Source organism: Pseudophryne corroboree, chromosome 4 (assembly GCF_028390025.1).
Source record: "Pseudophryne corroboree isolate aPseCor3 chromosome 4, aPseCor3.hap2, whole genome shotgun sequence".
In the NCBI taxonomy this organism is placed as follows: Eukaryota; Metazoa; Chordata; class Amphibia; order Anura; family Myobatrachidae; genus Pseudophryne; species Pseudophryne corroboree.
Genome location: NC_086447.1, coordinates 260,016,146 through 260,304,503, shown reverse-complemented (window position 1 = coordinate 260,304,503; position 288,358 = coordinate 260,016,146). Strand labels below are relative to the sequence as shown.

Below are 288,358 nucleotides of genomic sequence, written 5' to 3'. Positions count from 1 at the left end.
GTTCTGCCTCGTTTTTGGTATCTGAGCCAGACTCGGATCTGGGCTCATTTTTTGAAGTCCGGGGGGGGGGGGGGGGGGTTCGGATCTCTGAGATCCAAACCCGCTCACCCCTAGTGCTAAGTTCTCCCAATGGGTCCGGGATCACATCCATTGGTTACAGTTCTGTATCCTAGTAAAACTTCAATCAGTGGTTTTCTTACTACGTTACTAGTGTTGTTATAAAATAACTACCCTGCTAGCAGTATACTCCCGGATATTTAATATTAGATTGCTGCCACTTAAAATGATTGTTATATTGGATTAAGGGGGAGATTCAGAGTTTATCATAGCTGTGCTAAATTTAGCACAGCTATGATCAGGCACACAGACATGTGGGGGGATGCCCAGCACAGGGCTAGTACACCATGCAAGTCAGGCCCTACCCCGTCGCAGAAGTACAAAAGCATCACACAGCGGCGATGCTTTTGTACTGTAGGAGTAGCTCCCTGCCAGCGTAGCTCCTGTGCACTAGCAGGGAGCTGCTCATCGCTGCTCGGGTCGCAGCGGCTGCGTGTGACGACACGTAGCCACCGCGCCCCCCCCCCCCCCCCGCACGCCTGTGCTGCTCAGACTGCGCCCCCTAAACGCCGGCCAAACGCAACCAGCCCGCCCCCTCCCGCCCAGCGACTACCTCTGCCTGATCGCAATGATAAGACAGCCGTCGGCTGTCTGGCATGCACCGGCACACTGCGGCCCCGGCATATGCGCAGTTCAGAAGCACAGAAGCAATCGGGTCTGAATGACCCCCTAAGTTAAGTTGGGCCAGGATGTAGGTGTGCTTCTCTTTGGCTAGATGAATTTTTAGTCTGAAATTACACTATAATATTCCTTTAGAGAGCTTCTGTAAAAAGTAAACGTTGTTATTCACTTAATATTATAGGGGAGATGTATCAAACCTTGTAGATAGATAAAGCACCAACCAATCAGCTCCTAACTGTCAATTTAAAGGCTGTGTTGGAAAAATGGCTGAGCTGATTGATTGGTTCTTAGGCCATCATTCAGCTTCAGCAGCAGTTTTGCTTTTTTAGCAACACTGCAACTGCTTGTGAACGCATGCTGAGGGCGGGCAGTGATGCAATCGCAATTGAGAGCAAATATTATGGTATACAGGGGATTATTCAGAGTTGTTAGCAAACCAAAAAAGCACACTAATGGGCAGGTGGGGCAGATGTAACATGTGTACAGAGAGTTAGATTTGGGTGGGGTGTGTTCAAAATTAAATCTAAATTGTAGTGTAACAATAAAGCAGTCAGTATTTACCCTGCACAGAAACAAAATAACCCACCCAAATCTACCTCTCTCTGCACGTTATATCTGCCCCACCTGCAGTGCACATGGGGGGTCATTCCGAGTTGTTCGCTCAGTAAAAATCTTCGCATCGCAGCGATTTTCCGCTTAATGCGCAATGTCCGCACTGCGACTGCGCCAAGTAAATTTGCTATGCAGTTAGGATTTTTACTCACGGCTTTTTCATCGTTCTGGCGATCGTAATGTGATTGACAGGAAATGGGTGTTACTGGGCGGAAACAGGCCGTTTTATGGGCGTGTGGGAAAAAACGCTACCGTTTCCGGAAAAAACGCAGGAGTGGCCGGAGAAACGGGGGAGTGTCTGGGCGAACGCTGGGTGTGTTTGTGACGTCAAACCAGGAACGACAAGCAGTGAAATGATCGCAGATGCCGAGTAAGTCTGGAGCTACTCAGAAACTGCTACGAGGTGTGTAATAGCAATATTGCGAATACATCGTTCGCAATTTTAAGATGCTAAGATTCACTCCCAGTAGGCGGCGGCTTAGCATGAGCAAATCTGCTAAAATCCGCTTGTGAGCGAACAACTCGGAATGACCCCCATGGTTTTGACCAGTTTCTAACTTTTTTGGTTTACTAACAACTCTGAATAACCCCCTCAGTCTGTAACCCTCTTTGGTGTCATTCTAAATATGTAAGCAAGTCCAAAAATTGTCACTTTGATAGATGGTTACTTGGTGGAGAGTAAAGACCAAACCGCCCAACTGCAGTGCTTCGTGGGCGGTCAGTAGGTTGGGGGGGACACTGTCTGTGCTGCTGTCTGTCCTGCAATGCAGAGTGTGCAAGGGTGATGGGTGAAAGTAAATGTATGCTGTACACATGTGTGCAGCACCCATTCAGTGCATAGAGGAGGCAGGGGGTAACTCAGCAGCTGCCAGAGTGCTGGGCTCACCCCCAGTGTGACGTGAAACAGGGGTGTGACTTGGAGTCACGCCCTCAAAACCAACATCAATATGGAGACACCCTGGGGCCCTGATCTGCCAAATTTCTCGGCGATAGAGATGATATAGGGGGATATTTAATAAACATAATTATCTCAAAAACTCAGGAATTTGTGATGTTTATGTTTCTGGAGATGGAGATACATTTGTCTCTTCTCCAGTGGCAGTTGCAGCACAGTCCAAAATTCAAATAGGGGAGCCACACCAACTGCCACCCCACACACTGCTAAACATCGCTGTCTGCTCTGCGGTGTCCATCCAAGTGGCTGTGTGCCATACAAGTGCTGGCTCTGTGTAATGAGCTGTGCTGATGTCACTGTATCTATTTAAGGGGCTGTGCTGCTGTAACTGTGTCCATCTAAGGGACTGTGCTGCTGTCACTCTGTCCATCTAAAGGGCTGTGCTGCTGTCACTGTGTCCATCTAAGGGGCTGTGCTGCTGTCACTGTGTCCATCTAAGGGGCTGTGCTGCTGTCACTGTGTCCATCTAAAGGGCTGTGCTGCTGTCACTGTGTCCATCTAAAGGGCTGTGCTGCTGTCACTGTGTCCATCTAAGGGGCTGTGCTGCTGTCACTGTGTCCATCTAGGGGTTGTGCTGCTGTCACTGTGCCCATCTAAGGGGCTGTGTTGCTGCCAATGTGTCCATTTAAGAGGCTGTGCTGCTGTCACTGTGTCCATCTACAAGCTGTGTCCAGTCCCCTTAGCCTAATTCCATCACAGTGGTGCTGCATTGACTCTGCAGGCCCCACCCACTGTGTTCACAGTGTGACTCAGGGCCGAACTGCCCATCGGCAATTCTGGCATATGCCAGAAGGACTGGTGGGCCGGGATGGTCACTTAGAGAGCCGGGAAGGCAGCGCGCAGTGCAGCTTTCAGCTCTTTATTTTAATAATCCACTGCTTAACCTACCTCTGTGTCGTCAAGTATACTATCCATCCATACCTGTGGTGCATTTAATTTTTGTGCAGTATATATAGTAGGAGGACAGTGCATAATTTTGCTGACCACCAGTATATAATATATAGCAGTACGGTACAGTAGCCCACTGCTCTACCTACCTCTGTGTCGTCAAGTATACTATCCACCCATACCTGTGGTGCATTTTAGTTGTTGTGCACAGTATATATAGTAGAAGGACAGTGCATAATTTTGCTGACCACCAGTATATAATATATAGCAGTACGGTACAGTAGTCCACTGCTCTACCTACCTCTGTGTCGTCAAGTATACTATCCATCCATACCTGTGGTGCATTTAAGTTTTGCGCAGTATATATAGTAGGAGGACAGTGCATAATTTTGCTGACCACCAGTATATAATATATAGCAGTACGATACAGTAGTCCACTGCTCTACCTACCTCTGTGTCGTCAAGTATACTATCCACCCATACCTGTGGTGCATTTTAGTTGTTGTGCACAGTATATATAGTAGGAAGACAGTGCATAATTTTGCTGACCACCAGTATATAATATATAGCAGTACGGTACAGTAGTCCACTGCTCTACCTACCTCTGTGTCGTCAAGTATACTATCCATCCATACCTGTGGTGCATTTAAGTTTTGCGCAGTATATATAGTAGGAGGACAGTGCATAATTTTGCTGACCACCAGTATATAATATATAGCAATACGATACAGTAGGCCATTGCTATTGATATATAACTGGCATATAATTCCACACATTAAAAAATGGAGAACAAAAATGTGGAGGGTAAAATATGGAAAGATCAAGATCCACTTCCACCTCGTGCTGAAGCTGCTGCCACTAGTCATGGCCGAGACGTTGAAATGCCATCAACGTCGTCTGCCAAGGCCGATGCCCAATGTCATAGTAGAGAGCATGTAAAATCCAAAAAACAAAAGTTCAGTAAAATGACCCAAAAATCTAAATTAAAAGCGTCTGATGAGAAGCGTAAACTTGCCAATATGCCATTTACGACACGGAGTGGCAAGGAACGGCTGAGGCCCTGGCCTATGTTCATGGCTAGTGGTTCAGATTCACATGAGGATGGAAGCACTCTGTCACAACTGAGGGCCTGAGCTGACGGGAGGCAGCCTCAGTTGTAGGGGCTGAGATATACCGGAACCTGGGAGGTTGTATCAGACCCCTGGACATGTAAGTAACATGAATAATAACTGCCCGAAGGCGTGACCACGACAACTTGGATAAAAGTCAATGATGTTTATTATGACAACTCCGCAACACAGCAGCAGTAAAAGAAAACGTAAAAGTCAGCAAAGAATAAATACAGTTCCTGGGTACTACAGGATGGCAGGAGCCACAGGGCACTGGTAGTGTGAGATAGTTCTTATAATCTTCTAGATGGAAAGTCCTTACCAGGCCCGACTGTAGCAATGGAGATAACCCAGGATTGTACCAGCTGGTGTTCCAGGAAAAGCTGGGTTGCTGAAGATAAAACGGCTGCTGTGGATACTGGCTGGAACCAGACTGTTGTTAGCACGGAGTGGATACTGGCTGGAACCAGTTAAATAATAAATGAACTTGGGAGCGATGAAATATGAGCTGAAATGTAGAACTTGAGAGCGGAGAAATAATAATACCGGTGGAGAGTGGTAAAGTGTAGAAAGGACACCGGCCCTTTAAGAGAAGCTGTACTCTGCTGGAAGCTGGGCTGGAAGCAGGTAATGTTGTAGCTGGAAACAGATGAATCCACAATGGATTGGAGAGTCAGGCTACACCGCAGGTGGAATGCTGGTGCGGGTCTCTATGGTGGAAGTCTTGAGACAGGAGCTGGAACCTGGAAGACAATCACAGGAGAGAGACAAACAGGAACTAGGTTTGACAACCAAAGCACTGACGCCTTCCTTGCTCAGGCACAGTGTATTTATACCTGCAGCAAGGAAGGGATTGGCTAGGCAATTATGCAGATTAATAATACTGACAACAGATTGGAGGAAATGATCAGCTGACAGAATCCAAGATGGCTGCGCCCATGCAGACACTTGGAGGGAAGTTTGGTTTGTAATCCATGTGGTAATGAAAACAGTAATGGCGGTGCCGGCCACTGGAGACAGGAGACGCCAGGCTGACAAGTGAACATCCAACCACGCGGACACAGCGGAGGCCGCGGCTGACGTAATCGCCACTCTGACACTCTGCATGCAGAAGCTCAGGGACGGCGGCGGAGGCCGCAGGAGACGCCATGCCAGATGTAATAAGGCGTTACTGTGACAGCGTCTCAGAGAGACAGGAGAGGATGCAGGAATGTGAACATTAGGATAACAGATGGGATCCGGTCCTGGAGCGCTGAGCCAGCCTTAGGAGGCATCTGATGGGTAAGAAATGGCGTCCAGATACCCGGATCGTGACAGCACCCCCCCCCTTTAGGAGTGGCCCCAGGACACTTCTTTGGCTTTTGAGGAAACTTGGAATGGAATCTCCGGACCAAGGCAGGAGCATGGACATCAGAAGCATTGGTCCATGAACGTTCCTCAGGGCCGTAACCCTTCCAGTCAATAAGATACTGTAGTTGACCGTAACGGTGACGTGAGTCCAGGATCTTGGCCACTTCATACTCAACGCCTCGTTGAGTTTGGACTTTTGGAGTTGGAGGAAGTGAGGAATGAAACCGATTCAAGATCAGTGGTTTCAACAGGGAAACATGGAATGTCCTGGGTATTTTTAAGAAGGGAGGCAACTGAAGTCTGTAAGCAACAGGATTGATGACTTGTTCAATCTTGAAAGGACCGATATAGCGAGGTGCAAACTTCATACTGGGAACTCTTAACCTCAAATTCTTCGTGGATAACCATACCCTATCACCCACCTTGAGAGCAGGAACTGCTCGACGCTTCTTATCCGCAAACTTCTTGTACCTGAACGATGCCTTGAGCAGAGCTGATCGTACGCTCTTCCAGATATTGGCAAACTGATGCAAGGTGATATCCACTGCGGGAACAGAAGTTGCTGGAAGCGGTTGGAACTCAGGGACTTTAGGGTGGTATCCAAAGTTAGTGAAGAATGGTGTTGAAGCAGATGAAGAATGATACTGGTTGTTATGACAGAACTCGGCCCAGGGAAGTAATTGAACCCAGTCATCTTGAGAGGAGGACACATAGATGCGGAGGAAGGCCTCCAAGTCCTGATTCACCCTCTCGGTTTGACCATTGGTCTGAGGATGGTAAGCCGTGGAAAACTTTAGCTTGACTTGAAGGACTTGACATAAACTTCGCCAGAATTTGGCTGTGAATTGAACTCCTCGATCTGAGATAATTTCTTCAGGAAGACCGTGGAGTCGGAAGATCTCTTGTATGAATACTTGAGCCAACTTGGAAGCTGACGGAAGACCGGTGAGAGGAATGAAGTGTGCCATCTTGGTGAACCGGTCAACTACCACCCAGATGGTATTGAACTTGTTGCACATGGGTAAATCTGTAATAAAATCCATCGACAAATGGGTCCAAGGTCGACGGGGAACAGATAGTGGAACCAGTTGCCCCGCAGGCGACTGGCGGGATACCTTATGTTGAGCACACTTTGGGCAAGATGCAATAAACTCCAAGACGTCCTTTTTCAGAGTTGGCCACCAATAGGACCTAGAGATAAACTCCAGGGTTTTTTGGATACCTGTATGTCCGGCAAAACGGGAAGCATGGGCCCAATGCATGAGCTTCTTCCTTAGCATCGGTTTCACAAAACTTTTCCCTGATGGGGGCGTTGAGTCCATCCCTACCGTGGAGAATGCCAATGGATTTATAATAGGATGCTTGTCTGAAGACTCTGACTCATTTTCTTGCTCCCATGAGCGGGAAAGGGCATCGGCCTTGCGATTCTGAGAGCCCGGACAGAACTGGAGTTTAAAGTCGAACCTGGAAAAGAAAAGTGCCCATCTGGCCTGACGAGGGTTGAGACATTGTGCGCCTTTCAGATATAAAAGGTTCTTGTGGTCTGTAAGTATGGTGATTGAATGAGAAGCTCCCTCCAACAGATACCTCCACTCTTCTAGAGCGAGCTTGATGGCTAGCAACTCCTGGTCGCCAATGGCATAGTTGCGCTCAGCTGGGGAGAACTTCCGGGAGAAGAAACTGCAAGGGTGTAAATGGCCATCTTTAGCCCTCTGAGATAACACCGCTCCTACTCCAACGGAGGAGGCATCCACCTCTAAGATGAAAGGAGAGTCGATGTCAGGCTGTTTCAGAACAGGCGCAGAGATGAACCTTTGTTTTAAAAGATGAAATGCTTGCATGGTTTCTTCAGACCACTAGGACGGGTTAGCACCCTTCTTAGTGAAAGCAGTAATAGGCGCCACAATGGTGGAAAAGTCTCGTATAAACTTTCGGTAATAGTTGGCGAACCCCAAGAACCTCTGGACCCCTTTGAGGGTTAAGGGTATCGGCCAATTTTGGATTGCTTGTAGTTTCCCAGGATCCATCTCTAGTCCGGAACCGGACACAATGTACCCTAGAAACGGAATGGACTTGACTTCAAAGACGCATTTCTCTAATTTGCAATAGAGATGATTGACACGGAGACGGGACAGAACCTCTTTAACCCAAAAACGATGTTCCTCTAAATCGTTGGCAAAAATGAGGATATCGTCTAGATAGACCACGACATGACGGTATAGAATGTCTCTGAAGATCTCATTGACAAAATGCTGGAAGACAGCTGGAGCATTACTCAATCCGAAGGGCATGACGAGGTACTCATAATGTCCGTCACGGGTGTTAAAGGCGGTCTTCCACTCGTCACCCTCACGGATCCGGATGAGATTGTATGCACCTCTCAAGTCCAGCTTTGTAAAGATGGTAGCTCCGCTAACTCTGTCAAAGAGCTCAGTAATCAGGGGTAAAGGATAACGGTTCTTGATGGTAATGTCGTTCAAACCTCTGTAGTCGATGCACGGCCGCAGACCACCATCTTTCTTTTTTACAAAAAAGAAGCCTGCGCCGGCTGGGGAAGAAGAAGGTCGAATGAACCCCTTTGCTAGGTTCTCTTTAATGTATTCCTCCATAGAATGCGTCTCAGGCAGAGACAACGGATAAGTTCGGCCTCGAGGTGGAACCTTCCCTGGAACGAGATCAATCGGGCAGTCCCATTCTCTATGAGGAGGAAGGATATCAGCAGAAGCTTTACTGAACACATCCGTGAAATCTTGATATGGAGGAGGTGGAACATCAGACGACCTGGGGGAGGAAGAACAGACAGGCAATACTTTAAACAAACATGTCTCAGCACAGGAGGAACCCCATGCCAGGATTTGCGTAGTCGTCCAATCAATTGTAGGATTGTGAAGATGGAGCCATGGAAGGCCCAGGACCACAGGATGTGTGGCTCTTGGAATCACTAAAAAAGAAATAAGTTCGGAATGAAGAACTCCCACTCTCAGACGAACTGGTAGAGTCCTTAAAGAAATAACTGCATCAAAAATTTTGCTGCCATCCACGGCAGTTAAAGAAATGGACGAAAGAAGTCTCTCGGTGGGTAGGGACCACCGTTTAACATAGGCTTCGGTAATAAAGTTCCCAGCTGCTCCGGAATCAAGGAGGGCAATGACGTTCCGATAACGTTGAGCAACTTGAAGCGAGACTGGGAGATTACAATCTTGAGGAGATGGAGAGGAGATCATTACTCCTAGCCGGCCCTCTCCTTGGCGAGCTAGGATTTGGAGTTTCCCGGACGTTTGGGACAGGCATTAATGGTGTGAGACGGAGCTGCACAATAGAGACAGAGAGACTCGGAGAGACGTCTTCGGCGCTCAGCAGGAGTTAAACGGGAACGGCCAAGTTGCATGGGCTCATCTTTAGATGGTGACAGTTGACGAGGAGGAGGAGCAGAAGATTTTGGAGCAGATGATCTTCCACGCTCAGTTGCTCTCTCTCTAAAACGTAAATCAACTTTCGTGCAGAGTGAGATTAGCTCATCTAACTTAGAAGGTAAGTCTCTGGTAGCTAACTCATCTTTAATACGCTCAGATAAGCCATGCCAGAATGCAGCATACAGGGCCTCGTCGTTCCATGCCAGTTCGGATGCCAGGATCTGGAACTGTATCAGATATTGTCCTACAGTACGTGACCCCTGGCGTAAACGGAGAATCTCGGATGAAGCTGAGGTTACCCGGCCTGGCTCGTCGAAGATGCGCCTGAATGTTGACACGAAGGCAGTGTAGGAAGATAGCAGGGTGTCGGACCTCTCCCATAACGGTGATGCCCAATCAAGGGCTGAGCCACTGAGAAGAGATATAATGTAGGCAATTTTTGTACGGTCACTGGGAAAATTGCCAGGTTGTAGCTCAAACTGAATCTCACACTGGTTGAGAAATCCCCTGCAGAATCTTGGAGATCCGTCAAATTTTGCTGGCGTTGGAAGATGAAGACGTGGAGCAGAAATGGGTAAGGTGGGTGGGGTTATAGCTGGAGTCACTGTGGTTGACGCACCAGACGCGCCTGATCCACGGAGAGTTGTCTGAATCCCATCCAGCCGAGTAGAGAAATCCTGGAGACAGCGGATGATGTGGCCCTGTGCAGCCTCCTGATGTTCTAGTCGGGCTGCCAGTTCTTGCATCGGCCTGGCCGCTTGATCCTGGTCTACGGCTGGATTCATTAGGTCAGTGCTTACTGTCACAACTGAGGGCCTGAGCTGACGGGAGGCAGCCTCAGTTGTAGGGGCTGAGATGTACCGGAACCTGGGAGGTTGTATCAGACCCCTGGACATGTAAGTAACATGAATAATAACTGCCCGAAGGCGTGACCACGACAACTTGGATAAAAGTCAATGATGTTTATTATGACAACTCCGCAACACAGCAGCAGTAAAAGAAAACGTAAAAGTCAGCAAAGAATAAATACAGTTCCTGGGTACTACAGGATGGCAGGAGCCACAGGGCACTGGTAGTGTGAGATAGTTCTTATAATCTTCTAGATGGAAAGTCCTTACCAGGCCCGACTGTAGCAATGGAGATAACCCAGGATTGTACCAGCTGGTGTTCCAGGAAAAGCTGGGTTGCTGAAGATAAAACGGCTGCTGTGGATACTGGCTGGAACCAGACTGTTGTTAGCACGGAGTGGATACTGGCTGGAACCAGTTAAATAATAAATGAACTTGGGAGCGATGAAATATGAGCTGAAATGTAGAACTTGAGAGCGGAGAAATAATAATACCGGTGGAGAGTGGTAAAGTGTAGAAAGGACACCGGCCCTTTAAGAGAAGCTGTACTCTGCTGGAAGCTGGGCTGGAAGCAGGTAATGTTGTAGCTGGAAACAGATGAATCCACAATGGATTGGAGAGTCAGGCTACACCGCAGGTGGAATGCTGGTGCGGGTCTCTATGGTGGAAGTCTTGAGACAGGAGCTGGAACCTGGAAGACAATCACAGGAGAGAGACAAACAGGAACTAGGTTTGACAACCAAAGCACTGACGCCTTCCTTGCTCAGGCACAGTGTATTTATACCTGCAGCAAGGAAGGGATTGGCTAGGCAATTATGCAGATTAATAATACTGACAACAGATTGGAGGAAATGATCAGCTGACAGAATCCAAGATGGCTGCGCCCATGCAGACACTTGGAGGGAAGTTTGGTTTGTAATCCATGTGGTAATGAAAACAGTAATGGCGGCGCCGGCCACTGGAGACTGGAGACGCCAGGCTGACAAGTGAACATCCAACCACGCGGACACAGCGGAGGCCGCGGCTGACGTAATCGCCACTCTGACACTCTGCATGCAGAAGCTCAGGGACGGCGGCGGAGGCCGCAGGAGACGCCATGCCAGATGTAATAAGGCGTTACTGTGACAGCGTCTCAGAGAGACAGGAGAGGATGCAGGAATGTGAACATTAGGATAACAGATGGGATCCGGTCCTGGAGCGCTGAGCCAGCCTTAGGAGGCATCTGATGGGTAAGAAATGGCGTCCAGATACCCGGATCGTGACAGCACCCCCCCCTTTAGGAGTGGCCCCAGGACACTTCTTTGGCTTTTGAGGAAACTTGGAATGGAATCTCCGGACCAAGGCAGGAGCATGGACATCAGAAGCATTGGTCCATGAACGTTCCTCAGGGCCGTAACCCTTCCAGTCAATAAGATACTGTAGTTGACCGTAACATTAGGATAACAGATGGGATCCGGTCCTGGAGCGCTGAGCCAGCCTTAGGAGGCATCTGATGGGTAAGAAATGGCGTCCAGATACCCGGATTGTGACACACTCATCCTTTCGTTAGAAAACTGCAGTGCCACTCCTAGATGGGCCAGGTGTTTGTGTCGGCCACTTGGGTCGCTTAGCTTAGCCACACAGCTACCTCATTGCACCTCTTTTTTCTTTGCATCATGTGCTGTTTGGGGACTATTTTTTAAATCTGCCATCCTGTCTGACACTGCAGTGCCACTCCTAGATGGGCCAGGTGTTTGTGTCGGCCACTTGGGTCGCTTAGCTTAGTCACACAGCTACCTCATTGCACCTCTTTTTTTCTTTGCATCATGTGCTAGTTTGGGGACTATTTTTTAAATCTGCCATCCTGTCTGACACTGCAGTGCCACTCCTAGATGGGCCAGGTGTTTGTGTCGGCCACTTGGGTCGCTTAGCTTAGTCACACAGCGACCTTGGTGCACCTCTTTTTTTCTTTGCATCATGTGCTGTTTGGGGACTATTTTTTGAAGTGCCATCCTGTCTGACACTGCAGTGCCACTCCTAGATGGGCCAGGTGTTTGTGTCAGCCACTTGGGTCGCTTAGCTTAGCCATCCCGCGACCTTGGTGCACCTCTTTTTTTCTTTGCATCATGTGCTGTTTGGGGACTATTTTTTAAATCTGCCATCCTGTCTGACACTGCAGTGCCACTCCTAGATGGGCCAGGTGTTTGTGTCAGCCACTTGGGTCGCTTAGCTTAGTCACACAGCAGCCTTGGTGCCACTCTTTTTTTCTTTGCATCATGTGCTGTTTGGGGACTATTTTTTGAAGTGCCATCCTGTCTGACACTGCAGTGCCACTCCTAGATGGGCCAGGTGTTTGTGTCAGCCACTTGGGTCGCTTAGCTTAGCCATCCCGCGACCTTGGTGCACCTCTTTTTTTCTTTGCATCATGTGCTGTTTGGGGACTATTTTTTAAATCTGCCATCCTGTCTGACACTGCAGTGCCACTCCTAGATGGGCCAGGTGTTTGTGTCGGCCACTTGGGTCGCTTAGCTTAGTCACACAGCTACCTCATTGCACCTCTTTTTTTCTTTGCATCATGTGCTGTTTGCGGACTATTTTTTAAATCTGCCATCCTGTCTGACACTGCAGTGCCACTCCTAGATGGGCCAGGTGTTTGTGTCGGCCACTTGGGTCACTTAGCTTAGTCACACAGCGACCTTGGTGCATCTCTTTTTTTCTTTGCATCATGTGCTGTTTGGGGACTATTTTTTAAATCTGCCATCCTGTCTGACACTGCAGTGCCACTCCTAGATGGGCCAGGTGTTTGTGTCGGCCACTTGGGTCGCTTAGCTTAGTCACACAGCGACCTTGGTGCACCTCTTTTTTTCTTTGCATCATGTGCTGTTTGGGAACTATTTTTTTAAGTGCCCTCCTGTCTGACACTGCAGTGCCACTCCTAGATGTGCCAGGTGTTTGTGTCAGCCACTTGGGTCGCTTAGCTTAGCCATCCAGCGACCTTGGTGCACCTCTTTTTTTCTTTGCATCATGTGCTGTTTGGGGACTATTTTTTGAAGTGCCATCCTGTCTGACACTGCAGTGCCACTCCTAGATGGGCCAGGTGTTTGTGTCGGCCACTTGGGTCGCTTAGCTTAGTCATCCAGCGACCTCGGTGCAAATTTTAGGACCAAAAATAATATTGTGAGGTGTTCAGAATAGACTGGAAATGAGTGGAAATTATGGTTATTGAGGTTAATAATACTATGGGATCAAAATGACCCCCAAATTCTATGATTTAAGCTGTTTTTGAGGGTTTTTTGTAAAAAAACACCCGAATCCAAAACACACCCGAATTCGACAAAAAATTTTCAGGGAGGTTTTGCCAAAACGCGTCCGAATCCAAAACACGGCTGCAGAACCGAATCCAAAACCAAAACACAAAACCCGAAAAATGTCCGGTGCACATCACTAAAAAAAGATATTGTTGTATAATTTGTTTGTGCTGTTCGACTTTGTTCAAGGACAATTCCATCTTGTACCACTTTTCATTTCTGCCACTGCTGTGTGGCAATGTTTCCGAGATGTGCTATAAACTGCCATGTGTTTGTTCCGTTGCTCTGTTGCTTAGTAACCAGCTAGCTTGCTGCAGCCTTTGACCTAAAGCGGATGTACAGTAAGCAATATTGTGAGCTGTGAGGTGGTCAAAATTGACTGGAAATTAATGTTGTTGAGGGTAACGGTATCCGGTCTATAGATTTACACTAAAAATGGTCTACAGTCAATAGGTCGACCACTAATGGCCAACATGCATTAGGTCAACAGGGTCAAAAGGTCCACAGGGTCAAAAGGTCAACATGTAAAAGGTAGACAGTTCAAAGGGTTGACATGAAAATGGCCAACAGTCATATGGTCGACACAAGTTTTAAAAAAAAACCTTTTTCATACAGTACTTTCCCATCCACATGGACTATGATTGGGAATAGTAACCTGTGCCAAGCACAGCGGTAGCAGAATGGAGCACCTTGCACGAAGCATGATGAGCGGACACAGTACACTTTTGGGGCTTGTTTGTGGCAGAAAAGTGACAGAACACCCCAAAAATAAATGAACAAATTGTGTCTACCTTTTTGGTGTCGAATATTTCCATGTTGACATTTTGACTCTGACATTTTGACCCTGTTGACCTCCTCTACCGTCTACCTATTCCATGTCGACCTTTTGACCCTATTGACCTAATGCATGTCGACCATTAGTGGTTGACCTGTTGACTGTAGACCTTTTTTTATCATGGTGAATCCACATCAAAACCGTACGGTGAATTAGAACCAAAATAAAAACCATCAAAAATGGTCCGGCGCACATGTCTAGTTGTAGGGACTATGGAGTAGAGAATAGTCAAAGGGAGGGAAAAGCACATGAAGGTAGAGGGCTCTGCTCTTGAGAGCTTATATTCCCAAGGGGAGGGGCAGACAGGGGTGACACAAATGTGGCAGAAGTGAGGATGACCCCGAAGGTCAGGATGAGAGATGGCTGGGTTTCATGAGGAAATGGGTCTTAAGAGCTTATTTAAAGTTTTGTAGAGAGGTGGACAGTCTGATAGGGAGGAGTAGAGAATTCCAGAGGTCGGGAGCACAACAGCCAAAATCTTGGAGGAAGGAATGGGAGGACGTAATCAGTTGGCAGGAGAGGCTGCCAGATCTACCTGGTTGGAATAAAAATCTGGTAATGCATGAGAGCAAATGACAATTGACCATTTGCTCCCAAATGCTGGCAAATGGGCAAAACCTGTCATTCAAACAAATTGGTCTAGGGTTACCACCTCATCCCTTTAATTCTGTACACATATTAATTACACAGTTTCTGTAGCTGTCTGACATCAAGACTCCATATAAACTGGTTTTAAGTAGAGATGAGCGGGTTCGGTTTTACTCAGATTTACTCGGGTATTTTGGGGTTTTGCTTATTGGCTATCCAAAACGCGTGACATCCGTGATCCAATAAGATGCCGTTTCGAGCCCTGAGTAAATCCGAGTAAAACCGAACCCGCACATATCTAGTTTTAAGCAGCCACAGAACCTGTGTAATTAATGTGTCCAGAATTAAAGGGATGAGGCGGTAACCCTAGTTAAATAACAGATTTTAACAATTTGTATAAAAAAAATTTTTCCAGTGTTTGTGAGCAAATACTTATTTATTTATTTTTTACATTTTGTTTATTTGAGTTGAAGCATGACAAAGATTTTCAGACAAAATCTACCACTGTGTACAATCAATGTAACAGACATCTTGAAACATCCATACAATATGCTATAAAAGTCATTCAACAATTTTCCTCATTGTATCGTGTGAAGCTTACAGAAAATCTGTTTATGTATATGTAAGAGGGTGGCGGTGCAGTGTATTGCCTGCTGCCGTGCAGGTGTAATTCGCTCCTTACCCCAAACTGCCCTTCTCGACTTCCGGACACAGAACTTCTTTCCTCATGGGAATCTTTCCTGGGACCTTAACGCAGCGATCCGGCCTTGTATTCCGGACCAACTGAGGGAAGAGAAACACTAGTCACCGAGTATCACTCTTTCCACAGGTAGGAAAAAGGACACGGCGGGGGTGGCGGCGACCTTCATCGGTTAGGTGAAAATCATCACTGGCCCGGAGGCCTCAGCCACCCAATTGTCACCTATTGGCACTTGCGCACCAGGAGAGGGCGAACCTCACTAGGCCTAGTGAGGTCTCGCAAACCGGCGCTCAACGTGGACCAACACGCAAACTCAGAGGGGAATACACAGCCACTCTTGTCGCCTTGCCTGTCGCGGGTCTCTGCTCCTGGAGAGAAATGAACAGCAGCCTCCCCACAAACTAGCAAATAGGCTAACCAACTAAACTGGCCTATGTTACTATAAAATTCTGAACAAATATAACTTAGGTAAACGGCTGTATCTGTCTTCGGTTAACAGAACATGCACATTCAAGGAGACAACAGTAGTGACATACAACAGTGTGAGTTACCTTTAAACTGGTTTGATGGAGTATCCTGCAGGTCGTACCGGCTAACCACCACCTATACTATACCCCGAGGCGCGTTCACAAATTAGGCTTCCTGTCGCGAACAGCCGTCCACTTCAGGTTTACGGGATGGTAGGGTATGTGGGAGCGGGACCGTCTTTCCACAACCTTCCCTATCCCAAACGGAGCACGTGAGGGCCAGTCAGCCCTTCACACCCAACCAGCACCCGGCCTCGAGCGAGCTACCGTACAGCCCACTCGCTGTGTGAAACGAGCCGGAGGGGCTCTGTATTATAGGTCCGATCCCAGGGCCCTGTTATGCACAGCAGAGCCAGGTGACTCTGACCCTGCCCTGTATTGAGGCCCACAGGCACAACAATGCAAAAGGTATTTTTGGCCTAATGCCAAGATTACTCATTCAGCTTTAGCCCCCCCCCTTATGCTCCTAACTGTCCCTCAGGCCTAATGCCTGTGTGTGCCCACAGGGCTAGTGCCTGCCTAGCAATGAAAGTGTAATCTTGGCCTAATGTCAAGTCTACTAATTCAGATTTTACCAACCTATGCTCCTAACTGAGCCACAGACCTAATGCCTGAACTGTACCCACAGGCCTAGTGCCTGCCTAACAAGGAAAATGGTAATCTTGGCCTAGTGCCAAGATCACCAATTACAATGTGGTTGCCCCCTTACTCCTAACTACCACTCAGGCCTATTGCCTGTTTATGCCCACAGGCCTAATGCCTGACAACCTGGTGGTCAAGGGGGATTTAGAGGTAGGTGGTGGCGGCCCAAGGGCCCTTACCCAGACTGTTGGAAGAGGCTGCAGCGGGGTGTTTCGTTAGCTCTTTTGCATCCCGCACGCTGCAGCACTCTCCGCTGGTTTCTTCACGCTGGCGTCTCTTCTCCTGGTGCCGCTGGTTCCTCTCCTCCGGCCGCCGCTGGATCTCTTCCGGCCGCCGCTGGATCTTCTCCGGCCGGCGCTGGATCTTCTTCCGCTGCTGCCGCGTCTTCTCCCGCCGGCGGTTCTTTGTCCTCTTCTGGTGCTCTTCACTGCTCAAACTCCAGCGCTGGACTCAGCGCTGCCGCCACTCAGCGTCTAATATCAGATGCTGGGAGGAGGCGGAGCTATGATGCGGCAGACTACCATTGGTCCTTCGTGGTGAGCGCTGATTGGCCTGCTGCGGCGGCTCCCTATTGGACGCCAATTCAAGAGCCGGGATTGGCTCGCCGTTGGCGCCAGATTCAAAATCCTGGACGCTGACTGGACGACCTCAGATCCTCTCGGATCCAAGCCCCTCCGGAGCCGCGCCCTGTTGCCGTCCCGCCGCCAGCGAACAATGACTGGGCGGCTCAGCCGTCCGCCTCACATATGTAAGAAAAACAATGCGAGCCAGGATCCATGCCCGCAACCACACCTCCACCATCCCCCTCCCAGAGAAGGAATCTATATCTCTCTCAAGGCTGTGTAAGGCCAAAAATCAATCATTGCCAAAAGAGATTGGGGGATCTTGCTCATAAATGCGTGTTTCATACCATAATGTGTTTTTAAAACATCTCCACACTTGCTCCTTTAATGGGCGGGACAGGGATTCTATATAACTTTCCCATGTCTCAAAGAATTTTATAGGGAACTGTTCTTTTTGTAGAGAAGCTTCTCCATTCTGAAAACATGAAAGAGTTTTCCCCAAAAAAGTGACAATGTGGGAGCTGTGGATTGTATCCACATCTGTAAGATAAATTTTTTAGCTGCTGCAGAAACTATTATCAACAAATTTTTAACACCCTGTGGTACCAAATATTGCCCACTCGGGAGTTAATGGTAAATAGTTAACCAGGTGTTGAGTAACATATCTACATATCTGGACCCAGAATCTCCTGATAATAGGATACTCCCACACAGGGCCGGTGCTAGGGTGTTCGGCGCCCTCCTGCAAACTATAAAATTGCGCCCTCCCTCCCTTAACTCATAAAGGGCCAGCGTGCATCACAAAAGAGGGGTGTGGTCTCACATTGAAGGGGTGTGAGCACACAATAGCACCTCACAATAGTACCTCCAATTAAAATTATGCCCCACTGTAGCACAAGCTTATTCACATTACACTGCACAATGGGGGTCATTCTGACCCGTTCACACGCAGCGGTTTTTCGCTGCGCTGCGAATGGGTGCGGAATGCGCATGCGCGGCCGGCGCAGTGCACGTGTGCAATGTTGCCCGGCGACAGGTGTCTCCGGGTTACGTTGCGGCTATCGGCGGAAGCGGTCGCAGCGGCGACCGCTAAGAAGATAACCAGGAAGGTGGCGTGGATGGGCGGATCCGGACTGTTTGAAGCCGTTTTCGGGGAGTCGTGAGTAAAACGCAGGCGTGTTCAGGACAACGGAGGGCGGAGGAGTGACGACAAAGCCGGGCCCATCATCGCTGGATCCATCGCACAGGGTAAGTATGTACAGGGCTAGTCTAGTTTTGAGGGAAACTTTTTTAGCTTAGCAGGGCTGCACAAGCGATCGCAGCCCTGCTAAGCTAAATTACACTCCCGCATAGGCGTGGACTATTGATCGTAGCAGCGGCTAAAAGTTACTGGCTGCGATCAACTCGGAATGACCACCATAGTCCCCATGATTAATATTACAGAACATAGTAGTGTCCCCTATACTTATGTCCAGCATTGCCTGGGTTTATTTTATTTTTTTTTATCTATTATTCCCAGCACTGCCTCAGGCTACTTTTACGTTTTCTCTTTTCCTCCTCTCTCTCTGTACCCCCTTTCCCCATCTATTTTCCATCCCCTCGTTACTCTTCTGATTCCCACTACTTTGGGAGTTACAGGGAGGGTGAGGGCAGGACGCTGATGAGGAGTTACAGGGAGGGTGAGGGCAGGGACGCATAGGGGGGTTACAGGGAGGGTGAGGGCAGGGACGCTGACGAGGAGTTACAGGGAGGGGGAGGGCAGGGACGCTGAGGGGGAGTTACAGGGAGGGTGAGGGCAGGGACGCTGAGGGGGAGTTACAGGGAGGGTGAGGGCAGGAACGCTGATGGGGAGTTACAGGGAGGGTGAGGGCAGGGACGCTGACAGGGAGTTACAGGGTGGGTGAGGGCAGGAACGCTGACGGGGAGTTACAGGGTGGGTGAGGGCAGGGACGCTGACAGGGAGTTACAGGGAGGGTGAGGGCAGGGACGCTGACAGGCAGTTACAGGGAGGGTGAGGGCAGGGACGCTGACGGGGAGTTACAGGGTGGGTGAGGGCAGGGACGCTGACGGGGAGTTACAGGGAGGGTGAGGGCAGGGACGCTGAGGGGGAGTTACAGGGAGGGTGAGGGCAGGGACGCTGAGGGGGAGTTACAGGGAGGGTGAGGGCAGAAACGCTGACGGGGAGTTACAGGGTGGGTGAGGGCAGGGACGCTGACAGGGAGTTACAGGGTGGGTGAGGGCAGGAACGCTGACGGGGAGTTACAGGGTGGGTGAGGGCATGGACGCTGACGGGGAGTTACAGGGTGGGTGAGGGCAGGGACGCTGACGGGGAGTTACAGGGAGGGTGAGGGCAGGGACGCTGACGGGGAGTTACAGGGTGGGTGAGGGCAGGGATGCTGACGGGGAGTTACAGGGTGGGTGAGGGCAGGGACGCTGACGGGGAGTTACAGGGAGGGTGAGGGAAGGGACGCTGACGGGGAGTTACAGGGAGGGTGAGGGCAGGGACGCTGACGGGGAGTTACAGGGAGGGTGAGGGCAGGGACGCTGACGGGGAGTTACAGGGAGGGTGAGTGCAGGGACACTGAGGGGGGTTACAGGGAGGGTGAGGGCAGGGACGCTGATGGGAGTTACAGGGAGGGTGAGGGCAGGGACGCTGAGGGGGAGTTACAGGGAGGGTGAGGGCAGGGACGCTGACGAGGAGTTACAGGGAGGGGGAGGGCAGGGACGCTGAGGGGGAGTTACAGGGAGGGTGAGGGCAGGGACGCTGAGGGGGAGTTACAGGGAGGGTGAGGGCAGGAACGCTGACGGGGAGTTACAGGGAGGGTGAGGGCAGGGACGCTGACAGGGAGTTACAGGGTGGGTGAGGGCAGGAACGCTGACGGGGAGTTACAGGGTGGGTGAGGGCAGGGACGCTGACAGGGAGTTACAGGGAGGGTGAGGGCAGGGACGCTGACAGGGAGTTACAGGGAGGATGAGGGCAGGGACGCTGACGGGGAGTTACAGGGTGGGTGAGGGCAGGGACGCTGAGGGGGAGTTACAGGGAGGGTGAGGGCAGAAACGCTGACGGGGAGTTACAGGGTGGGTGAGGGCAGGGACGCTGACAGGGAGTTACAGGGTGGGTGAGGGCAGGAACGCTGACGGGGAGTTACAGGGAGGGTAAGGGCAGGGACGCTGAGGGGGAGTTACAGGGAGGGTGAGGGCAGAAACGCTGACGGGGAGTTACAGGGTGGGTGAGGGCAGGGACGCTGACAGGGAGTTACAGGGTGGGTGAGGGCAGGAACGCTGACGGGGAGTTACAGGGTGGGTGAGGGCAGGGACGCTGACGGGGAGTTACAGGGTGGGTGAGGGCAGGGACGCTGACAGGGAGTTACAGGGAGGGTGAGGGCAGGGACGCTGACGGGGAGTTACAGGGTGGGTGAGGGCAGGGACGCTGACGGGAAGTTACAGGGTGGGTGAGGGCAGGGACGCTGACGGGGAGTTACAGGGAGGGTGATGGAAGGGACGCTGACGGGGAGTTACAGGGAGGGTGAGGGCAGGGACGCTGACGGGGAGTTACAGGGAGGGTGAGGGCAGGGACGCTGACGGGGAGTTACAGGGAGGGTGAGTGCAGGGACACTGAGGGGGGTTACAGGGAGGGTGAGGGCAGGGACGCTGATGGGAGTTACAGGGAGGGTGAGGGCAGGGACGCTGACAGGGAGTTACAGGGAGGGTGAGGGCAGGATGCTGACGGGGAGTTACAGGGAGGCTGAGGGCAGGGACACTGAGGGGGAGTTACAGGGAGGGTGAGGGCAGGGCGCTGACGGGGAGTTACAGGGAGGGTGAGGGCAGGGACACTGAGGGGGAGTTACAGGGAGGGTGAGGGCAGGGCGCTGACGGGGAGTTACAGGGAGGGTGAGGGCAGGGTGCTGACAGGGAGTTACAGGGAGGGTGAGGGCAGGGACGCTATTTCTTTGATGCAGAGCAGCCCACAGGGGAGGCGGAGCTCAGTACTCAGAGAGGACTCGGAGCCTTGGTAGTGTACAGAGACAAACGCAGGATTTTCATGGGGGGGGGGGTCCGTGTGTGTATTTTTCTGTTAGTAGCTAGGTCCAGCACTCAGTGGATCTCTCCACATACACTCGCTGGGTGCGCTCCGCAGATACCAGCAAGGACTCCGGGACGTGTAGCAGCGAATGAAAATCAGAATAACAAGGATGTAGCAAACTGCAAAAAGAGGTAGTTAAATAATGATACCCATACAAAAGTATATATATATATATATATATATATATATATATATATGAAAAGAAGAAATATCTCTGTGGAGCGCTCTTATTCTATAATCTGATATAATTAGATGATTGTTGGTGGATGTTATATAAAGAGAGGATGACCTTACACATTTATACACCCATATTAGAATCACATATATCTCTTTATTAAAAGATTTTGATTTAAAACTTATCATAAAACTTTTCCTTTTCTTTTACATTGGAGATACAATTGTATATTTCAACATTATTTGTATAAGGAAAAAAACAACAATATAATGAGCTTTCACCCAACGCGTTTCGTCTATATCGACTTCTTCAGGGGTGTTTTCTAAATAACAGCTCTCTGTTCATATTGGAATAACTGTAGTATTCAAAAGGTATGAAGTTCTAATTGAACCAAAGTTGTACTGAAAAATATTTATTACCAAGTTGAAAAAACTTGAAGAAAATTATTCCCAGAATATGATAGCATTTATTGGGATTCCTTATTATAGGCCACCTAATGAATTATATTCTTCTCCAGCATGTAGATATATATTTCATTCATTTTTCTTGGCTCGTTGGGTTGGCATTTCCTCAGTTTTTCAAAGTATCAGTGAAGTCCAACAGAAGAGATCCACTTGTAAACTTAGGATAAAAATATCCCTTTAATTTTCCAGCAGTTGTCCTATAGGTCTGCCTGCATAGGTTTCCAATATTGGAAATATTGGAAATATATAATATGGGATGCGTACGGCATTTTGACATGCGGTCATAATGGTGATGCTGGAACTCCAACACTTGATGAAATGCAGACTCTGGATTCCCAAATGCCGACATCCTGATTGTAAGTATGCAGTGACTGTCAGTGTTAGCCCGTGGAAGGGCGAGGTTAGGTTTAGGGACCACCCCGGGGAGGGGGGTTAGGGCTAGGCTGCAGGGAGGGAGGGTTGGGGCTAGGCTGCGGGGAGGGAGGGTTAGGGATAAGCTGCGGGGAGGGGGGTTAGGGTTAGGACCCCAACGGGGAGGGTTAGAGTTAGGGTGGGGGGAGTTAGGGTTAGGCTGCGGGGAGGGAGGGTTAGGTTTAGGCTGCGGGGAGGGGGGTTAGGTTTAGGCACCACTGGGGAGGGTTAGGGGGCGTCTTGGGAGAGGGTGAGTATACCTTCTGTCGGGATTGTCTGCATCGGAATGCTGTGGTTGGTCTTCTGACCGCCCACATCCTGGACGCTGGGAAATCATATCACACATAAATAAATAAATATATATATATATATATATATATACATACATGCATATTAACACAAGACACACAAACACAGCTAGGACTTTGTGGGCCCCATAGCAACATTATGAAGGGCCCTCCACGGTTACATTCCAAGAGCCTTCCACTGCTACATTGACATGAATATATTTACTCCTCCTCCTCTCCCCCCCCCTCCCACACACACACACACAAAGATATCAGTGATCTGCTCACTGTCACATTAGTATAAATTAATTTGCTCCCTCTGACATTAATATTCTCTCCCTCCCAAGTGACATTAACGGGACTCTACTGCTCACACAGGTCGTCCTTGGCTCCTCCTCCATCAATACTCTGTTATCACCTGGGATGGGCAAGGGTAGATGCTAGATTGAAGTGGCGATGGCAAGGGACTGCAGGGAAGCACCAGTATCCGACTCCAGGCAGGTTCCTCAGTAGTAGAATGCCATCAGGTTGCGCACAGCAAGTGCAGAGACCTCCGAAAAAATTGTGGTCCAACTCAGGGGGGGTGTTTTGGGTATGTAGAACTCCCCCCCCCCCCTTCCTTGCGTGCGGTGGTCTTCCTGGGCGTACTGGCAGGAGGAGCGTGTAATATTTGTGCAGCGCATCTCTTCATGTTGTCGGCTGCCCCTGCTGCCTGTGATGAGTGTTACAGGCGCTGGCAGCAGCGGCACCCGGCAGCAACAGGCGGGACATTGCAGCTCCGTCCGTAAGGAGACAGAGAGGGGGAGCGCCGCTGCTGCCTGTCAGAGTAACAGGCGCTGGCAGCCGGCAGTGAAAGTGCACAAGGTAGCAGATCAGGGAGAGCGCCTCTCCGACCCGGCACCTCCCTGCATTGCAGACCTCGCTGAGCTCCCACAGGCAGTGTAGCAACTCAGCCTGCCGCGATCCACATCTAGGACACGAGTGATCATCTATCATACCCATCAGAAACCTACGGTGTGGTGACAGGTATGTTCTGTGCCAAATGTTCAAAAATAGCTCAATATAAGATGCGGCGGGGACTAGTCTAACAGATAACTCAAATGTCTTCAAAAATATTGTTGTGCTAAGAGATGTGAATTGGTCTCTCCATTGTGCCATCCCCGTTGTTAGTTCATCATATTATAACGGGACATGTAAAAATGAGTAGTGCTCGATATTTCCTTAGAAGAGGGGTTTCCCTCCATCAATAGATTATCCAGCGGATTATAATAATCCTTCAGGGTTAGCACCCTGGAGACACCAGCCGCATAACGTTGAGCTTGGAGGTATGCTAAGGGAAAAGATCTCAGTATTGGAAACCATTCTACAGCTTGTGCAAGTGTGAATGGTTTTCTCTTTACACTATTCATAATGTGTCATATGGAAGTGATGCCATGTCTTTCCCATAATGTTAAAAGGGTGACTCGCGTGTCCCTCTTGGAAACGGGTATTACGGACTAAGGGAAGAAAAAGGGACATGTACGGATTTAAGGAACATGTGTGTCATTAGATATGCCAAACTTTACGAGTGGACATCAACAATGGATTTGCGTGAATCGAATTAGGTAGCTCTTCCTCATGTAAATGCAGAAAGGAAACAATACTATCACCATTTAAAAATGTGGCCTCCAAGGTCGTATTAGAGTACATATTTCTACCGTGGAGCCAGTCTCGTAGATAGTGCATGTGGGAGGCAAGGCTATATTCTGATATATTGGGTAAATTAATACCTCCATTGAATCTCCTCTGTTGACGTTTGATCATACTAATCCTTACCCTCTTACCGTTCCAAATAAACATGCGTACGATTTTGTCAAACTCTTTCGCATCACTCCTAAATAGCAAAATTGGGAGGGATTGTAATGGGTATAAAATGCTAGGAAATAACAGGATTTTGATACCTACCGGTAAATCCTTTTCTCCTAGTCCGTAGAGGATGCTGGGGTCCACTTCATGACCATGGGGTATAGACGGTTCCGCAGGAGCCATGGGCACTCTTAAGACTTTTCAATGGGTGTGAACTGGCTCCTCCCTCTATGCCCCTCCTCCAGACCTCAGTTATAGGAACTGTGCCCAGGGAGACGGACATTTCGAGGAAAGGATTTACTTTAAACTAGTGGTGAAATACATACCAGCTCACACCTCAACCATGCCGAACATGGCATTCAACAGAACACACGCCAACAGGCATGAACCAATTACAGCAACATGCTGAAACTAATATAACACAACTTGTGTAACTCTAATAACAAAACTGCAGGTAAAATACGCACTGGGACGGGCGCCCAGCATCCTCTACGGACTAGGAGAAAAGGATTTACCGGTAGGTATCAAAATCCTGTTTTCTTATACGTCCTGGAGGATGCTGGGGTCCACTTCATGACCATGGGGTTTGTACCAAAGCTCCAGTACGGGCGGGAGAGTGCGGATGACCCTGCAGCACCAATTGACCGAACCTGAGGTCCTCATCGGCCAAGGTGTCAAACTTGTAGAATTTTGCAAATGTGTTTGACCATGATCAAGTAGCTACTCGGCAAAGTTGTAATGTCAAGACCCCATGGGCAGCCGCCAAGGAGGAGCCCACCTTCCTAGTAGAATGGGCCTTCACCGATATCGGTAACGGCAATCCAGCCGTAGAATGAGCTTGCTGAATCGTACCTCTGATACAACGCGCAATAGTCTGCTTGGAAGCAGGACACCCAATCTTGTTGGGAGCATACAGGACAAACAGAGCCTCTGTTTTCCGTTTTCGAGCTGTTCTAGTGACATAAATCTTCAAAGCTCTAACCACATCTAGAGACTTTGACTCAGCGAACGTGTCAGCAGCAACTGGCACCACAATAGGTTGGTTTATGTGGAAAGAGGAAACCACCTTTGGGAGAAAATGTTGACGAGTTCTCAACTCTGCCCTATCTTCATGGAAGATCAGGTAAGGGCTCTTGTGGGACAAGGCCCCCAATTCAGACATCCGCCTTGCGGGTGCCAACGCCAAAAGCATCATCACTTTCCAAGTGAGAAACTTCAACTCTATTTCTTGTAGAGGCTCAAACCAACCCGATTGAAGGATCTGAAACCCCACATTAAGGTCCCATGGTGCCACTGGAAGCACAAATGGAGGCTGGATGTGCAGAACCCCTTTCACGAATGTCTGAGCTTCTGGAAAGGAGGCCAATTGTTTTTGAAAGAAAACTGATAAGTCCGAAATCTGGACCTTGATTGACCCCCAATCTAAGGCCCGCATCCACACCAGCCTGCAGAAAATGGAGAAAACGTCCCAATTCAAACTCTTCCGTTGGAGCCTTCTTGGATTCACACCAAGACACATATTTTCTCCAAATACGGTGGTAATGTTTAGACGTTACTCCTTTCCTGGCCTGAATAAGAGTGGGGATGATTTCCTTGGGAATACCCTTTCGGGCTAGGATCCGACGCTCAACAGCCATGCCGTTAAATGTAGCCACGGTAAGTCTTGATACACACACGGCCCCTGCTGTAGTAGGTCATCTCGAGGAGGAAGAGGCCAAGGATCTTCTTTGAGCAACTCCTGAAGATCTGGATACCAAGCCCTCCTTGGCCAGTCTGGGGCAATGAAGATTGCTCAAACTCTTGTTCTTCTTATTATTTTGAGAACTTTTGGAATCAGTGGAAGTGGAGGGAAAACATATACCGACCGAAAAACCCACTGTCACCAGTGCATCCACTGCTATTGCTTGAGGGTCTCTCGACCTGGAACAATATCTCTAAAGCTTCTTGTTTAGACGAGATGCCATCATGTCTACTTGAGGAACTCCCCAAAGACTTGTCACCTCTGTGAAGACTTCTTGGTGGAGGCCCTACTCTCCTGGATGGAGATTGTGTCTGCTGAGAAGTCTTCTTCCCAGTTGTCCACTCCCGAAATGAAAATTGCTGACAGAGCTCTAACATGTCTTTCTGCCCAGAGGAGAATCCTTGTCACCTCTGCCATTGCCGCTCTGCTTTTCGTTCCGCCTTGCCTGTTTATATACACGACTGCTGTTACATTGTCCGACTGGATCTGCACGGGATCTTGAAGAAGATGTACCGCTTGTAGAAGGCCGTTGTAAATGGCTCTCAATTCCAGAACATTTATGTGAAGGCAGGCTTCCTGACTTGACCATTTTCCTTGGAAGCTTTCCCCCTGTGTGACAGCTCTCCAGCCTCGGAGACTTGCATCCGTGGTTATTAAGACCCAGTCGTGAATCCCAAACTTGCGTCCCTCTAGTAGGTGAGAACTGTGTAGCCACCACAGGAGCGAAATCCTGGCTTTGGGGGACAGGAATATTTTCCGGTGTATGTGTAGGTGGGATCCGGACCACTTGTCTAACAGGTCCCACTGGAATACTCTGGCATGAAATCGGCCAAACTGTATGGCCTCGTAGGCCGCTACCATTTTCACCAACAACTGAATGCATTGATGGATCGACACGCTTGTTGGTTTCAATATTTGTTTGACCATTTTCTGGATTTCCAGAGCCTTTTCCACTGGAAGAAATACTCTCCATACTTCTGTGTCCAGAATCATCCCTAAAAAGGACAATCTTGTCGTCGGTTCCAACTGCGACTTTGGAAAATTCATGATCCAACCGTGTTGTTGGAGTATTGACAGGGAGAGTGCGATGTTCTGCACTAACTGTTCCCTGGATCTCGCTTTTATCAGGAGATCATCCAGATAAGGAATTATATTGACTCCTTTTTAACGAAGGAGAACCATCATCTCCGCCATCACCTTGGTGAATACCCTCGGTGCTGTGGAGAGTCCTAACGGCAACGTCTGAAACTGGTAATGGCAATCCTGTATTGCGAATCTCAGATAAGCTTGGTGAGGAGGATAAATGGGAACATGCAAGTAAGCATCTTTTATGTCTACTGACACCATGAAGTCCCCCTCTTCCAGACTGGAAATCAGTACCCTCAGGGATTCCATCTTGAACTTGAACCTTTTCAGGTTGAGATTCAGATTTTTCAGGTTTAAAATCGGTCTGACCAAGCCGTCCGGCTTCGGAACTATGAAGAGGCTTGAATAAAAAAACCTTCTCCTTACTGTGCCAAGGGTACCAGGACAATGACCTGATCCTGACATAATTTTTGAATTGCTGTTGTTACTGCCTCTGTTCCCGGAAGAGAAGCTGGCAAGGTCGATTTGAAAAATCGGCATGGACGTCTTGAAACTCTAGTTTGTACCCATGGGACACTATTTGTAAGACCCATTGGTCCAGGCCAGATTGAATCCAGATTTGGCTGAAAAGTTTCAGACGTGCTCCCACCCGAGCGGACTCCCGCAAGGAAGCCCCAAACGTTATGCTGCAGATTTGGCAGAAGCAGGGGTGGACTTCTGCTCCTGCGATCTGGGAGACGCTGCGGATTTCTTTCCTTTTCCCCTTCCCCTACCTGCAAAAAAGGGGAAACCTTTGGCCTTTTTGTATTTGTTGGGCCGAAAGGACTGTATGTGAGAGTGATGTGTCTTTTTCGCCGGTGTAGGAGCATAAGGCAAGAATGTCGACTTACCTGCGGTAGCCGCCGAGACTAACGCATCCAGCCCATCACCAAATAAGGCCTCACCTTTATACGGGAGAGCCTCCATATTTCTTTTGGAATCTGCATCAGCATTCCACTGGCGAATCCACAACGCCCTCCGAGCCGATACTGCCATGGTAGCTGTTCTTGATCCCAAGAAACCAATATATTTCATGGATTCTAGTACGTACGCAGCAGCGTCTTTGATATGACCTAATGTTAGGAGTATCTCGTCTCCTTCTATTGTGTCAATGTCTAATGACAAGTTTTCTGACCACTTTTCAATAGCACTATTCACCCACTCACAGACAATGGTAGGCCTGAGTAGTGTCCCATTGGCCACATCAATAAATCACCTCACTCACTTGTGGTCTGTCGGCTCCTTAAGTGAAGCCATTCCAGGCGCAGGGAGAAACACCTTTTCTCTTTTATGACAGGGCCCTGTCTAAAATGCGGGATGACTCCCACCTTTTTTGGAAAAAGGTAAGCTGCCTGATATCCTTTTGGGAATCAGAAATTTCTTTTCAGGTTAAATCAGACCTGAGGTGGAGGGAAAATTACATCACTTCTTTACTAAAGTAAACCCTCTCCTTGTGGTAAAAGAGGGGGCTTTGTAACTTCTAACACCTCCTTTATAGCTAAAACATGTTTTGAATGCTTTTTTGCTAATTTAGGACCTATTCCCCTGGAATCACTAGTGTCGACACAGGAATCAGAGTCCGTGTCGGTATCAGTTTGTACTACTTGTGCAAATTTGTATGTGACCCAGAAAGGTCCCTGTGGATGAAAGGCAGAACTATTAAAAATCACATCTTCAACGGATTATTTTCATTTTCTGTATGAGATTCAGTCCAACCTCTTACTGATATGATTCACACTATCATGTAACCTTTCACCCAGTCAGGCCCTTGGTGTCATATTACACCTCTGTGTCCCTAACATGTCTCCACAGAGTTCCCTGCCACAGACATGTCACACACGTGCAGAACCACACCACAGACACTCCGGGATGGGTTCACTACGATATGCCGGCGTTCGGGCTCCCGGCGACCAGCATACCGGCGCAGGGAGTCCGACCGCCGGCTTACCGACAGTGTGGCAAGCGCAAATGAGCCCCTTGCGGGCTCGCTGCGCTCGCCACGCTACGGGCACGGTGGCGCGCTATGTGCGCCACACTATTTTATTCTCTTTCCAGGGGGTCGTGGACCTCCACGAGGGAGAATAAGTGTCGGTATGCCGGCGGTCAGGCTCCCGGCGCCGGTATGCTGGTCGCCGGGAGCCCGACCGCCGGCATACTGAAGACCACCCTCCGGGATTTATAGGGGACCGACCCACAGTAAAATCTGTCAGAGGGACACAGATAGGATTTTGCCAGTTCACAACCCAGCGCCAGTAACACAATGTCTGTGAACACAAAATGCCCACTGATATTCAGCGCTTTTATAATGTTAATCACACAATTATATAGCACCAAATTCACTGTGGCCCCCTGTTTTGCACCCTGATACTTGTTCAGTAGTGTAGGAGGACCAGTGTTGTCTCTGCAGCCTGAGGAGAGAGAGAAAATGGTGCTGAGCAGTGTGCTGGCTGACTGAGGAGGAAGCTCCACTCTTCAATGGTGTGTTTCTCCTCATCTTTTATGAGGTAATTTTTTATACTGGCGGGGGTAGAACTGTGCCTCAGCAACTTTTGCCCCTTATTTATGCCAGTTTCCATAGGTTTCATGCTGCCCAGGGCGCCCCCCCCCCCCTGCAGTGCCTGTGTATGTGTGGGCAACATGGCGCGCTGCGCTCCCGCCAGCCGCGCGGTACCTTTAGCCGTCACTTTCTTGATTGAAGATCTGTCTTCTAACACTCACCTGTCTTCTGACTTCTGGCTCTGTGAGGGAGTGACGGCATGCTGTGGGAGCGAGCATCTAGGCACGGCTAGCGTTCAGTTCCCTTCAGGAGCTAATGGTGTCCTGTCAGCCAGAAGCAGAGCCATGAAACTCTTTAGGAAGTTGGTTCCTACTTCTGCCCCCTCAGTCCCACGAAGCAGGGAGTCTGTTGCCAGCAGTTCTCCCTGAAAATAAAAAACATAACATAAGTCTTTTCAGAGAAACTCAGTAGAGCTCCTCAGAGTGCATCCTGTCTGCCTGGGCACATTTCTAAAACTGAGGTCTGGAGGAGGGGCATAGAGAGAGGAGCCAGTTCACACCCATTGAAAAGTCTTAAGAGTGCCCATGGCTCCTGCGGAACCGTCTATACCCCATGGTCATGAAGTGGACCCCAGCATCCTCTAGGACGTATGAGAAAAAATAATTTTCACCATGTTCGCTCTACCCAAATATGATAGGTTGAGATGTCGTCATTGCTCCGTTTCCTCCTTCATACTGCGTATCATTTTTTTTAGATTGAAGGCATACAAATTAGTTAAGTTCTTTGGGATTTGCACCCCTAGATAAGTAATCACTTTGGTTGTCCATGCAATGGGGGTCTCCCTAAACCATGCTGGACGTGCATAACCTGGTTTTAAATATAGGGCGGTGGATTTTTCAAAGTTTACTTTGAACCCCGATACAAGTCCAAATTCCCGTATACGTTTCATCAGCGGTCCCAGGGTCCTCCTTGGCTCCGAGATAAATATAAGTACGTCATCATCGAAAGCTGATATTTTCACCTCTTGCGCACCAATACCAATTCCCTTGAATGCTTTGGTACCATCTAGGTTCAAGTGCATGTTCAGGGTATCAGTCTGAAGGTTCGCCCTCATAACTGCTGCTATGGCAATGCGAATTCCTTTTACCGAATGCCTGCCCTTGGCAAAGCCAAGTTGATGGTCCGTTAACATGGAAACAAAAAAGGATTGAAGTCTGTCTGCCATTATCTTGGCTAAAATTTTAGCCAACGTTCAAAAGCGTGATGGGACGATATGAAGTTGGTAAAGTATGGTCTCTATTAGGCTTCGGTAAGAGAGTATTGTAGGCTTGATTAAAGTTAGGGTACAATGGAGATTCTGTTTGAATATGTCTATATGGAGAATGTATTGCTGGTATAGCATCGTGTATTGAGTAACCGTCTGGCCCTGGTGCTTTGTTTAAATGCAAAGAGGTGATTGCTTTAGCCCTCTCAAGTTCTTTCCATTGTAGAGGCATTATACAAGGGAGATTTGCTTTGTCTAGTAGTTTAGTCATTAAGTCAGGATCGTGTGGGGCCGTAGTGTATAGCTGGCAAAAATAGTCATGAAAAACCCGAACAATGTCCACAGTTTTAGTGTGTAAAATATCAGTGTGAACATCACGTATGGCAGAAATGTGACTTTGTCGTTTAAAACTCTTGGTCATATTCGCCAGCAAGGTTCCCGTTTTATTGCCCCAGCGGAAATACTTTTGTTTGGTATAGACTAGCTTCATCTGGGCTTGGGCTACTAAGAAGCTATCATACATGCGACGGGACTCGGTATATTTACTATGTGTATGATCGGCAGGATTTGAAATATAGACTTCCAAGTGAGCCTGCATTGTTCTTTGCAAATCATTGTGCTGGGAGGTAGTGTCTTTGTTTCTATGAGCTATATATGACATTATGTGTCCCCTCATCACCACTTTGGACGTTTCCCAGAATTAGAATAATCGGTCAAAGAATTCAATGCTGAATCCAAAGAAGTTTGTAATTTGTCTAATGTTTTGTCTATTTTGGGCATCAGCTGATCAAATTTATCCTCAAATTTGGGTAGGGAGTGTTTAAGTTTTTCATCAATCATAGGCATAAGCCACTCAAACTTCTCCTCAATTCTTGGCATTATCACATTAAGGAGTGACGATGCCATGTCATGAGGTGGAGGATGAGGACCCCCTTCTTCCCTATCTGGGTGTACCGGGGAGGAGCCACCCTGTGGTAAGGGTGGGTAGGGACCAGGTTTGGCCGGTTTAACCATGGTGCGTGTAGTTCTAGGCAGGAGTGACAACAGAGACTTATCAAGAAACTTGTCCATGCACCGGGCTAACTGACTAAGTATCTGTTAGACTGTAGTACAAAAGGACAAGGTTGTTCCCACGTTGAGTAAGTATTACCAAACAGAAAAGAAACAGCTCTCCTGGGAGTTATCACAGTCACATCTTGTAAATTAAGTATCAAACGACAGAACAACAATTATGCTGTTAATAGTGTGAACTTCAGATATATCACAGAACTCCAATATCTATAATAGTAGTGCTGTATAAATGGCTAAAAGGGGGCAGCAGTGAGTCAGGAAGCAAGAGGCATTAAAGCTTCAATATACACACAAAGAGTATAGTGGTAGTAGTGGCCCAGTACTAAAAATATACCAACTGTAAGAACTGGTGCCACGAATCAGTATCAGAGGGTTGTAAGCATTCAGTAACAGAAAAATAAAAGAGAAATGTTAGATGCATATATAACATGAGTCAAAGACCCGCATCACATTCCAAATCAGGTTTATGCGACATTCAACAGTCATCAACGGGTGAATACTAAAGATTTGTTATTCATACAATTTAAAAAATTTTAAAAAGAAGTATGGATAAAAGTGATGTACCCCGTAACATTTAGCAACTAGAGCAAAGCAGATAGCTCATATAAATGGAGCACAGTCCCATCGATGTGGAGAGCGGTGCAGTGTGTCCAGAAAATACTGCGCAGTAAAGAAAGCGTCTCCAGCAATAAGGGTGAGTTCCACAATGAGGAAGCAGGACGTCCGTCCAGTAGAGGTGGGGGAGGAGGAGGAGTATGACAAAGCCAGGCAGTGTTATGCTAGGGGTCAGAGTGAGTGCCTGTATAAGGCTGCAGGTGCCCAAGGGGTAGTGTAGGAAATATCAGGGGCAACAGCAGTCAGTTAACAATGTACTGTTCCAGTGGAATAATATGGGTACTCCAGCTGTGGTGGGTTGCAGGGAGAACACCAAGGGTCCGCCGCAGTTTATAGCCTAAGCAGCTTGTGTGCGGGCAAAGGCTCTCCGCAGTGTCGTCTCGGTTCGAGTACCAGGTGTAGTGGGTGTCAAAGCAGATTTGGCCCCGTTCACTTACCCCTTTCCTCAGGTGTCAACAACATACAGATATGTCCACTTACATCTTTGCTTTTTTTCAAATTTGGCACAACATTTAAAACACGGCTCGGCTGTTTTTCACTAGTTGCGAGTGAATGAACTTTAAAAATTTTGTTTGTCATAATAGAATATGTTTAAAGTAACATATTAAAGAAGCAAATTAAGAAAAATCACAAGGCATGGCTAAACATCTCAGTCTATGGCATGCAAAACTGTGCTTTATATGGCGGGATATAGCAAAGATGTATGTGGACACATCTGTAGATAGCCGTGTGCACGGAAGCAGAAGCAGCCACACAGCCCCGGACTGCAAGGTGGGCAAGCAGGGTTCACCGTCGGCAGCTCTGGTTAGCAGTACTACAGGAGATCACGGCTCAACGTGTGGCAAGAGGCGCTGCAGTAGTCGCAGTTGACACAGGCTGCTGTAGTCATGGAGGTCAGGGGTAGCCGCACAGTTCTGAGCAGCGAGACAGGCAAACAAGGAGTCCCATCCACCACAGTCGATCAGCGGCACCAGAAGAAATCTTGCCTGCCAGCGGTGGTCCACGTCCGTTATGCGGTGTACAGCAGGTAAGGCTCTGCAGTCGCGAACAGCAAAGCCGTGCGCCAGCGTCCTCTGTCGGCCACCAAACCTAGGTCCCCCAAGTGGCAGCCCCAGGTCCCACACCGAGACGCCGACTCCAGTAAGCCAAATAGCGGGAGGGTGGGAAGACGGTGTATCGGAAAGGCAGGCAGAGACATATAGAGGTTACCCCGAGAGCTGTAAGAATGTCTCAGCACTAGGCAATGTTGCTCTCATTTCTATCTATGGCGGGAAGGAGGCCCCACTCAGCTCCACTGATAGAGCCTGACTTCGGGGAACAAATTATATAAACCTCCGTCATCCACGAGAATCACATCAGCGTGGTCCCCAGTGTGTCAGGTAGACGATCCAGCCATGTGAAAGGGATTATCATACAGAGAGAAGGCTGGATAAAAGTAGATTCTGGTGTGGAAGGCGGAGCTGGAGCTGTGTTAAAACGTGGCTATCTTAGATGCGCCACCCACCGGAAGTCCTAGTTATTTATTTTTATTATTTATTAACAGTTTCTTATATAGCGCAGCATATTCCGTTGCGCTTTACAATTAGAACAACAGTTATAGAACAAAACTGGGCAAAAAACAGACAGACATAGAGATACTGTAGGAAGGCCCTGCTCACAAGCTTACAATCTATAGGGAAATAGGCATTGATACACAAGGATAGATGCTACCTATTGCATAATGGTCCACCATATTGCTAGGTTCTTAATGGTTTGTATGATATGATCACCCTGCAATGTTGGAAGACAAAATATGTGAGGTTATGTAGACTGTACAGAGAGGATGTAATTGGATAGAGAAGCATTGAAGGTTATGTGGGTGGGTCTGGAATTTGATAGGCTTGTCTGAAGAGGTGAGTCTTCAGGGAACATTTAAAGGTTTGGAGACTAGAGGTGAGTCTTATTATGCGTGGGAGGGCATTCCACAGAGTGGTTGAAGCCCAGATAAAGTCCTGTAATTTTGAGTGGGAACAAGTAATACTTGTGGATGAGAGACACAGATCTTGTGCAGAGCAGAGAGGTCTGGTAGGGAGATATTTTGAGATGAGTGAAGAGATGTATGATGGTGCAGTTTGGTTAATAGCATTGTATGTAAGTAAAAGTATTTTAGATTTAACATGGTAGAATACCAGTAACCAATGGAGGGACTGACAGAGCGGATCAGCAGAAGAAGAATGTCTAGCGAGGAAGACTAGCCTCACAGCTGCATTTAAAATAGATTGTAGGGGGCGTGGCCTGGATGTCCTGGAGAGTGGATGTGAATCCCACAGCTCCTGCTTCCCTGACCTTCATACCGGTCCTCATCCCCTACTGACCACCGCCAGACTGCCCCAGCTCCCTCACAGGGACCCTCTGTACCCACCTGCACCTGCTGTGGGGGACCCGCGGAGTCGGGGAGTGCTTTTAAGCGCTCCTGCGGATTGCGGCCTTCCCCCCGGCCTAAGACCTGGGACTAGAGTTTGGAGCTGGGCCGGATCGACGAGCCGGGACGGACGTCCCGCAGAAGCCCATCACCTCTCTCCCTTCTTCCCCGTGTCCTCCATCAACCCCGAGGCGGAACCGGAGGGCGACCTGACCGGCAGAGGCCTCCTGCGTCCCTGCACTACAGACGGCGCTAGCTCCGGCGGAGGCGCCCGGAGCTCGGACTGCGGACCCGCTGGCCGGAAGGAGCCGGGATCGAGGTCGGGCGACGGGGTAAGTTGAGAGGATAACTCCCCCTGCGCCCCTCGCCCTGCGACCCGATTCCCGGTGCTGCGGCCTACTCTCTGAGCCGGAGCCGGGGCCTCAAGTTTGACGCCGGCCCGCCCGCGAGCCTCAGGCCCGACATATCCACCTTGGGGGTCCACCACAGGCACCGGAAAGACCCCTCCCTCCTGCTCTCCACACAATCGACCACCCCATTGCTGGCTGCTGGGGACTTCCCAGAGAAGCATTGAAGCTACCCTCCGTACCATCTCCATAGGGGTCAGACGTGCTGCTGGCCTCCGGCCCTGCAAAAGACCCGGCTTACCCCTGCATTGGGGCTCATCAGAACTGACTCCGGATCTTGCCGGTGGACCCCCCTCCCGCTACTGACTGCAGACCTCCCTCCCCGCTGGGTGGTGCTGCCCCGGTCACTGGCTGGTCCGTGCCCGGAGCGCGCCTCCGCGATTCCTGGTCGGTGGAGACCTTACGTGAGTTCCCCCCTCAACCCTGGATATCCGCCCTCCAGGCCCTCCACGGGTCACCCCCATGGACCGGACCCGGATAACTACATTATAATGCATCCGTAATGCTCTCGGCCTGCCCTCCCCGGTCCTGAGTCTTACCGCTGGAGCGCCGCCCCCAGCATCTCCCCTGCTGTCCATCCCCCCCTTCCTACTCCCACGATGACCAGAGGTAATAAAAAATCCCAGGGGTCCGATCTTACACCATTCCTAACCAAAAAAAGCACCCCAGCCACGAACAAGCCTGATACTCCCGGGCCCTCCCAGGTCCCCTCCGAATCCGAGGAAGACGATCTTACGCCCCTTACCCGCAGAGACTTCCTCTCTCTCCTTAAGGAGATGCGGGATATCAAATCCTCAGTCCAAGCTCTACACTCCCTCAAATCAGATATCGCTGACATCGGCTCCAGAACTGACCAACTCGAAAGAAGGGTCGAGGAGGTGGTAACGTTCCAGCAAACGGTTGAAACCGATCTTCACCAAATCCGCCAAGATGTCGCCCACCTTCAGGAGGAGCATGAAGATCAAGACAACAGAGCAAGGAGAAATAATTTGCGGATCCGGGGTATCCCCGAGGAGGTCGAGCTTACTCATCTTGAGCTCTACCTCAAACGCCTCTTTGCACACCTATCGCCTGACACCCCTGAGGAACATCTCCTCCTGGACCGGGCCCACAGGGCCCTGTGGCCCCGCTCTCAGGACTCCTCCCAGCCCAGGGATGTCATCCTCCGACTACATTACTTCACGGCAAAGGAGGCCGTCATGAGGGAGGCCCGACGATTAGGATCTGTGACTTTCCAAAACACCCCGCTTCAAATTTTTCAGGACTTATCCCCGCTCACTCTAGCTAAACGTAGGGACTTTAAACCCATTACCTCCCTACTCTCCCGCCACAACGTGAAGTACCGCTGGGGTTTCCCTTTCCGGATCCTCGTGTGGCACCAAGGGAAACTTCTCACAGCCAGAGATCAATTAGAGGCCCAAACGCTCCTCTCCAGGCTGGGCATCTCCACCCCTGACCAAGATGCTCACCCTCCACGCTTCCCGCCACGGACACAACGGGACGCACCCCAATCTCCTCGCTCAGAATGGATCACGGTCCCACCCTCCGCGACCTCCCAAGCTCCACCTCCAGTTACCTGAGAACTTTTATCCCTCTACGCAACCGCTTTTCACACAAAAGTGGGGCGATCACCCCTGGTCGCACTCCCCCAATAGAAATGTTACGTTATTTCAGGTTCTCTGTAACCTGATCTCTTGTTTCCTCAGTTGTTGTTCTACAAATACTTTATTGTTACCCCCTGTTGAAATGTTTCAATGTTGCGAATCTTAATGCCTAACTGCCTAAAGTTACAAATGTCTCTGTCCTGATGCGATTCCATGCTATCATCTGAGTTAAGTCCTCCCATCCTCCCCCCCCCCTCTTCTTCTTAGCCCCTTGGGGCTGGCGCTCCAGCTGTCTTCTCTTCCTGTCTTCTCTCTAGCTTTCTCCCTCAGGCTCCCCCCGGGGGAGGCTTGCCTACGGTTCTTTCCCAAGCGGCTCGTGATCCACGATCTGGGCCCCATGCCGCGCCCCCACAGGGCCACGCGCCCTTCCGCTGACCTAGGTGCTCACCCGACGCCTAGTACTCCCTCCCCTTGTCAGCTCTACCGGTCCTGGCCCCCACCGCCAGATGACCAACTACCCTCCCACCCCTTCCGGTCTTCTCTCCCCCCCCTCCCTCCGTGGACCACACTCTCTCCCACCTCATATACCTCCAATCTATCTCCCCCTCCCCTTTCTACATTTCTAAACATTTCCGCTCTTTTTAATCTGCCTACTTCGCTGTTGTTTCCCCATGGGTCTCCGGGTACTTTCTCATAATGTGAAGGGCCTGAATAGCCCTCAAAAGAGAGGTAAACTGTTTGCCTCCCTTAAACACCATAGAGGCGATCTGATCTTCCTACAGGAAACCCACTTTGTACACGACTCCCATCCTACCCTCCACTGCAAACCATTCCCTGTCTCCTTTCACGCCTGCGATCACTCAGCCAAAAAACGTGGAGTAGCGATCTTATTTGCCCGTCACCTCACTTTTGAACTCCTAGACTCTCATACCGACAAAGACGGCCGATTCCTTGTCCTGGTGGGGAAACTAAATAATAAATTATGCACCCTGGTCAACGTCTACGCCCCCAACCAACGACAGGAATGATTCTTCACAAGGCTGGATAATCTCCTCACTCGAGTCCGACAGGGCGACCTCATACTTGCAGGGGACTTTAACTCCGTCCTCAACCCACAGCTAGATCGCTCTACCGCCTCCCCTACCCCTTCCCCGTCGGACTCCCTATGCTCTAGATCCCTCCTCCGTCTCATGCGCTCTCAACTCCTCTATGACTCTTGGAGGATAAAAGATCCCTCTGCCCGTGATTACACCTTCTACTCCGCCCCACATAACTCCTACTCCCGCATTGATATGGTCCTGCTCAGCCACGATCTGGCCTTGAATCTCTGGGATGCCCATATTCACCCACTAATTTGGTCCGATCACGCCCCCATATCCTGCGATCTGACAGGCTTGGTTTCTCGTCCTCGCCCTATGACATGGCGCCTCAACGACTCCCTCCTACACAACCCTGAGATAAACTCTCACCTCCAAGACATGATCTCTGATTACTTCGCCTTAAATGACCACCCCGACACCTCCAGGTCCACCCTCTGGCTGGCACACAAGGCTGTCCTTCAGGGGCACCTCATTAGCCTTGCCTCAAAAGCCAAAAAGCAAACCCTCTCCCAATACAATAGACTCTCCATTAAACTCCACGCACTCGAGACCCTACACAAGGCGTCTTCCGACCCGACGGTCTTGTCCGAACTTCGCACCATTAAGGCGGAACTTGATCTCCTTCTCACTACACGGGTGGCCAAGCGCCTAAAGTGGCTTCGCCAGACCTTTTATGAGAAGGGTGACAAGGCGGACAAGATTCTGGCGGCACGACTCCGCTCTACGAGAGCCACAACCAACATTGTTACTATCAGGAACTCTCTCAACCAACTTGTTCAAGACCCCATAGCCATTAGAGCCGCTTTTCAATCCTACTATACTGATTTATACAACCTCCCGCCCCCACCGGGTGCTCCCTCCCAACCCCACGCTGACCTCATTTCCCACTTTCTCTCTGCTTCCAAACTACCCAGACTACCCCAGGACGCATTGGACTCCCTCAACAGGGAGATCACGGTGGAAGAGGTCGCCCAGACTATCCTCATGCAAAAAACTGGCAAATCCCCGGGCCCGGACGGGTTTACGGCTCTATACTACAAAAAATTTTCTGCCCTTCTCTCCCCATACCTGCACTCTCTCTTCAATGGGGTTGTCCAGGGCGACCTCTTTCCCCCTGAGATGCTAGAGGCCAGAATTGTGGTGATTCCCAAAGAGGGCAAAGATCCCCTTAACTGCGCCAGCTACCGCCCCATATCTCTCCTGAACCTAGACCTTAAAATTTTTGCCAAGATCCTGGCCAACCGTCTTAACCCATACCTCCCTTCCCTAGTTCACTACGATCAAGTAGGATTTATCCCGGGCCGCCAGGCAAGAGACAACACCAGGCGTGCTATTGACCTTATACATATCTCGAATTCCAGGAGAGCTCCCACTATCATACTCTCCTTAGACGCTGAAAAAGCATTTGACCGGATCTCCTGGGAATTCCTGAGACCCGCTCTAGAGGCCTATGGCCTATCCGGCGGCTTTCTCACAAGCATCCTAGCATTATACTCCACCCCCACTGCCACCGTCCTTATCAATGGTATTCCATCCGCCCCACTTAGCCCACTTAGCATTGCCAATGGCACACGTCAGGGCTGCCCTCTCTCCCCTTTAATATTTGCCCTCATTATAGAACCACTTGCCTCTCAAATTAGAGCACATCCGGACATACACGGAATACGGGTGGGCCCCACAAATCCCAAAATTTCTCTCTTTGCAGATGACATCCTACTCTCCCTGTCCCAGCCCCTCATCTCACTCCCAAACCTATTCTCACTTCTACAAGCCTACAGTCTTATATCAGGATATAAAATCAACTATTCCAAATCTGAGGCCATGATGCTTCATACCCCCCAACATGAGGCCGAGTCCCTCCGTGCCAACTTTAATTTTAAATGGCAACCCACGAAGATCAAATACTTAGGGATATACCTAACCCCTCGATACGACTGCCTCTTCCGAGAAAACTTCCCACCCCTTCTTACCAAAACACTAGCTGACTTGACCTCTTGGAACAGTCTCTTCATCTCGTGGCTGGGCAGGATCATAGCAGTTAAAATGACCATTCTCCCCAAATGGCTCTACCTTTTCCAGACCCTTCCCGTGGCAGTCCCGACCACCTTCCTCCGCACTATCCAACGAGCCCTCACACGCTTTATTTGGAACCACAGACCTCCCCGCATAGCTGCCAATACTTTGAAAAGACCAACCTCCGCGGGTGGCAGAGGCCTTCCCGACGTCAAACTATACTACCTTGCTTCCCACCTATCCCACATTGTCACTTCATATGCTCCTCCAGGATCGGTGTCCTGGCTGGACATCGAAGCAGCCTTCATGGGCATGCCAGACCTGACCCCCCTATGGGGCCTCTCCCCCACCTCTCGATCCCCAGCCTCTAAATATCTCCCTACCATCAAATTCAACCTCAAAACATGGGACGCTCTCTCTCTGAAGTGGGGTCTCACTACCACACCCTCACCCTTGACCCCCATCTGGCAGAATCCCAAGTTTCCCTCCGGACTCTCAGTTACGAGATCCCGGACGTGGATAACACTGGGCCTTAAATTTCCAACTGACTTTGCCGATCGAGGCCAATGGCTGTCCCTGCCCGACCTCCAGCGGAAAACTCCCTCACAACCACTTAACCCCTTCCAATACCTACAAATACGCCACTTTCTGGCCTCCCTCCCCCCTACCGCCTTACTCCGTGCCCTTACTTCCTTTGAATCCCTATGCATCAACTCCCACTCCTCCAAAGGTATAATCTCCCAACTCTACTCTCTCCTACTAGACTCCTCCCTCCCTTCTCCCCGGCCTCATGAACTCGCATGGGAACGAGACCTCGGGCCTCCTCCAGAAACAGAGGACTGGGAGGACATGAGGCTGGGGATCGCTAAAAGCTCCATTGCCACTGCTTTTAAGGATACGGCCTACAAAGTCTATTACCGCTGGTACTACACCCCCGACCGACTTAACAAAATTTTCCCGTCCTGTTGGAGGAACTGCAGAGCTAGAGGCACTATGCTCCACATATGGTGGACCTGCCCAGTAATTGTGCCCTTCTGGGACTTGGTCTACTCCCTCCTTAACTCACTTCTAGACCCTCCTGTCCGGAAAGACCCCTGGATCTCCCTGCTATGTTATCCCCCCCCACTCCTCAATAAATTCTCCCAAAAACTAATCTCACATATTTTAGCAGCAGCAAAATCATTGATTGCCCTCAACTGGAAGAACCCCTCCCCACATTCCCTACTCTCCCTTAAAGCTAAAATTTGGCACATCGCCTCAATGGAAAAGATCACGTACTATCTCCACGACCGGGGCCACGTCTTCGAGCAGGTTTGGGCTCCTTGGCTCGCCGCCGAATGCAGAAAGTCGTCTCCCCTCCTCTAGAACATCCCCCTCCCCCCCAGGGACCCATGGGCTCCTACCGCTCCCTCTCTCCGACAATTTTCTCTAACCCACCCCCTCCCCCGCTCTAACTTCCCTCCCTCCCTGCTGCTCTCCTCGTCCGCACCCCCTCTCTGAATCTCCTCCCTCCCCTTAATCTGACTTTACTTGTTCTTATGGTATACATTATGTATAGACACAAATGTGGTTCTCCCCCCTCCCCCCCCAAACCCCATGTTTGAACTTGATTGTCTCTCCCTCACTGATTAACCTTGTTATATGCTTGAAAAATGTGGTCTACCCCAGACATTGGCTATGTTGGCCACCTGTCCCATGTATTTTCAGTATGTTTTCTCTATTTACCTGACCACGCATAAATAAAGTATTTAAAAAAAAAAAAAAAAAAAAATAGATTGTAGTGGTGAGAGCCTATGTTTGGGAAGACCAGTAAGGAGACTATTACAATAATCAATGCGGAAGATTATGAGTGCATGGATTAGAGTTTTTGCAGTCTTGTGTAAGATAAGGACGTATTTTGGATATGTTTTTTAGGTGCATGTAACATGATTTAGAGACAGATTGAATGTGTGGAACAAAGGACAGTTCAGAGTCAAGGATGACACCTAGGCAGCGAGCCTGTGGGGTAGGGTGAATAGTCGCATTGTCAACAGTTATGGAGATATCAGGTTGTTAACTACTCTTGGCTGTTGGGAAAATAATTAATTCTGTTTTGGAAATGTTGAGTTTGAGGTGGCGAGATGACATACAAGATGAAATGGCAGCAAATTATTATTTGCTCCAATCCATTACCAGATCCATTATCAGATTTTCATTCCAACCAGCCAGATCTGGAAGATGATCTGCCAGATAATTGTATAGTGTATGCCCAGCTTAACATGTAATGGAAAATTCAATATGACCGAATTTACTAAAACAAAATTGTAAAAAAATACCACAGGGAGCCCAGTGATAAAAACACTATCTACAGATAGTGTTAAGAGGGCATCCCTTCAGTTGGGATGTAGTTATGTGACCGGCGGTCAGGAGACTGCCAGTCACATTACCAACACCTGTATCCCGACCCCTCAAAATCCCGACAGTCGGCATGCCGACTAACAGAGACTATTCCCACTAAGAATAGAACATGTGGCAAGCGCGTTGCGCTCCCCCCCCCCCCCCCCCCAGCATTCTAAACCCCGGGATCCCAGCGTCGGTATGGTGACTGGCGGAAACCCAAACGCAGTTTCCCTACTTCTGCACAACCTTCTCTGCCTGCTGGCAGTAAAGTCTGAGCTTGGAAACAGCGCGATCACCGTGTAAAAAAACCCCAAGAGGCCACTTACATGCACCCAGGGACCAGTGATACAGTAGATGAGCTCCGGTCATCTGTTCCTGCTGTGACCCCGGTCATCTGTTCAGTAAGGTGAGTTGAAATGTTGGAAATTCCCAGCATCTCTGCTCACTCTGATGACCACAGTAGTCACATCAGCAGCACAAGATAACAGATGACCGGAGCTCACTGGTAGCCATTTCTGGGTGCAGGTAAGTGTCTTCTTAGCAGGAGGGTCACAGGGTGAGGGTGGTCACGCGGGGAAAGGAGGAAGTCTGTCAGATTTTTCAGGAAAAGCATTCAACATAATGTTCATGCACAATATTTTTAAATATACTACATATAGGGGGTGATTCCGAGTTGTTCGCTCGCTAGCTGCTTTTAGCAGCATTGCACACGCTAAGCCGCCGCCCTCTGGGAGTGTATCTTAGCTTAGCAGAATTGCAAACGAAAGATTAGCAGAATTGCGAATAGAAATTTCTTAGCAGTTTCTGAGTAGCTCGAGACTTACACATAGCGATCAGTTCAGTCAGTTTCGTTCCTGGTTTGACGTCACACACACGCCCAGCGTTCGGCCAGCCACTCCCCCGTTTCTCCAGACACTCCCGCGTTTTTCCCTGACACGCCTGCGTTTTTCCGCACACTCCCAGAAAATGGCCAGTTTCCGCCCAGAAACACCCACTTCCTGTCAATCACACTACGATCACTTCAAGGATGAAAAATCTTCGTTCGGGCATGAGTAAATCTACTAAGTTTTGTGTTAAAATACTAACCGCATGCGCACTGCGAACCATGCGCATTTTTGCATTAATCGCTCCGCTGCGAAAATCAGCAACGAGCGAACAACTCGGAATGACCTCCATAGTCGTTATTGTTATTCCTTTCTGTGTCTTATGAATTTTATGCAGCAATGTGTCACTGACAAGCTACTTTCTGCTGACACCATGCTGATAAATAGGAACACAGGTCATAGAAGACTTTGGACCTGATTAAGATGTACAGTAGCTGCTACTGCAAAATTATGCTAATTCCACAGCTGATGGGCTGAAAATTGTTGCATCATTGATCAGACATCGACCCGACCATCGGATATTAGAGCCAACCACGTGGTGGCTCAGAATGTCTAAAGTTACAGTACATGGCTACTGGTGTCAGTGGAACTACGTCTTCCAACACCGGCAACACCCTCAACACCCCCTCTGGAAACAGTCACCCCCCTGTGACTGCCCAGTAATTGCATGCAATTGCGATCTGCCGGCAGTGATCGTCGGGACACGTGTAGTGCATCCTGAGCTCATGCAAAGAGAAAAATAATTTGGTGTTTGCAGGACATTTGATCCACACACAAAAAAAAATAAATAAAGGCGAGCACAATTCTGTGGCATTTCAACCACATATTAAGGAAGATTTATAATCTGAAGCAAAGTAAAGCAACCATCATCACTTCTCTGTAATATGGTGTATTTTCCTTTGAACAAAAAATTAATTAGTTTTTGCTGTTTACAGCAACTAAACCAATTACTCACAATCCCAGAGTGAGTCACTGGCACATTGCACTTGGTTTTTAATATGCAGTGGGAGTTTAGAATCTTTGGCTAACAACAAATCTGTCATTAAGGCTATACAGTCATAGACATTCCAGAGACTATACTGTAGATTCTGTATTTTCTGATGATTCTTTAAAACTAGATCAAATTAATGGCCTGTCAAACGATGACCAGTAAATGATATCTAACTTTTTGTAAGCCTAGGCATACTGTAGTTTTCAGTAGTCTATGACATTAGTTCAGCATAACTAATTTACTCACTTAGATACTCAACCTATTAATGTATCACAATATAGAGAACCAGTCTTTTATTATATTTCCAGCTACCAGGAACTCCTGGAAGACACATCCCAGAGATGTATGGAAACTTCTTACTGACTATTGGTTATATCAGATGACAATGACCATGACAGCATGAATGGATCATCGATCAGGCAACCTTGGCTTCTACCCTAACCCATTTTTAAGTTTCTGTATGACAAATGGAGATGAAAATGTCCCCATCATGCAGAATATAGGGGTCTATTTACCATGCTTTGGAGAGCTCCATGCTATCGGCTGCTTCAAAAATGACACTTAGGAGTTGGTTGGTAGGTACTTTATCTCCATCCACTTTATCTCTCTCTAAGGCTTGGTAAATAGACCCCATAGTAACTTGTATAAGCAACCAATTCACATGTATCATTCAGTCACTGGAATTTGGTGACACCTATAAGAAGTAAAGGGACCTCTTAAGAAAACCTGCATTTTCTGTATATCCTGCAATTTTCTCAGCCGGGAACCTGTCTTCACTAGCAGCCTGTTTCATCATATCCAGCGTTTTCAGAATTTATCATTGAATGAATAAGGATATACAGGGTCATGGTGCGTAGTCACGCACTGTAGTTATTAAAAAAGAGGAATAAGGAATAAACAGAATGGCCGACATTAACAACAGACAAAATTAGTCCTAAAAAATAATACAGCGTAGGAGACCACATATGGATTGAACTCGATGGACAATTTGTCTCATTGTTTCATTTTACAATGCATAGCCATGCTTATTAAATATTTACTTATGATAGTTTCATGCCTTTAAATAATTAGCAGCAGTGCTGGGAAGTTCTAGTCATTTTTATCTTTCCAGGAATAGATATTCTCTGAGGTCATTATCAATCATGGTGGTTTTAATACAAATCGAGGATCTTAAAATGAAATCTCAAAATACAGATTGACTCTGCAGGGGTAAAAAGTATGGATATTGTGATCAATGTGCTGTTATAGTATTCCCCAAAGAAATGTAACTGACACTACACTGGTTAGTTGGGTATTCAATCCACTTTACAATACTTTTTACTGACGCATGAAGAAGGAATTTCCATATTCCTATATTCTGTGACTGCAGCTCTATCTGCATACGAAATGCATTACTAATGTGTGGCATTATGTGTATAAGGTGTACTACAGTACTTTGTGGCGTAACATATAGAAAGACCACTACTGTGTGGTTTAATGTGAATAAACAGCAATATGGTGTGGTGTAATGTGAATAAGGGGCAGTATTGTGAGGAGTAACGTGGTACTACTGTGTGATGTAATGTGAATAAAAGACACTATTGCATGATATAATCTGAATAAAGTTGCAGTACTGGGTGGCGTAATTTCAACTGGGGGTATTGTGTGGCCATGCCCCTTCCCAGCAAGAAGACGCCCCGTTTTGGGTTGCGCATCAAATGTGCATACTGTTACTATTTAAAATATAGGGGGTAGGAGCACCAAAATGAGGACTGCTATGGGTTAGGGGTGATGGTGCTGGGTTAGAGGCAGAATAAGCATCTGTGCAAGGGGGCACCTGCCAAAATCTTGCCTACGATATCATATTGGTTAGGGCCAGCTCTGTTTGCATGACTGTGGCAGATCCAATGGGAGAGGCCGATGGTGGAAACAGTAAATTTCTGTACAAAGGCCACCCAAATGCAATGTTAGATGTCGCCCATTCAGTATTTCCACCGTCATTTTTCCCCCCTAAAATACTAATCAGTTAATCCTAATTTAAGGAAAGAGGTCTGAGCAGCTGTGGCACAGGTTGAAATATTTTTCAATAATAATTTTAGGATGCCATTTATCAATAAGTTTTACCTATTTAAAACTTGTTGTATATGATAAATGGTGCTCCAGCCAATCAGTTCCTGTCATATGTTTGAAAAATGGCAGTTTGTAGCTTATTGGAGCACCAATTATCATAAACAATGAGTTTAAATAGCTAAAACACATTGATAAATGGGCCCCTTAGAGTGAAAGGGGTATTATATCCCTTTCACAACTAGCATGCACCCGGAAAAAAAAAGCCAGGTCGTTTGTCTGTGTGAATGGGTCTACTCGGCTGGAGGCGGTTGATAGTTAAAAGATAGACAGTCCTTAGGTCGACACCATATGGTCGACAGTCAAAAGTCCGATAGGGTCAAAAGGTCAACATGGTCAAAAGTCGGTCAGTCAAAAGGTCGACAGTGTCGACACATTTTTTTTTAGGGTTTTTCATGCTTTCAAAACTTTTTTATTTACCATCCATGTTACAAACTATTACCTTTAGTACCCTTGTGGCGAGCGAACGAATTTCAATGAATTTGGGGAAAAAATGTTTAGAAAACAAAATAACAAAAAAATGTTGTGTTTATGTTTTGACCCTGTCAACCTTTTGCCCCTATCGGACTTTTGCCCATGTCAGACTTTTGACTGTCGACCTAATGACTGTCTATCTTTTAACTATCTAACTTGTATACCACATCCCTAACCGGCTATTGTGCCCTTGCTCCACAACCCTAGTCTGAACCAGATACACTGTGGTGTAAAAGGGTGTTCCCGGGTTACTCTACCCGGGTTTTGTTAAAAGAGGCTCCATGAGCTCCTTTTAATACTCCTTTTATATTGAGGCATGGACATGGGAAAAACAGTAATCATGACCAGGGTCACAGAACCGGGACACAAAACCTGGATAGACCCAATGCACACTGACACACGACGGTATTTCCCAGGACCTTGCCTCGGTGCAAAAGGAGTATCAACACGGGTTGAAGCCGTGTTCATTATTCCAGCTCAGACCTGGTATTTTGGTGTGAAAGGTGTATAATATACATACAAACATACAATAAGAAAACTGTCCAGAAAAGTTTGCTAATTGTATAACTTTTAAAAAAAAACTCAGTTTGTGAATTGGAAAGTGAAGGTGTTACTTTGCTAGCATATTATTAACCCAAACTAATTATTTTATTAAAAAGTTTAACATAAATTATTTATTTACCATTCACATAAAATGTCTATCATAGACTGTTCTTCATCCATCCGCATACACCAACATCCATAAAGAAATAACTGACACTGACACCAGAATAATGTTTGCCAATAGAATTGTCAGCTTTTATTAAAACAAATGGTATGGTGCAAAGGAGGGACGGCCTATTTAAATGTCCCTATTTATTCTAACCTTTTCTTTTAACTGTGGCTGACCACAACACAAGAGGAGGCAAGGGCCCAACTTCAGCCCGGCCTCCATCGCATAACAAGGAGGGGGTTTTAAGGGCCCAATTTCAGCCCAGCCCCCATACATCCCAAGGGGAGGCTTTTAAGGGGCCCAATTTCAGCCCAGCCCCCCACTGATCACAAGGGGCTATCATAGGCCATTTTCCACCCCTTGTGTTACTTGCTCTTTATCGGGAATACCGTGGCCAACTCTCCACTCAAGGTATTCCCCAACTCCCACCCAAAGGTGCTCAGGTGTGTACCAACTCCACCGGAGACCGAAGCCCACCTGGTCCGATGGAACTCCGGCCCCGTAATGTATCAAACTCCACCACCTTCACATCTCCTGAGCACCTATAAAACTCTTTAAATTACAGCCACAATTTCAGGCCGTCCCAACCCGCCAAGCCGACACCAATAATAAACTCATCCAGGGCGGGTGGGTGGGTCAATTTTCACTGAGGAAAAGGGGGAGAACCTATTCAGTCCTCTCCTTATAAGGGCTAAGCCCCTCCCATCACCAGACTCCTCAGTCAACTCATAGGCCCACCGTTACCATGGATACCTCCACTTATCACAGCTGCTTCATTCAGCCTGCTATTCAGAATTTTAGGTCACTACAGCCATATAAAATGTCCTCCGTTCTCTTAAAATGTCTATCATAGACTGTTCTTCATCCATCCGCATACACCAACATCCATAAAGAAATAACTTACACTGACACCAGAATAATGTTTGCCAATAGAATTGTCAGCTTTTATTAAAACAAATGGTATGGTGGCAAGGAGGGACGGCCTATTTAAATGTCCCTATTTATTCTAACCTTTTCTTTTAACTGTGGCTGACCACAACACAAGAGGAGGCAAGGGCCCAACTTCAGCCCGGCCTCCATCGCATAACAAGGAGGGGGTTTTAAGGGCCCAATTTCAGCCCAGCCCCCATACATCCCAAGGGGAGGCTTTTAAGGGGCCCAATATTAGCCCAGCCCCCCACTGATCACAAGGGGCTATCATAGGCCATTTTCCACCCCTTGTGTTACTTGCTCTTTATCGGGAATACCGTGGCCAACTCTCCACTCAAGGTATTCCCCAACTCCCACCCAAAGGTGCTCAGGTGTGTACCAACTCCACTGGAGACCGAAGCCCACCTGGTCCGATGGAACTCCGGCCCCGTAATGTATCAAACTCCACCACCTTCACATCTCCTGAGCACCTATAAAACTCTTTAAATTACAGCCACAATTTCAGGCCGTCCCAACCCGCCACAGTTTCAACGAAACCCCCGCCACCATACCTCTACCTTAAACCTATCCTTAACTACTCCTAAAATCCTCCAACCTATCAATAAAATTCCTGAGTAAGAACTGCTAACAATAAATCCTCCATAAAAATTTCCATACCCCTCAAATTCAGATGGACACCATCGGCCATATAAAGATGAGGAGCAGAAACTGAAATTGAGGGATGTGGGACCACAAACCCCCAATTTTCGCTAACAGCTCTGCCCACCACAGAATTGATCCGGCGCCGGATCAACTCAATGGCAGCAGGTCTGTCCGCACCTCTCCACACCAAACGAGGGATAATGTCCGACCATCCTACACTCAAAAAGCACAACCTGTTCTGCAGATTAACTAAGTCCCTAACTATAGCTTTACGAAGATCTAAACCAGACCTTCTGGTCAAATCATTTCCGGCAACATGAAACACCACCCTCAAGGGGTATCCCGACCTCTCCAACTGCTGCCAAAAAAGCGGGATGACTTGCTCCCACCGAAGTCCCCTCACTCTGATCCATCTGACCAGATTAGCTTCCGGGGACTGAAGGCACTCCACACCAGATCTTTCACCATAGTACACGTATGAGTGCCCCATAATCCAAATCGGACACTCATCCAAGCGCAAATCTGAAAATACAAAAGCATTCACAGAAACTTATCGAACAAAAAACCCCTAACACCAAAATCTTGCAACAACATTACCCCAAAACATCCCATCATAAACTTGCTAAAATGGTTTTATTATTAATTTATTAAATAGTTTAATTTGGCCTCTAATGTGAGAATTTTTTGAAACGGGAATTACCTTTTATTACAAAAAGGGGGGGGGGAGGTTAGGTAAGGGGGATCAGACTTGACAAGAGGCGAAAAACACACCTGCCAGGCGGGTATGAACCCCAAGGCTTAAGGCACCTGACAGGATAAAAAATTCCTCAAGACCCCCAAATATGGCGAGTGGCTGAAACCTCAAGTCTGATTTTTTTTTTTAAATAGGGCAAAACCTGATATATTTCCGAAATACATCAGACTTCCACCTCCCCAGAGCTCTAATTTGCCCGCTCGAACAGCCTTCAGCGGCTGCTGCTGTCGCCGCACCTATCCGAAACGAATGAGTACCATATCTCGATACCGGCAAACCCATCGTGCAAATACAACGTTCCAACACCCATCTAAATTGAAATTGAGTCACCGGCATACCATCCAAATGCTGCAACCATGGACCTGGAATATCAGTCCTTGTTTTCACATAAACCCTCGCCAAGGACACAGGACAAATCTCTTTGTCGTCCACACATCTCAAAACAACCCAACAACCTTTGTCCAATTGGTCCGTTTTGGAACGTTGTACTTTGCACCATAAGCCTCCTTCTTCCAATGGCACGTGTTCACGAAGCATAGGTGACATTGCTGATTTTGAAGCTGCCACCAGTTCACTGACTCTAAAGGCCCCAAAAAAGGCCATAACGAAGCACAATGTAAATAAAAGTGCTTCGTAATCAGATGCACAGACATCATGCAACACGACCGCCATGCGCCGCAATATTGGAATGGTTATTGGTCTACGTGCATCTTGTACAGGGGGCATAACTCAAGCCCAACCTTTTAGAATCTTTGCTAAAAAGAAAGACTTAGTAAAATCATGCCGGCCATCAAGTCTCAAGAAATAAGAAAGAGCAGACAGTAAACGTGTTACAAACCCTCTTGATCTGCCTGTTCTAAAACATTCCCACACGTAATCCAATAACATTGCATAATCGGTCTTACCTTGTTCCTGATGCAAGCGAACATATCTTTCCCACTCTCCGAGAGCATTTCTGTACCCTCGAAGGGTGGAGGGAGCCAAGGATCGCAGAGCTAAGCCCTCCAATCCGGGCGTATCACCTGCCAGGCATAAGATGGGCAAGGGTCACCAGATACATTCGCATCCGGAGCTAGCACCCTAAACCTGCGCCACTCGAAACGCGATAGCGCATCCGCCACGCCGTTTTCAATGCCCGGAACATGCTTAGCGCGAAAACTTATATTTGATTGAAGGCAGCGCAACACTATTTGTGCCAACAACCGCAGTACTGGCATGCCGGAAGCTTCTCTGACTGTTAACCGCCTGAACCACCCCCAAGTTATCACACCAAAAAACTACTGACAAGTTGGCTAAAACCTCATGCCATAACTCCAGAGCCACCATGATAGGGAATAATTCTAATAATAACAAGTTGCTAGTGAGTCCCTCTTCAACCCAAGATTTTGGCCATGGGGAAGCACACCACCTGCCCTTCAAAAATGCTCCAAACCCCGTAGAACCTGCTGCATCGGTGAATAATTGCAACTCAACATTGGAAATGGGTATGGACTGCCAAATAAGAACACCATTAAAGGTGGCCAGGAACTCTTCCCAAATGTGTAAATCCCTGCGAATTTCTTTGGATAATCTTATAAAATGACTGGGTTTTTTAACACCCGCTGTGGATCTCTCCAACTTCCTGCTAAAAACTTTACCCATGGGTATAACTCGACAAGCAAAATTGAGACACCCCAATAATGATTGGGCCTGTTTGAGCGTCAACTTGCCGTTTGCCAATGCCACAATTGTTTCCCCCTTTAATTTGTCTATCTTTTCCTTGGGTAAACGACAGCATCCTTCTATGGTATCAATTTCTATTCCCAAGAACGTCAACACCGATGTGGGACCTACAGTCTTCTCCTCAGCCACTGGGACCCCAAATTCCTTCAATAATGACAACGCATTTAATAAAATATTACCACATATGTCAGATCCGGCTGGACCCATAAACAAAAAATCATCTAAGTAATGCACAATTCCAAACTGACCTGAATTTTTGGAAATGCACCAATGCAGAAAACTGCTGAATTTTTCAAAATATGAACAAGATATGGAGCAACCCATTGGAAGACATCTATCCACATAAAAACCGTCATCCAGACGGAAACCTAGATAACGAAAAAATTCCGGGTCAATGGGCAACAGCCGAAAAGCCGATTCTATATCAATTTTACTCATAAGAGCCCCGCTACCGAATGATCTCACCTTGTCTAAAGCGTCCTCAAAGGACTGATACACTACCATGGACAAACTCTCAGGAATTGCATCATTCACTGAAGACCCTCTTGGAAATGATAAATGCTGTATTAGCCTGAATTTACCCGGAGTCTTTTTTGGAACAACCCCAACTGGGGACAAAATTAAATCAGGCAATGGGGGGCAACTAAAAGGACCTACCATCCTACCCAAAGCAACTTCCTTATCAACTTTTTCTTTTAACATAACTGGGAACTCCTGAGCCGAACGTAAATTGCCAATCCGACCACATTTAACTTGGCTTTTTATAGGCAACGGAAAACCTTTTGAGAAACCTAACCTTATAAACTCAGAATCGTCTCTATTTGGATAGTGATCCAACCAATGCAATAATTTGTTCAACTTAACTGGAGTAGGTGCCCTACTTAGACACACCCGTTGCTGGGATTCGTTGTTGTTGCTGCTTGTGCCAACTACCTCTCCCACTAGCCGTTTGCTGGCAGTTTTTAATGGGATGGGTTCCTTCACAGCGGATACAAACATGCCGAAAACGACACTTGAACCCTAGGGTACATTGACTATTATTGAAGGCATAGCATTTGCCTGACCGATTCTTACCCACCATCCATCTGTTACTGGAATTACCTCGTTTATCCGCCAGACCCTCTAAACCACTCTTAAGAGGTTGAGTAACATCTACAAAAATCTCCACATCTTTTTTACCAAAATCCATGATCTCATTCCCATTTTGTTTTCTACGAAACTCCTCATCATAGGACCTCCATGCTGTTCCGTGCCCAGATCTGGCCAATTCGTGTAACAAATACATATATTTAATTATGTTCATGTGCTCCTGAGGCCTGGATTCCAAATAACAAGCTGCAAAAATAAGCATGCCCTTCTGCCAGTTAGTGTAAGACTTATAAGCCTCCTCACCTATACCTGATTTCTTTTTAGCCGCTTCAAATGCTTTTCTCCCTTTGCTAGTTAAAGCAAACATATTCACAAATTTTCCTTGTCTAATCCGTTCCCTAATTCTTGGTCGTATTCCTCTCAAAACTGCAGTATTAGCGCATTGCAAAGAATCCTCAGGACCCTCCTCCGAGGACATGCTGGAGCTACTATGTCTGCGCCTTCTTTTATGTCTTGCATTGTAACCCCTGCATCTGCTATCACATGAACCTGAGGACTCAGAGGAAGAAGTAGATGAGTCCCTGTGACCTCTGCGCCTATGCTTACGCTTTTGTGACGCTTTCTTCCCACATCCTTTCTCTGTAACTGCGCCCGTTACCTGACCCAACTACTGCATCATTTTGGCGCGCTGCAGGGTGCACAACCGACTCACCATAAAGATCTCCCTCGTCCAGTGCAGACTCCACCACCGCCGCTGATTCCCCAGAATCGTCCTGCACTTCAGGGGCTGCAAAGAACTCCTCTGTAGAAATGCAAGGAGAAACATCTACCAACAACTCATTAATATTCCTATTGCCCCTATTACTTCCACCCGATCTGGGCTGTAAAACAGCCGCCCCTAATTCACCAACGCTATTCCTCTGCAAACCGTCAGGATTCTGTTCCCTCCAAAAATTCCTTTCGGTGTTATTAGCATTCAGCACCGGGACCAGCGCTGATATAACTGAGGTGCATATAGACGCTACCTCAGACGAGTTGAATCCAGCTCCATAACTTCCAAAACGCACCGCATCAGCATATGACTTCCCCGGTACTGTGCCCCTCATACAATGTACCTCTGGTGCTCCTCTATTACCCCTAATATTACACGTGGCGGGCCTTCCTTGCTGCCTTCCAGCATTTCTAATACCCGATGTGCTCGCGCCCTGGCCCGCTCCAACCGTGTCAACACCATTATTTATCGCATTAACCGGCCCCTTGTTAATACCATTGTTAGGTGCCCCCTCTCCTTGCACCGACTCTTGTACCCTTGTACCTCTCCCACTGTGCTCACCTCTAGTAAGAACAGAACTGCGTTGACCACCTCTGGCAGCCACGAACCCCCGTGGGCCCACGGGGCGACCGCGTCGTACCTCAGGCACATGCACTCCTGAGGTAACTCCCTGGGATGTTACCATTCTCCTCAACACCCCTCTCGACGCCGCCGCCATAGCCCCAACACTTCGCAACATGGTGTTCACGGTAACCGGTTCTTCAGAATAATTTCCTAAAGTACTAGTCAAACCAGCAGCTCGTGTCACAGAAGCGCTACTGACCCGGCCTCTGCGTGACGCAGCTTCGCCCGCCAAAACCCTCTCAGGTGGTCGAGCCCGACCCCTGGCGGCGACATTACCAACATTGTTCCTAGCCTGACTTCTTGTTTGTAATGACCGCTGCTGCCCCCTCCCTGACACTAAGACAGCAGCATCCCTTTCCCCGCTGTCAATAAAACGAACAGGGGGGACGCACCGCACGACTAGGCCTCGGCATGTTAGAAGATAGGAAAAATAGCTAAGAAAAAGGCAAAGAATAAAAGAGGGTTGAAAAGATTAGAGATTAGTAAAGATGGAAAGGAAATAAAAAGAAAAATACCACAAAATCACAAATACACAGTTCAATACAAAACAAATGCAGAGCACTTCACTGTTCAATTTTCACTGAGGAAAAGGGGGAGAACCTATTCAGTCCTCTCCTTATAAGGGCTAAGCCCCTCCCATCACCAGACTCCTCAGTCAACTCATAGGCCCACCGTTACCATGGATACCTCCACTTATCACAGCTGCTTCATTCAGCCTGCTATTCAGAATTTTATGTCACTACAGCCATATAAAATGTCCTCCGTTCTCTTATTTTAAAACTAACATATATTTTTTGTCACATCCAGGGGTGTATCTGGGCCTGTTATTACCTGATCACTAAACTGCAATGGTTCCCTCTTCATCACTTATGCAAGTGCTCCAAAATATTTGTATACCAAATGAGTGCATTTTAAAAGTAATTTATTGGATTTTTTTTTAATCATAATAGTTTTAGCCCCCTAAAAACTTTGTAGCTGAGATAGCTGCCTCAGGTTACCCCACCCCTGACCCACAACCCATGTTTTCCCATTAATCTATAAACTATCTTCAACCCAGCTTATGTTTTCATTATGAAATGGCAGACACAGAAAAACCAACTCCATAAAGATAAGTTTTATTAGGGCAATTTCACTTTATTTTCATACAACATGGTCACCTATTAGCATTAAGAATAAAATAAGCATAAAAACAACCTGCAGCCGAAGACAGAGTACATAGGTTTTAGCAACTACAAGCAAAAAAATAAGTTTGTGGTTATACAATAGCAAAATCAGGCTCATCTGTCCTTCTAGCAGATGAAAAGTTCAACAATTCAATTTAAGTGCAACTTAGGTATTTGCCAGTGTGACTTCTGGGTAACAAAATGGTCCAATAACAATAATAATAATAAATTCATTTTTAACTTTGGTTTAAACATTATACTGTTTGGTGAGTGCAATTTATTAAGTACTTATATACAAATCATCTGCTAAAAGAACAAATTAAAGCAAACAAATAAAATAAAACTACTTTAGTACTACAGCTTATGTGAGCTGTATGCTTTGCCTGCTTATGATTAGAAAGTGTACATGTTGTGGCCACGTTGTGGAGGCATCCATTTTGTGAGCTGACCAAATATCACAATGCAATCAATTCAAAACCATTACTAGTAACACCACTGTGGCAGATTGTGCCTCATACCTCAGAAATCTTATGTAGTGAATTGTTAGGTTGTATATTGGCTCATCTCACAAAAAAAATAACAATCCAGTGTGTGTGGGCAACAGCTGTACGTTACTGCTTTGTGAAATTCAGTATTTTGTTTCTGTTTTGTGAACAATAAACTACTAACTGTCTGAAATTGAATTGAATAGTATATATACCCTTAATATTGCCTATTTCCTGTGATATTTCAAACATGCAGCTGTTTTGAGTAATGTATGGATTACTTGATCCATTAATCTACCTTTTAATGGCTGACGTATCTGCACTGTTTGTGTAATGCTGTTCAGGCAGATGCTGACCAGTGAGAGAGTCAGTATTTGTTGGTTTTATGATCTCAGAAAATGGTTATTTCTGCCCAGCTAAATAATCCTGGCAAACTACTGTACAAGCTGATCACATGAAGCAAAGCAACTCTTTAGCGATTATGGAGTGCTAACTGCCACTTTGCAAGCAATTTTGTTCAGCCTGTCATATTATGAACCTTAACAAAACTCCTTGTAATAATAGACATTTTTATTCAAAATAAGATCTTACTATAATACATGTTTCTCTCTTTATTTTGACTATATACAGAAGTGCAAAAAGTCAACTTCTCCCTATCCTTTCCGACATGCAAAATTGCAGCATAATCAACCTTCAAGAGTATGCACACTCTTATTCATTACGTAAACTTTGAATATTTGGATTATCAACAAAAAAAGTCCCTTGATTTATTGATTATGCAGCTTATTTATAACAAGGCCTGATATTCAGGGATTTCCAAAAATATTAAAACAATATTTTAACATCTGAAATGGATACAGTAGAAAATAAATTTTACTCTAATATCTAGGAACTATTTTCTTATAACTAATTACAAACAAAATAACTCATCAAAATATTACTTAATTGTCTGCCAGGATTGTTGCCGTAGCAACAACATAACACCTCACTTTTTAATGATTATATAATATAAGATATCCATACAAAAGATCTTTGTTCTCTTAGTGAAAACTAACAATGACTGATATTCTTACACTGCAATATTAAGTCAGTAAAATATAAATCATTTAGTTAACAATAATACAAATACTTATATGACAATACATGTAAATTCAGAACTGAGTATGGTATGAAGAAAATAAAACTACTTTTTATTCTTTTTTTTGTATTTTGAAAAAGTTATCAGTAAAATCTACTTTAAAAAAAACAACTACAAACTAAAAACAGTATTTAACTTGTAATAGAAATAAATGTATGAAATTAAAAATTACATTTTAACAAGAGAAAAAAGTACTATTCAACGATGTAAGTAATTATCATAAAATGTAAAGTCACTTATACTTTCTTAACACAACTGAAATTACATTGGTTTGGGTTTCAACCCGTAATGTAATCTAAGGCTTTAGTAGATGCACAGTACAATCATTAAAATCAACTTCAGTCTGATACCAAAATAATTTCGTAAGGACATAACATTTGCAATACACCATGTGATTGATCGTCATATCCTCTGATTCAACCATAAGTGTTTGTGACTCTGCAGCCGCTTCTATTTATGAACGATTCCCGGCTGCAGATTTTCCGGAAATAAAAGAAATCCGCTAGGTGAAATAGATGCGCATCTAATATATTATAATACTGCACTATAATATTGAGATATTAGATTGAACAGAGTTTTTCATGGACCAATTGCTTTAAGATAATGCAAGACATATGCTGAGGGTTATAAACTGCAACAAAGGACAAATGGTGGATTCAAAAATGAAAAGTTGGGGTGTCACTCTCAATAACCAATTAGATTATAGCAGACATTTATCTAGAAAATGATAGCTAGAGTCTGATTGCTTGTTACTGAAGACTCCTCCAATTTTCCTCTTTAGAAGTTGTCTGCGATTAAGATCTGGCGGGGTGGGTTTAAAACATGTTCTGTATGAAATGGGTTTCACTTAGAACTTAAGATACTGTGGCACAGGTAAAATAGGGACATGCATGTCCCAAAGCTAATGGGTACTGGCAGATTCTGCTCACAGTGTATGAAGCTTCTAGAAGAATCTGCCTACTGCAATAGACAGATAAATGCACAATGGGTGATGCTGATCGCAGCTACTTGAATCCACTCCCTAAAGACATGGAAAGATGTGGCACTAATGGAACATCATGCAGTGCATGCGGGTTCCCCTTAGGCATGCTATATGCAGACATACTGTATGCTGTACTGTGTCAGTCAAAAGCTGGGTGCACACGATGCAATGGTCATCCCGATTTCCCTTGAACTACAGAACAAACGATATAGTGCGTACACACTGAACAATCCTTCAAACAACCTAATGATATATTGTGCTTCACTAGGTCGTTTGGTCGTTAACAATATATATGTGTGTATATATGTATATATATATATATATATATATATATATCAGGTAGTGTGTACACACTAGACAATTTGAAGTAAAATGTTAACGATATCTTCAGGTCTGCAGATCTGAGTATGCGTAAAATGACGCATGGGAGCGCGCAATAGTGCATACACACTGGCCAATGTGGACGATTTGTCATTCCGATTCGGCTCAAATCGACAAATTGTCCAAAATATCGTCTAGTGTGTACCCAGCTAAAGGACTTTCCTTCAGTACAATTAGCTCCAGCTACGAGAATTAAAGTGTTGTATATATTACTACAGGGGTTTCTTAATTGATACCTGTTTACCAGAAGTTTTAATTGATAACACCTTAATCAGCAAATGTATTGCAGGTTTATCTGCCAGCAACAGAAAGTGTTCACCCAAAGTTTACAAAATATATAATGTTTCATTCAGATACAATTTGAAAGATGCATCAATTAGATTTTGGTGTAATTTTCTATAATCCGTAAAGTCTCTGCTATGGGTTAATTGAACTTTCATGCCTTTCTATCAATGAATACAAAGTTTTCACAGAGATTAGATATACCGTACAGTAACAATTAGGATTACTGTAATCATTTGTTTTATGGCATCACAGAAATAGCTCATCCTTTTATAATCCCAAAATTTCAATTAACACAGAGGGGCCTATTTATCAACATGTTCACTTATTATGAACGATAAAACTCGTTGTGTATGATAAATGGTGTTCCAGCCAATAGATCAACTGTATATATATATATATAGATAGATATATATATATATATATACACACACACACACACACACACACACACACACACACACACACACAAACAAGCATAAAACTAATTCTATATACTTTAGGTTAATGCATAATGTACATACTAGGTCTCAGATATGAGTATTACTGAAAGAGTACTTTAGTATACTGGATGTTTAATAATTTATGGTACAGATATACAGCACAGCTATAACTAAACATGTTCTGGTGATCCTGTTATAAGGGAAAGTAGCAGCATTCTGTGACACAGTCCAACCTGGTATCCGGTCTCTAGGTCGACCACACTTAGGTCGACAATGTCTAGGTCAACAGTAACTAGGTCGACATGTTCTAGGTCGACATGCGTTTTTCCACAATTTTTTTCTTTTTTTGAACTTTTTCATACTTAACGACCCACGTGGACTACGATTGGGAATAGTAACCTGTGCCAAGTGCAGTGGTAACAGAGCGAGGCACCTTGCCCGAAGCATGGCGAGCCATGCGAGGGGACACGGTGCACTAACTGGGGTTCCCAGTCACTGTACGGAGAAAACGACACCCCCCAAAAAGAACTAATGTCGACCTAGACCATGTCAACCTGGAAACCCTGTCAACCTAGTTTCTGTCGACCTAGACACTGTCAACCTATACCACACCCGTCCATCCTATACAAATCTCTGTGTAGATGCAGTTTCAATTCTAGATGGGACTGAATGAAGGACACTGTTCTTAAACATCTATGTAATGCACTCACTAGTTGCATCAAATGGCACCATTCTTTCAGTGATTATTTTACAAGGCCACACTATTTGTTAGTGGAACTGCAATGTTTAGATTTCTGAATAACTACTGTAGGTACAGAAGAGATGAGTGACATTAAAATATGTATATTATTAAGGCAATATAAGTGCAAATTTAAAGGCGTTTACATACTGTAGGAAGGGTGATAAGTAAAAACAATCAGAACGGAGTAGGTTAATTCCAATCTTTGACCCTATCAATTTGCATTTACAGTAGAGGTGCCTACCTAGGCAGGGCCATATATTACATCTTGCTAATATAATGTAGATTAACTGTGGACATTTCACTTCATGTATGGCGTACAGTTACAGTAGTAAGCACTAAATGTAAATATATACTGTATATAGATTTAAAGATTGCACATTTATGATATACTTTGTGTAGATATCATTTTGTACAAAAGACTGCATTTTTCCATAGTTTTTGCTGAGCTGCATGTTTTTTACTGTACTTGTCACTTTTGCTTGTGACTATTATTATTTATATACTGCTAGGATTATACACAACCCTGCTATGATTATATACAGCCTATGCCAGTGGTTTCCAAACTTTTTGGAATCATGGTGCCCTAGAGCATAAGATTTTTTTTCACGGCACCTCCAGGACAAAATCTTCTTATTGAGAAATTTAGAAAGAAATATAAAATTAAGTAAATTGTGTTTATATGTCATCCATAAGTTGAACTGTGTGGTGAGTGACAAGATTTGTTTCCGTTTGTCCACATATTTTATGATTAGCAGCCACCAGCACTGGTTTTGCCTATAACATTGACCATAAATAATTTTAATTAGTCCTGGACCACCAATCCAAGGCACCCCTGCATGTGTCCCGAGGCACCCCAGGGTGCCTAGGCACACAGTTTGGGAACCACTGCCCCATGCAGTTGCGATCAGTCTAATTGAGAGACTATTGGATTCTAATTCTAATTTGCACAGATGCAGCCGCAGGGAAGTGGCTGTGCAATACTGTACAAATGAAATGCAATTGCAGCAGGAGGCATCTGTAGGAGATAGACGCCTCCTGTATGCATCTACGATCCGAGTGCTACTTCTAAAGGCACAGCATCGGATCACCATTGTCACCATCGGTCACAGCACTCTGTCATATTTCTCAGCTGAAGCTTACTCAGACTGGGCGTGGTAACAGTTCAGACAAATGACTCAGCACACCTACAAAACGTACCCGGTTACTGCCCCCCAAACGCTGCAGCATGTCAATCGTGCTGCGGCTAAGAGGGGACTGCAAGCGATATCACAGGACCCGTTCTGCACATGCATAGACCCCCAACAATCGGATATGTATATAAACCATTGGGTTTGCGTACAAATCCAAATCAGGCCAGTTATCACAAAGTGTGACCTGACCGATGTGAGAGGCTCATGTGGAGACAGCAGCACTTGCAAAAATAGTGATTCCAGATCAGAAAAAAAATTACATTCATTACAGGATACTCACCTATTTTTACAAAAACACTTTTCACCTGAAAGATTTATTTTCAATCAAGGAATCAGTAATATGACCAAAGCATTGAAAGAAAAGAAGTTTTTTTTTTTTTTATTTGACAAACTTTCCTGATGTGCAGCAGTCAGCTGCTCTCACTGGGCAACTACCAGCAGCTTGCTACCTGTTATGCAGATATCATTTTCAGGAAATAAAAACTGGTTAAAGTTACAGCACTAATAAAAACAAATATTTATTCAGGTCTGTTTCTATATAGACACAAGTATCAGCAGTAAAAAAGACTAAGGGGAAAGCAGTGATAAGAGTGGAGAAATGAGCCAGTGCAAAAGTTGCGCATGGCAACCAATCAACTGCTCTGTATAATTTTAAAGTATGCAAATTATAAATGTTACTTCAATGCTGATTGGTTGCCATGGACTTCTCCACTGGCTCACTTCTCCGCTTTTTTCACTGCTTAGTACATCTCCCCCTAAGGGGGCAATCCTATTAGCAGCAGTAATTTACCGCTGCTAATAGGTTCACTGGGGGCTATCTAATTTGTCCCGATAACCTGCATTTATCAGGGATTATTCTTCAAGTCGAAGCATAATCCCCGATAACCAGCCCTCTGAGGCGCGATAACACATAGGTCCAAGAACTTATCCCGGATCCCATGTGTTATTGCACAAAAGGCGGGTCCTTTTTTGCCTAATAAAAAACAGCCTAATTGCTAATAACCATCGGTCAAAAATTGGGCCATCAGGCTGATTTTATCGGCTGAAAAATTATTGCAGCTAACTGGATGCCCCGTGAGTGTTGTAAATGTGGAATTACTTTTATTTTTGATATGGTCATAAAAGACACAGGACATTTAAAACTGAGCTATCATTTCATCCATTTTATTCTTAGGAACAATTCAGTTCTAAATATTTGTGCATAGTTATGTCTGTGTTTCAGGGAAGAGATAAAATGTGCTAAAGTACAAGTCAGGGACCACCAAAGGTTTTGTAGTACTATGCATAGATAGACGTTTCTACATTTCCAGTGACAATAAAGTTGGTTGTAATAAATCACCACTGCATGGGCAGGACCATAAAAATCTGTGAAACTGCAAATTAAACCATTTAAAAAACACTCAGTACGTGCTGTACAAATGTTATGCAAACATGGAAAAAGAATGCAAGCCTCTGAGCACTGTGCTCGGTAACTGGTGAGCAGGCGGTAATTTTACCTGAGTTTTCCACTGCAAACACCAGCGTTCCATTACAAATGAAGCACAGACGAGAGCTGTTTATGCCATTTTACATAGCAGGGATCACTTCGTAAAAAAAGATTGGAACAAATGTGGATCTGAGTAAAAACAGTATGCTCTGCTTGCTTTGGCATTATTTTGCTTCTGCCAGGAAGCTTATGTCTTAGCTTCTGCTAGCTGACCAAACTGAAATAATAGTTTAATTATGTTATGTTATCCTATACAACAAAAGGCTAACGCTGCTCCTCACCACTATGGGGGAATTCAATTGTTTTGCATGCCGGCAGCCACTAGATGGTGCCCAGTGGAGCAATTCAAGTATTGCCACGTTCAGGCGCACACTGCGGTTGGTAACTTGTATTGTTTAATTGCTCCAGTAAAGGTAACTAATCACCCTGTACAACACAATGCATGTCATCAATACACTGGGATATTTTTTTTATCTCTGATACATTATTTAAAGCCACATAAAAGGATGCCATTTCTAGTGATGCCATCTACGCATCTAAGGTATAGCTAATTTCTGTGAGAACTTTGGCTTTGAAAATCCAATAGGGCCCTTGGCTGACCCATAATAGCACAAAAATGTGATTTTTCTGTAAAAATAATAATAACACTGTTGCAAATAATACTCTATAATGATGTACGGTCAATGGCACTTCATGAGAACACTTAGTAATACCATACTTAAAGCCTTAATGTACTTTAAAAACATACACAGCTGTGGTTTGCTTGGCACATTCATCTGTGTCAGACCTCTTGCCACCTCTTACAATCTATAACAAGAAAAATATTATCCTTATAAAACTACTTTGCATGCATACTCTCAGCCACAATGGTAACTTTTAAATACAAGGTGCACCTTTTGTTATTTGTAAACCTTGAAAGAAAATAATGAAAACTCCTAATCTTGGTCTAAAGACGTACCAACACATTTGAGATAGATGTTTATAACATAGTCTGCATTTTCAATGCGAGAAGAAGCCAGAACACTTGATGGGCAGGTAGCTGGCACTAAGAGATGTATGTATGCAATTCGCTTTTTGAAAAGACAGGATATGTTTTTTTACTGAGATAGTAATATTTCTTCAACACAAATATCAATAAATTGTACAAATGATATATAGATTGCAATGTGTGTGATGGGAATCCATGTCGATCTTTGCATTGTTCAGCATGCACTGTGGGACACGTTCTGTCTCTGGTTTGTACTGTATGCATACTATGGCTAATGGCCTTGGCCTGTAGATTTCTTCAAGTTCTCTGTCCTTTTCTCCTCAGTATGGTCTACGGAAAAACAAAAGAAATATACATAGGGTTTATGTTCATCATTTTATCAATTACACTTTTGTTTTCAATGTTTTATTTGTGGAGTCCAGTTCTGTCAAACCGCCATACTGTACTTCACGCGTGTCCTTCTGGGTTCATTTCACACCTTCATGTCATACAGAAGAATATCTGCCTTAGTTTAAAACAAATGCGCGGAAAGAGGCAAATTTCAAAAACCCTAATGTAATTATTTTATCCATACAGAGGAAACATTTTTGTTTGTTTTAAGGTGACGTCCATTATAATAACTGAGTAAACCGCATAATGGGGGTAATTCCAAGTTGATCGCAGCAGGAATTTTTTTAGCAATTGGGCAAAACCATGTGCACTGCAGGGGAGGCAGATATAACATGTGCAGAGAGAGTTAGATTTGGGTGGGGTGTGTTCAATCTGCAATCTAAATTGCAGTGTAAAAATAAAGCAGCCAGTATTTACCCTGCACAGAAACAAAATAACCCACCCAAATCTAACTCTCTCTGCACATGTTATATCTGCCCCCCCTGCAGTGCACATGGTTTTGCCCAACTGCTAAAAAATGTCCTGCTGCGATCAACTTGGAATTACCCCCACTGTGTAAACACACCGCATATTCATAGCCTATCTGCCGTCTGAACTGCTTAACTCTTTTTTGGATTGTTCATTTTAAAAGAGCATTGTTCATAATCCATTATTCCATTTCAGCATTTATTGCTTGGTGGACACAGCGCTACATAGACATGGATGCTGCACACCACTGTGCATTGTATACAACAGGATGCATGCATTGCATACATTGGGGTATATTCAATAAGAGTCGGATCCATTCCGACATGCAGTTGTCGGAATGGATCTGACAACCCCTATTCAGTGGACGGCCAAATCCGACTGTCGGATTTGGCCGTACACAGGGTCCTGTCCTGTCATTGCTGTTAGCGGATGCGCTGACAGCAGCGGCCAGGAATGCAGATGGCGGCGGCCATGAGCGGGACGGCGGCGGGGATAAGCTGGGCAGCGGGGGGAGCAGTGATCGGCGGCCGGAGCCGGCTGCGGGGGGACATATCTGGGGCGGCGGTGGGAGGTGCTGCTGCAGGGAAAGAGGTGCCTGCGGGCACGGGGGGGGGAGCAGAGATCGGCGGCTGGCGGGGGGAGCTGGCTGCAGGGGTACATGTCTGCGGTGGCGGGGGGAGGTGCTGTAGGGAGAGAGGTGCCTGGCCAGACAGCCAGGCACCTCTCTCCCTGTAGCGCCTCCTTAAGCCGCCGCACACATGTCCCCCCCGCAGCCAGCTATCCCCGCCGGCCGTCGATCTCAGCTCCCCCAGCCGCCCAAGCACCGCTTGTCTCCTCACCTCAATCCGACTTGTTTTCAAGTCAGATTGAGTTTGTCGGAAAGGGTGCCAAAACCTGTCAAATTTGGCCCCATTTCCAACAGAAGCACGTGGATCGGCGCGTGTTTTCCGACAAGTCGGGAATTCCCGATTTGTCGGAATAAATCAGCCCCTATTGAATAGGTCGGAACCCCTACCGACCTATATCTGTCGGAAGCTGCCATCCTTCCGACAAGACGTCAGCTTCTGACAGTTATTGAATACACCCCATTGTATACATCCATGTTCTACTGCCAGCATGATGTTAGCTGAGCAACATGCTCAAAGCATTTGATGTTGCTTAGGGATGGTCATTGGAGGGTTAAACATCTATGGTCTCCATCCACAGTACCATCAAGGATTAGTATCGATGGTTAGGAACCATCAACGGGAAACCATTGATAGTTTGACCCATTGGGGTCGATTCTATTCGGCAACTAATGAATAGCGCCGGGAATTAGCTCCCGACGCTATTCAATTCAGCAACTAGTTACGTCGGCGATGGCCCGTTCTCGCCGACAAAACAGGTTGAATTGTCGGGAGAACGGGCATTCTCCGACTTAACTCCCCGGCGCGAGGCTGATTCCCGACAGAATCAGCCTCGCGCCGGCCGCGAGGCAGCACTTTTGTCGGGTTTCTCTTCTCATCCCCCGGGGATGAGAGAAGAATTCCCGACAATTGCAGGTAATTAGTTGCTGAATTGAATAGCGTCGGGAGCTAATTCCCCGGCGCTATTCATTAGTTGCCGAATAGAATCGACCCCATTGATGGACATTCCTTCTTTGGGACACAATGGGCAGCAGAACCACCAGAAGGGGGGGGGGGGGCGCAACTGAGCTGATCAAGACTAAAGGTGGCCATCCACTACTCAGACTTGTCTGAACTGCAGATAGCATCAGATTTCTCTTAAACTCTCCCGGGAGTGTCCCGGGAATTGGATCAGACCCTGGCTTTAATTTTAATTACATTTACTTCAGATATATCTGATGCGATATATCATGTGCCAGATTGCATCAGATATATCTGATGCACACATGCTACATGCGATTGATCTGATGCTGCTGCTGCTGCCGCTGTTCCCCCTCTTGGTGGGTGGGAATGGCTAGGGAGATGCCAGTCAAGTGACGCTTCAGATGAATCTGATCAGATACATCTGAAGTAAAAAAAAACAATCTGATGTGCACCTGTTTTCTTCAGATTCAGATAAATAGTTGGGGCAGCCTCAGAGATCTGTAGTTCAGATATATCTGACACGGGAGTGCGCATCGGATCGGAAGAGCCATCCGATGTGACACTTTTCTTCAGATATGACGGTCAGATGTGTCGAAATCTGAAGAAAACTGCCCAAATCGGACTAGTGGATGGGGGCCTTAAGTTCTGTGCCTCTTATGCCAGGGAAATAATAAAATTGCTGCCTCTGTGCCATAGCTGGCATCAAACCAGCGGATCACCACCATCAGTGTCAAAACCATCAGCGATTAGTGACAAATCATCCATGGTTGCAAAAAACTGGTGGTCTATGGCCATCTCTAATTAAGCTCAGACCCAGGACAGGACTGCCCATCTGGCCAGAAGGGCCGATGGGCGGGACCAGTCACAGAGAAGCCAGCTCTCTGTTTGTGCCCTCCGCTGCCTGAAGTACCTGTTTGTAACGCACAGACATGGCACGCCCCCGTGCGCCATGTCCATGCGCCCCCACCAACGTCCGTACTGTGTAGTTCAACAAAAATGGGGGTGTATGCGAGTCCATGACCTCCTGGCTCACGGTACGCCCCCAGTGCACCACACCCGTGCACCCCCACAGTTGTGCGCGCACGCACAAGAGAATGCCGAAGCCAAATTCTAGCTCTGGTCCATCCCTGCTCAGACCATATGTACCAAAGGAGTAGGGAAAGCACCTGTAGGCACATTATTTTAGCAAAAAAAACATTTGCTATAGGAAACCAACATGCTTTTGTTTTTTATGACGCACCTTTTGTTGTTCAGTAGTGTTTTTGAACAACATAGTAAGCAAGTTACTTTCCCCATATAGTACATGTATCATTAACAACTCCAGTAGGCAACATAACATTGGAACATTGAAGTTTGCAGGTATACAGAGTTCATGCACATTTTGTAAAAAATGATGGCACCGTAGAGATAGCTTCGTGAAGTGACATAGAAATATATCCTTTTATAGGTGTATAGTGATATCACTGTATATACTGTTATACTGTACAGTGCATCCGGCGCTTCACTTTTTCCACATTTTTTACTTTGGCTTCTTAAAAGCAAATGTAGAGGCTTTGCCCATAGCATCCAATCAGAATCTAGCTATCATTTAATTAGAACATTGAAGCAAATGACAGAATCTTATTGGTTGCAAGAGTAAGGAATAAATACAGTATATTCCTTAATAGTAAATAGGAATTTATTCCTGTGTTGAAACTAAAAGGAATGCATGTAACTACCCTTTCACAATGTGACAGGTGCTGTCATTTTGTACACTAGCAGAATGCCTACTGATTCCTTGTCTTAATTTCCATGCTACTATCATTAGAATGAACAATACTACAGAAAAGAAAAGGGATTTTAAAAAAGTAATTAGTTAAAAAAGTGGCGTATTAAGAACAGGCATAATAAACAGACATATCTTATATACGGGTTGGGTACGGGATCCTAGGGGTCAAAATACCGATGCCGGCAGGGGGGGGCGAGCGGATGGAAGCCCCTTGCGGGCTTGCTGCGCTCGCCACACTGCGGGCTCGGTGACAGGTTCTGCTCCCAGCGCTGCCGGCATTCTGGCGGTCGGGATCCCGGCGTCTGTATTTTGAACGACGGGATTCCGACCGCTGGGATCCCGACTACATCCCCTTATATACTACTGAATAAGAGTAAGATGGCATTTATTCATGGCATGTGCGTTGTCAAATCACATAACACTTCATTACAATAAAAACTGCATCTAAGAGGATGTGCCATTGTTACACCAAATGGTGAAGGCACCAACATACTCATTAATTTGCACGCAGTGCAAGCGTAACTGACGTAGCAGTATATTATACACGAGTGCCATGCACACACAGACTTATCACGTTGAATGGTGCAGCTAAGCTTCTCCATTTGTACGTAGAGTAAATACTATTTTCCTTGTACATACACAGAGGCAAAGGAACCATTTGTGAGTTATTAGCCCATTGTAATAACTCTAAAAGACTGTTTGTAAGCAGAAATCCATGTTAAGGTGCTGCCTCGGGACTCTATCGTGGGTCTCTAACTGAAAAGCATTTTACCTGGGAGAAGAGATTGCGTGGTACAACATGTGGGCAATTTACTCTGTCCCACTGTCTTGTAGAGGGTATAAACCAAATGCTAAAATCTAAATCTTATCATATTTTTTAAAAAATCCCAAATTATAATATCCTGTTGCACATGCATTTGTGCCTGAACTACTCCCAAACCTTAAAGCGCTAGACCTCAGAATAATGCTAATTATTTCAAAAACACATTGCACACATCTGAAATTTGAAAACGCAGAGACAACTTACTGCATTGGGAAACGATCTCTAGAGCTGTGTAATATACTTGTGACTACTCAGATGATCTGCAGATATTATGGGTATCTGTAGGTAAAACAGGTTTACAATGAATTGAAATCATTTGCAGCCAAAAATCAGCCACTTCTAGAAAACAGAACAAGAGCAGTTGTCTTCTGAATATGAAGCATTAAGTACACAGTGAAACTAAATGCTATAGTAGCAAACTGGTGTTAAAAATTGCTTAACAACTGTAAATAAGTGACAGCAGAAGCACAGGATGCCAGAGAGCGACACATTACAGAATACGTGTGTAGCAGTGATTGGAAAGAGACTCCTTTGTTGGCATACACAAAGGTCATTATTGAGTTCTAACTAGGATTGTGTAACTAGGGAACTGAAGCATAGCTACGATTTGTAGAAAAGCTACTTTGAAATGTTATTGGGGTCATTTCAGTCTTCTGACGAGCCAATATTGTAGATTCAACTAAAGACAGAACAAAGTTGTCTATGTCTTTCTGTATGTGTTTATGTATTTTTTGTAACACAATAATACAGAATGTATGTCACTGGGGAGTTAAACACATCTCACTTCTGCTGTCTTATAAAGTTTATTGCAAAGTGGAAATGGAAAACCAAGGGGTTAATTTACAAAAGGTTGAGCTTGTTATTTTAGTTGTTTTTCCGACTGTTTTGCAAGTCAAAACTGTTTTTTTTTACTTTAGAACATTGGACCAACTATCAATTATTTTACATAGACGAGTATACAAAACGCAGACTTACTAAGCAGCTGCTTGCAAAGACAACTGAACTGACCAAAATACATAGGCCAACCCGCCCAATTAATAGACCGGACTGAGCGGATTGGTGTGAAGCCCTGCACAGATCACCATAATCTGTGCAGGCTTTGTTTGAGTAATGTGCTTTAAAAGAGTTAAAAAAATGTTTATTTAGAATAATGTTTACTTAAGAAATGCGTGGAGTTCCCCTCAAATCCATAATCAGCTGGAAGCCTAGACTAGTATTGCAAAACAGGGTTGGAAAACAGCATGGGGTACCCCTATTTTGCAATAACCAGTCGTGAGGGAGTGCAGGAGAGGTGTGTGTGTGTGTGTGTGTGTGTGTGTGTGTGTGTGTGTGTGTGTGTGTGTGTGTGTGTGTGTGTGTGTGTGTGTGCGCGCGTGTGTGGACGGGGTGTGTGCTGACACCACAGTAAGAGGGGACACAGCATGGGGTAGATGGTTACTTAAAACAGGGGAAGCCCACTGCCACCCTCTTTTACAGTATCAGTTTATGCTCAGTGAGACCTCACGTATTTTTTTAGTTATTTTTTTATTTTAACCTTGTTAAAGCATATTATTCAAACAAAGCCTGTACAGATAAACAGAAACACAGAATTTGATGGCAGATAAGAACCACTGGACCCTTCTACTCCAGTCTGCCCCAAACACACGTACATGCACACTTTGGTTATTTGTATTATTTATTTATTTGTGTTATTTGTATTATTTTCTTTGTTAGGAGCCAACTTTTTTTAAAGTCGAAGAGAGATGGTCGAAAGCACGTGGATCGGCAGCTATTCCGCCGATCCACGTGCTTTTCGACAAGTCGAATTCCTCGACTTGTCGAACATATTGAATAGGTCGGAACCCCTTCCAACCTAAAAAAGTAGAAAACTGCTGTCAGCTTTTCGACTTCAATTGAATATACCCTATAATCACTTGAAAGGATTGGAGCACGCTTTAATGGTATCTAATAACAAAATGGTTTTTTTTTTTTATAAATAGACAATGTAGTATAAAATTAGCAGTAATAAAAATAGTAATAATGTGAACCTGGCTATGTATGTACAGGTTGAGACTCCCATATCCCAAATGCTTGGTACCACGAGCATTATCGTATTTTGGAATATTTTCATATGGATCCCTTTAAGATGCAGACAGAGGAAGACAAGGGCCACAGAGATGATGAAGAAGGCTTGCGGGCACCAGACCTGTCATCTGCAGCTCCACCAAGGTCCATGTCGGGATGGAGGAGAGTCCCGGAGATCTCACCCATCGGCTGTAGTGATCTAACATGGCGCCAATGGCTGCAGAGGGACTATCTCTGTGGGCTGGTGAGACACTGGATGAGCACCAGACAGCCCGGAGGTAGCCTCGCTGGGTTAACAAACAGGGCAATGTGTTAGGGGTAGCCTTGGGAACGCTGTCTGACCCATCACATGACATCAGTGGTTTGCAATATTGGTTTTTGGAATATTTCCATTTTTAGAATAATGGATATGGGAGACTCAACCTGTAATATACCCAAGTTGTAACTATTTTTACTAATACTAACTTTATAGTACATTGTCTATTTAGAACAATAATTAAAAAAATGTATTACAGTATATACAATTAAAGTGTGTTCTGATAGCCTGTCATATGAACTGATTATATCAACATACTCAGTGCAGATCCCATCAGTGTGCTGTACAGAACAAAAAAAAAAACAGCTACAGAAAATATTAATGTTCAACTGGGCCACACAGATGCCCAAAGTAGACAAGCTTCATCAGGTGAAGCCTCAGAGACTTAAAGGCCAGATAAATTCTAGGGTCTTCAGGATGCCAGTGTGGTTGGATTATTTCCTTACACAGACTGATAGGAACTTTCTTTCATCTTTTAGCCACATATACAAAATTCTCTATAATGATCTACTCAGGCTAACTCTCAGGCATCACAATCATTATAAATATTTCATAGCAACTCAACAAATAGCAGCAGAGGTTTTATGCTTCTGATGACTCATTTCAGTTTCCCTACACTTCTACTTCCCAATACCCACCACATTCATGGAGAAGCAGTGAAATATGTTTTTTGCACATTCTTTTGACTGAAAAATATCTTTACATTTTATCAAACAAGCCATTATGCTGCCATTTAATAAAATATTTCAATAGCTAAACATGCTGCGATGAATTATAAGTATGCCAACAGGAGGTAAGGTGAACACAGAGTGTTATTACAAAGCACTGATTTAGAGTTGTTCTTAAGAATGTAAGCTGTAAATTAGCAAACCTGGTTGGCTGCGGCTGTTGCAGCGAAGGGAACACTTGTGGCAGATGTTGCTGCTGCGGACACAGTAGCCGGTGCTGTACCGTGCACCATGGGAACTTTCGGAGTGAAATCACATAAGCAGACATACAGAAGAGTGTAGCAGAGGGGGAACCATAGCAACAGGTGGCAGAACAATTTGGCATGGTATTTATTGCAGCGTGAAGCCACGTGGCGTAACATCACCAGCAAGTGGCATGCAATCAAGTGCAAAAGCAGGTCAGCATTCCAGGGGAAAAGAGGAAAAGGGTGGGATGAAAGAGAAAAAAAAGGGAAAATGTTTGTTACCATCAAAACAAGGTATTCATCACACATAAAGCTCAATTTAAATGATCCTGACCCACCTTATTTAAAGTGTACCTGTCACATACTGTACATATAGTAAAGGCAACTACAATGTTCATTAAAAAGAAGCCTATCTGTTCCCCATCAACTAGTGACATCACTGAGTCATGTCAACCAATAGGATAAATATTACAATGACTTTCCCCACTGACTTTAGGCTGATAGGTACACTTTAAATATTTACATTTTCTTCTAAATTGGGTTTTATTCACATGAAGAAAAGATACAAATTTAGAAAAATATAAATTACAGAGCTTTTAATTTACTTCTAATACAAAACTAACAACAGTCAAAATCCACATATGAGGCAGTAAATTATGTAATGTTCTAAGCAGCAACTATCAAAACACAGCCTAGTAAATGGATTAAATGGCACATTATTTTGTTTTCATTACAATTAGTGGGACAGTACTCCCTAGATATACGGTACTAGCAATGGATTTTGAGTGCAAGAATAAAAGATCATCAGGCATGTAAAATAATTAAGAAACAAAGCTGGCACCTACCAACATTTGCAGCGGGTGTCATGCACAATATTGAGCCTGCCCATCATGCATTGCAACAGGAAGGTGGATTGAAAAGGGAAAAGAATTAAAAACAACCCATCACACATGTTATTAGGAAAAAAATATTTAAACAAGAAAGAAAATTGTTGTTATGGCAACAGTGGCATAAAACAGTGAGCATACTGAAATTACAGAGGAGCACGGTGGGTGATTAGGATATTTGTAGAGCAGAGATACAAAGGGTAAACTGGGTTACTGATCATCTCATTTGTTAGTGTTGCAATCATTAAGACAATATGTACTTAATAACAGTGACATTTACACACTGGACTAGGTTGCAATATGTGACAAAAGTATAATGTGTACTTTGTTTAAAGGCACTGTAGTATAAGGGAGAGAAAGGCAATCTTCACTGTAGCACTCCATAACTCATTTAAAAACTACCCTCTCATAGAAACACTTGATGACCTGTTACATTTTATTAGCCAGTAAATGACTCCCAAACCTTATCTAGGCCAGTGTCTCAGTATCCCCAATTGGTGTACTTTGCAATACTCCTTCCTGTTCAAAGGACAGTAAAATAAAATCATTTATGACTTACAGTATGTAATATCACTTTGCAATTGATTTTTTAGAACTTGTTCTTATTATAGCCTTTCCTATTTTAAGTATTGTACTAAAACTATTTCATAGTAGAACTGCAGTTAAGGGATAAGATTAGAGGGCACTTAGGAGCCCATTTATCAATGAGTTTTAGCTATTCAAAACTTGTTGCGCATGATAAATGGTGCTCCAGCCAATCAGCTCCTAAGTTTAATGTGTTTGAAAAATGATAGGAGCTGATTGGCTGGAGCACCGTTTATCAAGACTCGTTGATAAATGGGCCCCTTAGATTCTTATATTCTTTACCTGAAATGCCAAAAGGTTTATTTACCAAGAATGTGGAATCACGCTGCATGCAAATAAACTAAACAAGTGTATCCTACAGTACATTGTCAGATACACTGTAAAGGAGATTTTTCTACACTAAATTCACGTTAAAGTTGAATCCCAGCAGCTTAACTATAAATGGAATATACTGTAGGAGCGTAGCTGTGTCTGGACCAGTAAAAGACCTGACAACACAGCTATAATATGTAATCTCCCAATTGTATCAGAAAGGCGGTTAATATGATCAGGCGCAATCATGTGGTTTCAGAATATATTCAGATAAAGGAGATTCTAAATTGGACAACCTATTTTTACACTCTGAGCAATGGCAGTTACACATACCTATTAAAAAAAGAACTTTACCCAAAAATGAAACTACTGTAGTTTAAATCTAGTATTTTACCCACATTTGCTCCCTGCTGGCCTAATCTACCAAGGCTCTACAAAGTTTCATAAAGTCCCATTCTTCTGGCCTCTGTACTATACATGCTTGATTAAAACAGGGCTGTTATCACAATCCCTTGTGCATGTGTAATTAACAATAGAGTGAGAATTACACAAGGATAGGACACAGACAACAGCTCCGCCTGTCTGAATTAGGTACGTGAGAGACTACTAGATGGGGACAGTACACATCCAGAAGACTGAACAAAAGGGCACTACACTGTGTTTGATTCGGGTGTAATTCTTCCTTAACACTAGACTGAAAATATATGAGACACATACAGGGCCGGCGCTACCCGCTCAGCAAAGTGATGCAGTGCAGGTAGGCGCCAGGCAGGAGAGGCGCTTTCCCTGCACTGCATCCCCGCTGCTGCGCCTGGCATCCCTGCTGCTGCTGTCGGCTGCTGTGTCTGTCACTGTATGACAGGCAGCGGCGCCGGCAGATTTAAGCCTCCTCTCCCTTCCTGTAACAGTGACTAACTGATCGGACGAAGGGGGGCGGAGCTACACAGGGGAAATGTGGGCGGGGCTACACGGGACCAGAAGACTGCAGTACCACAGAGGACATGATGCTCCAGATCCTGCCAGCCAGACTGATAAGTAAGTGAAGGGAGAGTGTGTGTGTGTGTGTGTGTGTGTGTGTGTGTGTGTGTGTGTGTGTGTGTGTGTGTGTGTATTTATGTATGTGTGCGAGGGGGGGGGGCAAAATGTGAATAAACTGCACTTTTGTGGGCGTTATTTGTAAGCTGCGCTACTACTGGGGCATTACGTGTAAGCTGTGCTACTACTGGGGGCGTTATGTGTAAGCGGCGCTACTACTGGGGTCGTTATGTGGAAGCGGCGCTACTACTGGGGCATTATGTGGAAGCGGCGCTACTACTGCGGCATTATGTGTAAGCTGCGCTACTACTGGGGGCGTTATATGTAAGCTGCACTACTACTGGGGGCGTTATGTGTAAGCGGCGCAACTACTGGGGTCGTTATGTGGTAGCGGCGCTACTACTGGAGCAAACATGTAAGCTGTGATACAACTGGGGCGTTATGTGTAAGCAGCGCCACTACTGGGGGTGGTTTAAATGGGGGTACTATTGTGTGGCCACATCCCTTCCTCGTGAGACCTCATCCTTTTATTGAAAAGCGCTGTCTGTCCCTTTGTAAAGTATGGGAGGGCGCAAATTTATAGTTTGCAGGAGGGCGCCGAACACCCTAGCACCGGCACTGGACACATATCCGGTAGTGGTTTAGTAACAAAGATGACTGTGCTAGTGATTTCAGGTTTTGTGTAGCTTTATAGCACCATCTTGGTTGCTAATTTGTAGCTGGGGATTTTAGTTAGTTACAGTATTCTGGTTAGGGATGAGAGATGCCTGTACTGTGTCCTTATTAGGTTCTATTAGGCTCCGCTGTCTAGTGATATATAAAATCCACCTCCAACATTTAGCCCAAAAACCATGTATTTATTACTCTGCAGGTGTCCAAATGTATGTGGGAAATAAAAGAATATAAGATGATTGCCTGCATTAGCTATGAATCTAGATTCTTTCATTTAAAAGCAAAGCTCTTTGTCCCTGCTCTAGAAATGGGCGTCATGCTATTAATGCAGGGTATCAAACCTGTATTTCTCTATATACATCTGCTGGCAATCTACAAATCTGATCTTCCATTGGCAGCTACTGCCATACCACTCTTTAGTATAATAAGTATTACAGTTTTTTAATGAGTGCATAAGGATTTATTACTATGGAAATGATAATATAAGTTGTATTAGATTATGATGATGATGACTACTATTTTTGCAGCACTAGCATGGAATTCTAGCAGTAAATGTATATAACAGCATGCACACTTATATGAGAAGGGAGCAAGCTGCTGATCTGCCTTTTCCACCAGTAATTATACTTTATGTAATGATTTGAAGTCAATTTGTTAGTAAAACTGTAATGGGCAAGATCCATATGTTCTTAAAGGGTTGGGTTTGGTTTACCGGTGCTGGGGATCCCGGCGGTCAGTATACCGACAGCGGGATCCCGGCATGCAGAATGCCGGCGGGGGGGGGAAGACAAGAGCAAAGAGCAACAAAGCCCCTTACGGGCTCGGTGGTGAACTGCGCCCGCCACAGGTTCTATTCCCACTCTATGGGTGTCGTGGACACCCACAAGTGGGAATAGTCCCTGCTAGTCGGCATGCCAACTGTCGGGATTTAGAGGGGTGTGGGATGTAGCCGTTGGTGTTGTGACCATCGGTCACATAACTACATTCCTTCTTATGACCTACAGTAATTAGCATTTGCAAACAGTATGAACAAATTAATGAATGCGTACATATCACCATGGATTAATTTGTTTAATTTTCTATCTGCTTAACCCCAGACCATTGTTGTAAGCCTCTTCCAAATGTCAATGGCACTCTACGCAAAACAGAGTGAGAGAGATTTGCGGTACACCAGAACAAACTCTTATAGTCCCATTATAATCCTCATGGTTTTATTAGAAGATGACAGATCCTCCTTATATCCCTGCTCGACAGTGATTCTAGAGAGGTTCAAGCAGTACAGGTATCGTGTAGTTAGTAGCAGTGTCGACTTCCAGGCTCTGGGCTTTATATGGGAATCTAATCATTGCACTTACAGGATAACCACCAGAACCCCCATTAAAACAGTGTGTTGCTTGCAGAGCCGCCAGTAGCTACAGCACTGTAGTGCAGAGAGTGCAGTTACTATGCAGTTACTGGCTGCCTGGCATGCTCCGTATTACAACACTGTGCAACGTGCAAATGTGACTGGAAATGGAGCCAAGGCTGTGATGTGACAGCAGGTTATGACAAAGAAAATGAGTAGCAGGCTAAGGTAGCTGCAATTCTATGTATGTCACTGCATTTGCTTGTGTGTTATGTATTTGGACGTTGGAGGGATAAATGAACGGTGAATATGGGAGCCAACTTAGTAAGTGTAAATATGGCTGGCGTAAATATGGCTGCCAATTGTGGAGGAGGAAGACTGAATAATATAGAGGAAACTGTGAATGGACATTGGTTGGACTTTACAGCATGTGTGGATTTTGGGAATGTATGAATAAACATGGATGCTATTTAACCTGGGTAAATATGCAGGGTTATATGTCTTCAACAAGCCAGGTCATAGAGAAATACGGAATATAATATGCCAGGAAATTGGGAGGGCCCTATATAATGATGACTGAACATGTGGAGTATGCAATGTGTTGGGACATAGGATGTGTGAACTGTAAAAGGTGATCAGAGTACGGGAGAGAAGTCGCTAAGAACAGAGCAGAAGCTGCATTTTGAGGGCACATCAATTCAATAGCTAAAATTTCTAGACAGCAGTTTTTTTTTTAAGACAAACATAAAGTGCTACATGTAGAGCTACTGAAAAGAAACATAGTTAGCGTATGAAGCACCAGGAAGTGATGTATGCCCAGATGAGCTGTGCCTCCACCTCCGCTCATCCTGGTGTACAGTTACACCCTGGTGCATTCTGGGTGACATACTGTTAGCTCCTGTGTAACCACCATTCCCCCTGACAGGTGCTTCAATGACACTCTGCTGGTGCATGATAGCTTCCCTGCTGCCTCTCCCAAAACTTAAGCTGGGTATACACTACACGATGTCCAGTAGCACATTACATTCTTAGGGCCTAAATCAAGGTGGATTGCAAAACAACATTTAGCTCTAATGGGCAAAACCATGTGCAGTGCAGGTGAGGATTTGGGTGGGTTATTTTGTTCCTGTGCAGGGTAAATACTGGCTGCTTTAGTTTTACACTGCAATTTAGATTTCAGTTTGAACACACCACACCCAAATCTAACTCTCTCTGCACATGTTATATCTGCCCATCTGTGCACTGCAGGAGAAGGGGGGGTGCGCAGATATAACGTGTAGAGAGAGTTAGATTTGGGTGCGGTATGTTCAAACTGAAATCTAAATTGCAGTGTAAAAATAAAGCAGCCGATATTTACCCTACACAGAAAAAATATAACCCACCCAGCTCTAACTCTCTCTGCACATGTTATATCTACCCCACCTGCAGTGCACATGGTTTTGCCCATTAGCTAACAAATTTGCTGCTGCGATCAAGTCTGAATTAGGCCCATTGTTTTGCCTATTAGAGGAAAATGTTCTTTTGCAATTCACCTTGAATTAGGCCCTTAGTACTTAAATTACATAAAAATATGTGACATCTGATTACTGAGAAATAAATATTAATATACTTAGCATACATATCATATTTCACTGATATATTACTGTATGCTTTAATTAAGCATTTGTCTCACCATCTGCAAGCTGCCCATGCCCCTTTCATACTACTGAATGCGCCCCTGCATTTCTTTACCCAAGGGGCCCTTAATGCCCCAGTTCGACACTGGTAATTAAATTATGGATTAATAATATATTAACATTGTAAACAGCAGGTCACCCTCTTCCTGCCTCTCACAATGAGTCACACAATGTTAATGTACAATGATATAAATGGCGCTCTCTGTCTTACACACATGTAGGATTACCCATGACATTATGACAAGGCAAAGTCTCTTCCGTGCATACAGTACACTGAGCAAGCCTTCACATGGAGCTTACCTGGAGGGAAAAAGGCTGCCTGCTGCTGGAGCTGCATGTTGGCAAGAGCCTGTTGGTACTGGAAAAAACCCGTATTAAACATTCCGGTGGCACCATTGGTTTTCTCAAGTGCAGGCCTCTTTGGTAATGGGGGAAGTACAGACTGAGGAATTCCCTTCATGCCGAAGGAGTTTGAAGAAACCGTAAAAGAAATGAGGAAATAAATAAATAAAAAGTGAGCAGAGCGCCTGTGTCATTTTCACTGCTCTCAGCGCTGGAGAGGGCTGCGGCCGACCGCAAGTGGATTCACTGCAGACTTCTCCAGGTCTGAGGAAAATGAGTCAGAAGCATACAAAGCGGCACTCTACTCTACTGCACTAAGGTGATAAACCCTGACCCTGGGTGGATCGCTGACCCCTGGCCTAGGGTTTACAGCACCTCTTAATAGACTTATGCAACAGACATTATAGCTCAATAAGATCTGCAGTTTGTGAAAAAAACATCTATACTGTACATTAATCTCGCCATAACTGTAGTGCATTTTGGAGCTACATGGCACGTACAATGTGACAAGGGTAATGCTTTATTTCATCATCTAAAAAATGTTTTTATTAAGGGTGAAATTTCAGCACTGCTAGCTCCATGAAGGTCAACAATTATAGCAAATGTTACTCTACAGAATGACTGAAGAAGGTAGGATCAGGCTGAACTATACCCACACTTCCCCAAACCTATCTAGGCATGCAAACTCTACCAATGCATGCAGGTATGTTAACATTGACTTACAAATGTTAAAACTACACATACATAAGAGTAGCAATAAAGCCATGCCAACTACACAGTACAAACATTTACATATAGTTTGGTTGTGGTATCTACTATGCAAATACCATTTCTGCTGTGGCAGTACTGAATGTGGTTACTGTAATAAATATCTATATATTTTACTGTGAGTGTATATAGCTTTATTTATTTTTATATATTTGTAATATTTTTTTTCCATAAAGAAACCACACTCAGCTTTCCAATGTATATCATGACCATACAACAGAAACTGTCTAAAAAAAAAAATATATATATATATATATATATAACGTATTTTACGTTGGTATGTTTAACACTGGTTTGTACAATAAAGCTACATGCCAAGCTAAAAGGTGAAAGGTCATAGTACCAGGTCAAAGGTTGCCTCGAGGGGTCGCTTCAGTGATTTGACAGCCGACTGAGTCTTAATTAGCAGGCAGCGAGCACATGATGGCAATGGGCCAATGGGGTTCAAGCGCATTAACATAAACAGCAAGCAGAGGTGCATCATGGGGGCAGCAGTGCATATTTTGGTAGGTGAGAAAAAAAAAACAAATAAAAAAACAAATCATCCGAATGCCGTAAATAACAAATAACAAGACTAAGCATGCACAATAAAGACTCTGATTGGTTATTGTCAGATACCACTTGTAACTAATAATTAACATACATTACATAAACGGTGACTGATAATTGCTGGTTATTCACAGCAGTTAGACAAATACAAAAATACTTCATTTGTTACACTAAGCAGCAAACTTCAAAGGAGTGAACCCAGCAAATGATTAAACCTCATTTACATATAGAGTCAACATTTGCATGCTTTTCTATATTTCATTTAGATGTCTAAAATTCATGCACTGCTTTATGTGTTATATATGCAGTATACATATGCAGTATTTACACACATACATGTGTGTGTATATACTAGTGTGTAAGTGTGTTTCTGCAACACAATCATGCTTTTCTGCACAATGGACAACCAATTAAAAACTGTGCACTTTGCATCTGCCCTCAACAAGTTGTTTATTTAAAATGGTGATAAGTTAATATATGCATATAGAGATGAGCGAACTGCAGCAAAATGCACAGGGTTTTGTAAAGGAACAGGCCAAGAGCGGTTCCACTGCTTTTACGAGTTTTTGAGTACTTCTTTTCCGCTACATGAGGTTCCACATTGTTGTACATATTTTGTGGAAGTTATAATCCAGATATATAGCTGAGGACCAGCAATTAATTCTGCTGTGTGGGGTGGTCAGGGTAAGACTAGGGACACATAATGCAATATTCTGCCAGCAAAACACCCTACATTTCACTGCCAGGTGCTGAAGGATGTAATTATCTGTAGTTTTGAATACATTTCACTAATCTCTAAATGCATATTGCAACTTGCTTTAAAGCAACCTTTATTCCTGGAGTTCTAAGTGAGGCTTACACGGTTATGAATGTATAGTACCTTCCATACTCAGCCGACCTCAGAGAGGAACAGAAAATGACCTTACCAGCATCCGCTTAAACTCTAGTCAAGCACTAAGCAAGTAAGTAAGAAACATTTCTGTTGCCCTATGTAATGTATTACTGCAGTTGCTTAGAACTCATCTAAGGACACTTAACAGACAGATTTAGAATTAGGCAGTGAAGCAACACCAGAAATCAAAAGAGGCTTTTTTGGAGGTTAATATCTACCTAAATCCTGTTATGGGTGTCACTAAAGATGGGGACATAATACATTAGTATTATAAAGCATAGGAACACCAACTCCTTCTGCAGTGTTATATAGCTCAATAGGTTATCATAATGAAGCTGTCACAGCAAGCTCTGCAGCTGGCCTCCTATACAGCTCTTGCTGCTGACAATATGACTTATATAGTAGAGAGTGCGCACAAGACAGAGATTATCTACACAAGGCGGCGGGAAACAATTGTAACGTAGAACTACAGCTGTTGCATTTTTTTTTTTTTTCAGTTTAACTCAACTTTCATTACAATTTTCTTTCAACTATTTTTTTTCTTTCAGCTAATGCTTTTGTATTTCTTTAATACAGCACAAGGACATCTCACACTGACTGCAGCCAGTGTCTCAGGTTGGAGAGAACTGCATAGACTCACCATGGCTGCTGCAGTGGCTGCTGCCTGAGCAGCTGCAGCTTGATTGACCTGGTATTGTGCAGCCTTGATCTTGGCTTGCAAGTGAGCTGGAGGGTGGAAGTATTTGCACTTTTCCCGTGAACATCTTCCTTTGATGTAATCCATGCACACAGTAACTGTGTTATCGTTGGTATCAATCATTGCACTCTCTGCTGGGTGGGCAAACCGGCATTCATTTTCCCCTCTGTTACAGTTGCCACGTTGATACTCTCGACACACCTATGGACACATCAGTAAAGGTTATAAGCAAATAAGTATGGGCAGGGGGCAAATGGGTGGGGGATTACAGGCATCAGAAATCATTCATGTAATTCTGGGTGGGATACCATTGTTAGGTCGACACAGCTTAAGTCGACAGTCATTAGGTCAACCACTGAAGGTCAACGTGCATTAGGTCAACACGGTCATTAGGTCGACCTGTACTAGGTCGACAGGTCAAAAGGCTGACATGAGTTTTTCACTTTTTTAAAAATTTTTGGATTTTTTCATACTTAACGATCCACGTGGACTTCGATTGGAATTGTAACCTGTGCTGAGCGAAGCGGCAGTGGAGCGAGGCACCTTGCCCGAAGTATGGCGAGCGAATCAAGCCATGCGAGGAGACACGGTGCACTAATTGGGGTTCCCCGTCACTAAACGAAGAAAACGACGCCAAAAAAAGTCGACTTTTTGACCTGTCGACCTAGTACATGTTGACCTAATGACCATGTTGACCTATTCTCCCTGTCGACCTAATGCATGTCGACTTTCCATGGTCAACCTAATGACTGTCGACCTAAGTTGTGTCTACCCAACGACCCATACCCATCTGGGCATACATTATAGAATGTCCTCTTTCAAAATTCTGCGCTATCCTTGGATGATGTCTGGAGATCATCTAGGACTGTTCATGTGCAGAGAAGATCTAAGGTGGATTAACATCAATGGCACTGATATTGTGTTTTCCTAAAAAATGCAGTATTTCTTCCAAATAACCCTTCCAATAGCAAACACTAACACAACCCATCTACACAGTTTGGAACAGTAACGTTCTGTAGTGCCTTCCGACACATTTTATATCTACTGGTGCAAGTGACACTTACGGTGTGTACACACGGTGAGATATTTTCTTACAATTTTGACTGTATAGTAAAATCGTAAGAAAAGTTAGTGCAGATCGCGCAGTCCCGCGCGGTTGGCATCACAAGAATAGATAGAGTGTGCAGGCAAGTCAATTTTGACTATCTCTACAGAAGAGATAGTCAAAATTGACACTTAGCCAAAATCGCACATAGTATCGCAAGCACATAATGAGTGTGCTTGCGATACTGACTATGTGCTGACCTAGCCCCTGTCGCATAGTGAGAATCGGGCATAGCCCGAATCTCACCGTGTGTATAGGCCTTAAGAGATGTAGCACTGGATCTGAGGAATGTACATACAGTACATTATGTTAAAGGAAGAGAATACTGTATGTTTCACATCAGGCCACAAGAGGGAGCCCTTAGTATACTGGAAAATCACCAGTTCTGTCTGGATTATTTACATTTTATTAATAGCTTTTTAGCTGAGATGTTGGTAAAGGTACAAGAAAATCTAAACAGAACCATAATACTGTATTATGTGTCACAGTCTTCCCTGGGCACTGCCCTTTTTCTAACCAAAACTCACACTAGTTATTTTCCAGTCATTACATCTGGCGACACAAAGTGAATACGACAAGTGGAAACTACTTTACCTTTCCCGGGGATAACAAGAAAGTATGGGATGATTGTTATGGCCGGAGTAAACATCAGTAGCAAAGTGCATAAAATGCCAAGCACTATCTACAGTGGATATACTACAGTACCGATGTGTGTATCCTGCCTGTGTATAATACCGATGTGTGTATCCTGCCTGTGTATAATACCGATGTGTGTATCCTGCCTGTATATAATACCGATGTGTGTATCCTGCCTGTATATAATACCGATATGTGTATCCTGCCTGTGTATAATACCGATATGTGTATCCTGCCTGTATATAATACCGATGTGTGTATCCTGCCTGTATATAATACCGATATGTGTATCCTGCCTGTGTATAATACCGATGTGTGTATCCTGCCTGTGTATAATACCGATGTGTGTAACCTGCCTATATATAATACCGATGTGTGTATCCTGCCTGTATATAATACCGATGTGTGTATCCTGCCTGTGTATAATACCGATATGTGTATCCTGCCTGTGTATAATACCGATATGTGTATCCTGCCTGTATATAATACCGATGTGTGTATCCTGCCTGTGTATAATACCGATATGTGTATCCTGCCTGTGTATAATACCGATGTGTGTATCCTGCCTGTGTATAATACTGATGTGTGTATCCTGCCTGTATATAATACCGATGTGTGTATCCTGCCTGTATATAATACCAATGTGTGTATCCTGCCTGTATATAATACCGATGTGTGTATCCTGCCTGTGTATAATACCGATGTGTGTATCCTGCCTATATATAATACCGATGTGTGTATCCTGCCTATATATAATACCGATGTGTGTATCCTGCCTATATATAATACCGATGTGTGTATCCTGCCTGTGTATAATACCGATATGTGTATCCTGCCTGTATATAATACCGATGTGTGTATCCTGCCTGTGTATAATACCGATGTGTGTATCCTGCCTGTGTATAATACCGATGTGTGTATCCTGCCTGTATATAATACCGATGTGTGTATCCTGCCTGTATATAATACCAATGTGTGTATCCTGCCTGTATATAATACCGATGTGTGTATCCTGCCTATATATAATACCGATGTGTGTATCCTGCCTATATATAATACCGATGTGTGTATCCTGCCTGTATATAATACCGATGTGTGTATCCTGCCTGTGTATAATACTGATGGGTTCATCTTACCTGTGTATAATACTGATGGGTTCATCTTACCTGTGTATACTACTGATGGGTTCGTCTTACCTGTGTATACTACTGATGGGTTCGTCTTACCTGTGTATAATACTGATGGGTTCATCTTACCTGTGTATAATACTGATATGTCCAAAACTACATTGCAAGCATGCACTGATCGCTGGGGCTGGCAGTACTTGTACTTCTGTGCGACCAAATCGCATATCTGAGCAAAAATGTTTCTGAAGTCACTTTTTGTGACAAAAGTAGTAACCTAGCCTCCCTGGTACACTGGGACTGGCTTGGTCAGTGGCTAAGATGAACTGTGTGTGACGTCACATCTGTATGCATGCAGCTTTGAGAACAGGTGTACAGAAACCCATTATCCATAGAGTACATCCCATCCAGTAACACAGGAATTAATGAAGTAACACAGAAAGTAAATACATGCTGCTCCTCAGGGACACAGTTATAACTAAAGGGACCCAGATCCCACCGTTATTCAGCCTGAGTAAAGATAAAACCTGATCATTTATTACAACATTAAAAATTCTTGAAAGAAACAAAATAAAACATTATCATGTTCTCAGTGCATAGTACTGTAAATAAAAATGTACAGCTCTAACAATGCTAAGCTTGCATTAAAACCAATGCAAATGCCCTCTCTGCCATGTACATAACTGGCCATGAAGCTGGTTAGTGATTTTGTCATATAAACAGATACAGTACATGAAGTCTTTCCACCTACAACCACAGTGAGCACCAGTGTGCTAGGGTGTACATATAATCTAATATATATATATATATATGAATACAGGAAAATAATAACCCTGACCAGAGATCCCAAGGTGCCAAGCATTCTAGGTAATAAACCCTGTACCTGTATATTACATGTTGTATACCCACAGCTAATACAGATGCTGGAAAACATAGTCTTGCACATTTCTGACATGTGGAGGCTTTGGCTAATGTAACGGCATTTTTTCTATGTTAGAGAGAGCTGGACATTAAAACTAAAGTAACACATACAGGCAAAAGAGTTCCCGCAAACTCCTGGAACAAAACACTGTGATTTCAATATCCTTCCAAAATCATGCCAGATTAGTATGTCTCCTGACAAACCACAGTTATTCATTAGGAAACATCACCTAACATTACAGCTCATATATATTTATATATTAATATACTGAATTGTAACTTGACATACTGTAAATTTAATATATATATATATATATATATATAGCTTAAAGAGGATAGTTTGGGAAAGCTCTCTTTATACAAACACGCAGAACATAATTTACGGGCTGCAGGGAAAAACGTTGACACCAGTTAGAAATGCCTGTCTGTTACAGTTCTCCAGCTCATGCTGCTTTTTCTTCTACTATAATGGGATGATTGTCTATTGACGCTGGGGCCATGGCATAGTGTGTGCATTCATAACATACAGAAAAGTAAACAGATTTTTCTGGGGCATGTCCGATTATGAAAGAGCATTCTATATAATTACAATATGACCACAGAAATCACGCTACTGTTCAGATGTTTAAGAAATAAACCTGCTCCCAGAGGTGTTCTCTTTCCGTCAATGTCTTCATAAAGATGGTGCATGCATAAAGACTCTCCCACAGTGCCAGGCCCTTTGCAAATTCCTTTGCCAGCACCACTTTTCCGAAGAAATCACTGGCACATGTGCGCCATGGATAGCGGGTATAGGGGAAATTATGGGTGCAAGGTGTGCGATGCAGAAGCCAACCTGACCTATGGGCCAGTCTGTACCGCACATCCTTCACCCATTATAGATATCCCACTGTTACTGAGATCTCATATCCCTTCTTAGTGTAATATATATATATATATATATATATATATATTTATTTATTTATTTATTTTACTTTATTTATAATTATATATTGTGCAGGGCATAGAACATAGTTCTCAGCCAGCAGTAAATGTGAGCAGTGGATCTCCTGGCAACATGAATGTAGCTATGAACACTTCACATTTGCCAGACTGATAAACTGTTTTATTTCTCTATATAAAGTAAAACCTAGAAGCTGTTTTCCCAAAGGGAGGAAACAAAAGACAAACCCATCTCAGGCTTAGTCATCTGCAGATATTACATGTCGCTAATGACATTATTTGAACACATATTTTTGAACACACTGGAATAAAATACACTTTTGTTACAAAGGAAATGGAATGTAAAATGGAAAAGGGAGATTAAGTCACAGGCAGAATTAGCAGGAGAAACATGGTGGAAATTGCCTTGTAAATGAGATTGTCTATTTATGGACCAGCATGATGAAGTAATGCAGAGGACTAGAATGGAAGAAGATGAAGTTATAAAAAGCAGAAAGAGAGAACAGAATTCAGTGTTAGAGGAACCCATGCACCCATGTGACTGCTATGCACCAAAAGCTTGGCAAAAGGGCAGACAGATAGAAATAGTATGGTATACTGGCATGGTGGAAAAACACTCGCCTTTCTCTTCTGGGACCGGGGGTCAAGTCCAGCTTGATGTCCTAAGTGAAATGAGTTTGCTGGTCTCAGCTCAGTTCCCATAGGGCAGGAGTCCACATCACAAAACCACCAAACATAATTTGGCGCAACTGGTAGTCTCTGCTCAGGAGAGGCCCAGGATTGAGCTGGCATGGAGACTGAACTACCTCTCACCCATAAAGTGGGTGCTCCCTCCACATCGGGGCTGAGGTCATTGGTTGAGTAACGTGGGGAAGCTCGCACTGCAGCTGCCTGATTGTAGCTGGCCTGTGAATAAAAAGAGGACTTCAGTTTCCATTCCAGCCAGTCCTTTCACCATCAACACAGTAAAATCGTGCTCATAACCTAGCCTGTAGCCAAAAATGCAGAGGCGTGTCATGGCAAAAGAGATAGCAAGACAAAATACAATACACAATAAAAATAACACATGTAAGAATGTAAAAGAAAGCAAATTCATTGAAGGGAAAAATATAAATTATTTAAGTTGTTTTCCGGAATGCAATCATTATATAAACTGTATAACAATGATTATGCATTACATTTAAAGGGGAGCTATAAATATATATTAAAGCCATAAAAACATCACTAGTATATGGCTGCCACCAGTACACCCTCCACATTGCAATGCCTGGAGAATACCACAGAGTAATCTACTATTTGGATCAGTGACATGCTTCTCCCATTTACTGAGCAGATGCAGGGGGTTATTCAGGTTTGTTAGCACACCAAAAAAGCACACCAATGGGCAAAACCATGTTGCACTGCAGGTGGGGCAGATGTAACATGTGCAGAGAGAGTTACATTTGGGTGGGTTATATTGTTTCTGTGCAGGGTAAATACTAGCTGCTTTATTTTCACACTGCAATTTAGATTTCAGTTTGAACACACCCCACCCAAATCTAACGCTCTCTGCACATGTTACATCTGCCCCACCTGCAGTGCAGCATTTTTTTTGCCCAGTAGTGTGCTTTTTTGGTTTGCTAACATACCTGAATAAGGCCAACAGTGCACACTTAGCAAAACATTCTCCAAGCAGAGCAACAGGGTCACAGTTCTCCAGACTTCTTTGTGGGGCAACTACTTAAAACATTGGCTTTGCAGCACATTATGATTAATAAAATTCACTTTGAACATATTGTTGTTGCTTTATTTAAGAGTACATTTGCAGCAGCAACATTTCTCCTGTGGAAGCCACCAAATGGAATAGACTTCAATTCCTCATTGTGGTACAGTCAGGATGATGAAGTTGAAGTCAGACATGTAAGACAGAAATGATGAAGTGCTGCAGCAGTCCTAATGTAAGTTATGCGCCTTACAAGTCCATTATTCTGGAGGGAAAAACTCAAGCAAGAGAAAGGCTTTATGGGCAGATAAATAATGCTACAACGAAAAAGAAAATGCAAGATGAGTAAGATGGAGGATCGCCAATGTGGAAGGAAAAAGAAGTTTATATTAAAAGCATTAACATGATGATAACATGAGAAGTAGACAAATGCACAGCATTGTGGGAAGATGTGATCCTGCCAATAAGAATGAATGAAAAGAGACAGTCGGTTCTGTTTACGCACTAGCAAGCTCTACAAGTGAGGACATGGAGTCTACACCATGGAGATACTGACAAAATATACAGTATACAGTGTTTATTTTGCAAGAACTTTAAATAAGACACTTAGGGGGACATTTACTAAGCAGTGATAAGAGCCAAGAAGTAAGCCAGTGGAGAAGTTGCCCCATCAACCAATCAGCAGCTCTGTATAATTTTATAGTATGCAAATTATAGATGTTGCTTCAGTGCTGATTGGTTGCCATGGGCACTTCTCCACTGGCTCACTTCTCCGCTCTTATCACTGCTTAGTAAATGTCCCTATTGGCTACATGAAATTATATGATTTGATCTGATAATACACTTTTTTAAAACAAGCATAGCAAAATTAATGTAAGTGATCAAGAGTATTAATACTTTAAAATGCTTGGAACAAAAAAAACAAGTATAGCAAATCCAGATTGTAGTCATCAAAGTCACAGGCAAACTGTAAAACTGTATATGATTATGGAGTGGCTGCTAAGTAAGAATGCATGAGCATCACAAAATGCAAACACAACAAAAACCCACCAAAATTGTGAGCGTATTTAAATTTAGATGACCACCAGCAGTTTACCTCAGACATGTATCACAAAGACTTACTGAAGAACTGCAGGAGTCGTACTGTAATTCTCTAAACCCTGATTTGATATTACGTTTGAATCAAACAAAAACAACAACTCTGAAATACAGCATATGAAGCTTCCTACATTATGGTCATAAAAGCATAAATGAGGAAAGCACCTATCAGCTTCAGTAGTTGGATATGCAATCAGGCAATTAGGAGTCTCTAGCTCTTGCTGCTGTTACTACTGACAGGTATGCAGATCCGCATTTGTTTGTGATTACGCAACCACTCCCTTACAGTCCTCGGCCTACATTAGACCTTCCTTCCCTCCGACATCCCGAATTCCAGTCACAAGGAGATGCAAACCAATATGTCTATGTGTATATGCATGTAGATTGTTTTATGGTCATGCACAGTTCAAATATGCGGATTTTCCGTAATGTAAATGGAAGCAGCATTAGCCCTTATGTTTCAGATGGCCTCTATCTCATGTTGTGCCTGCTCTGCCTAAAACCTGCTTAATTGCAGCCACTGATATATAAGTCTTGTGTCAGTTGGATCATTCCTGTTCCTCAGGTGGAGCATCGGGATTGGCCCAGGTGTGACTACGTTACCACTTTTGCCATGCCTTCTTTATCCAACCAGTAGGTGGCAGTGGCATCCACATAGTGAATCGCTCATACAACCATTTCTGTTTGGTATGTGTGGCACTATCTTTGAATTTGCTTATTCTAAATACTCTCAAAGTACGTTAGCGCATTAAGCCCTTAACATACTGTACGAGAAACATAGATTTTAAAATAATACTTGATAGTGAATAGGTTCTTAATGTACATGTGTAAAATTTGCAGTCAAGAAAATGTGTATTAGACATATTTTAGCATCACTGAATTGAACAAAAATTTACCTTTAAACAAAAAAAAAAAAGAAATATGACAATAAAAACATCAAAAGTATATAGGTTATACAAAGATTACATATTAGGGACAGTCTGCTGATTACATCCCAGTTTCCTTCACTGGTGACCAGGGGTTAAAGTGGGGGGAACGAGGTGGAACTGAGTTCCACCACCTGTAATGGTAGGGGGAACTAGTTCCACCTCCTCCATTGCCCTGCACCGTAATTCCAACAGAAAAGCCCACCCCATCATCTGCATCAATTGATGATACAGGCGGCACTAGTGTTACTGATGAGCTGTAGCCACCTACTCCTTCCTCAGGTCTTGGTGCCTCCATGGTCCTCCTCCAAGAGTTCCACCACCTCACCAGGACCACTTTAAGCCCTGCTGGTGACAGTCATTCATCTTCATCACAGTAAGAAATAGTGCATGCTATTCAAACGCCAGATGATAATAAACTCTTCCCTCCACTTCTATAGTACCCGCTTATTTTATGAGGGTAAAGATTCATGACTGGGAAACAAGGGGTGCTTTTCCAGGTATTTCCAGCACTATAATCCTACAAAATAATGGTGACACTGCAGCTTTTTCTGCATTTAGATCATGTACTTATTCTTCTATGTCTATTAGTAATGAAGATACTATAGAACATCTTTCTTATACTAAACATGTTTCTTGGTACAGTGAGATGTATGGTAAATTCTGTACATTATTTCATACCTCCAGTCTGTCTGTTCTCATTAACTTCTGTGCAGCCGCTGCTGCAGCCGATGGCATTGCAACTCCGTGATTCCCAGCAACAAGCATGTGTGCAGAAGGAAGAATTTCAGCTTGTACAAGGCCCGGTGACATAGGCCCCAGGTATGGATTAAAGGCTGCTGTTGCATTGGTGGCTAAGCTCGGTGCGACTGAAAACATTGGCTGTAAAAGACAATACACTATGAAAAACAAAATTACAATTCATTACTTGCTTAAAATTCTTCAGTCATTCTCACATGAAACCACATTGGTGTGTATAATTCATCAAAATAAACATTCTTACAGTTGCCGTGTTTTTATAAAAATACATCTTGTTTTATAACTATCTTGTTATTTCCATGTCAGGGGCAATTTATACAGTCTGAATGCTGAAGTCAGATACACACTATAAAAGATTATCTGCCCAATCTTTCTGGTTGGAGCGAAAATCTGCTACTGTATGGGAGCAAATGACAATCAACAATTTGCTCCCAAAAGCCAGAAAATGGGCAAAAATGGTCATTTGGATAAATTAATTAAATCAAATTGATTTAACCAATTCATCTAAACGTCTATGGGGGTAATTCCAAGTTGATCGCAGCAGGATTTTTTTTAGTAGTTGGGCAAAACCATGTGCACTGCAGGGGAGGCAGATATAACATGTGCAGAGAGAGTTAGCTTTGGGTGGGGTGTGTTCAATCTGCAATCTAATTTGCAGTGTAAAAATAAAGCAGCCAGTATTTACCCGGCACAGAAATAAAATAACCCACCCAAATCTAACTCTATCTGCACGTTATATCTGCCCCACCTGCAGTGCAGTATTTTTTTGCCCAGTAGTGTGCTTTTTTGGTTTGCTAACATACCTGAATAAGGCCAACAGTGCACACTTAGCAAAACATTCTCCAAGCAGAGCAACAGGGTCACAGTTCTCCAGACTTCTTTGTGGGGCAACTACTTAAAACATTGGCTTTGCAGCACATTATGATTAATAAAATTCACTTTGAACATATTGTTGTTGCTTTATTTAAGAGTACATTTGCAGCAGCAACATTTCTCCTGTGGAAGCCACCAAATGGAATAGACTTCAATTCCTCATTGTGGTACAGTCAGGATGATGAAGTTGAAGTCAGAAATGTAAGACAGAAATGATGAAGTGCTGCAGCAGTCCTAATTCCAAGTTGATCGCAGCAGGATTTTTTTAGTAGTTGGGCAAAACCATGTGCACTGCAGGGGAGGCAGATATAACATGTGCAGAGAGAGTTAGATTTGGGTGGGGTGTGTTCAATCTGCAATCTAATTTGCAATGTAAAAATAAAGCAGCCAGTATTTACCCTGCACAGAAATAAAATAACCCACCCAAATCTAACTCTATCTGCACATGTTATATCTGCCTCCCCTGCAGTGCACATGGTTTTGCCCAACTGCAAAAAAAAATCCTGCTGCGATCGACTTGGAATTACCCCCAATATTTGTATGTTTTCCAATGTTTGGGAGCAAATGGTCAATTGTCATTTGCTCCCATACATTACTAGATTGGTCAGATAATCTTATAGCGTGTATCCAGCATTACTTTCATCAGCAATACAGATGGGTGCTCAGCAGGGAAGAGTATACAAGGTAACAAGTTTTGATGTAGTTTTGAAACAGAAGGAACAAATATATCAGACATTTCTTTAAAGAGTTGACCACCTCCTGCAATAAAGCAATCCTTAAAGTAATGTACTGTATTCAGCAGTGGTCATCCAAGAGACACATGCCAGTAGCAGTGTGTCCCTGGATGCAGACACACATGTGATTAGTCATCAGTGGCTCACATCCCATTAAATATTGTGCACTTCAACCTGGAACACCCTGGAACTTATCAGTATCTTCCAACCAATCACTGTAAAATACACACTAAGTAGTGATTCAAGCCCTTGGGGGGAAAAAAAACTGTGTTTGGCGGTTATTCTGATGCGGTTGTTCTTCAGACTCCTGTTGCAATGATTTGTTGTATGAAATTGCGATTATATGCTAATATTGGCAGAAGCTAACCCGTGCAAAAGAACACCTGCTACAATAGAATCATTTGCATACGGCACTGCATGATTGCAGAAACACTGCTTACAGCATTGCACATCGGGTCGCTGTGCAGAGCCTGAGTACCTCTGTAGACGCGTAGGCTGAGCTGCACTGCCGGGACGCCCAGAAAACGCTATCTAAACGGCCATGACACACCTGTGTTCGCCTGACCACTCCCCGTTACCACTCCCAAATGCTGCTTTCTGTCGCTCACTTTGCGACTAAAATCTCACTGCGACTGCACTCACGAATGAATCGCTGCGCATGTGTACTGGGGCTCAGATGCATGCATAGTGCGAAAACATTGATTGTTATGCATACAATCGCTGCTTTGAGTCTGCCCCTGAATGTGAGCCCTGTGAGCTGTGTCTGGCAGTCATACTTGTTTTTCATCCCGAGAGATTTTGCAAAGGAGATAATGATTTGTATAAGGATCGCTAAGAGAAAATACCATAAAACACATGTTTAACAAATGAGAAATATCCACCATATGGAATAATTGCTTTAAGACATATAGGGTGATATTCAATTGTTTTGCGCCCGCGATCTCCCGTCTAAAGTGACAGGTTAGGTTTGCCAATTTAAAGGAGCTATACCTGACCAAAGTGCTGGGTGCGATCGCAAAAAAGTGCATCGGGTCACGTTTTGTGCATTTCAGTTTGCCACCCCTGGGGGGTACGAACTCAAATGAAGACACCAGCAGTCATCACGCCCGAACAGAGTTACAATTGAATAGGTCAGTTTGGGCGCCCATATAATTCAAATAATGTCTTACCATTCAAACCATGTATACACAAAGTATTTTGTATGCTGTACTAGGGCAGGAGTGATACAGTCTTATTAAACATATGCTATTTATATAAAAAGGTAATGTTTCATTAATGAATAGGTACATTTTAAAACTACATTAAAAAATCCATTATTTAGCCCTGTGATCATTTTTTGCTAGTGTCCATGTACAGCATATAATAAGAATTTACTTACCGATAATTCTATTTCTCGTAGTCCGTAGTGGATGCTGGGAACTCCGTAAGGACCATGGGGAATAGCGGCTCCGCAGGAGACTGGGCACAAAAGTAAAGCTTTAGGACTACCTGGTGTGCACTGGCTCCTCCCCCTATGACCCTCCTCCAAGCCTCAGTTAGGATACTGTGCCCGGACGAGCGTACACAATAAGGAAGGATTTTGAATCCCGGGTAAGACTCATACCAGCCACACCAATCACACCGTACAACCTGTGATCTGAACCCAGTTAACAGCATGATAACAGAGGAGCCTCTGAAAAGATGGCTCACAACAATAATAACCCGATTTTTGTAACAATAACTATGTACAAGTATTGCAGACAATCCGCACTTGGGATGGGCGCCCAGCATCCACTACGGACTACGAGAAATAGAATTATCGGTAAGTAAATTCTTATTTTCTCTGACGTCCTAGTGGATGCTGGGAACTCCGTAAGGACCATGGGGATTATACCAAAGCTCCCAAACGGGCGGGAGAGTGCGGATGACTCTGCAGCACCGAATGAGAGAACTCCAGGTCCTCCTCAGCCAGGGTATCAAATTTGTAGAATTTAGCAAACGTGTTTGCCCCTGACCAAGTAGCTGCTCGGCAAAGTTGTAAAGCCGAGACCCCTCGGTCAGCCGCCCAAGATGAGCCCACCTTCCTTGTGGAATGGGCTTTTACAGATTTTGGCTGTGGCAGGCCTGCCACAGAATGTGCAAGCTGAATTGTACTACAAATCCAACGAGCAATAGTCTGCTTAGAAGCAGGAGCACCCAGCTTGTTGGGTGCATACAGGATAAACAGCGAGTCAGATTTCCTGACTCCAGCCGTCCTGGAAATATATATTTTCAGGGCCCTGACTACGTCCAGCAACTTGGAGTCCTCCAAGTCCCTAGTAGCCGCAGGTACCACAATAGGCTGGTTCAAGTGAAACGCCGAAACCACCTTAGGGAGAAATTGAGGACGAGTCCTCAATTATGCCCTGTCCGTATGAAAAATTAGGTAAGGGCTTTTATAGGATAAAGCCGCCAATTCTGAGACACGCCTGGCTGAAGCCAGGGCCAACAGCATTACCACTTTCCATGTGAGATATTTTAAGTCCACAGTGGTGAGTGGTTCAAACCAATGTGATTTTAGGAACCCCAAAACTACATTGAGATCCCAAGGTGCCACTGGAGGCACAAAAGGAGGCTGTATATGCAGTACCCCCTCAGTGGCAGTTCTTGCCACGGGCAAGCAGGACTTTTGCCCGGGGCGCCGCCTTCCGGAGGGCGCTGGCGCCATCCGGAGGGCACCGCACCGTGGCAAGATCCGCCACTGCTGCCCGCTGTGTCCCCCGTCCGCCTCCGCTGCCCGCTGCCGTCCCCGTCCTCGGCGCCTCCTGTGAAGTTAACTAGACGCTATGCGTCTAGTTTCCCTTCGTGGAGAGTAACTGCTGAGCGGTGCGCGATGACGTCATCGCGCACCGCACAGCAAAGGTCCTCTCCACGAAGGGAACTAGACGCATAGCGTCTAGTTTCTCTTCGTGGAGAGGACCTTTTGCTGTGCGGTGCGCGATGACGTCATCGCGCACCGCTCAGCATTCAAGCGGCGCTTTCAATGTACAGGGGGCGTGACTCACCACGCCCCCTGTATTAGGCCACGTCCATTTCCTGCCCGGGGCGCTCTGCGCCCTTGAACCGGCCCTGTACCCCCTTGACAAACGTCTGAACTTCAGGAACTGAAGCCAGTTCTTTCTGGAAGAAAATCGACAGGGCCGAAATTTGAACCTTAATGGACCCTAATTCTAGGCCCATAGACAGTCCTGTTTGCAGGAAATGCAGGAAACGACCCAGTTGAAATTCCTCTGTAGGGGCCTTCCTGGCCTCGCACCACGCAACATATTTACGCCAAATACGGTGATAATGCTGTACGGTTACATCCTTCCTGGCTTGGATCAGGGTAGGGATGACTTCATCCGGAATGCCTTTTTTCTTCAGGATCCGGCGTTCAACCGCCATGCCGTCAAACGCAGCCGCGGTAAGTCTTGGAACAGACAGGGTCCCTGCTGGAGCAGGTCCTTCCTTAGAGGTAGAGGCCACGGGTCCTCTGTGAGCATCTCTTGAAGTTCCGGGTACCAAGTCCTTCTTGGCCAATCCGGAGCCACGAGTATAGTCCTTACTCCTCTCCTTCTTATGATTCTCAGTACCTTGGGTATGAGAGGCAGAGGAGGGAACACATACACTGACTGGTACACCCACGGTGTTACCAGAGCGTCCACAGCTATTGCCTGAGGGTCCCTTGACCTGGCGCAATACCTGTCTAGTTTTTTGTTGAGGCGGGACGCCATCATGTCCACCTTTGGTTTTTCCCAACGGTTCACAATCATGTGGAAGACTTCTGGGTGAAGTCCCCACTCTCCCGGGTGGAGGTCGTGTCTGCTGAGGAAGTCTGCTTCCCAGTTGTCCACTCCCGGAATGAACACTGCTGACAGTGCTATCACATGATTTTCCGCCCAGCGAAGAATCCTTGCAACTTCTGCCATTGCCCTCCTGCTTCTTGTGCCGCCCTGTCTGTTTACGTGGGCGACTGCCGTGATGTTGTCTGACTGGATCAGCACCGGCTGACCTTGAAGCAGAGGTCTTGCTAGGCTTAGAGCATTGTAGATAGCCCTTAGCTCCAGGATATTTATGTGAAGTGATGTCTCCAGGCTTGACCACAAGCCCTGGAAATTTCTTCCTTGTGTGACTGCTCCCCAGCCTCTCAGGCTGGCATCCGTGGTCACCAGGACCCAGTCCTGAATGCCGAATCTGCGGCCCTCTAGAAGATGAGCACTCTGCAACCACCACAGGAGAGACACCCTTGTCCTTGGTGACAAGATTATCCACTGATGCATCTGAAGATGCGACCCGGACCATTTGTCTAGCAGATCCCACTGGAAGGTTCTTGCGTGGAATCTGCCGAATGGGATTGCTTCGTAAGAAGCCACCATCTTTCCCAGGACCCTTGTGCATTGATGCACTGAGACTTGGCCTGGTTTTAGGAGATTTCTGACTAGTTCGGATAACTCCCTGGCTTTCTCCTCCGGGAGAAACACCTTTTTCTGGACTGTGTCCAGGATCATCCCTAGGAATAGAAGTCGTGTCGTCGGGATCAGCTGCGATTTTGGAATATTGAGAATCCAACCGTGCTGGCGCAGCACTATCTGAGATAGTGCTACTCAGACTTCCAACTGTTCCCTGGATCTTGCCCTTATCAGGAGATCGTCCAAGTAAGGGATAACTAAAACTCCCTTCCTTCGAAGGAGTATCATCATTTCGGCCATTACCTTGGTAAAGACCCGGGGTGCCGTGGACAATCCAAACGGCAGCGTCTGAAACTGATAGTGACAGTTCTGTACCACAAACCTGAGGTACCCTTGGTGAGAAGGGTAAATTGGGACATGTAGGTAAGCATCTTTGATGTCCAGAGACACCATATAGTCCCCTTCTTCCAGGTTTGCAATCACTGCTCTGAGTGACTCCATCTTGAATCTGAACCTTTGTATGTAAGTGTTCAAGGATTTTAGGTTTAAAATTGGTCTCACCGAGCCGTCCGGCTTCGGTACCACAAATAGTGTGGAATAGTACCCCTTTCCCTGTTGTAGGAGGGGTACCTTGATTATCACCTGCTGGGAATATAGCTTGTGAATGGCTTCCAATACTGCCTCCCTGTCTGAGGGAGACGTCGGTAAAGCAGACTTTAGAAAACGGCGAGGGGGAGACGTCTCGAATTCCAATTTGTACCCCTGAGCTACCACCTGAAGGATCTAGGGGTCCACTTGCGAGTGGGCCCACTGCGCACTGAACTTTTTGAGACGGGCCCCCACCGTGCCTGAGTCCGCTTGTAAAGCCCCAGCGTCATGCTGAGGACTTTGCGGAGGCGGGAGAGGGCTTTTGTTCCTGGGAACTGGCTGTTTGTTGCAGCCTTTTTCCTCTCCCTCTGCCACGGGGCAGAAATGAGGCGCCTTTTGCCCGCTTGCCCTTATGGGGCCGAAAGGACTGCGCCTGATAATACGGCGTCTTCTTAGGTTGAGAAGCTACCTGGGGTAAAAATGTGGATTTTCCAGCAGTTGCCGTGGCTACCAGGTCTGATAGACCTACCCCAAATAACTCCTCCCCCTTATAAGGCAATACTTCCATGTGCCTTTTAGAATCCCCATCACCTGACCACTGCCGCGTCCATAAACCTCTTCTTGCAGAAATGGACAGCGCGCTAACTCTTGATGCCAGTCGGCAAATATCCCTCTGTGCATCACGCATATATAGAAATGCATCCTTCAAATGCTCTATAGTCAGTAATATACTGTCCCTATCTAGGGTATCAATATTTTCAGTCAGGGAATCCGACCACGCCAGGCCCGCACTGCACATCCAGGCTGAGGCGATTGCTGGTCGCAGTATAACACCCGTGTGAGTGTATATACATTTTAGGATATTCTCCAGCTTTCTATCGGCAGGTTCCTTTAGGGCGGCCGTATCAGGAGAGGGTAGTGCTACCTGTTTAGACAGGCGTATGAGCGCTTTATCCACCCTAGGGGGTGTTTCCCAACGTGCCCTATCCTCTGGCGGGAAAGGGTACGATGCCAATAACCTTTTAGGAATTATCAGTTTTTTATCGGGGGAAACCCACGCCTCATCACACACTTCATTTAATTCCTCGGATACAGGAAAAACTACAGGCAGTTTTTTCTCACCAAACATAATACCCTTTTTAGTGGTACTTGTATTATCAGAGATATGCAATACATTTTTCATTGCTTCAATCATGTAACGTGTGGCCCTAGTGGAAGTCACGTTTGTCTCCTCATCATCGACACTGGAGTCAGTATCCGTGTCTGTGTCTGCCATTTGAGGTAACGGGCGTTTTAAAGCCCCTGATAACGTTTGAGACCCCTGGACAGGCACAAGCTGAGTAGCCGGCTGTCTCATGTCGTCAACTGTCTGTCGTAAAGAGCTGACACTGTCACGCAATTCCTTCCATAAGTTCATCCACTCAGGTGTCGACTCCCTAGGGGGTGACAACTCTATAATAGGCAATTGCTCCGCCTCCATCTCATTTTCCTCCTCAAACATGTCGACACAATCGTACCGACACACCGCACACACACAGGGATTGCTCTGATAGAGGACAGGACCCCACTAGCCCTTTGGGGAGACAGAGGGAGAGTATGCCAGCACACACCAGAGCGCTATATATAGACAGGAATACCACTATAAAATGTGCTTTTCCCTTTATAGCTGCTGTTAGTATTAAAACTGCGCCAAATTAGTGCCCCCCTCTCTTTTTTACCCTTTTCTGTAGTGCAGGACTGCAGGGGAGAGTCAGGGAGACGTCCTTCCAGCGGAGCTGTGATGGAAAATGGCGCCCGTGTGCTGAGGAGATAGGCCCCGCCCCCTTCTCGGCGGCCTTTTCTCCCGCTTTTTGGTGAGTTCTGGCAGGGGTTAAAATACATCCATATAGCCCCGGGGGTTATATGTGGTGTATTTATGCCAGCCAAGGTGTTTACATTGCTGCTCAGGGCGCCCCCCCCTAGCGCCCTGCCCCCCCCTAGCGCCCTGCAAAATGTGTCTAATATTCTGTACCTTTTTTAAGTGGAATCTCTCCAACGGAAATACTGTCATTTCTCCCAAAGTGCCACACTCATAACAATTATATAATGCCACAATTTATCAGAAATTCTAAAACTTTGATTTGTCTTATCTGCTTGTATAACATACTGTAGCTACAGAGATGTTGAATTAAAGTTGTATGTGTTTATAGCAATCTCAGAATACCTATTAACACCGACAACTTATGTCTTGTATATCTGATATGAAAGTCTTATATTATTTTATGGGCGTTGAAATTTTAACTTATAAAATCGATCATATAGATAATAATTACTAATAACAAGCTATTAAATACTTGTAAGGACAAAACCCATAAAGAATGGACCAGTTTGTACTGATCCACAATTCATTTTTTTGTGTACATCAGGAATAAAATATGCATACTGTATATTGATTTACGTAAAACTACATTACTATCTAATTATTACATTTTGTGAACTTGCTCCTTCCCCTAAGCTGCAAAACTATGGCAGTGTGACACAGAGGAGGAAGATGAGGGTAAGCAGGAGGCAATTTAGAAGTACAATCCTACTGGTCCTCCAGTATGTGAATATGTGAATAAGATGCACATTTTGCATGAGAAGGGCGCTCGATGCAGCCAAGGGACCTGGCCCGCTGATAAGAGTTATTTTGGACGACTGAAGCAACAGTAACAATGGACATATCTGTAGTAAATGCAATTTTTCTTGCAATCTTATCTGCTCACATTCATCTGTAATTCCTTATTTGATAGGCATGGCAGCAATTTATGTCAAAGGTTTTTTTTGTTCACTGTTGTTTAAACCATTATTGTGAAAGATCTCCTCCTACATAGGGGTGGTTTACTTTAATTCTATCCCAAGTATTGGCTTAAAGAGCTCTAATTTTTTTTAAATATGTTTATTCAGTATTCATAAATATAATATGACAGTGTGAAAACATATAGGGGGGTAATTCAATTGCCCGCTTCAATTTTTCGCGTGGTAAAAACGGGACATTACCGTGACTTTTCTTTTTGGGCTATCCAATTAGAGCCTGTTTTTACTACACAGGATCTGGGATAAGTTCCCGAATTTTCTTTCTACTGCCTCCGGCCAGGTGGCAGATGGCCAGCAAATAGTAGGATTCAACTCAATGGGCGCCTGCAGCCACTAGATGGTGCTAACACAAAGATATTCAATTGCAGCTCTGTTCGAGCACAAGGGCTGCCGGCGTCTGCGTTTCAGCTCGCACCCCCCGGCGATGTCGAGCTGAAATGCTAGAAAAGTGACCCATTTGGCTTCCCAAAAGGCACTTTATGCGATCGCGCCAAGCACTTTGGTCGGGTGTAGTCATTTTACGCAGCTAAACCCGAGCTCTATGGGCGTGATAACGGGATTTAATTTAATATTGCCCCTGAGATCTCCCCTCACTTTAGATGGAGATGTTGCCCATAGCAACCAATCAGATTCTACTTATCAAATATCTAGCACCTTCTAGAGGATAATAGCTAGAATCTGGTTGCTATGGGCAACATCTGCACTTCTAAAAACCCGCACTTTAGTAAATATACCCCATGGTCTCTATTCTTTGTTGGTGTTATTTTATACATCTCAACTGAATTCCTTGTTACTGCTGTTTTGATATTTTGTACATTCCACAGTGACACATTGTGAGTAAACAGAGCTGTACCAAGTTATGGTGACCTTTCAGATGTTCCCTTATAAAATGCTCAGTCAGTGACTTCTGAGAGCAGACTGAAAGCACTGTAAGGGCACTGCAAGTGGTATGTATTATTAGGCACACTTGTCATATGCCTACAGGCTTTGGCAAGAAAAAAAGTGTCTAACCATAATACTACCTACTTTGTCGCAAGCCCCCTGTCAATTCATAACAAAATATGTTCACTGCATTTTCCTTTTAATGGTGGTGTAGTGGCAATACCAAGATTCTAGTTTGTGACCCCCTACCCAATTGACCGAAGATGCACTTTGCAGCAACAAGAGTGCCTTGCTTACAATCTTATATAATAAAACCCAACAACCCCTGACCAGCATGCAGTACATGGAAGACTGATCTGCTTACCATAGGCTGGAGCTGAGTACCGGGAATCATTGCATTGGCTAGCTGCATTTGCTGGGCCAGCATGGCCATGTTCTTTTGCTGAATCAGGTTATTCCGTCCATTTATCTCTAACTGTGTTTTTAAGTGCGGTGGCGGATGGAGATATTTACAGTTCTCCCTTGAACAACGACCCTGAATGACGAAAAACACAATAAAAGGATCAGGAGGCATTAGCAAGCAACACCACACATTGATATTTCCACAACTGCATTAACAATCTAGTATTTCCTGGATAATAAAAATAGGTATTATAATAATCATTTCCCCCTTAATTGTAACAAAACAAGTAAGAATCATGTATAACTAGGGTTACTATTTCCCATGTTTCTCCATTTTCCTCAACAAAACAATTTAGCACAAACAGATATTCCTTTGCTATGCACTTCTAGATGGTTTCACACTCATATCTTACATTTTAACATTATTCCACAATAATACATTTATACATCAGTCTGTCATTGCATTGTCAAAGACATGAAACAGGCTGCTACTGATTACTTAAGGAGTTTTAAACCTCTGTACAAAGAGATCATTCAACGTCTCTTCCTTATTTATAAGCAGCATTATACAAACAAGCATACAGTAAGTGATTCATGTGACAGCTACACAAGACTCTGCCATATATTACAAGTGTAAGCATTGTGGGGATAAATGCAATACTAATCACTGCCCATGCGAAATATTACTGAAAGTCAGAATAATACATATGCGATAATACATACAAAACACAACCTTAATAATATACTAATATAGCAGATTTACTTGACACAAACTGCTTATCTTCTCTTCTGGAGCAAAGCTGCTTATTTAGAGGAATTTCCCATTGTCAGATAACTTTCAAACTGTACGTTGGCTTTGTATACACCCACAGCGTGCTTCGAGTCAAGCGGCTTTCATCTTCCTGTGCTTGCAGAACTTTTAGTTATATCCTAAGAATTATTATCTTTACACACTACGAAGCTACTTTCTAGATAATATTTTATTGAATGCACAGATGTGATATGTGCTAGCACAACAGAAATAAATAAACCATCCCTACACAGCCACATTGCTGTGCAGCTAGCCCCTGGGCCAAACAAGCCGCCCCCCCGGGCAACGAACCCCCATGGCAATACTACGAAGGGGGAACCAGCAGGCAAGTCATCCCCCGGGCAAACAAAACCCCTCACCACCGCCATGACCACACCACTATACCCTTCCGCAGCCGCAATCCCCAGCTACGCATAGAATCTCTTCCAGGAGAGCTCTATGCAGCTGAGGTTTGGAGACAGCTGCCAGCGCAGGCTGGGACAGTCAGGCACAGCAGTCAGTACACGCCAGGGCCGACACTCTTGTGCATGAAATGGCCACTGCAATACAGGCACGACCGCAAATCTCCCCTGGAGCTTACGAGTATCTGCTTCCTCCCTCCCTGCAATTTGGTCGCCATGGTGACCTGGCCACTTGGATGTGTCTACCCCTGAAATAGGGAGTTCCAAAAACAATTATACTATTGTTAGTTTCACGTTTGGTCCTTCTCCTCTTGGCTCTGCCCTCCCAGTCTCTGCCTTGCCAGAACCATTTCAGCACACCATCAACCCTGCCAATCTTTCCCAAATCCTCCTTCCCTTTCTCCTCTGACCTCTGAAATGTATTGTTTTTTTCCTTCATCCATGACTATTTTATCTCTGACTCCATCAACCTAATTGTCATTACCAAAACTTGGCTGTCCCTTTCTGGCACCACTTCACCCCCTGTGGTTCTCTCAGTTGAGAGCCTCTTCTCTCCTTGTCCTGATGGGATGCAGTCAACATCCCGCTGGACGGGATCCCGTCGGTCGAAATACCGACGCCGGAATCCCGACCGCCACAATCCCGACATATTCTCCCTCCGTGGGTGTCCACGACACCCATAGAGGGAGAATATAATAGTGTGCCGAGCGTAGCGAGGCACCGTGCCCGCAGCGTGGCGAGCGAAGCGAGCCCGCAAGGGGCTGCGTTCCACTCGTCACCCCTGTCGGGATTGTGTGGTCGGGATTCCGGCGTCGGTATTTCGACCGCCGGGATCCCGTCCAGCGGGATTACGTACTGATCCCATCCTGATGACCAACAAGGTGGTGCTGTTGGAGTCCTTCTTTCACCTTTCTGCACCTAGCAGGTTCTACCCCTGGGCACTCCCACTTACTAGATCAATTTTTCATGCTTCGATACCTTTCCCTTCTTATCCTGGATGACTTTAATATCCCACTGGACAACTCCCTACCATCAAGCTGCTCTTCCTCACCTCATCCTTTAACTTCATCCAGCAGCCACTCAGTTAACCTAGTATTCTCCCACTAGTGTGATATCTCTGATTTCACTAATGTCCCCCTCCCTCCCTCTCTCTGACCTCTTCCCTCCTTAGGCCTTTCCGTCAACCTTCACCTACCACCACTACTATGGTACTCTCTTCCCTCCTATTTTTACTACAAAATCAAAGCTATCTACAACGCTTCACTCTTTGCTACCCTCCATCACCTGCTTTCCCACCCTTTTTGCCTTCTTCTTGGAGATGATGTCTACATCTCAACTCCTTATCTCCTCCTTCCACCTGTCCTCTTGACCCCATACCCACCTTCATCCCTGCTCTCTCTTGAACCTGGTTACCACCTCGTCCATCTATTCAACCTGTCCCTCTCTGTTGAGTCTTTCCTATCTTACTTCAAATATTTCCTAGTTTCATTCATCCTTAAGCATCCCTCACTTGACCCAGACTCTGCCCTAACTCTTTTCTCACCCATGCCTCCAAACTTGTTGAGAGGAGTGTCTATGCCCTCCTTACCGTGTTCTCTTCTCAAACCTCTTCAATCTGGCTTTTGTACCCTCCACTCTAATGAAACGTTGAGGAATCGTGCTTGGAAGCTGCGCTGCCTGCTTTGTCTGGTAAATGGGATGGTGGGGCTGTGCTGCCACAGGATACAGTGAAGTTTTCTGTTCTCACTAAATGAATCAATAACAGATGTGGTTACCGGGGAGAGGACTAGTCTCTAAGAGTAGATTTGGGAAGGATAGGAGTAATTTGGCTTTATATATATGTGGCTATTTCACACTGGAGGAACTGCCATTTAGGTAGTGAGTTATTGTGGTGGTCAGTGGATTAAATATAACATACAACGCGTACAGACAAATTGAATGTATTGTTTGTGCATGTAAAATATCGACTCACATAAAACTGCAGCATAATAGTTGCAATAAAAATAATCCTAAAAATGTATACGTAGTGGGGTTGATTCTGAGTCACACGCAAACAGGCTGTAGTTGTGGGAAGCCATAGCCCACAACTACAGCCTGTGTGTGTGCATACTGTATACTGCTTTATGCTTATGCGATATTACTTTCAACTAATGCTGAGGTCCGAGCATCTGTAAGCGAAAAGCTGGGCCACCCACTGATTTTACACTAGCCATCACAACTGGACCTTATGCTAGGTGCACGAGATCTATAAGAAACAGGCTTCACTTCACCATATACCTGTATAAGACACTTAGATGATGTTTACATTTTTTTTAATCAATGTCAAAAATGGTCTGTTAGTAAATGTGTGATTTAGATCCTGAAACACAAAATCGATTAAACATTGACCACATTGACCAAAATCGACTTTTAGTAACTATACCGCTTGGATGTGTCATGTGACCAGGAAGTGCACTGTAGTCAGAGCTCAGTCAGCAGCAGTGGAAGTGCACTGTAGACAGAGCTCAGTCAGCAGCAGCAAGAGAAGACATAGGGATCCACGTAGGAGACTCAATGGACACTGTAGATTAGTGTAGTCAGGGGAGAGTTACAGTGAGTAGGGGGTGAGACAGGCTCCCAGCATTCAGACCCATCCCCATGTGTGCCTCCCCAGCCATTCACCTCACCGCACATCACTGCTGCACATGTATATATTTTCCATGGGTAGATGATACAGCACATGTATATATTTTCCAAGGGTAGATGCTACTGCACATGTACATATTTTCCATGGGTAGACGATACAGCCCACATATGCATTGTCTATGGACAGTTGTAGTGTAAGTAAAAATACAGTATAGTTTGCATGATTTAGACAGCACTTGCAATTTTGGATAGAGAATATATTGTTATATACTCAAAAATTAGGGGTTTGCCATCCACCGCTATCAAGGTTACATAATAGCAAACAATTCAGATTTTTGGCATTCAAAAAGGGGCTACCAGAAAAGGAATGCCGCCTTACTAGAAATGGCTGTGCAGTGGCAGATTGGGCTGTGGTTTGGGTGGATTGAGGAATGGTTTGGTTGAGTATTGTAATTTAAATATTTCATTTTCTATCAGAAATGTTAGCAGGCTTGAGGCTGTCCATCCCTCTTCTAAAATCACTGGCCAAGCCATCTATTTTCACAGTACATTTTTTTCACCATCTAACTGAACATAGTATGCACACAAAAAAAAACAAGCAAATAATTATTTCCAGACGTGCTCCCTGGGTCCATTGCTGCAATGGTGTGTTCTATATTTTAAGCGTGCCTACGATGCTGAAAAGACATTAATGCTTTGTCATGCAGTAGTTGAATCTGGCCAGAAAAGCAATACTTCGGACAAAAAATCTATATTACCCAGAGCAATAAAGTCTTAAACCTGAAATCAGATCTAAATTAACAAAGAGCACATCTATTACACAGCACAAAGAGGTTAGGACTGATAAATAATTACTTGCACAGGACAGATTCATGAGCTTAAAGTAACTGAGACTGCATAAAGCAGATTTAATCGCCACAGTGTATATAGCACAACATAAATATACAGCTTGGTGACACTATGACCTCAGTTCCTAGACAATGTTGCCATATCCAGATCTTGAATTGCAATCTTTCTCTAATGTTATCCTTGTTACAATATATTATGTAGGTACTTTTCTGGATTTTTTTTTAACTCAAGAGAACTGCTCTGAAATTTAATTAACCTAGGGATTAAATAATTGCTAGGGGTGATCAACTACCATTTAACCACTGTGCATTATCTGACCTGATCGCAAACTATATTGTGACTAGTCAGAAAGGCGGAGTGGCCGGTTGCCAGAATAGATTCTTTTAGTAGCCACCAATCACAGAGGGACCACCTGGCCACTATGCATCTACCAGTGTCTGCAGTACTACTGATCACTTCTGATCATTCAGCACAGCAGGCCCCATCCACCTGACAGCTGACTAGCCGCCCGGGAAATGTAAATTAACCCCCCTCAGCCCCCAGCGTGTACCTGGGGATATAAAAATTGTGATGTTACAATGGTCATGGACACGATGTTCCGATGGTTTGGGGGTTTTTTAACAATATTTTACAAATGTTAAAAATAAAATGAACAAACTCGTTTTGGATATGTGTTAAAGGGATGCAGTTAATTTACCGACTGTCGGGATCCCGGTGGTCAGGAGACCGACGCCGGAATCCTGACAGCGAGCGAAATGCCGCCGTTTGGAATCCCAACAAAAGTTCCATATTCCCAATCGGGTGGTGGTCCACGCCACCACCCGAGGGGGAATATAATACTCGCCACCGGGCCTGAAGCATGGCGAGTGCAGCAAGCTTGCAAGGGGAGTTGCTGCGCAGGGATGCCGGCTGTCAGGACTCCGGTGTCGGTCTCCTGACTGCCAGAATCCCGACCGCCGGTGTTACATACCGGACCCATTTTAAATATATGTTCTTTTTGTAATTCAATCATTTAAAAAAACAAAAAAATTGCCAATTAAGTAGGTCAAACAGTATGAGGGAATGTTTTATATAATTGATGGAGCATACATGCATGACTGCCGAGAGAGGGGGTGAGGGTTCTAATTCCCTGATCTGTGCAGGAGGAGAAATGTTCCCCTTTGAGGGAATTCATTTACTTTGAAGGGGAGTAACCACACCTCCTGGGTTTGGCCATGCCCCCTTGTGTCACCCTGGCATGCTGTCTGGACAGCTCTGCATATATGGTCACACTAGGTATGATTCAGAACAAGGTACTATCTATGTAATGTTTATATGCTCTCTCTGTATTCACATGTGTTTTCCTCAGGATGTAGTTGGCATCCCAACGGTTAGGATGCCAGTGGTCAGAAGACACCAGAATGCCGACAATCAGCATCCAGAAATGAAGTATGCTGGGGAGGGTTAGCGTTAGGCTGTGGGGTGGGGGGGTTAGAGTTAGGGAGAGGGTGAAGGGTAGGGTTAACATACTTACTAAAAGTGTCTGGGCTCTGACATCTTCACTGTCGGTATTCCGTACCCAACCCGTTACATCTGGGTGTTAGTCTTCTTGCTATACTGACATTTGTGCGTCTTTGGAAGTGAAATTAAGATTGTAGGTTCCACTGGGGTAGGACTGAGGCATATGATATACATTTCTGATTGCAAAGTATTGAGGGATATGGCGGCTCTATATAAAGTATAATTATTAAAGGTACCCAAGTTTAAGTGGCATTTGTCTAAGAAGGTACTGTATAATATTATTATTTTTGGTGGCATGTTAACTGATTAAACTCTTCCTTCATGTCATGCAGTCCCGCTATGATTGTAAAGCAGCAGAAATTAAAGGAAAGGCACACTGACGCCTCCTAAAGCCAACTTAGTCCAAACTTAATGGCACAGAGGAAATAAAACCTAATGTACACAGATGAAGGAATAGAAACATAGCATACAATATTATCTACTGTACAAAGCAGTGTACACATGTTTACATACAGAGCCGATAACTGCAGTCAGCGAAATTAGATACCTGTGTATTTATTGTGAGTCTTATTTTTATTACATTCCTCCGACCTATATGATACATTGTGCGCTCGCTCTCTCTCTCTCTCTCTCTCTCTCTCTCTCTCACTGGATTTAATAGGCAATTAAAAATTACCCAGAAATTTCAGACAGATTATATGCTCATAACCACCAGTGTCGTTGTCCATTTGTTTACATTGTGCTCTGATAATATAATGATTCAGTAATAATATGATATGACCAAGGCCCCGCCTACCTTGACAAATGATCAGTATTCTGCTCCAGCATTATATCCAGGTGAAGACCAGCTGTCACCTGTAGGACCAAGTGCCAGAGCTAGAGGTGGCCTGAGGAAGTCACCACATGCTTTTGTACACAACACTGAAAACTAGACTTTTTTCTATATGCGTGGTTTACGCAAGCAAGACATTTTGTATTGATCCAATATACAGCAAATTGCAACATTTAGATGCAAAATAAAAAAATCTATGTGATTATATGTTTGTCAGTAACATTTCTAGAATTGATTGCCTTAAAGCATCTTGGAAAGCATGGGGTCAGATCACAAACAGAGAAAGAGTCTAAAATGAAATCTAATTGCTTGATTATGCCTACTGTGATCACTGGTGCTGGTGAATACACTTGTCGTGCCAGAGAAGGCTCTGAAGATGGGAAGAGTCAGGAAACCGCCAGATTATGGGAGCACTGAAACTTAATCAGAAGGAATATGAAAGTAAGAGGGGAAAGCACAGACGGCTGTCATATGATGTTTTGCTTTTGCTATCACATCAACAACATTTAGGCTGAAAGCCCAGGCTCTGCTAAACAACCGGCCTGTGTGTAATTAAATTACAGCAGCATTATGTGTGCAGATTTCTAGAGCCTGGCCTTGGCTACTGCAAGGAAAGCCACACTCCATCTAACAAGAGCATTTTCATTTCAGACAGACTTTGTTCACTAGAAGCCTGAAATATATTTAGTGTCTGCTTAGGGTTCCATATCAATCTGCAGTTTAAATTATAATATATGTACATACATGTATATACTGTGTGTAGGGTTTTTTTTTTAGAGCAAAATACATACAATTCAATAGGAGACAATGCAATTAAATGGTCCTATTAATACTACTTAAAAAATAAATTCTACATTGTATTTCGTGAAAATCCAAGTGAGAATTTAGCTTTATAGCATATACAAATAGGAAGTTAAGAGCTCGTTATATTATTATATACTTACTATAGGAATACTAATATGTGTGCAAAAATGTAGAATTTTAATGTGCCCCATTCTTATGGGGTTCAGCATAGATGTGTCTACAGTAGGAGCAAAGTCAGGGGTTTCCACGGCCTCCTATCAGAAAGCCCCATTGGGGTACTTAGCACTCTAACCCATAAACGTTTAACAAAGACAAACACAAATGTATTTCATACAAATAATAATGTTAGCAATTTTCTCCAATTGGACTCAAGGCATTTATTTATTAATTAACTGAAATCTAAACAACAAACTATAATATGATTGCGATATATATATATATATATATATATACAAAGAAGGTCCTGTACTCGCATCAAAATTTTCAGGGTGGGTGCTATCCCAACAGAACAAGTCCGCTGAATCTATAGATGTCCACGAAGGTGGCGGGCGCACTCTCACACATAAGAATGTTCACAAACTTTGTTTAATTTCCAATGATCTTTATGACAGCCTTCGTAAATCGACGTTTCGATCCTTCCACAGGATCTTTTTCAAGAAAGGCGGTACGATATTATATTTCACAATGTGCAATCGTTAAACAATGCCTAAAAATACAGAAGAAAGAAGAGACTCAGCCTCCCAGGCCCCTTAAAAAATGGCAGGATAACTATGCAGACCGGGCTTCAATTACCCAGTGTACATAGTGACTCTAGTCTATCTAATTAAAAAGATGCTTGATGTAATACCTTCAACCATAGTGTAATACAACACCCAAGTGTTCGAGACAGCCAAGATAGTCCCAAGGGGTATGCACGGTTCTATATAACCTTAAATATCTCAATCCACCATGTGACACACCGGTGTAAACGTTATTTAAAAGAACTAGCATAATAGACTCACATAAGACCAGCGGTTATTATGGATGCAGCTTAAAGCGGAATAACAATGTTCAAAGAAGACATGTCAGCTTCATAGGTGGTCCAGAGGTGACTGCATGTATATGATAACAATGGTTAAACAACTCACTCGTTCCAGACAAGCATAACAGAAAGGGGGCAAGATAAACATGGCTTTTACCTATAACATCACACTCAAGATGTACTGTATCCTGAGGTCATGGAAGTCAGCTGCTTAGCCCAACCTGCTGGAACAATGGTGACTTTTAAGGGTGTGGACTCTCAGCATAAATAAATAGTGAGTCCAGAGGGTGTACACAGCATGTGAACGAGTTAACTCAGAAAACAGGCTTACCATGTGTTGAGGTCTACCGCATGTTCCCAGGATGCATGTTTAACCTAGCAGTGTCCCAGAGCCTTATATACCCCTCAACCGGAAGTGCACTTATTCTAGGAATACCAACCAGCGGATGTCAGATGTAAAATATCTGCATACTCTCACCTAGGGTGCTCTACATGGATGGTCCGTGCTGCTGACACTTCGAAAAACCCGTTATATGGGCCCAAACACTTCTAATGAGGCCACTGTGTAACGATCCGGACGTGGAACGCACTGCGTTCCACACCACCGGAAGAGGAAGTGATGCGCGATGGAAGGAAATGCAGCCGCGTGTAGTGGGCCAGACGTGAAACGCAATGCGTTTCAAACTCCGGAAATGGTGCGCGCACCCATCATTAGAGCAAAGAAGGAGTACCACCTCGTTCAGTAGTCCGGACATGGAACGCAAATGCGTTCCAGAGAACCGGAAAGGAGGTGCTCAAGGCCCATGGTGTAAGCCTGAGTGGCATAATATAAAGTAAACTAAAATAACGTCTGGCGTTCCTTTCAACACAGTGAATATAGGCTTAGGTCCATCCCCTGTGTGGAGTGTACTGAAAGGTATATTGGAGGGCACAACTTCTCCCTAATCTGTGTGCTTCTGATTTGACTGGCATATCTTAAGCTGCCGGTGTATGGTCTTAATGTGATTATCTTAGGCAATAGTGCCTAACTGGTCTGTCCGAACACTGAGAATGTCTCAATAAAGACATATTAGCCTCTTGCAATCTCAAATGTTCCTAACTTGATCGTGATAATTTAAATCCATGCCATCAGGGACCTGGGAGAATGGGCTAACAAAAATAACACACTAACAACAAAATATTTACAACCGACACACAAACATAATAAAAACAACACACTGTATATGACACTAATTTCTACAGGAACACTCCGTAGGGGTTATTTTCATTTAATCCTCTCGGTGATACCGTATCCAAGCGGCTGATCCAATAGCACTCCCTTTGTTTCAGCCTCTTGGTCCGGTCTCCACCGGTGACACTGGGGGGTACCCAATCAATGATTTTACACTTTAAACTAGCAACCTGATGACGGGCTTCAATAAGGTGGCGTGCCACCGGCTTGTCTGATTTACCGCTGTTCAATGCAACATGAATGGATGAGCGGTGATTCGCCATTCGGTCTCTGAAATTTCGCGTCGTGAGCCCCACATAGAACAATCCGCAAGGGCATTTTAAGATGTAGATGACATAATCGGATCTACAGTGCAAATGATATTTAAGTTTAATAGTAGAGCCGTTATGAGGATGGGAAAATGTCGGTCCCACCATCATCGAACGGCACGTAGTGCAGCCCCCACAAGAGAAACAACCAGGTTTCTGCTGCAATAACTGCGTGGTAGACATGGGGGCATTCGGATACAATACAGGTCTCATAAGCATTTGCTTGAGATTCGGTCCCCTCCGATAAGCCAACATGGGGGGATTCATGCGGGCAAAAGGCAATGCAGGATCAGTGCTGACTATTGGCCAGTGTTTTTTAAGTACCTTATTGAGGTGACCAGAGTGGTTGTCATACCGTGTCGTAAAGACTAAACGGTTGTCTAAACGTTCCCTATTCTTCTTTCTTGTGCCTGAACAGATGTCCCGAGCTCGAGATAAACACAACGACAGGGTTTTGTGTGTATATCCACGTTCTAGAAAGCGATCATGGACCTCTTTAAGTTGAATTTCTATGTTGGTCCTGTCTGAATTAATTCTTAATACTCTTAAAAATTGGGACACTGGTAAGTTCTCCTTTAATGCTGGGGGGTGATGGCTGGTCGCATGTAGCGTTAAATTTCTGTCTGTAGGTTTTCTATAGACTGAGGTGACAAAACCATCCCCCACCTTTTGAATATGTACGTCTAAAAAATTAATTTCAGACACTGAAAAACTGGAGGTGAACTTGATGGGATTGTCCAACTGGTTAAGCTGGTCTACCATAGTGTGAAAAGCAGACTCGGTACCGAGCCACAGTAAGAAAACATCATCGATAAAACGACGATAAAATAAAATTTGATGACCATAATGTGGAAAAATCTGAGTTGTTTCGTAGTTTGTCATGTATAGGTTGGCGTACGACGGGGCCAAATTGGACCCCATCGCAGTCCCTGCCAATTGTACAAAGTACTGATCCTTATATAGGAAATGATTAGAACGCAAAACCAATTCGGTGAGTTCAATGATACTTTCAATGGGTACATTGGAAGGCGGATGCGATATCAGTGCGGCTCGCACTGCTTCCAATCCTCCATCGTGTGGAATGACTGTATACAATGAATTCACATCCATTGTGGCCAAAGCACATGGGATGTGTGTACAATCGACATTTTTCAATTGTTGCAGGAAATCACCCGTATCTTTGATATAACTCATACTTTCAACCACAATAGGTTGGAGAATACTATCGACAAATTTAGCTAACGGCTGTAATAGAGAGCCTTCCGCTGCTATGATGGGCCGTCCAGGGGGTTGTACCAAGGTTTTATGGACCTTCGGGAGAGTATATAAGATTGGACACCGTGGGTACTCAACAGTTAAATAGGAGAAAAGTTCCTCGTTGAACCACCCATTGTTTCTCCCTCTTCTCAGGCACTCGTCCACAGCACGTTTAATGCCCATAACGGGATTCGAATCGACTTGTTTATAGGTCTCACTGTCGGCTAATTGACGCATGATCTCTCGATCATAGTCCTGCCAGTCTTGGATTACCAGCGCCCCGCCCTTGTCTGCGGGGCGTATTACAATGCTGGAATCTGCTCTCAATTTGGTCAAAGATTTTCTTTCTAATTGGGATAAATTATCAAATTGCCTGGGTGGAGAAAAATTACTGGTATCCCTTTGAACCACCCTTAAAAAGGTTTTTAGACTGGCATTCTGTGTGGGTGGATCAAAGGTGGAACTTTTTTTAAAGGGGGAAGGTGTAGTGTTACTCTTTTTATCCGAAAAAAACTCTTTCAAACGTAATTGTCGACCAAATTTGAATTGGTCGACATTGCTCTCAAAACTATTGTGATGGCAAGTGGGGACAAAAGATAAGCCGTGTGCTAATAGCGACAGATCGGCTTCGTCTAACTGGATACTGGATAAATTGAAAACAACATTCATGTCTTTTTTGGTCTCCCTCTTCTTCGGGTACCAGCTTCGTCTGGGATGTGGTCTACACCGCCCTTTTTGGTGTTTCCTGCCGTTCCTGTAAACTCGGGGCCCTGCGCTAAAAAATTCCTCTGTTGATTACTCCCATTGGGATCAGTGTCAGATGTCGAAATAGAGGAGGCGAGTTCCCGTGTAGATCTGGGTGCCCGTCTTCTCCTAGGGAACCGACCCGTTTGGTTGCTGGGGTTTTGGGTATTGCCCAGCAGCCATCGGTATACCAAATGGTTTTTATAGTCATTAGTGACTACAGCTAATTTTTTACGTTTGAAAGAGACAAGCTCTCGATGATAAGTGTCAATTTGTGTTTGTAATTTATCGATCCATTTTTGAGATTTATCATCTGTGAGCAATGGTATTGCTGTAATGTTGGCAGCTTCAATCTCAATCTTAATGTTCCTTAGCTCAAAACCAACCTCCTCTATAACTAAAGCCATGAGGTCAAAGGAACATTTGTTGAGGATTCCGCACCACCTACTACAGAATTTAGGATTAGTGATTCCGCATCACTAATACACCCACACTAGGAAGGAGTAATCCTAAATTCTGTAGTAGGTGGTGCGGAATCCTCAACAAATGTTCCTTTGACCTCATGGCTTTAGTTATAGAGGAGGTTGGTTTTGAGCTAAGGAACATTAAGATTGAGATTGAAGCTGCCAACATTACAGCAATACCATTGCTCACAGATGATAAATCTCAAAAATGGATCGATAAATTACAAACACAAATTGACACTTATCATCGAGAGCTTGTCTCTTTCAAACGTAAAAAATTAGCTGTAGTCACTAATGACTATAAAAACCATTTGGTATACCGATGGCTGCTGGGCAATACCCAAAACCCCAGCAACCAAACGGGTCGGTTCCCTAGGAGAAGACGGGCACCCAGATCTACACGGGAACTCGCCTCCTCTATTTCGACATCTGACACTGATCCCAATGAGAGTAATCAACAGAGGAATTTTTTAGCGCAGGGCCCCGAGTTTACAGGAACGGCAGGAAACACCAAAAAGGGCGGTGTAGACCACATCCCAGACGAAGCTGGTACCCGAAGAAGAGGGAGACCAAAAAAGACATGAATGTTGTTTTCAATTTATCCAGTATCCAGTTAGACGAAGCCGATCTGTCGCTATTAGCACACGGCTTATCTTTTGTCCCCACTTGCCATCACAATAGTTTTGAGAGCAATGTCGACCAATTCAAATTTGGTCGACAATTACGTTTGAAAGAGTTTTTTTCGGATAAAAAGAGTAACACTACACCTTCCCCCTTTAAAAAAAGTTCCACCTTTGATCCACCCACACAGAATGCCAGTCTAAAAACCTTTTTAAGGGTGGTTCAAAGGGATACCAGTAATTTTTCTCCACCCAGGCAATTTGATAATTTATCCCAATTAGAAAGAAAATCTTTGACCAAATTGAGAGCAGATTCCAGCATTGTAATACGCCCCGCAGACAAGGGCGGGGCGGTGGTAATCCAAGACTGGCAGGACTATGATCGAGAGATCATGCGTCAATTAGCCGACAGTGAGACCTATAAACAAGTCGATTCGAATCCCGTTATGGGCATTAAACGTGCTGTGGACGAGTGCCTGAGAAGAGGGAGAAACAATGGGTGGTTCAACGAGGAACTTTTCTCCTATTTAACTGTTGAGTACCCACGGTGTCCAATCTTATATACTCTCCCGAAGGTCCATAAAACCTTGGTACAACCCCCTGGACGGCCCATCATAGCAGCGGAAGGCTCTCTATTACAGCCGTTAGCTAAATTTGTCGATAGTATTCTCCAACCTATTGTGGTTGAAAGTATGAGTTATATCAAAGATACGGGTGATTTCCTGCAACAATTGAAAAATGTCGATTGTACACACATCCCATGTGCTTTGGCCACAATGGATGTGAATTCATTGTATACAGTCATTCCACACGATGGAGGATTGGAAGCAGTGCGAGCCGCACTGATATCGCATCCGCCTTCCAATGTACCCATTGAAAGTATCATTGAACTCACCGAATTGGTTTTGCGTTCTAATCATTTCCTATATAAGGATCAGTACTTTGTACAATTGGCAGGGACTGCGATGGGGTCCAATTTGGCCCCGTCGTACGCCAACCTATACATGACAAACTACGAAACAACTCAGATTTTTCCACATTATGGTCATCAAATTTTATTTTATCGTCGTTTTATCGATGATGTTTTCTTACTGTGGCTCGGTACCGAGTCTGCTTTTCACACTATGGTAGACCAGCTTAACCAGTTGGACAATCCCATCAAGTTCACCTCCAGTTTTTCAGTGTCTGAAATTATTTTTTTAGACGTACATATTCAAAAGGTGGGGGATGGTTTTGTCACCTCAGTCTATAGAAAACCTACAGACAGAAATTTAACGCTACATGCGACCAGCCATCACCCCCCAGCATTAAAGGAGAACTTACCAGTGTCCCAATTTTTAAGAGTATTAAGAATTAATTCAGACAGGACCAACATAGAAATTCAACTTAAAGAGGTCCATGATCGCTTTCTAGAACGTGGATATACACACAAAACCCTGTCGTTGTGTTTATCTCGAGCTCGGGACATCTGTTCAGGCACAAGAAAGAAGAATAGGGAACGTTTAGACAACCGTTTAGTCTTTACGACACGGTATGACAACCACTCTGGTCACCTCAATAAGGTACTTAAAAAACACTGGCCAATAGTCAGCACTGATCCTGCATTGCCTTTTGCCCGCATGAATCCCCCCATGTTGGCTTATCGGAGGGGACCGAATCTCAAGCAAATGCTTATGAGACCTGTATTGTATCCGAATGCCCCCATGTCTACCACGCAGTTATTGCAGCAGAAACCTGGTTGTTTCTCTTGTGGGGGCTGCACTACGTGCCGTTCGATGATGGTGGGACCGACATTTTCCCATCCTCATAACGGCTCTACTATTAAACTTAAATATCATTTGCACTGTAGATCCGATTATGTCATCTACATCTTAAAATGCCCTTGCGGATTGTTCTATGTGGGGCTCACGACGCGAAATTTCAGAGACCGAATGGCGAATCACCGCTCATCCATTCATGTTGCATTGAACAGCGGTAAATCAGACAAGCCGGTGGCACGCCACTTTATTGAAGCCCGTCATCAGGTTGCTAGTTTAAAGTGTAAAATCATTGATTGGGTACCCCCCAGTGTCACCGGTGGAGACCGGACCAAGAGGCTGAAATAAAGGGAGTGCTATTGGATCAGCCGCTTGGATACGGTATCACCGAGAGGATTAAATGAAAATAACCCCTACGGAGTGTTCCTGTAGAAATTAGTGTCATATACAGTGTGTTGTTTTTATTATGTTTGTGTGTCGGTTGTAAATATTTTGTTGTTAGTGTGTTATTTTTGTTAGCCCATTCTCCCAGGTCCCTGATGGCATGGATTTAAATTATCACGATCAAGTTAGGAACATTTGAGATTGCAAGAGGCTAATATGTCTTTATTGAGACATTCTCAGTGTTCGGACAGACCAGTTAGGCACTATTGCCTAAGATAATCACATTAAGACCATACACCGGCAGCTTAAGATATGCCAGTCAAATCAGAAGCACACAGATTAGGGAGAAGTTGTGCCCTCCAATATACCTTTCAGTACACTCCACACAGGGGATGGACCTAAGCCTATATTCACTGTGTTGAAAGGAACGCCAGACGTTATTTTAGTTTACTTTATATTATGCCACTCAGGCTTACACCATGGGCCTTGAGCACCTCCTTTCCGGTTCTCTGGAACGCATTTGCGTTCCATGTCCGGACTACTGAACGAGGTGGTACTCCTTCTTTGCTCTAATGATGGGTGCGCGCACCATTTCCGGAGTTTGAAACGCATTGCGTTTCACGTCTGGCCCACTACACGCGGCTGCATTTCCTTCCATCGCGCATCACTTCCTCTTCCGGTGGTGTGGAACGCAGTGCGTTCCACGTCCGGATCGTTACACAGTGGCCTCATTAGAAGTGTTTGGGCCCATATAACGGGTTTTTCGAAGTGTCAGCAGCACGGACCATCCATGTAGAGCACCCTAGGTGAGAGTATGCAGATATTTTACATCTGACATCCGCTGGTTGGTATTCCTAGAATAAGTGCACTTCCGGTTGAGGGGTATATAAGGCTCTGGGACACTGCTAGGTTAAACATGCATCCTGGGAACATGCGGTAGACCTCAACACATGGTAAGCCTGTTTTCTGAGTTAACTCGTTCACATGCTGTGTACACCCTCTGGACTCACTATTTATTTATGCTGAGAGTCCACACCCTTAAAAGTCACCATTGTTCCAGCAGGTTGGGCTAAGCAGCTGACTTCCATGACCTCAGGATACAGTACATCTTGAGTGTGATGTTATAGGTAAAAGCCATGTTTATCTTGCCCCCTTTCTGTTATGCTTGTCTGGAACGAGTGAGTTGTTTAACCATTGTTATCATATACATGCAGTCACCTCTGGACCACCTATGAAGCTGACATGTCTTCTTTGAACATTGTTATTCCGCTTTAAGCTGCATCCATAATAACCGCTGGTCTTATGTGAGTCTATTATGCTAGTTCTTTTAAATAACGTTTACACCGGTGTGTCACATGGTGGATTGAGATATTTAAGGTTATATAGAACCGTGCATACCCCTTGGGACTATCTTGGCTGTCTCGAACACTTGGGTGTTGTATTACACTATGGTTGAAGGTATTACATCAAGCATCTTTTTAATTAGATAGACTAGAGTCACTATGTACACTGGGTAATTGAAGCCCGGTCTGCATAGTTATCCTGCCATTTTTTAAGGGGCCTGGGAGGCTGAGTCTCTTCTTTCTTCTGTATTTTTAGGCATTGTTTAACGATTGCACATTGTGAAATATAATATCGTACCGCCTTTCTTGAAAAAGATCCTGTGGAAGGATCGAAACGTCGATTTACGAAGGCTGTCATAAAGATCATTGGAAATTAAACAAAGTTTGTGAACATTCTTATGTGTGAGAGTGCGCCCGCCACCTTCGTGGACATCTATATATATATATATATATAGAGAGAGAGAGAGAGAGAGAGAGAGAGAGAGAGAGAGAGAGAGAGATAGTGTATATATATATATATATATATATATACTGAGGATATCAAGTGTAATACCATGTGATCACCTTGTTATCAACATAGATGTGTACAGGACAGCTGAAAATGTGTGGCCCATGGAGGTTAAGTGCCGTAGCTATCTACATCAAGCAGCAGAGGGTAAGAAGGCCATGGTGTATTGAGTATTTGAGGTCACAGATGGTGGAAGGCTGTTAAGCAAGAACTTCCTTTATCTGTCTGTATCTCTGTAATGTCACCATCATACACTAACATTTCTTATGTGTACTGAGTGCAAGGCTTTCATGCAAACTGTAATAAACTGTCTGTGGTCCTTGGCATTTTGTTCAAAAAATATTCCATAAACAGCAGTAATACGTCAAATATCTGGCAATTTGTAAAAAATAAAACCAGTGTTTTTTTCTATGGTTAAAGGTACCTGTGTTGGTGCTGTACTCATCTAAAGTTCCAAGTTGATACAATTGATACAAGATTTATAATGCATGCACAAGCGATGGGGCACCAGCGATGAACGAGCGTGGGGCCACGCCTCGTTCATCGCTGGTGCCACCACAGTGAAAGATATGAATGGTATCTCGTTCATTAATGAACAAGATCGTTCATATCTTTCAGTATTCTCGCCCAGTGTGTAGGGCCCATAAGTGTTCAGATACGTATTTTACTCATTTCTGAATATTTTTTTCCCACTAAATTCATACCGTTACTAGGACTAGTTAATATAATGAAAAGCTGAGTACCACTGAGTACTGTATTCCAACAAAGTAAGCACTGGATAAAACTCACCTACTGTTAAATTTGAGAATGTCAAGATATGTTTTGAAACAAGGGGGGGATTTCATTAGCCACGGGACTTACAGTGTGGCTGCAGCTCCTGGGTTGTGCAGTGAAAGTGCCAGGCGCTATGGGTTAATCGCCCTCGAGAAGCCACGGTAAGTCCCCAAAGTCCTACTTACTGTGGATATTTGGGGGGTGCAAACAGAAACCCCAATTAAGCACAGCGCATGGGCTTGCCACGGACTGTAATTGAAAACCGGGTACTTTACCTGAGAGCTACAAGTGGTAAGTGCCGTGGGTATAGGCCCAAAGTAAGGCCAGGTTGTTGTAAAATATGCCCTGCGCAGATGTGTGATATTTTCCATGTGAACTTACAATATAACAGGACAGGAAAAAGTCAAAGTGTTCTGCTCATTACAAACTTCCAGTTTAATTCAAACAAATGTTCACCAGAGTAAAACGCTAGTGAAAGCAGAATTTTGGGCCTAATAAGAAGTAAATACATAAAATGTACTTTCTGTGAGAGTTCTGGTGATTTTAGGCTTCCTGTGTTTAACACATTAATGTATAGGTGCATGAAAACTTCTGCAACGTTTCCTACTCTGCTATTTCCTGCCTGACATTGCGCCGTTGCGGTTTTGCAAAGATCCCATTTATAAAAGTTTCTGAGAGCACAAAAACTCTATTTCTGAAACTAAAGAATGACAAAATGTGTAATTTCTAATGTAAGGTTACTCTTCAATCTACCTACATTTTCCAGTGCAGTAAAAGGCCAGTTTCCTAAATTATTATGAGTTTATAAACACTCATTTACTATTTATTATTTTATTCAGAATGTGAACTTCAAAATAAAAAAGCACTGTCGCCTGTCTCTCCATGTGACATATACTGTATAATAAAAAAGCACTGTCGCCTGTCTCTCCATGTGACATATACTGTATAATAAAAAAGCACTGTCGCCTGTCCCTCCATGTGACATATACTGTATAATAAAAAAGCACTGCTGCCTGTCCCTCCATGTGACATATACTGTATAATAAAAACGTAATGCCATACAGTAGCTCTGATTAGAGTTAGATACAAATCATGTTAGAAGATGAAACTATGCACCTTGGCAAAAAAACAGTTGTGCCTAATGGTAAATATGCCCCATAATGAGTAATATGTAACATGGGATATACTGTATATGTTTTACATCATAATAAGATGAAGAATGCTATTCCATAGACTGATTGGTTATATTGTAATCACCTAGAGCTGCCAGGATAATTGTTTCACATGGAGTGCCATAAAATGATTACAAGCAGTGTCATATTGCCAGTGATAATATGGTATTTGGCAGAATAATGCCCACCTGTGTGTCCTTAAGAAGAACATTATATGGTTATTTGGAAATGCATTTAGAACATGACCATTATCAGCTTACGTGCATGTGCATCTCATGGTCCTATTACTTAGCATTAGCAGGACTGCATGGTGTATTCCAGCTTTAGCTGAAGGCAGGCCAAAGGACAAATGGGTGTAGTAGCACAGACACAATCTATGTAACACGTAATAGCAATCTACTGTAACACTAGATTATACATTTCACGAACAGGACCCCATCACTATTATATGTAATGTAACAATGGGGGTAATTCAGATAACATTTGCAGATAACATGTGCAGAGAGAGTTAGATTTGGGTGGGTGATTTTGTTTCTGTGCAGGGTAAATACTGGCTGCTTTATTTTTACACTGCAATTTAGATTTCAGTTTGAACACACCCCACCCAGATCTACTCTTTGCACGTGTTATATCTGCCTCCCCCCACCCTCCTGCAGTGCACATGGTTTTGCCTACTTACAGATTTTTTTTTACCAGGGTTTGTTAAATTCTACTAAGATTTATCAGTTTGTCTGGTTAAATTTGAATATGTAAATATGCTTTTGGCTCAGTACTCGATGGTTAAAGTATGCAGCTGAATTGTAAATGATGGGCTCAGGCAGGATCGGACTGGCCCACAGGGGTACAGGAGAAATCACTGGTGGCCTCCCATGCTTGAGGGCCCAATGCCTCATTTAGAGGGTCAGTTACAATATATGGTGGAACAGGATCCCTTATAAACATGGGTGCTTGGTTCACTTCTATAGAAACTACACTAAGATTCTCCTACTGGCTAGCCAATTGTCTGTGTTGGCAGGCCGCATCCAGTAAAAATGTGCCCCGACCACTGAATACCCACCAGTGGGCACCTTCATGCCCTAGTCTGACACTGTGCTTGGTGCATCTCTAATACACACAGCAGGTCATGTTGAGTTGAACTCATCTGCACTTAAACTGTGAGTGTAAGTTGTGTCTGGAAAAAAAGGCACAATTTGTAAGCCATGATTAACTGGCGAAACTCTAAGATGCGGACAGATTTCTTCATGGGTAACATACGCACTTTTTTAGACACTGTGGCTGATCATCTTCATCATCACCATCATCATAGTTTTGTCATTTGTACCAGTGCTAGAGCATCAGCAAGTTTCCCATCTACTGGCAGTCGCATTATGCGTCTGTGTGCTGGTATTATAGTCCCACTGTCCTCCACTGGTCTGCCTAGTCAATCATAAGGAACCACAAGCAGATTGTAGCACAAGATGCATTAACTGTTGATAGGTCTGTAAACACAACTAATGCTTTCTGTACATAGACAGACATAACCCCCACAGAGCACAGTAACAGAGGTGAGGTGCCTAGGGCACAAAGTGGTACACCTAGATATATTTTTCTGATTATTTTCACATTCTGATAAAATTCTAATAAAGTAAAACAGTACAATTATTGAAATTATTACTTGCGGAGATGTATGTTTCTAACAATGGATTACTATTACAGTACATAGCAATCAGACTGGCTAAATGCTTTACAGGAGTTCTCAAACAAAGAGGAAACTAAACCTTCACTCTAACATTTTAATTGCTATGATCGTTTTGGACAAAGAAGTAATTATATTATCTGCATTGAGATTCTATTTTAATTCCTATGGGGCAGATTATTATCCTGAGCACTGCTCTACTTTCATGGCGAAAGATGTGTTGGTTCCTCTAGTATTTTTACAGTGTAATAAATATGCATGCTTATACTTCTTATCAGTGGCACTTTATACCTGTGATACACTTCAGGTTATGCAGGATAACATAGATTTCAGAGTTGGTCATCTGTCTTAAATACATAATTGAATTGTGAATATAAATGATAATACTCTGGAGCCTTCAGTTGCTATTGTTTCATATTATCTCAGCACAAGGCAGGAGCAAAGCAAGATGGAATATCAATATAGACCCATTAGCCTCACTAAATGAAAAGCAAACACTTCTGACATACTTAAGAGGTTTTTTTTCTTGCTAAGACATTTATACCTTGAAGTTCATATTTTTTCTACAGCAGAGCACGCTAGAAGGATCAGGGAGGAAAAAGGCCCAAAGATGAGAGTCCTCTCATGTATACATCAGTATATTCCCCCATGTGCGTGTCCCATTTATCCAGGACAGCACAAGTTATCATCAGAAGAAATATGTAGGATTATTATCACCAATGTAAAATAAGAATAGATCCTATTTTCTTACAATACTGTGTTTGGCACCAAAATCAAGATTTCATCAGCTATATGGAACCTTTGCTACCAACTTTCAGCTTTATGTGCAACATCTGGAAGAAACTGTTAATGAATATATAAAAATTATATAAAGTGTGATTTAAAATCATGCATCCATATAGGGAAATTATATGAAGTCGATTAACACACCCTTAGCTTTTTTTGACTAAAATTACCTCAATGCCCCATTATAATGTGAATGAAAGATATCAGATCATTCTTGTACACGTTTGTAAAAGTGGCTGGAAGATGATCACTATCAGCCTGAACCAGGCCAGATCTTGGAGGAGATGTACTAAGCCTTGAAGAGTGATAAAGTGAACGGATATAAAGTACCAGCCAATCAGCTCTTAACTGCCATGTTACAGGCTGTGTTTTAAAATCATGACAGTTAGGAGCTGATTGGTTGGCACGTTTTCTCCACTTTATCTCTCTCCAAGGCTTAGTATATCTGCCCCCTTGTCTCTTTGGACAACTTACAGTAGGTGTGCCCACGTGTAGCCGTAATTAATTGAGTGAAGCAAACTTACACTTTCTTATTATTTCTTGTGTACACATAACGGTCAGTTATCCCAATAATCAAATATAAAAAACACACTCACTCTTCTTTTGGTTTTTGTTTGCAGATCATATGAATTGCATCCTAGTTTAAAGCTTGATTTACATTGATATGGATATAGAGGCGTTTCTACAGAGGGGGGGGGGGGGCCGTGTGCACCTCCAGGTGGGCGCCCTCCTCTGCCTGGCGCTGTAGACTCCAGCATTGTGCCGGAGTCTACTGCGCATGCGCAGGTCTTCTGAAACATGGCGCCCTCCATGATCCAGAGACCAATTTCGCTACCGCGCATGCGTGGCGGCCATTTTGGCTGCGATTTCTGCACGATCACAGCTCCTGGTGCTGGACTCCGGAAAAGTAAGTATTAAAATGGGTGCATAGGGTGCGGTGTAGGCCCCCCGTAGACCCAGGGGCCCATGTGCACCGCACCCATTGCACCCATTATCGAAACGCCAATGTATGGATAGCAGTCTCTGCTTCTAGCTTGATGCTTACAGTTTATCCAAACTGTCCAAGGAGGTAAAATAACAAATCATTTGGGAAACCCACTGTAGAGAGGATCACTCATGTGAGGTATATGCATTAACGCTTGGAGAGTGATAGAGTGGAGAGAAAGTACCAACCAATAAGCTCCTAGCTGCCATGTTACAGGCTGTTTTCGAAAAAATGGCAGGAGCTGGTCGATTGGTAATTCATCTCTCTCCACTTGATGATGCATCCTGCACTTAGAAGGAGAGGCTATGTGGTAACTATGGTGGCTAAGGCCAGGGGCTATGTCTTCTATAATCTTTTGACCACTTTTCATTAGTAGAGTTTTTTTGTCCTTAGTGGACAAAATGTAAATTAGGTCAATCCATGTTAGCAAGAGTCTTTCTAATTCTCCTTGTCTATCTTCCTCAATACAATCAACTTATTTATAGCTAAAGTTTCACCTCCAGAACATTACCCATGAAGTGCAATCCAAAAGAGATCAGATCAAATAAATAAGCATGACATAACTGAGCCTACATTACTAAATTCATAACCCAGAACATTTACCCAGGCCAAATCAGAAGCAATCCCGAAGCAAGAAATGCCCCTTATTTCACAGAGGCCTAAATCACTTAACCATGATAGATAAATGATGAAAGAGCAAAATAAAGCTATTTGCCTACTTTCCCAAAAGGTCTATCAGACTTATGAATTTCAGGGAGCTCAAGACAAACTAAAAGCGTCCTGTCCACTTTTGCAGTGAAGTAGGTGGGCCGGGGCCATAACAATGTGATTTGCTGAAAAGTGCGTCATTGTGGCCCCGACTGCAAAATTGCCTGATGACACAGTTCACAGTAAAACTTCCAATGCATTTAATCCTGGTACTTACCAGGAGGAGAGTCCCCCAGAGTTGCAACCTTGAACATGAGTTGAGCAAGGAAAACATTTTTCTTAAAGTTTTAAAAATGTCACAAAAATAATCATTTAGTTTACATTTTCATAAAAAATATGATAATATGAAAGTGTTTTATTTTTCATACCAGACATCAAATGCTATACAGTCTGCACAAAATAGCATTTGATCCCAAACAACTGGATTGTGACTCTTTACCTACTATCGTGAATGTCTTAAGGGGGGACAAACATGGGAAGATTTCTCCCAGAGATGTGTGCTGAGCGATCTAGCACAGATCGCTCAGCACACATCTCAGGACGCTTAGCACACAGCGCGATGTGTGCTGAGCGAGGGGGGGGGGGGGGGGGGGGGAACAAATCACTCACTTCACCCAGCGGTGGGAGATTTGACTAGATTTGGCCTGTATGCAGGCCAATCTAGAGTCAGCGATAGTGACGCGCAGGACTGCGCATCGCTGTCGCCGGCACCCCTACACACGGAACGATATGTGCTTAATCTAGTCAGATTGCTTAGAATTTAAGCACACATCTCTACTTGTGTACCCCCCTTTAAAGAAGATGTGTTTTTTGGTCTTTAGTACAATGCTACAATCAGGGCAGAATAAACAATATATACCAGACATTCCAGAGCAGGCAGTATGCAGTGAGAGGAATTCTATATTCCATTGTAGTAAGATTTATTTTTGGGAAATATTTTTGGAGTCTATTTTTAGAAATGAATGTGATTTTCATTTTAAACTTTCTGAGCCAGTTCAATCTATGTAAATAAAGAATCAGTGGTATTACATAGCCAAACCAAAGACATAAAGCCATACAGAATGTTTACTTAAGTGTATTATTTCTAAAAGTTGATCACTGACTGTCAGACATCGTTAAGAGATAAAAATACTGTATTTTGGTAGTATTCAATATGTACTGTAAGTGGCTACTTTGATGTAACTCTGACAAGGGTTGCACTTGCCATGTAGCATTGTAACTGCACACGAAATGGTACATCTTTTTAATTATGCTAAAGAATAAAAACACATCTATTTCCCCATGGACTGCTAACATTTAAGACTCAAGGAAAGTGAGATTCTACCATAGAATCTCTCTCAACACCACTCAGACTGAGGCTGTTGCCATAGCAACAAAGTATAATAAGTGCTACTAAATCAAATCAGTATTTTACATTTTACATAAAATATTAACACGTTCATTATGCACCCAGAAGCTACGGTGTACGTGGCAGGCATTTCAGTGCTTCACCTACATCTTTCTACATAACAGCAATGTTTATGTTGACACAAGGAGCGTCCTTGCGTATGACCGACATTATAATTATGGCTGTATCCAAATTATAGCTTGCTTCAGCCAATATGCGTCCCAGAGCAGCTAGTCATGTTGAAAAAAATTCTACTTCTGTCAGAAAAAGCAGAAGGGCAGAATTCTCCCACAGCTGAATAAAAAAAAAGAAACAAAACGATCATGTTTTCCAAAATTACAGTTCAAAAACAGTATCTTTCCTTGGTTACTTATAAACATAGATGTCATTTTGAGAGTGAAACATATATGACCTTCACTCCATAACAGTTTAAAAACATAAAACATTTTACTAACCTATCCTGATTATGTTAATCTGTATGAATCAATTTTACTAAAGTAAATAATCAACTTACATTTCTAGAAAGAAAACAAAATTGGACGGGATGTAGTTACAGTAGCTTACTGACAGTTAGAAATCTGACGTGCACAAGGGGCACTGCTGGCGCTATGCTAGTACAGCAATGTAAAGTCTTGTGACCGTCTCAGCTTTAGAATTTAAAACATGAGGGCAGATTTAACGATTGGTAATCTTGTTATAACTTGTTACGAATGTTAAATGTGCTCTAACCAATTAGCTTCTTTCATTTTTCAAACACATGACAGGAGCTGATTTGTTGAAGCACCATTTATTATTGCAATGAGTGATAAAAAGAATATTGCTTGTAGCTAAAACTGACCCATGATTCTTTACCATCATGTTTAAACTTCTAAAGCAGAGACGGTCACCATGTTTTACATTGTAGTACTAGCATGTCAGAATCTCAGATTAGACATACAGCTGTACCCCTTGTGCATGTCATAATTCTACCTGTCACTCAGCCATACCCATCCCAATTGGACTCTGACACATGGGAGCCTCATGTACTGTACATTTTATGAATATACAGTAGGTGCAATGTATACACAAGTAGGTATATAGGGGTGTAGTAGGGTATGCCGGCGGCCGGGCTCCCGTCGCCCAGCACACCGGCGCCGGAATCCCGACTGCCGGCATACAGACAGCTGGGCGAGCGCAAAAGAGCCCCTTGCGGGCACGGTGGCGCTATTCTCCCTCCAGGGGGGTCGTGGACCCCCAAGAGGGCGAAAAAGTGTCGGCATGCCGGCTGTCGGGATTCTGGCGCCGGTATACTGTGCGCTGGGATCCCAACAGTCAGCAAACTGAAGACCACCCGTATATAGTAGGTGCAATGTCTACACAACACACTTCCATACAAATATTTTATTATATACTTGATTTAAATGTACAAGGGTTGTGAAAAATGACCTCGCAAGCTATAAAGACCCCATAAAAGACTCAGGGGAAGATTTACCAAACCTTCTTGATAAGACAAATTCAGCTGTTGTCCATAACAACCAATCAGATTCTAGCTATAATGTATCACTATATTCTATAATATAATGGCTAGAATCAGATGGGTAGTTTTGGGAAACATCTCCACTTGTCTTCTTTAGAAAGTTAGATACATCTCCCTTTCAGTCCTGGACCGGTAGCTTCACTTTGGTCACTTATGTTGATGTCTCACTAACTTGATCTTATTGGGTTTGAAGTGAGAAGTACTATTTAGTAAAAACATATGTTGTCAGTCAGCAGCGGAGACTGGAAGATTGCATGCACTTGCCCCTTCCCCTTAAGATGAATATGCTGCAGGAAGGGTAAGTACCAGACATACTCTAATAGAGAGGGTATCTAGCAGCCAGTTGTACAGAGTATAAAGTTTACATTTGGACACACTTTGGCTGTAATTTGCACATTTAGCAATTACACAGAAATCAACCAAAGTTCACTTTTTACTCATAGTCTCTCCAAGGCAATGACTGGCTGAGAATATTAAAACTAATCCAGGTATAAAAGCAATAAAACAGCACGAGAACTGCCTGTAAACTGCACCTGCCACTGGGATCATTGAAACGTTTCACAAACTTTTGTGTGAATAAGCCTTTAGGGTTCTCCAAGTATGCTGTAGGTTCACAAACATCACTGCAGAACGTCAACAGAAGTCTGATAAAAGCCCCATCTAGGGGCATTGTGTGATTTTAATTGGAAGACACACACAAAACAACTAAATAACTAAATAAATATACAGCGAGAGAAATATTACTGTACCTTACATATATTTTAGGCTGTGTTATTCCATTAAACACATTTCTGAATTAATATGACCAAAAAAAACCAAAAGAAAAAAAAAACACGTATTGTTACACATACAATGGGGGGGAAATATAATTATTTCTCCTCACGGCAGCCACTAGATGGCACCCAATGGAGCAATTCAATTGTTCTCCGTTCGGGTGCGCTGAGCTGCGGGGAGACACATTTCAGCCCACAGTCCCTCTAGCTGGTGAGCTGAAGTGTGCGAAAAGTGACCTGTTTGTGAACTCAAACGGCACTTTTCGTGATCGTGCCCATTAGTTTAGTCAGGTTTAGCTGCTTTATGCAGCTAAACCCAATGCTAATGGGCGCGATAAACAGAATAAATTGAATATCATTTCTGCTATCTCCTGTCACTTTAGACGGAAGATCGGGTGGTGATAACTGCTGAATTCCCCCCAGTATGTTAATATGGTATTATATCTTGGTCATTATGTTTAAAGAAAGTGTGTTTTTATCCACACTTATAAGCATAATGCTATAAACAACAGATTCCTTATAACTATAGTGAACTAGCAATAAAAATCAGGGAGAAAAAAAACTAAAGAATAAAAACATATGGCAATAATGCTAATGTATATGACATAGTAAAAAAAAATAAGAATTTACTTACCGATAATTCTATTTCTCGGAGTCCGTAGTGGATGCTGGGGTTCCTGAAAGGACCATGGGGAATAGCGGCTCCGCAGGAGACAGGGCACAAAAGTAAAGCTTTTACAGGTCAGGTGGTGTGTACTGGCTCCTCCCCCTATGACCCTCCTCCAGACTCCAGTTAGGTACTGTGCCCGGACGAGCGTACACAATAAGGGAGGATTTTGAATCCCGGGTAAGACTCATACCAGCCACACCAATCACACCGTACAACTTGTGATCTAAACCCAGTTAACAGTATGATAACAGAGGAGCCTCTGAAAGATGGCTTCCTAAACAATAACCCGAATTAGTTAACAATAACTATGTACAAGTATTGCAGATAATCCGCACTTGGGATGGGCGCCCAGCATCCACTACGGACTCCGAGAAATAGAATTATCGGTAAGTAAATTCTTATTTTCTCTATCGTCCTAAGTGGATGCTGGGGTTCCTGAAAGGACCATGGGGATTATACCAAAGCTCCCAAACGGGCGGGAGAGTGCGGATGACTCTGCAGCACCGAATGAGAGAACTCCAGGTCCTCCTTTGCCAGGGTATCAAATTTGTAAAAATTTACAAACGTGTTCTCCCCTGACCACGTAGCTGCTCGGCAGAGTTGTAATGCCGAGACCCCTCGGGCAGCCGCCCAAGATGAGCCCACCTTCCTTGCGGAATGGGCCTTAACAGATTTAGGCTGTGGCAGGCCTGCCACAGAATGTACAAGTTGAATTTTGTTACAAATCCAACGAGCAATCGACTGCTTAGAAGCAGGTGCACCCAACTTGTTGGGTGCATACAGTATAAACAGCGAGTCAGATTTTCTGACTCCAGCCGTCCTTTAAATGTATATTTTTAAGGCTCTGACAACGTCCAACAACTTGGAGTCCTTCAAGTCGTCTGTAGCCGCAGGCACTACAATAGGCTGGTTCAGGTGAAACGCTGATACCACCTTAGGGAGAAAATGCGGACGCGTCCGCAGCTCTGCCCTATGTCGAATGGAAAATTAAATAAGGGCTTTTATAAAACAAAGCCGCCAGTTCAGATACTCTCCCGGCCGAAGCCAGGGCCAGTAACATAGTCACTTTCCATGTGAGATATTTCAAATCCACATTCTTTAGTGGTTCAAACCAATTGGATTTGAGGAAATCTAAAACTACATTTAGATCCCACGGTGCCACCTTAGGCACCACAGGAGGCTGTATATGCAGTACTCCTTTGATAAAAATCTGGACCTCAGGGACTGAGGCCAATTCTTTTTGGAAGAATATTGATAGGGCCGAAATTTGAACCTTAATAGATCCCAATTTGAGACCCATAGACAATCCTGATTGCAGGAAATGTAGGAAAACGACCCAGTTGAAATTCCTCCATCGGAGCACTCCGCTGCTCGCACCACGCAACATATTTTCGCCAAATACGGCGATAATGCTTCGCGGTGACTTCCTTCCTTGCCTTTATCAAGGTAGGAATGACTTCTTCTGGAATGCCTTTTCCTTTTAGGATCTGGCATTCAAACGCCATGCCGTCAAACGCAGCCGCGGTAAGTCTTGAAAAAGACAAGGACCCTGCTGAAGCAGGTCCCTTCTCAGAAGTAGAGGCCACGGATCGTCCGTGACCATCTCTTGAAGTTCCGGGTACCAAGTCCTTCTTGGCCAATCCGGAGCCACTAGTCTTACTCCTCTTTGCCGTATAATCCTCAATACCTTTGGTATGAGAGGCAGAGGAGGAAACACATATACCGACTGGTACACCCAAGGTGTTACCAGCGCGTCCACAGCTATTGCCTGCGGATCTCTTGACCTGGCGCAATACCTGTCCAGTGTTTTGTTGAGGCGAGACGCCATCATGTCCACCATTGGTTTTACCCAACGGTTTAATAGCATGTGGAAAACTTCTGGATGAAGACCCCACTCTCCCGGGTGAAGTTCGTGTCTGCTGAGGAAGTCTGCTTCCCAGTTGTCCACGCCCGGGATGAATACTGCTGACAGTGCTATCACGTGATTCTCCGCCCAGCGAAGGATCCTGGCAGCTTCTGCCATTGCCCTCCTGCTTCTTGTGCCGCCCTGTCTGTTTACATGGGCGACTGCCGTGATGTTGTCCGACTGGATCAACACCGGTCTTCCTTGAAGCAGAGGTTCCGCCTGGCTTAGAGCATTGTAGATTGCTCTTAGTTCCAGAATGCTTATGTGAAGAGACTTTTTCAGGCTCGACCACACTCCCTGGAAATTTCTTCCCTGTGTGACTGCTCCCCAGCCTCTCAGGCTGGCATCCGTGGTCACCAGGATCCAATCCTGCATGCCGAATCTGCGGCCCTCCAATAGATGAGCCTCCTGCAACCACCACAGAAGGGATACCCTTGTCCTCGGCGACAGGGTTATCCGCAGGTGCATCTGAAGATGCGACCCTGACCATTTGTCCAACAGATCCCTTTGCATGGAATCTGCCGAAAAGGATTGCTTCGTAAGAAGCTACCATTTTTTTTCCAGGACTCTTGTGCATTGATGTACAGACACCTTTCCTGGTTTTAGGAGGTTCCTGACCAGGTCAGATAACTCCTTGGCTTTTTCTTCGGGAAGAAAAACCTTTTTCTGAACTGTGTCCAGAATCATCCCCAGGAACAGCAGACGAGTTGTCGGCATTAATTGGGATTTTGGAATATTCAGAATCCATCCGTGCTGCTTTAGCACCTCTTGAGATAGTGCTAAACCCATCTCTAGCTGTTCTCTGGACCTTGCCCTTATTAGGAGATCGTCCAAGTATGGGATAATTAATACGCCTTTTCTTCGAAGAAGAAATATTATCTCGGCCATTACCTTTGTAAAGACCCGAGGTGCCGTGGACAAACCAAACGGCAGCGTCTGAAACTGATAGTGACAGTTTTGTACAACGAACCTGAGGTACCCCTGGTGTGAGGGGTAATTGGAACGTGGAGATACGCATCCTTGATGTCCAAGGATACCATAAAGTCCCCTTCTTCCAGGTTCGCTATCACTGCTCTGAGTGACTCCATCTTGAACTTGAACTTCTTTATGTACAGGTTCAAGGACTTCAGATTTAGAATAGGCCTTACCGAGCCATCCGGCTTCGGTACCACAAAAAGAGTGGAATAATACCCCTTCCCTTGTTGTAGAAGAGGTACCTTGACTATCACCTGCTGAGAATACAGCTTGTGAATGGCTTCCAAAACCGTCTCCCTTTCTGAGGGGGACGTTGGTAAAGCAGACTTCAGGAAACGGCGAGGTGGCTCTGTCTCTAATTTCAACCTGTACCCCTGAGATATTATCTGCAGGATCCAAGGATTTACCTGCGAGTGAGCCCACTGCGCGCTGTAATTCTTGAGACGACCGCCTACCGCCCCCGAGTCCGCTTGCGAAGCCCCAGCGTCATGCTGAGGCTTTTGTAGAAGCCGGGGAGGGCTTCTGTTCCTGGGAAGGAGCTGCCTGTTGCTGTCTCTTCCCTCGTCCTCTGCCTCGTGGCAGATATGAATAGCCCTTTGCTCTCTTATTTTTAAAGGAACGAAAGGGCTGCGGTTGAAAGGTCGGTGCCTTTTTCTGTTGGGGAGTGACTTGAGGTAGAAAGGTGGATTTCCCGGCCGTAGCCGTGGCCACCAAATCCGATAGACCGACCCCAAATAACTCCTCTACGCATCGCCTGTCCACTGTCGTGTCCATAAAGCTCTTCTGGCCGAAATGGACATAGCACTTACCCGTGATGCCAGTGTGCAGATATCTCTCTGTGCATCACGCATATAAAGAAATGCATCCTTTATTTGTTCTAACGACAGTAAAATATTGTCCCTGTCCAGGGTATCAATATTTTCGATCAGGGACTCTGACCAAACTACCCCAGCACTGCACATCCAGGCAGTCGCAATAGCTGGTCGTAGTATATCACCTGCATGTGTGTATATACCTTTTTGGATATTTTCCATCCTCCTATCTGATGGATCTTTAAGTGCGGCCGTCTCAGGAGAGGGTAACGCCACTTGTTTTGATAAGCGTGTTAGCGCTTTGTCCACCCTAGGAGGTGTTTCCCAGCGCTCCCTAACCTCTGGCGGGAAAGGGTATAAAGCCAATAACTTCTTTGAAATTAGCAGTTTTTTATCGGGGCACCCCACGCTTCATCACACACGTCATTTAATTCTTCTGATTCGGTAAAAACTACTGGTAGTTTTTTCACACCCCACATAATACCCTGTTTAGTGGTACCTGTAGTATCAGCTAAATGTAACATCTCCTTTATTGCCAAAATCATATAACGTGTGGCCCTACTGGAAAATACGGTTGATTCGTCACCTTCACCACCGGAATCAGTGCCTGTGTCTGGGTCTGTGTCGACCGACTGAGGCAAGGGGCGTTTTACAGCCCCTGACGGTGTTTGAGGCGCCTGGACAGGCACTAATTGAGTGTCCGGCCGCCTCATGTCGGCAAACGACTGCTTAAGCGAGTTGACGCTATCCCGTAATTCCACAAATAAAGGCATCCATTCTGGTGTCGACCCCCTAGGAGGTGACATCCTCATATTTGGCAATTGCTCCGCCTCCACACCAATAACGTCCTCATACATGTCGACACACACGTACCGACACACAGCAGACACACAGGGAATGCTCTATACGAAGACAGGACCCACTAGCCCTTTGGGGAGACAGAGGGAGAGTCTGCCAGCACACACCAAAAAGCGCTATATATGACAGGGATAGCCTTATGATTAAGTGCTCCCTTATAGCTGCTTTTATATTGATATATTGCCATTTATTTTGCCCCCCCTCTCTGTTATACCCTGTTTCTGTAGTGCAGTGCAGGGGAGAGACCTGGGAGCCTTCCTGACCAGCGGAGCTGTGACAGAAAATGGCGCCGTGTGCGGAGGAGATAGGCCCCGCCCCTTTTTCGGCGGGCTCGTCTCCCGCTATTTAGTACATTTAGGCAGGGGTAAATATCTCCATATAGCCTCTGGGGCTATATGTGAGGTATTTTTAGCCTTTTTAAAGGTTTTCATTTGCCTCCCAGGGCGCCCCCCCCCCCAGCGCCCTGCACCCTCAGTGACTGCCGTGTGAAGTGTGCTGAGAGGAAAATGGCGCACAGCTGCAGTGCTGTGCGCTACCTTAAGAAGACTGCAGGAGTCTTCAGCCGCCGATTCTGGACCTCTTCTTGCTTCAGCATCTGTGAGGGGGCCGGCGGCGTGGCTCCGGTGACCATCCAGGCTGTACCTGTGATCGTCCCTCTGGAGCTTCATGTCCAGTAGCCAAGAAGCCAATCCATCCTGCACGCAGGTGAGTTCACTTCTTCTCCCCTCTGTCCCTCGTTGCAGTGATCCTGTTGCCAGCAGGAATCACTGTAAAATAAAAAACCTAAGCTAAACTCTCTAAGCAGCTCTTTATGAGAGCCACCTAGAATTGCACCCTTCTCGGCCGGGCACAAAAATCTAACTGGAGTCTGGAGGAGGGTCATAGGGGGAGGAGCCAGTACACACCACCTGACCTGTAAAAGCTTTACTTTTGTGCCCTGTCTCCTGCGGAGCCGCTATTCCCCATGGTCCTTTCAGGAACCCCAGCATCCACTTAGGACGATAGAGAAAACATATGCTTACATAGAGAAATATGGTTGTCTACAGTATTTTAATGAACAACTTTCATAAGAATAGAACAAAATGTACATGAAAACAGGCAGCCTATAAACTATCGCTCCACTGCCAAAGGACAAATACTGTATTCTCAGATATGTGAATGCTAAATGGAAGTACATAATTGTTTTCATCAAAAGTTTGATTATTGTTAATGTATGGCTTCAGTATATCAGTAAGCCTGCAGAAATAATACAGACAAGCTATCTGAATCAATTTTAATGACCTTGGCTACAATTTTATGTCTAAATTCCGTTCTTGGTGAGTCAGCTAGTATGCTTGTGACTGTGTAACCAGGCAGAGATCCAAAGTCAACACCCTTTTGGCTAAAGAGTTGTTGTAAGCTTAAGGCATTTTGTAGAGAATCTTATGTCTTGATTGGTCCTGCAGCAATTTCTAGTTAATGTGAAAGCTGCATGGCAGAGGGGCTTCAGAAGACATACTATATATAGCATTCATTATATATAAGTCCTACTCTGAAAAAGCCTACAAATCTCACTAGCATGCAAGAAGCAGTCATCTCATTGATTGTGCAGAGTAAAAAATACCAATGTGACTGCTTTCCTAAGCAAATACACTGGGCCAACACTACTAGTAAACTAACATAGGGCCCCAAATGGATAGGTGGCACCTCACACCCTGCATAATTGATATAATGTCACAGTCTCTGTTATTAATTTGCCCAAAGCCACCCCACACGGAGCATTGGCCTTTGGAGCATTGGCCTCTGAGAAAAGAGAGGTATCCAGCTCCAGGCTGCTGCTTCTCCATATCAGGGACTGGCAGGGTTATGATGTCACTGTGGTTGCCTAAGGGGTCTGGAGGAAGACGGCACCGCATTCTGAGAATAGAAGGGCACCAAGACTGCTTTTGCTGGCCCTGAGGGAAACTAGAAAATCAACCTCTCCCTGTCCCCGTCCATATTTATGGTATAAACTGGAAAGCTTAAAAAATCCCCTCTCTAGTCATATTTAAAAATGAAAGCACATGTGTTGCATTGCTCATCTCTGTTTCAGTAGTAGACACCGTCACACCAAAGCCTGGATGGAATTAGTCAGTTACCACAAATGCTTCTAGCCTGTGCTGATCATGTGACTTACATCTCTTAATTAAGCAAGGGCTCAATGTGCGATCTAAAGCTAGCCACAAACATTAATATCCGTACATTCAACTTCACTGTCAAGCATCTACATTTGGATTTTGTGGCACCAATGGATGACCAACCTCTATATAGACTCATTAGTGTGGCCAGTTGATGACATACACTCAATGATTTCAAGCCAATTTTGTCAAAATCAAGTATGTGTGACCTGCTTTAGTTCTCTCTCTTTGACTTTAACAGAGATTTACAGTCCTTGTGCAACACCATTTACATTAAATGCACCTAACGCACTGAATGAGAAAACTGCCTATCACAATGAGCTGGGAAAAGAATATGCCAATGAATGGAGGCCATCTCCGAAGCAAGAACTACCACCATTGTGATACTAGGATCCATAAGCATTAAATATAAATGTGTATACTATGGGGACAATTCAAATGTTTTGCATGCCCTCCTTCTGGGCGTCTATACCAGGCATTCCCAACCACGGTCCTCAAGGCACACCAACAGTGCAGGTTTTAGTGATATCCAGGCTGCAGCACAGATGGTTAAATCAAAATAACTGAGCTACTAATTAAGTCATCTGTGCTGCAGCCTGGATATCACTAAAACCTGCACTGCTGGTGTGCCTTGAGGACCGTGGTTGGAAATTCCAGGTCTATACAAATAGCAGCCCGACAGAGCAATTCAATTGTTTGTCCGCACGGGTGCCCATTAGTATTGACGCAGCGTGTTTAGCCATGCTAAGGGGCTTAACCTGTCTAAAGAAGTGGTAAGGGCACCCAAACCGCCCTTTGAGCACCAAAACATTGGACTTTGGGGTTATCCAGGTTTGTTAGCAAACCAAAAAGCAAGCAATTGGACAAAGCCATGTTGCACTGCAGGTGGGGCAGATGTAACATGTGCAGAGAGATTTCATGGGAGTATCGTGAGCATCTTCTGGGTGTGTATTAAAATGTTGCGTCCTTGTAGTGGTCGCACAGTAATGCAGGGTTTCAGATCCAATTGATAAAGATAATGTACAGGGGAGGAGAGTGTGCTTTCTCGCTCTCCCCCCTTCTCCAGGACACACTACCGCCAATCAGCAGAGCAAGGCCGGCGCCAGAATCAAGTCTGCCGGGATCCCGATCGAGCATCTGCTGGCTAGTCTGACTGGTAGGCTGTGGGGGGGGGGGGGGGGGGGGGGGGGGAGGATAGGTTTAGGCTGCACTGATAAGGTTAGGATTAGGCTGCAGGGGGATGGGGGGAGGGTTAGATTAGGATGCGGGGAGGGGGTTAGGGGGCACTCTTCAGTGTAAAAGTTTGACAACCAGTATTCTAGAGTATGTAGCTGATATCAAGGGATCCGGTCTCTGGGTCGACAAGACTTAGGTCGACAGTGTCTACAGTAAGTAGGTCGACATGGTTTCTATGTCGGCGGGGACTCTAGGTTGGCATGTACTAGGTCGACGTGACAAAAGGTCGACATGAGTTTTTCACTTTTTTTTCATTTTTTTAACTTTTACATACTTTACGATCCACGTGGACTACAATTGGGAACGGTAACGTGTGCCGAGCGCAGCAGTAGTGGAGCGAGGCACCATGCCCGAAGCATGGCGAGCGAATCCAGCCATACAAGGGTATACAGTGCACTAATTGGGGTTCCCCATCACTCTACGAAGAAAACGACACCATTTTTTTTTTAAAAACTCATGTCGACCTCTTTTCATGTCGACCTAGTGCATGTCGACCTAGAGACCATGTTGACCTACTTACTGTCGACCAATAGTGGTCGACCTAGACACTGTTGACCTAAGTCTATTCTATCTAACATACCACACCCGATATCAATTGGAAACACTAAATGTTTGTTAACATGACTACAAATTGTACAAGAAAATACTGCAAAGAAAACACTGAATGAATGTCAGCCCCTATACTCCTGACTAATGTAGGGTTGTAATCATGTCTGGCAAAGATTTATCACACATGGATACTCTGCATGTGGACTGCATGCTGTCTGCAACCAAATCCCTGTCTTTGTGGACTCAGATTTTAGACATCAGTCAGATACGACCTAAATGCTTGAAATTATGTGGGGATTCCTGTATAAGCCCAGTTTGCTTTTGTCTGACCCTGCCTGGAGCATTCTCTGTCAGCACGTCAGGTCTATAATGACATGTCATGTGATGGGGTTTTAACACTTTAAACACCAACTGGTGCACTGTTAGGTGAGCTGTTTCTCCTGTTGTTATATTCAGTATACAGGTCGGTTTTTAAATGGCAGCACAAATAAGAACAATACAGGGGCCTGTGCCACTTCAAATTTATAGCAAAATCATATACAGCCCGAATGTGTCTAAAACAGGATTAAGAAAACAGTAGCTAATGCTCAACAAACCAAAATGAATTCTATCCTACAAACACCATTCCCTTATTTGAGAGTGCATGTTACAATCTATGGGGAAAATAAATCAGAGTTGTATGCATTTCTGTGCCCTGATCGCCACTATTCCTGGTGCAAGAGAAGCCATCATACACCACACAACTCTGCATAGCCCGCAATTTCATCTACAGTATACAGTCTCTTTCAGCACTACCTGCATGCGAATGCCCCTTTATCACAGTCACCGCCCTTAATACCACTTTCAGACATACGACACGGGAATGTCCCTGCCCAGACCCGGGTTTTACACTTCAGGAAAATCCTAGGTTTTTGCTGGAGACCCCCTTTCGCACTACACCTGAGACCAGGGAAATTCCCAGGTCCTCCCCTTTCAGACATAAGCCAGGTCTGCCCTGGCATTGTACATACATGTCATACACACACGTCACAATCATACACACATACATGTTATACACATACATGTCACACTCAAGCAATCACACACACATGGACCGCAGCCCCCTCCCTGCATCACGGACTCTGCCCCCTCCAGGCATCACGGACCCTGCCCCCTTCAGGCAACCCGCACAGCCTATCAGAGACTTCTAAGTGCGACCTGGGAGTAAAATCCTGGTCGCACAATTCACAATTAACCCGGCTTTTCTACCCGTGACAAAAGTCCCAGGAAAAACCCTGATCAACAGCATGGACACCAGGTAGGTAGTTACACAGTATGACATGATAACATTATGGAAATATATCTTATAACATCATAAAAGCTTAAGGTGTGTACACATGCATTCGATAGCCGGCTGATCGTGTTAAATGCTCCCAATCAGTCAGGGCGGTGTGTGACAAGCTGTGACCCAATTTGAGGCAGCGGCAGCAGCGTGGGGGTGGAGGGGGTAATCAGCTCCTCCTATGGGGATCGGGAGGTTGCATGTACAGTACGAGATGCTACCTCCTGGTCCCAACCGTTCCCCCAAATGAGCTGCAAGCGGGTGGGATGACCGAAGGCACAACTGTACCTACTTTTTATAGTTTGCCAGAGATGTTATAAACAAAAGGTTTGGTGGGGCTTAAAGATGCAATTTATATTAAGAGGGTGGGGTGCTACTCACAAACCCCCTAGTAATCACCCTGCCATTCTGGGAGAGTAAGTAACTTTGCTCAGCTGATGCAGACAAGAACTATGCCAATAAACTGCTTAAAATCACTGTGCGTGCAGACTGGCATGCAGAAGAGGGACAGGCAAGCGAAAAAGCGTTGTAATGTAGGCTGTGACTAAGAATAGAAAGGGTGTGTTCTCGCAGTTGCAAAAAGAGGCAGACAGGCACAAAGAGAGTAATTCAGAGTTGATCGCAGCAGCAAATTTGATAGCAGTTGGGCAAAACCATGTGCTCTGCAGGGGGGGCAGATAAAACATTTGCAGAGAGAGTAAAGGGCCTACACACTGGCCGACATGACTGCACGATATGAACGATCTCGTTCATTAATGAACAAGATAACGTTCATATTGTGTAGTGTGGAGGCTCCAGCTATGAACGATGCGCGGCCCCGCGCTCGTTCATCGCTGGTGCCCCGTCGGCTGTACATGCAGGCCAATATGGACGATCTCGTCCATATTTGCCTGCACTTCAATGCAGCCGGGTGATGGGGGGAGTAAAGAAACTTCACTCCCCCCGTCACTGCCCCTCCGCCGCCGGGTCGCCCATATCCGCCGTCGGGCAGCTCGGCCAGTGTGTAGGGCCTATTAGATTTGGGTGGGTTATTTTGTTTCTGTGCAGGGTAAATACTGGCTGCTTTATTTGTACACTGCAATTAAGATTTCAGTTTCAACACACCCCACCCAAATCTAACTCTCTCTGCACATGTTATATCTGCCCCCCCCCCCCCTGCAGTGCACATGGTTTTGCCCAACTGCTAAAAATCTGCTGCTGCGATCAACTATGAATTAGGCCCAAAGTCTCATATATACAGTACCTGTAAAAGTAGTACTTGCGTGTGGCCAATGGCAGGTTCTAAACCACAATGATGATGATGAAGTCTGCTAGCACTACTGAACCACTTCTGAGTGACTTATTGCTATTGTTTCCAAAATATCCCTTTAATCAGGGACAACTATGATTTACTCAGGTTCTCTGGCTGATTAAAACCAGGTGAATTAAGGCTTGAATTTTGCCAGCCAGAGAACAGGTGTAATTGATATGTCTCTTGGATAAAAGGGATATTATGGCAACCCTACTTTTTGCATATGCTGTATATTGCTTGTGTATATATTAAGTTTTTGTGTGCATGTTTTAGCAAAGCATATGTACAGTATACTTTTTTCATACATGAGATGGAAAGTAGTACAGATGATTTTCTATGGGGTTTTTTATTGCAACTAATAGTGAATGTATATTCTGGAAACGTAATGTAAAAGCATGGTTGTAAGTGTATGTGACAAATGGAAGATACAGTATGTTATGGGTGCACATGCTTATCATACTATCCCTTTAAACCAGGAGACACTCGTGAATTACACATGTTCTGTGCTGGCTGGCTGACTTCAAGCGTGCATTTCCCCGGGTTTTAATCAGCTAAAGAACCTGTGTAACTCATAAGAGCGGTTCAACATAGAAACATAGAATTTGTCGGCAGATAAGAACCACTTGGCCCATCTAGTCTGCCCCTTTTTTTTTTTTTATATTATTTTTATCTCTAACCTTATTTGATCCTTATTTCTTTGTAAGGATATCCTTATGTCTATCCCATGCATGTTTAAATTGCTCTACTGTCTTATAGGCCCTACACACTGGCCGATTTTTTGAAAGATATGAACGATCTCGTTCATAAATGAACGAGAACTCGTTCATATCTTTCAGTGTGGAGGCTCCAGCGATGAACGATGCGCGGTCCCGTGCTCGTTCATCGCTGGTCCCCCGTCGGCTGTGCATGCAGGCCAATATGGACGATCTCGTCCATATTTGCCTGCAGTTCTATGGAGCCGCGTGACGGGGGGAGTGAAGAAACTTCACTCCCCCCGTCACTGCCCCCCGCCGCCGGGTCGCTCGTCGGCCGTATCTGCCGTCGGGCAGCTCGGCGGCGGGTCGGCCAGTGTGTAGGGCCCCTTAGCCTCTACCACCTCTGATGGGAGGCTATTCCACTTGTCCACTACCCTTTCTGTGAAATAATTTTTCCGCAAATTTCCCCTGAACCTCCCCCCCTCCAGTCTCAGTGCATGTCCTCGTGTCCTATTGCTTCTCTTCATTTGGAGAATGTTTCCCTCCTGGACTTTGTTAAAACCCTTGATATATTTGAAAGTTTCTATCATGTCCCCCCTTTCCCTTCTCTGCTCCAAACTATACATATTGAGATTTCTCAGTCTTTCTGGGTATGTTTTGTGATGTAGGCCATGCACCATTTTAGTTGCCCTCCTTTGTACAGTTTCTAATGTATTAATATCCTTTTGAAGATATGGCCTCCAGAACTGAAAACAGTATTCTAGATGAGGCCGTACCAATGACCTATACAGTGGCATTATTACTTCTTTCTTTCTGCTGCTGATTCCTCTCCCAATGCAGCCAAGCATCTGACTAGCCTTCCTCATTGCCTTGTTACATTGCTTACCTGCCTTTAAGTCATCTGAAATAGTGACTCCTAGATCCCTTTCCTCCTCAGTAGTTTCCAGTATAGTGCCATTAATACTGTATTTAGCTTTAGGATTTTTGAGACCCAAGTGCATGATTTTGCACTTTTTGGCATTAAACTGTAATTGCCAGACTCTTGACCATTCCTCTAGTCTACCTAGATCCTCAATCATTTGTTTTACCCCACCTGGTGTGTCTACCCTGTTGCATACCTTTGTGTCATCTGCAAAAAGGCATACTTTCCCTTTAATGCCATTTGCAATGTCACCAATAAAGATATTAAAAAGCACTGGTCCAAGTACAGATCCCTGGGGTACTCCACTGGTAACATTTCCCTCCTGTGAATGCACTCCATTTACCACAACTCTCTGTTTTCTATCCTTCAACCAAGATCTTATCCATTCAATAATCCTAATATCCAATCCCAAACTTTCAAGTTTATTTAGCAGTCTGCGATGTGGAACTGTGTCAAAAGCCTTACTAAAGTCTAGATAAGCTATATCCATGGCTCCACCTTTATCCATCACTTTAGTCACACAATCAAAAAAGTCAATAAGATTTGTTTGACATGATCTCCCCCCAGTGAATCCATGCTGTTTGGGATCCAGTAAATTGCCGGATTTGAGATAATCTACAACTCTTTCTTTTAAGAGTGTTTCCATCAATTTCCCTTCTACTGATGTAAGACTCACTGGTCTGTAGTTGTTTGCCTCTTCCTTGCTTCCACTTTTGTGCAGTGGGACTACGTTTGCTCTTTTCCAGTCCCCTGGAATTACTCCTGTAGCTAAGGACTGGTTGAATAATTCTGTCAATGGTGCTACCAGCACCTCTTTAAGTTCTTTTAGTATCCTTGGATGTATCCCATCTGGCCCCATAGATTTGTCCACTTTCAGCTTTGAGAGTTCTGTTAGGACTTCTCCTCTGTAAATGTACTTGTTTCATTTTCCTGAATATCCCTGCCACTTAACTGTGGCCCCTTCCCCTCTCTTTCAGTAGTAAATACTGAGCAAAAATAATCATTAAGATGATCTGCTATTAAATTGTCTCCTTCAACAAGACTCCCAGTGTCCATCTTTAGTTTTATAATTCCGCCTTTTGTTTTTCTCCTTTTGCTTATATACCTAAAAAAAGTTTTGCCTCCTTTACCCACTGACTGGGCCATTTTCTCCTCAGCTTGTGCCTTTGCACATCTGATTACCTTCTTTGTCTCCTTCTGTCTAACAAGATATATCTTTTTGTCTTCATTATTTTGTGTCTGCTTATATTTCCTAAAAGCCATCTTTTTTGCTCTCACAATATTTGCTACTTCTTTTGCAGACCACACTGGCTTCCTTTTCCTTGTGTTTTTCCTAACAGTTTTGATACAAAGGTCTGTTGCCTTCAATATTGCACATTTTAATGTTTCCCACCTCTCCTGCACTGTTTCCAAGTTCCTCCACTCTGCCAAAGAATCGCTTACACCAGGCATGTCCAAACTGCGGCCCTCCAGCTGTTGTGAAACTACATATCCCAGCATGCCCTGACACAGTTTTGCTGTCAGAGAATACTAAAGCTGTGTCAGGGCATGCTGGGATGTGTAGTTTCTCAACAGCTGGAGGGCCGCAGTTTGGACATGCCTGGCTTACACATTTTCCCATCCCTACAAAATCAGCCTTCCTAAAATCCAACACCTTTGTTTTTGTATGGGACGAGTCAGTCTCTGTCTTAATGCTGAACCATACTGCTTGATGATCACTGGATCCCAGGTTTTCACCCACTTTTACGTCTGATAATCTGTCTCCATTTGTAAGTATTAAGTCTAATATTGCGTCTTTCCGAGTGGGCTCCCTCACCAATTGGTGGAGGGATGCTCCCTGAAGGGAATTTAAAATGTTCCTACTTCTAGTGGAACTAGCAACAGACACCTCCCAGTTTACATCAGGAAGATTAAAGTCTCCCATGATTATTACCTCTCCTTTTAATGCCATTTTAGTTATGTCCTGTCCTGCAATAGGTTCTTGTCAAGTTCCTCTTCCTGACCTGGTGGCCTGTATATCACGCCAATACGAATAATCAACTTTTCCCCTGTTTCTATGGTCACCCAAAGGGCCTCAGTTTTTTCTTCAATACTTTGTATTAATGTAGTATTTATGGCATTTTTTACATACATTGCTACCCCTCCTCCGATTTTTCAAATTCTGTCCTTCCTAAATAAAGTATATCCCGGTATAGCTATGTCCCAGTGATTTTCATTGTACCATGACTCTGTAATTGCCACAATGTCTAGATCATCCATTGTCATTATTGCAGTTAGTTCTGGGATTTTATTTTCTAAGCTCCTAGCATTTGCACACATAGCTTTTAGAGTTTTGTTTGTGCTTTTTCTGTTCCTAGCTATGTTCTTCTCTCTGCCTATTTTTATTTGGTTTTGATCTGAATTATCTTCTGTTGCTGTGGATATGCTTCCTATTCCCTTTGCCTGCAGAAACAATACCTCTGTGTTGGGGGAGCAGATTTCTTTATTCCTGTTTGGTTCAAAGGGATAGTATGGTAAGCCTATGGGTGCAGGCCCATACATATCTTGAGATAACTTTGCATACAGTGGCGGATTTAGCGGGGGGCGATGAGGGCGACCGCCCCCCCTACACCCTACACTTACCCCGCACATTTATTTGAGAAGCCACTCCCATACAGTTCTTCCGCCGCGGCCACAACGCTCCAGCTTCAGAGGCCCGCAGAGCCGGTCGGAGCACACAAGGAAAGGCAGCCGGGAGGAACAAAGAAAGCAGTGTCCTCCCCCACACTGTATGCAGGGCACTCCACCAGGCACAGAGTCCCTGCCACCTGGCACTGCAGTGTGACACAGCCTAGTCTTCATCCTCGATCTGAAGCGCTGCACCTGCAGCTACTGACAGCCGTCATACTGATGGCACAGCAGTGTACTGCTGGGCTGTCAGCGCGGTGGCCGTGCATTGGGGATGTGAAATCCTGCACAGCCACTCAGTATACTCAGGCTGGCCACTGCGTGGGCTGCTTTGAAGGAGCCAGGAGTCGGGTAATAAGAGGCAGCGGCGGGCGCATCGATTGAGGAATGATGTGTTGGGTTTCAGGAGAGAGGAGTGTGCAGCAGTCACTGCACTGTGCACAGTCAGATCGGCAGAGCAGTGTCTCATCAGCATAGTGGTTTCTCATCAACATAGCGGTCTCTCATCAGCATAGGGGGGTCTCAATACACAGACAGTAAAAAGTAAGACAATAATGAGTGACTTTTTTCTTTTATTATTTAAAATTAAATGTAAATGGTATAGGGTTTTTTATATATATATATATATATATATATATATATATATAAATAAAATGATTGGTCCCTATACACGGCACTCCCACTCTCACAGCAATGGATAACATAACGTACTGGTGCTTGGCATAGGTTTTCAGTGTTTCAAGTTGTTTTTTTAAATCTTTTCATCAGGAATACACATTCCTGACAAAAAGATTAAAGTGGGATAATAACAGCAATGGATAACAAACACCACTGTAAGATTACAGTGGGTTTTGTTATCCATTGCTGTGAAGGTGGTAGTGCCGTCTATGGAGACTAACCATTTGATACTTAATTGGATCATTGGAGTCTTAGGGTGTGTACACACGGTGAGATTTTTTTCTTAAGATTTTGACTATATAGTCAAAATCGTAAGAAAAGTTAGTGCAGATCGCAAGGTGAAAGTCACCTTGCGATCCCGATGCACGGTCCCGCCAGGTCGGCATCGCAAGAAAAGATAGGCTGTGCAGGCAAGTCAATCCTTGCTAGATCGGTGTCCTATCTAGTTCATCTCACATGTCAATGACATCTCACATAAGCCAAAATCTCACATAAGCCAAAATCGTAAGCACACATAGTCCATATCTCAAGAAAAGTTAGTCAAAATCTGTCCTATCTGGCCTCCGGGGAGTTCAAGGGAAATCGCAAGTAAAAATAGGACATAGCAAGGATCTCACCGTGTGTACACACCCTTATACTGTATATTGTGGGAGATAGTTAGCACTCCCAAATACCATGTAGTTGTCTGGGTCCCCTCAGTAATAAGTTAAATAGTATAGCAGGGGAGACAGCAGCATAATGTGTTTGGACAGTTAAGTCTTCTGCATTAACTATATATATGTGTATGTGTAAATGAATATTCTGTGTTTTCCCCCCTTCAGTATTGAAAATGGGAAGGGGCATAACTAAATGGGAGGAGCTATGAGTAGAGGGGAGGAGTCATATTCTTAAACCGCCCCCCCCCCTAAAAGTAAAGTCTAGATCCGCCACTGTTTGCATATGCCTAGGGTTACCACCTCATCCCTTTAATTCTGGACACATTAATTACACAGGTTCTGTGGCTGATTAAAACCAGGTGAAATGGAGTCTTGAAGTCAGCCAGCCACAGAACCAGTGTAATTAATATGTGTCCAGAATTAAAGGGATGAGGTGGTAACCCTACATATGCCCCCAATTTAGGCTTTTTTATACCCCTTTTTCATTGACGCTAAAACCCAGGTTATTGCTGTGATAACCCAGGACGGCAGCTCAGTGGAAAAGGGTTAATCCAGGTCTAGTGACCTTCGAATCCAATCCGGCTAGCTTGTAGGGTTGGTCCCGGGAAGGACCCGGGTTAAGCTGGTCATCTGACCTGGCACCCATTTACACCGTGGGGAAGACGGCGATGCTGCTGTCTGCCTCCTGCAGCGATGACATTATCCGGGTGTGGGCATACCTCCCAACATGACCCTCTCCAGGAGGGACACAATGCTCTACTTCTGGACTTTTCTCTTAATTTATGATTGCCGGCACCTGTATTGAACTAGTTAATGGATAAGAAAGGTGTTGCAGCACAGGTGATGGCAATCATATATTAAGAGAAAAGTCCAGGAGCAGAGCATTCTGTCCCTCTGGAGAGGGTCATGTTGGGAGGTATGGTGTGGGACAAGTGGCGTAAGGGGAGCAGAGCCAGAGTCTCACTGCTGTTGAGACTCCTGGCAGCTAATGCATCCGAATAATCCAGGTGGAGCCGCACTGGAAATGGGCCAGTCCTGGATCTGGTCCGGTTTGGAACTGTGTTCCAAATCTCGGGTCAGACCAGGGACTTAGGTGGAAAACGGTATTACTGCATACCTCCCAACATGACCCTCTCCAGGACGGACAGAATGCTCTGCTCCTGGACTTTTCTCTTAATATATGATTGCCATCACCTGTGCTGCAACACCTTTCTTATCCATTAACTAGTTCAATACAGGTGCTGGCAATCACAAATTAAGAAGAAAGTCCAGAAGCAGAGCATTGTGTCCCTCCTGGAGAGGGTCATGTTGGGAGGTATGTTACTGGATTTATTTTATGGATGCTACTTGGGGTACCTTTGTGTCCAGCTAAGTATTTATTTAATAAAAGTAAACAAAAGCAATGCCAGAATCAACACAACTTTCTGAACTTAGAATGTTGCAATACCATAGTATTAGTTTTCTTTTTTTATACAAACTCAGTAGGTTGTGGTTTAAAGTTACAGGATCTCTGTCAATGATCATCTAAAATGATATTTGAGTGGGGTGAATCCTCAGACCTACAGTTACAGCTGTTGGTTCTTACAGATAATGAACAACCAGCATTAAACACTAGAAAAGACAACAACGATTTGCCAATTAACTGCTTCCTTGTGACTACTAATAAAGTTGTCTCATTAACAGCTGTTGTAATCAGTCTTTGCACCTGCAATAATTGAAATTGCTATCTTTTAAGGTGCACGGATTTGCACCAGGTAGGTTAATGAATTGTCTGGCAAGCCTGTCAAATTCTACACTCTGGGCCTTTCAGAACTGATCTTTACAAATTAAGAGGTTTGCTGTCATTGACTGCTAAGAAGCTTAATCTTCACTAACAGCTGAACACTTTTAATAGATAACCATTACATCCCTGGTTGGACAGTTTTGTTGACTGCATATGAATTTAAAAAGCATGTGTGAAATTAATACTGGAGTGGCGCTTTTACCATCAATATGAGAAAGAGGAACAAATAATAATTGTGTTATGTTTGGAGGTTTTATTGCATATAATAAAATCAGATTATTGTAGTATATAATTTTTCATACAGCCTCTGCAGGGATATAATCCAAACAATATCATGACTGGAGATGATTCACAATGTCCACAACAGGGCCGAAACTAGCGATGGACAGATGGTGCTTTGCACACAGTGGATTTGTGCTGTGGACGAACCGCCCGCCGCAATTTAGACTTTGAAATGGTCGCGCTGACCGCTGTAACTCTGACAGCAGGCAGCTTTGGTGCGTCAATGAATCTCTGTTGTGGCGTGAGTACAGGACTTTCAGGGACAGACACCCCCCTTCTCTAATTGGAAGCCACGCCTCCATCCTGCCTCCTCTTACTACAAGGCATTCTAGATTAAGGGAAAAGGGGGGAAGGGGAATTCTCTGCACTAGACTTTCACCAAATTGATGTTACTTATATTGGACTGTTATGAATCCCCAATTTTAATATTACGAATCAATTCCTGATATTTTCTGGGGGTGCTGCCATAGACAATAAAGTTGAAGACAAGTACTGGAAAGAAAAGGATTGTCTCTTTGTTGGCGCACTTATAAGGAAAGAGTGAATATATTAAAATATAACTTTTAATTTCATCAATGAAATTAAAAGTTATATTTTAATATATTCACTCTTTCCTTATAAGTGCGCCAACAAAGAGACAATCCTTTTCTTTCCAGTACTTGGCTTACTACAAGGCACCAAGGGTGGGCTGTTCCTAGTGCTCCGCTCCACCTCCAGCTGGAACATGTTCAGTAGATGGGCCGCAGATACACAGCATCCAGGCCACAGAGACAGTAACCCCAAAGGTGTCAGTTAGCCGGAGATTGAGGAGCAGAGAGGCCGAAGGATGTCACCAGGTGGGTGTAATGCTGGCGAGCAGTCCAGGGCAATGCAGCCTAATCGAGTACCGCTGAGCCAACCACACAGTGGCCGGAGGGCTGTCCCAGTGATCCGGGGTGCCTCACAGGAGGTGCGGTGCTAGGCCCGTGGTAAACCCAGGAGGCAGCCAGGTAGAGGCGCCGGCTCGGGAGGGAGCCGGGCGTTGTAGGCCTGCGGAGAGTCGGCAGCCGGAGCCCCAGGAGGCAGACGCCTGACAGTGTACAGCGGCCGCCGATGACACCAGGTGCCCCAGGATGACACTGAGTGCAAGCGGCAGGAGGGTGGGGACAGAGGCAGCAGGGGATGTAAGGCCACGTGGGAGGGGAGCTGGAGTCCGGTATACTGTCGATGACGCCGGGAACCGGTCACTGGTACGGGCCCTTGCCGACGCTTATGTCTGTGCCATTCCAGCACCAGCTGGCAAAGTGCTCGGCAGATACCAGCCGGGATGTGTGTGGGTAGCAGATACCAGCAGGGATCTCTGACGTGCCTACCATTGTAGCCTGCCCAACAAAAGTCCCCGAGTTACTCATTTAATGCTGGTACAATGCTGGCAGCGCTGGTGCAGGGCAAATGCGAGCAATGCAGTAAGTGGCCACACACTCCATGCCCTGTGTATAAGGGGCTCTTACTGTGTGGTGTAATTAGAATACCAGACACTACTGTGCGGTGTAATGTGAATTGGTACAATTCTGTGGCCACGCCCCTTTATTTTTATGCACAGGGCACCAAAATGTCTAGCTACGGCACTGGCACACAATGCAAAACCTGAACTATTACAGTATGTACACTACATTTTGGTCGCTTCAGGTCATGATGGTCAACAGAATTTAGACTAAGGAATTTGATATGATGTAAAACTTGTTAACAGTGTACAATTATTGCTATTATGTATTTAATTACTAATGTATGTATGTATGTATGTATGTATGTATGTATGTATATATGTATGTATTTATTTATTTAGTAAATGTTTGGGTTCTAAGTTTACAGAGGCTAGATTTAATTTCAGAACTGGAAATCTCAAAATTAGAATATTCAGATACTTTACACCTATAATGGCAGAGTTAGAGAAATTATTGGACTCCAAGCAAATTTTTCCCACAATAAGATCCCAGACTACCCAAACCAAAGATGTCTCATGCGTGGGTCCATTCACCATACAGGATATCAAAGGCTTCTAAGTCAATCAAGACATGGTGTTGCCCATAGCAACCAAACAGATGCTAGCTATCATGTCTCTATTGCAATGTAGGAAATGATAAGCAGAATTGCATTGTTTGCTATGGCCAACATCACCACTTGACTGTTTTAGAAGCCTTAGTAAATCTACACCTAGGTCTCACAATATTGTACAGTACTTCTACGTAGGATGGAGAGAAAAAAAACCACATTATCCAGGATGACCGTCATCAAGCGCCAGGTCTGGTCCATGCTATACATAGAATCACAGAGATTGTGGCTTTTATTGACTCATTCATAGTGCTCTACCACAGACATTGGGGGTCATTCCGACCCGTTCACACGCTGCAATTTCTCGCTGCTGTGCGAAAGGGTCTGAACTGTGCATGCATTGCAGCCCTGCACAGCCCTGCAAAAAATAGCCTGCATGCGACCAGGTCGGAATGACCCCCATAGTCCCTACAGAAACTGTTTCAGCATGCAAATCTTTAGTCCTCCACTAATGGGAAACATCTCAGTGAAGATTTCACAAATACTTTTACTACAGTAATTTCTGCTTTAAATTTCTTCAAATGCAAGTAGCTGTCAAAGGGCTGTCATAGCGCCTGTTCACGTTCCACGGCATACACAATGCCATTTTCATCTACTTGTGGTTTTTACATTTTCTTGCACATATGTGCATTAATGACAAGTAATGTCTGGTCCTTTTCTTTGGCAAAGTCATAAAATATGTGCATGTGTAACAGGATCTCCTAATTTAAAATGAGAATATTTGAAGCCTTATACACTGTCATTTTGAAGGAGAGCTTTGGCTATGGGATGGCTTGCACCTGGCCCATTTACTTATTATTATTATTATTACATTTTATTTATAGGGCGCCGCAAGTGTTTCGCAGCGCCGTACAGAGGACAGTACAGGAAGACAAAACTTAGCATAACAGTAAATAAATAACAAAAATGGAGTGCAGGTAACAAAGAGCACCACATTTCTCAAAACATAATACAGCTTAGATGTAAGTAGCGAGGGAGTAATCATTGTACTACTTGGGGCTCGTGGCCATAGATAGAGATGAGCCTTTATCAGCAGGAGAAAAAGTGGGTAAAGATGGTCGCTGAGTGAAATGTGTCGAGAAGAGGGCTTAGACAACAAGAGGAAAGAGGGCCTTGCTCTGAAGAGCTAACAATCTAATGGGGAGGGGCGACAGACAGATGACATGAGGTGCAAGCAAGCAGGAGGAAGCCTGATGGCGGTATGCAAGCAAAGCAGAGATGTTCAAGGCATGGGGCAGGGGATGGAGGAGCAGCCTAAGGACTAGGTTACGCTTTGATAAATAGGTGGGTTTTCAGTGCCCGTTTGAAGCTTTGCAATAGAAGCTTTGGAATAGAAAGAAAAGCAGTAAGCTCTCATACCAGTCTAAAACTATCCCAATTCTCCTGTAGTGTCCAAGAGACTGGAATCTAGGGGAAATCTCCAAGGCTACTATGGTAGACCACCCTCCCGTATCTTGCACAGTAAAGTGAACGGGAACTTGATCCACTGCAAATCATGTCATAGTGACTATGGTATGATTTGTGAGGTGCCCCTGTAGTGCCCCCAGTAGTTCATATTATGCCACATCGCTGTAGCCCCAGTAGGTCATATTACGCCACACTGTAATGCCCCAATAGGACACAATATGCCACACTGTAGTGCACCAATAGTTTACATTATGCCATACTGTAGTGCCCGCAGTAGGTCAGATTATGCCCCACTGTAGGTCCACAGTAGGACACAGTATGCCAAACTGTAGTGCCTCCAGTAGTTTACATTATGCCATACTGTAGTGAGCCAAGTAGTTCAGATTATGCTACACTATGGTGCCCCAGTAACGCACATTATGTCATACTCAAATGCCACCAATAGTTTACATTATGCCACACTGTAGTGTCCCAGTAGTACACAGTATGCCACACTGTTGTGGCCCCAATAAGTCACATTATGGCAAAGTATAGTGCCCCCAATTGTTTACATTATGTCATACTGTAGTGCCCCCAGTAGTTTACATTATGCCATAGTGTAGCGCCCCCAGTAGGTCAGATTATGCCACACTGCGGTGGCCCCAGTAGGTCACATTATGGCACACTATAGTGCCCCCAATTGTTTACATTATGTCATACTGTAGTGCCACCAAGAGTTTACATTATGCCCCACTGTAGTGCCCTCACAGTAGGTCAGACTATGCCACACTGTTGTGCCCCAGTAGCACACAGTATGCCACACTTTAGTGGCCCTGGAAGGTCAGACTATGCCACCCTGTGGTGCCCCCGATAAATTCACCCACACTTACTGCTACTTGCCTTGAGATACTACAGAAATCTTGTACTACCACCAAAAAAAGATCTGGCTGACATTAACCATCAACCCAGCCATTTCATGGGTCTTTGCCTCTTTTGTAAAAACTCATTATTTATAATTAACAGTAAACCAGGGTATGTGATTGGTCCTCCTGCTTACATCATGTGGCATTGTGAAGTTACAAAGTGGAGAACAAGACCAGGAAGCTGATCACTGGGCCCATCCTAAGGTTGTCTCTTTGGCGCCTCTCCAGGCTTCAGGGTGATGTTCCAGGCACTGTGCAAACTAAATACAGGACTCACTGGGTAGTGTCAGTTCCTCCCCAATGGCATTGCTTGATTTAATACATACAAACACAAACAAAAATATTTAATTTAATGGGGGGGTGTAGAATTTCTAAAGTGTTTCTTGGTTGGATTTCGATACGTATTTAGAAATTAACATAGTGTGTCTTTCTACTCTTTTCTAGGTGTACTTCTAGTTCAAGGAGGTGCCCTCTGACAGCGGGGAGTAGCAACCAATCAGTTTATATCTATGATTTTATGGAGTGTACTTAATAAATGCTTGCTAGAAGCTGATTGGTTACTATAGGAAACTTCTCCACTTGTCTGCTCTTTAGAAGGTTTACTACATTGTCCCCTTAGCCAATCAGCAGTATATGAGGAAATTAAGAGAGGTTGTCACATATCTGGAGCTTCTGTAAGACATCTCACACTCAAACATGGCATTTTCTATATAATAAAACAAACTTTTGAATTCCAGATCAAGACCTTGAAGTATCTGCTCTTACAGTGTGCACCACACATATTCAATCATGGTTACATTTTGTTACGTATGAAATAAACACATAGTCCACTGCAACTGAAGATACTTGATAAAACAATTATTCCTTAAACAAAAACAGATAAAGTGGGACAGGAATCTCCAAATAAGATCAAATAAGATAAACATGGTGTATGCAACCATCAAACATAAACATGTGCAAAGAACATTATAACTTATTAATATTTACTAATAGTGTTAATGTGCAGTAACCTATAGCAGCTGATTAGCAATTAACTTTGACTTATTGCAAATTTACTAACAAAAGCAATTGACTCGCTAATTGGTTACAGTAGGTCCTGCACATATGTATTTTGTTAGTATATAACTCCTTTTCTTGAAAAAAAACTAAACTTTTTTGATGGCACTTTCTCAAATCTCTCGTATTCTGCTAAAATGACCGTGACCGTATTGCTTTACAGCCAGAAAAAAAGAAAAGGGGTGCAAATAATGATAATTAATTCCTCAAACATAAACATCTCTCTAATTTTATACATCGTGCAACTGAAGCAGCAAATAATACAGTCTGCATGTGGTTAATACTACCTCTATTATGGTTTGGGCACTTACTGTAGGTAACAATTCCTACTTGTGTGGCAGGTGTGGTTGGCTCACGAATGTAATTTAAAGTAAAGCACAGTACACGGATGTAAAATTCCCCCAAATCTGTAAAACATAATAAAACGCCTGCCAAATCACAATAGAAGCTAAACCTGAATTACAGCCTGACATGACAGAGTCTAGCAAGTTTAAACTCTTGTAAAGAATCTCATTCTCACAATGAAAGGCTCAGCATGTTTTGGCAATGTCTTGGGTGGGTGTGGGTGGAATAAACACAATTGGGATTGAAGAATGCTACTAGGAAGGAAGGCAAATTCATGTTCTCATATCATGTATACCAAGGAAAAGGTCTACTCTATTCACACTGCATTAATATATTTCCCATGAACTGTGGAAATGTAAAAAGAACATTAAAGATAATTACAAGAACATAGAAATGTGCAAAGCAAATGGAATCATTACCATGATGTTCTCTGGTCAACACATTATTTACCATACAGTAGATAAATAACAACAATATGTTTCTACTAATGTCACCTATACAGTAGGTGCCAGTGCTAAGAAAACTAACACTCAATTAGGCGCAAGATGCGTAGAGAAAGTTGTCGTTTTCTACGCAAATTTGCATTGCAAATTCATTTTACAATCCAATTAGAAACTCACACTGAACCAGAGTAAACTCACATTTTTCCTTTCATACCTCAATGAGGGTGAGAGACGGCAGGAAAAAAAAATAAGATTTTACTTACCGATAAATCTATTTCTCGTAGTCCGTAGTGGATGCTGGGAACTCCGTAAGGACCATGGGGAATAGCGGCTCCGCAGGAGACTGGGCACATCTAAAGAAAGCTTTAGGACTAGCTGGTGTGCACTGGCTCCTCCCCCTATGACCCTCCTCCAAGCCTCAGTTAGGATACTGTGCCCGGACGAGCGTACATAATAAGGAAGGATATTGAATCCCGGGTAAGACTCATACCAGCCACACCAATCACACCGTACAACTTGTGATCTGAACCCAGTTAACAGTATGATAACAATGAAGGAGCCTCTGAAAAGATGGCTCACAACAACAATAATCCGATTTAGTTAACAATAACTATGTACAAGTATTGCAGACAATCCGCACTTGGGATGGGCGCCCAGCATCCACTACGGACTACGAGAAATAGATTTATCGGTAAGTAAAATCTTATTTTCTCTGACGTCCTAGTGGATGCTGGGAACTCCGTAAGGACCATGGGGATTATACCAAAGCTCCCAAACGGGCGGGAGAGTGCGGATGACTCTGCAGCACCGAATGAGAGAACTCCAGGTCCTCCTCAGCCAGGGTATCAAATTTGTAGAATTTAGCAAACGTGTTTGCCCCTGACCAAATAGCTGCTCGGCAAAGTTGTAAAGCCGAGACCCCTCGGGCAGCCGCCCAAGATGAGCCCACTTTCCTTGTGGAATGGGCTTTTACAGATTTTGGCTGTGGCAGGCCTGCCACAGAATGTGCAAGCTGAATTGTACTACAAATCCAACGAGCAATAGTCTGCTTAGAAGCAGGAGCACCCAGCTTGTTGGGTGCATACAGGATAAACAGCGAGTCAGATTTTCTGACTCCAGCCGTCCTGGAAACATATATTTTCAGGGCCCTGACAACGTCAAGTAACTTGGAGTCCTCCAAGTCCCCAGTAGCCGCAGGCACCACAACAGGTTGGTTCATGTGAAAAGCAGAAACCACCTTAGGGAGAAATTGAGGACGAGTCCTCAATTCTGCCCTGTCAGAATGAAAAATTAAGTAAGGGCTTTTATATGATAAAAGCCGCCAATTCTGACACACGCCTGGTTGAAGCCAGGGCTAACAGCATCGTCACCTTCCATGTGAGATGATATTTTAAGTCCACAGTGGTGAGTGGTTCAACCAATGTGACTTAAGGAACCTCAAAACAACATTGAGATCCCAAGGTGCCACTGGAGGCACAAAAGGAGGTTGTATATGCAGTACCCCTTTTACAAATGTCTGAACTTCAGGTACTGAAGCCAGTTCTTTCTGGAAGAAAATCGACAGGGCCGAAATTTGAACCTTAATGGACCCTAATTTTAGGCCCATAGACAGTCCTGTCTGCAGGAAATGGAGGAAACGACCTAGTTGAAATTCCTCTGTAGGGGCCTTCTTGGCCTCACATCACGCAACATATTTTCGCCAAATGCGGTGATAATGTTTTGCGCTTACATCCTTCCTGGCTTTGACCAGGGTAGGGATGACTTCATCTGGAATGCCTTTTTCCTTCAGGATCTGGCGTTCAACCGCCATGCCGTCAAACGCAGCCGCGGTAAGTCTTGGAACAGACAAGGCCCCTGCTGGAGCAGGTCCTTTCTTAGAGGTAGAGGCCACGGGTCTTCCGTGAGCATCTCTTGAAGTTCCGGGTACCAAGTCCTTCTTGGCCAATCCGGAACCACGAGTATCGTTCTTACTCCTCTCCTTCTTATGATTCTCAGTACTTTTGGTATGAGAGGCAGAGGAGGGAACACATACACTGACTGGTACACCCACGGTGTCACCAGAGCGTCCACCGCTATTGCCTGAGGGTCCCTTGACCTTGCGCAATATCTGTCCAGTTTCTTGTTAAGACGGGACGCCATCATGTCCACCTTTGGTTTTTCCCAACGGTTTACAATCAGTTGGAAGACTTCTGGGTGAAGTCCCCACTCCCCCGGGTGGAGGTCGTGTCTGCTGAGGAAGTCTGCTTCCCAGTTGTCCACTCCCGGAATGAACACTGCTGACAGTGCTATCACATGATTTTCCGCCCAGCAGAGAATCCTTGCAGCTTCTGCCATTGCCCTCCTGCTTCTTGTGCCGCCCTGTCTGTTTACGTGGGCGACAGCCGTGATGTTGTCCGACTGGATCAATACCGGTTGACCCTGAAGCAGAGGTTTTGCTTGACTTAGGGCATTGTAAATGGCCCTTAGTTCCAGGATATTTTTGTCTCCAGGCTTGACCATAAGCCCTGGATATTTCTTCCCTGTGTGACTGCTCCCCAGCCTCGCAGGCTGGCATCCGTGGTCACCAGGACCCAGTCCTGAATGCCGAATCTGCGGCCCTCTCCAGCAGGTCTCACTGAAAATAATAAACCTAAACTAAAACTTTCACAAAGAGCTCAGGAGAGCCCCTAGTGTGCACCCTTCTCGTCGGGCACAGAAATCTAACTGAGGCTTGGAGGAGGGTCATAGGGGGAGGAGCCAGTGCACACCAGCTAGTCCTAAAGCTTTCTTTAGATGTGCCCAGTCTCCTGCGGAGCCGCTATTCCCCATGGTCCTTACGGAGTTCCCAGCATCCACTAGGACGTCAGAGAAATAAGATTTTAAACCTACCGGTAAATCTTTTTCTCCTAGTCCGTAGAGGATGCCGGGGACTCCGTAAGTAGACGGGCTCCGCAGGAGACATGGGCACTCTAAAGACTTTAGATGGGTGTGCACTGGCTCCTCCCTCTATGCCCCTCCTCCAGACCTCAGTTAAAGAACTGTGCCCAGAGGAGACGGACATTACGAGGAAAGGATTTTTGTTAATCTAAGGGCAAGATTCATACCAGCCCACACCATCCACACAGTATAACATGGAATATACGCAACAAGTTAACAGTATGAACAAAACAGCATCAGCCAAAGACTGATAAGACTGATCTTAACTGTAACATAACCCTTATGTAAGCAATAACTATATACAAGCCTTGCAGAAATATGTCCGCACTGGGACGGGCACACAGCATCCTCTACGGACCAGAAGAAAAAGATTTACCGGTAGGTTTAAAATCTTATTTTCTCTTACGTCCTAGAGGATGCTGGGGACTCCGTAAGGACCATGGGGATTATACCAAAGCTCCAGACCGGGACGGGAGAGTGCGGATGACTCTGCAGCACCGACTGAGCAAACATGAGGTCCTCATCAGCCAGGGTATCAAACTTGTAGAATTTTGCAAAAGTGTTTGAACCCGACCAAGTCGCCACTCGGCAGAGCTGTAATGCCGAGACACCTCGGGCAGCCGCCCAAGAAGAGCCCACCTTCCTAGTGGAATGGGCCTTTTACCGAATTTGGTAACGGCAATCCCGCCGTAGAATGAGCCTACTGAATCTTGTTACAGATCCAGCGAGCAATAGTCTGCTTAGAAGCAGGAGCGCCAACCTTGTTGGTTGCATACAGGACAAACAGTGCCTCTGTTTTCCTAACTCGAGCCGTCCTGGCTACATAAATTTTTAAGGCCCTGACTACATCAAGGGACTTGGAATCCTCCAAGTCACCCGTAGCCACAGGTACCACAATAGGTTGGTTCATATGAAACAATGAAACCACCTTAGGCAAAAATTGAGGAGTCCTCAACTCTGCTCTATCCACATGGAAAATCAGATAGAGGCTTTTGCGAGATAAAGCCGCCAAATTCGGACACCCGCCTAGCAGATGCCAAGGCCAACAACATGACGACCTTCCAAGTGAGAAATTTTAATTCAACCGTTTGAAGAGGTTCAAACCACTGAGATTTTAGGAACTGTAACACCACATTAAGGTCCCATGGTGCCACTGGGGGCACAAAAGGAGGCTGGATGTGCAGCACTCCCTTTACAAAAGTCTGGACTTCTGGGAGAGAAGCCAATTCCTTCTGAAAGAAAATTGATAGGGCTGAAATCTGTACCTTAATGGAGCCTAACTTTAGGCCCATATCCACTCCTGTCTGTAGAAAGTGGAGAAAACGGCCCAGATGGAAATCTTCCGTAGGAGCATTCCTGGCTTCACACCAAGAAACATACTTCCTCCAGATACAGTGATAATGTTTCACCGTCACCTCCTTCCTAGCCTTTATCAGAGTAGGAATGATTTCCTCCGGAATACCTTTTCCAGCTAGGATTCGGTGTTCAACCGCCATGCCGTCAAACGTAACCGTGGTAAGTCTTGGAACATGCAGGGCCCCTGCTGCAACAGGTCCTCCCTGAGAGGAAGAGGCCACGGATCTTCTGTGAGCATTTCCTGAAGATCTGAATACCAGGCCCTTCGAGGCCAATCTGGAACAATGAGTATTGTCTGCACTCTTTTTCGTCTTATGATTCTCAATATTTTTGAGATGAGCGGAAGAGGAGGGAACACATAGACCGACTGAAACACCCATGGTGTCACCAGGGCGTCCACCGCTACTGCCTGAGGATTCCTTGACCGGGCACAATACCTCTGAAGCTTCTTGTTGAGGCGTGACGCCATCATGTCTATTTGAGGAAGTCCCCAATGACTTGTCATCTCTGCACAAACTTCCTGATGAAGTCCCCACTCTCCTGGATGGAGATCGTGTCTGCTGAGGAAGTCTGCTTCCCAGTTGTCCACCTCCGGAATGAAGACAGCTGACAGAGCGCTTATGTGATTTTCCGCCCAGCGAAGAATCCTGGTGGCTTCCGCCATTGCCACTCTGCTCCTTGTCCCGCCTTGGCGGTTTACATGAGCCGCGGCTCTGACGTTCTCTGATTGAATCAGAACCGGTAGGTCGCGAAGAAGATTCTCCGCTTGTCGTAGGCCATTGTATATGGCCCTCAATTCCAGTACGTTGATGTGTAGACAAGCCTCCTGGCTTGACCATAGTCCCTGAAAATTTCTTCCTTGTGTGACTGCTCCCCATCCTCGGAGGCTCACATCCGTGGTCACCAGAACCCAGTCTTGAATACCGAACCTGCGACCCTCGAGAAGGTGAGCACTCTGCAGCCACCACAGGAGAGACACCCTGGCCCTGGGGGACAGGCTTATTTTCTGATGTATTTGTAAATGGGACCCCGACCACTTGTCCAGAAGGTCCCACTGAAATGTCCTCGCATGGAAGCTGCCGAATGGTATGGCCTCGTAGGCCGCCACCATTTTTCCCAGAACTCGAGTGCTCTTTTTGGTTTTAGCAGGTCCCTGACCATGTTCCGGAGTTCCTGGGCTTTTTCCACTGGGAAAAAAACCCTCTTCTGTTCCGTGTCCAGAATCATGCCTAAGAAAGATAGCCGAGTCATTGGAATCAACTGTGACTTTGGTAGATTTAGAATCCAGCCGTGCTACTGCAGCACTCTCAAGGAGAGCGACACGCTTTTCAGCAATTGATCTCTCGATCTCGCTTTTATCAGGAGATCGTCCAAGTACGGGATAATTGTGACTCCCTGCCTGCGCAGGAGCACCATCATTTCCGCCATTACCTTGGTGAAAATCCTCGGGCCATGGAAAGCCCAAACGGCAACGTCTGAAACTGGTAATGACAGTCCTGTACAGCGAATCTCAGGTACGCCTGATGAGGAGGATATATGGGGACATGAAGGTATGCATCCTTTATGTCTAGTGACACCATAAAATCCCCCCCTTCCAGGCTGGAGATAACTGCCCGGAGCAATTCCATCTTGAATTTGAACTTTTTCAAGTACAGGTTTAGGGATTTTAGATTCAGAATGGGTCTGACCGAGCCATCCGGTTTCGGGACCACAAACAGGGTTGAATAGTACCCTTTCCACTGTTGGACTAGGGGAAGCTTGATAATCATTTGCTGTTGATACGGCTTTTGAAGTGCAGCTAAACCTATTTCCCTCTCTGGGGGAGAAGCTGGCAAAGCCGACTTGAAAAATCGGCAAGGAGGCACCTCTTCGAATTCCAGTTTGTAGCCTTGGGATATAATTTCCATCGCCAAAGGATCCACGTCTGACAGAACCCAGACCTGGCTGAAGAGTCGAAGACGTGCCCCCACCAGCGCGGACTCCCTCAGTGGAGCCCCAGCGTCATGTGGTGGATTTAGTAGAAGCCGGGGAGGACTTCTCCTCCTGGGAACTAGCCGTAGCAGGCATTCTTTTTCCTCTACCCTTACCTCTGGCGAGGAAGGAAGAGCCCCGACCTCTTCTGGACTTATGCGACCGAAAGGACTGCATCTGATATTGCTGTGTTTTCTGTTGCTGTGGGGAAACATAAGGCAAAAAAGAAGATTTACCCACGGTAGCCGTGGAAACCAGGTCTGCGAGACCCTCCCCAAATAAGACCTCACCCTTGTAAGGTAAAACTTCCATATGTCTCTTTGAGTCGGCATCACCCGTCCATTGGCGGGTCCACAGGGCTCGCCTGGCAGAAATAGCCATGGCGTTGGCTCTTGAACCTAACAGCCCAACGTCTCTCGCAGCGTCTCTCATATATAAGGCTGCGTCTTTAATGTGACCCAAGGTCAATAAAATGCTATCCCTATCTAGGGTGTCAATGTCAGATGACAAGTTATCTGCCCATGCTGCTACTGCGCTACATACCCATGCCGACGCTACTGCCGGTCTGAGCAAGGCACCCGTATGTGTATAAATTGATTTTAAGGTAGTCTCCTGTCTGTGATCAGCAGGATCCTTGAGGGCTGCCGTGTCTGGAGATGGTAGCGCCACCTTTTTGGACAAGCGCGTTAAAGCCTGGTCCACCCTGGGCGATGATTCCCACCGTAACCTGTCCTGCGCGGGGAAAGGGTACGCCATAATAATTCTCTTGGGAATCTGCAGTTTCTTGTCTGGAGTTTCCCAAGCCTTTTCAAATAAAGCGTTCAGCTCATGAGACGGGGAAAAGGTTACATCAGGTTTCTTTTCCTTAAACATGCATACCCTCGCATCAGGGACAGAGGGGTCATCTGTGATATGCAAAACATCTTTTATAGCAATAATCATATAAGGAATACTTTTGGCCACCCTTGGGTGTAACCTCGCATCATCGTAGTCGACACTGGAGTCAGAATCCGTGTCGGTATCAGTGTCCGCTACGTGGGACAGGGGACGTTTCTGAGCCCCTGAAGGGCCCTGTGACACAGCCAAAGCCATGGATTGACTCCCTTTTTCTTCCCTGGACTCTGCTTTGTCCAGTCTCTTATGCAATAAAGACACATTTGCATTTAAAACATTCCACATATTCAACGAATCCGGTGTCGGCGTCGCCGACGGAGACACCACAATCATCTGCTCTACCTCCTCCTTAGATGAGCCTTCCGCTTCAGACATGCCGACACACACGTACCGACACCCCCACACACTCAGGGCTATATATCTATATGGAGACAGTCCCCCAATAAGGCCCTGTGGAGGGAGAGAGAGAGAGTATGCCAGCACACACCCAGCGCCACCGGACACGGGAATAAAATCCCAGTCAGTACAGCGCTTTTATATCTATATATATAATAATACACTCACTGCACCAAATAAATGTGCCCCCCCCCTCTTTTGTGCCCTCTGTACTTGTGTTCAGCAGGGGAGAGTCCGGGGAGCCAGCTTCTCTGCAGCATGCTGTGGAGAAAATGGCGCTGGTTAGTGCTGGAGGATCAAGCTCCGCCCCCTCAACGGCGGGCTTCGGTCCCACTCAAATCTTTATACTGGTGGGGGTTTCTGTAATATACTGCCTCCGCAGTATATATATATATATCTATGCCAATGTCCCTAGAGGTTTATGATTGCTGCCCAGGGCGCCCCCCCCCCCCCTGCGCCCTGCACCCATATAGTGCCGTCAGTGTGTGTGAATGTGGTAGCAATGGCGCGAAGATCAGAAGTCTTCTGCCGCCTTTGAAGTCTTCTTTCTTCATATACTCACCCGGCTTCTATCTTCCGGCTCTGTGAGGAGGACGGCGGCGCGGCTCCGGGACGAACAACGAGGGTGAGACCTGTGTTCCGATCCTCTGGAGCTAATGCTGTCCAGTAGCCTAAGAAGCAGAGCCTATCATTTAAGTAGGTCTGCTTCTCTCCCCTCAGTCCCACGATGCAGGGAGCCTGTTGCCAGCAGGTCTCCCTGAAAATAAAAAAACCTAACAAAAGTCATTTTCAGAGAAACTCAGTAGAGCTCCCCTGCAGTGCATTCAGTCTCCTCTGGGCACAGGATCTAACTGAGGTCTGGAGGAGGGGCATAGAGGGAGGAGCCAGTGCACACCCATCTAAAGTCTTTAGAGTGCCCATGTCTCCTGCGGAGCCCGTCTATACCCATGGTCCTTACGGAGTCCCCAGCATCCTCTAGGACGTAAGAGAAACTTTATTCTGAGGATAAAGTGTCAGGACACCAGCAATTCTCAGGTGCTTCTTGCAAAGTCTGCGAGTTTCATAAAACAAACTTGCAACTCGCACCTAACTGGATTGACCCCTCAGAGAGGAATACTTAGCAGCACACATCATTGTTACTGAGGACTGCAGCTCTCAGGTGTATTACACTAACAACTGCTTAAAAAATAGGCATGATTTGATGTAGTATATATAAACAAAAATGGTATACACCACTGCTAGCTGTATAACAGGTTTACGGCTAAAATAAATATATAAATACATGATTCCAGGACGGTAGACTATAGAATTTAATAAAATATATTACATTTAATATATACGTTCACTTTAAAACACAGATGTCATTAAAACACAATTAATTAGCAGAAGGCATTCATAAATCATGACGCAATCATTTGTCCCCTCAGTAGAGACTAGATCATAATGTGTAATGGGCATTACGGTGTTTGACATAATGTGTAATGGGCATTACGGTGTGGCATAATGTGGCCATGCCCCTATTGTCATGTAGCCACTCCCCTAGTTTTGTGTGACCACGCCCCTCATGACATGTGACCACACCCATTTTTACTATCAGGACCACTAAGAAAAATTTTTAACTTGCACCACTGAAGTCCATACAAGCACTCACACATAGTAAAGTGATACTAATTTTCAAAAGTTATTGTTCAATAAGCTGATGACTGTTCCATGATCTTACCCCAGGAGAACATAACTAGTAGCTTATGATAAATTGCTTCCTCTGTATTCATTCTGATGATTCGTGATTGTCATTAACCTGGGTTGGTATGTTTGCAATATGGGCTGTATATTGATGACTGCCCTCTTCCGACATGCACCAGCCAATATACACAACCCTCGGAAGTCACTTTTCTTAAGGGCAACCTTATCTTGTATACCACTAATAAATAACATCCTATCCAACCTATATTATATATTATTACGTATTATGTTACAATACAGGCGAGATACATTAGAATGTAAAACATGACTATATCCTACATTTAGACTTCTACGCAGTTTGTGGGAGGCATCATATCTCATATCAGAATTGGTTTATGAAGCATTATGTACAGTAATTGCGTTCCAATCTTAAATAGCCAAGCTTTAGCATTATATCGGGGACATATTTGGCATGCTGATGGGGGAAGTACAGTAATGCTATCCTAAGCAGGTGGGCAGTAGATATGTATACTTGGTGTACAATACTGTAATACCCAGCAGGTACCACCCTATGTACATTAACTATAATATGTCCATGCACACCTACAGATATATTGTGAATTCATTATACATTGCATATTTTAACAAATCTTAAGTGTCCTTACTGGCCATTTGAAATGTTGGGAAGAACGGGAGGCAGTCAATTGACCGCCGGTCGGGATCCTGCCGGTCAGGATACCGAGGCCGGAATCCCGACACCAGCTGAAATACCGGCAGAGTCCACGCCACCACCCGAGGGGGAATAGAACCCTGTGGAGTCTGAGGGTCACCACCAGATCCGAAGCATGGCAAGCTCAGCGAGCCCGCAAGGGGACACGCTGCGCTTGCCGCCGGGATCCTGCCTGTCGGGATCCCGGTGTCGGTCTCCTGACCGCCGGGATCTCATTCTGATTCTGGAAGAACATATACTGTATATACTGTAAACCAATACCTGTAAATTAGGGATTATAGAAAAGCACAGAGAAGCAATATAGACAGTGTGGTCCAAATAAATATGTATACAGCCATAAAACTATAGTGACAAAATAAATATAAGTATTCCCCCAGCTATCAGAAACATGGTGGTCCCATTCCAGTAATTTTAATTTGACTTTTAAGTTTTATGGGAAAATAATAAGATTTTACTTACCGGTAAATCTATTTCTCGTAGTCCGTAGTGGATGCTGGGGACTCCGTAAGGACCATGGGGAATAGACGGGCTCCGCAGGAGACAGGGCACTTTAAGAAAGAATTTGGATACTGGTGTGCTCTGGCTCCTCCCTCTATGTCCCTCCTCCAGACCTCAGTTAAAGAAACTGTGCCCGGAAGAGCTGACAGTACAAGGAAAGGATTTTGGAATCCAGGGCAAGACTCATACCAGCCACACCAATCACACAGTATAACTTGTGATAAACTTACCCAGTTAACAGTATGAACAACAATAGCGCATCAGATCAACCCTGATGCAACTATAACATAACCCTTATGCAAGCAATAACTATATACAAGCATTGCAAAAAAAGTCCGCACTTGGGACGGGCGCCCAGCATCCACTACGGACTACGAGAAATAGATTTACCGGTAAGTAAAATCTTATTTTCTCTAACGTCCTAGTGGATGCTGGGGACTCCGTAAGGACCATGGGGATTATACCAAAGCTCCCAAACTCGCGGGAGAGTGCGGATAACTCTGCAGCACCGAATGAGCAAACACAAGGTCCTCCTCAGCCAGGGTATCAAACTTGTAGAACTTTGCAAAAGTGTTTGAACCCGACCAAGTAGCTGCTCGGCAAAGCTGTAATGCCGAGACCCCTCGGGCAGCCGCCCAAGAAGAGCCCACCTTCCTCGTGGAATGGGCTTTTACTGATTTTGGCAGCGGCAATCCCGCCGCAGAATGAGCCTGCTGACTCTTGTTACAGATCCAGCGAGCAATAGTTTGCTTTGAAGCAGGAGCACCCAGCTTGTTGGGTGCATACAGGATAAACAGTGACTCAGTTTTCCTGACTCTAGCCGTTCTGGCCACATAAACCTTCAAAGCCCTGACCACATCTAGTAACTCGGAATCCTCCAAGTCACGAGTAGCAACAGGCACCACAATAGGTTGGTTCAAATGAAAAGATGACACCACTTTTGGCAGAAATTGCGGACAGGTCCGCAATTCCGCCCTGTCCATATGGAAAACCAGATAGGGGCTTTTATGTGACAAAGCCGCTAATTCTGACACATGCCTAGCTGAAGCCAAGGCTAATAGCATGACCACCTTCCACGTGAGAAATTTTAACTCCATGGTTTTAAGTGGCTCAAACCAGTGTGACTTCAGGAAACTCAACACCACGTTAAGATCCCAAGGTGCCACTGGAGGCACAAAAGGGGGCTGAATATGCAGCACTCCCTTTACAAACGTCTGAACTTCAGGAAGAGAAGCCAGTTCTTTTTGAAAGAAAATGGATAGGGCCGAAATCTGGACCTTAATGGAACCCAATTTTAGGCCCAAAGTCACTCCCGACTGTAGGCAGTGAAGGAAACGGCCCAGCTGGAATTCCTCCGTAGGGGCATTCCTGGCCTCACACCAAGCAATTTATTTTCGCCATATACGGTGATAATGTTTAGCCGTCACGTCCTTCCTAGCCTTTATCAGCGTAGGAATAACCTCATCCGGAATGCCTTTTTCTGCTAGGATCCGGCGTTCAACCGCCATGCCGTCAAACGCAGCCGCGGTAAGTCTTGGAACAGACAGGGCCCCTGTTGCAACAAGTCCTGTCTTAGAGGCAGAGGCCATGGGTCCTCTGTGAGCATTTCTTGCAGCTTTGGATACCAAGTCCTTCTTGGCCAATCCGGAACAATGAGTATTGTTCTCACTCCTCTTCTTCTTATGATTCTCAGCACCTTGGGTATGAGAGAAAGAGGAGGAAATACATAGACCGACTGGAACACCCACGGTGTCACTAGAGCGTCTACAGCTATCGCCTGAGGGTCTCTTGACCTGGTGCAATACCTCTGTAGCTTTTTGTTGAGGCGGGATGCCATCATATCTACTTGTCACAGATCCCACCGACTTGCAATCTGCATGAAGACTTCTTGATGAAGTCCCCACTCTCCCGGGTGGAGGTCGTGCCTGCTGAGGAAGTCTGCTTCCCAGTTGTCCACTCCCGGAATGAACACTGCTGACAGTGCACTTACGTGATTCTCCGCCCAGCGAAGAATTCTGGTGGCTTCCGCCATCGCCACCCTGCTCCTTGTGCCGCCTTGGCGGTTTACATTAGCCACTGCGGTGATGTTGTCTGACTGAATCAGCACCGGTCGGTCGCGAAGCAGGGTCTCCACTTGACGTAGGGCGTTGTATATTGCCCTTAGTTCCAGGATGTTGATGTGAAGACAAGTCTCCTGACTTGACCACAGACCTTGGAAATTTCTTCCCTGTGTGACTGCTCCCCACCCTCAGAGGCTTGCGTCCGTGGTCACCAGGACCCAGTCCTGAATGCCGAATCTGCGACCCTCGAGAAGGTGAGCACTCTGCAGCCACCACAGGAGAGACACCCTGGCCCTGGGGGATAGGGTGATCAGCCGATGCATCTGTAGATGTGATCCGGACCACTTGTCCAACAGATCCCATTGAAAGGTCCTCGCATGGAACCTGCCGAAGGGAATGGCCTCGTATGATGCCACCATCTTTCCCAGGACTCGCGTGCAGTGATGCACCGACAACTGTTTTGGTTTTAATAGGTCTCTGACCAGTGTCATGAGCTCCTGAGCCTTCTCCATCGGGAAATAAACCCTCTTCTGGTCTGTGTCCAGAATCATGCCCAGGAAGGGCAGACGAGTCGTAGGAATCAACTGCGACTTTGGAATATTTAGAATCCAGCCGTGCTGTTGTAACACTTCCCGAGAGCGTGCTACGCTGATCAGCAACTGCTCTCTGGACCTCGCCTTTATGAGGAGATCGTCCAAGTATGGGATAATTGTGACCCCTTGCTTTCGCAGGAGCACCATCATTTCCGCCATTAACTTGGTAAATATTCTCGGTGCCGTGGAGAGACCAAACGGCAACGTCTGGAATTGGTAATGGCAATCCTGTACCACAAATCTGAGGTACGCCTGATGAGGTGGATAAATGGGGACATGAAGGTAAGCATCCTTTATGTCCAGAGACACCATAAAATCCCCCCCTTCCAGGCTTGCGATGACTGCTCTGAGCGATTCCATCTTGAACTTGAACCTTTTCAGGTATATGTTCAGGGATTTTAAATTCAATATGGGTCTGACCGAACCGTCCGGTTTCGGTACCACAAACATGGTCGAATAGTAACCCCTTCCCTGTTGAAGGAGGGGAACCTTTACCACCACCTGCTGAAGATACAATCTGTGAATTGCAGCTAACACTATTTCCCTCTCTAAGGGGGAAGCTGGCAGGGCCGATTTGAGGTAGCGGTGAGGGGGCATCTCTTCGAATTCCAGCTTGTATCGCTGAGACACAATCTCTATAGCCCAGGGATCCACCTGGGAGTGAACCCACTTGTGGCTGAAATTTCGGAGACGCGCCCCCCACCGGGCCTAGCTCCGCCTGTGGAGCCCCAGCGTCATGCGGTGGATTTAGTGGAAGCCGGGGAGGACTTCTGTTCCTAGGAACTAGCTGTATTGTGCAGCTTCTTTCCTCTACCCCTGCCTCTGGCAAGAAAGGACGCACCTCGGACTTTCTTGCCTTTTTGTGATCGAAAGGACTGCATTTGGTAATACGGTGCTTTCTTAGGTTGTGAGGGAACATATGGCAAAAAATTTGACTTTCCAGCCGTAGCTGTGGAGACCAGGTCCGAGAGACCGTCCCCAAACAATTCCTCACCACTGTAAGGTAAAACCTCCATGTGCCTTTTTGAGTCGGCATCTCCTGTCCATTGCCGAGTCCACAGGACCCTTCTGGCAGAAATCGACATTGCATTTATTCTTGAGCCCAGTAGGCTAATGTCTCTTTGAGCATCTCTCATATATAGGACAGCGTCTTTTATATGCCCCAGGGTCAGTACTATAGTATCCTTGTCCAAGGTATCAAGTTCCTCAGATAAGGTATCTGTCCATGCTGCTACAGCACTACACATCCAGGCCGACGCAATCGCCGGCCTTAGTAGGGTACCTGAATGTGTATAAATGGACTTCAGGATACCCTCCTGCTTTCTATCCGCAGCATCTTTTAGGGTGGCCGTATCCTGTGACGGTAGGGCTACCCTCTTGGATAAGCGTGTTAAAGCTTTGTCTACCCTCGGGGAGGATTCCCAGCGTAACCTGTCCGTTGGCGGGAAAGGATACGCCATAAGCATCCGTTTGGAAATCTGCAGTTTTCTATCTGGAGATTCCCAAGCCTTTTCACATAACTCATTTAACTCATGTGAAGGGGGAAAGGTCACCTCTTGCCTTTTTTCCCCATACATATAAACCCTCTTGTCAGGGACTGGGGTTTCCTCTGTGATGTGCAACACATCTTTCATTGCTATAATCATGTAACGGATGGCTTTAGCCATTTTAGGCTGTAACTTTGCATCATCGCCATCGACACTGGAGTCAGAATCCGTGTCGACATCTGTGTCAACAATTTGGGATAGTGGGTGCTTCTGAGACCCTGACGGCCTCTGCGACATAGGATCAGGCATGGGCTGAGACCCCGGCTGTCCCAAGGCTTCAGCTTTATCCAACCTTTTATGCAAGGAAGTAACATTATCATTTAAAACCTTCCACATATCCATCCAATCGGGTGTCGGCGCCGTCGGCGGCAACCCCACATTCATTTGTTTCCGCTCTGTTTCCACATAGCCTTCCTCGTCAAACATGCCGACACAAGCGTACCGACACACCACACACACAGGGGATGCTCTATTTGAAGACAGTTCCCCCACAAGGCCTTTTGGAGAGACAGAGAGAGAGTATGCCAGCACACACCCCAGCGCTATATGTCCCAGGAGTCACACAGTAACTTAGTGTTAACCCAGTAGCTGCTGTAGTATATACTGTTTTTGCGCCATATTTATGTGCCCCCCCTCTCTTTTTACCCTCTTCTATCGTGATTCTGCAGGGAAGAGCCTGGGGAGCTTCCTCTCAGCGGAGCTGTGGAGAGAAAATGGCGCTAGTGAGTGCTGAGGAAGAAGCCCCGCCCCCTCAGCGGCGGGCTTCTGTCCCGCGTTTCTGTGTAAAAATATGGCGGGGGCCCATGCATATATACAGTGCCCAACTGTATATATGCTACTTTTGCCAAGAGGTCTCTAATTGCTGCCCGGGGCGCCCCCCACTGCGCCCTGCACCCTACAGTGACCGGAGTATGTGGGTTTAGTGTGGGAGCAATGTCGCACAGCTGCAGTGCTGTGTGCTACCTCATATGAAGACTGGAGTCTTCTGACGCCGATTTCGAAGTCTTCTTGCTTCTGACGCGGGCTTCTGTCTTCTGGCTCTGCGAGGGGGACGGCGGCGCGGCTCCGGGATCGGACGACCAAGGGTGCGATCCTGTGTACGATCCCTCTGGAGCTAATGGTGTCCAGTAGCCTAAGAAGCAGGACCTATCTTCAGTGAGTAGGGCTGCTTCTCTCCCCTCAGCCCCACGTAGCAGAGAGCCTGTTGCCAGCAGATCTCTCTGAAAATAAAAAACCTAACAAAATACTTTCTTTTTAGCAAGCTCAGGAGAGCTCACTAAGTAGCACCCAGCTCGTCCGGGCACAGATTCAAACTGAGGTCTGGAGGAGGAACATAGAGGGAGGAGCCAGAGCACACCAGTATCCAAATTCTTTCTTAAAGTGCCCTGTCTCCTGCGGAGCCCGTCTATTCCCCATGGTCCTTACGGAGTCCCCAGCATCCACTAGGACGTTAGAGAAAAGTAGAATATGAGTGACCCTTATTTAAAATGATTGTAAACTGTCCTTAATTTTGAATATTTATTCCATACCAAACTGCCACCCAACTATAGGTGCAAAAGTAGCCCTCAGCTGGCACCATACTTTCCGTTTCTCCCAAAATGCATGACAGACTCATGAGTTACGCATACCACGCCCGTTTTGGGGAGAGTTCATACATAAACAGATGCTACAATCCCCATCCTAGGGGTATATTTACTAAGGTGTGAGTTTTTTTTAGAAGTGTAGATGTTGCCCATCGCAAACAATTACATTCCACTTAACATTTATCTAGCTGCTTCTAGAAGATAATAGTTAGAACCTGATTGGTTGCTCTGGGCAACATCTCCACTGCTAAAAAATTCCCACCTTAGTAAATATACCCCTTAATACAGTACGCTTATGAACTTGGTAAGGTAATTTATCTCACTGCCAGAAATGCAAAAGGCAAACTGATGATAGATCTAAAACGCAAGGATATTTACGCCCTTCTCACATTTAGGAAAGTATGGATTATAATGTATACACCCAAATTCAGCTAGACAAGCCTGGCAAGCTTCCTATAGAACCACATGGAGCCCTGGCACACCGCAGGCATTAATAAACTCTATCATGGAAAGCTGCACTTTACACACAAGTACAGACCTAGCACTGATGCGCATTCCCATGTCGTATATCTCATACACCACCCAATTCAGACAGCATACACTATAAATTACTCTGCGGCAGACAGGCCTGGATGAACCCTTCTTGTTTCTGCTCCACCCCATCCACATTTCCCATCATTTTCATGGCCCTATCTCCCACAGCATTGTCTCTGCAAATAATGTACATTCTGTATAAAAAAAATACATATAATATTTATGTCCTGCAAGAGCACAATGAGATCTGTTTATATGAAGATAAATAATACGTTGTATAAAATAAACAAATGAAAAGTAATGATGTATACAATTAGTAGAGTGCCTTTCCACAAATGATTTCCTTTGCATGCTGCAATGTGTGTAATATTCCTGCATACTTTCTAAGATGTTATTTACACTCAGGAGCCCAAGTAAAGCACAGAAAAGCCAACTGTCTCTTTCTGCATCTATTCTTAGTGCACACCAAACCTTGTTTCTATTTGTATATAACAAGAGATATAACACTCCCTGCACACAATAATCTCACTTCCAATCTGTTGCCAAGATCTTCATTCACTACCGCTTATAGAGAATTAAAGTATTTTCCACATATAAACTGGAACAATGCTATTCTTCCCAGCTATGAACTAGATATGCTGTACTTGGTGTATATTGAAGTATTTATATCAGAGCCTCCCTACTGAGATGCCAATTGCTGTAAAGATATCATATGCTGATAGACATCATTTTTACTGACATATTTCTGTTATGTATGTAAATGTAAAGAGGTATAACAGTATAGGAAAGGGATATGCTTGGTACTGTATAACAGTACAGGAAAGGGAGACATCTGGTATAGCTAGAGTACATCTTAGAAACATAGTATTTGATGGCAGATTCAAACAACTTGGCCCATCAGTGTAGTCAATGTAGTGAGTCACAGGATGCAGTGCAGCCGCCTTCTAGGGTTACCACGGACAGTGTCAAGATGAAGATAATCCACTTTCTGGCTGTTCCCTTCCCACGGCCCTTCTCCACATGTCTCCAGGGCCCTCCTCCCCCTGCACCCAGGTCCAGCTACCCTAGTGCGTGGTTGGCTACTCTGTGCTGGCCCCTTCTCTGGGACCAGCCCCGTTGCTCTTCTCACCTCCCACTACATATGTTCCTCTCCTTTTAACCCTAAGCTCCCCCCTTCATCCTTTCTCCTCATCTCCTTAGTCCAAACACTCCCACCCTCCCCCTCACAGCAATGATACTGCAGATAGAGATATCTATAGATATATCTCTGTCATCATGTAAGGGGTGTGGTGGGTAACTCCATCTGAACCTGAGGGGGCGGCATTTAGCGATTTAGGTGCGCCAAAGTGACATTTAATCTTGGCCCCCACAACCTAAAAACTTTGTTGCGCCTTCAGTCTGTCATCCAAACCTATTTCCAATACTAGCGCCTGTGTCACCAACAATTTTGCCATTGTACTGAGGTAGGAGCAGGCATTTAGAAGCCTACTAATTTGCTATATCTACTGTACTGGAAAGTCTGGGAAACTTACAAATTTTGGAGAGTTCTCCCAGGCTCCTAGGAAGACTAGACCTACATCCCCAGAGACGTGTAGAATGGTATGAACTGAGGCACTGCACAATAGGAATCTACAGAGCGGAAGTTTAAAAATTAGGCAAGTACGAATTTTAGGCTGAATATTTATACTGCATATACAATTACACCCACATAATAATCCAGTTCTAGCCTCATGACTAGCCTCCCATGTCTCTGGTAACACCATCAATAACATGTACAGTATATAATTCAGGTCCACTGTAGATTTCAATCTTAACATGTGACTATCAAATTCCATCTGGTTGTGGTCATTTAAACTTCATGCCAGCAGTATTCCATAGCTTCAACTAAGACATGTAACTTATACCCTGATTTGTAATTTAAAGGGACTGTTATTATTTCATATTAAACATTTTGCCTGATTGTTTTTTTCTATCTTCCGTCTTAAAATGGAAAAAAGCGTTATTACAACACAATACTGTATGTAACACTCTATTTTACCACACCTGTAACCACAGATTGCGATCAACAACTGAGTGACAAAGCAGCTGCAGTGTTAACCATCTCTTCTCAGGAAGGGCACAAAGTGTGACCCATTCTTTATGTACTCACTTGGCGGTATATATTATTTTTATTTTACCTGACTGCACATAGCCATATCCTAAACACACAAATAAATACGCAAGCAAAGCTTAAAGCAACGGACGGGAAAAATAAAGTACTAATATGCATGATGCGATTACCAAATAACTCTGCAAAGCGCTGAGTAATTAGCGGCACTAGATAAATATATCCTAATAATAGATATAGCTGAATCAGGAACACAGCTGGAAAGCTACAAGCTTTTTGTGAGACCACTATATAAATAAGCCTAAAAAACATATGAGAACACTTTCCATGACTTGAATGTAAGTCATGAGTTCGCAAATGGTAAGTTTAAAGTAAAAAGTCAAATTGCATGTAATCCTATTCACACCAGCAAATGTAGCTGTATTATGGTATATATAAGGAAAATAAACAGGGTAGCACGGATAAGAATACTAGAACACATTAGGAATATTAAAAATGGAACAACTAAACATACTCTCCCTAGGCACTTTCCTATCGTACATCAGTATAATTGAACCCCTTTGACATTTAAAATTGTAAAACATGTTCCGATGAAGTACAGAAGGGGTAATTATGAACTTGAGCCTTCCAGGAGGGAAATGTTTGGCGACACAATATGAACTCTTTAGCACCATGAGGATTCAATGGAAGAATATATCTGCTTTTAGGGCAAATCATTGTATTCATCATATTAGACTGATTTTGAGTCAGGCACAGCAGCTTCTGTGTCTGCGTCTTTAGCTCTGTGTACATCTGCAATTTTATGACAACACTGCTACATTCCTTTCCCAGGTGTACAGATGTGACGTGAGTCTGAGTGTGCAAGGGCTTTGAGTGTCTTATATGCTGCAATCATGTTTAGCGCCTCTTTCAGATATAACCATCGGTCACAGCATCGACAACAGGCACATGCCAAGTGCAGAATCTTTAACTAACTATAGCCTCCAATGTGAGTGATTAAGCATCTGTGTACGCAAGCACATTTAGCGACACGCCTGTGACAATCCCATAGAGCCATCTCTGTGCATCCGCTTCGTCTGTTAGGGTCTCCTGCTCTGTGCTGCCACGTCGTCATGGCAACCGGGAGACAAGTGCTAGCGGAGTAACCTGAGCGTAGCTGATACTCCGGTTCGGGTCTTTTGCTGTGCAGTGGTTACAGGCTCTGTGCACGGCAGGGGATCCGGTGCTGGTTTTTGTGCTCACAGTCTGTGAGGTCTGAGTGGGGCGTGGACAGCACCTGCTATATAAACCCTCTTCTCAGGTTAGGCAGATGCTGCTGAATCTTTGTTGGTTAGTCAGTTCCTGAAAGCTAGCTAGTACTGTGTAAACTTTGTATTTGTTTGTTGCTTACTGCAAATAGGCCTTGGGATTTGGTATTACACTCTGCCAATCCAGACCTAGCAGTAAGACTGGAGTCAGTCGTTTAACCTGCTGGGGTTCTTTTGCTACTCTGTGAACCTAGCAAGTTTGCGGCTGTATTCTCAAACTTGCCTGCCAAAATCCTTTCTCACTGTGCAAGGTGTTCAGGTGTCAGTTTAGTGGCAGTAAGCTGAACCAGTACACTGCAAGTGAGGACTAGGATTGTGGAGACTCTCCTTGTGTCTATTATTCCATCTCTGACCAAGGAGTTTACTGCCACACCCGTTGGTAACCCTTTAGGGTTTTGCTGTTGCCCTTAGCAACAGCATTTCGGGTTCTCTACGTAATAAATCACAACATCTCGCTTCTTTCCATCTGAGCATTCCTAATACTAGGGAGACACCCAGTTTCTTAGCCTTTGGGCTTCTCTGTTCACTTTGTGTTTATTTTGTTACCCTATCACCTTCTATGTATGTAATGTCATATTCCCCAGTCTGTCTGTGAGTTCATTTGTTTTGCATCCCTCTCCGTTCAGACACCAGTACATTCCTGCTGGCACTGGTGTGCATAACATATTTAGCAGCCTAATACTCCTGTTGAAATTTTGTGGGAATATGGAGCTTACCCCTCAAAATACTTTGCAACAGGTGGTCGATCAGGTGCAGGTCCTGACTCGACAATTTAATGATTTGTCCATTAAAATGCACACCTCGCAGGCCGCTGGCGGAGCTCCCGCAGCAGCAGTGCCTTCAGGGGTTAAGGAGCCGAAAGTAAATCTCCTGGATCGTTTTTCTGGAGATCGCTCGCAGTTCTTTTGTTTCAAGGAGAGCTGCAAGCTATATTTCCAGCTTAGGCCTCAGTCTTCTGGGTCGGAGATTTAGCGGGTGGGCATAGTGATTTCCTTGCTACAAGGAGACCCAAAGGTCTGGGCATATGGGTTGCAGCCTGACTGTCCGTCGCTTAAAAGTGTTGATGCTTTTTTTACGGCACTGGGCATGTTGTATGATGACCCTGACAAGACGGCCTCAGCAGAGGCTCAGATTTCGATCCTTAGGCAAGGGCGAAGGCCAGTTGAGGTTTATTTTACGGAGTTTCGGAGGTTGGCCCATGATACCCAGTGGAATGACCCAGCCCTGAGACACCAGTACCGAAGAGGTCTTTCTAACCAGTTAAAAGACCAACTGGTACAATATCCCTTGCCTGATAGCTTAGATCAGCTCATGCAGTTATCCATTCGGGTGGATAGACGGCTGAGAGAGCGCAGGCTTGAAAGGGAGACAGAGGTTTCCTTCTTTCCCAAGGGAACCTCAGACTCTGAGGAATTTTCCGAGGAGCCTATGCAGATTGGGGCTACCCGCCTCTCCTCGCGTGAGAAGACGCGGAGGAGACAGCAGGGGTTATGTTTGTACTGTGGGAATAAAGGTCATGTGGTAGTATCATGCCCAGAAAAGCCGGAAAACTTCAGGGCCTGAGGGTGATGGGAAATATCCTGTCAGGCCAGAAGTCAGAATTTCCCAAGAAGACTTTTATCATTCCGGTGACCTTGAAGATCCTCGGTCAAACTGTCAAGACTGAGGCCTTTGTGGACAGTGGGGCCGACGGGGTTTTTATGGACCGCCAATTCGCCCTGAAACACTCTGTTCCCTTAGTACCCTTGGCATCGGAAATTGAGATTTGTGGGTTAAACGGGGAACCATTATCCCAGGGTAAAATTACCTCTTGCACTAGCCAGATTTCTTTGTTTATTGGAGCCACACACTCTGAAAAATTGTCCTTTTATGTGACTGTCTGTACTTTTGCCCCATTGGTGTTGGGGTTACCCTGGTTAAGGGCCCACAATCCTCAATTTGACTGGGTCTCTGGGGAGATTCTTAGTTGGGGTACTGATTGTTTCAGGAGTTGCTTGAGCCTTCCAGTCAGGCTTTCGCAGCTAAGTTTGCCAGGATTGCCAGGATGTTATGCAGATTTTGCGGACGTGTTCTCCAAAAGAGTTGCAGAGGTACTACCTCCCCATCGCCCCTATGACTGTGCCATTGATTTGTTGCCGAATGCTAAGCTTCCCAAGAGCAGGTTGTACTCCAAGTCACGTCCTGAGACTCAGGCTATGGCAGAGTACATTCAGGAGAACTTGGCTAAGGGATTTATCAGACCTTCACAGTCTCCAGTTGGGTCGGGGTTCTTCTTCGTGGGTAAAAAGGACGGTTCGTTGCGACCCTGCATCGACTTCAGGGAATTGAACTGTATCACGATTAAAAACTCATACCCACTGCCTCTCATTTCGGTCTTGTTTGACCAGCTTCGTACTGCCACCATTTTTTCTAAGATTGACCTACGCGGTGCGTACAATCTAATCCGAACAAGAGAGGGGGATGAATGGAAGACTGCCTTTAATACCCACTCAGGGCATTATGAATATTTGGTGATGCCTTTTGGGCTCTGTAATGCCCCGGCAGTCTTCCAGGACTTCATGAACGATGTGCTCAGGGAATATTTGGATAGATTCTTAGTTGTATACTTAGATGACATCCTAATCTTCTCCCATTCCCTGGAGGAACATCGGAAGCATGTACGCTTAGTCCTCCAGAAACTCAGAGACCACCGGCTTGGGGCGAAGCTGGAGAAGTGCGAATTTGAAGTTCAGCAAATCGCATTTCTAGGATATATTATCTCCCCAGAAGGTTTCCAAATGGAGGGTTCCAAGGTACAGGCAGTCCTGGATTGGGTGCAGCCCACTAGTTTGAAGGCGCTTCAGCGTTTTCTGGGCTTTGCAAATTTTTATAGACGATTTATCGCTGGATTTTCGTCTATAGTGGCGCCCTTGGTGGCACTCACTAAGAAAGGGGCGGATGTTGCTCACTGGTCTTGTGAGGCCAAAGCGGCTTTTGCCTGTCTCAAAAGGGCATTTGTCTCGGCCAAGGTGCTGCGACACCAAGATCCAGAGCGTCCTTTTGTGGTGGAGGTGGATGACTCTGAGATGGGTATTGGGGCAGTGCTCTCTCAGATGGGGGTGTCTGTTAATCGCCTTCATCCCTGTGCTTACTTTTCCCGTAAATTTTTGCCTGCCGAGATGAATTATGATGTGGGTAACCGGGAATTGTTGGCTATTAAGGATGCACTCGAGGAGTGGAGACACTGGCTTGAGGGGGCTAAGTTTGTGGTCTCAATTCTCACCGACCATAAGAATTTGGCATATTTAGAGTCAGCGAAGCGCCTCAATGCCAGGCAGGCACGATGGGCTTTGTTTTTTGCTCGCTTTAATTTTTTGATAACATATCGCCCTGGGTCAAAAAACATCAAGGCTGATGCGCTCTCGCGGAGTTTTGCTCCAATCCAGGAGACCACCGAGGAGCCATTGCCCATTGTGTCCCCATCATGTATTAAAGTGGGCATTACCCAGGACCTCTTGTCATTAGTCCTTAGAGCACAGGAGCAGGCTCCTCCAGACCTTCCGGTAGGTCTTTTGTTTGTGCCTCCTAGGTTAAGACAGCGAGTGTTCCTGGAATTCCATGCCAAGAAGTCGGCAGGTCACCCGAGTATTGCCAGAACTCGGGAGTTGCTATCTAGGGCGGTGTGGTGGCCCTCGGTGGCTAGGGATGTGAATCAGTGGGTTCGGGCATGTGACATCTGTGTCCGAAATAAGACTCCTAGAGGGGTTCCTGTTGGCCCATTACATCCACTCTCTATTCCATCTAAGCCATGGACCCACATTTCAATGGATTTTGTGGTGGACTTGCCCAAATCCTCGGGGATGACAGCCATCTGGGTTGTCGTTGACAGGTTTTCGAAGATGGCGCACTTCGTTCCATTGGTTGGGCTGCCATCGGCCAGACGCCTGTCTGAATTATTTATGCTGCATGTTGTGCGTCTCCACGGGTTGCCACTTGATGTGGTCTCTGACCGTGGATCCCAGTTTGTGGCCAAATTCTGGAGGGCATTTTGTTCCGATCTCCAGATTTCTGTCAGCTTGTCGTCAGGCTACCATCCGCAGTCTAATGGGCAGACTGAAAGGGTGAACCAGTCCTTGGAGCAGTTCCTCAGGTGTTATGTCTCCAAGTGTCAGACTGACTGGGTTGCTAATCTGTCCATGGCGGAGTTTGCCTATAACAACGCGGCTCACTCTGCTACAGGGATCTCTCCCTTCCTTTGTGTGTATGGGCATCATCCTAAGGCCAATTCTTTTGACCCCCAGGACTCCATGCCTGGTGGTTCCTCTGTGGTTTCGGTCCTTAGAGGTATTTGGAGGAAAGTGAAGAAAGCCCTTGTGTCTGTGTCATTAGTGACCAAAAGGGTTTTTGATAAGCGGAAAAGACCCTGCAGCTTCAAATTAGGAGACTTCGTCTGGTTGTCTACCAAGAATTTGAAGTTGAGACAGCCATCTCATAAGTTAGGCCCCCGGTTCATCGGTCCTTATAAGATCACTAGGGTTATCAATCCGGTGGCATTTCAGTTAGATCTACCCCGTTCTTTGGGTATCAATAAAACATTTCATTGTTCCCTTTTAAAACGGGCGATTAGTAATCCTTCTTCCAGTGGAAGACCTTCTCCTCTTCTGATACGTGGCCAGAGGGAGTTTGTTGTTGAAAGGATTCTTGACTCCAAGATGGTTCGGGGTCGGCTGTCATTTTTGGTGCACTGGAAGGGGTATGGCCCGGAGGAGCGGTCGTGGGTGCGTAGTTGTGATCTTCATGCCCCCACACTGTTACGCTCTTTCTTCTCGCAGTTCCCCGATAAACCCGGTGGTAGGGGTTCTTTGACCCCTCGTCAGAGGGGGGTACTGTTAGGGTCTCCTGCTCTGTGCTGCCACGTCGTCATGGCAACCGGGAGACAAGTGCAAGCGGAGTAACCTGAGCATAGCTGATACTCCGGTTCGGGTCTTTTGCTGTGCAGTGGTTACAGGCTCTGTGCACGGCAGGGGATCCGGTGCTGGTTTTTGTGCTCACAGTCTGTGAGGTCTGAGTGGGGCGTGGACAGCACCTGCTATATAAACCCTCTTCTCAGGTTAGGCAGATGCTGCTGAATCTTTGTTGGTTAGTCAGTTCCTGAAAGCTAGCTAGTACTGTGTAAACTTTGTATTTGTTTGTTGCTTACTGCAAATAGGCCTTGGGATTTGGTATTACACTCTGCCAATCCAGACCTAGCAGTAAGACTGGAGTCAGTCGTTTAACCTGCTGGGGTTCTTTTGCTACTCTGTGAACTTAGCAAGTTTGCGGCTGTATTCTCAGACTTGCCTGCCAAAATCCTTTCTCACTGTGCAAGGTGTTCAGGTGTCAGTTTAGTGGCAGTAAGCTGAACCAGTACACTGCAAGTGAGGACTAGGATTGTGGAGACTCTCCTTGTGTCTATTATTCCATCTCTGACCAAGGAGTTTACTGCCACACCCGTTGGTAACCCTCTAGGGTTTTGCTGTTGCCCTTAGCAACAGCATTTCGGGTTCTCTACGTATTAAATCACAACATCTCGCTTCTTTCCATCTGAGCATTCCTAATACTAGGGAGACACCCAGTTTCTTAGCCTTTGGGCTTCTCTGTTCACTTTGTGTTTATTTTGTTACCCTATCACCTTCTATGTATGTAATGTCATATTCCCCAGTCTGTCTGTGAGTTCATTTGTTTTGCATCCCTCTCCGTTCAGACACCAGTACATTCCTGCTGGCACTGGTGTGCATAACACCGTCTCACCTAAAGTCACTATTCAATAGCACCCAATACATTTTCATACGGACTCTGGACGTATGCATAGTGCGACTGAAGTTCATGCGCAGTAGATAAAAATCACTCACTTGTGTCTGCCATCAGCAATGCGTCTGATATAGAATAAGGCCCATTGGGTTATTGTTCTTATTTTATTTCTCTTTTGTATATTATGTATTATGTTAAACTGATATTATGTGTTTAAGATGATGTATGGGATGCCTTGCTGTGCTGTAATAAGATTCTATATGGGATATATACCATCTTACTACAGCATAGCAAGGCATCCCATACATCATAATATGAAAGGTTGCCTTCTTTATTTGGGTGCACTGCATTGTACAAAACTGCAGTGATCCTATTTTTGGTTTGTGCCCAGGACACTGGGTTGGTTTGTACAAGAAAAGTCCACACTATTCCAGTAACTGGCTATCTACATATGGTACAAGCTCATTATATCATGGATTTTGTACAAGTTCTTTATTGAAGATGTAATACAGATTTTTTTATACATAAAAGATTTTACACATTTGCAGCTTTTGGTCTTTTATTTGAAGAAGTACAAATTAAGTATATCAAGTGAATGGTCTGTGCACAAGAGACATAGGATTCTTCAAGTGGATTAATTCAGATAAGCCTATAATTACACTTTCTGAAGTATGCAGGCTTGATTCTGCTCTATAACATGAGCGCTGTCGTTTTTGTATTCTCTCTCTCCCTGTGTATGCATATACAGCTGTGCCCTCATACACCCAACGTTTTTGTGCCATATTGCAAGAGACACATGGCGAGATTTACTCAGCCAATTTTCAGATACTCAGTCCAATAATCTCATACGGTACACAGCACCCAGGACAGATTATCATTCCATAAGCAGATGCCAGAAGCCCTGGTGGGTTGGTGCCCACCAGATAAAGACACCGGAAGCCCTGGTGGGTTGTCGCCCGCCAGGTGAAGAAGCCGGAAGACCATGTGAGAAAGAAAGAAAGAAAGAAAGAAAGAAAGAAAGAAAGAAAGAAAGAAAGAAAGAAAGAAAGAAAGAAAGAAAGAAAGAAAGAAAGTGTTAAAGAAAGATAGTATGAGAGATCGTATGAAAGAAAGAAAGATAGCATTAAAGAAAGATAGAAAGATAGAAAGAAAGAAAGAAAGAAAGAAAGAAAGAAAGAAAGAAAGAAAGAAAGAAAGAAAGAAAGAAAGATAAAAGATAGTATCATACCGACCCTGGGATCCCAGCAGCAGAATGGCGGCGGGGGGGGGGTAACAAAGCCCCTTGCGGGCACACTGCACTCGCCACGTAGCAGGCTGGTGGCTCTCTGCGCTTGCCTCAGGTTCTATTCAGCATTTCCAACTAGCGGCATTTTGAGCGTTCGGGATTCCGGCGTCGGCATGCTGACACACAGTGCATCACAGCTTGCTACATATGGGGCTGCGTAGCTACAGACCAGAGCGCCCATGTTGACCCCTGTCCACCCCTGAAAAAGACCACAATGGGCATGTGAGCATCAGAACTGGACCATGAGCAATGGAGGAAGGTGGCCTGGTTTGATGAATCACGTTTACTTTTACATTAAGCGGGTGGCCGGGTGCGAGAGCGTCATTTACCTGAGGAATAGATGACACCTGGATGCACTATAGGGAAAAGGCAAGCCGGCGAATGCAGTGCGATGCTCTAAGCAATGTTTGGCTGGGAAACCTTAGGTCATGGCATTCATGTGGATTTTACTTGGACACATATCACTTACCTTAACTTTGTTGTAGGCCAAATACAATCCTTCAATGCAATGATATTCTCTGATGGCAGTGACCTCTTCCAGCAGGATAATGTACAATACCATACTACAAAATTTGTTTTGGAATCGTTTGAGGAACACGACAAATAGTTAAAGGTGTTGACTTGGCCTCAAAATTCTGCAGCTCTCAATCCAAATTGAGAATCTGTGGGATGTGCTGGAAAAAAGTCTGAACCATAGAGGCCCCACCTCGCAATTTACAGGACTTAAAGGAACTGCTGCTGTCGTCTTGTTGACAGATACCACATGACTCCTTCAGAGGTCTCGTGGAGTCCATGCCGCAACAGGTCAGAGCTGTTTTGGTGACACGAGGCAGACCTACCCAATATCAGGCATGTAGTTTTAAGATTATGGTGATGGGCATACTAAAGTACTAATGTGGCAGGAGTGACGCTAAGCTTTCTGTCCAACTCCCTCCTTAACATGGGTTGGTCTTCCAAGTTCACCACAGAGTGTGGTAAACACATGACATACAGCTGTGTCCACTCCTGTATCCACTCATCACGGGCTATGTAATATAGTGTAGCATATTGTAGAGTGTGTGTAAGCGCCTCTCCAGCACAGACAGTAAAAGCTGTGGGTGTTAGCGAACAGCTTTGCTCCCACTACCAATAAGTTGTCGTGGGAGCCAGCGGCAGTTAACAAGCACGAGTAGCGGGAAGCTATGCACACGCTACCCCATGGAATGAAACCAGTACTTGGGGAATGATTGGGGGCATATCTAATGGGGCATAACAACTGACTGGGGGCATATCTAATGGGGCATAACAACTGACTGGGGGCATATCTAATGGGGCATAACAACTGACTGGGGGCATATCTGATTGGGTATATCAACTGACTGGGGACATATCTAATGGGGGATATAAACTGACTGGGGGTATATCTGATGGGGCATATCAACTGACTGGGGGCATATCTAATGGAGCATATCAACTGACTGGGGGCATATCTAATGGGGCATAACAACTGAATGGGGGCATATCTAATGGGGTATAACAAGTGACTGAGTGTATATCTACTGGGGCATAACAACTGACTGGGGTCAGGCTAATTTTTAAATTGAACATTTTTGTATGGCCCTCGAAGGATTTTATAAATATCCAAATGGCCCTTAGTAGAAAAAGGTTCCCCACCCCTGCTTTAAAGCTTCAGGTTTTTTAGGGTTTAGTACATACAGTAGGTATCAGATAGTAGTCCCCATGAATAAGAATCTGGACTGCGATCTTTAGCACTAATTAGCTTTCTACAAGAGATTTTTGTGAGACCTCACTGCATTGTGCTATTAGTACATAGCCACAAACCATAAAATGATGCAGAAACTTCTACATACTTTTATGGAAAATGCTTGATCCATAGGCCCCTTTGACCTAACACTATTTCATGCATCTCTCCTGTCATGTAGTACAGTAATATACTGTAATTTGTCAGCTAGAAATCTATCTGAGACACTTATCCATTAACAACTGCAGTATGCATGCAAATTACTTTTGCTTGTCTAGATTTATGTCTTTATTGTTAAAGATCACTTATTAATCTGTAACAGTGAGCGGATGCTTACAGAGACTACATGTGCAGTATTAAAAAAGTAATTAAGTTCCTTGTCGATGAAGCATCACATATTAGAAGTAACTTGAATTATTAACTTCAGGTTAGAAATTCAATAATGATTTATATTATCCCAGCAATACGTTCATTGACATTCTAGACTGCTGACTATTAGAAAGTGATACACATATAAATGTATCCTTCAATGGCATCACCATTAGTCAGCTAGGAGGATGTGTTGTGATTCTGTCCCATCTTGTACTCAATCTATCAGTAGAACAAAGATGGGGAACTATAAGTGAACTACAAGTGTTGCAAGAGCAGCTGAGTATCCTGAAGACCTAGATGTATTTGGATGGTTAGCCACTTCCTTCTACAACTGAAAGGGGGATGTGGATCTAAAATGATGAGACTTCCGCTTAAAATGTCTTTGCAACAAGTGCGGCAGTTGTATAAATATAGGTCAGTGTAGTAGTGTAATAAAGCTTAAAGCATGATCATCCTGGCTTTGAAAGGGCCCTACAACACTAAGGACTGCATCACTATGTGCCACTTGTTTAACAAAGCCATAGTATGGCAGCTGCAGTGCTTATTTCAAGTGGAATAGAATATTTCAGTATTTGTTGAGGTGAAAGAGTAAATGACAATATATGTAGGTATTAAACTATTACATTAATATACAACTGCATTCAAGATACAGGGGTTACATATATTAAGAGCCAATTAACCTACTAGTATATTTTTGGATTGCAGGAGGATACCAGAGAACCTGGAGGAAACCCATGCAAGCACAGGGAGAATATTCAAACTCCATACAGTTAGGACCGTGGTGGGAATTGAACCCATGACCTCAGTGCTGTGAGGACGTAATGCTAACCATTACACCATCTGTACTGCATTGTTACACATATTATTATACTTTAGCACTAAGGACAGACATGCACAGCATAGTGTGGTCATGCATCACAGGGGCATGACAGCACTTACAATGAGCTGGACAACCCTGTCCAATTCCCCTCCCTTAAAAGCACCCTGTGAATGCAGTATATACAACGGCAGGTGTACGAGATACGTGTTCATTAGTGCTCTGCTAAGCAGAACTGTGAACAGCACATACTTCCTAAACTTCCAGCCTGATCCGGTCAAAGCTGTCCCAATGGCATATAAGAACAGAGCCCTAAAACTGGAACAAACCCAGCCAACTCGGTTAGGAGGTATTGACATGTCCACACCTATCATCATTTAGGGGGATATTTATCAAAGCTTTTAGAGAGATACCATTATGAGAGATACAACCAATCAGCGCCTAACTGCCATTTTTGAAACACAGCCTATAAAATGTAAGGCAGCAGCTGATTGGCTGGTACTCATCATTCATCTTTCTGAGGAAGCTGCCGAGTTCACTAAAGGCGGAGAAACGCGTAAGAGAGGAGTGTGACCCACGGCTGGGGATCTCCGTTTTACTATCACTCCCTGCTATTGAGCGTGAGGACTGTGCGGCATTACCTTCTGCACTGAGGTTGAGACGTCTCCTCAGATGCGGGAATCAAAGGTCTGAAGACACGCTGGAGTGAGATTTTCAATGAGCGTGGCCACGCGGGACTGATAAGTATACTTTGAAACATTCTCTATGAATGGGAATCAGTTACTAATTATACATCAAATAGCTCCGCTTGCTACATATTGATACAACTGGAAACAGTCACTGAGCTTGTGATTTATCTCTTCTGCTTGCTAACGGAACAGTTATCAATGCTTTACTAAGCAGTTCTTGCTTGTAGTTCATTGTCATAACTGGAATCAGACGCTAAACACGCCATTAACGATTTCATCTGCCATTTGATTTCAATTGGAACTAGGCGCAAACTACAGTTACTAACCATTTCTGCTTGGCTATTAAAAATTATATTGATTATTCTAAGCCTTTTTTAAGCTCAAGCGATTGGGATTTTATAGCGTTTAACTGAGAGATAAAGTTAATTATGTGGTTTTAAACTATAATTGTCATATTTATTAATACACCGGCCGTGTGGTTATGTATTGTGTGATTGATTAAATGTTTTATGTCTTTAATTATAACTGATCTGGACAGCGCTTTATTATATTTGTTTGGCTGGTACTCTATCTCTCACAATTTTATCTCTCTATGAGCTTTGATAAATAGCCCACTAAGTCTCTAATTGCATTAGTGTTAAAACCCACAACCACACAGATAGCAAAGAATTGCCTGTAGTATATTCAAACACAGTACATAACCAATGTATCTACTCAAGTGGCAGTGACAGAGTAATCAAGAAGCTAGTCATTCCTACTTACCATCTAACACCCAACACACGTTACTTTTCAAACATACAGTACATATAGATATGATTTTCACATACACAGTATGCAGCGTTAGCAACCTATGAACAATTATGTTACACCTACGCTTCATGAATATTTATTGCTTTCACTGAATGTTTTAAATCTGTGCAACGCATTTTGTTAGATTGACGATACCATATAACTCAGGTTGCATCTTATGGATTTTGACATATCACACAAAAGAAACTACAAAGGACGATATGATATAGTTTGCTGCATTGATAACTGGAGAACAATCTGTGCATGTACCTTGTCTGAATCCCTAAGGTAGTAAATCAATTTACCAGCTAACTCCTTTTAGCAATAGGATGGCACAGGGAAAGTACAGTACTGTATTAGAGAAATAGTATGGCTTGAATCATACTTGCCCACTTTTGAAAAAGCATTTCAGGGAGATTGTGAAAGTAACATCTACGGGGGTAATTCCAAGTTGATCGCAGCAGGAAATTTTTTAGCAGTTGGGCAAAACCATGTGCACTGCAGGGGGGGCAGATACAACATGTGCAGAGAGAGTTAGATTTGGGTGGGTTATTTTGTTTCTGTGCAGGGTAAATACTGGCTGCTTTATTTTTACACTGCAATTTAGATTGCAGATTGAACTCACCACACCCAAATCTATCTCTCTGCACATGTTATATCTGCCCTCCCTGCAGTGCACATGGTTTTGCCCAACTGCTAAAAAATTTCCTGCTGCGATCAACTTGGAATTACCCCCTATATGCGCAGACATGTGCTGTTACATCAGAGAGGCGTGTCATAAAAATTACTTACATCCAAATGTAAATGAGCCCCAAAGTAAGTAAGATCTACTTGTTGATGAATATATTGATATTGTTCACGTCTTGCTCATGTATTGTGTTTTACAAGAGGTTCCATATAATTACCGTATATACTCGGGTATAAGTCGACCTGAATATAAGCCGAGGCACCTAATTTTACCACAAAAAACTGGGAAAACTTATTGACGAGTATAAGCCTAGGGTGGGAAATGCAGCTCTAGCCGTACACAGCCCTCAGTGCCAGATATGCCCTCATGCTGCCAGATATGCCCCACAGTGCCAGATATGCTCTCATCCTGCCAGTTATGCCCCACAATGCCAGATATGCCCTCATGCTTCCAGATATGCCCCACAGTGCCAGATGTGCCAGATATGCCCTCATGCTGCCAGATATGCCCCACAGTGCCAAATATGCCCTCATGCTGCCAGATATGCCCCACAATGCCAGATGTGCCAGATATGCCCCACAGTGCCAGATATGCCCTCATGCTGCCAGATATGCCCCACAGTGCCAGATATGCCAGATGCCAGATGTGCCAGATATGCCCTCATGCTGCCAGATATGCCCCACAGTGCCAGATGTGCCAGATATGCCCTCATGCTGCCAGATATGCCCCTCAGTGCCAGTTACTTACCCATACATCGCTCCTGCGCTGTCTTCTGAAGGAGGGACACGGAGGGCACAGCGCGCGGCTCTCCTGTGTCCTTCCTGCGTCTCTGGCGGCAGTGGCGTGTGTGTGTTAAAGGAAGTGCCGGTTCGTGCACTTCCTTTAACACACACACGCCGCTGCCACCGGAGACGCAGGAGGAACACAGGAGAGCCGCGCGCTGTGCCCTCCGTGTCCCTCCTAAATACTGACTCGAGCATAAGCCGAAGGGGCTTTTTCAGCACAAAAAAAAAGTGCTGAAAAAGTCGGCTTATACTCGAGTATATACTAGTGATGAGCGGATTCGGTTTTACTCGGTTTTACTCGGTTCTCAAAACGGCATCTTATTGGCTCACGGATGTCACGTGTTTTGGATAGCCAATAAGATGCCGTTTTGAGAACCGAGTAAAACCGAGTAAAACCGAGTAAAACCGAACCTCGCTCATCACTAGTATATACGGTATACCTTATTTATAAATGCATGTAACCATATGGATCATTGTGTTTTATAACTAATGCAGGGAAAATGGCACTGATGATCCCAATTGAATGTATATACAGTAGCTCTGATTTATTTTTTCCACCATAGCTACATAATGGGGGTAAGGTGCAATCAGGCAGTTTGCTAGACTTTCAGGAAGTCACGGAGATTGTTACTATTTCAGGGAGTCTCCCTTACAATCAGGGGGCCTAATTCAGACCTGATCGCAGCAGCAAAATCTTTCTCTAATCATCAAAACCATGTGCACTGCAGGTGGGGCAAATATAACATGCGCAGAGAGAGTTAGATTTGGGTGGGTTATATTGTTTCTGTGTAAGGTACTGTATTTTTACACTACAATTTAGATTTCAGTTTGAACACACCCCACCCAAATCTAACTCTCTCTGCCCCACCTGCACTGCACATGGTTTTGCCCATTAAGAGAAAACGTTTGCTACTGCGATCAGATCTGAATTATGCCCAGGAAGAGTTGTCAAGTACGGCTTGAATCCACTAGATAAATGTCATTATCATGCAGTAAATGAGCACAGACCATTGGTTTAAATTTAGCGCTATATAATATTAGAAGGGAAATCAGAAGACTACAGTTTGATCTTTTCACTGTAAACATTCACTCTGCCCGTTATACACTGTTCTCATATGCAGTTTTAAAGATCTTAGCATACTTTTCATGCTCCACATCAGCAGCATCTTTGCAACTAAATTATTAAAATATTTACAACTAATGTTTTATCTAAATTATGATCAAACGCCTTGAAAAATATTTCTGCAAAGGAAGTCTGCCCTTATTTGTTGCACGGCTGGCATGGTTTACTCTGTAAAATACATTGCTTTTTCTCTGGATGACCCTTTTTCAGCAAGAATAAACAAACTGAATCAAACATATCGTTTGAGAGCAAATTTCACATAACCTGCTCAGTATTACACTGTCCAACAACAGCAGATGCTTCAGCCCAGTTCTGCAGGATGGAGCTCAGTTGCTGTCTATTTCTACTGGAATGTGGCATTTGGCTTAATTTGGAATGAATACAGTGAATTCCAGAATCCAATTTTGCATTCCCTTATGCATAACCTTATTGCAGGTATTTAGACATTCAGATTATAATATACTTTATGTACTGCAGTAACAAATCTAACAGTAACAGAAGAATTTGGAAGAATGTAGCTTATCAGTACAGTATGATAAAGGTCAAGTATCCCATATCCAAATATTCCGAAATACGGAATATTCCGAAATACGGAATTTTTTGAGCGAGAGTGAGATAGTGAAACCTTTGTTTTCTGATGGCTCAATGTACACAAACTTTAATACACAAAGTTATAAAAAATATTGTATTAAATGACCTTCAGGCTATGTGTATAAGGTGTATATGAAACATAAAACTGTGTGAATGTAAACACACATTTTTTAATGTACAAAGTTATTAAAAATATTGGCTAAAATTACCTTCAGGCTGTGTTTATAAGGTTTATATGAAACATAAATGTATTATGTGCTTAGACTTAGGTCCCATCACCATGATATCTCATTATGGTATGCAATTATTCCAAACTACGGAAAAATCCGATATCCAAAATACTTCTGGTCCCAAGCATTTTGGATAAGGGATACTCAACCTGTATACTATGTATAAATGTATGTTTATAAAAGCAAAATGTTGCCATTGCAGAGAAGTATACTATACGTTGGCAACAAGAAGGAGAGATAAAAGGACATGGAACACAAATATCTATGTATTAAGGCAAGAGAGTGTCTAGTTGGGATCAGTAGGACTTAAGGGCCCCATACACTACAGCGTCATGTCCATCTGACATGTCGTGGGCGATCACCCCCGGCAGCCTCCCAGGGGGCAGGATCGCCCAAGATACATTGTATGCTGTCCTATTGCATACGATGTATCTTGGGCGATCCTGGCCGATCCCAGCCACACCTGCGGGGTCGGACCAGATTGAATGTGCAGCACATTCAATGTGGAGGATCCGATGCTCACGGGAATGCGCATCGGATCGGAAACGCCTCCAAAATGCCCAATTTCATACGATATATCGGGCCGAATGCCCGAAATCGGATGAAATCGGGCATTATCGTATGAGTGTATGGGGCCCTTTACAGACGATCGGGATCCCGATAGCCAGTATGCTGGCAGCAGGGCGAGCGCAAAGAGTCCTCTTGCAGGATCGCTGTGCTTGCCAAGCTACGGGCTAGGTGGCTCACTGCACTCAGATAGTAAGAAAGAAAGAAAGAAAGAAAGAAAGAAAGAAAGAAAGAAAGAAAGAAAGAAAGAAAGAAAGAAAGAAAGAAAGAAAGAAAGAAAGAAAAAAGTGGTCGGGATCGCGGCGTCGGTATCCTGACCACCAGGATCTCAGCTGCCGGCAACTTAACTGCATATCGTCTAGTTACGGCAAGAGAGTGTCTAGAACAGGAAACTGAGCGTGGTGATATGATGACTATCCTAATGTAATCACTGGACTGTATATATACATAGAATTATTATTATTATTATTATTATTATTATTTTTATGTATGAAGGAGAGCAGAAGTTTTCAGGACCATGCTTGCCCAGTGACCACTCATACACGTATCACTTATTACAGTAGTTATCCTCTGCAGCACTGCAGCTACCCATCCTCACCCCCTTTTCATATATTTTTCCTATTTAAACAAGGAGAAGTAGTGTGTAAGAGGCAGCCTTGTTTTTGACGCCCACACATAGCGTTCTTGTTGCAGAGTTTATAGTTTGTCAGAACATAGCATTATCTTGTGGGAAAATATAACTACAGTAAGTTTACCCTTTCAGGCACATAATACATATGGTGCCCCTTTAAAGATAAAATAGTGTTAGATGAAGAATACCGCGGCAGCTACTTCTACTAAATATGAAATAAGAAGCAGCAGATGGCGCACAGTGTGGTAAGCGATCTTGATATTTAGCCAAAATAACTTCCTGTGTGTTGCCCCGTAGAATAATTTCGTATTTGCAAATAAAATAAACAGAAAGCTTCTACTTTCATTTAGGGGTTGTCCACATCAATGTATTTGTATGGTAGATAGAATTAGCTATTTAAAATGTGAAAATTGCATAGAACTAAATATAAAATACATTGCTCTTAATGTTGCACACATGCTTTTCACACAACTATACTGAGTGCTGCTCAACATACTAATGTGAACCAGCCCTTAAACCTAGGGAACAATTGGCTACTCTAATGGGCCATGAGAACAGCTGTAGTTATCTGTAGGATTAAGGAGGGGCAGGAGAACCATCCTCCAGCAAGGACCTGTTTGGAAAAGTACAAAAGTTCAACCTTTTGTATGTGTTTTTAAGAAAAGGTTCCAGGTACACAATGTATTATAATTTTTCCTGGGATGTCCTGGGCTCAGGGTGCCACCCTACTGTTCTTTCTCAGGGTGCCATCCTGCTGTCCAGTATCAGGTTGCCAAACTGCTGTCCTGTCTCAGGGTGCCATTCTACTGTCCTGTATCAGGTGCCACCCTTCTGTCCTGTATCAAGTGCCACCCTACTGTCCTGTATCAGGTGCCACCCTACTGTCCTGCATCAGGGTGCCATCCTGCTGTCCTGTATCAGGGTGCCATCCTGCTGTCCTCTTTCAGGGTGAAATCCTGCTGTCCTGTCTCAGGTGCCACCCTACTGTCCTGTATCAGGGTGCCATCCTGCTGTCCTGTATCAGGGTGCCATCCTGCTGTCCTGTCTAAGGGTACAATCCTGCTGTCCTGTATCAGGTGCCACCCTACTGTCCTGTAACAGGGTGCCATCCTGCTGTCCTAAGGGTACAATCCTGCTGCCCTGTCTCAGGTGCCACCCTACTGTCCTGTATCAGGGTGCCATCCTGCTGTCCTGTATCAGGGTGCCATCCTGCTGTCCTGTATCAGGTGCCACCCTACTGTCCTGTATCAGGGTGCCATCCTGCTGTCCTGTCTAAGGGTACAATCCTGCTGTCCGGTCTCAGGTGCCACCCTACTGTCCTGTATCAGGGTGCCATCCTGCTGTCCTGTCTAAGGGTACAATCCTGCTGTCCTGTCTCAGGTGCCACCCTACTGTCCTGTATCAGGGTGCCATCCTGCTGTCCTGTATCAGGGTGCCATCCTTCTGTCCTGTCTCAGGTGCCACCCTGCTGTCCTGTATCAGGGTGCCATCCTGCTGTCCTGTATCAGGGTGCCATCCTTCTGTCCTGTCTAAGGGTACAATCCTGCTGTCCTGTATCGGGTGCCACCCTACTGTCCTGTATCAGGGTGCCATCCTGCTGTCCTGTCTAAGGGTACAATCTTGCTGTCCTGTCTCAGGTGCCACCCTACTGTCCTGTATCAGGGTGCCATCCTGCTGTCCTGTATCAGGGTGCCATCCTTCTGTCCTGTCTAAGGGTACAATCCTGCTGTCCTGTATCAGGTGCCACCCTACTGTCCTGTATCAGGGTGCCATCCTGCTGTCCTGTCTAAGGGTACAATCCTGCTGTCCTGTCTCAGGTGCCACCCTACTGTCCTGTATCAGGGTGCCATCCTGCTGTGCAGTATCTAGGTGCCATCCTACTGTCCTGTATCAGGGTGCCCTCCTGCTGTCCTGCCTCAGGGTGCCATCCTGCTGTCATCTCTCCAGGTGCCATGCTACTGTCCTGTCTAAGGGTGCCATCCTGCAGTCCTGTCTCAGGTGCCACCCTACTCTCCTGGTTCAGTGTCTCATTCCATTCTCCTCCCTGCAATGGGCATTCACCACAGAAGTAAAAAAAAGGCTGTAGTATGGTTTATCCTGGGGCAAGTTTGTGCTGTCCGGGGTTTAGCTTGTCATGGACTGTACAGGACAGTTCCCACCAAGTATGGGCAACATGCACAACACTACCTGGCTTCTCAGAATGAGAATTAGAGAGATATAAAGTGAGTTGTCATAATAATGAAAATCTTCTATACTTAATTCTTTTTTTGTTTAGAGTTCTGTGAAATAAGTAGCTTTGTGGTGAAACAGTAAACGATCGAGGAAGTAGGAGTAATGTGACATTTTACAGATATGAATATGTATAATTGTTGCAAAAATGTCAAAAAAACAAATTTCTGGGAAGGGTGTTGCAAGTCAGCCAATTAATATTAGATACAGCGGATCCATTGATGTGAAATCCATCTAGTGGGCTGCTCCAATGCACACGTGGCATACTGGAATGAATGACCAGTGTTTTGCTGAACTGTGTTACATTACTGCTCTCCTGGCTCTCTACTAGCAAGCTTTTACTGCAAAGATATAGAAATAATGTACTATTGGTTTAGTATCCCATATCTAAAATGCTTGTGACCAGAAGTATTTTGGATATCGGATTTTTTCGTATTTTGGAATACTTATCAGTTGTTTTTTCAATTCAGGACTGATTATTTTGATCAGGACTTTACATTGAGAATATTCCCTCATTATGAATTATTAATTTGGATATAGTTGAAGCGTCCGTTCAATTAAGGTCCTTTCCGCTGCAGTAGGGGGAGTTTTTATCTTTTTCTTTTACATATGTGGATGTGTTTATTTTATATGTAATAAAATGGATATGTTTACAGCTATATGCGCTCTCTGATAATATATTATCACTTTTGTGCTGTTTTGTTGGTGGGCAGGTCAGTACTGTCCAGTTGAGAGCTGCTCTTTCGATACAAACGACCAATTGTATCAGTTAGGTGGTTAGGAGGCGCTGGAATTAATGGTTTTCTTACTTGCATACCATAATGAGATATCATGGTGATGGGACAGAATGTATTTATGTTTCATATACACAGCCTGAAGGTCATTTTAGCCAATATTTTTACTAACTTTGTGCATTAAACAAAGTGTGTGTACATTCACACAATTCATTTATGTTTCATATACACCTTATTCACACAGCCTGAACGTCATTTAATACAATACTTTAAATATTTTTGTGTATTAAACAATGTTTGTGTACATTGAACCATCAGAAAACAAAGGTTTCACTATCTCACTCAAAAAATTCTGTATTTCGGAATATTCCGTATTTCGGAATATTTGGATATGGGATACTCAACCTGTACCTTTTTTTTTTGTCTATTTAGGTATCACTTCAGTAAACATTTTGTGAAGGGGTCCTCAAGTAGATGACAACAGAGTTCTATAGCACACTTTTAAGGATATCTAAGCAAGAACATTCCAATGTCAAGGGCAGTATCACATAGTTTATTAAGAGTAAGGTGAGAGGACAGCCCAGGAACTTTGATACCAAATATCAAGTGCATCTTCCACTATCCTCCAGGGCAGTTGATTTGTAAAACGGTGATCCCAGATTACTATTTCAAGCATACAGCAGCATATTATTTCTAGTGATGCTCATTTTTTGCCAGGGATCTCACGAGTGCTTTACTGATGCTGGAAACTTTGATTGTTAATTTAGAGATACTGTGTGCTCGTTTTCTCTGTAGAGAGCTACAAAAGGCAACTGGAAATCAATGAAGGACAAGCACCCCTAAAGTAATTCATCATCATCATCATAATCATCATCATCATCATCATCAATGTGCCACAAATCTATATAAATTCTAAGGAGGGAATTTAAATGTTATTGCCCCCGATCTCCTGTCTAAAGTGACGGGAGATTGCAGGGGGCAATATAAAATTGATGACCTCTATCGCCATGAACGTGCCCAATAGTGTTGGCGCAATTGGGAAAAGTGGCGTTTGGGCGTGAGCTGAAATGTAGAAGCTGGTAAAAACACTTGACTCTCGTCCTTAGTCATCGTAAAAGTGATGAGGATATGAATGAACATATTAATAAATACAATATCCATACCTGGAAGTTCAACTCCAAATACAAATTGCAGAAGTACAAATAAACGTGCAAAACTCAAAAAAGTTGCATCACAAAGGACATAAATAATGACATGGGCTGTGCTATCCTGACCCATGGAATTATTATTATCTTTTATTTATATGGCGCCACTGATTTCCTTAGCGCTGTACAGGAAAAAACAAAAAAATATGATGGACAGTGGAGGTCTCAGTAATATACGGATCAGAGGCGTAACTAGGGTTTTCGGAGCCCAGGGCAAGATGGAAAATGGCGCCCCCCCCCCAAGAAAAAAAAAACATACAAAAAGAGTCATGTGCGTGCGCCGAAGGCGCGCGCAGTTAAAAAAAATGGGCGTGGTCACACACCAGAAGGGGTGTGGCCACGCTCCAGAAGGGGTGTGGCCACTGAAAATGGCCCACAGTGCCAGTTACATTGCCCCACAGTGCCAGTTACATTGCCCCACAGTGCCGGATACATTGCCCCACAGTGCCAGATATATGCCCCACAGTGCCAGGCCCCACTCAGTGCCAGTTACATGCCCCATTTGGTGCCAGTTACATGCCCCACAGTGCCAGATACATTGCCCCACAGTGCCAGTTACATGCCCCACAGTGCCAGTTACATTGCCCCACAGACAGTGCCAGATACATGCCCCACAGTGCCAGTTACATTGCCCCACAGACAGTGCCAGATACATGCCCCACAGTGCCAGGCCCCACTTGGTGCCAGATAAATGCCACCCCGTGCCGCCGGACCGCCCCCCCCGTCACTTACCGGCCGGTGGCTTCTTGTTGCTATGTGAGGGGAGGAGAGCGCAGCGCCTCTCCTTCCCCTCGCCGCTCCAGGTCTCCGGCGGCTGTCTGGCGACGGTTCGCTAGCCAATCAGAGCTCGCGGACCGGCAGCCAATCAGGAGCCGGTCCGCAAGCTCTGATTGGCTAGCGCCGGAGCCGGACACAGCAGCGCTGCTAGTGCTGGCAGCGGTGGTGAGGGGAGGGAGAGACGCTGCGCTCTCCTCCCCTCACATTTAGGGTTGACAGGGGCGAGTGGGGCATGATGCCCTGTACGCCGGCGGTGCCCCCCTCTCCTGGGCCTACCAAGGCGCCCAGGGCACGTGCCCCACTCGCCCTACCCTAGATACGCCTCTGATACGGATCAAAAGGACAGCATAATAAACTGGACGATAGAGTGCTTTAATACACTTGGAAAATGGTTCTGATTCTGCAGCTGTATCACAATATATTACCTTCTCGCATTGTGCTGCCCTGGGGTAGCTGGCCTTTGCCGGTTTGTGGGGTTCTGCACCCCAGGCCCAGGCCTAGAGTTAGGGACCACCAGTATCAGAGGAGTCATGTTGGGGCCTGATGGCTTATCATATATTTGCAAATGTATGTAACTAAGACCTCTGGATTTCTATTATAGATCTAGTCTTTCAAGTCTTGGTACAGGTACAGCTTGGTGTGCTGGGGGATACTGGGGATTAGTCCCCAATGTATGTCTCACAATATATTAAACAGGATTATTGGGAGACAAATATGTTATGAGGGATTATTGGGGAAATGCTTAAGAAATGGGCTTTTATTATTTTAGTATTTTTTGATGGTCATTGTTATAAAGGGATGGAGCAACAAAGCCACAGTAATTATTGTACATAGAACACTGCAAGACCCCACTGACTTTCATACCCAAATCCCTTTAAAAATTCTCACTGATCTTTCGCTTAATTTAGTTAGAGGCGGGGTTGGGAGCTTTTGTTACCTTTCGTATGTCTAGAAACTACTTTTACTGCACAACATGAAGTGCCATTAAATGACCATGTGTTGAACACTATAGATTACTACTGTACTAACAATTCTGTGCACATGAATATTCTCAATCATAAGTAATACAAAGGAAACTTAGGAAAACTCCACAGGAAGTTGCTGCAGATTGATGCAGCCTGACAAGAAAAAAATAACTTAAGGGAAAAACTGAGAACACAGAATAACAGGAAGATTAGTCATTTCTGTATGAAAAAGAAACAAAGAAAGAAGTGTGTGCAGGCAGGCTGCAACAATTAAATGGAAAAAAGGTTTGACAGATCAACACAGCAAACCTGCAAAATGCATGTCTTACCAACCTTACAAATGTCACAGACTTCCACTGTCATAGGAAAATCATTTCATTTCATACAGTATTTTGAGGGGAATAAAGATGTTTGGAGCAATGCATTATTCACTATGCCTGTGATTAACACATACTTTTTGCATATTTTATATATATATAAAAACTTGTCAATCTGTCTTATATGATGTGTCAAAAATGCCTTACCAGCTTACATGAACTATATGTTGCATTGTTATGTTTAGTGACTTGTGCTTTGCATATAAAAAATTTTCTAAATGCATGTGCTTCAATAAAAAAAAAATAACACCTCAGTAGGAGCTAGAATGTCAACATTCAACCAGTCACAGTGTTGACAATGACACAGTTGGCAGGCGATTTTACAGTAGGTTTAGGGTTGGATAAGGCTAATGTTAGGATTAGGCAGTGGTTAGGATTAGTTAAGCGGTCTGTGCAAAACCACATAGTCGACATGTTGACTGCTGCCATTTATCATGTGGACCCCCTGTCCATGCCGACGTTCAGACCATGGGATAAAATGTAATAGCCTGCAAGAAGCAGGAAGTGTAGGATTTCGCGCAAGTCTGGACGAATTTTTAAAGCAGCAATTATTTACATGACATAACCAAGGTGGTTTTCCCGTAAAAATGATTGCCGCTTTAAAAATCCAGGCAGACTGTCACAAAATCCCACACTTCCCGCTTCTCGCAGGCTATTAATTTAGCCCCATGTTGGCCTTCTGAATATTTACTTTTTATACCATAATGTTTAAAAATCCTGCTGATAATGTTATTACAGATGAGCGTATTTTTCTTTGATTAAATGTATAGTTTAACCCTGTGGTTCCCAAACTTTCTTGAATCACAGTACCCTAGAGTATCAGCATTTGGTTCATGGAACCCTTAGGATAAAAGTTTATTATTGATATATTTTTTTCAAAAATACATAAAATTAAGTAAATTGTGTCTACCTGTCATCCTTAGGGTCAGGTATGTGGTGGTGTACAGATGTGCTTGTGTTTGGCCACATGTTTTTTGATTGGCAGCCACTAGTACTGGTTTTGCTTATCACTTTGGACATAAATAAGTTGACTTGGTCCTTGACCACCAACCTGAGGCACCCCTGCAAGAGCCTCAGGGCACCCCACGGCACACAGTTTGAGAACCAATGGTTTAACTTATTGCTGAGATTAAGGGTAAAGGTAATGAAGGACAGGAGGCTGTCCATGAGGCCCCTAAAATGTGTCAGGTGGCCCATAACTGACATAGCAGCTACATTTAGTGACTACTCTTACCAAAATCTTTTACCTAGCTTTAAAAGTATAGATTAAAAATAGGCATTTATGTCAAATAATCAAAATGATCAAACTGATTGGCATGGCTGGGAGGAGGACCACACACAATGTCTGCATAATTTGGTAAATAAAAAAATAAAAACTGTCTGATATCATCTGCACATATATCCAGTTCAAGTGGCCCATAATACTGTGACATCAATGCCACATGTTTTTAATAACTGGATATTACAGGAAGGCAAGATGAAGAAGCTGATGAGCTGGCATTTGTATCCTCAGACAGTGTAATGCGAGCTATTGTATGACTGTGAAGGCTGGTTATAGAGAATATATACTGCTGATTGCACTAATTTCAGCTCTTAATACAGACCTAGTGAAATCACAGTTTAAACCATAGCACAACAGTGTTTCTATTATGTTGGGTAGGTTAGTATTGCGCAAGCCAATGTTTTCCATGCATCTTATGTATACCTCCCAGCAACGGGATCTTGTGAGTGGGGACTATTCAGTAATCACCCACTCGATTGTATACTCCCCTGATCACACCCCCAGTGGGAAAGTGTATAAAAATCAGGACTGTTGGGAGGTGTGTCTTATGTGTCTCATATACAGGATGTACGATGCATCAGAATGTGGTACATGGCAGAGACCCCATTTTGAATGCAGTTACAGGATATGGAATTTCCACATTTTCCACCTGCCTCTTTGTTATACTGTCTGCAAGTGTTTCTTTACTGCAGAAAATGTCCCAAAATATTGTCCATCATCTCACCTACAGTAAGACAATTTCATAAGGGTCAGTCAGTCCACCAGACATCACCTATACTGAACACTAATAAAGCATGTGCATTTATATTACTATATGTAAGAGATGTAGCAGTGCCATGTATGCAATATGTGTGACAATGACTACTTAAGAACATCATATTATGATTTTGTATTTGTGCTTTGTTAAACTCTCTTGTATTAGATGATTATTATTATTATTATTATTATTATTATTATTAATAATAAATGTAGCCTAAATTCATATTTTTGTTTGCTGAATTATGTCACTGCAGCCACTAAAATATTTATGCTTATATATTCCAGATTTCATAAGTAAATGTATTTTAGAGCGTCATTAGATATTTGACAGTGGCAAGTTTTATTTTAGATATTTTAGCATATATTAACAGCTGACCAGTTATCAACTGTCTACATCCTTAACAGACAGCTAACGCCCCAGCTGTAAACATCATTATCTATCAACTAAAGTGGAATGACTTTGCAAAACTCAAATGCAACCATCTGGCTGTGCACTGGAATCAGGCTACTGGTATTTTATCTGCATTCATCTAAAAAAAAAAAAACCCTAAGTATACAGTAAATGTGAAGACTAAGCCCCCCTCCTTCTTGCATCATCATTTAAACCCAATTTTCTAAAATAAACTTTATTTACAATTAACTTATTATTGGACCATTCATGTTTAGCGAATGCCCCTCACCCACCACAGCTCTGCTTCCCCACATTTATTATGAGAGCAACTAAATATACATACCGTAAACTAGTATTTCAGACACATCATTCACAGGTTGCTAGTTACAGTGCATGGGGAATTATATTCCCCCCCCCCCCCCCTCCCTCCCAATTGTCTCTTTCCTCCTCTAATCCCCACCACCCACCCCATATCTCTCTCTTCCACCTCTTGCCATCTATATGCTCTTTCTTTCTTTCTTTCTTTCTTTCTTTCTTTCTTTCTTTCTCTCTCCTACCTATCTTTCTGCCAAATCTATTTTACCCTCTTCCAGTGGCGGTTCCAGAGGTGGGGCTGCAGCACTGTCCAAAATTCAAACAGTGGAGCCACACCAACTGCCTTCCAAATGCAGACAAACATCACCAGCCGGGACTCACTGGCAGTTGGTGTGACTCCACTATTTGAATTTTGGACTGCACTGCAGCCCCACCTCTGGAACCATCATTGCCCTTAACCCCTACTTTTTCATGTCTCTCTCTATTCCATTTTTGTCTGTCCCCCTCTTTGTTCTCTACCCTTTTTTTCTATCTCTTTTTCCTTAATTTCTCTGTTTCCCCCGATTTTCTCTCTGCCCACATGTTGAATAGTAGGGAACCATGAGCAGGTAACATAGAAGTGCCACAATGGCTCTCACTGCTCATGTCATAGACAGACAATTTTGCAACATTACATAATAGATGTGTCACTGCTGGGCCTGTTTGATCACAGATTGTACTTTGAGGCCTCAATTAGAGCAGCAAGTCACATACACCAAGCCGTTTCCACACAGCATCACACAAAAGGACAAATGCCCTATTTATGCAGAATATAGCTCCCAGAAGTCTGGGATGGGTGGTACTTGATATAACGGCCGTCGGGATCCCGATGCTCACCATACCGATGCCGGAATCCCGACCGTCGGTATACCAACAAGTTTTCTCCCTTTTGGGGTGTCCATGACCCCTGGAGGGAGAATAAATAGCATGGCGCGCACGCGGCACCATGCCCGCAAGGAGCTCTTTTGCGCTCACCCCGCTGCCGGCATTGCAGCGGTCGGGATCCCGGCGCCGGTATGCTGGGCGCCGGGGACACATACTACACCCGTTTGGGATCACAGGCCATACTTAAGATGCTGTGGTAAACCAATTCCTGGGGTTAGTCCTGCCGTATTGGCTACTTTTCCATGCAAAAAATATGAGGCGATTACATAACATTAATTTTACTGATTAAATCACATATTGAAAATCATACTTGTAAAGTGTTCATATCAATTTCATTTACAATTTTACCATATCTATATTCTAAAACAATGTTGTTAATATTCTGGCTTTCATAGTGCTAACAGGCCCAATATCTGCATACATTGCACCACATTTGTGTGCGCATAGGGACTCATTCTGTGTTCATAGCAAAGTAAAAAAAAGTAACTTTGAGGGTAATTCAGAGTTGATTGCAGCAGCAAATTTGTTAGCAGTTGGGCAAAACCATGTGCACTGCAGAGAGGGCAGATATAACATTTGAAGAGAGAGTTAGATTTGGGTGAGTTATTTTGTTTCTGTGCAGGGTAAATACTGGCTGCTTTATTTTTACACTGCAATTTAGATTTCAGATTGAACACACCCCACCCAAATCTAACTCTCTCTGCACATGTTATATCTGCCCCCCCTGCAGTGCACATGGTTGTGCCAACTGCTAACAAATTTGCTGCTGCAATCAACTCAGAATTACCCCTTTGTGTCTTGAACAATCCATTTTGAAAATGGTGCGAATATTTTTACTTGTTTTTTTGGAATGCAGGGTAAGTACTGGCTGCTTTTGAATGTAGTCCACCATATGCTTGGAAGCTTCATTTCAACACTGCAATTTTGATCTGAGTTTGGACACACTCCTCACAAATCTATAACTCTCTGCACATTTTATATGTGCCTCACCTGCAGTGCAACAGGCATTGTAAGAAAATAGTGCAAGTTATTTCATTGTGTAACAAATACTGGTAAACACATTAGGGTTACAACTTGTACTCCTATTATGTTCCCCTAACCAAACTGGAGTGTCCCAAAGAAGTTACATGGGATCTTCACTGGGCAGCAAGTTCAACAAAAGTCCTCTACCTGTTTTGTGTTGTTATTTTCTTATAGATTATCTTAACCAATTCCAGGAAATGTACCAGAGTTTTATATTGCTATTATTGTAAATAGCACTGTCTCATGGGGGTCGATTCAATTGAACACGGATTGAATAGCGTCGGGAGGGAGCTCCTGGAGCTATTTAATTCAGCATAATGTTATCTCCGACTAGAGGAGCAGCAATCCAACAAAACTAGGTCCGCAATGCTGTTTTGTGCCCTAGTGTCTCGCAAACACATTGCGGCAAGGCAGATTAATTGAAGAATGCCATTGTCATGACTAAACACTCCGACTTAGTATTGTGCTTAATAGGAGCTCCCTCCTGGTGCTATTCAATTCACTCTGAATTGAATTGACCCCATAATGCCTTGCTCCAATGTCTGGAGCTTCTCTGCCCAAACACTGACAGCATGAAGGACTTAATAATACTCTGCCTGTCTGACGGCATTAAGTTTCCAGAGTTTAAATACTTTGAACTTAGCTGGGTACACACCTAAAGTTTTATCTGTCCAATCTGTCTGTTGGGAACAAAAATCTGGTAAATTATGAGAGCATATAACAATCAACCATTTGCTTCCAAACGCTGGAAAATGGTCAAAAATGATTATTCAGATAAATTTGTTAAATCAAACAAAACGACCATTGTCTATATTTCAGTGTTTGGGAGCAAATGGTCAATTGTCATTTGCTCCCAAACATTTGTTCCCACCCGGCAGATTGTTCTGTATGTGTGGCAAGGATCCTCTGGTGAGATACAGCTAGGATAAAAAGAGTGTTGCCATATTGTAAAGGCTCGTTCATATTTACTTGAAAAATAGGTAAAAATACCTGAGAGAGACCAAACACAATTTAAGCGATATGTAATAGTGATACATTTTAAAGTTTTTTTATGCACTTTAATGAATTGTGCCTCTATCAGTACAATCTATTGTACTGTGTCATTCATTAACAAATTAGAAATAGGCTGTGGATGTATTCTGAAATGTAATATATGGTATTAAAATGTTAAAATACAACAGTTTGAACGTCACCGCTGAGAATAAAATGACCTATTTTATGCGCTTTTAAAGCATTTATTAAATGTGAAAAGTACAAAAAGCCCAGTTAGCTGTGCACAAGCACAAATATTCACACACAACACTTGAATCAGTAAAAGTTCCATTGAGACGTTCCGGCTCATTAAATTCCTGCTTCAGGTTAAACTGAATTGTTTAAATATGGACATCATAATTTTGTACCACTTTGTTATTCGATTGCTATTGAATTGTTTGCTTCACTGATCTATTTTCTGAAGTTAATTTCTACAACTTATTCTAATGTCATTTTCTTTCATATATTCCCTATGCATTACATTAGAAACATTTGAAATAAAATAATGTGAACAAACAGTGACATTCTCTTCTCCGCTGATTGCTTTCTTTTACTTAGTTTAAGGAGTTGTACCATTAGAAAATTCCATTTTAGCAATGGGTGTAATCTGGCTAGATAATTCTGCAATGCTCCTGCCATTACCTTTGGAGTATATTATTTCTATATATCTGCCCTGAGTCTGCTTTCCCTTTCTAGTAATCCCCTCATGTTTCCTGTACCCAAACAATAATGCATACTGTTTGTCTTTGTAGGCCAGAGTATGTGACTCCAATCAAACAGTGAATGGGGTGCTTACTTTGGGCCTAAGGAAAGGGCCCCAATTCCTCAACAACTATTGGGGCGGTATTCAATTGTTTCCCCTCCTTTCCACACCCGTGCGCACCTGTCTTCAGCTATTCAATTGTTTCTGGCGACAGGCACACTAAGATCATTTCAGCTCAATACTCCCAGGGATGGCGAGCTGAAATGAGCAAAAACTAAACCGTTTCAACTGGACTTTTTGCGTTGTGCTCATTAGTTTCGTCAGTGCTAATGAGTGCAATAAAAAAAGAATATCTGAATATCGCCCCACAATCTCCTGTCAATTTATCGGGAGTGATATAACAATTGAATACCACCCTTGGAGTGTTAGCAGAAAGGGTCTTCAAGCCCACTTCAACCAAAAGGCCTTTTACATGAGATAGGCTGAGTTCCTCAGCCTTCCAAGAAAGTTTGATATTCAAGCATACATTGTGATCTACACCTTATTTTTGCCAAAACACCAATTTATACATGCAGCTGCTCCACAGTATCGCCTTTAGGGGTGTATCTATGTAAGGGCCTGATTCAGGTTTGTTATCAAAGGAAAAAAAGCACACAACTGGGCAAAACCATGCTGCACTGCAGGTGGGGCAGATGTAACATGTGCAGAGAGATTTAGATTTGGGTGGGGTGTGTTCAAACTAAAATCTAAAATGCAGTGTAAAAATAAAGCTGTCTAACATTTCTGGGCTACATGCAAAAGACGCCAGTATAACATACCCAAGTTTAAATCTCTCTGCACATATTACATCTGCTCCACCTGAAGAGACCCAATGGTTTTGCCCAGTTGTGTGCTTCTGTGTTTTGCTAACAAACCTGAATCCGGCCCTAAGAGTGGTTTCATGCTCTGACTTGGCACAGTAGGCACAAGTGCCAGTTCCACACTGCATGTCAAGACAAGTTGATGTATCAAGTAGAGAAAAGAGTGAAGAAGTGAACCTGTGAAGAAGTTGCCCATAGCAACCAATCATCATCTATAATTTTATAGAATGTAATTGATAAACGCTTCCTTAATGCTAACTAGTTGCTATGGGCAACTTCTTCACTGGTCCACTTCTCCACTATTTTTCTCTTCTTGATACATCAACCCCATTGTTTGGTATGCACTGTCACTGGTGTTTTCTTAACACCCATCCTTAAGGTGTAAACCATAAACCAATGATGTTGGAGTAATATGTTACTTATGAAAGTTTAATAAAAGAATAACTTAACTTGCAAAGTCACGAGTGCAACCCTAGCCAGACTTCCTTTCTCTGACACAGTCACAATAGTACAGAGGGGGTCATTCCGAGTTGATCGTAGCTGTGCTAAATTTAGCACAGCCACGATCAGGCACTCAGACATGCGGGGGGATGCCCAGCATGTCAGTGCCGGCACCCCCGTTCCCCCGCAGAAGTGAAAAAGCATTGCACAGTGGCGATGCTTTTGAATTTCAGGAGTACCTCCCGGCCAGCGCAGCTCCTGCGGCTAGCCGGGAGAACCTCTTTTCGCTGCTCAGGTCACAGCGGCTGCGTGTGATGTCACGCAGCCGCTGTGGGCCCCGCCCCCCCTGCCCCACCCAATGGTCCGGCCACACCTGCATTGGCCAGACCGCGCCCCCTAAATGGCGGCTTAACACCGCCGTCCAGCTCCCTCCCGCCCATCGACCGCCTCTGCCTGTCAATCCGGCAGAGGCGATCACTAGGCAACGACGGCCTTCGGCCGTCTGGCATGCACCGGTGCACTGTGGTGCCGGCGCATGCGCAGTACTGACCCGATCCCACCGCTGCGATAAACTGCAGAGTGCGATCAGGTTAGAATGACCCCCAGACTGTACAGATCAGCAACAGCAGTGGTCTGATGATAAAGTCCACTTTAGACTTGCTCAGATGCACTCTGCATGACGGTGAGGGAATAAGCCACTGGGGAAGAGGGGTAGGGATCATTAGGTTGACCCTTATTAGGTCGACATTTAATAGGTAGACCCCATATGACTGACAAGGCCAAAAGGTCTACAGGGTCATTAGGTCAAGAGGTAAAAGGTTGACAATGGAAAAGGTTGACAAAAAAGCACGACATATGAACAGGGTCATTAGGTCAAGATGTAAAATGTTGACAATGGAAAAGGTTGACAGGTACAAAGCACGACATATGAAAAGGTCAAAATAGAAAATGGTCAACACAAAAATGTTGACACAACATTTTTTGGGGGGTTGGGTGTCGTTTTCGCCGTAAGGCACAGGGAACCCCAATTAGTGTATCGCATCCCCTTGCATGGATACTTCACTCACCATGCTGTGGGCAAGCTGTCTCACTACGCTTGGTACAGGTTACTATTCCCAATCGTAGTCCACGTGGATGATAAAGTATGACAAAGGTGGAAAAAATGCAAAAAACCCTTAAAAAGTTGTCAACCATATGTGTGTCGACCATTATCATGTCAACCTTTTGTACCTGTTGCCCATAAGTACTGTCGACCTTTTACATGTCAACCTAATGACAATGTCAACTTTTTGACCATGTCAACCATTAGTAGTCTTAGTAGCCTCACAGCACTGAGGTCATGGGTTCGATCCGCACCATGGCCCTAAATGTGTGGAGTTTGTATATTCTCCCCGTACTTGCATGGCTTTCCTCCAAGTACTCTGGATTCCTTCCACAATCAAAAAATATACTGGTAGGTTAATTGGCTCTCAACAAAATTAACCCTAGTGTGAATGTGTCTGGTGTAAATGTGGTAGGGAATATAGAGTGTAAGCTCCACTGGAGCAGGGACTGATGTGAATGGGCAAATATTCTCCCAGTAAAGCGCTGCGGAATATGTGTGCGCTATATAAATAACTGGTAATATTGACTGTCGACCTTTTTACTCTGACCTATAGGCCAGATACAATGACTTGTTGCCACTTGAGGGGATGTCGGGTACAGTATGTCTATGGTGATACATGGCACAAAAGGAGAGGGGGTTGTACTGCCACAAACGGGAAAAATGTACACTGTGGTTTTGTAATGCCACAGGTGATCTATTATCACTAGAGAGGGGTGTAATGCTAATGGCAATCCACTGTCACAGGAAGGGGGAGGGTTAAGAGTGTGGAAAGTAATGTTACAATGGACACATATTGATACTGCGGGATAAACACCCGCTAGGCAAAAAACCCTGAAATCTTTTCAACTACATTTTTGAAAAACATAATTCTCAATTAATGGTTAATAATAAGAATTTACTTACCGATAATTCTATTTCTCGGAGTCCGTAGTGGATGCTGGGGTTCCTGAAAGGACCATGGGGAATAGCGGCTCCGCAGGAGACAGGGCACAAAAAAGTAAAGCTTTTACCAGATCAGGTGGTGTGCACTGGCTCCTCCCCCTATGACCCTCCTCCAGACTCCAGTTAGGTACTGTGCCCGGACGAGCGTACACAATAAGGGAGGCAATTTGAATCCCGGGTAAGACTCATACCAGCCACACCAATCACACCGTACAACTTGTGATCTAAACCCAGTTAACAGTATGATAACAGAAAGAGCCTCTTAAAGATGGCTCCTTAACAATATAACCCGAATTTGTTAACAATAACTATGTACAGTATTGCAGATAATCCGCACTTGGGATGGGCGCCCAGCATCCACTACGGACTCCGAGAAATAGAATTATCGGTAAGTAAATTCTTATTTTCTCTATCGTCCTAAGTGGATGCTGGGGTTCCTGAAAGGACCATGGGGATTATACCAAAGCTCCCAAACGGGCGGGAGAGTGCGGATGACTCTGCAGCACCGAATGAGAGAATTCCAAGTCCTCTTTTGCCAGGGTATCAAATTTGTAGAATTTTACAAACGTGTTTTCCCCCGACCACGTAGCTGCTCGGCAGAATTGTAATGCCGAGACCCCTCGGGCAGCCGCCCAAGATGAGCCCACCTTCCTTGTGGAATGGGCCTTAACAGATTTAGGCTGTGGCAGGCCTGCCACAGAATGAGCAAGTTGAATTGTGTTACAAATCCAACGAGCAATCGTCTGCTTAGAAGCAGGGGCACCCAACTTGTTGGGTGCATATAGTATCAACAGCGAGTCAGATTTTCTGACTTCAGCCGTCCTTGAAAATGTATATTTTTAAGGCTCTGACAACGTCCAACAACTTGGAGTCCTCCAAGTCGCCAGTGGCCGCAGGCACCACAATAGGTTGGTTCAGGTGAAACGCTGATACCACCTTAGGGAGAAAATGCGGACGAGTCCTCAGTTCTGCCCTATCCGAATGGAAGATTAGATAAGGGCTTTTATAAGATAAAGCCGCCAATTCAGATACTTTCCTGGCGGAAGCCAGGGCCAGTAACATAGTCACTTTCCATGTGAGATATTTAAAATCCACCTTTTTCAATGGTTCAAACCAATGGGATTTGAGGAAATCTAAAACTACATTTAGATCCCACGGTGCCACCGGAGGCACCACAGGAGGCTGTATATGCAGTACTCCTTTAACAAAAGTCTGTACCTCAGGAACTGAGGCCAATTCTTTTTGGAAGAATATTGACAGGGCCAAAATTTGAACCTTAATAGATCTCAATTTGAGACCCATAGACAATCCTGATTGTAGGAATTGTAGGAAACGACCCAGTTGAAATTCCTCCGTCGGAACACTCCGATCCTCGCACCACGCGACATATTTTCGCCAAATGCGGTGATAATGTTTCGCGGTGACTTCCTTCCTTGCCTTAATCAAGGTAGGAATGACTTCTTCTGGAATGCCTTTCCCTTTTAGGATCTGGCGTTCAACCGCCATGCCGTCAAACGCAGCCGCGGTAAGTCTTGAAAGAGACAGGGACCCTGTTGTAGCAGGTCCCTTCTCAGAAGTAGAGGGCACGGGTCGTCCGTGACCAACTCTTGAAGTTCCGGGTACCAAGTCCTTCTTGGCCAATCCGGAGCCACTAGTATTGTTCTTACTCCTCTTCACCGTATAATCTTCAATACCTTTGGTATGAGAGGCAGAGGAGGAAACACATATACTGATTTGTACACCCAAGGTGTTACCAGTGCGTCCACAGCTATTGCCTGTGGATCTCTTGACCTGGCGCAATATTTGTCCAGTTTCTTGTTGAGGCGAGACGCCATCATGTCTACCATTGGTCTTTCCCAACAGTTTATTAGCATGTGGAAGACTTCTGGATGAAGACCCCCCTCTCCCGGGTGAATATCGTGTCTGCTGAGGAAGTCTGCTTCCCAGTTGTCCACGCCCGGGAAGAACACTGCTGACAGTGCTATTACGTGAGTCTCCGCCCAGCGAAGAATCTTGGCAGCTTCTGCCATTGCACTCCTGCTTCTTGTGCCGCCCTGTCTGTTTACATGGGCGACCGCCGTGATGTTGTCCGACTGAATCAACACCGGTTTTCCTTGCAGGAGTGGTTCCGCCTGGCTTAGAGCATTTTAGATTGCTCTTAGTACCAGAATGTTTATGTGAAGAGACTTTTCCAGGTTCGTCCATACCCCCTGGAAGTTTCTTCCTTGTGTGACTGCTCCCCAACCTCTCAGGCTGGCGTCCGTGGTCACCAGGATCAAATCCTGTATGCCGAATCTGCGGCCCTCCAATAGATGAGCCTTTTGCAACCACCACAGAAGATATACCCTTGTCCTTGGCGACAGGGTTATTCGCAGGTGCATCTGAGGATGCGACCCTGACCATTTGTCCAACAGATCCCTTTGGAAAATTCTTGCATGGAATCTGCCGAATGGAATTGCTTCGTAAAAAGCCACCATTTTTCCCAGGACTCTTGTGCATTGATGTACAGACACCTTTCCTGGTTTTAGGAGGTTCCTGACAGGTCGGATAACTCCTTGGCTTTTTCCTCGGGAAGAAAAACCTTTTTCTGAACCGTGTCCAGAATCATCCCTAGGAACAGCAGACGTATCGTCGGAAAACAGCTGCGATTCTTGGAATATTTAGAATCCAGTCGTGCCGTCGAAGAACTACTTTAGATAGTGCTCTTCCGACCTCCAACTGTTCTCTGGAACTTGTCCTTTTTAGGTCGTGCAAGTAAGGGATAATTTAGATGCCTTTTTTCTTTGAAGAAACATCTTTTCGGCCATTACCTTGGTAAAAAGGCCCGGGGTGCCGTGGATAATTCAAACGGCATCGTCTGAAACTGATATTGACAGTTCTGTACCACGAACCAGAGGTACCCTTGATGAGAAGGACAAAATTTGGACATGGAGGTAATCCTTGATGTCCAGGGACACCATATAGTCCCCTTTTTTCCGGTTCGCTATCACTGCTCTGAGTGACTTTATCTCGATTTGAACCTTTTATGTAAGTGTTCAAAACATTTTAGATTTAGACTATGTGTCACCAAGCCGTCTGGCTTCAGTACCACAATATAGTGTGGAAAAATAATACCCTTTTCCTTGTCGTAGGAGGGGTACTTTGATTATCACCTGCTGGATATACAGCTTGTGAATTGTTTCCAATGCTGCCTCCCTGTCGGAGGGAGCCGTTGGTAAAGCAGACTTCAGGAACCTGCGAGGAGAAGATGTCTCGACTCTCCAATCTTTACCCCTGGGATAATACTCGTACGATCTAGGGGTCAACTTGCGAGTGATCCCACTGCGCCCTGAGACTCTTGAGACTACCCCCCCACCTTGAGTCCGCTTGCACGGCCCCAGCGTCATGCTGAGGACTTGGCAGACGCGGTGGAGGGCTTCTTTTCCTGGGAAAGGGCTGCCTGCTGCAGTCTACTTCCCTTACCTCTATGTCTGGGCAGATATGACTGGCCTTTTGCCTGCATGCCCTCATGGGAAAGGAAAGATTGAGGCTGAAAAGACGGTGTCTTTTTTAGCTGAGATGTAACTTGGGGTAAAAAAGGTTGGATTTCCCAGCTGTTGCTGTGGTCCCCAGGTCCGATGGACCGACCCCCAAATAACTCCTTCCCTTTATACAGCAATACTTCCATCTGCCGTATGGGATCTGTATCACCTGACCACTGTCGTGTCCCTGACATCTTCTGGGAGATATGGACAACGCACTTATCTTGATGCCAGAGAGCAAATATCCCTCTGTGCATCTCACATACATATATATAGAATGCATCCTATTAAATGCTCTACATGAATAAAATATTTTCAGTCAGGGAATCCGACCAAGCCAACCCAGCACTGCATCTCCAGGCTGATGGCGATCGCTGGTCGCAGTATAACCACCGTATGTGTGTATATACTTTTTAGGATATTTTTCCAGCTTCCTATCAGCTGGCTCCTTGAGGGCGGCCGTATCTGGAGACGGTAACGCCACTTGATAAGCGTGTGAGCGCCTTATCACCCTAAGGGGTGTTTCCCAACGTACCCTAATTTCTGGCGGGAAAGGGTATAACGCCAATATTTGCTATCGGGGTAACCCTACGCATCATCACACACTTCATTTTATTTTATCTGATTCAGGAAAAACTACAGGTAGTTTTTTCACTCCCACATAATACCCTTTCTTGTGGTACTTGTAGTATCAGAAACACGTAACACCTCCTTCATTGCCCTTAACGTGTGGCCCTAATGAGAAATACGTTTGTTTATTCACCGTCGACACTGTATTCAGTGTCCGTGTCTGTGTCTGTGTCGACCGACTGAGGTAAATGGGCGTTTTTAAAACCCCTGACGGTGTTTCTGAGACGCCTGGACCGGTCCTAATAGATTGTCGGCCGTCTCATGTCGTCAACCGACCTTGCAGCGTGTTGACATTCTCACGTAATTCTCTAAATAAGCCATCCATTCCGGTGTCGACTCCCTAGAGAGTGACATCACCATTACAGGCAATTTCTCCGCCTCCTCACCAACATCGTCCTCATACATGTCGACACACACGTACCGACACACAGCACACACACCGGGAATGCTCTGACAGAGGACAGGACCCACTAGCCCTTTGGGGAGACAGAGGGAGAGTCTGCCAGCACACACCAAAAACGCTATAATTTTATAGGGACAACCTTATATAAGTGTTTCTCCCTTATAGCATCTTTTATATATATACAATATCGCCAAAATCAGTGCCCCCCCTCTCTGTTTTAACCCTGTTTCTGTAGTGCAGTGCAGGGGAGAGCCTGGGAGCCTTCTCTCCAGCTTTTCTGTGAGAGAAAATGGCGCTGTGTGCTGAGGAGATAGGCCCCGCCCCTTTTTCGGCGGGCTCGTCTCCCGCTATTTTTGAAGTTAGGCAGGGGTTAAATATCTCCATATAGCCTCTGTGGGCTATATGTGAGGTATTTTTTGCCTCTAATAAGGTTTTTATTTGCCTCTCAGAGCGCCCCCCCCAGCGCTCTGCACCCTCAGTGACTGTTGTGTGAAGTGTGCTGAGAGGAAAATGGCGCACAGCTGCAGTGCTGTGCGCTACCTTTATGAAGACTCAGGAGTCTTCAGCCGCCGATTTTGGACCTCTTCTCTCTTCAGCGTCTGCAAGGGGGCCGGCGGCGCGGCTCCGGTGACCATCCAGGCTGTACCTGTGATCGTCCCTCTGGAGCTAGTGTCCAGTAGCCAAGCAGCAAATCCACTCTGCACGCAGGTGAGTTCACTACTTCTCCCCTAAGTCCCTCGTTGCAGTGATCCTGTTGCCAGCAGGACTCACTGTAAAGTAAAAAACCTAAGCTAAACTTTCTCTAAGCAGCTCTTTAGGAGAGCCACCTAGATTGCACCCTTCTCGTTCGGGCACAAAATCTAACTGGAGTCTGGAGGAGGGTCATAGGGGGAGGAGCCAGTGCACACCACCTGATCTGGTAAAAGCTTTACTTTTTTGTGCCCTGTCTCCTGCGGAGCCGCTATTCCCCATGGTCCTTTCAGGAACCCCAGCATCCACTTAGGACGATAGAGAAATATACTATGATTTGCATCCCTTTGGACATCCACTTACTAAACACTTATGACCCATTGCGGTCCCACTTTACCGCGGGGAGGGGGGGGGGGGGGCAACGCCAAGATATGAAAACTGCAGAAAATGAATGTTGGCACCTCTCTTCTCTCTCATATATAAAGGGCAATTGCAGTCAATATGCCAATGAGAGAACAAATAAGTCAACTAGCAGAGAATTTGTCTAATCCACTATATGAAGAGCATAAACAATATAGGAAACATAATTGACTTTTATAAACATGGCTCTTTTGTGAGTCATAATTACATCTCTTTTACATAAAAATATTGGCAAACAATGACAACACAAACAGCAGCACACGGATGAATTCCTATCAGTGCCACAATCGATCAAATATAATTATATAAACAGGGAAAATTTGCCATACAAACGTGGAGATTAGATTTAGCAAAAACATCCCAGCAAAACAAGGCACCATGCATGCATTTGTTATACGAGTGGTGATTTGCCAACGTCTCAAGTGCATCCAGATGTCTTTGTCTTTGGCATAATTATCAGAGCTTCAATGAAATCAATAACATACTCAAAAGACACTGAAACAAATCAGAATATAATCTATGAACAGAACATAATAAATACTCCATTTGTTTCACACTATGAGAAATAGAGTTCTATTTTAAATACAAAATAAACAACACAAGAAATAATTTTCTAGTAACCATGATAAAATACTTTGTCCCCCATTTATCAAGCCTTGGAGAGTGATAAACAGCACGGTGATAAATTACCAATCAATCAGCTCCTAACTGTCATGTTACAGGCTGTGTTTGAAAAATGACAGTTAGGAGCTGATTGGCTGGTACTTTATTACCGTGCTATTTATCACCCTCCAAGGCTTGATAAATCTAGGCCTTTGTCTGTCGGTAATAGGACTGATGGTATAATCGAGCGTGACTAGAAAATAATAATCTAAAGTGACGGGAGATTGTGGGGCGCAATTCAATTTTTTCGCACTGATAAAGGTTGGGTTCAGCTATATAAAGCCGTCTGGGCGCAATAACGGAAAAAAATGCTGGGCGCAATCGGAAAAAGTGCCATTTGGGCGCCCAAATGGGTCACTTTTTGCACATTTCAGCTCACCACCCCAAGCTGGCACTATATCAACAAGGATAACAATACTAACAGATAACACAAAACACAAATTAGATTTTATTAATATATTACAATATTGTTTAACAGTACTTTGAAAAATTCTGACTTTTTTTTACAAATACATTCAATTATAAAGCATACGTCTGCTGATTGTTCAGGCTATTGTTTGTACACTTTCCTCTAGGCAGCTTCTAGCAGGACCCCAGTTTTCTACAATATTGGCTTACAAGTCTAGTAACCCATAAAGCTGGACATAATTCTCCCCGTGAAGAAAATTCACAATCTGTTAGGAATAATTTGTGCGCATATTACTCACATCTTTGTTGGCACGCACTGTAAGCTTATTTTTAGAGATGGACAAAAGCCCATTTTAAGCTATAAAATGTTTTTTTGGGGGGCTTTTTGGTACTACGCATGAAAAATGAGAACCCACATGTTCTAAGTAAGTTTTTTGTGTGTATAGTGATTTGCATATACTTCTGATAATATTGGCAACTCTTCTGGGGGTGCAGGGGACTACCTGAAAAAACGTAAACCTCTGACAACTACCAGGAGAGTATGCAAGGCGGCCTGGCACTGGTTGCGTCTTAAGCGTGGGAACCGCACCCTGGTTCCCCAGCCATTACTGCAACCCCAGGCTGTGAGCGCTCGTGCTTGTATCACCTCTTGGGAACTGGTGGTGATGAATGGTGCTGTGAGTGTGCAGCCTCATCATTATACGTATCTTGAAGAGTTAAAAAAAGTATGTTCATGCCGGTGCATTTCTGTGTGCATTTTAATTGCACATATTGTAAAATATGTTGACAAAAAATCCACATGTAAATACTCTATTTTTGGGCAACGTAATTAATGCCTGCACTTTTCATATAAATGAGTCCAACTCTAAACTCTGTTTATGTGGAATATGAAAACCCTACAAATACTGGAAGGCATTGTGTTCAGCAAGCAAAATATGAAACCGTTTATGTATAGAGAACGCCTAAAACTTTCTAGGCCCTTAGTCAGCCAGCATCACATCTTGACAAAGCCGGTAATTGTACTACAGGCCAAGAGCCGCAATAAGACAACATATATATTGCAGTGTATTTTGCTTCAATAAAGGCTATGTCACTCTAGAATAATACACTTTTATCTACGATCAATACAGTCATTAGAACTCTGCACCCTATCCAATAATGCACCAATTACACTGTAGCCACATACACAATGAATTGATACATCACCTTTACCAGCGTCACAGTGAAGCCTCTATCTCCATCTTACAGGCAGGGAGCAGCGCTTTTCTCCAGTAAATGGCTGTTTCCAAACAATGTTATAATGAATAATAAGTGTAATAGGTGTGATAATTATTTTGAGTGATATTAATAGGTTAGAAACTATAATGATTGTTTGCTAAATGTCATTTTGATTCCCTTGTACGGTGCTACGAAACCCTTGTGGCACCTTATAGCTAAAAGATAATAAATGTATTTAGGCGGTGTAAGAAAAATGTTATGGACAGAATTTCAGTAAAGTTTTTTCTATAAACATTTTATTAACAGGTTTATAATATTTATAGTCACAAAAATGGGGAATGCCACCGCCACCAGCTGGTACTGGATAAATAATAAAGTCAACTTCTAACTAAAAAATTTTCTTGGTGGGGCTACCAGAGTTTTGAAACTGTAAAGCCAGGTACACACTGGAGTGATGCCGTTCCGAAATGCCGTTTTGGAACAACATATCGCTTACATCGCTCAGTGTGTACCCAGGATTGCGCACTCCCATGGTCGCTAGTGACGGACGCTAGGTTTGATGCACATCAAACCTAGCATCCGTCGCTTGCGTCATTGTTTATGCTAATGAAGCACAGAACATGTTCCATTCTTCATTATCATCGTGCCAGAGTGTACTGGCAAACCCAGCTGACGGGCATTCGTTCTGATGTCGAAGCGAATGGTCTTCGCTTCAGTGTGTACCAAGTTTAAAATATGGAAATAAATACTCATTAGTTGTGCACTGACTGGATGATCCAATACTAAGGGACCTATTCATCATCCTTTACATTAGTTCCCACACTCAAAGTTTTCGGTGTTCACCTGCTGTAAACAATGGGGGTCATTCCGAGTTGGTCGCTCGGTAAAAATCTTCGCATCGCAGCGATTTTCCGCTTAATGCGCATGCGCAATGTCCGCACTGCGACTGCGCCAAGTAAATTTGCTATGCACTTAGTAATTTTACTCACGGCTTTTTCATCGTTCTGGCGATCGTAATGTGATTGACAGGAAATGGGTGTTACTGGGCGGAAACAGGCCGTTTTATGGGCGTGTGGGAAAAAACGCTACCGTTTCCGGAAAAAACGCAGGAGTGGCCGGAGAAACGGGGGAGTGTCTGGGCGAACGCTGGGTGTGTTTGTGACGTCAAACCAGGAACGACAAGCACTGAAATGATCGCAGATGCCGAGTAAGTCTGAAGCTACTCAGAAACTGCTACGAGGTGTGTAATCGCAATATTGCGAATACATCGTTCGCAATTTTAAGATGCTAAGATTCACTCCCAGTAGGCGGCGGCTTAGCATGAGCAAATCTGCTAAAATCCGCTTGCGAGCGAACAACTCGGAATGACCCCCAATGTTATCTTCAAATTGTCACAGGGGCAGATGCAGTAACCTGGAGACAGCATAAGGAAGTGATAAACCAGTGATAAGTGCAAGCTGATAAACGCAGCAGCCAATCAGCTCCAATATGTAAATTAAAAGTTAGGAGCTGATTGGCTGGTGCGTTTATCACCTTGCACTTATCACGGGTTTATCACTTCCTTATGCCTTCTCCAAGCTTAATACATCTGCCCCGGTGTTGGCTACCAGAACACCACTCCTTCCTATGGGAAGAAGGTCCAGGGTTGTGAAGAGTAATCCAATGGGATTCCTGAGTCTCCTCCGCAATGTATAAAGTCTAGGAAATGTGAATGATCTTTATGCAATACTGTATAAAACATTGACATAATATAGTTAACTCTGTATGAAAAATATTTCCTTATTACATAAATGTGCAAAATATTGAGAATGTATGCTACAAATGTGTAATTACAGCATGTCAATCAGTCATTAAAACATTCCATGCTGCATACTGTAACTGTGCTCTTTTCTTAAGGCCACATATACAGCAGTAAGATGGACCTTCTCTTAAGATATGGTAATTTAATGAGTCAATCTATATGACACATATGTTTCATTATGCTGTAGCTACATGAACAGTGGCTCTATTCATCGCCGTACGCTTATGGTGTACGGTACAGCGCCTGCTACTCCATGAATGATGGCTATTGTAAGCCATGTATAAGTCTCTGCTTAACCAAACTCACGGTAACTTTTCTTCAAATATGTGACGTCTTTCTACATTTACCATAGACATGAAAATACAGTATACACACAGATTTTGCATCCATTTTTATAGCATCACAGGTCCATCAAAGGGATTAATACACCGATAACTGCTGTATCTCAGTAATTACACTATTTGGACATTTCTAAAAGCCCACATTATGCTTTATTCATTTCAAGAGAAGTGAAAGTGGGTAAATTAGCCCATACGGAGCAGTAAAGTCTACAAAGGCAATACTCAGTTCTGTCATGTAGTATATAAGAGAACCATGAACTGGTGCAGTTACTTATTAGGAAAATAATTTGCCTTTCCTGGTTTATACTAGAGTCTAATAAAAATATTCCACCACTGATTTACATGTCTCCAATAGACCTTTGGGGGTAAGCACTGCACAGCCATAAATATGGAGGTCTATACTGTAAAGGCCCCAGAAATTAGGGGTCAAGCACTGTACAGCCAAAAGAGATTAGGGGGTAAACACCGGAAAGCCACCACTAGCTAGGTGGTAAGCAGCGCACAGCTACCAGTAATAAGCAGGTATGCACAGCACAGCCACCAGATATTAGGGGGTAAACACTGCACAGCCGCCAGATATTAGGGGGTAAACACTGCACAGCCACCAGTTATTAGGGGGTAAACACTGCACAGACACCAGTTATTAGGGGGTAAACACTGCACAGACACCAGATATTAGGGGATAAACACTGCACAGCCACCAGATATTAGGGGGTAAACACTGCACAGACACCAGTTATTAGGGGGTAAACACTGCACAGACACCAGTTATTAGGGGGTAAACACTGCACAGACACCAGTTATTAGGGGGTAAACACTGCACAGACACCAGTTATTAGGGGGTAAACACTGCACAGACACCAGTTATTAGGGGGTAAACACTGCACAGACACCAGATATTAGGGGGTAAACACTGCACAGACACCAGTTATTAGGGGGTAAACACTGCACAGCCACCAGATATTAGGGGGTAAACACTGCACAGACACCAGTTATTAGGGGGTAAACACTGCACAGACACCAGTTATTAGGGGGTAAACACTGCACAGACACCAGTTATTAGGGGGTAAACACTGCACAGACACCAGATATTAGGGGGTAAACACTGCACAGCCACCAGATATTAGGGGGTAAACACTGCACAGACACCAGTTATTAGGGGGTAAACACTGCACAGACACCAGATATTAGGGGGTAAACACTGCACAGCCACCAGATATTAGGGGGTAAACACTGCACAGACAACTGACATTAGGGGGTAAACACTGCACAGCACAGCCACCAGATATTAGGGGGTAAACACTGCACAGCCGCCAGATATTAGGGGGTAAACACTGCACAGCCACCAGTTATTAGGGGGTAAATACTGCACAGACACCAGTTATTAGGGGGTAAACACTGCACAGACACCAGTTATTAGGGGATAAACACTGCACAGACACCAGTTATTAGGGGGTAAACACTGCACAGACAACTGACATTAGGGGGTAAACACTGCACAGACACCAGTTATTAGGGGGTAAACACTGCACAGACACCAGTTATTAGGGGGTAAACACTGCACAGCCACCAGATATTAGGGGGTAAACACTGCACAGCCGCCAGATATTAGGGGGTAAACACTGCACAGCCGCCAGATATTAGGGGGTAAACACTGCACAGCCACCAGTTATTAGGGGGTAAACACTGCACAGACACCAGTTATTAGGGGGTAAACACTGCACAGACACCAGATATTAGGGGATAAACACTGCACAGCCACCAGATATTAGGGGGTAAACACTGCACAGACACCAGTTATTAGGGGGTAAACACTGCACAGACACCAGTTATTAGGGGGTAAACACTGCACAGACACCAGTTATTAGGGGGTAAACACTGCACAGACACCAGATATTAGGGGGTAAACACTGCACAGCCACCAGATATTAGGGGGTAAACACTGCACAGACACCAGTTATTAGGGGGTAAACACTGCACAGACACCAGATATTAGGGGGTAAACACTGCACAGCCACCAGATATTAGGGGGTAAACACTGCACAGACAACTGACATTAGGGGGTAAACACTGCACAGCACAGCCACCAGATATTAGGGGGTAAACACTGCACAGCCGCCAGATATTAGGGGGTAAACACTGCACAGCCACCAGTTATTAGGGGGTAAACACTGCACAGACACCAGTTATTAGGGGGTAAACACTGCACAGACACCAGTTATTAGGGGATAAACACTGCACAGACACCAGTTATTAGGGGGTAAACACTGCACAGACAACTGACATTAGGGGGTAAACACTGCACAGACACCAGTTATTAGGGGGTAAACACTGCACAGACACCAGTTATTAGGGGGTAAACACTGCACAGCCACCAGATATTAGGGGGTAAACACTGCACAGCCGCCAGATATTAGGGGGTAAACACTGCACAGCCACCAGTTATTAGGGGGTAAACACTGCACAGACACCAGATATTAGGGGGTAAACACTGCACAGACACCAGTTATTAGGGGGTAAACACTGCACAGACACCAGATATTAGGGGGTAAACACTGCACAGACACCAGTTATTAGGGGGTAAACACTGCACAGACACCAGATATTAGGGGGTAAACACTGCACAGACACCAGTTATTAGGGGGTAAACACTGCACAGACACCAGTTATTAGGGGGTAAACACTGCACAGACACCAGATATTAGGGGGTAAACACTGCACAGACACCAGTTATTAGGGGGTAAACACTGCACAGACACCAGTTATTAGGGGGTAAACACTGCACAGACACCAGTTATTAGGGGGTAAACACTGCACAGACACCAGATATTAGGGGGTAAACACTGCACAGCCGCCAGATATTAGGGGGTAAACACTGCACAGACACCAGTTATTAGGGGGTAAACACTGCACAGACACCAGTTATTAGGGGGTAAACACTGCACAGACACCAGATATTAGGGGGTAAACACTGCACAGACACCAGTTATTAGGGAGTAAACACTGCACAGACACCAGTTATTAGGGGGTAAACACTGCACAGACACCAGATATTAGGGGGTAAACACTGCACAGCCACCAGATATTAGGGGGTAAACACTGCACAGCCACCAGATATTAGGGGGTAAACACTGCACAGGCATCGGATATTAGGAGTTAAACACAGCACAGCCGCCAGATATTAGGGGGTAAACACTGCACAGCCATCAGATATTAAATGTGAACACTGCGCAGCCACCGGATATTAGGGGGTAAACACTGCGCAGCCACCAAATATTAGGGGGCAAAAACTGCACAGCCACCAGATATTAGGTTTAAACACTGCACAGCCACCGGATATTAGGAGATAAACACTGCACATCCATCGGATATTAAATGTAAACACTGCGCAGCAACTGGATATTAGGGGGTAAACACTGCACAGTCACCAAATATTAGGGGGCAAAAACTGCACAGCCACCAGATATTAGGTGTAAACACTGCACAGCCACCGGATATTAGGAGATAAACACTGCACAGCCACCAGATATTAGGTGGTAAACACTGCACAGCCAACGAACATTAGGTGTAAACACTACACAGCCACTGGATATTAGGATGTAAACACTGCACAGCCACGAGATATTAGGGGGTAAACACTGCACAGCCACCGGATATTAGGTGTAAACACTGCACAGCCACCAGATATAAGTGAGTAGAAATACAATTATTATTATTATTATTATTATTATTAATATTTTATTATTATACAAGGGTTATTTAAAGAAATTGAAATTTTGAAAACAACTTTTATGCAGTAGCAAACTGTTTTAAAGGGATGGTGGCCAAGACAGCAGCTTCTGCAGGGGTGGTAATATTTGCAAGGGCTGATGGGAGGTGTTGGTAGGAATGCTGTCTACATATTAGACGTACAATATAAAAGTACCTGATTTTGTACCAACATGTAAAACAAGTTTTTCCTTTCTTATACACTATTGCTGCATTTTGCGCCAAATATTCCTTCTCAGTGTGCCAGGTCCTATGTAACTTGGCTTGCACCGATCGTCTTTTTCACATGAACGTGCATCTTAGTCACAGTGCGATGAAACAAAACCAAGAATAAGGAGACTGCACTGATTCATTTGATATGCAACACTTGTATACTGTAGCTGTGTGCGACTGCGTCTAAAATATCTGTATACAAAGTGCTACGATGCAGCAGCTGTGGGTTTTCTTCAAGTCAAGTTCCATTGTGCTGCGTATGCAGATTCAGAATTGCACAGCGATATACAAGTGTTCAGTATCAAATTAATCAGTGCAGTCTAGTGAAGCAGTTTTGTCACATCGTATTGCGACTAAGAAGCGACTAAGCACATTTGCATATAGAGTTGTGAAAATGACACACAGCTCATCTGAACCAGGCTAGTCATGCCACATGGCATATTGAGACTAGGGGGAGATGTACTAAGCCATGAAAAGTGATAAAGTGTAGAGTGATAAAGTACCAGCCAATTAGCTCCTAACTGCCATGTTACAGGCTGTGTTTGAAAAATGACAGGATCTGATTGGCTGGTAGTTTATCACTCTCCACTCTATCACTTTTCAAGGCGTATTGCATCTGGCCCCTAAGGTGTAAGAACACATTAGTAAATGATGATAACGTAAGATTGATATTGGTAGTTGTAAGGACTGGTAACATACCTCCCAACTTTGGCTGCCTTGAAAGAAGGACACACGCCTCCCGAAAAGGGGGCGTGGCCTATGAAAAGGGGGCGTGGCTTCGCGGGAAGACCCGCGATCGCGAGCCACGCCCCCGATTTCATCACTGAGGGGGCATGCCCAGCGCTCCGTGAGCCGCTGGCATGCCCCCTCTCCCTCTGTCTACAATGAATAGACGCTGTGCGCATAGCGTCTATTCACCGCTGCTGTGCTAAGCAGGGCAGCGAGAGACTGAGCCTCCCAACTGTCCGTCCCCCCCACCGCGGGACACTGCGGCCCGCGGGTGGGACAGCGGGACAGACCCCAAAAAACGGGACTGTCCCGCGAAAATCGGGACAGTTGGGAGGTATGTGGTAATGCTGCTCATTTTTATACAGTACATGATAATGCTTTTTCTTCCTTACAAAACTACGTGGTCTATTCATGAAGCAGTGAAAAGAGTGGAGAAGTGAGCCAGTGGAGACGTTACCCATGGTAACCAATCAGAGATAATATTTATAAAGTGCATTTTATAAAATTATGCGTAGCAGCTGATGGGCAACTTCTTCACTGGGTCACTTCTCCACACTTTTCACTGCTTCATGAATAGATCCCTAAAAATGTAAAAGAAAAATAATAGTAGGGATTTTGACAACAGAATATCAATAAAGGTATACTTTTACTTAAACATGAAAGTGGTGGGGGCGTGGCTTGGATCAGCATGGAGTAACTGCCTGCAGTGTCAGCTCTCCACTACCATCCTGCTGTAATATCCTTTTTACCCTAACCTGTGACTCCTGGGACCTGTCTGTTTGTAGCTGAAGGTGTGCTGCCTCTATTGCTGCCAACACCCTCTTGCTGCCAACATTGCTGCCTGTGCACGGCGTGGTGCTGTAGCTGTGGTCTCTCCAGTGTGCCTGCCCGGCTCCCTGCCTCACAGTCCGCAATTGCGGTAACCTCCGGGACGGCGCGTGGCAGAGCCTCAGAGACGGCTGTGGACTGATCCTCCGGCTAGAGGACGGGATCGTGGAGGCCCTGTCTTGCGGGTGAAGCGGCGGCGGTGCCTGTTCGGGGACTGGAGGAGGTAAGACGAGCGGCTGAGCGCGGCGGGGAAAAGCCCGCGAAACCGCCGTCTCCCTCTGTCTGCTCCTGCTGTCCTTCTCCCCCCCTGTGGTGCTGTGCAATAACGCAAGCTGCGGCTGGGGCTTCCTCTCTCTCTCCCTCCTAGGCTTAATTAATATATAAAGAGGTGTGCAGCAGCTACAGTTTCCCCCACATCCACTGTGTTCTATATATGACTGTCAGGCTGCAAGTATACCACTGCTGCACTTGTGTTCATGAGCCTAGTTCAGAGCTTTGTCACTCAGGCTCACACTCCATTGTCCACAGTGTGCTCTGCCGTGTGCCCACGGGTCTGATCTGCTATTTTATTCTTTGTCCCCCCCACCCCTACCATTTTTTTTTTTTTTTTTTTTTGACCCAGCCCGCACTGCTCTGGCCCCTGTGCTGGCCTGGATTATTTGGGGACTTTTTTGCTGTAATAACCTTGGGGCTTGACTCCGCGTCCAGTGCTGAAATGGTGAGAGGGGGTCAAAGTGCGGCGAACGCCGCTGCGAAATTGGAGAAATTCGCCAGGCCGCAGCAGACGTCTCATTCTACGAGGCCGGGAGATACTAATCCATCCTCGCCCGCGGCTGAGGTCGTTGCCTCTGAACCCACTGAGCAAGTGCATTCTACCCAGCAAATACTGCAGGCAATTTCTGCGTCTGAGCAGAGGGTCACTGATAGGATTGGGCAAGTGCAGATGGATGTCTCTCTACTTAGACAAGATCTACAGAAAATCCGGGAGAGAGTGGGTGAAACTGAGCACCGGATATCAGCTCTGGAAGATACTTCGGCACCCCTACAAACGAAAGTGGATGACTTGTCTACCCAGATGATATCTATGCATGCCAAAATGTCGGATATAGAGGGGAGATTGCGGCGCAACAACGTTCGGTTTGTTGGGCTCCCTGAGAGAGCAGAGGGCACCGCCCCGGAGATATTTCTTGAAGATTGGCTTGTTAAATTATTTGGTAAAGAAGCATTTACCTCTCAATTCACGGTGGAGCGAGCACACAGACTCCCGCCTAGACCACTGCCGCCAGGGGCCCTGGCTCGAACTTTTATTGCACGCTTCCTACACTTTAAAGACCGTGATGCCGTACTTCGTCTGGCCCGGACGCAGGGCCCTATCCAATTTGATGGACATAATGTATCCGTCTTTCCTGATTTTGCCCTGGAGGTGCAAAAGAGTCGGTCACAATTTCTACAGGTCAAACGTCAACTCCGGGACCGTAACATTCAAGCCAGGTAGCGGGTGGTGTTTAATAACACTACTCGTTTTTTTCCCTCTCCTCAAGATGCTCGTGACTGGCTGGAACGACAGCCGCGTCCTCCACGTTGATACGTTATCATACAGCTACAGCTGCTGGTTTATTTTTTTTTATTACTGCCGTTTATGCCTGAAATATAATGTATTTCTGTCGCTTAGATAATACTGTGTATATGTGTGCAACAATCTACTGTGGCAATGCTTTGCAGCTTATTGTTGTTTGTTATTTTGTGTTTCTGTATTGGGGTTTGTCACCTGATATGTTTATGCGAGGTTAGGGTACTATTTTTTCTCTGTAACTTGTGGAGAGTCCTTGCTGGAAATAGTGTAGGGGCTTTTCTTTGGGTTTTTGGTTAGGCCCCTATCCCTTAGTTTAGTTAGTTTGGAGGGAGTTATGGGATCCAGGTATACCTTAGGTTCGCAAGGTCATACAGGGTGGGTGTGGGTGGGGTTAGTTTTTTTTTTTTCAAGCCATCATCTCTCGTTTCTGTGCGTGTTCTGTTATGCGGTGCTATTGATGAATGCTATCCTTTTAATTTCATGTGTCTCCGGGGACGTGTGGGGACTGGTTGTCTCTGCCCCTATTCATTGTTTGCTCAGCCCTGCTATACTAGACTCCCACATTCTGATGTCTGTCTCTCCGCTTTATCCTGTTGCCCTTTTCTCATGTGATCTCTATGCCTGCTGTTTCTGAGGGGCTCCATCTGCTCAGTTGGAACGTTCGGGGACTGAATAAAAAAATTAAAAGATCAATGGTCCTGACTCAGGTTAAAAAATACCGGGCGGATATAATTTGCCTCTCTGAAACTCATTTGTTTGGAAGCAGGGTGTTGGCGCTCAAGAAGCCCTGGGTTAGTCATGTGTACCATTCCACTTTCTCCAGTAACGCTAGAGGTGTCTCTGTGCTGATTAAGAAATCTATACACTTTCATCTAGACGCTTGTGAAACGGATCAATATGGCAGATACGTTTTTCTGCGTGCCCATATTAATCGTAAATTGTTTCATGTATTAGTTGTTTACGTTCCCCCACCATATAACAATGAGGTTCTCTGTCACGCTGCCCGATTTCTCGCCCAATCCCCTGTTACCCCTGTAATATGTTTGGGAGATTTTAACAATGTTATGGATCATGCCCTGGATAGATGGAGGGAATCGGTTGTCTCTCCTCCCCCTTCGGTATCTTCTACTCCATTTGCCCGGTTGGTAGGGGAGTTGGGGCTGGTAGATATTTGGAGAAGTCGCAATCCTGCGGCTAGTCGGTTCTCCTGCCACTCCGCTACCTATCATACATTTTCTCGTATAGATTTGATCTTGATTTCTCCTGATCTGTCCTCTGATGTACTAGCGGTGGATTATCTCCCTAGGGGTATATCGGATCACTCTCCTGTATCCCTTACAGTTAATATTGGTTGGGAATGGGGTGCGAAAATGTGGAAACTTAATCCCTTTTGGCTAACTTTGCTGGGGGAGGGTGCGGATCTGATCGCTGCCTGGGAGGGGTTCCAGATAGACAATTTGCCGTACGCTGATTTATTGATTAGACATGATGCTTCCAAGGCGTTCATGCGAGGCTCCTTTATAAAACGAATCTCTGAGGTTAAATTATTTAGTAAGAAGGAGGAGATGCGGTTGGAGGCTTTGTGTTAGCGGTTGGAATCCCGCTATGTTGCCACCCATCTACGGTCTGATGAAATGTTGTGGCGAGACGTGCAGGCAGAGTGGTCCAATTGCTTATTCGAGAAATCCAGACGTAGACTCCTTTTTCCGGGACATGAACGATATTTTCAGGCCGAGATAAATGGCAGCTATTTGGCTTTTTTGGCTCGGTCTGAATTTTCTAGAAACGTAATTCAATGTGTGAAGAATTCCAATGATCAATTATGTTATTCTGGCTCAGAGGTGACGGAGACGTTTCGTAGTTATTATTCCTCGTTATATGCCTCCCGAGCCACTTACTGCAGTGATCAATTAAGGGAATATTTGTCTCAGTTGGATTTGCCCTGTCTGTCCCGGGAAGCTTCTGAGGCCTTGGATGCACCGTTTACGCTGGAGGAGGTGGAGGCTGCGGTTCTGTCTCTCCCAGCGTCCAAGGCTCCTGGCTGTGACGGACTTCCGGGTGAGGTCTATAAAAAGTTTAGTAAATTTTTCTCCCCCTATCTTTTACAATTGTTTGACTCTTTATTTGAGGGTGGGACTCTCCCACGCTCTATGGCTGAGGCCAATATAATTGTATTGTTAAAACCAGGGAAAGACCCCCAGCTACCTGAGTCTTACCGACCCATTTCCCTCTTAAACACTGATGTCAAGATTTTGGCCAAAATCTTGGCAACTAGATTGAATCTGGTCATCACAACGATAATTCACCCGGACCAGACTGGGTTTATGCCAGGCAAATCCACTGCCCAAAATTTGCGTAGACTGTTCTGTCATCTGCAGAGGTGCGATTTAGCAGAGTCGGATGCGGTGGTGGTGTCTCTCGACGCGGCGGTATTTGTGGGGGGTGCTTGAGAAATTTGCTTTTGGCCCTCGTTGTATTCGATTTATAAAGTTATTGTATTCTTTGCCCGTGGCCCGGGTGACAGCCAATGGTTTTACGTCTGAGATTTTTGCATTGGAGAGGGGCACTCGACAGGGTTGCCCCCTATCCCCTGCGCGGTTTGCAATAGCCGTGGAACCGTTGGCTGGCCTGTTACGCACTAACAATAGGATTAAGGGTATTCAGGTTGGGGGTCACGTAGATGTAGTGGCTCTATACGCAGATGATATGCTCCTTTTCTTACAAGACTTCGAGGACTCCTTACAAGCTGTGTTGCAGGTAGTAGTGGATTTTGGAGTTTTTTCTGGTCTGTTAATTAACTGGGATAAGTCGCACACTTTCCCCATTTCTGGTCTTCTTCCAGACGACATGCAGAGGGTGCACCCCTTACGATGGACACTGAGGTTCAAGTACTTAGGTATATGGATCACACCCACGGCACAAGATTATGTGACCCAAAACATAAACCCTATTTTGGCAACCTTTAAAGAAAGGGCTCATAACTGGAAAAAATTACCACTATCTGTTTTAGGTCTGGTTAACTTATTTAAAATGGTGATGCAGCCGAAGTTCCTATATGCCCTACATAATTCTCCAATATATCTCCCAAAAAAGATTTTTACTGTTATTGAGGGCGTTCTGTCTTCATTTATATGGGGTGATAAGCCAGCACGAGTCTCTATTAAGACGCTATGTAGGTCACAACTCTCGGGAGGTGCGGGTCTTCCTAATCTAAGACTGTACTATGTGGCGGCACAATTGTCTCAATTACGCGACTGGATTGGGGAATCTCTGGACCCAACAATGCGGGATTTTCTGTCTGAGCAGATGGAGTGTTCTCCTGCTTTCTCTGTTTCTCCTCTTCAGCTTCTCCTTTCTGGTCACTCGGCTTCTGGTCTACCTCCTCTGCTGCGTCAGGCCTTACTAACTTGGCACTATGCACACACTTTCTATGAGTGGTCAGGGCAGGATGCCTGTACTCCGTTGTGGTTCAATGCTGCATATTCTGAATTGCATAAGATATCATTGGATAATATATGGATTGCTAAGAATGTCATATCACTGCATCAGCTGTACCACGATGGAGTGCTCAAGTCTTTTCAACAACTGAAAATTGAATTTGATGTACCTAACACTGCTCTATTTCGGTATTTTCATCTTAGGCATGCTGTGCAGGCCCAATTTCCTTCTGGCCCGCCAGTGATTTTGGACTCACCGGTTAAAATGTTGCTCGCCTCTCTTACTCAAAGGGGAAAAGTATCCATCCTATACGCTGTTCTAAATAATAGATTTAGTCCTGATCATTTGAATAATCTTCGTATTAAGTGGGAGGCTGATTTGAGACCTTTGTCTCATGAACATTCGCTCCAAAGTATGGGTTCCCTTAAGTATACTACGCCTTGTATTAGATATAAACAAGTTTTTTTTAATATTTTGCATATATCGTACTCCTGTTACTATGCTAAGGGCTGGTCTTAGGGATAATTCTTGCTGCCCCAGATGCCAGGTTGCTGATGCCGGATTCTGGCACTTACTGTGGGACTGTCCTAGGATTTCCCTCTTCTGGAGTGAGGTGTGGCGTGATATAGCTATGACTGCTCTGTCCCTCCCTGCATTAAATCCTGGTGTATGTCTGTTTGGATTAGATCTTGAGGAAACACACTCTGTCATGTTATACAAATATGTTTTATGCCTCTCTACGCTAGCAAAAGTAGTTATTGCGAGGGTTTGGTTCTCAGCTGACCTACCCAAGGTGGAACAGTGGAGGGTACTGGTGAATGATGTGGTCAAGCACGAGAGACACATGTATAAGGTACGAGGTTCCACTTCTCGCTTTACGGAGAAGTGGGATCGATGGTGTGGCTCACGGCTGAGTAGACCTCTATTAAGCACATACATTTTCCCCTTTTTTTTTTCTTTTTTTTTTTCTTCTCTTTTTATATTCCATCATTTACCCTGGAATGGTACGAGTAATGATTCAACACGCACAAGGACCTTATTTGAATTTAATCTGCTTGTTTATTGATGGCATTTGTTACAGTTAGTATTGCTGTTAGCATTTACTTTATGTAATGTTTATTTTATCTGCTGTAAAACTCAATAAAATAATACTTGATTTAAAAAAAAAACATGAAAGTGGCTATCTTAGTAACTTTCTAATAGCACATTACAAAATCTCAATTGCTGGATTATATGTGAACCACAGCCCTACAATACAGTTAATTTAGGATGCAGTTAAAAGGCCGGCTATTGGGATCCCAGCATTTAGGATACTGACGTGAAATCCCAACAGCCGACAATGCCAGCAGCCGGAATCAACAGGGTGATTCCTACTCGTGGGTGTCCACGCAAGGGGACTCTTAGCGCTCGCACGCTGCTGGCATTCTGGCGGGCGGGATGCCACTGTCGGAATATTGGTAGCTGGCAAACCCTCCACCGGGATTACGTATGTAACCCGTTAATTTACCCATTTAGAGGGCACAGTTAATTCAGGGGTAACCTGAATATTTTACAATAACAGACCTATCAATATAGTTACTATTACCAAACAGAAATATGCAGCTGATCATGGTTCTCCATGTGAAATACTGTATGCCTACTGTTTATGTTTCATGGAATATTTACAGAAAATAATGTGACGGGAAGTCCTACTTAGATATACTACTGGGTATAGTTGATCTTTAGAAAATTATAAACAGATGAATAAGAACCAAATTACATATTTTAAATACTAATTTAGATGAAAGTCCGATTTGCATTTATAATATTTACGGCTAAGTACCGTATGCTCAAATCAGATAAGTGGCATATCATTACTACAGAATGTGCTATTATTAAATTCATATATTGGATTTTTCTGGTACAATGTGGTGCCATGCGACAGATTAACTTTGTACTAGAAAATCATTAAAAGTTATATATAGTTGATGCTTTTTTATGTGTAACTAATTCCATTGATACTGCAATTGCGTGCTTTCTCAGACTCCCATATCCGTATCTGCAGGTATGATTTACATAGGTACATTTGTATATGGAAATTGTACTGTTCCCTCTCAAATATTTAATCTGGAATATAATTAACATGTAAGAAATAAATCCATTTTGTATTGTTGTACTGAAAAGTACAGAAGATTCTCACTGCAGCAAACACCTATTAGATGAACCACTTAACTGGCTAATATTTTTCCCAAAAACTGCTCAGAAATTGTAGGGTTTTTATCATTGAACTTGGTTCAAGAACATCTGCTTAACACTTATCAAGCACAACTTTTTTCTAAATTATTAATCTGTAATATACCGAATCCCCCCCCCCCACACCACCCCCAAAAAAAACCATTGGTGGGTCATATAACAGAACTCCAGTACATTGCAACATCTCAACTTTGTTTTTCCCCAGTGGCTACTCCTCCCTGCAGCAGCTAGGTGTACACAGGGGAGGTTGGAGGTGTTTAATTTACATTATCCACGATGGCTGCCAATCTCTGCAGTCATGGGGTGTGGGGTGCCACCGAGCTGCCTGATCAGCAGTGATTGGCAGCGCTCCAGGCACTGGGGGAAGGAACCAGGAGGCAGAGGGTCCGGAGGTCCCTCTGAGAGTAACAGCTGCTGGAAGATTATCAAGTGGGCTTTTCTGACTGGTCGCATCAGATGCGACTATGTCAGGGAAAGCCCAGCCTGGGGTGGTTACATCTGAAATGACCACACCAAGGAAATGGTTAAGCTTTTAAAGCATAACCACTCAAAATGTACAAAAAAAAAACCACTTTTCTGTATTACAGTTGTGTCCAGCCTAATCGTTCCTGGGAGCATATGCACAATGCAGTCCTATAGATTGCGGGTGCGTTCGCAAACACGTTCGTTGCAGCAGACAACTCGCAATTGCAAAAGTGCTGACCACAGGACCCTGCGCTCTGTGCTGCCCTGGCTTCATCAGATCCATTAAGGATCTAATGGTCTCCTGTCAACTTGTTTGAACAGGTGTCGATGCCCCTTACATGTTCTAAATGCCCCCATACATTACAGATAAATTGCGACAATAACCCAATCCCCTGACAGCTGGGTCAGTGCATCGGGAATATTAAACATGTTTAAAAGCCTGATTCGCCAATCCAGACTGAAAACGGTGAAGATCGGCAAATCAGCATTTTTAACATGTTTAATTTCCCCGATTCCCCAACGTATCGACAATCATAGCTGGCTGCCGGATTGGGGAATTGGTGCTTAGATATATAGGGGCCTGCGGACTCTCAGATCACTAAAAACCAAAGACATCACAGGGGTATAGATAAAATTCATGATATTTATTAAACACTAGTTGTAGTGAGTTGATAAAGTGCATTCTCATGCGATTAGTTTTGCCTAAAAAATGGCTGCCTCCACTCATGTGTGTTGATAGTTAAAATTATTTATTGTTTACAAACTACCTAACAGGCACCAAGTAACAAAAAAATAATTTTGACAAGAAAATAACTGTAACATTACATTTCAGATTAACTATACAATTAAAAATGTAACAGTGTTCAGAGCATTTTAGATTATGACATCAGTAGCACTCTAAAGTAGCAGTCGTTTCTGACAGGAAACCACAAGATAATAATCATGAACAGTTGCTACACAAACACTTATAATTGCTAAATGCTATCTCATACTCATATCCATGAAATACATTTCAGACAGGGATTATTTTGCTTCAATTGTTTTAGCTGAGCAGAGTTATTTGTCTGCCCAGGAGACAAATCCTTTCTAGTACTGGGAAGACCTCCAGTCATTCAAATACATACACCCGCGTGTTGTGAGCCTGTCATTTAAGCACAATTATATATATTTTGAACAGTTTAAAACGTATTGAGGTCATAGGTTCTGCTGGAATATGAACCTACAGTACTTAAAAGGGGATTATCAACTTGCAAAGCTACAGCTGTTGGCTGATGGTGATAAGATTTGCATGTTAAGTGTGAGCCTAAGGTCTGCAGGCTTACTAACAATGAACCTGAGCTTGTGTATAACACAGACCTATGTTACTATGAAGTGGACAGTAAGTTCAAACTAATATTAGAGCACAGGTTCTCAAACTCGGTCCTCAGGACCCCACACGGTGCATGTTTTGCAGGTCTCCTCACAGAATCACAAGTGACATAATTAGCTCCACCTGTGGACCTTTTAAAATGTGTCAGTGAGTAATTACTACACCTGTGCTCCTGTTGGGTTACCTGCAAAACATGCACTGTGTGGGGTCCTGATGACCGAGTTTGAGAACCCCTGTATTAGAGGATTGCCTACGTTTCATCATAAACATGTTCATCTGTCATGTTTTCTCAGTAAAGGATTTCATGAAAACAAGATTGTGACTCAGGGATACATGGAAGAGGCAACAGCAAAAACATCAAACAAATGTTAATTTTCTGTAATTTCCAGGGAGAGTGAAACAAATATTATTACTATTAACAAACTACACTATGAAATGCTTTTGTCTGCATGACACTTGGTGTGTTACCTAGGCTAAGTAATATTGTATACAAATCATTTTATCATCAAATCTAGTAAATATGGAATGAAGGAGGTAGTAGTATCAGACGCCTCCTGCTGCATTACTTACAAAGAACTAAGGATCAAATAGGGTTGAGGTTACCAAAAGGTAAAAAAGGAGCAGACTAGATGGGCCAAGTGTTTCTTATCTGTCGTCAAATTCTATATTTCTATGTAGTACTCTGATTACAGGCGTTTTAAGAAATCAGTGAGACTGTGTGAAACATTATTGCACACAGGCCCATGAAACATGGGGAACATCCCAGTCCCGCTCGCCCTGCAGCTAGACTTTTATACTGCTGCTGCTAACGAGGAGCTGTACTCCATTATGCCAGCACTGTACCTGCATGGCTCCTCCCCTCCTGGTTCCTCCACTCACAGCTCAGTGCCGGTAGTTTGATCTACTGGCTTGTGATGTGTCACCCAAGTACCCAGGCCCCATTCAGCTTATGATAGCCCTGTACATAGTCTGTCAAGCTGTGTATTATGTATTGGATTAATTACATTACAGGGGAATTGCACACAAAAAAAAAACAGTTGTTGTTGTTGTTGTTTTCAAGACGCTCCTGATTTTTTTAAATCTACTAATTGTAATTGTAACATGTAAAATCATACCGCATGTCAGCTGTTTTCTCTGCAGTAAAAGACATAGGCTTGTGTTGCCAGAATTCTCTATGCATAAACCTGAAAATAGGTATTTTTCTCATACCAGGTAAAACACAGCAGCTTTCCCAATAGCACAGCAAATCGAGCAGTTACCATTACCAAAGTGAATACTTCGGATAATATCATACTTGCCTACCTGACCCTCTCCATGAGGGAGAAAATGCTCTGTTCCTGGACTTTCCTGGTAATGTATGATTCCCATCACCTGTGTTGAAACACCTTTCTTATCAATTAACTAGCTCACCACAGGTGATGGCAATCATACATTACCAGGAAAGTCCAGGAGCAGAGCATTTTCTCCCTCATGGAGAGGGTCAGGTAGGCAAGTATGGATAATATGTAGTAAGGAATTCGGCACTAGGGTATATGGCTCCAAGGTGGTTGTGTATTGCAGCCTGTAAGAGACTTACAGAAGCAGTGTATATATATATATACTACACACATTTATTATGCCGCAATGATATCATACTCTCTTCTTGTACCGCTGTGTTAGTCTGTACAAGCAGCCTGCATTCCTTGAAATCAGGTTTGCACCAGTCTGTTAGTCCAAGAGTTACATACCCTTATCAAATGCCTCAGATACAGCATATGCGCAAACAAAACCATGGGCTAAAACTGCAAAGTCATTTGAGGCTGTAGGAATATATCTGTGCACCTCATGTGACAGTCATGGGAGTATACATCATCATCTTCAAAAATCAGAGTTGCATGATCGCTCTTTCTTTTAAATGAAGCAAAAATGTCACATGTGTGTTAATTACAAGAGATTAGACTAAGGAGCGTATATTTTTACATTTAGCAGGTCACATGATAAGTCATAGTCACATTAATCACATTTTGGCCATTATATTTACAGAGTAGGTTTGAATATATTTACTTTAGATATTGCAGGAATCCAAGTTATAAATGGTTAAAATAAAAGTTATTGCCAATAGCTGAACAGTCTTTTGTAGCCAATCAGTCAGCTGCAGACCAAGATGTCTGATTAGACTATAACCTTTGTGTCCTGTCACATGATTTCATTTTCTAAAAACTGACAGACCACAAAGGAATGTAATCAAATATTGTACATACAGTAGGGCACTTAGGACCTTGCAACTGAAAGTATAATTCATTTATTCTAATGCTTTGATCCTTGACAGAGGGTTCAAATGGATCCAAACTGTTGGAATAAATAAGTTTTACTTGCTTTATTAAGTCTCAGTGTATACATACATATACATGAATGGCGTTCTGGAGTGAGTGACCATGTACTGGATGCAGTAAACACTTATTAGGCCATTTGAGATTTGCCATCTATCAAACTGACCAACCATAGATAGCTGTAAGGCATTATAAAACATATTACTAAACTCACCTATGATATGCTTCCATCGGTACTAGGAGGGTTTCACCTAGCTGCCACCCCCTGAGGGTCAGCCGTAGCTGACACCCCCGTATCATTAAACCTCCCCCTGCTCCCCAAGGGTTAGGGTAAGGGATGGGGGGGAAGTAGAAATACTTACTCCCTCCGATGTTGGGATCTTCAATGTCAGGATGCTGTTGGCCGACTGCCGGCATATAGTATGTATTCCCCTGGGAAGTATTGGTTATGTTGACCTGGGACAGCAATTCTGAGCACAATAATTGTGAGTACAAGATGCAATTGTTTGCAAATACTGTCTATTTGTTTATAGAAAGTGGAACAGAAGGCCTACTCACTACCGGAGAATTGTTCATAATGAGCTCAATGGACAAGGGTTTTGTATCAAGTATTGTTTTGCTTCTTCAGTATTAGAGAATATGCTCTTATTTCCTAACATTCTCTACTAATAAAACAAATTGTATGCTGGTTACATTCAACTTGTGGACACTAGGTGCCCTGGCCACCATGCAGCACTACCCTTATCCTCTTGTTCTTTTCTATAATATATCTAAGCAGAAAAAAACTTTCAGAAGGCTTTGTGGCCAAGTGACATGATGACTGGATATAAATCGAAGGAAACTGGAAAAGGGAAACACATGGCAGTGTGACTCATCCACAAAGCTGCTGATAATGACCGTGGTTTTTAATTATAGAATATGGTTAACAAAGAAATTTTAATTTATATATACAAATATGTCACATTAAGCTAACTTTTAAAACCAACAGGAAACCAATAAGTGCCATGCACAAACAAGGGAGCAATTCAATTGTTTTCCCCTGCAACTACCACTGGGGGGGAGGGGGACTAAGCAATTCAATTGTTGCTCTGTTTCCAACACCCAGTAGCCACGGGAGAGACATTTCTTATCGCTGCCTCCTGAGAAATGTGAGAAAAGTACATGGTTTAAGCACCTAAACGGGAGTTTGGGCACACTAACCAGGATTTTAGACGTGATTAGCCACTATTCACAGCTAAATCCAGTCTATTAGGGCACTTTAAAAGTAAAGGGCGCCCAGAGCAAAGAATGAGTTGCTTTGATGGACGCCCCCAAAAATATTTGAATGGCCCCTTAAGGGGGGGTGTGGGGGGGGGGGACGGAGTTGTTTGTCACACCCATAGCTCCCATCTAGAGGGACAGAGAGATATTCAATTGCTGGTTTCAAGTGCCACATACTTACATCCAAATGCACTGGGATTAACCACATAAAGCGCCTTTTCCTATGCAAACTACTGGGTGCACTGCAGTTAAGGCGCCCAAACGGGACAGGCACCCAGTACTTTAGATGGATTTCTTTTCGCACCTCAGGAAGGTGTGAGCAGAAATCCGCAATAAGTGATAGGTGTCCAAACACGATTTAATATCTCCCGGGTGACTTTAGAAATGTAATTGAAACACCCCCACCCACCCCCCTCCTATGTCTAGAAATAACTGATCTACTATAATGTGTATGAAACTGATATAAAAAAAAAAATCTTGGTCAGCGCTGAATGTCAGCCCATCCAGACAACTTTTTACCATTTGTTGTGAACAATGCAGGTTGTCTTGTGCGTTGCTTTGTTACAATGATTTCTCTATGGACTGAATAACTTGTTCTCCTATTTTACTGCATCATCGAGTACACATTTTATTCCATAGTGAAATAGACAATTCCAATGAAGTCGCTTAGCAATAAATCATTTTTAGATTATAGTGTGTGTGTCAAATACGGTGATAAGAGATAAGCTAAATATAGTTAAATGCATTGATTTATTTATGACCTCATTTTTGTGCCCTCTATTTAGTCAGCAAAGAGCAGACATACTAGTACCTCCAGTATCAGCCAACGGAAATGTGAGCTCTAAAAGGAGATTCATGACTACTGCAAAATCTACAATGTCACCATTAAAGATGAAGCTCTAACTACTGTGTCTGCATTTAGTTACAATTTGCAGCAGTGAAAGACAGAACTGAGCGATGATGCTTAAATACTGTAGGCAGAAGCCTCTCCCTACTGATAACTCACATGAATTCATTATCCTGGTGTCATGCAGACACTGTAATACATGCCTTTCAATGTGACCCATATCATCTGGAAAATGGTGCTCTTCTCCAATTTTTTAATAGTAATTTCCCAAAAGGTTTAAATAATTGAAATTAAAAGAACAACTTTTACCTATGTGACCAGGTTTATTCAGTGAGGAAATTAGTGTGAGCACTGGAAAGTGAGCAGTGTATTCTGGCTGAAATAATGATAGGAGCTGTGCAATGGCCGGCTTATCAGCTGATGTAAAGTACAACTCCCAATTGTAAAGCGCAGCAGAATATTTGCTGCACTATATAAGAAACTGTTAATAAATAATAAATAAATAAATAAATAACTCCCTCAATACTATACTGCCTAGTGGTAAGTGGAGACAGTTATTGTAAGTTTCAACAATAGCTGAGAACAAGGGCAGCCACGGGAATGTCACTGGTGAGTGTGACACTCTGCTACAGTGCGGTGACAGAGAGCACTCTGGGCTTATTTAGCAAGTAAAAGCCCACGACTCATGTCATGGATATTATTCCTCTCAGAAATACACAGCATTTGATATAGCTTAAAGAAATCTAATGGTTTTTATGTCTCTTTAAAAATATTTTATTTTATACATTTGGTCCAAGATGAAAGGCATCTGACTACATACAGGCAACTGACTACATACAGGCAACTGTATATATATTTATCTGTGCAGGTAATCATTTAAAGTGACAAAAGCAGCCATATGTTCCGGTATTTAACAATAAATATTTGGGAAACAGATATGACATGTATTGCAATTAACCACGGACTGGTAGAACTGCTCTCTTATGGTTTATGAAAACTATAGTAAACAAAAACAAAGCTATATTTGTTGATTTACAAGAAAAAAAACAACAACAACAACACTTTAATAGTGATATCTATAGCAGGAAATGTTTACTAGACAAATATATGGCTAACATTTGATTAGGTAGTGGAATACTACTGGCATACTAAATTAGAAAGTGAAATAGTTTGAAGGTTGTCCCAAATATATACATTTCTTACCAACAGCATATAGGTAGACGCATGGTGAGATTTTTATGCATATACTGGGCCATTAGAACGCATTTAGGGCCTAATTCAGACCTGATCACAAAAGCACAATCTTTCTCTAATGGGTAAAAGATTTTGGTTGGTCATTTTGTTTCTGTGCAGGGTAAATACTGGCTGCTTTACTTTTACACTGCAAATCTAACTCACTCTGCACGGGTGGTCTTCAGGTTGCCGACTGTCGGGATCCCGGCGCACAGTATACTGGCGCCGGAATCCCGACAGCCGGCATACTGACAGATATTCTCCCTCATGGGGGTCCATGACCCCCCTGGAGGGAGAATAAATAGCGTGCCACCGTGCCCGCAACATGGCAAACGCAGCGAGCCCGCAAGGGGCTCATTTGCGCTCGCCACGCTGTCGGTATGCCGGCGGTCGGGCTCCCGGCGCCGGTATGCTGGTCGCCAGGAGCCCGGCCGCCGGCATACCATACTACACCCCTCTGCACATGTTATATCTGCCCCACCTGCACTGCACACAGGGGGTCATTCCGACCCATGAGCACGCAGCGGTTCTTCGCTGCGGTGTGAACGGGTCGAAACTGCGGCTCCTCAGTGTCCGCATTGCGCACGCGCGTCGTTGCCCAGGGACGACCGTCGCCAGGCAACGACGCCAGGACCGATGAAAGCGATCACAGGCGCGATCGCAGGAAGATTGACAGTGGGAAGGAGGATCGGGGCGTCTACTCACCGTTTCCCGGGCGTGGTAAGGCAAACGCAGGCGTGTCCAGGCGTTGCTACGTGCGATCAACTTGAAATGACCCCCATGGTTTTGGCCATTAGAGAAAAAGTTTGCTGTTTCGATCAGGTCTGAAATAGGGCCTTAGATGGCCGAGGAAAATAAAATATGTACAGTGTAAAGCAGGGGTGGCTGGACTTTTGGGACGTGGTATCTACTTTTTGTTCACTTACTTACCAGTGATCTACCGGCGTCAAATAACACCAATAATAATGCGCACATTTAAAAATAGCATTAATGACAACATCAAATAACCCCACTCTGTGCAAATGCCCCCCTTTGCAGATCCCCCCTTCCACACCCCTGCATAATAGCCCTTGTACAATAATCCCCTCTGTGCAGATCCTCCACCTTTTGCAGATCCCCCCTTGTGTAAAAAAAAAAAAACCTTTGTGAAGATTCCATGCTCTGTGCAGATCCCCCCCCCCCCCCCCTTTGCAGATCGTCCCTCCCCTTGTGAAGAAACAGCCCTTTGCATAACTTACCTGACAAGTTGTCACACTGCCGAGCTTCACTCCTCAATCTGCCTGCAATCACAGCTCCCACTTTCACGCTGCATGGCCTCCCGCCGGCTGCTTCTACTGTTGTCGCCACTACCGGCTGGATTAAACTGGATCCAACTAGCGCCCAGGCCCCTCACATCATGGGTGACGTCATTACGTCACCCGCGCACTCCATCCCTAGGAACTATGAAGAGAAACAGCGGCGGCAGGCTCCTTACAGTTATTTTCTGTTAAGTCTGTCACGATCTACCGGCGGATGCTCTGCGAGCTACCGGTAGATCGCGATCTACCTTTTGGCCACCTCTGGTGTAAAACAACATCTATTTCCTATAGCAATGTAAAATTAAGGGCTCTATTTCTTAAGCATCGAAAGCAACGGAAAAGGCTCCTTCATTTCTTCAAAGGGTTGACACATTTATCTGCCTTTAACCTATTTACCTTTATTAGTGGAATTAGGTAATTACGGGTGTAATTAGGCAATTTATCAAAAGGTAAAAAGTTTTTCTAAGTTACGCCACATTGCTGGATCCACCCCACCCCACCAGTATAAACATTTTTGCATATGAGCATTTCACCATCAGCTAAAGCGGAGCACAGGCCAGGAGAGTAACACGCACATCATCAGACAAGTAATTATTGATGAATACCGGCAGTATCTCAATATGTATCGCAGTGAGAACTAATGATGCAACATTTAATATACCACTGGTTGCAGGTTTTATTGATAAATAGAGCTCCAACTGTACTGTACAATATATGCTGGGGGGGTGTGGTTTTGTCTACATTTATGTATTTATGTGTTAAAAACTTTTAGCTTGGGCAAGTGAGCTACCACCTTTACCTACCTATAATGTGCACTGTTGTGGGTCTGCTGAGAAAGCTGAACCCCACCATAAATCTGAAAATCACATGTGTATAAAGACTTTATTCTGCCTAGGTTTCTGCTGTTACTTCATTTTTTTTCCATCATGCATTTATAGGGTATGGTTTGCAACCTGACTCCAGCATCACAGTCCAAAGCCATGAATCGACCCTCAGTACACTGAAAAAGCCTTAAAGGGAGAAACAAGTGTCTGTTGATGATTCTCAAGCATTTCATTCCTAATCCAAGATAGAGCAGTTTAAAAACACCATTAAGGCATGTTGAATACAAATAAATAATCTTGACAAGTAAAGCCACGTCAAGAACCAGAGGTGAGGTCAATATTAAGAAATACAGTGATTTGGTCACCCATTGGTTAATTACCTAAGTGACTGCTAGAGCTGTAGCCAATAGCATTATAACCACAATCTAGAGGAAATACGAAATATACATAAAATGTATGCTTCCAGAACCACAGTAAATACTTTTTGGATAGACATATAAAATACAATTTAGTGTATGAAGTGCAATGATAACGAATATAGTCAACCATTTTACAAAAGCTCCTCATACTCTTGTGGTGCATAAATTGTGAATGCCCTAAAAAACTGGCTGAGCTTTGTTACTAAGGTCTAGTTCTACTGCATGTTTGCGGGGCGGGGAGGATTGGGAGAGGGGGGGGGGGGGGGCCTAACCGGAATTTAGAGTGGATGCACATTACCAGAGCTACTGTGGTCCGGACACTGCAGACACAATTTAGGGACATCCCTGCCACCTGTCTGCACCAGCAACATTGTCCATACACCCTTACCTCATGGTGACCTGTTGGACTGTCTCCAAGCTTGGACTGCTCATCCTCTGATCCATAGTCTAGGTTCCGGCGTAGAACCGTGGCCTAAATTTTGAACCCACTCCCAATGGTGCTGCAGCTCCTGTTGCCTCCTAGCAGCCCTTCTGCACGTTATTCACTGTGTCCTGCCACATAAGCTAGCCGCCATTTTGGATTTCAGTTCCCTCACTCCACAGAGGTTCCTGGAAGCATTTTTGCCTGTCTGGCAGTAAGCAGGGGTGTACTGTACAGTCCCTACCTCACCTCTAAAGCACTTGGAGGAGGTTCTCAGCTGCCTGCACTATAAGGAGACCCTGTTTGCTGGCCTCCCTGCCTGTCAATACATTGCTGGCATACATTACATGGCAGTAATGGTTTGACTCCTGGCCTAACCATTGGACAGTTCTAGTGCATACTGTTAATATACACTGAGGATGAATCAAGTAATAAAACAACCACAATAAGCAAAAGCAAATATTTAAGCAATGATTTGCATATACAGTAATGCAAATGCTCACTCATAGGGCGGTATACAACATTTTGTTGCACTTTTTTCTGCTGTTTCACTGATATTTTTTTACAAGCTATCCAAATTTGTTGCCTGCAAAATTATCTCCCCAAAAAATCTCAGTGAAACGTGTGTGTTTTCGGTAGAAGCAGGCCTGTTTTCACATGAAAACACGGCTGTTTTCAGGTGTTTGGTTTTGCCTGGGGCAGGTAAAACAAAATCCCTGATAAGGTGCGACTTGTGCCGGCTTATCGGGGCTAATTAGATAGCACCCGGCGGGACAATTTGTGGCCCCCTAACAATTAAAATCCCAGGACGATGTACTTAAATTTTGCTATAACATAAAAACCATGCTAGGCTTCCTTTTACATAATAAAGTTAAACAGCTATAGGGGCCTCTATAGAGCAAACAAGCACTATACTGTAAGTTCAGATGATGATGGAAGATTTACTGTACTGTAACCTCAACAATGTGCGCAATAGAGTGAAAATAGCTTAATCTCTTGGCAATGTTGTAAATATTTCACAATGAGTTAATATGTATGGTGTATGTAAAGACACCAACACAGTTCAGCTCAATGACATTACTCTGACGTAATGTTATTCCAGGATACTACTGACCTTAATATAACATGACATTACAGAATGTTTCTAACTGCAGACTACAGAGCTAAAAACAGACATGGGATTTGTACAGTATCTAATTTTTATTAACATCTGTGTGTGAAACCCTATGCATGGCATGTAACATACACTTTTCATGGAATCAGAATATATTACATTAAGCTTAATGAACAACGCCAAAAGAAAGATGTGGCACTGCGCTAGAGGAGAAGTTAAACAATCACTGTACCCAAAATGCTGCTATAGGGAATGTGGAATCACTACCTAATTCCACTCTATAGACAAGAATATATAAATGGATATCCCCAGCACAAGCTAGGTCGAATAAATGATTGATAACACTATGTATATGGTGAATAAATTGTTTATTAAAAAATGAGTATAATGCAAAATTGATATTCTAAAAAACTATATATCTCTAAAATGGTACCTAGATATATTACAAATGTATTCTCAATAAGAGATATATAAAAATAATGTCTGGCCTATTACCGGTAAACAAAGAAGACAAACTACATAAAACATACAAACATAAAAACGCAGTGTCCCAAACCAGTGTTAGAACTCAAAAAACGTTCCTGGTACTTTATAAATAGAATGAAAAAATATTGCACAAATAGTAAGGTGCATATATAAGCTGGGGATGCGCGGATTTGCGACTTACTCCCTCTGTTTAAAAAAGTGGCTGTTTGATAAATATAGGCAGATGGCTGCAGTACTTGATTCAGTTCACATAGAAAAGGGGAAAGTCAGATGGTGTGTTAATCTAAATCCGTCTGTACGTCAGGTCATTCCCCAAACCAATGATATCTCATGCAGACGAAAACACTGTATCAAAGTAGGCAATTACCTCAAAGTAATTCATGCACAAAGTCCATATGCAAGGTCCAGTGGTGTCCTGTGTTCCCACAACGGGTGAGTCCGGAGTTCGCCGGCGGATAACCTGTCCACGCCGTCCTCAGCGCTGATCGGCAGTGTGCAGGATCGATTCGATCTGTGATCTACGCGTTTCACCTTAAACAAGGCTTCCTCAGGATTGCAGATGAATCCATCCGTTGTTCACCCGTCTATTTATGGAAACTGTTTGTATAGTTATCTCATGGAACTTCCGGTGTGGTATGCGTTCCACCGCCATAGTTTACTTCCTGGTTTTTGCGTTCCAGTGCTCATTTCCTTATATTACGCAATAATAAATGCTTGTTCCGTTATTAGATACACAGTGGCAACTCCTTTATTGTACTGGCCATGGGACAAACATAAAACAAGACAAAAAACCCAAACAAACAAACAAAACAAAGAAAAACATCTAACATTTTGACAACATTTGCGAGATATATAAATCTTTTCTATATTTTGAAACCTGTGCTCCATACTAAATAGTATATATGTGGGTGCATTGTGGGTTTATCCCAATTGTTTTTTGGGGGTTATATATGGATAAATATGTCTTCGTATATATAATGTATGTACACGGTCCATATAGACTATCATCAAATTTATATGTGCATATTCAAAACACGTTCTAGTCTAATTGATAATCTTTATAAATTCGCAAAAGTGATATTAATTTCATTATTTTAAAAAAACATTATTTTAAAAAAGGATTAAGGTCGAAATCAATATTAAGACCTTTAGGTGCTAGGGTACCCATATGGTAAATTAATTTAGTTTCTTCTTTTATAAGATATTCCTCTATTTTGCCCCCTCTCCATGGTGTAACAATTTTCGGAACCATTCGAAAAGGAAAGGACTGATTCAACCGCTTTTGTGGAATTTATTTCCAAATTTTCATCCCAAAACCATATGCTCGAACAGAGTATACGGAAACACTGGCATATTTTGCTATCAGATGAAGTCCTTAAAGAGATCTTACCAGTTTCCATAAATAGACGGGTGAACAACGGATGGATTCATCTGCAATCCTGAGGAAGCCTTGTTTAAGGTGAAACGCGTAGATCACAGATCGAATCGATCCTGCACACTGCCGATCAGCGCTGAGGACGGCGTGGACAGGTTATCTGCCGGCGGACTCCGGACTCACCCGTTGTGGGAACACAGGACACCACTGGACCTTGCATATGGACTTTGTGCATGAATTACTTTGAGGTAATTGCCTACTTTGATACAGTGTTTTCGTCTGCATGAGATATCATTGGTTTGGGGAATGACCTGACGTACAGACGGATTTAGATTAACACACCATCTGACTTTCCCCTTTTCTATGTGAACTGAATCAAGTACTGCAGCCATCTGCCTATATTTATCAAACAGCCACTTTTTTAAACAGAGGGAGTAAGTCGCAAATCCGCGCATCCCCAGGTTATATAAGCACCTTACTATTTGTGCAATATTTTTTCATTCTATTTATAAAGGAGCAGCCTATTTGGACCTTTGTGCACCAAAGCACCAGCTATATTGCACTTTTACAGCATATCTTTTCCAGTGACATTATCTGGAGAATTGATGGTGAACGTGTGAGTAACACTAAAACGCAGGTGTCTGCATACGGCACCCGGAGACTCACAGAGCCTGGAAGCCGGGCTCCAGAGGCATTATCAGGAGAATCAACGGTGAAGGTGTGCCTATTAACGGGACGCAGGTGTCTGCATACGGCACCCGAAGACGCGGACTCACAGAGCCTGGAAGTCGGGGTAATTAACAATAACATACCAGGCGCCAGCGAAGCGCCTTCCCGCAGCCCGAGACCGTCTCACATTATTTTCCTGTTCCGCATGTCAGCTTCAGGTGCGAACCATATGTAAAGTTCCGTTGTGGAGCGTTTGTCACACTTACCTGTTGCACTTTTTGGCTGAGTGGCAATTTGATGAAGAGTGTCTAACACTACAAAACATAACGAGACACTGTTGCAATTTATAGCTGGTCAAACTATTTGCACGATCCTATACAAAGGACTTATTTTTAGTATTTTTATTGATTTTTCTGTGCACAGGAGTTTACTTATGTTCCACCTCCTTTAGCTTATTATTAGCTTATTACTATGTTCTGATTTTTGCTTTTTTGATTTATGTTTTATTTAGACCGGTCTAATCAATTTATTCTTAAATTAATTTTTAAACATACATGTATGTATGTGTGATAAAAATAAAAAAGAATCATATAAAGTATATTTAATTATCCTTTTTGTTTTGTTTTTATTGAGTCAAGCAAACTCTGAGCCATATCATTTTGTAGAGTTAATTAGCGCAGGAATCTATGTGTTTGCTATTTATAAAGTACCAGGAACGTTTTTTGAGTTCTAACACTGGTTTGGGACACTGCGTTTTTATGTTTGTATGTTTTATGTAGTTTGTCTCCTTTGTTTACCGGTAATAGGCCAGACATTATTTTTATATATCTCTTATTGAGAATACATTTGTAATATATCTAGGTACCATTTTAGAGATATATAGTTTTTAGAATATCAATTTTGCATTATACTCATTTTTTAATAAACAATTTATTCACCATATACATAGTGTTAGCAATCATTTATTCGACCTAGCTTGCGCTGGGGATATCCATTTATATATTATGAACAACGCGTTATTAACAAAGGGAAATTTAAAACCAATGTAATTTCATTTAAAAACAACAATTATAAGTGGAATATAATTATCAGTTGTGGGCAACATGTCGCTCTCTAGCTGTAGGTTATGACTAACAAAGGATTATAGTCCATCACCTTCTGGAGCGTAAAGAGATGTCCAATATAGCAATTCACCCTTTACAGACTCTCATATGAAATTCAAAATAAATGCATATTTGAATCAGAAATAACTATCTTTAAATTGCCGGCAAATGCATTATGGATCACAGGGCTTGATTCACAGATGTACACAAATGCTGTTGCAGTTACGGATTTGTAAATGTCGCAGCCACCGGGATTTGTAATGAGATACCCAATGGAGGCGTCTCTGAACCACCACTTGCAAAGTCACAACTAATGGATGAAAAATCTGTGTACCCCTATGGTTGCGCAGTAGGGTCGCTGGAAGTCAAACACCAGAGCCACTGTAGTTGTGTACGGGATCGCCGTCACAAGCTATGACATGCACCTGAGACGGTTGCGACATGCCTGCGTTTGGACCGCAACTCCCCAATTACCTCTCACAAATGATCCTTTACTCTCAATAACTTTTGCAAATAAATCCTCTCTGCGACCGCCGTTGCAAGACCATTGCAGCACATGTGCAGTGCTCCACTGCAACATCAACATTGTGTCCGTCTCTGATTCAGGCCCACTGTGCACAGCAAGGCTCAAGGCTGAGCTGGTTTTAACTCTAGAAAGTTGTGGGAAGCTAAAAAAAAATGGCACAATTACATTTTATGTCACTATTTGTAAACTATTTTTACAAAGTAAAAAAGAAACCAAATTACATATATTTTGATCAAGTTTAATTTACAGAGGCATTTACAGTAAGTACATGATTCATCTTCCACGGTGGTATCTACTGGTTCTGTAAAGCTCTGTGATATGATAGATGTACATAGTCTGTACTCATAAATACTGTACTGACTATTTTAAATGGTTGCCCTTTACTGTCATCCAGCAGTAGAAACCCTGCACTACTTAGTATAAGGCTCCCGGGACACTAGCCAAAGTGTGAACAGCACAGCTGAAGGTAGTGCCATTTCATGGGGTCTCCGGAAAATACTGCAGTCGCCTTTCTCCCGTTCTAAATATAGTACAGAATGGGACTAACTTTATCCCCCTCAAAACAGACATGACAACCAATACTCTATGCTTTCCTGAATGTGTATATTAGTTATATATAGAATATATACATCTGGTCAGTGTGTATTGGTATTTCAAATGTTTACAATGTCTATAATGCATGAAGGAACATTGAGTGCCTATGAATAATAAGTTACAGCTACTCCTACCCTAATGGAAAAGACATAATATAAAATAAAATAAAAATCATAATGAAGCAATATGTCAATGGGTTAGACATCTGCTCTCACTATTAAAGGGAATGTCCACCCTGCTGTATGACTTTTATCTATGCCATCCCTTGACAAATGTGTATATGATGAAGCTGTTTGTACCCCTGACTTTTGAGGGTACCCAGGTCCTTTTCGGGAGGATTCTGTTCTATGCCACTTATGGGGAGGTGGAATTCTGAAATTCAAGCTGCACCAGTGGATTTGTGTATAAGCGCAATCATTTTGGCATTTGGTATTTGTCTGGGGCCGATGGCAATGATTTCCTGGTCACGCCAATTATTACCTTAAATCATGACAGAAGTTACTTGACATTTCTTTTGCCCATGTGTTTATTCATTAAGTGTGTAGTCTATAAATGTTTAAGGTTGTTTGTTCAGGTATACAGTTGATCTATGAAAACATGTAGCGATAGGTGCCTTAGCGTTATGCAATAAGAAGTTTACTCAGACCATGAAGCCATATCATACTATGGGGGATATTCAATTGTTTGAAAAGTCAGTTGGGCGTCTGTTTTTTCCTTTCTAATAGACAGGAACAAACAGACACCTAACTGACTTTTCAAACATTTTAATTCCCCCCAGTGTATTTCTATATACAGTATGTATATATATATATATATATATATATGTAGAGAGAGAGAGAGAGAGAGAAAGAAAGAGAGAGAGAGAGAGAAAGAGACACACATCTAAACATGGGCCCCTACCAATACCCACTGCATTCTCCCAGAGGGCCCTTCATGCCCCAGCCTGGCACATTCTGCAGTTTCTGCAGTGCACAATTACTGCCTCAATGGGCCCTGTTTTGTATACTATTCACCATAATGGTTTGCATTACTATGTACTTGCTAAGAAAAGTAAACCACCAAGTACCAAAAAGAGAGTAAGCAACAGTAGGATCACTGTAATTGTATAGTCTCTGATAATATACTATTTAGTAAGGGGCAGCTGTACTACGCCTTGGTGAGTGATAAAGTGAAGAAAGATAAAGTACCAGCCAATCAGCTTCTAGCTGCCATGTTACAGACTGTGTTTGAAAAATGACAGTTAGGAGCTGGTTGGTTGGTACTTTATCTCGCTCCACTTTATCACTCTCCAAGGCTTAGTACATAGGCCCCATAAGAATAATCTGCATCCACATTGTGATATTCTAACTCACACCACTTGGCTTAATAGTAGAGGTGCAGATGTAAAGTAACCAATGCCTCTAATTCACTGGCCATAAGGATGCCTGATACTATAAGTAAACAAGTAGTCTGCTAACTATGTAAACACAATAAGGGCTCAGTGATCCCTCGGGGCTATTCAATTAATCCTGAAGTCAGTAATCATCTGGGATTTTTTTTTCACCTGCCTCAGAGGGTCGAACCCCCCCCCCCCCCCCCCCACCCCCCACCCATATCCAGCGGGTTAATGAGTGTGGCAACCCTACTAACCTGTGTTAACAAACACCCGTCAACACACCACTTTAATGGGTGACAACAAGGCTATCGGGAGAAGTCTGGAGTCCAATTAAATAGTCATGGGCGTTAAAGCCCGAGGCTACCTCCATTTTTCACCCCGTGGATAAAAAATGGGAATTGGCCCTTATTCATCAACACATTTTATATCATTTCTAATATAAAATCATTTGCTCTAAGTCTGTATTATTATGGTCCACATAGGTATATACGGTAGCTAGTGCTATCTTATGAGTTTCTTTACTTTTGAGAATGGTGTAAAGTATATCAGACACATCTGGGCATATGGGGGGGAATTAAATTGTTTCCATAGAAGTAATATATTCTAGATACAGAGAGAGATTTAAGAACATAGGAAATACTGTATACTGTACCTTTCTGAACCTTAGTTAGCCAGGTAAATTCAACTGTATTTTGGATGTAATCACTAGGGAAGGTATGCACTGGCTGTCATGTCAGCTGGTGTTTAACTAAGATCCCCATGATGCTCTGCTCTCCATTGGTTAGGGATATGATTGTGAGTTTCGGCAAGCTCAGGAATTTCAATTTGCAGATTCGCCCACTGCCTCTCCCCAAACTAGAGTTTTTCCTCATAAATACATTTTATCACATAATAAACACAACTCAGTCTACTTATCTCACTGTCCTGGGAAATTTGTAGACTGTGCATGTACAGTGCTAGACATGACTGTATCTTTCTTTACAATGAAATTGATGTATGGACAGAGTGTATAACGTACACCAGCAATCCCCTAACTTCCGGTATTTACGTAAAGAAGAAGGTGCACTGAGAGAAAGTCTGATATATATATATATATATACATACACTGTACATAACTTATATTGCCTGCAAATGCATTTGTAAATGCAAGGAAGTGCTGCAAGTACTCACACATGCAATATGTTCATGCATTTAAGGAAAAATTATGTTGTATACAAACACAAGCAGCATACTGTACATGTGAAAAGTGCGTGTTGGTTCAGGCTTATGCTCTGAATGTCCAGGCTTGTGATTCGCTGGTATAATTATTATGTCTTTTATAGCAGTTTAAAAAAAATAAAGTTAATTACGCACTGCACTACCTACAAAATGAAGTATAAAACAATATGGAATTTAAACATACCTGTAATGCTTACCTAATATAAATGACTGACGTGAACTGCCTTGTAGTGGACCACAATGAGGATACACATTTACAAAGTTAGACAGCTGACTTGTGAATTGAGGCAGCCATTTTGTGGGATGGACCACTATTTAGCCTAACTAGTTACATCAATGCATTAGATGGGCACATGACATAAAACAGAGCCACTTAGGTCAAACAACACAACGATTACATTATTTGTCTCTTAAAGTGGAGAAAACCCATGTACCAATGTTTGTAGTATTTTGTATAACGGATGAAGAGTCGCCATTTCAGGTACAGCCTCAGGCAGTAGGCTGGATAAGCACACCCCTAGTGGCATGACTACCAGAATTACTACAGTAGATATATACGAGCAATGCACACAGTGCACCTTGGTTATTGCTAAGTGGAGAGAATCTAATCAAAGGCTGCATCTAAAATTAAGCCCTTTCAAAAAAGTGTTATTTACACACTAAGACTGGCACTGAGTTATTATTCTACCTGGCAAGAATATATGTAAATATATCTTCTACACTTTTTTGCCTGCCATATGTAGTTACCTTATACAGCTGCCTCATTATATGACCACTTCTCCTTCCTCAGATATAACACCGCAGTGTTCTGTTCTGAATATCTTTCTATCATGGTGCACATGAAAAACTTGGCTTTACAAAATAAAGCCATAAAGCTTCCCAGGATGTGAGTGAACCTCATTTTAATAAGTAGATGATTTGGCCGATCTCCATACATTTACATTTAAAAAAAAAATCTGAAAAAAAATCATACAAGGCCTCAATTTCCATATGCACACGCCATAGATTTTTATGTAATTTTGTTTTGTACATACACCCAGGGTCGGATTAAGGGTGGTGAGGGTCCAGGGGCAACGATGCTGTGGGGGCCCCCACTAGTTTAAGTTGTTGTAAACCCTGAGCGCCCACCCTCATCCCGATAACTAACACAGCTCACACATACAGACTACCTTACACAGCGCACCGCAGCAGCGGCTCAGCCAGCCGGCTCACTCACACACACTACCTTACATACACACGCAATGGCAAACGCAGGATTTTCACGGGGGTTTCCATACTTGTATGAGATAGATAGATAGATAGATAGATAGATAGATAGATAGATAGATAGATAGATAGATAGATAGATACGGCAATACAAGGTGGCACTCCAAGGCTGTCACTCCATGAATTAAAGGTGCTTTAATGTAATCAATGTTTCAGGGTACGTAACCCCATCATCAGGACACACCTATGTATATGATTTGGGGATGTGCTCCCCTTCTTCACGATACATGAAAGTGTACAGTGCAGAAAACAAATCTTAATTACCTTCTAGAACCTCCGCAGCTGTCTCGGTTCCAGTCTGACCACTTCCGCTTGTGGCACAGGTCTGATCGATCAGAAATTGTTGGACAGCGTACACATGGAGACAGCTGCGGCAGGTCTGGAAGGTAAGATATTTAAGGTTTGTTTTTTTGGGCTGTACACTTTGCTGTATCCTGAAAAAAAGGGAAGCACATCCCCACCATCAAATAAGTCAGCAAGTGCTGTCCCCCTTGCTGTCTATTGGGGGTGGTGTCCTCCTAGGGAAGGCACTTAAGCAGGATTGTAGGATTTGTGCCCTTGGGGACTGCTCGAGTGCCAACACTGTTGTATGGTTTTATATATATATATATATATATATATATATGTATAGATATTTATATATATATAGTGTTCGTATGAAGAGACATACACGCATCTTACTTACAAATACAAACACACAGCATACATTCACATAACATATATATACAGAGTACAAATCTACACACACCTCAATAACATAAAGCAAAGCTCCCCCACCCCTGCACCCATCCACATGCTGGTTAAGGGCCCCATACACTAGAACGATATGTCTGAAGGCTGAAGTCAGGGCGATTTCCCTTGAGCTCTCCCGGGAGCTTCCCGAGAGTGGTTCCATATGATTTGGTATATTTTGCATGCGATATATCGTATGCGATCCCAGCCATTCCTGCGGGAACTGACATATCACGAATGCAGCACTAGCGACCTAGGTGATCCGATCCGACGCTCACGGGGACGCGCATTGGATCGGATACACAGCCAAAATGCCCGATTTCACCCAATATATCGGACCGAAAGCCCAAATTGGGCTGAAATCGGGCATTATCGTTCTACTGTATGGGGCCCTTTACACTGCTGCGGTAATTAGGACAGTGTGCCTCACCAAGCCAACATAATTTTTTATAGAATGTCAGACACCCCCATCACCCCCTCCCTGACATAGGACACATAGCTGGCTGCCTCACAGTACTTGGGATAGCCGGACACTGCCTCACCGGTTCAGCGGCAGCCTATTTTCCCTTTCACCGATACCCTGCTCCTCACCCAGGTGTGCCTCAAAGCACCACTCAAAAGAACAGCTTGGGACGAGAGGAGCTGGGCGCTTCCGCTACAGCTTCCCCTATATGGAGCCAGCGGACAGCCACTCAGTGTCAACGTGAGGAGGTAATGCTGCTGCTGCTGCATTAGATACGCCTGCCTTGGTGCCACCGTTAAAAAAAAAAATTAGAAAAATCGGACAGCTGCACCGATGGATCGCCGGCCGTGGGGGTTTCTAGGTACTCAGAAACCCCCCCTGCGTGCGCGTATGACACATGACATACCTTACATGATAGCGCACCACAGGAGCAGCAAACCCGGCCAGCTCAGCGTCAGTGTCATGCGGGACTTCACTGAACGATCCCGCGAGAATGACTGCTGTACACCGGGGACCTCAGCTCCTTGGTGGCCACCGCTGGAGGGGGACTACTCTTTTCTGCTTCACAGAGCAGAGTGTGGTGGCACCTGATGTGTGGTGGCCCCGGGACGACCGGCTCTGCATTTACCACCACTAAACCGTGACTAAAATAAAACACATATATCTAATATTTTAAGTACAGTATTAAAATAGCACAGGATATGATACATTGTATCATAATATGTTTTTACGAACATTTTTTCTCCAAGTACTTTATGAGGCAAGATACAGCACAAACCCAAAAACAGTTTGTCAAAAGAGCAATCTGAATTCATCGCTGATTTTATACCGCTTAAAACTCAGAAGGTAAAAACCACTACAAACTACTGTATGACACATGTAACTTGCCTCTCATATTAGTGAAAGGGGAAAATGACAAATTAACGGAATGGTCAAGCACATGCATTATCAGTAAACTGTAACGGAAAGGAACACTGTTATACACAAAAAATGTAGCCACATATAGCCACACAGAATTTATTGTATCAATTAATTTCATATTCATAAAAAGAATAATGTAAACAAAATACTAGAATGCTAAAAGTATTACAATACTTTACTGCCGAGCTCCCTACTGTATCTCACTGCTGTATAACAATTCTAATAACAAAAAAAGATAACATTTTCTATGCTTTTCTTGAATCGTTAGATCTCCACAGATAACACCAGCAGCCATATATAAAAGGGCATTTATCAGATTTGTTTCTGTTTAATACCTATCCTAAAAAATGGAAAATAATGTTTACTCACTTTCAGTGAATCAAAGCAGGCGATTACGTGTCCATTTTCAACTTGGCAGCTTTTCGATGGGTGTGCAAATTTACATTCTGTGTCTGGCCGTGAGCAAGTTCCTCTTTGAAACTCCCGACACACCTCCAGCGTTAGCCATTTTGTGTCCCGAATCTGTGCCATACTAACAGCCATACTTAAAACTTACAGGTAGTTAAAAACTTCTCAAAAGTCGAGAAATAAAGCCAAACTCCAGCCTTTTTGATTTCCTTTTTTTTTTTTGTCGTGTTTTTTTTTTTTAAACTGTAAAACTCTGCGGTCTGTGTCTGCATACAGATATCCCACTCTCGCTCTTCACCGACAACCTTAGAAATAACAGATTATGTGTCCTGCAATGTTAAAATCATTTGGCGAAATTAAATAGTGGCCTGGAACTTCTCTGTACTCTCAGCAACCCATTTGGAGTTCTGATATTCAGCCCAAAATGCAAGCATGAAAAACGTGGCAGCCCCTGTGCTGGCACAAAACTTCCAAGCTTCTCTCAGTAAAGTTTTCTGAAAGGTAATCTCCACACAGCTGAACTGGCAATTCAACTGGGTTCTGCGGTGCGATGGGTATTGATTAGTTTGGCATATATAGATGTAGCACTACAGAACAATAATGGGGGTTTAACTCACTGTCCCTCTGTCTCTCCTTGATTCTTTAGCAGCAGATAACTTAGTTTTTCACCAGATTGTTTTTTGCTACTATATAACAGTATAAAACTGCCTTACGCACAAGAATTTCACTTGATTAAGAACAGGATTAGGGGGGAGCTGTCTAGATGAGAAGGGTGGATGGGCTCTCGTTGCAGTGTAGCTGGCAGCAAGCAAGGCAAAAGCAGAGACTGCTCTACAAGCGGGTCCAAGCAGCAGAGACGTCAGGAAAGGCACTTCTTAGTACCAACCTGTAGAGAAAACAAACACGATATAATGTTAACCAAGCAGCATTTTACTTTCTACTGCACAGTTTCCTCCCCTTTCCCTAGTACCTGCAGCGCAGAATCTAAGCTTGCCTGTTTCTCCCCATGCAAAATACTTACAGAGTAGCATATTGCAGACAGCCATCGTAGATTTATTAAAAAAAGGGGCTGTTTCCCTTGTGAAGCAATGCATGATAGGAAGATAACCAATCACAGATAATGTTGCAGCAATATTCTGGGCAGGAAGCCAATAATGTGGGTTGTCTTATGAAAGGTTGCGCTTGTCAGAAGCTCATTACTATGCAATAAGCAAAGAATATATCCATCAGATGTAAATAATTCTTCTGCACCAGCATTTGCATGTGAGTTTTGAATTTACTCGACATGCAGCATGCAGTTAGTGGGCTGAACCATGTTATTTTTCAATATAACAGCCCTCCCTTCCCTCAAAAGGGGGGGGGGGGGAGAAAAGAGAGAAGCAGAAGCCCTTGGAAAATCACTAGACGAAAAGGCAAGCCCTAATACTGCAGATCACTTCCAGGCTGGCTCTTCTCCTACGCAGCCTGCCCTGCCTTGTATACAGTCTGCATTCAGTCTGCTACATCTCACACACACGAGTATAGACGGAAAGGAGGGGGGTTTATAAATGGTACATTCTTCTGACCTATCACATTTACTTCCTACAAAACTGTAAGCGTTCCCTGCCTATGCACACAAACCTGCATTAGCCCGTGCTGTAAAACGATGCTGCTCAGAAAGTAGGCACTTTGTCAGTATACCACTGTATAGTGTGAATACACACAAAAGCTATCTATCCTGCCACTTATTTTCTCTGAGAGGAAACAAAAATAACTTCAAACCACGAGAAGAAATCTAGCAAACATGCAAAAATAGAGACAGCTACGTGTGCTTCTCTCCAGTTCCAGCCACCGTCAATGGGTTTTTTGATTCCAGAAACACAATAAACTGTAGCACGCTGTTCCACTGCCAGAAAGTAGCTCTATATATTAATAACATGCCGACACTGGTCTTGTCATATGCAAGCCATTATCTTCACACCTCTGGGCTTCTAGTTTTAAAATGGCATGTTACTTTTAGCATTTTCCATTGCTTCACCACAAAATGGTGACACCTTGCCAGAATACAAAACACGTGGTAGAATCCGCCCTAATTTCATGACACATCTTTGCTTTTTTTTTTGCAATACAGACTGCACTGAGATGAGTAGTACACGGTTGATGTAAGTGAGGTAGCTCTTCACATAACTACCTCCACATAACTACCACTATCACCTATGACATGAACACACACACGGAAAAAAAAAATGGCAACCCACAGAAAACTAAGTATATATTATATTAAGGTAAAAGATACGTAGAATATTTAAAATCCTGAGATTGCATTTACCCTTAATTAATATAGGTAGTTTGGGGATTTTAAAACCCTGGAATTCATTTGACTTATTTGTAACAATGTACCTTCTAATTAATATCTAGTAAAAAATAATTTTCTGTTCTGGGGCAATTGCTTAACATCCTAAAATATGACACTAATATAATTTTAGGTATTAACTGCCAGGACGTTGATATTGTACCCCAAATCCATGCATACTGCTCTATAAGACTATAACCATCTTGTCTAGTATCAAAAAGTTATGTGCTAAATATCTATCACTATTAGCATCCCGTCTTTTATGTGATATTATTGAAAAATAATTTTAAGTGCTCTATGCCCACCTATTTAATAAATAATGCAAGCAGCTAGGGGATGCTAATGGTAGTATAAGAAAGTGATAAGTGTCCTTAGCTTCCTAAGTATTTTTTCCGCAAAGTTCCACATTGTTATAAAAGTGCTCTTGAAATTGCTTACTGAAACAAGTCAAACAAAATGATTTTGCAGTGTTCCCAGCGACACTACTGTGTATCACCAGTGTCACCATGCATATAGCTATTCTCTATGCTGTGGCAGTCAACTCCAGCACACCATCTGCTATAACAAGGTATTTCAGTTAATTATATCCATACAGTATGTCGGGGGAGACAATTTTGAACTTTCCAAACACAGCCTTTTCATTTTTAACACTATATTTTGTATAACTCTTGCATTTAAAAATGTTGATGAACCAAAAGCTAGTATTCAAATTATTGCTACTTTATTTTTTCAATGTACATTCTGCAATGATCTGCAGCCGAATCCCAGAAATAGAACTCAGTAGTTTCTATTCTCAGATTGGGACCTTTACCAATAACCCTTTGTGCATACAGAACATAAATAGTTCTCCTGTCATAAACAGAACTGTTGTCAGGAACCATACCATATTGTGACATAAAGACTGTGGGGCAGATTTATTAAGCTCGGTGAAGTGATAAAGTGGATGGTGATAAAGGATCGGCCAGTCAGCTCCTAACTGTCATTTTTCAAACCGAGCCTGTGACATGGAAGTTAAAATCTGATTGGCTGGTCCTTTATCACCTTCCACTTTATCACTTCACCGAGCTTAATAAATCTGCCCCTGTATTTCTAAGTAAACATTCAATCTTTGCATACTCCCATGTACCGACATTCCAAGTATTTCTTATTTTGCGTCTTCATGTGCTTGGCTTTAAACTTCTTTACCTTTGAGAATCCATATGATTAAAAACTAAGTGGAGCAGATATGGGCTCTACTTTCTTCCCATGCTGATCATGAAATGACTCAGTGGCATATCTATAATGGGTACAGGGTGTACAATAAACTCAAACACACAGGTCCAGGGATGGGGGAACCAATGTTGCATATCCTGCATTAATGAAAGATCCCCCAATATTGAAGAGTCTCTTCAGTGATACTCCCAAAGGTCCTCCCAATGGCACCATATTGCCAGCTATTTATTTTGATACATGACTGTGGTGTTGGGGGGTTTCTGCGGGAACCCCATCACATGCCACCAGGAAGACCTTTTCAGGTGTGTGTGTGTGTGTGTGTGTGTGTGTGTGTGTGTGTGTGTGTGTGTGTGTGTGTGTGTGTGTGGGGGGGGGGGGGGGGGAGGGGGCAACTGCATGGTGATGGCTGTTAAAATGCCCCTGATACATTAAAAACACCCATATTAAGAATTTCTATTTTTTAAAACAAATTCTGAGAGGCTGCTTTTAGACTTTTTCCATTTTATGATCATCTCTTCCTATTCAGAATGGGTACAAGGTGAAACTTTATTAATATTTGCTGAAGAACTGAACATTACACACCAGGTAGGTTCACCATTGAATGTGATCAACATATCTCTATAATTGGTTTCATGTGGGAAAAAAATTACAACTCCTTTCAAATTTATGTTTTACTATCAGGACATAATAATTCTCATCAACTACTACAATGTTGTAAATCTAGTTGTATGAGATAAATAATATACAGTATGAAATTTATCAGAATTACAGTGTAATGTATGTACTGTATTAAATAAAATTTAAATCAGCGTGAAAAAGTAATGTGCAAATAATAAACACTATTTTTGCTTTCACTGCAATAAAGGTGGTCATATGCTGCTAATCAAGTGTCGTTAATGTGATCACTATAAAGGGCTACCATCTCTATATAAAGGCAAAAACTTGAGTGTGTAGCATTTAGGTTTGTGTTAACAGAAAAAAATTATGTGTACAGGTTGAGTCTCCCTTATCCAAAATGCTTGGGACCAGAGGTATTTTGGATATGGGATTTTTCCGTATTTTGGAATAATTGCATACCATAATGAGATATCATGGTGATGGGACCTAAATCTAAGCACAGAATGCATTTATGTTACATATACACCTTATACACACAGCCTGAAGGTAATTTTAGCCAATATTTTTTATAACTTTGTTCATTAAACAAAGTGTGTCTACATTTACACAATTCATTTATGTTTCATATACACCTTATACACACAGCCTGAAGGTCATTTAATACAATATTTTAATAACTTTGTGTATTAAACAAAGTTTGTGTACATTGAGCCATCAAAAAACAAAGGTTTCACTATCTCACTCTCACTCAAAAAAGTCCGTATTTCGGAATATTCCGTATTTCGGAATATTTGGATATGGGATACTCAACCTGTATTATGATCTCAAGCAAATAATTGTTGGTGCTCATCATTCTGGAAACGTTTATTAGGCCATTTCTAAACAATCTGAGGTCCATCATTCAACAGTAAGAAAGGTTATTTACAAATGGAAGAACACTAAATACTGTTGCCAAGATTCTCAGGAGTGAATGTCCCAACAAATCCTTGCAAAGATCAAGTTATATGATGCTTAAATATTGCAAAGATACCAAAAGCTGCACAAAGGAATTGATAGTCTTCTATTAACAAGGTAAATGTGTAAGTTCATGACTCTACCAAAGACTAAACAAGTGTAGCTTTCATGGAAAGGCCTTTTCTGAATGAGATACAAGACATATAGGGCCAGATTCAAATGTTCTCCCCCCCTTCTCAGCTGTGATCGCGCCCGCTGGCAGTATTCGAATGTTACTGCTGACGGCTGTGACAAGTTCATTTCAGCTCGCTACAAATGCGCGTAAATAGACCAGTCTGGGCGCTCAAACGGGTATTTTCACAATCGCGCCTATTACTTTAGTCGGGTTTAGGTGATTTGCGCGCATAAACTTGACTGTAATGGGCGCTATCAGCGCGATAGCAGGGAGCATTTGAATATAGCCCCTCTATCTCCAGTCACTTTAGATGGGAGATGGTGGGTGCAATAAGATTAAAATTCCCCCCACAGTATGGAACAATGTACTCTGCAGTTGGCAATTAGAGTTGTTTGACCTCAATGACCTTGTACCAACCAGATGCAAGGTTTCCTTTGCTAGACAGATGGTACGGACCTACGACCTCACCTAGCTGGTTAATCTATAATCTGCTATATACTGGATATCATCTAGATGGTAATTTATTTATATTTTAACATTCAGTATTATATGGTTCTACAATCTCAAGAGCCAATACTAATTAAGCGACTGATCCACCAGAGAATTATCTCTCCATATACCCAAACTATTGGATTCTGATATTGGACCTTTTACAGTTGTAGATTTGAACAGATCATTTATGTCCATCAATTTTATGATTATTATTATTATTATTATTATTATTATTATTAATATCTGTATTTCTTATTTGTAATTCATTATTTTGTATTATGTAATTCTTTTTAATAACTGTTAAATCTACTTTCTTTCAAGCCATATTTAACGCTGTTTTCCACACTTTTTCTATTCACAGAATAAATAAAGCTGGCACAGCAATGCAACTATACAGTGTAGCTGGAGCGAAACAGTAAAGGTAAAATATTCCTGGCAGAGTTTTGGAACAAATACAGAATTATTAGTACAAATTTTCACAGAACATTTTATAAAACGTAGCTAAATTGTAGACTACTCCTCTGTGAGTACATACTCTACTAAAAGGGGACCATTTTGGATAAAGTCAATAAATACTGGAATATTGTAGCAAGTGAAAAAGGCAAGAATAACAAACCACAGCTAGACACTTAGCGGAGTAAAGGTACAATTTCACATCTTCAATATAATTATTGACAAAAGCCCCCACAAACAAATAAGGGGAGAGTAACTTGGTGAGGCGAGAATCCCAATGAATCCACAAACTGAGCGAATTAAAATCTATGTATAGGACTGATGTTTTTGATAACCACACAGTCCTATTGTGGAGACATATTCATTGTTCCAGGGAATGTGCACATATGGATCTCCTTCAATATTAGGAGGCATGATTATTATTATTATTATTATTATTATTATTATTATTATATTCATGATACTACTAATCCCTTGAAACTGTGCTCCTAATTGACTTATTAATGAACTTGATTTGAACTTTTTTGCAATGAAGTATTAAACCTACGTGTATATGTCTTAAATTTAAGGGTATGTGAGGAATCGAGTATACTACTTTCAAAATTGCTATGCTTAACATTTTAAATCTAAAGCCTAAAAGTATTGTAACCAAAAATAGAGTAGGTAAAAAATGGCGCTACCCAGTAGCTAACATACAGTATAACAAATTTAAGCCAAAAAAAAAAGATAAAATACATGACATACATTAACACAGGAATGAATATCCCATCGAGATAATAGTACAAGTTGGCTTCTGTACAAATAGAAGTACAGGTTGAGTATCCCATATCCATATATTCCGAAATACAGAATATTCCGAAATACGGAATTTTTTGAGTGAGAGTGAGATAGTGAAACTTTGTTTTCTGACAGCTCAATGTACACAAACTTTGTTTAATACACAGAGTTATTAAAAATATTGTATTAAATGACCTTCAGGCTGTGTGTATAAGGTGTATATGTAACATAAATGCATTCTGTGCTTAGATTTAGGTCCCATCACCATGATATCTCATTATGGCATGCAATTATTCCAAAATACGGAAAAATCCGATATCCAAAATACTTCTGGTCCCAAGCATTTTGGATAAGGGAGACTCAACCTGTACTACCGGGAAGGTTGGAGGGGAGCTGCAGGTCACGATGCAGTGCAGAGTAGTCCGGACTTACCCTGCACAAGCTCCCTGCACAAGCCTTGAAAAAGGAACACTGAAGTTCTGAAACGCGTCAGCGCCAGTGCCTCTAGGGACATCACAGGAGAAATTGCGTGTAAGGACTATAAGATCTGGGAGCTTGTGCAGGGTAAGTCCAGACTACTCTGCACTGCATCATTCTTTTCAAATTAAACTAAAAAAAAAAAATAAGAAAAATATGCAGTTTGAAACCCAATACAATAAAGAGGATTTGTACTTTGAAGAACTGAGAACTTGTCATTAATATTTAAATAAAATACATTGTTGGTTCATCTCCGTAATTACACAGTTAGAATAATGAATATAAATAAAGACATTTGAAAAACTCCATGCAGAATAATAGCACATTGTGAACAAAATTTAAGTGAAGGCTAATTTGTGTCAATTGCTAGATTTAGCATTTCACAAGTAATTACATTTCTTTTTCCTTTTTTTTTTCACAGTTTGTTATGGTACCTCATCTTACCTCCAAGCAAATGTAATATATTATACATATTATAGGAGATACAGTGAGTATTGGAAAAAAATGATCTTCTCTTGATTGCACAACCTCCATCTAATATGCTATGCATTGCTACCTAATAAACATCAAAACAAAGGTTAAAAAGTAAAAAAACAAAATAAAACTACAAAGTACCTTAAAGGATAACCAAACATACACTGTAAAATGTGTCCTGTGAAGAAATGTTTTAGTCGATAGGCATAGGATTTGTGCATTTACTCCCCTCATACTACTTTAACTCACTTTCATCAACAGAATGTAAGACTTTCTATGCTTTGGGGTCGATTCAAATGTTTTCTTCTGCGGCCGCCACGAGAGGACGCCCAGCAGCAGCAATTCAATTGTTCTGCTGTTTGGGCGCCCAGTGGCTGCAGAGGACACAGTTTTTCTTGCAGCCTCCTGAGGCGCAAGACAAAATGTGTTGAAACTGGGCACTTTGGGCGTCCAGATTTTAGATGGGTTTAGTCATTTTAGGCGGAGATATATTAAGCAGTGATAAAAGTGGAGAAGTGAGCCAGTGGAGAAGTTGCCCATGGCAACCAATCAGCTGCTCTGTATACTTTAATAGTATACAAATTATAAATGTTACGTCAATGCTGATTGGTTGCCATGGGCAACGTCTCCACTGGCTCTCTTCTCCACTTATATCACTGCTTAGTACATCTTCCCCTTAGAAGGCTAAATACAGTCTGTTTGGGCACGACATGCGCAATGTTCATGGACACCCAAAGACAATTGAATTGTGACAATTGTTTGAGCGTCTAAAAAGTCCGGTTAAGACAGGATTTTTAGACCCCCAAAACAATGGAATTGGCCCCTTAATGTTTTTTTTGTCTTCAACTGCTAGGATCATCCTCTTACTATATGTATCTATAGAATGCAGTAAAAGCAACTCTATCAAATGTACTGTATACTATATTTATATTATACGGAAATGTATTTTATTAGCAAATCGGGCAAAACAAAATCGCAAAAGAGATCACTTAGGGGCTCATTCCGACCCATTCGCATGCTGCTGGTTGTCGCAGCGGTGTGAACGGGACGGGTCGTGTCTGCGCGGCATCCGCAATGCGCACGCGCTTCGTTCGACCAGAAGACCGAAGAAAGTGATCACTGGCGTGATCGCAAGAAGATTGACAGCAGGAAGGCGGATCCGGAGCAGCAACTCATCGTTTCCTGGGGGTGGTGAGTCCAATGCAGGCGTGTCCAGGCGTTTGGAGGGCGGATGTCTGACGTCAATTCCGGGACCTGCATCGCTGGATCGATCATACAAGGTAAGTAACTCTTACCCTGGTCTTGTTCTACACAAAACTTTTTTTGCAAAGCAGGGCTGCACAAGCGGTCGCAGACCTGCTATGCAGAAATATACTCCCCCATAGGCGGCGTCTAGTTGATCCCAGAGGCAGCAAAGTTGCTACGTGCGATCAACTCGGAATGACCACCTTTGTCATTTGATTGTTGCAGTTCTAATTTCAAGTCACTGCAGAACTAGCAATCAAGCATATAAAGATGCTATTTACTAATCTGCAGCAAAAAAAAAGTCCATTAGAGCAAGTGAGTGGTACTTTGCTCCTGAGCAATACTGGCCCGCAGTGGGAAGACCGCTCTTACCACTTCGAGCAAGTGAGTGGTACTCAGCTCCTCAGCAATACTGGCCGGCAGTGGGAAGACGGCTCTTACCATTTCGAGCAAGTGAGTGGTACTCTGCTCCTCAGCAATACTGGCCGGCAGTGAGTAGACCGTTCTTACCACTTCGATCATCTGAGTGGTACTCAGCTCCTCAGCAATACTAGATGGCAGTGGAAAGATGGCTCTTACCACTTTGAGCATGTGAGTGCTACTCAGCTCCTCAGTAATACTGGCTGGCAGTGGGAAGACAGCTCTTACCACTTTGAGCAACTGTGTGGTACTCAGCTCCTCAGCAATACTGGCCGGCAGTGGGAGGACGGCTCTTACCACTTTGAGCAACTGTGTGGTACTCAGCTTCTCAGCAATACTGGCCGGCAGTGGGAAGATGGCTCTTACCACTTTGAGCAAGTGAGTGGTACTCAGCTCCTCAGCAGTACTGGCCGGCAGTGGGAAGATGGCTCTTACCACTTTGAGCAAGTGAGTGCTACTCAGCTCCTCAGAAATGCTGGCTGGCAGTGGGAAGATGGCTCTTACCACTTTGAGCAAGTGAGTGCTACTCAGCTCCTCAGTAACACTGGCTGGCAGTGGGAAGACGGCTCTTACCACGTTGAGCAACTGTGTGGTACTCAGCTCCTTAGTAATACTGGCTGGCAGTGGGAACACAGCTCTTACCACTTTGAGCAACTGTGTGGTACTCAGCTCCTCAACAATGCTGGCCGGCAGTGGGAAGACAGCTCTTACCACTGCGATTGGCAGTTCTGGTATCTCTGGCTGGGCATACCTGATCCAGAAAAAAGTGTGCAACAAAATTTATCTAGATGGTATAAAGCAGGGATGACATTTCATTCTATACGTACACAAGTTCTGCAAAGTTACATAAAGAACAGAGTAAGAACTAAAGACCCAGCAAATTCAGTAAACACCTTTCACTGATCACTATATCCTAAGGAAATGTATTGTAACAGGAAAAACTAGTAACATGCACATAAAGACATTTAGGGGCAGAATTCAATCATTTATATTTATGAAAGTGTGGGTTTTCGCTATTCTAGCTATTATCTTCTAGGGGATGCGCCGGAATCCCTACACTATTCAGGAGACTGGCGCTGGAACACCGGCAGCCGACATCCCAAAGGTAAGTATCGGGGTTCAAGTTAGGGTCCCGGGTGGGGTTAAGGTTAGGCACTAGGGGGGGTTAAGGTTAGGGTTAGGGAGGGTAAAAATACTTAGCCTCTCCGAGGTCCGGATCTTCAGTGTCGGGATACCGCTGTCAGTCATATGACCGCCAGCAGCTTACCACCGGGATGTCATACCCTCTTCTAGAAGGTGCTAGATAAATAAGTAGAATTTGATTGGTTGCTATGGGCAACTATCTCCACTTCTATAAACCCACACTTTAGTAAATATACCCAATAGTGTGTTTAGAAAGTTAGAGTGTTCTTACCAGCCTGATCAGCATCAAGACATCTCCTCTCTGTAAAATAAACTCAAAATCTTCACCACAGCTTCCTAACTACAGCTCCTCTCCATATTGCGAGCTCCTGGATAATGGGGATCTCCTGGTAACTGGCAATTTCCCTTTGTTTTAAGTTCTATGTAAACTGAAGCTTCAGTTTTAACCAGGAGCTGTAAATTCAAGCATATGACCTACTTATATTTATCTGTTTAACTAATGATGGCATCAGGATCACACATCAAACAAAGACTGGAGCAAATATTTGCACACGGCTTTCAGGATGGACTTAAATCTTTAAATGACAATTAAATTAACCCTTTTAACTTTATAATGTGATGTTTTAGAAGGTCTTAAAAATATTGTAAGAGAAAAGAAAGACCAGTCTGCATTTATTATAAATGTGGACAATCTTCCATAAAATATCTACATTTGGAAGCCTCTTTTTTTTGGCAATTACAGTGATACTGCATCGCTCTTCCTTGGTTAGAAGTACAAAACTGGGACACTTGCTTTGAGACTATTAATTCAAAATGCAGGATACCTTATATAAAAAACCCAATAGTCACATTAGGGAGTATACATATAGAAGTTTCAGTAACTTATAAGCATTTAGTTAAATCACGTTGTGAATGTGGGAAATACTCAATACACAACACATTACAGGTCTATAAGAGGGTCCTTCTCAAGCTAAGTGCCCGAAGAGCACTAACCAGGACTTGGCTGTATTGGAAGAGTAACATACATGTCATAGATGCCATACATGTTGCAGGAACTTCTCTGTTAAGGTACTCTGAAGCCTAATATCTAAATTCAATTGGACACTTTCTAGAATAGAGCTCACAATTGTAGTTTGCAAGTAATCTTCCAAGAATTGAAAACATTCAGAAGCAGGTTTTACCCAGCTTTTGAACTTGTTCTACCTTATGTTACCCCCACACACCAATATTGTTTTAAAAATAAATACTTATTATTGTTTTAGAAAAGTAGCTCTCAACAGGAGTGCTGGAACAAAGTAGTGAGCAACAGTGCACCTCCAGGTGTGCTGGAACACAGTAGTGGGCAGCACTGCACCTACAAGTGTGCTGGAACACAGTAGTGAGCAGTACTGCACCTCCAGGTGTGCTGGAACACAGTAGTGAGCAGCAGTGCACCTCCTGGTGTGCTGGAAAACAGTAGTGAGCAGCAGTGCACCTCCAGGTGTGCTGGAAAACAGTAGTGAGCAGCAGTGCACCTCCAGGTGTGCTGGAAAACAGTAGTGAGCAGCAGTGCACCTCCAGGTGTGCTGGAACACAGTAGCGAGCAGCAGTTAAACTCCAGCAAAACTCCAAATAGTAAGCAGCAGTGCACTTGTAGATGCTGGGACACAGTAGTGAACAGCAGATTACTGTATCGCCAGGTAAACTGGGACACAGTAATGAGCAGCAGTGCAACTCTAGGTGTGCGGGAACACAGCAGTAAGCAGCAGCGCACCTCTAGGTGAACTGGTACACTGTAGTGAGCAGAAGTGCACTTCCATATGAGCAAAAACAAAGCAGTTGCAGTAGTGCACCTCCAGACACACTAACTTTGTAGTGATAATCAGTAGAGCCTCCAGATATGCTGGAACACAGTAGTGAGCAGCAGTGCCCGTCCAGATGCTGTTACACAGTAGTGAGCAGCAGTGCACCTCCAGGTGTGCTGGGACACAGTAGTGAGCAGCAGTGCACCTTCAAATGCTGGAAAACAGTAGTGAGCAGCAATGCACCTCCAGGTGTGCTGGAACACACTAATAAGCAGCAGTGCACCTCCAAATGTTGAAACACAGTAGAAAGCAGCAGTGTACCTCCAGGTGTGCTGAGACTCAGTAGTGAACAGCCAATTACCCCCAAGAGAGCTGTGATGACACCACACAATTTTGGCTCTAATTAACACAACCTGGGGCTCTGCTATCAATCTGTATTGTACTTAATCACAACTCACTTACTTTCCAAAAGCATGCATACAAAGCAGCAAGACACTCCTATATTTTTCAGGAACAGACTATGGAGGGAATTCAATTGCACATGAAGTGTGCAAATTGTCGTTGCCGTGGCATTTAAACACCAGCAAAACTACCTCATCTCGCACCCTACACTCGCTCGGCCAAATACCATATTTGCTCAAAATTGCTCGCTACCCTATGGAGCTGTAAACATTTTTGTGCAACTCTGGAATGCTGTTAAACGTGGCTATTGCTGTGCTGATTCGGCTGGGCAGATTACTTATCCTGGAATTGAATTCCTACCTACAGTATGAGCCATTGTTTCTGAGAGACTGGACACACTTATTTTCCTGTGTACCTGTTACTCATGCTTCCTTAGAAAAACAATAAAATGAGTACAATAAAAGTGTTAACACACTATAAGGGCTGCAGGGGCTGGTGTCCTGTACTCCATTGCAGGTGGCCACTAGTCTAGGCCAATTGTCAGATAGTAGGGAGAGAATACATGTTAGTGGCAGGAATACATTGTAATGTAGTTTGTGCACACAGCATTCATACTGAGCGATACGTGCATCATTTGAAAGTCCTGAGCTCTTCTGCATTTAGAGATCCAGTGCTGTGTTAGGAATAGGGAGTTTCATATTCTGTGTTCAAATTGTGTACAACTGCTAAAATCCACTAAGCCTATAAAATAATATAATTGCCAGATTTGGCTAGAACTGTAGATGAAGAAAGCTTTATGGTCGAGACTGAATTGCTTTGCTGCTGAGTAGGAGCTTCATAAACATGTTTACATCTTAATTAAATTGTCTCTATCACAATTTGCATGGGCCGCCTATTGGACAGTTCCCTTCCTTCCAATCTGGTGGTAATTTTGAATTGTGTAGGAATAATGGTCTTACATATATTCATTTATTTACTGCTTTATTATCTTTATCTCTTAGTTATATGGTGTCACAAAGGTTCTAACAGTGCAGAACTTAGGGGTAACACATAACACTAATGTGGCAAAGCAATCAAGCACATATATTTAGCAAAAAAATAAATGTTATTGCTCAGTTACCATTTTCCACAATGCGATTTGGAACATAAAGTCTATACTTGTGTATTATTTATTTACAGCTATTTATATAGCATACACATAGTATGTAGCACTTTACAGGCAATATTTAGTCAATCACATCATATTTGCAGTCTATAATCCAGTAGGTTGTATGTTACTGTAGAAGTATGGCCAACACATTTACCATATAAGTGTTGTTTTTCTTATTTTCTTCCACAAGAATATTCTAAATGCTTTCATTCTATGTATGCCTCACTTTCTATATATAAATAGCTATTGCTGATGTGATACTTTAGCATAAACTTTTTCTCATGTAAGAAAAGCATGGTCTATAATATTGATTGTATCGGTATTTTTAGCTGGTTCTTTTACTAGCTGCTGACCATTTGTACATTGTGGGGGTTGGGAAAGTCAAATCCTGAACCTAAAAAACACACTTTCTTTAAAGATATATTTGGGATTTCAGCTATATTTACAGCCCTGTAAATAACCGACTCATCTATTTTTCTTTTACATTTTACAATGTAGAACAAAATCATGTTCCTTTTAAAAGCTCTTTGCAGCATAGTCATTCATTTATTAATGACCATCTGGGGATGTGGTCTTCACAAATGAACAGTAAGCAAAGTGAATCCTCAGCAATGATCCATAAAGTGATGTCCCCACCTCTTTTTCAGTTGAAAGTATACCACCAGGAGGTATTGCAACAAACTGACATTACAACACATATCGGTTATGAAAATAAACAGTAAAAGGTTTCTGTCCTTGCCCTGCCTGCAAGCCTTTTAGGATTATAAAGTAGGAGATGATTAAACATGTCTAGAACAGCTAGATGCACAAATGTACACTGTAAAATGAATCAGATATAATGGCCACCATTTTTTATTTATTTTAAAATGTATGTATGTAGAGTACGTGCAAGCAAGACAAAGGGGAAGTAACTATTTTTTCTATTACCAACTTTTCTCTCACAGAGTAACTGAATAAATGTGGTCAAATCACTGGGGCTGCACATGAGCCACCCACAATTACTATTCTCTATAAAAAATACTGACTTATCGACCTACCCGCATGGTGGAATACTAAGCACCACTATGCCATGCTACACAAGCTATAACTGAGGATGTAGCATTAGGGGCTAGGGAAGTAGCTTTTGTGATTGGGCTCGGGATGCAGAAGAAAGGGAAGTAAAAAAGGAGAAGGAGGAAAGTGAGGTCAGGATGTGCTCTCAGTTTATTTATACAAAATGTCAATTTGTAAAGGTTGCAAGCCTGGTGATACCTATAAATCCTCAATGTACATTCATTAGCAAATACACTGAGCTGATGGTCATCTACTGTATGTGCAACACACATTTTTCTGACACTTCTTCCTTCATGCATCTGAGGCAGGTGAAATAAAGTAGTTCCATAGCTCAAAGAAGAATGGACTCCTCATATTATGAATTTGAGGGTTTGAAGTCGGTACTGAATGTGTGTGGAGGTTCCCAATACACTGGATGAGCACACTCATAGGCCGAGATTCAATTGTTTCTCACAGTAGCTGTCACTAACGGGCGCTCAACGGAGCAATTCAATTGCTGCGCTTGTCCGACAAGAACAGCTACCGGCGGCGGCATTTCAGCTCGCACCCTGGCAAGCTGAAATGAGCAAAGAGACCTGTTTGGCTGCATTTTTTGCATTGCGCCCGACCTCTCTGGGCTCAATGTGCGCAATAAAAAAAAAAAATGATTATCACCCCCCTGATCTTCCATTGCTTTAGACAGGAGAACGGGTGTGTTAAAAAAATTGAATCTACAGTACATGACAAGTAGTCTGTAATTGCTTCTGCAAACCAAATCTTTATATAGTTTTATCAAAAAGCATGTATTAAAGAGGCAAAATTTGGTAATGTCCTGCAAAGTTAAACAATGTTTATAAGTTCTACGTTCTATTATCTGTTTAATATCTGCATGAAAGGTCCAATTTACTGTCATGAGTTTGGAAATTTATGTGACACTTCTGGTCAGAGGTTGAATTTCATCTAGTTGTTTACACATTGCACATGTGGAAACATTTGTAAATCAGGCTTATAAAAGTGTTTTACTATTTTTATAAGAGAAGCTGTGAATAGATTTTTTTTTTTTCAGAAATGTGAAATAACCTGCAGTCAACACCACTTACTACAGAAAGGAGTCTTTCCTCATTTTCCTGTGCACCTCTAGGGGGTGAGAAGTAAAATGATTGGAGATGCATTGCCATTGTGGGCCTAATTCAAATAGGGATGGAGTAGCGGCACATGCCGCAAAGTAACGGTGTTTGGTACTTTGCGCAAGCCCCGGACCCGTACAGCCAGATGCGCTTAAGGAGACGAGGAGGCACATGTGCAGCGTCCTCCGTTCGGACCCCTCCTCTCTGCCTGCAGCACTGTAGAGTCTGAGCAGTAGAGGTCGGCCATTTTTCCTGTGATTTCTCTACTGCGCATGCGCAAAACGCTGTGAAAATGGCCACTGCGTCATTTTCTCTGTGATTTAACACCGCTGCTGCCATCGGCATGGGACTCCAACGGGTAAGTATTAAAAAAAATGGATGCAGCATTTTCGGTGTGCACCACACACACACTGCACCCATTATAAATACGACAGTGCATACTGCATATGTGCACTAAGGGTCTGCAACGTAGCACGCAGCTCGGCAGCAGACTTTCAGTGAATGACAGTCTACTGCTGTTAAAGGGCGGGGAGGGGGCGACGACGGCCTCTGTGTCCCAAAACGGAGGCGTGTTGCTGCCATTGTGAGAGAGGGATGAGGCCAGGGTCTCTGTTGGGAGGATGGAAATTTCCAGGCATCTTTGTTGTATGTATGTTCAGTGGACGGCTTGCGCGACCCCATAATAACTCCGCCAATGTCTGAATCAGGCCCAGTGTGCCTTCATGGCACTCTGTGGTACATTGCCGCAAACTGAGCTGCCCACTTGCAAACTAATGCATTATATTGCCACAAATACACAATGAGCACCGTTTAGTGTAACAAGAAATACTCTAGTGACTTTCCCTGAAATCCTGCTCAGGGCTGATGTATGAGTATGACTACTCCCACAGCACTGCATCAACCCATACAAATATTTGTACAGATACATGGAGTGATTTATCAAACTTTCTGCCAAGGACAAGTGTAGCTATTGCTCTTAGCGACCAATCAGATTCTAGCTATCATTTATGTACTTTCTATCAAATGGTAGCTAGAATTTAATTGGTTGTTAATCCTCACTTGTCCTCTTTAGAAGGTTTGATAAAGCTCCCCTGTAATCACATTGCTAGAGGAAGGAATAAACATGTGCCATAAGTCAACAGTCATACCATGGTGCCGTATACATTAAGGAATAGGTCCCAGAATTGTGCAGTTATACATTATAGTTGTTAATGTGAAATGCATATCTACTGTATGTCCATTCTAAGTGTAAATGATTCATGTAAAATAGGTACCAACGGAGCATTGCATTTCATGGTTCATCACTTTTTACACTGTATCTTTGGCATAAGGAAAAAAGAATCTTGTCTTTGCAATAAATAATAGTTATATAACATGTTAAAGACTCAATAATGAGCAATTTTATCAAGACAGTAACAATAAAATAACAAAAAGAAAGGATGAGTGACCAGCCAGCAGAATAATACCCCTTTTCCACCTACGTACCGTATCCGATCCGGGATGTTTAACACGGCTACAACCCGTGTCGGCTCCCCCGTTTCCACTACACTTCGACACGGGTTATTCCCGTGTCTGATCTGTTTCCACCTAACCCGGGTAAGCTCTGTAAAAGCCTATTGCTGTCATTACAAATGGACTTTTTACTGTCTCATCAAGATGATGTCATCAAAAGGACCAAAACAGAGGGGTGGGGCCTGCTCACAGCATTGCAGCAATGGACGCCAGTGCAGTAGCTGTGTCTAGCATGGAGTCGCAGACTGTTTGCAGTTTACTGCTGATTTCTGCTACAGACAGCTTGATGCAGCTTTTCACCTTGTGCTACCTACTGCAGAGCTGGAGAAGGAGAGCTCAATTCTTTGCAGAGAGGGCTACCTATCGACGCAAATATTTGAAAAGGAGGAGAGCGCGTATATCATCCACTGTTGTTATTTCTCTCATAACAATGAACTGTACACCAAGCCGAAGAATGTGGATGAGAGATCGCAGACATGGGGAAGCATTCATGCAGACTATTCTAGCATATCAGGAGGAGCAGTGGATGGCAAACTTCAGGATGTCTCGCGCTACATTCGAGTATGTTTTGGAACTACTGTCCCCCGCAATAACCATGCAGACCACCAGGTTCCGTAAGCCCATTGAGCCAGCCAGGAGATTAGCGATTGCTCTCTGGTGGTATGCTACCCCTGGAGAGTATCGCACAGTTTCCAGTTTATTTGGAGTAGGGATTGGCACGGTCTGCAAGATTGTCTACCAGGTCATAAGGGATATGTTCTTGTAGACGATAGCATCCTTAACTGTTCCAGTCACCTGCCTTCTTATTTCTTCCTCTCCCCGAATATTAAGCAGCTCTTTGATCTCTGTGTCTGACCAGGTATGGCTAGCCATGTTGCTGTGCTGGAGCTTCTGCTGCTGTATATTGTCTGTTTGTTTGGAAGCTGCTGCAATAAAAATATCTGTATGTACCCAGCGCGACTTCAGAGTGTTTTGTTTGCAAGCTGCCTCAATGCCTGCATATGCCCAGCGTAGTGTTGTTTGCTGCTGCGGTGCCTGCATGTGCCCAGCGTGTCTCCCAGGGATGACATCATCTTCCAGTGCCCCAGAAGCAGCCAATCAGCGTCTCAGAGCGTTACTCGGGTCTGAAAACACGTGTAATTACCGTTTCCACTGCACCGCTATCCGTTTCATTACCGTGTTCTACCCAGGTAAATAGCCGGGTTGGATTCCCGGGTCACTCAACCCGTGTTGACCCGTTTCCACCTACTAAAAATCCGTGTCGATGCGCGCCCCCGTGCAAAAACACGGGTAAAAACAGCTAGTGGAAAAGGGGTATAATTATAATAAAGTGAAGTAAAAAGCGACACAGAAGCTTACATCTCTCATGCAGAATGTTCACACATAAGTCATACATTCAAACGAGTAGTGCTTAAATGCTGAATCTGACATGTTCAAATATTTCAAACTTTATCCCCAAGCATGCACACAAGTTGATAAACTTAGGCCAACTGCCTGCTGCAGCAGTAAATGTGGCCATTTAAGTTACAATATCTATAGGTTAATCAAAGGTGATTTCATATATTCTTCAGTTATCTCCACTATTTACTGTACCTGCACTATTTATTACTCACTTGGTCTATTGCATGCAATCCCACAACTCACTTCCCAGGAAACTCTACATTTATTGTAACACATTTATAATTTTATTCTATTTTCTTTTACCATTTGTTTAGACCAGAGTCTCCATTGGCTATACTGTCATTTTGCAGGGGTATATAATGCATTTAAGTTTTCTTACAATAAATGCAGTATCTTATGCTCACTGTAAAAGCAGAAGTATAGGTGACACCCTCCCACATGTTTGCACACTTTTACCAAACAGGGGTTTCCTGTTTAAATTAACTGAAATTCAAATAAAAATATCTACATGACTATAAATAAATGGAAGGAAAGTAGATTCTAGTCTCTTCTAATTACCAAATAAAAAACATCTATAAAAAGGTCTATAATCAAATAAAGCTAAATATTGTATCAAACCAATGCGATATATAGTGAAAGGTAACAATTCAGTTTTAATTTTCTTCATGAATAGACCAGAGATCCACCTATACCGTCTTCATCACTTCACATTTTTGATGCTTTGACTTAAAGCATCAACTACTATAACTACACTATTAATCTAACCACCTACATAAAAATCTGTGATGTAAACCTACCTGTAAGTAATAAGCATATAGATGAAAAACATTTGTAAAGCTGGACTGAGCATCAAAAACATAGATTGCAGTTTAGTATACAGGAAGGTGAAAAGCCCTTGTATCAGTGGTAAGAAATATAAGGGAAGTGTATACTAGTAGTCAATAATAGAAGGAAAGGGAGTGTCCTTATAAACAATATGGGTGCAAAGGTCACCCCCTTCTGCTGGCACAGTCACACAGGAGCCAAAGTATTAGACATAAAGAAAGAATATGTAATATACACTGCTAGCATTCATTTAACCAAGCTTCTGGGAATAATCTGGAGACATGGTGATCTATTTGTTGACCTTGCACCTTCAAAATTATCCTTAATTAGCATTAATCTCACAGCAAAATAGGTCTCTTTATATGGTTATATTTGCAGACTAAAGTCAGCTATATTTCTGCTAATCAATGGATCGGAACAGACTGTTTTCACTTGGCTGACAGAGTGCAACATAGGCTGTACACAGTATATGGTTGTCAAATGAGACCTAGAACATAGAAATGGGTCATTATCTAGACAATTATGAAAGGACAGAGGATCTCCTGTCTGTCCCAGACCTGTGTTTTATATGTAAAGAATCCTGTGCGTGACATCATTTACTGCACAGCTGACAGCTCCACTTTCTCAAGTACTAATCATGAGCTATTTTGGAGAAGTGTTAAAACAATAAAACTAAATTGTAGGTCTGGATAAGTTATTTCAAACGTTGTATTACAACTTCTTAAATAAACAATAAAAATAACATGTAGGAGTATTTTATTTTAGTTCACAAACTATCAGGTCCCCAAAATATATTCCTGAAAGTCAACACGGACTCTATTCATGATGTGATTACTTTACGAGCAATGTGCACTCCTTTTTATTGCAAGCTTATACTTTTTGTTTTAATATTTTATTGATTTAATTCTCTCCTGTTATCTAGGCAAAATATTTGGCCAGTTAATTAGTGGTATTTTTTGCAATATACTTTGAAAAGACAAGATATTGATATAAGACAAGATATTAGTTGGCCCCGCGGATGGCTGCCTCGGTGCTGCTCTGCCAAGCAGCCTTAGTTTTTAGTCTTAAATGTATAATATGTCTACTGTACAGTTGCATATGTGCATTATGAACTCATATGTGTAATGTTTGTAATGTATGCTACGTTTTTTTCCTCCATGTTGCTGCTTGGCGATGCATTGTACCACAAAGAATTCCTAGTGTACGTGAGTACACCTGGCCAATAAAGCTGATTCTGATTCTGATTCTGATATGGATTGTGGATTTCAGTAGACTTAAAAGAAGAAAAGCAAAATGACTATAACTTAAAAAAAGAAACAAAAAAGTGTGCAATGTGGGTTATAAAATAATAATATTTTATTATTGCCAATATATAGTTTGAATAAGTGTCTACTTCTCTTTCAGTACAATATTCTACATTACAAAATTCTACATTCCATTGCAGAACAATCTGGCAAACAGAGAGTTAATCTGCCGTCCTCCCTTGTAACAGTCACTAAAGTGGCAGCTTCAAAGATACACCTGTAGTGCATAATTACACAAGGTAGCAATTGTTATACGGCAAACTCTAATACTTTGATGGCTTCTGACGTCTTATCTTATTACTTGTCAGTTGTAAACAACCAGTCTGAGTTGTCAATTGTGTTAATGCTCTCATGTAAGTGTGCCCTTAATACCGTACATGTATTGCATAAAATTTTTTTGCACATATAAAATCGGAAACTCTGTGATCTACTTTAACAATGTCACTTCAACTATTCTCTATAGTTCTCTACTTATTATACACATATAGGGGGCAATTAACAGATTTAACCCCATTACATTATTCTGACTCACTAAATATGCTCCGAAAATTCTGTTGACTGTAAAAAATGCCTTTAAAGGAAAACCATACCAAAATGATGATTCTGTCTCCCTGATTGTACTGCTTCATTAAAGGGCAATAAATGAAAACATTTAGCCCATATAGGGCCACTATAACATACTGTAGGTCTACGTCATGCTGCACTGGGCCTCAGTGCAATAGGGCGCAGATCTACACCTGGCACGATTCAGACTGAAATCTGAGCTTGAGTCTCCTTTTCCATTAGAGTGCCCATGAGCCATTTTCTTCAGCTTCCAGTCACATGATCAATAAATTGTGAACATTGTGTCCCCAATGAGGAAGTAGAACTTCAGCACTGTGGAAACATGATGACATCACTTCCCATCTAAAGGGGTGATAATACTTAAGATCACCACTGCACCCCAGCAATTAGAGATTACATATAAAAGTGACTGGATACTACCAGGCATTCATTCACAACAATATTTGTAGGGGTGTCCTGGATCACGATTCCCTGCCCTTCTACCAACATTGAAATGTTAAAACACAAAAATGAACATTACAAACAAATGACACAAAAAATATGCTATTGTAACACAACTATAATATTGTCCAACCCATAAAAAGGAGTTAAGCCCTGACATAGTGATCACACACCACATAAAGATGTCCGCACACAGTACTTCCAACATAAACATACAAAAGTTAAACTATGTAGCTTGCCTTATATTGCCATCAGTGCATGCATAAAGTAAAACTATACTCTGTAGATCCAATCAATTCAATGTTAGGGTTAATTCTTGGGGTTGCACATATTGCATTACAGTAATTTTGAAGTATTTCATGTAAAAAAACAACAGATCTATACATGACTATGTACAAAATGAAGGCCTTATCAGCCCCCACAAAAACAACACACAAATCACTACAATTATTATTGAAAGTGACACCTCATGTCATTAATGCATGAGATACTGTGTCCTTGGACACTAAAGGGAACAATTATCAGTATTTCAGGAACTGGTTTGTTTGGAGTTGTTGTTTTTTTAAGAAGTAATTGAGAAACTTTGACAACACGAAACACACAGGGCGTCTTCTGCCTTTACAACTTGCCAAGAATCATACAGTACTGAAATATAGTGCTAGCCATATAAGGACACACAGTTAAACATGTCATGCATAATTTATAAGCAGCAGCACTTGCTTTAACCTTTCAGGGAAGAGATTTGAACCTAGATAAAACACATAAATTCTACATTAAACTTAACATATATACATGTGTGTTTCAAGTCCCTCTCAGACCCAACCACCCTGCCCCCCAAAAAATAAATATATATATTAATTATTTGTGCAGTGCCGTTATTTGTGTAGTGCAGTTTTTTTCCATTTAAAAAAAACACATTAAATACACCTGTTGGGTTTATTTTCTTCTGTCTCCTAACTGCACCCAGTTCCACTTCGCAGCTGAATTGCTACAGTTATGGCTTTGCTACATAGTGGCCACAGGCAGCTGGGGTGACCTGCAGCTGTAGGGAAGCTGCTTCTTGTGTGTCAGCAGCAGATGCACCGTGTGTAACTGTACACAGCAAGGACACCACAAATCACTGTGCTGCAACATACATGCTGATGGACACATTTACATCCTTGCACACCAGAGAGGCACATGAATAAATAGAGAAAACTTACCTCTCACATTTCTCAGACAGGCAGACTGTGCAAAGACCAACCAAGGCATTGTGCCAGTTATTTATTACTTGTTAAATAGGCTTTTCAGGAAGGGCTTATAGATCCTCCTGCCACTGGAGCATTATAACAAGCAGCAATCATGCAGCTACTGCAGCAGGGACAGTCTGTAGCACATACTGTAGCTGTGCAGCCTCTTATCTGTAATGTCTAGCTTGCCTTGCTTAGTGCTCTGCCCTCCCCCTCCTACCAGGAAGCATTAGGCGTTCATGTCTGGGGCCATAGGAATGCAGGAGAAGGGAAAATATCCCTGATCTCACAGCCTAGGATGTGTCACAACCAGCTTCGTGACAGATGGATTTCACAGCACCATTAATGTCATGTTGCAGGGCATGTCCAGCAGTCACAGGTCCATAATCAAATAATAACTTTGCAGCACCCTCCCCCTGTAGAAGCAGCTAGTGGTATGTTCCGTTTTATATGCATAACATCATAACCTCAGAACAGTATTACATTGCAAATGTCTCACAAAGTCACTGGGGCTCTAGAAGTTATCCAGCATGGCTGCTTGGCAGAATAAAATGCTTATGTGCACATCACATGGTTTTGGGGGTTTTTCTAGAACATGTCAAGAGAAAGTCATGTCAAGAGGGACATTAACAAACTTACCTACTACCTCTGCATTAATATTCTCAGCTTCAATGTCTTTATTTTTAAGGAATTTCCAAATGTAAAAAGAAACAAATTCAGAGACACTTCCCTGCTGGCAAAGCTAAGCCTATCCCTTGCTGTACTTTCTGCGGAGACATTGGTGCACTACAATCCCCATCATGACATTTGCTGAACGTTGTTGTAATACCCTAATGTGCAGTGTAAACACTTATTTTCAATAAATGGTAACACATGAAGCATAGAAAATATCAGTAAAGTATTAGGAACTGCATTCAAAGGGGCCTAGTCAATTCAGCCAAGGTGCAATTGCGTACCTCAGGCTATTATGGTTAGTAAAATATTTTTGCTATTGTGTGTGATGAAAAAAAAAGCAATGCATTGCATCTGTAACATCCCACTGTGTCATTTCACAAGACACCTAAGGGATTCAGGGGTCTATTTACTAAGCCTTGGATGGAGATAAAGTCGCTGGAGATAAAGTACCAGCCAACCAGCTCTTACTGTCATGTTTCAAACACAGCCTGTGACATGTGAGTTAGGAGCTGATTGGCTGGTACTTTATCTCCAGCGACTTTATCTCCATCCAAGGCTTAGTAAATAATCCCCTCAGTCGCTCTCGATATGATGAATAAGATGAATTGCACTGTGCTGTTTATTAATACATAGAAACAGGGTTAGACTGGCACACAGGGGTACAGGGGAAACCCCGGTGGGCCCCACAGCCTGGGCCCTCTCCTCCACCTCTAGTGATCAGGTTCCAGACTGTGCACTTGAATTATACATTATACATAGATTACCTTATACTGCACTGGACTATGGTCTATTTTCTAAAGTGCACTGCCAATATTTATCTGGTACACTATCATGCACGCACTAGCAGTGGCGTAAGTTCGTCCCAGTCGCCCGGAGGCAAGATAAATGCTGGTGCCCCCCCTAGAAGTATATATATATATATATATATATACATATAGAGAGATACATATAGACACACACACACACACAGTAACATGCAGCCTGTGCCCCAAAAACACACACAGTGACAACAACATTGTGCCCCAACCAAACACACATATAGCAACACCCAGCCTATGCCTTAACCAAACAACACCCAGCCTGTGCCACATACACACACACATGCACACAGTAACACCCAGCCTGTATCTCGGGTTCTGGGTGTCTGTGATGGGCGCTGACAGAGAGAGGGGTCTGAGGAGGGACAGGCGGCAGCAGGACACACTGAGGAGACTTAGGACCCAGAAGCCACCCTCAGAGACCCCCATCTTCCTGCACAGCAGCGGCCACTGGCCAGGACCAGGAGACTGCAGTACTTGCTGGAGGAGGGGACGGAGCTACACAGAAGAGTGACACAGACTACACCACTCAGGTATGCTGGCAGCTCTATCTCTCCATGGCTGCGGCTGCCTGCTGGGACTCCAGTCCAGGGAATCCTTGAGGAGTAGTGCCCCCTTCAGGGCAGGAGCCCGGCGGCAGCCGACTCCATTGCCTCCCAGAGTTCCGCCTCTGTGCACTAGCAGTATTTATATTTCTCTAACGTCCTAGTGGATGCTGTGGACTCCGTAAGGACCATGGGGAATAGACGGGCTCCGCAGGAGACTGGGCACTCTAAAGAAAGATTTAGTACTACCTGGTGTGCACTGGCTCCTCCCTCTATGCCCCTCCTCCAGACCTAAGTTAGAATCTGTGCCCGGCCAGAGCTGGGTGCTTTTAGTGGGCTCTCCTGAGCTTGCTAAGAAGAAAGTATTTTAGTTTAGGTTTTTTTATTTTCAGAGAGCTTTTGCTGGCAACAGACTCTCTGCTACGTGGGACTGAGGGGAGAGAAGCAAACCTACTAACTGCGGCTAGGTTGCGCTTCTTAGGCTACTGGACACCATTAGCTCCAGAGGGATCGAACACAGGTACCTAACCTTGATCGTCCGTTCCCGGAGCCGCGCCGCCGTCCCCCTCGCAGAGCCAGAAGTACAGAAGCAGCAGAAGCATGAAGACATCGAAATCGGCGGCAGAAGACTCCTGTCTTCACTTAAGGTAGCACACAGCACTGCAGCTGTGCGACATTGCTCCCGCAGCACACCCGCACACTCCGGTCACTGTAGGGTGCAGAGCGCAGGGGGGGGCGCCCTGGGCAGCAATTAAGGTACCTTTTGGCAAAATAACACATATATCCAGTCAGGCACTGGATATATGTTCGAGCCCCCGCCATTTTTTACACATGGAAGCGGGACAGAAGCCTGCCGCTGAGGGGGCGGGCCTTCTTCCTCAGCACACCAGCGCCATTTTCTCTTCACAGCTCCGCTGGAAAGACGCTCCCCAGGCTCTCCCCTGCAGTATCCAGGTGCAAAAAGGGTAAAAAGAGAGGGGGGGCACATAAATTTAGGCGCAAAACGACCACAAACAGCAGCTACTGGGTAATCACTAAGGTACAGTGTAATCCCTGGGTTATATAGCGCTGGGGTGTGTGCTGGCATACTCTCTCTCTGTGTCCCCAAAAGCCTTTGTGGGGTCCTGTCCTCAGTCAGAGCATTCCCTGTGTGTGTGCGGTGTGTCGGTACGTCAGTGTCGACATGTTTGATGAGGAAGGATATGTGGAGGCAGAACAAGTGCAGCTGAATGAGGTGTTGCCGCCGACGGTGCCGACACCTGATTGGATGGATATGTGGAAGGTGTTAAATGATAATGTAAGCTTCTTGCATAACAGGTTGGATAAAGCTGTAGCCTTGGGACAGTCAGGGTCTCAACCCATGCCTGATCCTACAATGCAGAGGCCGTCAGGGTCTCACAAGCGCCCACTATCCCAGATGGTTGACACAGATGCCGACACGGAGTCTGACTCCAGTATCGATGACGATGATGCAAAGTTGCAGCCTAAAATGACTAAAGCCATCCGCTACATGATTATAGCAATGAAGGATATATTGGGGGTCATTCCGAGTTGTTCGCTCGTTATTTTTTTCTCGCAACGGAACGATTAGTTGCTAATGCGCATGCGCAATGTCCGCAGTGCGACTGCGCCAAGTAAATTTGCTATGCAGTTAGGTTTTTTTACTCACGGCATTACGAGGTTTTTTCTTCGTTCTGGTGATCGTAATGTGATTGACAGGAAGTGGGTGTTTCTGGGCGGAAACTCGCCGTTTTATGGGTGTGTGTGAAAAAACGCTACCGTTTCTGGGAAAAACGCGGGAGTGGCTGGAGAAACGGAGGAGTGTCTGGCCGAACGCTGGGTGTGTTTGTGACGTCAAACCAGGAACGACAAGCACTGAACTGATCGCAGATGCTGAGTAAGTCTGGAGCTACTCAGAAACTGCTAAGAAGTGTCTGGGGGTCATTCCGAGTTGTTCGCTCGGTATTTTTTTCTCGCAACGGAGCGATTAGTCGCTAATGCGCATGCGCAATGTCCGCAGTGCGACTGCGCCAAGTAAATTTGCTATGCAGTTAGGTTTTTTACTCACGGCATTACAAGGTTTTTTCTTCGTTCTGGTGATCGGAGTGTGATTGACAGGAAGTGGATGTTTCTGGGCGGAAACAGGCCGTTTTATGGGTGTGTGCGAAAAAACGCTACCGTTTCTGGGAAAAACGCGGGAGTGGCTGGAGAAACGGAGGAGTGTCTGGGCGAACGCTGGGTGTGTTTGTGACGTCAAACCAGGAACGACAAGCACTGAACTGATCGCAGATGCCGAGTAAGTCTGGAGCTACTCAGAAACTGCTAAGAAGTGTCTATTCGCAATTCTGCTAATCTTTCGTTCGCAATTTTGATAAGCTAAGATTCACTCCCAGTAGGCGGCGGCTTAGCGTGTGCAAAGCTGCTAAAAACAGCTTGCGAGCGAACAACGCGGAATGACCCCCATTGCACATATCAGAGGAAAACCCTGTCCCTGACAAGAGGGTTTATATGTATGGGGAGAAAAAGCAAGAAGTACTTTTCCCCCTTCACATGAATTAAATGAATTATGTGTAAAAGCGTGGGATTCCCCTGATAGGAAAGTAGTAATTTCCAAGAGATTACTGATGGCGTATCCTTTCCCGCCAACGGACAGGTTACGCTGGGAATCCTCCCCGAGGGTAGACAAGGCGTTGACACGCTTATCTAAGAGGGTGGCCCTGCCGTCTCAGGATACGGCCGCCCTAAAGGATCCTGCGGATAGAAAGCAGGAAGCTATCCTGAAGTCTGTTTATACACATTCTGGTACTCTACTGAGGCCAGCAATTGCTTCGGCCTGGATGTGTAGTGCTGTAGCAGCTTGGACTGATAATCTCTCGGAGGAGATAGATACCCTGGATAGGGACACTGTTCTACTGACCCTGGGACATATCAAGGACGCTGTCCTATATATGCGCGATGCCCAGAGGGACATTTGCCTGCTGGGCTCTAGAATAAACGCAATGTCCATTTCTGCCAGAAGGGTCTTATGGACTCGGCAATGGACAGGGGATGTCGACTCTAAAAAACACATGGAGGTTTTGCCTTATAAGGGTGAGGAATTATTTGGGGACGGTCTCTCGGACCTAGTTTCCACTGCTACGGCTGGTAAGTCAAATTTCTTGCCATATGTTCCCTCACAGCCGAAGAAAGCACCGTATTACCAAATGCAGTCCTTTAGTTCGTAAAAGAGCTAGAAAGTCAGAGGGGCATCTTTTCTTGGCAGAGGCAGGGGTAGAGGAAAAAAACTGCACCATGCAGCTAGTTCCCAGGAACAAAAGTCCTCCCCGGCTTCCACTAAATCCACCGCATGACGCTGGGGCTCCACAGGCGGAGCCAGGAGCGGTGGGGGCACGTCTCCGAAATTTCAGCCACCAGTGGGTTCGCTCACAGGTGGATCCTTGGGCTATACAAATTGTGTCTCAGGGATACAAGCAGGAGTTCGAAGTGACGCCCCCTCACCGTTACCTAAAATCGGCCTTGCCAGCTTCCCCCATGGAAAGGGAGGTAGTGCTGGCGGCAATTCACAAGCTATACCTCCAGCAGGTGGTAGTAAAGGTTCCCCTCCTTCAACAGGGAAGGGGTTACTATTCCACTATGTTTGTGGTACCGAAACCGGACGGTTCGGTCAGGCCCATCTTGAATTTAAAATCCCTGAAGGTCAGGGACCTCCTGAAACCAAAACAGGTGTCGGTGCATCACTGCATGCGAGTCCTGGGAAAGATGGTGGCGTCATACGAAGCCATTCCCTTCGGCAGGTTCCATGCCAGGATTTTTCAGTGGGATCTGTTGGACAAGTGGTCCGGATCGCATCTTCAGATGCATCGGCTGATCACCCTGGCCCCCAGGGCCAGGGTGTCTCTTCTGTGGTGGCTGCAGAGGGCTCACCTCCTCGAGGGCCGCAGGTTCGGCATACAGGACTGGGTCCTGGTAACCACGGATGCAAGCCTCCGAGGTTGGGGGGCAGTCACTCAGGGAAGAAACTTCCAAGGGCTGTGGTCAAGTCAGGAGACTTGTCTGCACATAAATATCCTAGAATTAAGGGCCATATACAACGCCCTAAGCCAAGCGGAGCCTCTGCTTCGAGACCAACCAGTGCTGATTCAGTCAGACAACATCACTGCAGTGGCCCATGTCAACCAACAGGGCGGCACAAGAAGCAGGGTGGCGATGGCAGAAGCCACCAGGATTCTTCGTTGGGCGGAGAATCACGTGCAGGCACTGTCAGCAGTGTTCATTCCGGGGGTCGACAACTGGGAAGCAGACTTCCTCAGCAGACACGACCTCCACCCGGGAGAGTGGGGACTTCATCATGAAGTCTTCACGCTGATTGCAAATCGATGGGAACTCCCACAGGTGGACATGATGGCGTCACGCCTCAACAAAAAGCTAAACAGGTATTGCGCCAGGTCAAGGGACCCTCAGGCGATAGCTGTGGACGCACTAGTAACACCATGGGTGTTCCAGTCGGTCTATGTGTGTTTCCTCCTCTTCCTCTCATACCCAAGGTGCTGAGAATTGTAAGAAAAAGAGAAGTGAGAACAGTATTCATTGCTCCGGATTGGCCAAGAAGGACTTGGTACCCGGAACTGCAAGAAATGCTCACAGAGGACCCATGGCCTCTGCCTCTCAGACAGGACCTGTTACAACAAGGGCCCTGTCTGTTCCAAGATTTACCGCGGCTGCGTTTGACGGCATGGCGGTTGAACGCCGGATCCTAGCGGAAAAGGGCATTCCGGATGAAGTTATTCCTACGCTGATAAAGGCTAGGAAAGACGTGACAGCAAAACATTATCACCGTATATGGCGAAAATATGTTGCTTGGTGTGAGGCCAGGAAGGCCCCTACAGAGGAATTCCAGCTGGGTCGTTTCCTGCACTTCCTACAGTCAGGAGTGACTATGGGCCTAAAATTAGGGTCCATAAAGGTCCAGATTTCGGCCCTATCCATTTTCTTTCAAAAGGAACTGGCTTCACTGCCTGAGGTTCAGACGTTTGTTAAGGGAGTGCTGCATATTCAGCCCCCTTTTGTGCCACCAGTGGCACCTTGGGATCTTAACGTGGTCTTGGGGTTCCTGAAATCCCACTGGTTTGAGCCACTTAAGACCGTGGAGCTAAAGTATCTCACATGGAAAGTGGTCATGCTGTTGGCCTTAGCGTCGGCTAGGCGTGTGTCAGAATTGGCGGCTTTGTCATGTAAAAGCCCCTATCTGGTTTTCCATATGGACAGGGCAGAATTGCGGACTCGTCCGCAATTTCTACCAAAGTTTGTGTCTTCGTTTCATTCGAACCAACCTATTGTGGTGCCTGCGGCTACTCGTGACTTGGAGGATTCCAAGTTGCTGGACGTGGTCCGGGCTTTGAAGTCTTATGTTAACAGAACGGCTGGAGTCAGGAAGACTGTCTCGCTGTTTATCCTATATGCATCCAACAAGCTGGGTGCTCCTGCTTCAAAGCAAACTATTGCGCGCTGGATCTGTAACACGATTCAGCAGGCTCATTCTGCGGCAGGATTGCCGCATCCAAAATCAGTGAAAGCCCACTCCACAAGGAAGGTGGGCCCTTCTTGGGCGGCTGCCCGAGGGGTCTCAGCATTACAGCTTTGCCGAGCTGCTACTTGGTCGGGTTCAAACACTTTTGCAAAATTCTACAAGTTTGATACCCTGGCTGAGGAGGACCTTGTGTTTGCCCATTCGGTGCTGCAGAGTCATCCGCACTCTCCCGCCCGTTTGGAGGCTTTGGTATAATCCCCATTGTCCTTACGGAGTCCCCAGCATCCACTAGGACGTTAGAGAAAATAAGATTTTACTCACCGGTAAATCTTTTTCTCGTAGTCCGTAGTGGATGCTGGGCGCCCGTCCCCAGTGCGGACTTTCTGCAATACGTGTATATAGTTATTGCTTAATAAAGGGTTATGTTATATTGGCATCCTTTGGTTGATGCTATGTTGTTTGTTCATACTGTTAACTGGGTATGGTTATCACAAGTTGTACAGTGTGATTGGTGTGGCTGGTATGAGTCTTACCCTGGATTCCAAAATCCTTTCCTTGTAATGTCAGCTCTTCCGGGCACAGTTTCCTTAACTGAGGTCTGGAGGAGGGGCATAGAGGGAGGAGCCAGTGCACACCAGGTAGTACTAAATCTTTCTTTAGAGTGCCCAGTCTCCTGCGGAGCCCGTCTATTCCCCATGGTCCTTACGGAGTCCTCAGCATCCACTACGGACTACGAGAAAAAGATTTACCGGTGAGTAAAATCTTATTATTTGTCAAGGGGTCCAGCCCATGCCCTCACTAATGGTTAGACAAACCAATGTAGCGGCTGGCCATACCCCCTCTGGGGACTGACCACACCCCTAAACATGGGCCCCTACCACTGCATTCCCCGGTGGGCCCTTCATGCCCCAGTCCGACACTGTATAGAAAAGGCTTAGGCATCTGAGCTTTTATAACAGACATAAAGAGAAAGGGCATTTTTATTATAAAGTACAATAAATAAATAGTTTAGGTTCTCAGATATACCAAAAAGTTGGTGTGCAATGATGAAAGTACTGTATATCTGCTTTCAGTATGTTTTGGCAACAATCACAATGTAGACAGTCATTATATAGACAGCGTAATGTTGACAGACAAACAAATATCATCATGTTTAGAATGTTGACACCCATTTTAAACTTAACCCTAACCCTAAGCCCTAATTGTAAACCTTAAGTCTAAATTTTCATTGACATTTTGACTGTGTCAATATTTTGCAAGTATAAACATGTTGCATAATAACATTTTAAACATTGACATTATGGGGGCGATTCAACTGTTTTCCCCCCATAGCTACCACTAGGGGCACAAAACAGAACAATTCAATTGTTTCTCTATTTAGATGCCCATTTGCAGGGGGTGAGACATTTCCTCTTGCTGCCTCCTGAGGTGGAGAGAAGCAATGCGCAAAAATTCTGTGGTTTAGGAGCCCAAACAGGAGTTTGGGCACCTTACCAGGGGGTACATTGACTTAGATGGGAGTTTTATTTAAGATGGGATGTTGCCGATAGCAACCAATCAGATTACAGGTATTATCTTCTAGAAGGTGCTAGACAAATGAGAAGTAGAAGCTGATTGGTTGCTATGGGCAACATCCCATCTTAAATAGAACTCCCATTTTAGTAAATTTACCCCCAGGACTTTACGTGGGATTAGCCGATATTAGCGACTAAACCTAGTTTATTTGGACGCGTATAACGTAATGGGTGTCCAATCAGAGCAACAACTGAATTGCTTTGATGTAACATTACTTTGGGCATCCAAAAATACATTTAAATCATCCCTTATGACATGGTACAGTATGGTGTTGACCTTTTGACTGGCAACATTGTGATTGTCAACATGATGACTAAAAATAGCCTACCTCTGTAATATGTAGCAATACAATATACTCGTGTAATGTGTATCAGTATAATATACTCATATTCATTCAGGAAATGCTAAATCTCTAGCTAGATTCTATTACACTTTTTATATATATATATATATAGAGAGAGAGAGAGAGAGAAAGATGCACTCAGTACACAATGTCCCCCAGCAGTGCCAGTTACACAATGCCCTCAGTAGTGCCAGTTACACAGTGCCCCCAGTAGTGCCAGTTACACAGTGCCCCCAGTAGTGCCAGATTCACAATACCCCAAGCAGTGGCAGTTATGCAATACAGTCAGCAGTGCCAGTTACACAGTGCCCCCAGTAGTGCCAGATACACAATGCCCACATCAGTGCCAGATACGCAATGCCCCCAGTAGTGCCAGATACACAATGCCCACATCAGTGCCAGATACGCAATGCCCCCAGTAGTGCCAGATACACAATGCCCACATCAGTGCCAGATACGCAATGCCCCCAGTAGTGCCAGATACGCAATGCCCCCAGTAGTGCCAGATACGCAATGCCCCCAGTAGTGCCAGATACGCAATGCCCCCAGTAGTGCCAGATACACAATGCCCACATCAGTGCCAGATACACAATGCCCACATCAGTGCCAGATACGCAATGCCCCCAGTAGTGCCAGATACACAATGCCCACATCAGTGCCAGATACGCAATGCCCCCAGTAGTGCCAGATACACAATGCCCACATCAGTGCCAGATACGCAATGCCCCCAGTAGTGCCAGATACACAATGCCCACATCAGTGCCAGATACGCAATGCCCCCAGTAGTGCCAGATACACAATGCCCACATCAGTGCCAGATACACAATGCCCCCAGTAGTGCCAGATACACAATGCCCCCAGTAGTGCCAGATACACAATGCCCACATCAGTGCCAGATACGCAATGCCCCCAGTAGTGCCAGATACACAATGCCCACATCAGTGCCAGATACGCAATGCCCCCAGTAGTGCCAGATACACAATGCCCACATCAGTGCCAGATACGCAATGCCCCCAGTAGTGCCAGATACACAATGCCCACATCAGTGCCAGATACACAATGCCCACATCAGTGCCAGATACACAATGCCCCCAGTAGTGCCAGATACACAATGCCCACATCAGTGCCAGATACGCAATGCCCCCAGTAGTGCCAGATACACAATGCCCACATCAGTGCCAGATACGCAATGCCCCCAGTAGTGCCAGATACACAATGCCCCCAGTAGTGCCAGATACACAATGCCCCCAGTAGTGCCAGATACACAATGCCCCCAGTAGTGCCAGATACACAATGCCCCCAGTAGTGCCAGATACACAATGCCCCCAGTAGTGCCAGATACACAATGCCCACATCAGTGCCAGATACACAATGCCCCCAGTAGTGCCAGATACACAATGCCCCCAGTAGTGCCAGATACACAATGCCCACATCAGTGCCAGATACGCAATGCCCCCAGTAGTGCCAGATACACAGTGCCCCCAGTAGTGCCAGATACACAATGCCCCCAGTAGTGCCAGATACACAATGCCCACATCAGTGCCAGATACGCAATGCCCCCAGTAGTGCCAGATACACAATGCCCCCAGTAGTGCCAGATACACAATGCCCCCAGTAGTGCCAGATACACAATGCCCCCAGTAGTGCCAGATACACAATGCCCCCAGTAGTGCCAGATACACAATGCCCACATCAGTGCCAGATACACAATGCCCCCAGTAGTGCCAGATACACAATGCCCCCAGTAGTGCCAGATACACAATGCCCACATCAGTGCCAGATACGCAATGCCCCCAGTTGTGCCAGATACACAGTGCCCCCAGTAGTGCCAGATACACAATGCCCCCAGTAGTGCCAGATACACAATGCCCACATCAGTGCCAGATACGCAATGCCCCCAGTAGTGCCAGATACACAATGCCCACATCAGTGCCAGATACGCAATGCCCCCAGTAGTGCCAGATACACAATGCCCCCAGTAGTGCCAGATACACAATGCCCACATCAGTGCCAGATACGCAATGCCCCCAGTAGTGCCAGATACACAATACCCCCAGTAGTGCCAGATACACAATGCCCCCAGTAGTGCCAGATACACAATGCCCCCAGTAGTGCCAGATACACAATGCCCACATCAGTGCCAGATACGCAATGCCCCCAGTAGTGCCAGATACGCAATGCCCCCAGTAGTGCCAGATACACAGTGCCCCCAGTAGTGCCAGATACACAATGCCCCCAGTAGTGCCAGATACACAATGCCCCCAGTAGTGCCAGATACACAATGCCCCCAGTAGTGCCAGATACACAATGCCCCCAGTAGTGCCAGATACACAATGCCCCCAGTAGTGCCAGATACACAATGCCCCCAGTAGTGCCAGATACACAATGCCCCCAGTAGTGCTAGATACACAATGCCCCCAGTAGTGCCAGATACACAGTGCCCCCAGTAGTGCCAGATACACAATGCCCCCAGTAGTGCCAGATACACAATGCCCCCAGTAGTGCCAGATACGCAATGCCCCCAGTAGTGCCAGATACACAGTGCCCCCAGTAGTGCCAGATACACAATGCCCCCAGTAGTGCCAGATACACAATGCCCCCAGTAGTGCCAGATACACAATGCCCACATCAGTGCCAGATACACAATGCCCCCAGTAGTGCCAGATACACAATGCCCCCAGTAGTGCCAGATACACAATGCCCACATCAGTGCCAGATACGCAATGCCCCCAGTTGTGCCAGATACACAGTGCCCCCAGTAGTGCCAGATACACAATGCCCCCAGTAGTGCCAGATACACAATGCCCACATCAGTGCCAGATACGCAATGCCCCCAGTAGTGCCAGATACACAATGCCCACATCAGTGCCAGATACGCAATGCCCCCAGTAGTGCCAGATACACAATGCCCCCAGTAGTGCCAGATACACAATGCCCACATCAGTGCCAGATACGCAATGCCCCCAG

General features: G+C 44.2%; 1 protein-coding gene across 20 annotated transcripts; it reads right to left on the bottom strand.

The window, feature by feature from the left end:
* Positions 1-55,337: 55,337 nt before the first annotated feature.
* Positions 55,338-276,177, bottom strand: MBNL1 (muscleblind like splicing regulator 1). Of its 20 annotated transcripts, none has more exons than XM_063916078.1 (12): positions 275,882-276,137; positions 252,327-253,251; positions 101,505-101,675; positions 90,745-90,945; positions 86,959-87,243; positions 81,553-81,810; positions 79,815-79,868; positions 78,662-78,815; positions 72,695-72,730; positions 71,808-71,902; positions 68,761-68,835; positions 55,338-63,848 (listed from the first exon to the last, which is right to left on the bottom strand). In XM_063916078.1, the coding sequence occupies exons 2-11, from the start codon at positions 252,498-252,500 to the stop codon at positions 68,779-68,781; spliced, it is 1,485 nt and encodes a 494-aa protein (XP_063772148.1). In that variant the 5' UTR covers positions 252,501-253,251; positions 275,882-276,137; the 3' UTR covers positions 55,338-63,848; positions 68,761-68,778. The 20 variants fall into 20 exon arrangements, with proteins under 20 accessions (XP_063772148.1, XP_063772151.1, XP_063772149.1 ...); XM_063916081.1 differs by lacking the exon at positions 275,882-276,137 and adding an exon at positions 275,607-275,672; XM_063916079.1 differs by lacking the exon at positions 275,882-276,137 and adding an exon at positions 253,387-253,703.
* Positions 276,178-288,358: the final 12,181 nt, after the last annotated feature.

What these genes read in the sequence shown, in the direction of transcription:
- MBNL1 (XM_063916078.1), bottom strand. Translation starts at nt 252,500, where the DNA reads ATGGCTGTTAGTATGGCACAGATTCGGGACACAAAATGGCTAACGCTG. An exon ending in CCCGGTCCCAGAAGAGAAAG is followed by an intron (nt 81,811 to 86,958) that starts GCGAGTGTTTTT and finishes ATGTGTCCATAG; the next exon opens with GTGTGTCGAGAGTATCAACG. An exon ending in GACACCCGCTGCAAATGTTG is followed by an intron (nt 71,903 to 72,694) that starts GTAGGTGCCAGC and finishes TCACTCCGAAAG; the next exon opens with TTCCCATGGTGCACGGTACA.